Source organism: Zonotrichia leucophrys, chromosome 8, assembly GCF_028769735.1.
Source record: "Zonotrichia leucophrys gambelii isolate GWCS_2022_RI chromosome 8, RI_Zleu_2.0, whole genome shotgun sequence".
In the NCBI taxonomy this organism is placed as follows: Eukaryota; Metazoa; Chordata; class Aves; order Passeriformes; family Passerellidae; genus Zonotrichia; species Zonotrichia leucophrys.
This window is the reverse complement of record NC_088178.1, coordinates 27,370,847-27,659,204: the sequence shown is the minus strand read 5'-3', so window position 1 is coordinate 27,659,204 and position 288,358 is coordinate 27,370,847. Positions and strand designations below refer to the sequence as shown.

Genomic DNA, 288,358 nt, shown 5'->3' with positions numbered 1-288,358 from the left:
TTTGCTGTTTTGTCACTCATGACCATTCAGAAAACTACTAAAACAACACTCCTCAGGGCTGTGAACACCTACACCCAGTAGTGCTGGATGCAGTGAGTTTTATAGAGTTCTAGAATATCCAGATTAGAAAGGACTCTAGGAATCCAACTCCTGGGAAAGTAAAAAGAAAAGAAAGAATAAAGGACAACTGAAAGAACAGAAGAAAGAATAAACGAAGAAATGAAGAAATGAAAAAGAAAAGAGGAAAGAAAAAATATTCAAGGAGTCCAATTCAAAGAGATATTTCCTTTTTATAACTTGTGAAGTTACACCCAGGGTGAGAGTTCCCTTTGCCTCTAAATCTTGTTCTGCAGTGACAGTGAGACAGCACAGTGGAGAATGGGGAGGGTTGTGAGGATGAAGGGAAGGATGCAGGAGTCAGAGTTACACTCTGGACTTAGTAGAGTTTGAGTCCTACATAAAGGCTGGAGCCTTGCCATCTTACAGAGTGGAACAGCACTTGAAGAGTGCAAATCCCACCACTTCTCCATGTAGGATTAATTAGCACAGATTTGCAGGCTGGTTCCTTGGGAGGCCAGTGGTGATTCTGGGGTGAATTTTCCAGCTTCCTGTGAAACTGAGGTTTCACATCGTTCATGAGCAAGTTCCAGCCACTGAACTGGGGTGTCACAGACCCATGGAAAGGAGTGGGAGCAGAACAGGAGACTTTGGAGCTGTCACTCTTTAGACACCAGTTATTGGAGAGTATTCTGTGCATCATTCTGAATTTAGGCCTGTTTTTGTATGAAAGCAATTGGCTGGCAAGATTGTTGTAAATATTCCCAGTGGAGTTGTGTTGGGGAAAAAAGGATTCCTTTTCTTAATGGAAAATTTTGACTTTATAACTCAAAACTTGAAAATTTTAGCTGAAAACTGTGAGAGCCTTCCCCAGTGTGACTTCTTGTTTTCCAACAAAAATAAAAGAGCAGAGATGGAAGTGGAAAGTTTCTGTTTTCAATCAGAAGGAAATTTTCCTTTCCTACCAGTTCAAATAGCTGGTAGTCTCTAGTCTAGCCTCTCTGCCAGCCTCCAGCTTCCCTGTTGCTCATGGATCAGTGTTTTGCAGGAGGCAGAGGAAGCTTTGCAGAGCTGAGAAAGGTCTGTGCTTGGCCACAGCTCTTTCTGAGCATGGACAATGTCAGTGGAGCATTTGCAGCCACATTGCCAGGGATCTCCTGGACCCCGGCAGAGATGAGACACCTGCAGCTCTTGAAAAATAAAAATCTGTTTCCAGGCTGTGATCAGCAACAATCTGATTTTCCATGAGAAGGTGGCTCCTAGGTCATGAAATATGGAAATATAAACTGTTTAACCCTGTGTTGTGGAGAGATTTGAGCAGCAGAAGGGGTGAGGTGGTGGCAGAACTCAGCTCACCACAGGCAGCTCTCAGAGCTGGGTGCCTTTCCCTTAATGAGCCATTTGCATTTGGGGTTTGGGGTTGGAAATAGGGACAGAGGAAAGCTCACCCTGGCTTCAGAGCAGAACTGGTGGATTTGGTGGGGATGCTAAAGGAGCCCCAGAAGTGGCCTCCCCTCTGCTGGCAGTGCCACCACCACCACCTGTGTGTGGTGTCACTGTGGGGCAAGGCACGTCCAGTGACCTCCAAAGAAATAACTGCATTTCTTGGGGATAAACTGTTCCCCCATATCCCATCTCTGCTGAAAGCCTGGCCTGTTAAAGGAAACCCATTTTGTTAAGGGTTTTAAATGCTGCTTGTCCATATGCAGAATTATGTCTTTAAAGATTAAAAAATCCAATATAAACAAAATACATCCAGGGAGCTGAATGCATGAATCATTATTTTAGTACATATTGTCCATTCTAATCTGCAGTCCAATTGTGAAGTCATTCAAAATGCTGCTTCTCAGTAATTAGCAGGAATCTAACTCTGAGCCAATTTCTGATTAAATGTGCTTAAAATCAATAAAACATCATGAGTGATTAGAGTCACGTGTGATTAGCCCTGTCGAACAAAGCAGAATAAGTTATGGCCTCACTTTAACTTGTCAAAAAACAGAACTGGGGGTGGGAATGAGGAGGAACAGCTGATATTTCTATAAAGGGTTTTTCCAGTTCTCTGCCTCTCTCTTCACTCCTTTAGAAAAGTGAAAGGATTGGTTTGTTGTCTGAAAATTACAGGCTGAAGGGGAAAGTTTGGGGTGGCTTTGGCTTCTCTCATGGGTTTGTGTAAGGATATGCTGGGAATGTTGGTTTAGTCCTGCATCACAGCTATGAAGAGTTACCTGCTCCTGGCCTCACCTGTTCCCCAGCTCAGTCCTGACTATTTGCAGAAGGAAATGGCTGTATGATTTTATTTATTTCTCTTTTCTAGAAGAGACACAAAGCTCTCTCTCTCTCCCTATAAAGGGAGCAGTGCAATGAGATATCCCCTGTCAGCAATGAAAGTAAAGAGCAGCAGCTCAAGCCCAGGTGTTGATTGAGCAGCACTGGAGGCTGAAGCAGCTGCTGAGATGGTTTCTCTCCATCCCGCTGCCATGAACCCGGGCACCCACAACACTCCCACCCCGGGGTCTCCTGCATACAAACCACCATCTCCTCCATCAACCTGGGGTCCAGCCCGAGGTGCTGCTGACAGAAAGTGGCTTTTTGGGCAAGCAGCTTTTGGCAGCGTGTCCCCCCATGCCGGCAGCTCGGGCCGGGGGTGGAGGCGGTGCCCGCACCCGGCTGAGATCTCACGTGGGGGCTGTGTGGGGTGCGAGAGCTTCTCTGGAGCTGGGAGCTTGGCAGGGCTCAACAGCAAAGCTTCCCTTGACGTCAGGAGATGGAGAACAACACTCATTTATAGCTACAGCTTCTTCCCTCACAGCTGTGTGGCTGCATCCCACCGGCTGGACCCTCGGGGGAAAATCCAGCTCTGAGCTGCCTCTGGATCCAGCCACAAGAGTGATGCTGCTGTGGCTGCTCTCTTGCTATCTCAGTCAGCACAGCCAAACCCACATCCACAACGTGCTCAGGGTGATGGGTGCAGAGGGGAGGCTTGGGAAGCATTGTCCCAAGTGTATTTCTGCAGGCAGACTGTGTTTAATTGTCTTGGTTTGTGGCCTATTTGAGAGGATATTGGTTTTTTTCAAGAGTACATCCACATGCTTGTCTCCTGCTCTTGGCAGGTTTCTGATCTTCCACCAGTGAAGCCAAATTATATTATTATTATTATTATTATTATTGTTGTTGTTGTTGTTGTTGTTAATTCCCAGGAAACTCCCCATTTGCCTGTCCCATGGGACAAGGGCTTGTGACTCTATGTCACACCTGGGAGATGCAATGAGCCATCAGGGAAGGCCTGGGGAAAGACTTACAGGTACAGGGAACCTTCTTCTAAGAGGAGTCTGCTGTGGGCAACCTACCATCCCCAAACACCACGTTGAGCTTTGGGTTGGTGTGTCTTCCAAAAGAAATGGTCTTGGAAGCTTCCAGTTGAAATGAAAATGAAAAGAAAGTTCATTAAATGGTGACTGGAGTCCAAATTAGTAATACAGAGTCAGCAAGGGTAGGTTGTGAACCATGATGTGCTGGTGGTGGGTCAGCACTGCTAGCAGGGATAAGGCGCCTGGTTTGCCCTGCCTAAATTCCCTCTCTTTTACAGTTTTTCTTACTGCTTTTCTTGCAAGCTGCTGGTCTTTAATGGCAAAAAAAGTGCTGAAACAGAGGAGCAGATCCTCAGCAGATATCCATGGCAGTGGCTGATTTGCCCCCAAATTACAGCAGCTGAGTCCCAGAGTCTGCTGTGCTCCAAGGGATAAATCACCCTGCACTGACTCCCTGGATGCAGCCTCAGTGTGGAACCATCTGTGCTCATCCCTGGTGCCATGGTGTGTGCGTGAGGGGAGATCTGCTGCTTGAGGTGATGGGGTTCAGGACCATCCAACACAGGGTGCTGAATAAAACCCAGGGCTGGATGTGGGAATTACATAAATCAGCTAATTATTCCTCTCCCTGAGCCCCCTGTGCATAGTTTGGTGTCTGAGCTGGGGTTTTTTGCTTTTCTCCAAAGCAGCTGGAGATGGGATGTTGAACATGGTATGTTATTGCTCCTAATGGTATTAAAGAAAAACATCTCAAGCACTGGTTGGCATGTTTTGATTGTATGTGAGGGTAAAATGAGTGCCAGATTTGGAGCAGGGAAGACTTTCCTCCAGATCAGATTAGCAGGAGTTGATGGGGAGGTGAAGCAGGGAAGCAGGGATTTGGGGGAACACTGGATAGAATCTCTCTCGGAGTTAATTTGGCATTTTCACTGAACAACTCCCCGCTACAGAATTCCAGAGCCTTTGGTGGTTCCTCTTCTTTCTTCCTTTGGTGTTACTATTTGTGGCTTTATTTATTTGTACTAAAAGCCTTAAGCTCGTTATGGCATTTTTGCAAGTGTTTCTGTGGCTTGTGTTGAGTGAGTGTGTGCAGAGCAATTGTTCCCTGGACTTTTGGATTAATGTTTGTCATATGATTGCCTGTGATTTCATGACCTCTGTGGCTGAAGTGAGCCCTGAGGGGTTTTTTATGTATGTGCAATTTAGCTTTTAATTAAGGCCTTGTTATCCAGGGAGTTGCAGCTTGCTTGGCTTGCATGCCCCAAGGTTCTCCTGGCTTGATACTGAAGTAAGGTAGCCCATATTTGGAAATATTCAGCTCATTTCTCTTGTTTCAGTTTTCCAAGCTGTTTGAATTAATCTTCAGTCTTCTCTTCCAATGTTTACTGAAGAACAGCAGTTTTTTTTAACACTCCCTTGTATCACACAGTGTGATCAGCCCAGCTCAGACAATGTGCATTCATGCTGGGGTCTGTTGCTCATTTAGCAGTCTACAAACTCCTAATGAAGTGCAGATGCACTGGGGAAGATCCTCCCTCCACGGATGAGCCCTGGATCGGGATGAGCCGAGGAGCCGTGGCGAGCAATTCACAGAAGCTACTTGCAAGCATTGTAGAGAGAGTAGTTTTGCTTTTTATCTTCTTATTGACTCCTTTTTTTCTTTGCTAAATGGTTCATCAGGTCCCTGTGTATAAATCTTAAAATGTGTATTATACCCGGGCATAAAATCTCTCTTTTTGCAGGAACATGAGTGGTTTCTGTTGGTGCAGGTTTTGGGTGCTCAGGCTGCCTCATGTGCACAGAAGTGATTTCCAGAGTGGACTTCCTTTGCATGCACTATCTCCCTCATCTGTCTCTGGATACCCAAAGAATTGGGAACTTTGACAGATGCCTGGCTGCAGATTAATTTGCAGATGAGCAGAGCAGAGGTACCAGAGCCTTTCGCCCTTGCTCCTGCTGCTCCCCAAAGCAGGAATTTACTTGACATCAAGTTCCCAAGATGCCACCACACTCAGCTGTTTTACTAAAGTAGCCTAAAGATTACTATTAGCAGGTTTTCACACATCTGTGTTGGAGTCATTTAGCATAAGGGCAACTCAAGCTGGATTTTAAGGCTGTGGTTCAGTATATAATTCTGGATAATCCTATGCCATCTCTATGAAGAAGTAGTGGACGTGCCTCACATATCTGAATTTCCACCCCAGGCCAAATTTTGACAGCCAGGAGGTGCTGAGATATTTGTAGCCAATGTTTTTATCGACAAAATGCAGGTTTGTAAAATCAGGATGGAGTTCTGACCTCAGATTTGGTGCATATTTCAATTTCCTTGTATGTTAGGTGGGCTCTAGCATCTCCATCCTGACCCAGTTTTAATAGTTTAGTGTCTCATTCTTGGAGAGTGCTTTTTACTGATGCCTGGGATTTAAAACTGTTTATTTCAGCCTCTCATTTTTCCACAAGCTCAATGGTGAGATGTTGACCTGGGTGCTGCACTAATCTAATAATCTTTAGAAATCATTCTGGGGTGTTTAATATTCGCACAGTGGCCAAACTCTGAGTTCAGTCAGTCGTAATCATCACACTGGAGCATGGTCAAGATGCAAAGTTTGGCCTGGACCCTGTGGCCATCTGGTTGCAGGGAAACCAGCTGCCTCTCGAGCTAAAAATGCCCTTCATCCATCATGATAAATCCCCTTTTCTACTAAATAACCTTCATTCTGTAGCCTGCCTCCCTGTTTGTAAATGGCCATACTCTTCAAACAGGATTGTTGATGGTATTTTAGGTTTCATGAGTCCTCTTGGGGAAAAATCACACCAGATACTCTGGCAATAAGGGCGGATGGATCAGCCAGACCTTTCAGAAATCCGTGACCAGGTCCATGAACCTTGGTGGCATCACCTGGGAAGGCAGGTGCATGTGAATCATTTGAGCCAAGAGGTGTAGAAAGGCACCTGTGAAGGGACAGGACTCTCCCAAAGGAAAGGCACATTCAGAGCACTTCAAATTTTATTTTTTTGTGATACAGGAGAGGAGTCGTGCCTCCCAGCATTGACTTCTCCACTGGTTGCTAACTGAGCGAAAGAGATGCTGGTGATGCAGGAATTACCCCCCACTAAGTTCAGATGCCTCAAGTAGCTCAAATAAATAATGGTTTAGTCACTCATTTCTCTCCATTGATGCTAAAGGGGATCTAGAGCACCAGTTCCAATGCAGACATCAACCCTGGAGACATCTAATATCCCTGGAGATGCGAATCTCAGCTGGGCTGCCTCTGCCTCTAAGCTTGAATATGAGAAAAGAGAAGCCAGGCTGAAATCAAAGGCAGTTAGGGACATAAAACAGATGCAAAATGTCAAGAAAGATAAAAGACATTAGGTGCCCATGGTCCTGGGAGGCCAAGGGCACCCATCTGAAAATGAAGCAGCAAAACATTTTCTCTGCAAGAAAGCAGCAGAGAAAAAAGCAGACTTGGACCAGCGCAGGAGGAGAAAAATTTCCTTTCAACACTGAAAGTAACAGTTTCTAAAATCCACCTTCTCTGTCCCTCCCAAAATGTAAATGCTAGTAGTTACCCCTGTGAAAATCTGGAGCAGTTTTGTGGTAGTAAGTAGCAGATTCTTGGCTACTGAAGCCTCAGTGTGGCAGATGGGTTTTTTGGAAAATGACACTTGCGCAGCCCAGCTGGTAACCACAGCTGAGATCTCCCTCTTGGAGATCTTAGAAGTCAACGGCTGCATCGGCTTTGATTTCACTGCAAGCAGTGGCTGGGCTGCTGGAAATTGCACCCAGGTGTGAGGTGGAGAGGTCAGACTTGGCCAGCAGCTCCCAGGGTGATAACTGACCCTTTTCAGGCAATCCAGGCAATTCCCCCTGTTTACCAGGAGAAATGGCTGTGTTAACTGTGATGCTGCCGGAACTTCTGGCAAAGATTTTTTGCCTTTTTAGGTGAGCCATTAAAAATGTTTCCTGCCCTGGATTTGAGTGATATTTTTGGCTGATGGTTGGGCACGTCTGCCTGTCGCTGCCCAAGCCCCCTGCTTTGGAAAGGCCAATCTGCTGCCATCCTGCTGCTAAACCAAGCCAGGAGCAGGCATTTTCCACCCCCCAGCAGGAGAGGTTGGCTCTAGGAAACAGCTCCCTTCTGAATCACACGAGAAACTTGGAATATTAAACAATTTTATTGAATAAAAGGAGAGCGGATTGTTTTGTCTCACATGTGGCAAAATGGAAAGCAGTCAACAATTTCCCTCAAAAGTAAACAACACAGCATAGGGCAGCTCTGCTGAGGCTGCTGTTGAAATCTTCATGCTCCCAGAAAATTTGGAAGCAGTGTTATTTTCAGCTGGAGGGGGAGAAGCGTGTGGCACATCTGACCAGTTGCACTTGCCTCTGACTCAGAAACACCAGCTGAGTTTTGACTTTTTCTCTGCTGAGGGCTGCATATTGTTCCCCCAGTAAAAATTACTTTGTATTTCAAATGTTTCTTGCACCAGGTCTCCCTGAACCCAACAATAAATGGAAGGACCTCCAAAGTGCTTTCATCACCTGCAAACAGGTTTTTTGTATTTTAACTTTCCTTGAGATGAAGAAAGCACAGCTTGCTTTGTACCATCTGATCTGACTGCTATTTAACCCTCCTTTTCCAATAGTTTCTGTGTTCTCAAACTTTGTCTCTAAAACTTACTTTTTGTGCCCATGCCATATGCACACCCACCTGGATGTGTTATGTGCTATGTTATGTTTTATGCTGTGCTAAGTGCTATGCACACACACCTAACCATGATGTGTTATAAGTAGAGATAGCTGTGGATTTTCCATCCTGTCATTTTCCAACTGAAAAAGTACATTCGAAAACATCATGTTTTGCTGTTGAAAAAATAGAAATCCTTTTCCCCTACATGTACAGCCCCCAAATAAAGCCATATTTGGGAAAATTAAAATTAAATATTTCATTTGGGGATGGATTGATTGTAATTAGAGTATATATAATGTTTCAACTAAAAGTTTTCTTTTTCATAATTTCAACCAAATGTTGAACTGCTCTTGCCAGTGGTGAAACCAGGAAAAGTGAGAGCTCTGGTTCAGTCCTGAACTTTCTCAAGAGAGATGAAGTCTCCCTTCACATGGGATGCAGTGGTCATTGCACCATTAGGAGTGATGGAAGTGGCATTTGGCTGAGGCCACAGACCTATGGGAAAGGAAGAAGTCCTGATTTTGTGACTGGGATTTTGTGTTTCAAATCATTGCTGCCAGAGAAAGAGGCAGTGCTGGGCTGCTCCTGAGGGTTTGGGTCCATGAGAGACTTCCCATTGCCCATGGGAACAATGGAGGTGGTCTCTGGTTTGCCAAAATTGCCTTTGTGAGTGTTGCTTTAGAGGGGATGTATTGCAGGGGGAATTGTCATTTTCTGCTTTAGGAGGGACTAAAGAAGTGACTTCTTTGGATGACTTCCACTGTCAGAGTCAAGCTGTGGATGAAGAAGTTGTTTGATACGTGTCTAGTCTTAGTTTATATTAATTTCTACAAAAAAGCAAGGGAAGTACTTGCCCTTTTAAAATGTAATTACAAAAATTGTTGCTGTCCAGTCAGAAAATGGAGATCAGCACTGGTGATTCTGCTTTGCCTTCAGAGCCCTAAAGCACTTTGAAACACAGAGTGATCCTGCTTCTACCTGTAGGAGTTCACAGTTATCCTCCAGGGCAGGAGTTATTTAGATTATTTAATTTTCACAAAGGAGATTAGTTGATTCGTTTGGGGGAGGGGGTGTTTGTTTTGTTGATTTGTTTTCCTCCTATAAATAATTTTATTTTTTCATCTAGGCATGCTGGAAAAGGAAAATTATCTATTCCATAGCTACAGGCTTGTCTATGATCTAGTTATGTCCTCTGAAAATTGCCTCAGCTTTCAGAAATGTCTGTTTTAGAGAAAACATAACATTACAGCTGTTTTGCAGTATTTAAAGGGCAGAAGCACCTAAGCTATTGCTCCCCTGACTTCTGTTTCCAATGAGTGAAAATTATCTTACAGACAGAATATTGCTGATCACCAAACAGTGCAGAATTATTGTTTGATTCCTATTCTCTAACAGGGATGCACCAAAAATAGAAACAGCTGCATCTTTCAATTGAGTGAAATTTGAATAATGTTGCTGTGCTGGAAATAAAATAGAAAAGCCACATGCAATGAGGGGTTTGATCTGGTAGGTGCAAATAAGACCAAATTTTAGTTTTCTGTAGCAGATCTAGTTCTAGATTTTCTGTGACCCAAAACTCAGAAACATTTTAATCTGGGTTCTAGTTTCATATAAAGACTGCAACACTGGTACAAAGGTTTACCTTGCACTGCTCAAGGAATGCTGGCAGTGGACAGGTGTACAGACCAGCGATTGCCAGATGATCTCAGTGAGATGTTAGATCAAGAAATTAAGACAGCTGCTTTTCTTCCTTAATCCTGTTCATTTGACAGCTTTTAATACATTTACTGAAAGTAGTGGATTTTTTTCCTAAATTTACAGTTTTTAAAATGCCAGCCATTCAAGAACACCTGCAAGCTGTAATTTTGGGGGTTTCCACATCTCTCTTACATAGGAATAGAAGGAAAGTAGCCCCAAACCCCAGGCCCCTCCATGGTGCTGCTCTGTGCTGTCCTTGCCTGCAAGGCTGAGCCTGCAGGTGTTACTTTGCATGGATGTTGGACCAGCTACAGGTCCCTGGCACACAGCAAAGCTGTTATTTGGTAAACAAGTTCTTCTGAAACAGTCGAGCTGAAAGCAATTTCTGCAGATGAAATGGATAAACTAAGTGATTTGGGTCTTGCAGTACCTAAATATCTTCAAAGACACAGGTCCTGGTGCAGGACAGATTGTGGTGATTGCCCAGCACGTGGCCATGACACCAGTGCTCCTTGCTGTGCTCCACAGGACACAACAGACAGGGAAACAGCTTTCCATCCTGCTGCAGTCCTGCCAGAGCGAGTTTGTTCCTCCAAGTCTGCCTAAGACTGCTTGGAAAGCTTTGGAGAGCCCCCTTACTTGGTTTGTTGTCTCCCCACAGGATCACACCTGTGCTGCTCCCACCCTCCTGTTCCTCTCAGTTTCTGTGGGTCCCCAGGACATCCCAAAGGTTGTCCCTCTGCAACATTTACATCTTTCACATACTTGGGCTCATTTGTCATGTCCCTCACTTTACTCATTGCACGGTGATGCATATTTACTAATTCTAACATTTCCTCGTTAGTCATTCCCTCCAGGCCCATTAATCACTATAAATTCCCAAACGAGAGGCTGCAGTACATCGTTCCTTCCAACAGACAGCTGACACGTAGTAATTAGGCAGCTGAACATAAAAATAATGAGGCTGAGGCTCCCGCAGATCTCCTTCCCCCTCTCGGCACCTCGGGGGCAGCCTCTCTGCAGCCACCACTGCACAAGCTGCTCCCCAGCACGGATGTGCCTGTTTCCCTCCCTTTTCCCCCCAAACCTGCTCTCTGATCCATTGGAGAGGTACCCAGGCATTTAGCTTTGTGACTTCTGGCGGTACTTTTCCATGCATCACATCAACACACACTGAATTATTTAATCTCTCTGCCTCCCCTGTTTCCCTGTCATGCAGGGACTGGTCCAGCTCCTGTTGTTCATCTCTACCTGCTGCTCCAGAAAATCCTCGTGCCAAGCTGCCCTGCCAGCTTGCTGCAGCCTCTCTAACTCAGAGCACACTCTTGGAAATAAATGCATCTTCTCACAACGGCTTCACTCCCTGAAATAAAGAGCGTGATTCAGGCAGGGGATTGACTGCCATGTGCAACGCAGAAATGGTCTGAGAGACCAAAAGGCTCTTTGTGTCCAGACTAATTTCCCTGTTTTCTTGTATTCTCCCTCCTTTGCACAGTTAGGGAGCACTTTTAAGGAGCAGTTCTGCAGTCTTTTTTCCTTTTTTTTTCCTGTGGTGATCACTTTTGTTTGCCACAGAAATATCTTGGAAATTGAGTGCCCATGGAGAGGGACACAGCACCATCCCCTCCAAATTACACTGCAGTGTCCAGCATCACTGGCCAAACTAGAGTTAATGAGAATTAGGAAGAAACTTCCCCTGCAGCTCTTTTTTCCTCTCCTGCTTCTTTCTGAAGCAATGTGTCTTGGCTGCATTTGGCTTTAAAAGACCCTTGATCTGCTTTGTTTATGGTAATTTCTTTATTCCTGAGAGAGAGAGAGGGAAGGCAGCACCGAACTGATATTGTTCTGGGACTGCAGATGGGCAGATGGTTTGAAAAAATGATTGCAAGATTTCACTTGCACTCTGGGCCTGTCTTTCACATTTGGGTGAAAGACCAAGTTTTGTCTTCTGTCACGGGAAGCCTAATTTAGATTGCCTAAAACTTGAAATCAGTTTGAAGACAAATCCCCAAGGTCAACGACTCCACAGATTTGGAGGTTAAGGAATTGAGGTTAAGAACTGACAAATGAGGAAGCCAAGGCAAGATTATGGAAATGAGGATCTGTAGCAAATTCTCTCTTGTTTCCCCCTTGTAACCTCCTAATGACATTAGTGCCTGTCTTTGACAGTCCCTTCTCAAAGGGGAACTTACTTGAGCACTAAAGACGCTTTTATGAGTCCCAGAGACACACACAGGAAAACATGTGGGCAAATCTGCTAAGACCCAGATATGGGACACAGTCCTTAAAAGCCCTGCACCGACTTAAAAGAAATGACCTGAAATAAGGGAGACAACAAAACACCCTTGGCAGCTGGGTTCCCACCCCTCTATCCCCATCCCAGACCCTGTGTTGAAAGCAAACATCCTTTTTTTACCTCCACGCTGCTGACTGCACACAGTTAAAAATTCAATCTTCGCATCTCCCCAGTGAGCTGGAGCACTTCTACTGTCCCTTCTCACAGCTGTGAAGCTGTGATTCAGAGGGATTGGAGCCAACACCATAAACCAGCACCTATTAACACTGTCCAGCCCAAACCACCATCTCTCTAGTCCTTGGAGCAACTTATCCTTTTTGTAATGCAGGTTTTTTTGCTTATCCCAGCACTGCTCGGAGATTGCTGAATTCATTTACTCCAGGGAGAGTTTCTGCACATCTGGTCCGTGGCTGGAAATGTTTTTTCTGTATCTCACCCTTCTTCACCAAGGAACACCATGTGTGGCTTGGGCTGGATTTTTCTCTGCAGGTGGTGGTTCTTTGACTAAAACACAAGACACATTTTCCTGCAAGGCTGTCTCACCCCAAGCACTGCAGCTTGGTTGCTGCAAGAGAAGTTTCATCAAACCATTCCTCCCACTTTTTCTCTTGATCATCCCCTCTAAAACTACTCAGAGAGCTGTTCAAGAACAGCTAGGTGGGTAGGAGGCATTTAATGAAGATGCCTTTGCTTACCCATCAACTTGGAGAGCAATGGTGCTCACTCCTTGTCCCCTTCTTGTCTGTACGACTTTTCTAACAGTGCTGGTGAGCTCAAGCCCCTTTTTCCCCTGTGATTAGATGGCAGAAAGCAAGGTGAACTTTCTCCTTTTCTTTTAATATATTAGCCAGCTATGGTTAATGAAAAGCTGAAAGATAATTTTTAACTCTAGAGTGAATATGATATGGCCTTAAAGGGGAGCAAAGTATCCCTGAGGATGGTGGCAATAAGTATGGATAAATAATATAAATGGCTGTTTGGGAAGCACCTTACTCACCTGTCTAAAAGACTTACCATCCTGCTGATCTCAGATGGATGAATTTATGGCCTTGTTATAAATTTCCTGATGCCTCAGCTTCCTAACCTTGAAACATTCAAAGTAGCTATAGCTTTACAAATATATATATTTTTTTTTCAGAAATAGAGTTTTTCCATCTGTTTGTTCCATTTTCCCATCTGTTCCTCCAGCCTCCTAGTCTTTTTCAACCTGTTTACAAAGATTGTCTTTAAGTGAATATATATATATAACTTATGTATAACTTATATATAACTCTTTTTTCTATTCCAGGACAATTGTTTCTTTCACAGTGGTTTGGTTTGCTCTTAAACTGCCTCTCTGAACTTCTCTGGGCACTTTTTTTGCTAATCCATTTACCTTTCCAATATGCATTGTGATCCTTCAGTGTGCTCATTATGCTTAGAGGCCCTAAGGAATTCTTGTCAGATGCAGGATGATCACTGTGGCAGGGCCAGACCATGAGCTGCAGCCACATCCCAGTGAGAAAGCCAGCACATCCCATGGATGTGGCATTCTGGTGTCCATCTGGGTGCCACAAAGATGGGTGACACCAGGGAGTTCTAGCAGACAGCCCAGTTGCTGTGCCCTTACCCACAATGTCAGTCAGTACCTGCTCAGGAGCATTTTCTGCTCTCATGACCCAGGTGAAATGGCCTTGTAGCAGCTCCCAAGGCTCTGCTTTCACTGAAGAACCTCTAGTATCTCCTGAGTAGTGACTAGGTAGAGATTAAGGTACCCAACACAGTCCCCAGCCTGACCAATCTGGAAAAAATTCCCTGGAATCAGCAGCCAGTATTGTATTACAGTTAGATCAGAAGCTGGACTGGATTTCTCTCTGTTATTTGTCTGAGAGGCGCAAGTAAGCACCCTCTGAGAAGGGATCATTTCTGCTACAGAGAGAGAGCAAATCTGAGTCTCTCCAGGCCACCCAAAAAGTGATTTTTGATTTGTCAAAATAATCCTTTAAGCAGAGGAATTGAGAGCTTGGAAGATTTCCAAAAATGTGTTAATCTACACTTTTTAAATTTCTCTTTTTATGTAAGGAAGGGGGGAAACTAATAATAAGCTTGTAAATCATGTGGTTAAGTTTAAAGAAAAATGCTTTGGGAAAGTTTTCTAGCCTCCTGCAAGACATTTTGTTTTTATTCCTTCTGTCTCCACAAGACTTTTGCCTTCTACTGTTTGCCAGCAGGACTGGAAAAATTCTACTGGTCCTGTCATCGCAAGGGACGCTTGTGGAATTGTTTTATTGTTACCCTTCTCCTTCTGGTAGGATGAGATCAGTCCCTTCATTTAGCTGAAGTCAAGGCATCTTCTCTCTCGTTCCAGATGTGCCAAGCTGCTTGTAAACAACGAGGGCTGCTGTTAAATTGTGGGGTGTTCCTGAGCCTCTGAAGGTTGCTGTGCTCCACCCTTCAGTTAAAGGGCTCACAGGAAGCCTTTGGGGCAGAGGAGACCCCAGTTCCACTTTCCATGCAGGGGGATTTTCCCAGGAGGACTCACAGCAGACTAAAGGCAACATTGATGTCTTTTGAAGGTTTATCAAGAGCATCTTGCTACGGTTGGGGAGGGGGCAGCAGCCTTTGCAGCAGCCCCTCTTGGTCTTGGCTTTATTTTAGGGTGATCTTGTGGCCACTAAGCAGACATGAGCGATAAATTTACCTCTAATAGCTGCTGTTTTGGGCTGTTTTGGGGATTTTAGGCACAAAAAGCCAGTTCTGTGTGTTTTATAGCAAGCCCAAGGCTTCACCTACCAGCTCAGCATAGAAAGTTTACCCATTAATAACCTGTGTTGGTTGGGTTCCCTTTGTTCCCAGAAAACAAAGGCTCTGTGTTCACAGCTAAATCCCCAATCCAAGTGTTTCCTGTAACAAAACAAAAGCCTGCTAAATAGGAACGTTTCTCCCTCTGGGAAACGATGCATTCCCTCACGTTCACGGTATGCAGTGTTCCCTTAGTTCACTGATTTTGTTACTTTTTACAGTTCAGTTTCCATACGCTGCTGCTCATGTGTGGTGCCAATGCTGCTGGTGATGAATTTCTCGCAGAGCTGACTTGAGCAATGTCTCTCTGTAGTAATCATTTTCTGTCTCCCCAGCGGTTAGCTGAGTACATCGTCTCCAAGACCTTTCACCAAGCATCCATCAGCAAGGAGTTCAAGCTAAGCAAGACATTACCCCGTTCCAGAGGCTGAGCAAATCACATGCCTACCCTGTAACTAATTACTTCTATTGGCTGATTGGTTTTTAATGCATCTGTTTTGCAGGTAAACAGATTTATCTTAGGAAGGCATAGGTAATAATGATGCTAGGTTTTTTTTTATTCATTGCCTTCCATCAGAGACTGAAGGCCTGGATCATAACATGGGTGTCATTCAGCTGTACAGTCCCTTGATTTTTGTACCTACGCAGAGTGGGCATCTGAGATTGCTGGGCATGATTGGAAAAGCCTAAAAAACTTGTGGAGCCTTCTAACAAGATTTCATAAATGGATGACATTAACCATTAACACGTGGTTTCCAACCCCAGCTCCTCATCAACCTCCCCTTTATAAAACAGAATTTTTTGTAACTGTCAGAGTCCCTGGAGAAGCCAGTTTCTGGTGCAAGGAGCCCACAACATGGATCTCACATGCAGACAGGACAAGAGCATCAGCCGTTTGTGATGTTCCACTCACCCTCCTGATCCCAGGTGCAAATCTGATCATGGATATCTTGCAGACATCTCAGCAACTGCTCTGGCAACTGTGATGCTGCTTGTACATTGGTTGTATTGCAGAAACACTCAGAAACGTCCCAGAGCACACAACCCATGGATCAAGGGGACCCAAAAATCAGTGCTTGACCCAAAGTACTTAAGATTGAAACACCAGAAGGGTAATGGAAGCACTGGAGACGGAAAAGCTCTGTTCATTGATATAATTTAGATACAATCAGGGGATTGCAATAAAGGAATGAATCCTGAATATCCAGTTCAGGCTTACAAATTAGGGAAAGGGAAGAAATTCACCAAGTTAAAATTCTTGGAAGGAGCTGTCAAATATGTACATGGAAAGGTAAAGCCATGGGCAGAGAGCAGTGTCTTGGTGATGTCCTCATCCACACCACTCCTGCATGTGTTTTTAACTTTTTTTCAAAGAAGTGTGAGTCTTAAAACCAAAAATCTATTGCTAGAGGTACTCAAGAGTGGCAGTGGCTGCCTTCAATCTATCATGGCCAGCCTTGGAGACCTGAGCCAGGGTGAACCCAACAAGAACTCACCAGTGTCCATATGTAACAGACCTGCTCAGGTGAAAGTGTGGCTCCCCCATTCCTGGACTTTTCTGCTTTGGAAAGACCCTTCTTTTTCTTTCCACCACAGCCAAAAAAAAAAAAAAAAAAAAAAAAAAAAAAGAAGAAGAAGAAGAAGAAGAAGAAGAAGAAGAAGAAGAAGGAGAAGAAGAAGAAAAAAGAAGGGCTTTCAGGGTAAATTTTACCAGGGCCAGGTTTTCTTGCTTGCCATCCCAGGGCTGGGGGAAGGAGGAAGACCTTTACCTGCTGCTCGCTGCCGGGCAGGGGGCACCACGAAGGAAACAGGACGCAGCCGTCTGGCGGCAGCTTTTTTCGGCTGGATTTCGGCTCGCCTGCCGGGCTGGGGTTGCAGCTGGCTGGCCTGATCTCCTTCCCTCCCACCGGCTCTCACTGGGAGCAGAACATGCCTTCTCCTGCTGATTTCTGCTTGCCATATTGATTGCAGCAGGGTATAATGGAGACAAGTCAGGCAGAAAGCCAGCCACCCTTGGGAATGATTAAAGAGCAAGCGGGAAAGGATAGAAGTGAAGAAAAACAGGCTGACACTTAGGACGTGGTGGATTTGGAGCAAATTATGCCCTTTTCCCCACCTCACCCCTGCGAGGTGCCTGGGATGGTTCAGCGGCACCTCTATTTCAGCTCTGCCCAAAAGAAGCATCATATCGACCCCCATGAACGCGGGGAATAAAATCCCCAGAACGTGTACAATATCCCTATTGTGCATGGATTTGCAGCCTGATTATTCAGAGCATAGCCAAGGAAAGGTAAGGCTATGACCCATTGTTTTCCTGCGATCAATTGAATACTGTCATTTGCATTTAAAACGCTCTAAATTCGCACTGTCAATATGCCAAACAGCTGCTCGAGCTTTTCAGCATTCCATGGTGACAATCACACTATCATACATCATTGGCACCAGGATTTGCAATACTCTCAGTGTCAAAATTTTGTGGGGTTTTTTTTAAGAGGAAAAAAAAAAATCCTCCCCTCCCCCCAAAATACCCAAACCTGTGAAAAATCCACTTTTAAAATGATGGCGTTGGATGCTGCTAAGCAGGCCTTCACAGATGCCAACATATCAAAATTCATCTCTTTTCTTCCTCTCCTACAATTAAAAGGTAGTTAAGAAAGAGGCTGTTCCTGATAGACCCACCTTCTGTTTTCTCCTTTGTATGCGTATTATTCATTAGCAGTCTAATAAGAGTTTCAAAATGCTCTGTGCCTCTGCCAGCAGGGCATATGTATGTAGACATGTGCTTGTGACAGATAAGTACATAAACAGCATATTGGCACCAGAAAGACATCTGTGCCTAGAAAAACGCTTGTGATATGTACATAAATGACATTTTAGCTCTAGTCAAGTCCTTGTGGCTTTGAGAGGAATATGTGACTGTACTCTTCTCTGTGAATACTGAAAAGGTGCGCCTTAGACGGGAGAGCTTTCCCGAGGTTTGCGGGGAGCCGGAGGATGCGGAGCAGCCCGGGTTGCGGCAGACGGTGGGAGAGCCGTGCCAGGGGAGGGTGGGCGCTGCCTCTGGCGCTGCCGCGGGCGCGGCCCCGGGGGGAAGCACCCGGCACCCCCAAATCCCTCTCTGCATCCTGCATCCGGACGGGATGTGCCTGCGGGGCGGCGCTGGCAACGGCGGCGCAGCTCCCGGGAGAGAAGGGAATAAAATCTTGGACCAAAAAGCCAGGGGTGATGCAGGGTCGGGGGCACAGGGAGGGCTCCCTGCAGCACTTTCTGCTAACTGCATTTAATTAGCTGGCTCAAGTCTGAATGTGACCCCTTCACAACTGGCTTCTACAGCAGAAAAGGGACATTTTGGACTCTAACAGAAGGGGACTGAGCATCCCATCTTCTGGGATCCTCCCCAGATGGCACAGGCAAACACTGTAGGTCTGCTCCCGCCACTTGGTTTAGGCTCCTAATGCCTCAGTTTGCCCATTCCTGGTGACAGCTCCCTGACTTGGAGCTCTAATGAGCACTGGAAATGTTGTGGCCAGGAGGTTACAGCTCAGAAGTCCACGATCCCAGGGAAACCTAGAGATTACTTGCACCTAGTCTGGGTGAGGGAGGAGAGAGAGAGAGAGAGAGAAGATGCAAAATTGGAGGCACTTTAGTATTCACCAAACACATACACAGCAGTAAATATGGACTTGGCTTACTGATTCTGGGCATTGAAGCCAAAGTCTGGGATATATGGGAGCCCTTATGTCCCAGTGAAATAACCCAAGTAGGGAATTTCAGACTAAGTGAGTTCAACCATGTCTTTCCTGAGTTCACCCCAGGTTTGGGTGCTCCAGCACTCTCCATGCCTGGCTTTCTGAAATTACAAAACCCCTGTAGATTTCATTTGATCCAGTAAAGTAAATCCTGAAAGGAAATGAGTGTCCTGATCTGCCATTGAGTCCAGGTTCATGAAGACTCACCTGTGCTGGACCATGAAACAGCAGCTGCACCTGCGTGAAAACCTTCTGGAATGTGGATCAGGGTGGTTGCTGCTGTTCAAGAGCTTGCCTGTGGTGAAAATGGCCTCACTTCCTTGGGTCTGACATAAAGAGGAGAGAAACAGCAAATTATTCCTTACTTGAAATCAGGATGGGTCCTTGGACTTTGCTGAGCCTGTTTGTTGACATGACCTGAGCACGCGGCTCCCGGGGTGGGTGGGAGTCTCGCACCTCCAACGTGATGGATGGAACAACAGTGGTGGATGAGCTGTTACTTGCATGAAAAAAAAGTGTTTTGGGGGAAAATTGTCTCCAGTCATTCTCATTTTGCTTGTGATTTTTCCTACATATGTTTCTAATCATTAAGAAATTCTGTAGCTTAAATAATGCTCTGAAAGTACGGTAACTGTTGGACTACATTCTGTTGTAACCTTATTGAATTTCACTTCTCTGGAAAAAATAATGGGATACTATATCTTGAAAAACAAATGGTAATTGCATTTTTAACAGAATGTTTCTCTTTGTGTTTCAAAACCTTCTGCACACAGTTAGACATCTAGCCAGGGAAGAAGGTACAAAGCATATGGGCCAATTTCTGTCTCTTGGCTGTTCAAGATGCCTTAATATTCAGGCAGTGATGTGTGCCTGTCCATGCAATATGGCACAATTTATCCACATGGTATCCTTGAGCTCAGGTGAGGTGGTCAAAAGCTGTGTACTGGCATCAGATGAGGTATTTGAGGAGAAACTGGGGGAAGGTGGGTCTACATCCTGTTCCCTACTAGATGTGTGGGTGCACATCCTCTTATGAACTCAAATTTGTGTTATTTGATCTGCAGAACACCAAGGTTCCAGCATTCATGGTGCTAGCCAGAGGAACAAGTTCATCCTGCAGGTGACCAAGATCTCACAGATAAGGGATCTGGTCAATACTGCAGAGATTGGTGTTGTCCAACAACCTTTGCACTGCCCACGTGCCATGGCGATGTGACTTCCTCGGTGCTTTGGGGATTTGCACATCACCACGTGCTGAGAACTGGGTTGATTAAAGCCTGGGACCCAAAATAGAATCACCACAGTTTGATAACATGCTGGTGTTACTGTCTGCCAAGGTTAGGAGAGCCCTGGTAATACTGGAAGGCTCTTCCCTAATTCTTTGTAAATCTGGTGTGTTAAGAACTTTGTGAGAGGATGCATTTGGACATGTGAAGCTTCAAGGCAAGGGAATAGACTTGAGGTTTCTGACTGACAAGACACATGTGAGTACATGCAGAATGTGCTCCTCCTGCTAAAAATAACATTTCTCCTGTCAACCACGATGCACCCACCCCCACAACACCACCCAGAAGAACACATTAACACCTTGGCTTTGCACGTAGCCCGATTCACAGCAGCCACAAGTGGTAGAGGGATCTGCACTCTGTGCATGCTGACAAATCATATGGCACAGCGAGGAACAGAGGAGTGAAACTGGGCTAGCAGAAGTTGACGCCTTATCATCACAGTCCCTCTGAGCATGCTGTAGGCTGACACCTCCACCAACCGAGTCATCTCCCCGGTGCCAGGATGAGGAGCACGAGCCTGCTATCCTGATTTAGCCTCTGGTAAGCCAGGCTTGGCTTGCCACACCAGGAAGGCTGGAAGAGGCGCGTGGACGCAAGTGGTGCAGGAGCGCCGTGGGCGCGCCGGCATGAGGAGAAGCAAAGCACATCCAACCACTGCTGCTCACAGCTGTGCTATGGGGACATGTAAAATGTGCTTTATACACAAGGGATGTGAGATGTTTCTCCCGTTGCTGTTCCCTGTTTGCTGCCTAATCCCATCTAGGAACCTGTAAATATTTCAAAGCAAGAAGGGTTGGGTTGCAGATAACTTTTGCCCCTAAAAAAGACTCCTGCCATAGCCAAGGTGCAGGTCTGTCAGATAGCCTGCTTGTGCTTCTAAGATAATGAAAGACAGGGACAGCAAAGCTTTTTAAAATGGTCAAAGACTAGAGAATATCAGATTTTTTTTCCCAATTATTGTTTCTTATGGAAAGCTGCACTTTTTGTCCTTAAAAATTAAAGCTTTCTTTAAAGCTGAAGACACAGCATCCCTTGCCATGGCAGGAGGTTGGAACCAGAGGATCTTTAAGTTCCCATTCAACCCAAACCATCATAGGATTCTATGGCAGTAAAAACAGACCATCTTTCAGAATTTCTCATATTAAATTCCCATTTAACCCAAACCATCATAGGATTCTATGGCAGTAAAAATTGACCATCCTTCAGAATTTCTCACATTAAGTTCTACGCAAATAATTTGAAAACTCATTATTTATAGTTTTGCTTTAGTATACATTTAGATTCTTTGTAAAAGTAAATTTTGTAAAAGGAAAACAAAAAAAGGAAAGAGAGAGCTGTAACCAAGTTGTAGCTTAATATCAGCAGGTGACACAAGATTGATTCCAAGTCACAGAGGTCACTGTCAGTCCACTGCAGCCTTCCCCCAGGACAGTGTGAAGCCTTATTAAAAGGAGATTTTCAGAAAACCCAGGAGATTTAAATGCATAAGTTCCAATCCCAATCCCATGGCAAGCACATGAGCCTATGTTCTCACTCTTGAAATTAAGCTCCTTTAACTCTCATTTGTGTGGCTGGGAGAGCCCTGGGCCCCTGCAGTTCTTCCCTTGTCTGAACCTCCCCTGACAGCTCTGGCAAAGCCAGGAAGGCTTTGGTGGGCACTGAAGGCACCCAGCCCTTTGCAGATGGTGCTTAGCACTTAACAGGATCAGCCCCTCAGCCCCTTGTGTGGTGTCCATCACCTCAGATGCCTCAGCATCCCTGAAAGTGCGCGACGCCCACCACATGTGATCAGCCCCATAAGCTGCTTTCACCTCACCTCGAATGTTTACCGTGCTGATAATCCCAGCGGGGTGTCATATAAAGGAGCCCCTTGCTCAGGGCAAAAGGGAGGAATGCTCTTCCATAAGGAAATCAGGGAGTTGACAGAGATGTAAAGCTAAAGGTTTGCAAGATTGCTTTTGCTTGGCCAAATGTTGTGAGGTTTCAGGGTTGTTTTTGGAGATCCTGGTGTTTAAAGTTAGTTATTCAGCAGGTGGTCTGGCAGCATCTGTATATGGAAAAGCAGCTTCCAGTCAGCTATCAGCATTTTAGCTTTTTTTGTTTCTTCTCCAGTCGTTGCTTACTCCTGTTTTAGCAAATGTAACACCAGAATCAAGTCCCTTCCTGGGATAAAAACCTGCGAGTTCATCAGCCAAGATGGAGCTTCAGTTTTGGCCTGATTTTGTGTCATTCTTGAAAAAGCTGAATGGTCGGATGCTTTTGGTGGTTCTGGTCTTGTCTCTTTTGATTATTGACCTAGTGAAAAAGAGACGACCCAGGAATTTCCCTCCAGGGCCGCAGCTCTTTCCTCTCGTGGGAACCGTTGTGGACTTTAAGCAGCCCCTCCATCTTGCACTGCAGAAGGTAAGAGCTCCACGGACATTTTCCCTACTAACAATATCTTACCCTTCCATGACTCTTATCACCACACTGAGAAGCAGCAAGGGCAGCCTCTGCAGAGCTGGGTATATAACAACCACATGAGATAGATGACCCTTCTTGGTTTTATCTCTCATTATCACCTCCTCTTTCAGGGGAGTAGGATGGTCCAATGGGAAAGAAATCCATAATGGAGAAGACCTACATGTTCTTTTTCTTCCCATCTGACTGTAACCATTTCCTTCTGGACCTCAGAAAGGGCTCCGAAGGGCTGGGACAGACACTGGGGGACAGGTGAAAAGTGTTGTGTGACAGCTGAACTGTTTGGAGATCACCTCTGGAAATTGTCCTGTCATTGTCTTTGCTCAGAGGCAAATTCACCCCATCACATCTGAAAGAAACATTTAAAATCCTGTCCTGTGGCTTCTTCTGTGTTGCAGAAAGAGGCAATGATCTCTCTGGAAAGGATTTACTCCCACCAGAGACAAAAAGAGAGAGATTTTATGCATGCTGAGTATTCCTCTCTGAAAAGGTGGAAGAAGTTCTGACATGCTGACTGCAAAAATCCTTTCTGGTGACTATTTGTCTCTTGCTTTTGCTTAGCAGGCTGACACCAGCCTGTCTACCCTGGGTACTCTCAGGCCACCAGCATGAGTGGTCCCTGAGGGAATCCCTGAGTTAGGATATTTTGGCAATACACACAGTTATTAAGAAAATTAATCCCATTTACTTACAAGCACACAATGACTGAGACACCCATTTGGTCCCAGGCTGGTTTCACGAGTCACCACAGCAGTCTGGGGTGACCCTGTGTGTCCTTTCATGTAGATTCATTCTAAGAAGAAGATGAGCACCCTGACAGAGAGAAGATATGATCCCCCTTTTACCCTTATACATCTCAGAGGAGACACTAATGCCAGCAAAGTCCATGCAAGGAAAATGGCTGCAATTTGGCCATAAATGCAGTCAGGCTTAAAATTAGAAGTACGTGTCTAGCAATAAGCAGTTAGAGCTCCTGTCTAAATGGGAGAGCTGGAGAAGAAACCACACTGCTCTGGACACAAAGTTGATGAAAGGGATAATTTGTCATGCTTTGCCCTCAGCAGGAAGAGCCTGAGTGTGGTGACCCAGGTGGTGGGACAGAAAGGGACAGAGCAGATGCCCATCAGTTGCAAAGCAACTTACATCCTTGTTACAAGCCAAACTGATGGAAACACCTGGTCAAGCCCAGGTCACACCAGATAACAAATATAAACAATCCATCTCTCCCATACTAAAGCTCTCCAGCCCTTTTTATGCCTTCTGCAGCCTTCATGGAGTAGCTGAGATTGGATGGGACCTGCATGCTTGGGTTTGGGTTTCTCTGAAGTCCCTTTGCTTCAAGCAGGGTTAAATTCAAAGTCAGATTTCCCTGTTCAAGGTCTTGGCCTGGAGAGTTTTGAACATCCCCATCTTCTTGTTCTCAGAGGACAATGGACTCTCTTTCAGCTTACGGGTCGGTACGGGAACATCTTCAGCGTGCAGTTTGGAAGTCTGACATTCGTGGTGGTCAACGGGTACCAGATGGTGAGAGAAGCTCTTGTCCATCAGGCTGAAATATTTGCTGACCGGCCAAATATTCCACTCCTCCAAGAAATATTTAAAGGCTTTGGTAAGCACAGCCACCAGGATTTTGGGACAAAACTTTCATGTCTGGAATGATAACTGTTAGAGGGAAAGAAACTGGTTGAATTCAACCCTTGTGAGCTGCACCTGTGAAAGTTTGCACAAGGGAAGGCAAGAATGCTAATAATCTTACAGGGCTATGTTTTAATCTCTGTGCAATTTAGGGATGAGGATGGGCTCAAAACCAGATTTTATTGAAAGAGGAGAAATAAATGCAAGTTGCCCAAAGATCGATACACTTGCAGCGTTTCCCCTTGGTTTTCATTGCTCCTTTACTTTCCCTGCCTGAGTTGCACACAGCTCCAGAGACGGGGTGCTCCTGCCTGCAGCTCTGCCAACAGCGTGATAGTACTCAGAGTATTTTGGCTTACACCTTTTTTTCCCACGCAAAGTGACAAAGTAGCAGATTAAAGCAAATCCATAAAGCTAGATCTTTAGCATAAGCCAATTACTCTTGAATTTTAATTCCCAGGAAAAGCCATAGCCTTTTCCACATCCACGAGCTTTGTTTGCCTAGGTTTGGGGTTTTTGTCCATGATGAATGGATATGGTTTTAAAACCCTAACACTCACAAATGACCCAGAGAGAAGATTTTTCACCTGTTTTTTCCACCTACAGGGCTTATATCATCCAATGGGCACATATGGAGGCAGCAGAGAAAGTTTGCTTTAGCAACACTGAAAAGCCTTGCTGTAAATTTTGAGGAAAAAGTGCAAGAGGAGAGTCGGTACCTCGTGGAGACAATTGAGGAGGAGAAAGGTGGGGGTTAATGCACAGCACTGTGCTCAGAGCTTCCAGCTAAATGAATGATGAGAAGTAAAACTCTTACCCCAGCACAGCTCCAAACATGCAAAACATTTCTTCAATAGCTCAAATCTCTATCTTATACTTCCAGACTGTGCCTTTTAGCACTTATTTTAGACCTCAGGCCTCCTATTTTAGCTGTTCCTTATTAATATTAAGCAAATATATACTAGGTGGTTATTAAAACATGAGTGTTTACATGGCTAAGGAAGTGTCTCATGCATTCTGCGAAGGAATAAACACAGCTCTCCTGCTATCAGGCACTTCCACTCAGAGGCTTAGTTAACCTCTGCTTGTCCTTGGTTTTGCAAAGTATTTTAAAACTTGTTTAGTCAGGCTTTCCCTTTGTATTGCACACAGATGAAGCGTGTGCCTTGCTCTTTTATGGTCCAGCTTTTAAAAACTGCCAGAGGGATATTAGTAAGAATAATTTGTATGTTGGTACATGGGTGATGTTGCACTTCAGCTTTAAATAGAAGCAGATGGGGTTGAGCTAATTCTATGAAGCTATATATAGTAAACAAGAAAGATCTAAAAAGGAATTGTGAAATTATATACTAAACTTGCTCCATTTTAATTGCTGTTGCACTGAACAGGCCAAATACTCCATGTTGCCAATTGATTATAGTCTTCTATAGTCCTAATCAATAAACTAATTAAGCTGCTGGTTTGGGCCTTTCTTCCCATTAGTAATGACAAATAGTGATCATGTCCATCACTCTAATATCTGAGCACCAGCCCGGTTTAATTACTTTCTTGAAGAGTGGAGAGAGCAGCAGTGCTGCGAGGAGTGCCTTGCATTTCAAAGTGATGCTCAGCAGCAGCTCAGGGCTGGACTGGGCTTGCCACTGAGATCAGTCTCTTGTCACAGCAAGTGGCTCTCCAGGCTGCCCAAGGAGATGGAGGTCTCTGCTCAGTAGCTCTCTCAGGGAACACAGATGTGACAAGCATCACATCACACTTCACTTTATTAATGGGCTCCATGGGCCACATGAGCTGTTGCTGGGCTTTACAGGTGGGCACAGAGATCTGCAGCCCTCTCCCCTCTCTCCTCCAGCTCCCTTGATTTCTTCATGGTGGACAACTAAAGCCCAGGGCAATGGTATTTTTGCAGTGTGGCTGTCCTGGGCTCCCTGCCCTGGGAAAAGTTTTGAGGGATCCTCTCCTGGTGTTTAAAATTGGCACCAAACACAGGTTGGAGTGGGCAAAGTTGACAGCCATAGCATGGCATGCTGCTGGTTGTTTTCCCTGGAAAATGCTTCAGACCCTGCTTGGGCAGCTCAGTGCTAATGTCACTGCCTAGTAGCAGCCCGGGCTGCACACAGGATGGGATGTCCTGGCCCATAGTGCCCAGGCTCCAGTGGGATGCTGGAGGTGATGGGGGTGGTGGGTACCCCAGGACATGGGGTGAAACCTCACACCACCATGGGTGAGAAGCAGGTCTTGCCCTGATTCACAGCTGTGGACCTAACAGAGAATATGGTTTTGACTGAGACTGAACAGGAAAAACAAATGAAAGCTGTCTTTCGAATCATAGAATCATGGAGAGATTCATGTTGGAAAAGATCCTTAAGTTCACTGAGTCCAAACATTAACACAGCACTGCCATGTTCACCACTAAACCACGGCCCCAGGTGCCACATCCACACGCCAACACTCCAGGAATGGTGACTCCACCACTGCCCTGGGCAGCCCCTTCCAAAGCCTGCCATCCTTTCAAATGAAGACATTTTCCCTTATATCCAGCCAAAATCTCCTCTGGCACAACTTGTGGCTGTTTCCTCTTATCCCTTGTTCCTTGGGAGACAAGACCAACTCCCACCTGGCCACAACCTCCCTACAGGCAGTTTCCTTTCCTTTTCTTTCCTCCAGGACAGCCCTTTGACCCTCATTACAAAATTAACAGTGCTGTTTCAAACATCATCTGTTCCATAACTTTTGGGAGCCGCTTTGACTACCATGACAACCGTTTCCAGGAACTGCTGCACTCCCTGGCTGAAACGCTGCTGCTCATCGGAAGTTTCTGGGGCCAGGTAAAGCCACTGGGATGTTTTTCCAGCTTCAGCTGCATGGAACAGCTCAGAAAATGGGGATTCTAAGGCATTGGTATAATCTGCCTTTTCCTGTAGAAAAAGAGCCATGTTTAAAGGAAGATGACCAGGAGAATTGTTTTACATTAGATGGGATTTATACACAAAGCCTACCAGGAAAGCAAGGAAGTAAGTTGAAGTTATTGAGACACATGGAGGAAAAAAAAAATACTACAGGATTGTGAACCCAATCTTATGCCTGACATAATCAAAAAACAACAGGAAAACCTTAAAAGAAGATCTCAAAAGAAAATCTAAAAAGAAGAACTAGTAACAGTTTGAAAATTCCTATCTTTTCCCACACCCATATCCCAACCAGTTTCTTAAATAACTTCTATTTAGGAAAAAAAATTGAGATTCCAGGTTTAGAAACCAAATAGGTGGATTTGGTGATGTATTTTCTGTGTGGCCACACACCATGGTCTGATTTCTGTCCCCTCCATGGGGACACACTAAGGGGCTCATCTGCATCTACCTGACCTGTGGCCACCTCACATTAGGGGGCAGCTTTGGCCATTCAGTATTTGAGAACTTTATCAGGAGGAAATATCTGTCCAATTCCTATCTTGTTTGCACTGGTTTACACCTATGTAAATGAATTTGTACAATTTGGACAGTTACAGCAGGATAATTTTTTTTCATGGTAGCAAACAGAGTTAATCAATTAATTGAGAGTCCCATCTTCTCAACTATGATACCTGCTCTTTTCTAACTCAAAAAATGCTCTTTTGCTCTGTTTGATTTCTTACCAGCTTTATAATGCTTTTCCTTTGATCATGAGATGGTTGCCAGGACCCTTCAGGAAAATCTTCAGGCACTGGGAGAAACTTCAATATTTTGTGAAAGGCGTGATTGCGAAGCACAAAGAGGATTTGGACCAGTCTGAGGCAGGAGATTATATTGACTGTTACCTGAAGGAAATAGAAAAGGTAGGAAGTAAATAACCAAAACCACCTAAAGGTTTAACCCATAGAATGAGCAGAGAAGATTCAGGGCTGTTTAGTCAGGGCAGCTCTTGCCTCACATGTTGCCTTCCCCTCCCTACCTCTGCCACATCAAACTTTAGCAGCAGCAGAAGCCTGATCACTTAGAAACACATATATTTTTTTTCCATTTGAAAGGATTTACACTTTGTCTTTCTCCCTTTTTCGTTCTGTCACACGGCGTAGGAGGACTCTCAGGGAACATGTTCATGTTTCTGTGAGCACTCACACGCCTGTGTTTGCTATTGTGAAACTTGACATTTAAAAATGCTACCTGCTTTCAAGAGCCACTCTACAGCAACCAGGGTGTCTGTCAAAACAGTCCATAGGGCTTGAAGCCCAGTGAAAGGCTGGAAATTTCCAAGCCCAGGTGTAGATAATAAAGGAGCAGTAGGACTTCAGTTACACACAGGTGATTTTGGATTGGGTTTTAAAAGCATCCCCTCCAGAATAAGAGTTTTCATTGCCATGTTTTTCCTCCAAGTTTAAGGGTGACACCAGCTCCTATTTCCATGAGGAAAACCTGCTGTGCTCCACCTTGGACCTGTTCTTAACTGGGACAGAGACAACGGCGACCGCCATCCGCTGGGCTCTGCTCTACATGGCCGCGTACCCCCACATTCAGGGTAGGGCCACTCAGGAGTCCTTTGCTTAGCCCAAAACTAGGTAAGGGAAGCTCAGGGAACAGAGTTATCCCAGCTCTGCCACATCTTGGATATGCCTGTGCCCCAGGTATCCTCTTGGGAACCCTTTGAAGACAAGTCTTAGGAGAAGCTGTTGAGAGAACTGGGAGTGTTTAGCCCAGAAAAAAAGAAGGCTCGGGGGGGACCTTCTCATGCTCTACCACTCCCTGAATGGAGGGTACAACCAGGTGGGGGTCAGTCTCTTCTCCCAAGGAACAAGTGACAGGACAAAGGGAAATGGCCTCAGGTTGTACCAGGAGAGGTTTAGGTTGGATATTAGGGAAAATTTCTTAAAGTTTGAAAAAGTTATCCCTGGGAAGACTGTTCTCTCTGGAACAGTCTTCCCAGGGGAGTGAGGCAATCACCCTGGAAGTGTTCAAAAGGAGTGTGGATGGCACTTCGGACATGGTCTGGTGGTGGCCTGGCAGTGCTGGTTTAATAGTAGGACTTGATCATTTAAGAGGGCTTCTCCAACCCTAAAAATTCTATGAAGAGGGATATTTTTCTTTTTTTTTGGTCCCTGTAGAGAAAGTGCAGCAGGAGATCGACGCTGTGGTCGGGCAGTGCCAGCAGCCCTCGATGGCCGACAAGGAGAAGATGCCATACACCAGCGCCGTGCTGAGCGAGGTCCTGCGCGTGGGCAACGTGGTGCCCCTGGGGGTGCCCCGCATGGCCACCAGCGACACCACCCTGGCTGGCTTCCACCTGCCCAAAGTGCGTGGGGATCACCGGCCTTCGTCCCACGAGCCTTTTGTCCCACCAGCTTTCACCGCAACCAGCCTTCATCCCACAGCTTGTCTCAGAGTTTTCCCACCTTGCCCACCAGAGCAGGGTCTTCAGGGCCCAAGGCCTGAATCTCACCATGAAGGGAACCAGTCAGCAGGATCTTACAGAAATATCACAATTATTTAGAAAATACAAGCCCTCTTGATGGATTCTGTGGGGTTGTTATGGATCTCACCTCCTTACAGAGGAGAATTGTGAGATCCTCAAGGTGTTGGCTGTAATTGATAATTTTAAAAGGTTTATGCCTTAAATTTTGTAAAAGACACCCTCAGCATGTTATGGGAATAGAAGAAACATAGGAAAGCAAACAGTTTGGGTTTGTTAATTCTACACAACATTAATAATCATCTATTAAAAGTAGCACTTGATGAAAGACAGGTAATGAATATTGTTTCATACACACTGTTCCACAATTACAAAAGCAAATATAGGATTTATATATAACTGGTCTCTTCCCTCTATATGATTGGTTGCACTGAGGTAAATTTTAAAAATTCAGGCATTTTCTTCCCCATTGATAGGAATATTTCTCTTGCTGATGGAGAATGTGGAGATAAACCAGATCAGGTTAATTTTTTTTTCTAAAAAAAACACATTTTAAAAAATCAATTGAAAATTACTTGATTAAATTGCTTCAAGGTCCTATGGGAATGCAATGCTACCAATTTAAAGTTGGTTTGCATTATCATCACCTGTTACTGCAGCCCAGGATGCAGATCAAAACTCAGCGATCTGTAAAGACACACACACAAGTGAACAATCCTGCAGGCTTTCATCTTAATTACGTAGCTTAGAGGGGAAAAAAGGCCCGTTTTGCCGTTAAAACAGTGTAATTTACAGAGCTAATAATAACCCAGTCTGACAACATTTCGGCTCCTCTCCGCGTAATCGCCCCTTTTCTCCACCTCTCGCAGGGCACCACCCTGATGACCAGCCTGACCTCGATAATGTTCGACAAAAACGTGTGGGAGACTCCCGACACCTTTAATCCTGAACATTTCCTGGAAAACGGCCAGTACAGGAGGCGGGAGGCTTTTCTGCCCTTCTCTGCAGGTAGGGTGATGGATGGCGAGGTGGCTTTTCTTCTTGCAAGGCTTTTATTTCTTTCCCGAGACACTGCTTATAGAGTAGGGGGTACCGCTCTTGTTCAGCTTCCAGCCCATCCCCACAGCGAAAATCCCAGTCACAGTTAATAGAGGCTGCTCGGAGCGGGGAGGAAATCAATTTGTTACTGCAGGATTAAAAAGAAAAAAAGGAAAAGAAAAGAAAAAAAGGAAAAGAAAAAGGCTCTTTTTCTTCCTGCAGAAGTTACATAACTGGGTTGTTCAGACAGTTTCCGCTCCTCGCCTCTCGGAACAGGCGCAGTTTGCTCGGCAGTAAACTGGGGAAGCTTTGAGCAGATTGTGTGGGTGAACATTGCCACCTAACCTTTCCAGGAAGAAAAGCCGCCGCAGCCTGTGCGAGGCGGCGCGGCCCGGAGGAGCCTCGGAGCTGGCTGAGCTCGCTCGGCACTTTGTCGGGTTCTTTGTGCTCCTTTTCCAGGTAAGAGGGCTTGTCCCGGGGAGCAGCTCGCCAGGACCGAACTCTTCATCTTCTTCGTGGCCCTGCTGCAGAAGTTCAGCTTCCAGGCCCCAGCTGAGGCCGCGCTGTCCTTCGCCTTCACGCTCAGCCTCACGCGCTGCCCCAAACCCTTCCAGCTCTGCGCCGTGCCCCGGCACTGAGCCGGGCCTGGCTGCCCCACAGCCCCCCTCAGCCTCACAAACTGGGACATCCCCCTCTCCTGACCACCCCAGAGGTTTTGGGCTGAAATGATGGGCCCTGGAGGTCCAGCAGGTGCCGCTATCTGGGTGGCAGGGGTAGGGCACACGGGCCCCATCCTGCCCGCTGCAGCAAACACAACCCTTGGGGCTCTTCCCTTCACCTCATTCCTACTCCCTGCTACCAGTCTGATAAAATGCATAGATTTAAAAGCCTTATTCCCTAATTTCCACAGTCAGCAATTCCCAGAAAAGTGTCTGCCAGCTGCAAAAGCATGGTTTGATGTTGACTTTTCCATGGGGAATATGTCCATCACCCAGAGACCACTTAGCAGCCCCTAATGCTGCAGCAGCCAAATAGCCAGGGGCTCCTGAGGTGTCCCTGCTCAGAGCGAGCTCCTGGCCTTGGACACAAGCTCTGGACTCAAGACTCAGCATCAATTTGGGCTTTCAGGTGGCCACAGCCAACGCTGAGCCTCAGGTGGGATTGGGCTCAGGGTGGTGGAAACTCCCTGCAGCACCACATTGCTGCTGTGTGATGGAAATCACAGAATCAAGGAATAGTTTGGCTTGAAATGGACCTTAAAGATCAGCCCCTCTGCCACGGGCAGGGCCACCTTCCAGAAAATACATTGCTCCAAGCCCCATTCAGCCTGGCCTTGGACACTTCCAGGGATAAAAGATATCTAAAATATAAAATAGATCTCTGCAGCAGACAGAGCAAGAATTTTTTTTTTTATCTCAAAGATTATATGGGAGTTCTAATTACAAGGCTACAGGGGAGTAGAAGCTGCTTCTACCACAGCCCAGCCCCAGTGGGATGGCACAAGGAGCTGTGCTTTCACCAGGTCTGGAAGGGCTATAAAAATATGATACAGCAATTTTATATTAGAAAAGCAAAAGGTTTGTGCTAGTAAAATCCAAATCAGAAAAGCTGCAACAAAACAATCCCCTGGGGTTGCTGGGGAGCAGCTCACCTGAAGCACAGCAGAAAGGGAACAGCAGAGTTGGAAGGGACATGCCCATGGTGGTTCAGTGCAGGCTCTCAGGAAGGAAGTGTTGGAACAGTGGTTTTGTGGTGGCAGGTCACGAGTTCAGCACTTCCCCTCTGCTTCTGGCAAAGATTCGTGTCTGTGTGAGCAGCATGGACGTAGCAGGGGGCCGAGGAAGCAGCTGGGACAGGGCACCCTGCACCATGGACACAGCTTCTTCCTATGCCAGGCCTCTTTGGATGAGAGTTAATTAAATACGCAACTTGCAGAGAATTTTTCCGTTTATGTGACCAAGCATTTGTGCTTAGAAATGCTGTCTCCTGTGTGCTTCAGTTTAGACTATAGTCACTATAGCAAAGGTTCTTCTTCTTGTTTTTGTTGGTTTTTTGCTTCTTACCTTTCATAAGTGACTTTTCTGTGGGTACCCATGTAGGATATGGAATAGTTAACAGGAAAAGAGGATTACATCGAGTTTCATTTCCGCTGGTTTTCTCCTCTGTCCCCGGCAGTAGCGGCTTTGCTGCGGTACAAAGCAATCCCTGTGCAGTGGCAGATTTATGCCACAGGGGAGAGTGCTCTGCACATCACATCCCTGCCACGCCGGGCACACGGGGATTCTGTCACTGAGCTGTCCTTCCGACTGATCACTTTAATCCTATTGCGGTTTTAATTATTGTGTCACAGTCACGGGCTCCCATGTTGTGTTTTTGTCTTTGTAAAAGAGAAAACATAAAAGATACAAGGGCTTTTTTTCACCTATGAAGTCTTCAGCGCCACTCGGGACGAGGCACTGGTTTCTCTCCATTTTTGTGTTCCTTCTGTTGTAGGTCTGACCTCTGGCTTGTGGCTGCAGCTTGTATTATTTGCACTGGCTTAGCCAATAAATATTGATCTCTTTCATTTCCAACTTGTGTTTCTTCATTACCTTGGAGTTTCCTCCCCTACTCCTGGAGAGAATAAATGATTGAAGTGATCTTCTTTTTTTTTTTCCTTTACTTAAATGCAATGATGCCATACCTTAAAGGCAGGAGGCATGAACTTGTTTAATTTTCAAGTGGATCCTCTCATGTCACTGCTAGTGAACACATGTATCTCCAGGGACTCATGCCTAAGTGTGCTTAAAAACCAGAGATTAAAAGAGATATTCTCAAAAACAGGCCTCTCCCCTTAAAATTTGACAGTAAAACAGAGATTTGACTTTTCCAGCTTCCCAGTGTAAGGTAATTAAGGTTATGGAGAACATGTGTATGGCATCACTACAGTGGCTCTGCTGCACCTCTGTGCCTTGTCATCAGCACTGGACAATGATCCAAACAGCCACAACTGATGGCACCAAAAGAGAGAAAAGGCACCCAAAACGTCCCCCAGAGCAAGAGGAGGCAGCTGATGACTGCAAGGGGCTGTGACAGAGCCACATGATGCAGGGGCAAAATGCTGCTGCTCCATGCTTCTTTCACAGCACAGCACAACAAACACATCAAAGTTCCACATGGTCCATGTGCATGAACTCCGCCCTAACCCAGAGCTGCTCCTGGGTGGGAAAATGCAGCACATTCTGCTCCAGCTCCCAGCAAAGGGCCCCAGCCTGCAGAGCTGGGCATCTGCATCGGCTTCTCAGCACCTTCACCAGCTCTGTGGGGCTTTGGGAGCAGCTTCCCCGTGGGCTGTGACCCAAAGGACAAGGCAGGTGGGGAGGGATGGCTGGAGAGCTCAGGGCATGGCCAGAGGCAGCTGCTCTGCCTGCACTGCTCTGCTGGAGATCAGAAAATGTTGGTGCTCAGGAAGTGCTGAGTTCCGGGACAGCTGTTCACTCCCAGCCCACGTCACCCATACACGAAACACAAAACGCAGTCAGATTGGTTGGGAGAGGTTGTGCAACCTTATCTCGGTGTCCCCTGAGACCAGGGGCTAGGCCAGGACTTCTCAAACCAGGAAGGGAGCTGCTGTAAACAAGGAAAGCACGAGGCTCTCGGAGCAGCTGCAGACTCCCTGAGAAGCTGAAACTGGGACGTAGCACGGTGAGGACCCCTGGGAAGGAGGAAGCAGGGTCATCCTGGGAGATGGGTTTGTGGGAGCTGCCTGCTCAAATTGCCAGGTTTTAATCTAAATACCACAAGGCTCATTTCTGTCCTTTAGACAAGGGCATGGGGCACTGGGGTATAGTCAAGTACTGAGAGGAGTCTGGAGGGGACAGGGGAAGCTGGGGGTGTTCTGGTTCATGGTGTGTTTGTTTTAAATCAGATGAGAAGGAATGTTTCAGTTTAATCAAGAAGGGGTTTAATCCTATCTGGAAGCTGGGAAAGCCAGAGTCTGAATGTAGCCTCAAGAGCAGGCTGCAAAAGCCACTCCTTGCTGTCCTGTGTTTGCACCCACAGCTGTGCCAGCACATCACCCATCTCCCCCTGGACCTGGGGGCTCAGTGGTGCCCTGTGAGCTCAACCTGCCTGACCTGCTGTGGGACACGTCCCTGCAGAGCCCCAGCATCCAGCCATGCTGCACTTCCTCTGGGACAGCGTCTCCCTCCAGACATTCCTCATCTTTCTCTTCATCTTCCTGCTCATCGCAGACTACATGAAGAACAGAAATCCAAAGAATTTCCCTCCCACCCCCCTCCGCCTGCCCTTTTTGGGGCACCTCTACCTCGTAGACTTCAAAGATCCTGTGCGTGGAGTGCAGAGGGTACGTAGGTGGTGAGCAGCACGGAGAAGGGATGGAGGGATTGCAGCTACACCTCCCCAGCCATGCAGGGAAAGGGATAACCCAAACCCCAGAGGTAGGGGAGGCAGGCAGGAGGTTTGTCCTCATCGGTGACATTTACCTGAGTCCAAGCAGGGTGACAAGTGTGGAGTGATTCCATGGGCAAAGGTCACAGCACGATCACACAGGTGCAGTCACAGATGTACAAACCCAACAGGTCCGAGGGGGGGCTGGAATGGGTTGGAACAACAACGGGAAGAACATGGGACTGAAAAATCAAACCTGGTGAGGTTTGCTTGATTTATGGCCAATTAACAGAATCCCAATCACTGATTTAGGAAAAAAGAAAAAAAAAAAAACCTCTTCTCAGGTAGAGTGCACACATTCTGTCACCCCTCCCACTCTTCCTTTATTTTTACCCATGTCTCCTGACAAGGGTGTCCTTGTTTCACCAGGAACGTCCATTGCAAATGAAAACCCCTTTTTTTTATGTCCCCTCCCAGCAAATTAAAAGATATGGTAACATCTTCGGCTTGCACATGGGCGGCATGAGGTTTGTGTTGGTTACTGGGATGCGGCTGGTGAAGGAAGTGCTCGTAAACCAAGGAGACAAGTTCCTGGAACGCCCTGACCTTCCCATCGATGATGGGATATTCAAGAAGACAGGTAGGTGAGTTACCCCTCAAGACATGCCTCACCTGTAAGGTCCAAGCTTCGACCCTGCAGAGGTCTGAGTCCGCTGGAGTCAAGGCAGAGCCCTGGAGCTTTTCTCCCTCAGTGGGAGATCGGCCGTGGCTCACAGGGATTTTCCTGCCAGGACTGATCTTCTCCACCGGGCACCAGTGGAAGGCACAGAGGAGGTTCACCCTGACCACACTCCGGAACTTCGCCTGGGAAGAGGGGCCTGGAGGAGCGCATCCAGGAGGAGTGCAGTACCTGGTGGATGTGTTAGGATGAACAGTGAGTCATCCAGGAGGAGTGCAGATACCTGGTGGATGTGTTTAGGGATGGACAGGGTGAGTGCATCTAGGAGGAGTGCAGATACCTGGTGGATGTGTTAGGATGGTCAGGGTGAGTGCATCAGAGGAGTGCAGATACTGGTGATGTTAGGATGGACAGGGTGAGTCTTCATCCTGGCAGGGCGTGCATGCTGAAAAATACCGCACCTTGCAGGCGATGCTACAACACTGCCAGCATACCTGCTCCTTCCTATGGGTGCTTTGCCTTCCAACTGGCTGGGGAATGCACCAGGCAACACCCACAGCATTATTCACAGCCCACCTTCAGTCTACTCCTCTCTGTGTGTGCATAAATACTGATGTTTCCAATGAACCTAAATGACATCCTGCAGACCTTGTTTTCAGATGTAAACAAACATCTTCATAAGCTGATTGAACTGGGACCACTGGGGTTGTCCTGCAAAGCTTGGCCAGATCATGGGGTCAGCTGTGCACCCCAGGAAAGCACAGACATAGGACAGTGCCCATTAGGGGCCCATCATTTCATTCATATTTCCTGACTACTTTACCTCTGACATGTGTTTTCTTCTTTTCTGAGAAGAGTGGAAGAGAACTGATCTTTCTCTTCTCCAGGGAATCCTTTCAACCCTCAGTTGAAAATCACTAATGCTGTTGCAAATGTCATCTGCTCCCTCATCTTTGGCAATCGGTTTGACTACCACGATGACGATTTCCAAAGACTGCTGAAGCTGATGAATGAAATGACTGCCCTCCATGGAGCTGTCACAAGCCAGGTAGAGACCTCCTGCCACCAACTCAGGGCATAGTTTCTTCTCTGGAGTCAACCTTAAGTCACAGTGTTGTCATCACCAGAGCTGTCATTCCCTGTTCCTTTGCATAGGGCAGATTTGCCTGTCATTTCTTTCTGCCTTCTGCTTAGGTTGTGTCACGCTCACACTGCTCTCTCTCATCCAAAATCACTTTTCCTGCCCACTGATTGCCAACCTGCCTGCTGACAGAGAGGGTACCACACAAGTTACCCCATAATGAGAAATCTGCTCTTCTGGAGCTGAGATGTTTGCACCAGCTCCAGAAGTTCAGCAAGAGCAATTGCAGGGTGAAGTCTTGATATCAGAAGAGTTTTTGAAGTTCTTTATTCAACTTGTCTTTCTCCTTCGATGTTCAAAGCTGTACAACAATTTCCCATCTATAATGAAGTATTTACCTGGAGCCCACCAAACCATTTTCAAATACTGGAGGGTTTTGCAAAAATTTATGCAAGAGCAGATCAACAAACACAAGGAGGACTGGAACCCCTCAGAGAGCCGGGACTACATCGACAGCTACCTGCTGGAGATCTCCAAGGTCAGCAGTGGGGAGAAAACCCTCCTGGAGTGGGGCATAGAACCAGAGGGGATGGGAAACCAGCCCCGATTCTCTGAGCTGCCTGTGTAGCCTTTTATGAGCTCAGGACCGACGTCAGGTTCAGCCACGCATCAGCAGGGTGGGGATGCGAGGGGTCAGCAGCATCTGCCAAAATCCTTGGGGTGGTCTGGACCAATCCTGGTGCCAGGACACCCTCACCATTCCTGTGGCACTAACACTCCTTCTCCTGAAGGACCGCGACAGTAACACCTTCCAGGAGGAGCACCTCATGGCCTGTTCACTTGACCTGATGTTTGCTGGGACTGAGACCACGTCCTCAACGCTCCGCTGGGCCTTGCTGTTTATGGCCGTACATCCAGAAATTCAAGGTACAATTAGCAAAAACATATTTTGCCTTGCTTTCATCCCTCAAAGCTCTGTGAGAGACCAGTTGGGAGCGTCCCCACACTCCCATAAGAGGTCCCTTGGTAGACCCTTACAGCAATACCCTTGTATTGTTCCAAGGGTTTTTCCCTGGGCTCATTCCTGCTCTTTCCCAGCCCGGGTGCAAGCCGAGATCGACGCGGTCATCGGCCAGGCACGGCCCCCAGCCCTGGAGGACAGGAACAAGCTGCACTACACCAACGCTGTCATCCACGAAGTGCAGAGGAAAGGCAACGTTATCCCTTTCAACGTGCCAAGAATGGCATCAGAGGACACCTACGTGGATGGATACTACATCCCAAAGGTAAACTCCAGAGTGCTGGGAAGTGCGGGCACTCCAGGGACACTCCCAGCTCCCCAGGCACGGTGCCAGGCCAGGTCCCTCCTGTGCAGACACTGTCCCTGCCCTGTCCAGAGTTCACTCCTGCTCAACATGGATTTTGCCATCCAATGTTCTCCAGCTCCCTGAATAGTGCCCCACCCCACACATGCCTTTGAGGCACAGCTCCCAGCTCTTAGAGGGACTTTAGCCCAAGATTACAAGAGATAAAAATGATGCTGATGAGGGAAAATGCAGTTACATAACTGCAGCTCCAAACAGACAAGAAGTAGAAAATCTGGGCTTGCTGTGGGATGTTGCACAAATAATTTCAGTAGAATTTGAGTAAGGATGTTCTTCATGGAGAGGAGACTGGAAGACAAAACTGCCCCTCCTGTTGTCAGTGCCAGAAAAGTGTGATTTATTTTTCTTTTTTCCTCTTAGGGCACTATTGTAATGACAAATTTAACCTCTCTGCTGTTTGACAAGAATGAGTGGAAAACCCCTGATACTTTTAACCCCGAGCATTTTCTGAAGGATGGGAAGTTCTGGAAAAACGAGTATTTTCTACCATTTTCTACAGGTACGATTTGCTGAGTTATGGTGCACATGGGCTTGGGTTTCCAACTGCACGGTGGAGACAGATAGGAAAACAGCAATGGAAAGGGCAGATACACCCTGGAGGTGCTGCTCAAAATGCTCCCATTGCCTCCCCACAGCACCACAACCACACTTGCAGCCCTTTTCTGTCTTTCACATCCACAGAAGAGAAATGAGGAGGTATGAAAAATCCATGTAAATTCCTGAGATTTTAGGAACATCTTCACTGAGACCATTGCTCTGCTCCCCATGGCTGAGCTCACCAGGGGCCTCACTGTGGCCACCACAGGGTTCCCCAGCCAGCAGCTTCCATGGGCAAGTTGCTTTTAGCACCAGCACCATCATCTCCTGTGGTAGCTCTCTTTACTAAGCTCTCCCAGCATGGGAACATCCAGGTCATGTGAGTGTTGTTGTTATATTTCTAGAGTCCCAGCTCTCAGGCTGCCACAGCTCTCGGCTGTCCTATCTTCTATCACGTCGGGGTCACCACTTGTCATATTCATATTGCTGTTATCCCATTTCTAGAGTCCCATACCTTCTGGGTGGTTTTCCAACAAGCAGCTCTTCACAGCAGTGTTGCTCCAGCTTCTTCACCAGGTCCCCTCCAAGACTAACCCTGAGTGGCCAACCCACCCCCTTTTATCCCAGTTATCTTCATTAGCCACAGCTGCAGCCCATTTAGAACAACGAGGATTGGGGCAAGGCCACTTATACAATACATATATTTTACTAGGACTCCTACTATATATGTGTGTGTGTAAAAAGTCATGCAATCTGGGGGCAGACCATGCTCTAATGCCAAAGTATTGTTGGGAAGCTTGGTTTGGACTGAAAAACTCACCCAGGAATGGGGTAGCACAGCTGGACCACAGTACTAAGCACAGGCAGAAGCATTTTCAGCAGCAAGAGCACACTCTGAGGATGCTGTGGGTTCTGTCTCCACAGGGAAGCGTTCCTGCCTGGGAGAGCTGCTGGCCCGTTCCGAGCTCTTCCTCTTCTTCACCTCCCTGCTCCAGAAATTCACCTTCCAGGCACCCCCAGACACCACGCTCAGCCTCCAGCCCATGATGGGCATCGCAATGGCCCCACAGCCCTACAAGATCTGTGCTGTGCCTCGCTAGGGGAGCCTTGGCCACCACCCTCACATGGAGAATCCTTTGTCAGGGCTGCTGCAAACAGGCCCTTGACAGCCCTAGCAGGAGGCTGGCTGGTTTATTTCTTTCAAAGAAATTGTAAAATAATTTTTTTCACAATTAGACCTTGCAGTCTATATCCCATGATGGTGTGATCATGGGATCAGCCTGGGAGGTTCCAGCGCATTATTAGGCTTGTCCTATGACACTGTAAAATAATGAGGGGCTTGGGGACTTCCTAATTTGGTGATGGATGGCCATGGTTCACCTTGGCAAAATGAGGGACACTAGAGACTGCACTGTGGAGCCACCCACTGTGGCTGGGTACAGCGGGAGAGCAATACCAGCCTTTGTTTTATAACATTAACGCATTAATTAATTTGACATTTCCTTAATATGTAGTTATGTAAATAAAAAGTAACTCTCTAAAATTTTTCTCATACATAATAAATTTGCATCAAAGCATTTTTGTCATGAAGTGTTCTACCAAGTGAACAGAGGCCATGTCCAGCAGGGGCTGTAGGCTTTGGCCATGCCCTGTGTCTCTGGCCCTGCACTGCAGGAGGTTGGCACCGTAAAAGCAAAGGCAATTCCTGCAGAAGTGATGGGGAAAATGATCCTGGCAGCACAGCTAGAATTATAATATGCAAAATCCTCTGTTTACCTGCCCAGCGTCATGGAGGGGCTGGTGTGTCCAAGGGCAGTGGGGTGAGCTCCAGCAACACACAATGCAGTTCAGCTGAACTCAACAGTCTGAGGAGGAAGAGGCAGCCTTGGGAAATAACACCATCAAGTTACTATTTTGAACCATCATCTACACAATGAAACAGTCCCAAGATTGGCTATTGGAATATGAATCCCAATATTACCAGGTAGATTGTGCCTGGGCCCGTCTGACCCTTGCTGCTGGGCCAAAGGTGACAACTGTGGTGTATCACCCCAGAGACACCTTTAGCTTGCTGGAGGTTGCAGCTGGGCAGTGAACAAGTCCAGGCTCGTTAGGAATTCCATTTACCTCAGGAGGGAAGGCTTCAGTTTATGGTGAGGAGGAAGGAGACGGATTCTGCCGGAGGGTTAATATCCAGAGCTTTATTCCATGGTCACAGAGGTCTCACAGCTCCAACAGAATCCCAACCGTACGGCCTGATTGACCTTTTAAGCTCCTGGGGGAGGGGGAGGGAAGGGACAGGTGAGCCACCAACCAGGTGGAGGGGCAGGGTCTCAGGGAGGATGACACCTAGACAGGCCAATGACCTCTGGGCATAGGGGCATCTTTTGAAAGTGACGAACCACAATGTGCCTTGCTGGAATGTTAAAACTGATTGACAGCCCAGTAAGGGGGGGAGGAGGGAAGAAGAAGAGAAGTATTGGCACACCTGGGGAAGGAACCCGGAAGTTTAAAACAGGATATTACAACACAGCGCAACAATTGGCAGCCAATGGTTAACACCAGTGAATGCACTGAACTGGGCAAGAGCGGCACTCCAAGGAGCCTGCTGAGACCTCCAGGCAGAAGCTGCAGCTCCCAGGAGCAGGATGGGAAATCAGGAAATCAGCACAGCACCAGGAACACACACCTCCAGCTCCAGCTCTCCTGCTGAGGAAATGAGCAGAGAGCAATCTTTTCCTCTTTTCAATTTTCCCTGTAGTACAACTCACCTCTTCCTAGAGGAAACAAATTTCGCCCAGGTGAATACAGCTTCAGGCACAGCTCCTTCAGCATCAATATGGACATTCTGGTGGCCACAGCCAATCCTGAGCCTCAGGTGGGATTGGGCTCAGGGTGGTGGAAACTCCCTGCAGCACCACATTGCTGCTGTGTGATGGAAATCACAGAATCAAGGAACAGTTTGGCTTGAAAGAGACCTTAAAGATCAGCCCCTCTGGCATGGGCAGGGCCACCTTCCGGAAAATACATTGCTCCAAGCCCCATCCAGCCTGGCCTTGGACACTTCCAGGGATAAAAGATATCTAAAATATAAAATAGATCTCTGCAGCAGACAGAGCAAGAATTTTTTTTTTTATCTCAAAGATTATATGGGAGTTCTAATTACAAGGCTACAGGGGAGCAGAAGCTGCTTCTACCACAGCCCAGCCCCAGTGGGATGGCACAAGGAGCTGTGCTTTCACCAGGTCTGGAAGGGCTATAAAAATATGATACAGCAATTTTATATTAGAAAAGCAAAAGGTTTGTGCTAGTAAAATCCAAATCAGAAAAGCTGCAACAAAACAATCCCCTGGGGTTGCTGGGGAGCAGCTCACCTGAAGCGCAGCAGAAAGAGAACAGCAGAGTTGGAAGGGACATGCCCGTGGTGGTTCAGTGCTGGCTCTCAGGAAGGAAGTGTTGGAACAGTGGTTTTGTGGTGGCAGGTCACAAGGTCAGCACTTCCCCTCTGCTTCTGGCAAAGATTTGTGTCTGTGTGAGCAGCATGGACGTAGCAGGGGGCCAAGGAAGCAGCTGGGACAGGGCACCCTGCACCATGGACACAGCTTCTTCCTATGCCAGGCCTCTTTAGATAAGAGTTAATTAAATACGCAACTTGTAGAGAATTGTTCCGTTTATGTGACCAAGCATTTTTTCTTAGAAATGCTGTCTCCTGTGTGCTTCAGTTTGGACTATAGTCACTATAGCAAAGGTTCTTCTTCTTCTTCTTCTTGTTTTTGTTCGTTTTTTGCTTCTTACCTTTCATAAGTGACTTTTCTGTGGGCACCCACGTAGGATATGGAATAGTTAACAGGAAAAGAGGATTACATCGAGTTTCATTTCCGCTGGTTTTCTCCTCTGTCCCCGGCAGTAGCGGCTTTGCTGCGGTACAAAGCAATCCCTGTGCAGTGGCAGATTTATGCCACAGGGGAGAGTGCTCTGCACATCACATCCCTGCCACGCCGGGCACACGGGGATTCTGTCACTGAGCTGTCCTTCCGACTGATCACTTTAATCCTATTGCGTTTTTAATTATTGTGTCACAGTCACGGGCTCCCATGTTGTGTTTTTGTCTTTGTAAAAGAGAAAACATAAAAGATACAAGGGCTTTTTTTCACCTATGAAGTCTTCAACGCCACTCAGGACGAGGCACTGGTTTCTCTCCATTTTTGTGTTCCTTCTGCTGTAGGTCTGACCTCTGGCTTGTGGCTGCAGCTTGTATTATTTGCACTGGCTTAGTGAATAAATATTGATCTCTCTTTCATTTCCAACTTGTGTTTCTTCATTACCTTGGAGTTTCCTCCCCTACTCCTGGAGAGAATAAATGATTGAAGTGATCTTCTTTTTTTTTTTTCCTTTACTTAAATGCAATGATGCCATACCTTAAAGGCAGGAGGCATGAACTTGTTTAATTTTCAAGTGGATCCTCTCATGTCACTGCTGGTGAACACATGTATCTCCAGGGACTCATGCCTAAGTGTGCTTAAAAACCAGAGATTAAAAGAGATATTCTCAAAAACAGGCCTCTCCCCTTAAAATTTGACAGTAAAACAGAGATTTGACTTTTCCAGCTTCCCAGTGTAAGGTAATTAAGGTTATGGAGAACATGTGTATGGCATCACTACAGTGGCTCTGCTGCACCTCTGTGCCTTGTCATCAGCACTGGACAATGATCCAAACAGCCACAACTGATGGCCCCAAAAGAGAGAAAAGGCACCCAAAACATCCCCCAGAGCAAGAGGAGGCAGCTGATGACTGCAAGGGGCTGTGACAGAGCCCCATGATGCAGGGGCAAAATGCTGCTGCTCCCTGCTTCTTTCACAGTAAAACACAACAGACACATCAAAGTTCCACATGGTCCATGTGCATGAACTCCGCCCTAACCCAGAGCTGCTCCTGGGTGGGAAAATGTAGCACATTCTGCTGCCAGCTCCCAGCAAAGGGCTCCAGCCTGCAGAGCTGGGCATCTGCATCGGCTTCCCAGCACCTTCACCAGCTCTGTGGGGCTTTGGGAGCAGCTTCCCCGTGGGCTGTGACCCAAAGGACAAGGCAGGTGGGGAGGGATGGCTGGAGAGCTCAGGGCATGGCCAGAGGCAGCTGCTCTGCCTGCACTGCTCTGCTGGAGATCAGAAAATGTTGGTGCTCATGAAGTGCTGAGTTCCGGGACAGCTGTTCACTCCCAGCCCACGTCAGCCATACACGGAAACACAAAACGCAGTCAGATGGGTTGGGAGAGGTTGTGCAACCTTATCTCGGTGTTCCCTGAGACCAGGGGCTGGGCCAGGACTCCTCATACCAGGAAGGGAGCTGCTGTAAACAAGGAAAGCACGAGGCTCTCGGAGCAGCTGCAGACTCCCTGAGAAGCTGAAACTGGGATGTAGCACGGTGAGGACCCCTGGGAAGGAGGAAGCAGGGTCATCCTGGGAGATGGGTTTGTGGGAGCTGCATGCTCAAATTGCCATGTTTTAATCTAAATACCACAAGGCTCATTTCTATCTTTCAGACAAGGGCATGGGGCACTGGGGTAAAGTCAAGTACTGAGAGGAGTCTGGAGGGGAAGAGGGAAGCTGGAGGTGTTCTGGTTCATGGTGTGTTTGTTTTAAATCAGATGAGAGGGAATGTTTCAGTTTAATCAAGAAGGGGTTTAATCCTATCTGGAAGCTGGGAAAGCCAGAGTCTGAATGTAGCCTCAAGAGCAGGCTGCAAAAGCCACTCCTTGCTGTCCTGTGTTTGCACCCACAGCTGTGCCAGCACATCACCCATCTCCCCCTGGACCTGGGGGCTCAGTGGTGCCCTGTGAGCTCAACCTGCCTGACCTGCTGTGGGACACGTCCCTGCAGAGCCCCAGCATCCAGCCATGCTGCACTTCCTCTGGGACAGCGTCTCCCTCCAGACATTCCTCATCTTTCTCTTCATCTTCCTGCTCATTGCAGACTACATGAAGAACAGAAATCCAAAGAATTTCCCTCCCACCCCACTCCGCCTGCCCTTTTTGGGGCACCTCTACCTCGTAGACTTCAAAGATCCTGTGGGGAATGCAGAGGGTATGTAGGTGGTGAGCAGCACGGGGAAGGGATGGAGGGATTGCAGCGACACTTCCCCAGCCATGCAGGGAAAGGGATAACCCAAACCCCACAGGTAGGGGAGGCAGGCAGGAGGTTTGTCCTCATCGGTGACATTTACCTGAGTCCAAGCAGGGTGACAAGTGTGGAGTGATTCCATGGGCAAAGGTCACAGCACGATCACACAGGTGCAGTCACAGATGTACAAACCCAACAGGTCTGAGGGGGGGCTGGAATGGGGTGGAACAACAACGGGAAAACATGGGACTGAAAAATCAAACGTGGTGAGGTTTGCTTTGATTTATGGCCAATTAACAGAATCCCAATCACTGATTTAGAAAAAAGAAAAAAAAAAAACTCTTCTCAGGTAGAGTGCCACATTCTGTCCCCCTCCCACTCTTCCTTTATTTTTACCCATGTCCCTGACAAGGGTGTCCTGTTCACCAGGAATCCATTGCAAATGAAAAACCCCTTTTTTTTATGTCCCCTCCCAGCAAATTAAAAGATATGGTAACATCTTCGGCTTGCACATGGGCGGCATGAGGGTTGTGTTGGTTACTGGGATGCGGCTGGTGAAGGAAGTGCTCGTAAACCAAGGAGACAAGTTCCTGGAACGCCCTGACCATTCCCATCGATGATGGATATTCAGAAGACGGTAGTGAGTTACCCCTCAAGACATGCCTCACCTGTAAGGTCCAAGCTTCGACCCTGCAGAGGTCTGAGTCCGCTGGAGTCAAGGCAGAGCCCTGGAGCTTTTCTCCCTCAGTGGGAGATCGGCCGTGGCTCACAGGGATTTTCCTGCCAGGACTGATCTTCTCCACCGGGCACCAGTGGAAGGCACAGAGGAGGTTCACCCTGACCACGCTCCGGAACTTCGGCCTGGGGAAGAGGAGCCTGGAGGAGCGCATCCAGGAGGAGTGCAGATACCTGGTGGATGTGTTTAGGGATGAACAGGGTGAGTGCATCCAGGAGGAGTGCAGATACCTGGTGGATGTGTTTAGGGATGGACAGGGTGAGTGCATCTAGGAGGAGTGCAGATACCTGGTGGATGTGTTTAGGATTGAACAGGGTGAGTGTTCATCCTGGCAGGGCGTGCATGCTGAAAAATACCGCACCTTGCAGGCGATGCTACAACACTGCCAGCATACCTGCTCCTTCCTATGGTGTTTTGCCTTCCAACTGGCTGGGGAATGCACCAGGCAACACCCACAGCATTATTCACAGCCCACCTTCAGTCTACTCCTCTCTGTGTGTGCATAAATACTGATGTTTCCAATGAACCTAAATGACATCCTGCAGACCTTGTTTTCAGATGTAAACAAACATCTCCATAAAGTGATTGAACTGGGACCACTGGGGTTGTTCTGCAAAGCTTGGCCAGATCATGGGGTCAGCCGTGCACCCCAGGAAAGCACAGATACAGGACAGTGCCCATTAGGGGCCACTCATTTCATTCATATTTCTTGACTGCTTTACCTCTGACATGTGTTTTCTACTTTTCTGAGAAGAGTAGAAGAGAACTGATCTTTCTCTTCTCCAGGGAATCCTTTCAACCCTCAGTTGAAAATCACTAATGCTGTTGCAAATGTCATCTGCTCCCTCATCTTTGGCAATCGGTTTGACTACCACGATGACGATTTCCAAAGACTGCTGAAGCTGATGAATGAAATGACTGCCCTCCATGGAGCTGTCACAAGCCAGGTAGAGACCTCCTGCCACCAACTCAGGGCATAGTTTCTTCTCTGGAGTCAACCTTAAATCACAGTGTTGTCATCACCAGAGCTGTCATTCCCTGATCCCTAGCACAGGGTAGATTTGCCTGTCATTTCTTTCTGCCTTCTGCTTAGGTTATGTCACGCTCGCACGGCTCTCTGTCATCCAAAATCACTTTTCCTGCCCACTGATTGCCAACCTGCCTGCTGAAAGACTGGGTAACACACAAGTTACCCCATAATGAGAATTCTGCTCTTCTGGAGCTGAGATGTTTGCACCAGCTCCAGAAGTTCAGCAGGAGCAATTGCAGGCTGAAGTCTTGATATCAGAAGAGTTTTTGAAGTTCTTTATTCAATTTGTCTTTCTCCTTCTATGTTCAAAGCTGTACAACAATTTCCCATCTATAATGAAGTATTTACCTGGAGCTCACCAAACCATTTTCAAATACTGGAGGTTATTGCAAAACTTTATGCAAGAGCAGATCAACAAACACAAGGAGGACTGGAACCCCTCAGAGAGCCGGGACTACATCGACAGCTACCTGCTGGAGATCTCCAAGGTCAGCAGTGGGGAGAAAACCCTCCTGGAGTGGGGCATAGAACCAGAGGGGATGGGAAACCAGCCCCGATTCTCTGAGCTGCCTGTGTAGCCTTTTATGAGCTCAGGACCGACGTCAGGTTCAGCCACGCATCAGCAGGGTGGGGATGCGAGGGGTCAGCAGCATCTGCCAAAATCCTTGGGGTGGTCTGGACCAAGCCTGGTGCCAGGACACCCTCACCATTCCTGTGGCACTAACACTCCTTCTCCTGAAGGACCGCGACAGTAACACCTTCCAGGAGGAGCACCTCATGGCCTGTTCACTTGACCTGATGTTTGCTGGGACTGAGACCACGTCCTCAACGCTCCGCTGGGCCTTGCTGTTTATGGCCGTACATCCAGAAATTCAAGGTACAATTAGCAAAAACATATTTTGCCTTGCTTTCATCCCTCAAAGCTCTGTGAGAGACCAGTTGGGAGCGTCCCCACACTCCCATAAGAGGTCCCTTGGTAGACCCTTACAGCAATACCCTTGTATTGTTCCAAGGGTTTTTCCCTGGGCTCATTCCTGCTCTTTCCCAGCCCGGGTGCAAGCCGAGATCGACGCGGTCATCGGCCAGGCACGGCCCCCAGCCCTGGAGGACAGGAACAAGCTGCACTACACCAACGCTGTCATCCACGAAGTGCAGAGGAAAGGCAACGTTATCCCTTTCAACGTGCCAAGAATGGCATCAGAGGACACCTACGTGGATGGATACTACATCCCAAAGGTAAACTCCAGAGTGCTGGGAAGTGCGGGCACTCCAGGGACACTCCCAGCTCCCCAGGCACGGTGCCAGGCCAGGTCCCTCCTGTGCAGACACTGTCCCTGCCCTGTCCAGAGTTCACTCCTGCTCAACATGGATTTTGCCATCCAAAGTTCTCCAGCTCCCTGAATAGTGCCCCACCCCACACATGCCTTTGAGGCACAGCTCCGAGCTCTTAGAGGGACTTTAGCCCAAGATTACAAGAGATAAAAATGATGCTGATGAGGGAAAATGCAGTTACATAACTGCAGCTCCAAACAGACAAGTAGTAGAAAATCTGGGCTTGCTGTGGGATGTTGCACAAATAATTTCAGTAGAATTTGAGTAAGGATGTTCTTCATGGAGAGGAGACTGGAAGACAAAACTGCCCCTCCTGTTGTCAGTGCCAGAAAAGTGTGATTTATTTTTCTTTTTTCCTCTTAGGGCACTATTGTAATGACAAATTTAACCTCTCTGCTGTTTGACAAGAATGAGTGGAAAACCCCTGATACTTTTAACCCCGAGCATTTTCTGAAGGATGGGAAGTTCTGGAAAAACGAGTATTTTCTACCATTTTCTACAGGTAAGATTTGCTGAGTTATGGTGCACATGGGCTTGGGTTTCCAACTGCAAGGTGGAGACAGACAGGAAAACAGCAATGGCAAGGGCATGTGCACCATGGAGGTGCTGCTCAAAATGCTCCCATTGCCTCCCCAAAGCCTCCACAACCACACTTGGAGCCCTTTTCTGTCTTTCATGTCCACAGAAGAGAAATGAGGAGGAATAAAAAACCATGTCAATTCCAGAGATCTTAGGAACATCTTCACTGAGACCATTGCTCTGCTCCCCATGGCTGAGCTCACCAGGGGCCTCACTGTGGCCACCACAGGGTTCCCCAGCCAGCAGCTTCCATGGGCAAGTTGCTTTTAGCACCAGCACCATCATCTCCTCTGGTAGCCCTCTTTACTAAGCTCTCCCAGCATGGGAACATCCAGGTCATGTGAGTGTTGTTGTTATATTTCTAGAGTCCCAGCTCTCAGGCTGCCACAGCTCTCGGCTGTCCTATCTTCTATCACGTCGGGGTCACCACAGGTTGTATTCATATTGCTGTTATCCTGTTTCTAGAGTCCCATACCTTCTGGGTGGTTTTCCAACAAGCAGCTCTTCACAGCAGTGTTGCTCCTGCCTCTTCACCAGGTCCCCTCCAAGACTAACCCTGAGTGGCCAACCCACCCCCTTTTATCTCAGTTATCTTCATTAGCCACAGCCGCAGCCCATTTAGAACAACGAGGATTGGGGCAAGGCCACTTATACAATACATATATTTTACTAGGACTCCTTCTATATATGTGTGTGTGTAAAAAGTCATGCAATCTGGGGGCAGATCACGCTCTAATGCCAAAGTATTGTTGGGAAGCTTGGTTTGGACTGAAAAACTCACCCAGGAATGGGGTAGCACAGCTGGACCACAGTACTAAGCACAGGCAGAAGCATTTTCAGCAGCAAGAGCACACTCTGAGGATGCTGTGGGTTCTGTCTCCACAGGGAAGCGTTCCTGCCTGGGAGAGCTGCTGGCCCGTTCCGAGCTCTTCCTCTTCTTCACCTCCCTGCTCCAGAAATTCACCTTCCAGGCACCCCCAGACACCACGCTCAGCCTCCAGCCCATGATGGGCATTGCAATGGCCCCACAGCCCTACAAGATCTGTGCTGTGCCTCGCTAGGGGAGCCTTGGCCACCACCCTCACATGGAGAATCCTTTGTCAGGGCTGCTGCAAACAGGCCCTTGACAGCTCTAGCAGGAGGCTGGCTGGTTTATTTCTTTCAAAGAAATTGTAAAATCATTTTTTTCACAATTAGACCTTGCAGTCTGTATCCCATGATGGTGTGATCATGGGATCAACCTAGGGGTTTCCAGGGCATTATTAGGCTTGTCCTATGGCACTGTAAATTAATGAGGGGCTTGGGGATTTCCTAATTTGGTGATGGATGGCCATGGTTCACCTTGGCAAAATGAGGGACACTAGAGACTGCACGGTGGAGCCACTCACTGTGGCTGGGTACAGTGGGAGAGCAATACCAGCTTTTGTTTTATAACATTAACGCATTAATTAATTTGACATTTCCTTAATATGTAGTTATGTAAATAAAAAGTAACTCTCTAAAATTTTTCTCATACATAATAAATTTGTATCAAAGCTTTTTTGTCATGAAGTGTTCTACCAAGTGAACAGAGGCCATGTCCAGCAGGGGCTGTAGGCTTTGGCCATGCCCTGTGTCTCTGGCCCTGCACTGCAGGAGGTTGGCACTGTAAAAGCAAAGGCAATTCCTGCAGAAGTGATGGGGAAAATGATCCTAGCAGCACAGCTAGAATTATAATATGCAAAATCCTCTGTTTACCTGCCCAGCATCGTGGAGGGGCTGGTGTGTCCAAGGGCAGTGGGGTGAGCTCCAGCAACACACAATGCAGTTCAGCTGAACTCAACAGTCTGAGGAGGAAGAGGCTGCCTTGGGAAATAACACCATCAAGTTACTATTTTGAACCATCATCTACACAATGAAACAGTCCCAAGATTGGCTATTGGAATATGAATCCAAATATTACCAGGTAGATTGTGCCTGGGCCCATCTGAACCTTGCTGCTGGGCCAAAGGTGACAACTGTGGTGTATCACCCCAGAGACACCTTTAGCTTGCTGGAGGTTGCAGCTGGGCAGTGAACAAGTCCAGGCTCGTTAGGAATTCCATTTACCTCAGGAGGGAAGGCTTCAGTTTATGGTGAGGAGGAAGGAGACGGATTCTGCGGGAGGGTAAATATCCAGAGCATTATTCCATGGTCACAAAGGTCTAACAGCTCCAACAGAATCCCAACCGTATGGCCTGATTGACCTTTTAAGCTCCTGGGGGAGGGGGAGGGAAGGGACAGGTGAGCCACCAACCAGGTGGGAGGGGCAGGGTCTCAGGGGAGGATGACACCTAGACAGGCCAATGACCTCTGGGCATAGGGGCATCTTTTGAAAGTGACGAACCACAATGTGCCTTGCTGGAATGTTAAAACTGATTGACAGCCCAGTAAGGGGGGGAGGAGGGAAGAAGAAGAGAAGTATTGGCACACCTGGGGAAGGAACCCGGAAGTTTAAAACAGGATATTACAACACAGCGCAACAATTGGCAGCCAATGGTTAACACCAGTGAATGCACTGAACTGGGCAAGAGCTGCACTCCAAGGAGCCTGCTGAGACCTCCAGGCAGACACTGCAGATCCCAGGAGCAGGATGGGAAATCAGGAAATCAGCACAGCACCAGGAACACACACCTCCAGCTCCTGCTGTCCTGCTGAGGAAATGAGCAGAGAGCAATCGTTTCCCCTTTTCAGTTTTCCCTGGAGTACAATTCACCTCTTCCTAGAGGAAGCAAATTTCTCCCAGGTGAACACAGCTTCTGGCACAGCTCCTTCAGGATCAATTTGGACATTCTGGTGGCCACAGCCAATCCTGAGTCTCAGGTGGGATTGGTCTCAGGGTAGTAGAAACTCCTTGCAGCACCACATTGCAGCTGTGTGATGGAAATCACAGAATCAAGGAATAGATTGGCTTGAAAGGGATCTTAAAGATCAGCCCCTCTGGCATGGGCAGGGCCACCTTCCACAAAGTCAGGTTGCTCCAAGTCCCATCCAGCCTGGCCTTGGACACTTCCAGGGATAAAAGATATCTAAAATATAAAATAGACCTCTGCAGCAGCAAGAATTTTTTCAGATCTCAAAGAGTATATGGGAATTTTAATTACAAGGCTACAGGGGAGCAGAAGCTGCTTCTACCACAGCCCAGCCCCAGTGGGATGGCACAAGGAGCTGTGCTTTCACCAGGTCTGGAAGGGCTATAAAAATATGATACAGCAGTTTTATATTAGAAAAGCAAAAGGTTTGTGCTAGTAAAATCCAAATCAGAAAAGCTGCAACAAAATAATCCCCTGAGGTTGCTGGGGAGCAGCTCACCTGAAGCGCAGCAGAAAGGGAACAGCAGAGTTGGAAGGGACATGCCCGTGGTGGTTCAGTGCTGGCTCTCAGGAAGGAAGTGTTGGAACAGTGGTTTTGTGGTGGCAGGTCACAAGGTCAGCACTTCCCCTCTGCTTCTGGCAAAGATTTGTGTCTGTGTGAGCAGCATGGACGTAGCAGGGGGCCAAGGAAGCAGCTGGGACAGGGCACCCTGCACCATGGACACAGCTTCTTCCTATGCCAGGCCTCTTTAGATAAGAGTTAATTAAATACGCAACTTGTAGAGAAGTTTTCCATTTACGTGACCAAGCATTTGTGCTTAGAAATGCTGTCTCCTGTGTGCTTCAGTTTGGACTATAGTCACTATAGCAAAGGTTCTTCTTCTTCTTCTTCTTGTTTTTGTTGGTTTTTTGCTTCTTACCTTTCATAAGTGACTTTTCTGTGGGTACCCATGTAGGATATGGAATAGTTAACAGGAAAAGAGGATTACATCGAGTTTCATTTCCGCTGGTTTTCTCCTCTGTCCCCGGCAGTAGCGGCTTTGCTGCGGTACAAAGCAATCCCTGTGCAGTGGCAGATTTATGCCACAGGGGAGAGTGCTCTGCACATCACATCCCTGCCACGCCGGGCACACGGGGATTCTGTCACTGAGCTGTCCTTCCGACTGATCACTTTAATCCTATTGCGTTTTAATTATTGTGTCACAGTCACGGGCTCCCATGTTGTGTTTTTGTCTTTGTGAAAGAGAAAACATAAAAGATACAAGGACTTATTTTGACTTATCAAGTCTTCAGCACCACTCGGGATGAGGCACTGGTTTCTCTCCATTTTTGTGTTCCTTCTGCTGTAGGTCTGACCTCTGGCTTGTGGCTGCAGCTTGTATTATTTGCACTGGCTTAGTGAATAAATATTGATCTATTCTGTCTTTCATTTCCAACTTGTGTTTCTTCATTACCTTGGAGTTTCCTCCCCTACTCCTGGAAAGAATAAATGATTGAAGTGATCTTCTTTTTTTTTTTCCTTTACTTAAATGCAATGATGCCATACCTTAAAGGCAGGAGGCATGAACTTGTTTAATTTTCAAGTGGATCCTCTCATGTCACTGCTGGTGAACACATGTATCTCCAGGGACTCATGCCTAAGTGTGCTTAAAAACCAGAGATTAAAAGAGACAGTCTCAAAACAGGCCTCTCCCCTTAAAATTCCACAGTAAAACAGAGATTTGACTTTTCCAGCTTCCCAAGTGTAAGGTTATGGAGAACATGTGTATGGCATCACTTCAGTGGCTCTGCTGCACCTCTGTGCCTTGTCATCAGCACTGGACAATGATCCAAACAGCCACAACTGATGGCCCCAAAACAAAGAGGCACCCAAAACGTCCCCCAGAGCAAGAGGAGGCAGCTGATGACTGCAAGGAGCTGTGACAGAGCCACATGTTTTTGTATTGCTGTTCTCTTGTTGCTATTATATTCCTAAAGAGTCCATACCTTCTCGCTGGTTTCTGTTCTCTGCAGTGCAGTTCCTCATGGTTTCACAGAGAGCTCCTCCTGGGCTCTGGACCCCACCCATCTTTACGATCCACAGCTGCTGCCCAACTGAGGCCTTCGCAGCTGTGACTCATTTAGAATAGCTAGGACCCACTTATCTAACACATAGGACTCTCACTACATTTCAGTTGTATTCTTATTGCTGTTATAAGAATACACATATTCAGGCCCCACATTTCCCCCCTTTTCTTTTAACAATTATACAATTACAACACACATACAGTCCCAGCTCTCAGGCTACCACAGCTCTCGGCTGTCTTGAACACATACAGATCCCTAGATGTTCCAAAGCTATTTTTCTCAAAACCCATATTCTCACAGCTTTCTGCTGTTACAGCTCCTTGACTCAAAGGCCATATTATATTCTAAAGTCCCAGCTCTCTGGCTGATACACCTCTCGGCTGTCCTCTCTTCATATTGGGGGGATCCCTATCTTCTCTCGATGTTCCTTGTGTCTGCGTGTTCTCCATCACGTTGGGGTCACCAGTTGTTATTGTATTGTTGTTATCTTGTTGCTATCATATTCCTAAAGAGTCCATACCGTCTCGCTGGTTTCTGTTCTCTGCAGTGCAGTTCCTCATGGTTTCACAGAGAGCTCCTCCTGGGCTCTGGACCCACCCCTTTTATCCCAGCTATCTTTACGAGCCACAGCTGCTGCCCAACTGAGGACTTTGCAGCTGTGACTCATTTAGAATAGCTAGGACGCACTTATCAAACACATAGGACTCTCACTACATTTCAACTGTTGTATTCTTATTGCTGTTATTACAATACATATATTCAGGCCCCCACACGCGGTGCAAGGGCAAAGTGCTGCTCCATGCTTCTTTCACAGCAAAGCACAACAGACATATCAAAGTTCCACATGGTCCATGTGCAACCCCTAACCCAGAGCTGCTCCTGAGTGGGAAAATGCAGCACATTCTGCTCCAGCTCCCAGCAAAGGGCCCCAGCCTGCAGAGCTGGGCATCTGCATCGGCTTCCCAGCACCTTCACCAGCTCTGTGGGGCTTTGGGAGCAGCTTCCCCGTGGGCTGTGACCCAAAGGACAAGGCAGGTGGGGAGGGATGGCTGGAGAGTTCAGGGCATGGCCAGAGGCAGCTGCTCTGCTGGAGATCAGAAAATGTTGGTGCTCATGAAGTGCTGAGTTCAGGGACAGCTGTTCACTCCCAGCCCACGTCACCCATACACAAAACACAAAACGCAGTCAGATGGGTTGGGAGAGGTTGTGCAACCTTATCTTGGTGTTCCCTGAGACCAGGGGCTGGGCCAGGATTCCTCATACCAGGAAGGGAGCTGCTGTAAACAAGGAAAGCACGAGGCTCTCGGAGCAGCTGCAGACTCCCTGAGAAGCTGAAACTGGGATGTAGCACGGTGAGGACCCCTGGGAAGGAGGAAGCAGTGTCATCCTGGGAGATGGGTGTGTGGGAGCTGCATGCTCAAATTGCCAGGTTTTAATCTAAATACCACAAGGCTCATTTCTGTCCTTTAGACAAGGGCATGGGGCACTGGGGTATAGTCAAGTACTGAGAGGAGTCTGGAGGGGAAGAGGGAAGCTGGAGGTGTTCTGGTTCATGGTGTGTTTGTTTTAAATCAGATGAGAGGGAATGTTTCAGTTTAATCAAGAAGGGGTTTAATCCTATCTGGAAGCTGGGAAAGCCAGAGTCTGAATGTAGCCTCAAGAGCAGGCTGCAAAAGCCACTCCTTGCTGTCCTGTGTTTGCACCCACAGCTGTGCCAGCACATCACCCATCTCCCCCTGGACCTGGAGGCCTCGGTGGTGCCCTGTGAGCTCAACCTGCCTGACCTGCTGTGGGACACGTCCCTGCAGAGCCCCAGCATCCAGCCATGCTGCACTTCCTGTGGGACAGCGTCTCCCTCCAGACATTCCTCATCTTTCTCTTCATCTTCCTGCTCATCGCAGACTACATGAAGAACAGAAATCCAAAGAATTTCCCTCCCACCCCCCTCCGCCTGCCCTTTTTGGGGCACCTCTACCTCGTAGACTTCAAAGATCCTGTGGGCGCAGTGCAGAGGGTACGTGGGTGTTGAGCAGCACGGGGAAGGGATGGAGGGATTGCAGCTACACCTCCCCAGCCATGCAGGGAAAGGGATAACCCAAACCCCACAGGTAGGGGAGGCCGGCAGGAGGTTTGTCCTCATCGGTGACATTTACCTGAGTCCAAGCAGGGTGACAAGTGTGGAGTGATTCCATGGGCAAAGGTCACAGCACGATCACACAGGTGCAGTCACAGATGTACAAACCCAACAGGTCCGAGGGGGGGCTGGAATGGGGCGGACAAAAAACTGGAAAAACATAGGACTGAAAAATCAAACGTGGTGAGGTTTGCTTGATTTATGGCAAATTAACAGAATCCCAATCACTGATTTAGAAAAAGAGAAACAAACAAAAAAAAAACTGTCCTCAGGTAGAGTGCACACATTCTGTCTCCCCTCCCACACTTCCTTTATTTTTACCCATGTCCCCTGACAAGGGTGTCCTGGTCTCACCAGGAATATCCATTGTAAATGAAAGCCCCTTTTTTTTATGTCCCCTCCCAGCAAACTAAAAGATATGGTGACATCTTCGGCTTGCACATGGGCGGCATGAAGGTAGTGTTGGTAAGTGGGACGCGGCTGGTGAAGGAAGTGCTCGTAAACCAAGGGGACAAGTTCCTGGAACGCCCTGACCTTCCCCTCGATGAGCAGATGTTCAGCAAGATCGGTGAGTTACCCCTCAAGGCATGCCTCAGCTGTAAGGTCCAAGCCTCCACCCTTCAGAGGTCGGAGTCAGATGGAGACAAGGCAGAGCCCTGGAGCTTTTCTCCCTCAGTGGGAGATCAGCCTTGGCTCACAGGGATTTTCCTGCCAGGACTGGTCTTCTCCACCGGGCACCTGTGGAAGGCACAGAGGAGGTTCACCCTGACCACACTCCGGAACTTCGGCCTGGGGAAGAGGAGCCTGGAGGAGCGCATCCAGGAGGAGTGCAGATACCTGGTGGATGTGTTTAGGGATGAACAGGGTGAGTGCATCCAGGAGGAGTGCAGATACCTGGTGGATGTGCTTAGGGATGGACAGGGTGAGTGCCATGGCCCTCAGCAGCTGTGAGGGCAGAAGCTCTAGGGCCTGTTATAATGTCAGTGCATGCTGAAAAATACCGCACCTTGCAGGCAATGCTACAACACTGCCAGCATCCCTGCTCCTTCCTATGGTGCTTTGCCTTCCAGGTGGCTGGGGAATGCACCAGGCAACACCCACAGCATTATTTACAGCCCACCTTCAGTCTACTCCTCTCTGTGTGTGCATAAATACTGATGTTTCCAATGAATTCAAATACACCCTGCAGACCTTGTTTTCAGATGTAAACAAACATCTCCATAAGCTGATTGAACTGGGACCACTGGGGTTGTCCTGCAAAGCTTGGCCAGCTCAGAGGGTCAGTCAGGTGCCCCAGGAAAGCACTGACATAGGACAGAGCCCATTAGGGGCCACTCATTTCATTCATATTTCTTGATTGCTTTACATCTGAAATGTGTTTTCTTCTTTTCTGAGAAGAGTGGAAGAGAACTGATCTTTCTCTTCTCCAGGGAATCCTTTCAACCCTCAGTTGAAAATCACTAATGCTGTTGCAAATGTCATCTGCTCCCTCATCTTTGGCAATCGGTTTGACTACCACGATGAGGATTTCCAAAGACTGCTGAAGCTGATGAATGAAATGACTGCCCTCAATGGAGCTTTCTCAGCTCAGGTACAACCCTCCTGCCACCAACTGAGGGCATAGTTTCTTCTCTGGTGTCAACCTTAAGTCACAGTGTTGTCATCACCAGAGCTGTCAATCCCTGTTCCCTTGCACAGGGTAGATTTGCCTGTCATTTCTTTCTGCGTTAAGTTGTACCCAGCTCACACTGCTCTCTCTCATCCAAAATCACTTTACCTGCCCACTGATTGCCAACTTGCCTGCTAAAAGACTGGGTAACACACAACTTACTCCATAATGAGAATTCTGCTTTTCTGGAGCTGAGATGTTTGCACCAGCTCCAGAAATTCAGCAGGAGCAATTGCAGGCTGAAGTCTTGATGTCAGAAGAGTTTTTGAAGTTCTTTATTCAATTTGTCTTTCTCCTTCTATGTTCAAAGCTGTACAACAATTTCCCATCTATAATGAAGTATTTACCTGGAGCCCACCAAACCATTTTCAAATACTGGAGGTTATTGCAAAAATTTATGCAAGAGCAGATCAACAAACACAAGGAGGACTGGAACCCCTCAGAGAGCCGGGACTACATCGACAGCTACCTGCTGGAGATCTCCAAGGTCAGCAGTGGGGAGAAAACCCTCCTGGAGTGGGGCTTAGAACCAGAGGGGATGGGAAACCAGCCCCGATTCTCTGAGCTGCCTGTGTAGCCTTTTATGAGCTCAGGACAGACGTCAGGTTCAGCCACGCATCAGCAGGGTGGGGATGCGAGGGGTCAGCAGCATCTGCCAAAATCCTTGGGGTGGTCTGGACCAAGCCTGGTGCCAGGACACCCTCACCATTCCTGTGGCACTAACACTCCTTCTCCTGAAGGACCGCGACAGTAACACCTTCCAGGAGGAGCACCTCATGGCCTGTTCACTTGACCTGATGTTTGCTGGGACTGAGACCACGTCCTCAACGCTCCGCTGGGCCTTGCTGTTTATGGCCGTACATCCAGAAATTCAAGGTACAGTTAGCAAAAACATATTTTGCCTTGCTTTCATCCCTCAAAGCTCTGTGAGAGACCAGTTGGGAGCGTCCCCACACTCCCATAAGAGGTCCCTTGGTAGACCCTTACAGCAATACCCTTGTATTGTTCCAAGGGTTTTTCCCTGGGCTCATTCCTGCTCTTTCCCAGCCCGGGTGCAAGCCGAGATCGACGCGGTCATCGGCCAGGCACGGCCCCCAGCCCTGGAGGACAGGAACAAGCTGCACTACACCAACGCTGTCATCCACGAAGTGCAGAGGAAAGGCAACGTTATCCCTTTCAACGTGCCAAGAATGGCATCAGAGGACACCTACGTGGATGGATACTACATCCCAAAGGTAAACTCCAGAGTGCTGGGAAGTGCGGGCACTCCAGGGACACTCCCAGCTCCCCAGGCACGGTGCCAGGCCAGGTCCCTCCTGTGCAGACACTGTCCCTGCCCTGTCCAGAGTTCACTCCTGCTCAACATGGATTTTGCCATCCAATGTTCTCCAGCTCCCTGAATAGTGCCCCACCCCACACATGCCTTTGAGGCACAGCTCCCAGCTCTTAGAGGGACTTTAGCCCAAGATTACAAGAGATAAAAATGATGCTGATGAGGGGAAAATGCAGTTACATAACTGCAGCTCCTAACAGAGAAGAAACAGAAAATCTGAGCTTGCTGTGGGATGTTGCACAAATAATTTCAGTAGAATTTGATTAAGGATGTTCTTCATGGAGAGGAGACTGGAAGACAAAACTGCCCCTCCTGTTGTCAGTGCCAGAAAAGTGTGATTTATTTTTCTTTTTTCCTCTTAGGGCACGGTTATAACGACAAATTTAACCTCTCTGCTGTTTGACAAGAATGAGTGGAAAACCCCTGATACTTTTAACCCTGAGAATTTTCTGAAGGATGGGAAGTTCTGGAAAAACGAGTGTTTTCTACCATTTTCTACAGGTAAGATTTGCTGAATTATGGTGCACATGGGCTTGGGTTTCCAACTGCAAGGTGGAGACAGACAGGAAAACAGCAATGGAAGGGCAGATCACCTGGAGGTGCTGCTCAAAATGCTCCCATTGCTCCCAACTCCACACCACACTGAGCCTTCGTCTCATGTCACAGAAGAGAAATGAGGGGGATTAAAAAACCATTTAAATTCCAGAGATCTTAAACATCTTTACTGAGACATTGCTCTGCTCCAGCTGAGTCCAGGACCACTGGCCTACACGGTTCCCACCAGCAGCTTCATGGCAAGTTGCTTTACCCAGACCATCACCCTTGGTAGCCTCTTACTAAGCTCAGCACGGACACATCCATCTATGTTGTTGTTTCTAGATCCCAGCCTCAGTCCCCAGCTCCACTGTCCTTCTACACTCGGGCCAAGGTTGTTCATATTGCTGTTACCCGTTTTAAGTCCATACCTTTGTGGTTTCTACAAGCAGCTCTTCAACAGTGTGCTCCTGCCTCTTCACCAGGTCCTCAAGACTACCGATGGCACCCCCCTTTTATCCAGTATCTTAGCAAGCGCACCCATTAGACAACGAGATTGGCAGGCACTACAATACATATTCAGGACTCTACTAAATGTGTGTGTGTAAAATGTCATGCAATCTGGGGGCAGATCCATGCTCTAATGCCAAAGTATATTTGGGAAGCTTGGTTTGGATTGAAATACTCACCCAGGAATAGGGTAGCACAGCTGGACCACAGTCCTAAGCACAGGCAGAAGCATTTTCAGCAGCAAGAGCACACTCTGAGGATGCTGTGGGTTCTGTCTCCACAGGGAAGCGTTCCTGCCTGGGAGAGCTGCTGGCCCGTTCCGAGCTCTTCCTCTTCTTCACCTCCCTGCTCCAGAAATTCACCTTCCAGGCACCCCCAGACACCACACTCAGCCTCCAGTCCATACTGGGCATCACAAATGCCCCACAGCCCTACAAGATCTGTGCTGTGCCTCGCTAGGGGAGCCTTGGCCACCACCCTCACATGGAGAATCCTTTGTCAGGGCAGCTGCAAACAGGCCCTTGACAGCCCTAGCAGGAGGCTGGCTGGTTTATTTCTTTCAAAGCAATTGTAAAATCATTTTTTTCACAATTAGACTTTGCACTCTTGGTGAGATCATGAGATCAGCCTGGGAGCTTCCAGCGCACTATTAGGCTTGCTCTATGGCACTGTAAATTAATGAGGGGCTTTGGGACTTCCTAATTTGGTGATGGATGGCCATGGTTCACCTTGGCAAAATGAGGGACACTAGAGACTGCACTGTGGAGCCACCCACTGTGGCTGGGTACAGTGGGAGAGCAACACCAGCTTTTGTTTTATAACATTAATGCATTAATTAATTTGACATTTCCTTAATATGTACTTATGTAAATAAAAAGTCACTATTTAACTTGTCTCATGCATAATAAATTTGTATCAAAGCATTTTTGTCATGAATGTTCTGCCAAGTGAAGACCAACAGAGACCATGTCCAGCAGGGGCTGTAGGCTTTGGCCATGCCCTGTGTCTCTGTCCCTGCACTGCAGGAGTTTGGCACCGTAAAAGCAAATTCCTACAGAAATGATGCCAAAAATGATTCTGGTGGCACAGCTAGAATTACAATATGCAAAAATCCTCTGTTTACCTGCCCAGCATCATGGAGGGGCTGGTGTGTCCAAGGGCAGTGGAGTTCAGCTGCACTCAACAGTCTGAGGAGGAAGAGGCTGCCTTGGGAAATAACACCATCAAGTTACTATTTTGAACCATCATCTACACAATGAAACAGTCCCAAGATTGGCTATTGGAATATGAATCCCAATACTACCAGGTAGATTGTGCCTGAGCCCGTCCCTTGCTGCTGGGCTAAAGGCGACAACTGTGGTCTATCACCCCAGAGACACCTTTAGCTTGCTGGAGGTTGCAGCTGGGCAGTGAACAAGTCCAGGCTCGTTAGGAATTCCATTTACCTCAGGAGGGAAGGCTTCAGTTTATGGTGAGGAGGAAGGAGACGGATTCTGCCGGAGGGTTAATATCCAGAGCTTTATTCCATGGTCACAGAGGTCTCACAGCTCCAACAGAATCCCAACCGTACGGCCTGATTGACCTTTTAAGCTCCTGGGGGAGGGGGAGGGAAGGGACAGGTGAGCCACCAACCAGGTGGGAGGGGCAGGGTCTCAGGGGAGGATGACACCTAGACAGGCCAATGACCTCTGGGCATAGGGGCATCTTTTGAAAGTGACGAACCACAATGTGCCTTGCTGGAATGTTAAAACTGACAGCCCAGTAAGGGGGGGAGGGGGGAAGAGAGGTATTGGCACACCTGGGGAAGGAACCCGGAAGTTTAAAAGAGGATATTACAACACAGCGCAACAATTGGCAACCAATGGTTAACACCAGTGAATGCACTGAACTGGGCAAGAGCTGCACTCCAAGGAGCCTGCTGAGACCTCCAGGCAGACACTGCAGCTCCCAGGAGCAGGATGGGAAATCAGGAAATCAGCACAGCACCAGGAACACACATCTCCAGCTCTCCTGCTCAGTAAATGAGCAGAGAGCAATCTTTTCCTCTTTTCAGTTTTCCCTGGAGTACAACTCACCTCTTCCTAGAGGAAGCAAATTTCTCCCAGATGGATACAGCTTCTGGCACAGCTCCTTCAGCATCAATATGGACATTCTGGTGGCCACAACCAATCCTGAGCCTCAGGTGGGATTGGTCTCAGGGTAGTAGAAACTCCCTGCAGCACCACATTGCAGCTGTGTGATGGAAATCACAGAATCAAGGAATAGTTTGGCTTGAAAGGGACCTTGAAGATCAGCCCCTCTGCCATGGGCAGGGCCACCTTCCGGAAAATACATTGCTCCAAGCCCCATTCAGCCTGGCCTTGCACACTTCCAGGGATAAAAGATATCTAAAATATAAAATAGACCTCTGCAGCAGACACAGCAAGAATTTTTTTTTTTTTTATCTCAAAGAGTATATAGGAATTTTAATTACAAGGCAAGAGGGGAGCAGAAGCTGCTTCTACCACAGCCCAGCCCCAGTGGGATGGCACAAGGAGCTGTGCTTTCACCAGGTCTGGAAGGGCTATAAAAATATGATACAGCAATTTTATATTAGAAAAGCAAAAGGTTTGTGCTAGTAAAATCCAAATCAGAAAAGCTGCAACAAAATAATCCCCTGAGGTTTCTGGGGAGCAGCTCACCTGAAGCGCAGCAGAAAGGGAACAGCAGAGTTGGAAGGGACATGCCCGTGGTGGTTCAGTGCAGGCTCTCAGGAAGGAAGTGTTGGAACAGTGGTTTTGTGGTGGCAGGTCACGAGTTCAGCACTTCCCCTCTGCTTCTGGCAAAGATTTGTGTCTGTGTGAGCAGCATGGACGTAGCAGGGGGCCAAGGAAGCAGCTGGGACAGGGCACCCTGCACCATGGACACAGCTTCTTCCTATGCCAGGCCTCTTTGGATAAGAGTTAATTAAATATGCAACTTGTAGAGAATTTTTCCATTTATGTGACCAAGCATTTGTGCTTAGAAATGCTGTCTCCTGTGTGCTTCAGTTTGGACTATAGTCACTATAGCAAAGATTCTTCTTCTTGTTTTTGTTGGTTTTTTGCTTCTTACCTTTCATAAGTGACTTTTCTGTGGGTACCCACGTAGGATATGGAATAGTTAACAGGAAAAGAGGATTACATCGAGTTTCATTTCCGCTGGTTTTCTCCTCTGTCCCCGGCAGTAGCGGCTTTGCTGCGGTACAAAGCAATCCCTGTGCAGTGGCAGATTTATGCCACAGGGGAGAGTGCTCTGCACATCACATCCCTGCCACGCCGGGCACACGGGGATTCTGTCACTGAGCTGTCCTTCCGACTGATCACTTTAATCCTATTGCGGTTTTAATTATTGTGTCACAGTCACGGGCTCCCAAGCTGTGTTTTTGTCTTTGTGAAAGAGAAAACATAAAAGATACAAGGATTTTTTTTCACCTATGAAGTCTTCAACGCCACTCTGGACAAGGCACTGGTTTCCATTTTTGTGTTCCTTCTGTTGTAGGTCTGACCTCTGGCTTGTGACTGCAGCTTGTATTATTTGCACTGGCTTAGCAAATAAATATTGATCTCTTCTCTCTTTCATTTCTTTCCTGGTTTAGGGCAAATTTGGTAGAGAATCTCCAAAGGAGGGCCCCTCCAGAAAGCAAACCCACATGGCCCCTCCCCCGCAACCGCTTTGGGAAGAATTCCTTATAGAGAAGTTCAAAGAACCTGTTTATTTAACAGGCACAGCACCCCTAGCACACAAAATGAACAATACCAGATGACACCACTCTGTAAAAGATGACAAAATCAGAAAGTCTCTTTCGAGGGTGGTTGCTCTATTAGTCCCTCTGTTGCTGGGGCAGCTGCTGCAGCCAAACAGTGCAAACCCTCCGTGTTCCCAGGTCCCTGTCCAGAGCAGGTTCGAGATGGTCGAATTAAAAGGAGAGGAGAAACAGTCCAGGAAGGAATTTGGACTGTTTAGCTAAAACTAGCTATTAAGCAGAAGCAAAAGGAAGCAGAAGTTAGAGCAGAGAGACAGAGAGAGAGAGAGAGAAGAAAGCAGAAAGCCAAAAGCAAAAAAGCCAAAACAGCCCTATGTACTGCCTGTCTCCGTGTCCCTGAGAAGAGAAACCTAAACAAAACTTTCACTCTTCAGAGCCGGTCTTAAAGGCACAGAACAGGTGAATGGGGATACAAGAATCATAACGTCACCCCAGGACATTCCACCCCTTATCCCCATATCATCAACATACTACCACACATCATGCATTATTCATACAAATTTTCCATCTGTTCCCCCAAAATTTACAAGCAATACCCATCATGCCTTCATCATATCCCCACACTGGACCACTGAATCCAGGCCCTCTACTACAGAGCTGCAGGATTCCCCCCTTTCACTTTACTCACTTAAAGCTCCATCTATCACTTGCTCAGACCTTCGACACTTGCACATTTTCTTCTCCATCATCCACTTGCCCAGACCTTCAACATATACACATTTCCTTCTATCTCATGTCTGTATGGTTTAATGTACAGACAATGGCAGTAACATCCAATGAACAGTGATATTGCGTATCATTCTTACCTCACAATCAGATCTTCCTAAGGTACACATTGTGTCGTTCCATCTCTTTGCATTATCCACCATGTGCAAACTGGTCCCCGAGCAAAGACAACCCCACAAATGGGCACTCCAGGCAGAATTGATCCACACAGTCTTCCCTAACAAACCTCTGACATGTACCACTGGGACTTTGTCTCCTTCTATTATATTCAGGGACTCAGACTGGGCAGAACCTGCTCCGTTGGTGGAACCTCGGGTGTTAACTAACCAGGTGGCCTTTGCTAAATGCTGCTCCCAATTTTTGAAAGATCCCCAACTCAAAGCTTTCAACTGGGTTTTTAATAGTCCATTGTACCTCTCTACCTTTCCTTCAGCTGGCGCATAGTAGGGGATATGGTACACCCACTCAATGCCATGTTCCCTGGCCCAGGTGTTGATAAGGCTGTTCTTGAAATGAGTCGCTTTGTCTGACTCGATCCTCTCAGGGGTACCATGTCTCCACAGAACTTGCTTTTCCAGGCCCAGGATGGTGTTCTGGGCAGTGGCATGAGGCACAGGGTAGGTCTCCAATCATCCAGTGGTGGCTTCCACCATGGTCAGCACGTAGCGCTTGCCCTGGCGTGTCTGGGGCAGTGTGATGTAGTCAATCTGCCAGGCCTCCCCATACTTGTACTTGGACCACTGCCCACTGTACCACAGGGGTTTCACTCACTTGGCCTGCTTGATGGCAGCACACGTCTCACAGTCATGGATAACCTAAGAAATACTGTCCGTGGTTAAATCCACCCCTCGGTCTCGTGCCCACTTATAGGTGGCATCTCTGCCCTGATGGCCTGAGGCACCATGGGCCCCTCGAGCTAGGAATAACTCTCCTTTGTGTTCCCAATCTAGGTCTATCTTGGACACCCCTATCTTTGCAGCCTGGTCTACCTGCTCATTGTTTTGGTGCTCTTCATTGGCTCTACTCTTGGGAACATGAGCATCTACATGGTGGACTTTCACAGGTAGCCTCCCTACCCTGGTAGCAATGTCTTTCCACTCTTCAGCAGCCCAAACTGGTTTTCCTCTATGCTCCCAGTTTGCCTCTTTCCACCTCTCCAGCCATCCCCATAGAGCGTTGGCTACCATCCAAGAATCAGTGTAGAGGTAGAGCTTTGGCCACTTCTCTCTTTCTGCAATGTCTAGGGCCAGTTGAATGGCTTTGAGTTCCACAAGTTGGCTTGATCCACCTTCTCCTTCGGTAGCTTGTGCAACCTGTCGTGTGGGGCTCCATACAGCTGCTTTCCACTTCTGGTTCATCCCTACAATGCGACAGGAACCGTCAGTAAAAAGAGCATAGCGTGTTTCTTCTGGGGGCAGTTGGTTATAGGGAGGAGCCTCTTCAGCACGTGTCACTGGTTCTTGTTCCTCTTCATCTGTGACACCAAAATTCTCACCTTCGGGCCAATTTGTAATGACCTCCAAAATCCCAGGGCGATTCAGTTTACCTATATGGGTGCGCTGGGTGATAACAGCAATCCATTTGCTCCATGTAGCACTGGTGGCATGGTGAGTGGAAGGAACCCTGCCTTTAAACATCCACCCCAGTACTGGTAGTCAGGGTGCCAGGAGGAGCTGTGCTTCTGTACCAATCACATCTGAGGCAGTCTGGACTCTTTCATAGGCAGCCAAGATCTCCTTCTCTGTGGGATTGTAGTTGGCTTCAGACCCTCTGTAGCTACAACTCTAAAATCCCAGTGGTTGACCCCGAGTCTCCCAAGGCACCTTCTGCCTAAGGCTCCAGGACAAGCCATGGTTTCCGGCTGCAGAGTAGAGCATGTTCTTCACCTCTGGTCCTGTCCTGACTGGGCCAAGGGCTACTGCATGAGCAATCTCCTGCTTGATCTGGACAAAGGCTTGTTGCTGCACAGGGCCCCAGTGGAATTTGTTCTTCTTGCGGGTGACCAGGTAGAGAGGGCTCACGATTTGACTGTACTCAGGAATGTGCATTCTCCAAATGCCTATGGCACCTAGGAAAGCTTGTGTCTTTTTCTTACTGGTGGGTGGAGACGTTGCTGTGGTCTCCTTAAAGACATCTGCAGGAATCTGACGCCGTCCATCTTGCCACTTCACTCCCAGGAACTGAATCTGGTCCCTTGACTTTGCTCTTTTTAATTGCGAAACCAGCTCCCAGGAGGATTTGGATAATTTTCGTTCCTTTCTCAAACATTTCTGCAGCTGTGTTCCCCCACACAATGATGTCATCAATATACTGCAGATGTTCTGGAGCCTCACCCCTTTCTAGTGCAGTCTGGATCAGTCCATGGCAGATGGTGGGGCTGTGCTTCCACCCCTGGGGCAGTCGGTTCCAGGTGTACTGCACTCCCCTCCATGTGAAAGCAAACTGAGGCCTGCATTCTGCTGCCAGAGGAATGGAGAAAAATGCATTGGCAATGTCTATAGTGGCGTACCACTTTGCTGCCTTGGACTCAAGCTTGTACTGGAGCTCTAATATGTCTGGCACGGCAGCACTCAGTGGTAGAGTCACTTCATTCAATGCATGATAGTCCACAGTCAATCTCCATTCTCCTTCAGATTTTCACACAGGCCAAATGGGGCTGTTGAAGGGTGAGTGGGTCTTGCTGACCACCCCGTGGCTCTCCAGCTCTTGGATCATCTTATGGATGGGGATCACAGCATCTCAAGTGGTCCTACACTGTCGTTGATGCACCGTGGAAGTGGCAATTGGCACCTGTTGCTCTTCTCACTTCAGAAGTCCTACTGCAGATGGATTCTCAGACAGCCCAGGCAAGGTGTTCAATTGCTGGATGCCCTCTGTCACTACAGCTGCTATCCCAAATGCCCACCTGAGTCTTTTTGGGTCTTTGAAATACCCATTTTGAAGGTCGTCTATGCCCAAAATACATGGGGCCTCTGGGCCAGTCACAATAGGGGGTTTCTTCCACACATTCCCAGTCAGGCTCACATCAGCTCCCAGCAAAGTGAAATCCTGGGATCCCCCTGTCACACCAGCAATAGAAACAGGCTCTGACCCCACATGTCTTGATGGGATTAATGTACATTGAGCACCAGTATCAACCAAAGCTTTATATTCTTGTGGTTCCAATGTGCCAGGCCAACAAATCCACACAGACCAGAAAATACGATTTTCCCTAGCCCCTACTTGGCTAGAGGCAGGGCCCCTCTAAGCCTGGTTATCCTTCTTTCCCTGGGCGTATGTCTTGGATGTTCCTTCAAGGGGATCAGAAATGTCATCATCATCATACCTGGCCGTTCGGCTACGGGCAACTGGAGCTGCTTTCCTTCTGGTGGAACTCCCTCTCTGAGCCCTGTCTTCCTTCAGTTCACGCACCCGTCGTGCCAGAACAGCGGTAGGTTTTCCATCCCACCTTCTCATGTTTTCCCCACAATCACGCAGGTAGAACCACAGCTCAGCTCGTGGGGTGTACCTTCTCTCACCATCTGGGAAACGTCTGCCTTGGGTACCAGAACCTCTGATCTGTACTGCTGAAATTTGGAGAAGGTCTTCTTTAATCTCCTCTCTAAGCTTCTTATGATTCTCCTCTATCTTATCCTCTAAGTTCTGCAGACGTGTTTCTACCGCTGCGATTCTGGCATGTGTCAGCATCTGCATATGCTCGGAGCTTCCTTGCCATGTCAAGCAGTCTCACCCCTCTCATCCCTCTTCATGATGGCTAAGGCAGAAGCATATTCACGTGGCCCAAGTCGTACAAGTTTTTGCCACATCACAGATGTGCATGGTACCAAGTCTGGGTTCCCAGTTGTTATGTCATCTGAGAAGATAATTTCTGCCATTGCCATTTCTCTCAGGCATTGGATCCCTTGCTCTGTGGTCTTCCACTGGGTTTGTTGCATATAAAGATCATCTGCACACAGTTATCATTGTGCAACAGTTTCCAAGACCTGTGCCCAGAGGCTATGTGGATTAGCCCCCCTCATCATTTCTTGGTCGATGACAGGGATCCCAAATGCCTGGCTTCAGTGCCATCCAGAATTGTAGCCTCACCTGCAGCATCCCAGAGATGGACTAACCAACTAACAATGGATTCACCAGGTCATCAAGTGTAATCCTTCCGTAAGCCACGAACGTCCATCAAGGAAAAGGACTCAATATTTGCATCTGATCTTGCATCTGCTGCTTTGACTCCTGATTTTATGTCAGGAGGCATTGAGGTTCCTTCTCCTTCATCATCATCATAATCCACTGGTCGATTGGTCTTGTCCATGCATTTCCCACTTCTAGTGCTGGTAGCAACAGCCATGGTTTAGCTGCTGGCTTAGGCTCACTATCTGGTTTGGCTGCTGGCTTCAAGCCTGGGCTGTTGGCTGCAGCCTGAGTGATTGAGATAGCTGATTTATCTCCCTGCCCCCCTGCCTCTCTCTGCTGCCCTACAGTACCCAACAGAGTGCGATAAGCACAAGACAGGGCCCAGCTCACTGCAATGACCTTCCTCTCCTTAGGCTCATCCTGGTACTTCTCTTTCAGATATCTCCCCACCTCAGCTGGGTTCTGAATTTGCTCATGGGGAAAATCCCAGACTATATGGTCAGAGAATTCCTTCAGGATTTGGCCCATATCCTCCCATTTCCCACACCACTTAGGATTTTCCACACCGGGGTCTACTCCTGAGTCAGGGGTCTCATCAGCCCGTCTAGAAATCTCAGCCCTCATTCTAGAGAAGCAGCAGGCTGTATAGAGGAAGGTTACCAGATTGAATACCAGAAAGATGGTTTCTTTAACATTGAGGGGAAACTGAACATCCTTCACTAGTGATGCAACTGATTCATAGGAGAAGAAGGAAAGCAGAGGCTGAAAAACCTAATTCCCTGCTGCTCCTCCTCCAACAAACTGGATGCATAACCATAGCCATGAACCATTCATACCTGGACCAGACCCCAGCATATTTAAAAACTTCTTAGAAATCATCGCCATCAACGCCAGCAGGATAGCTATTCTGGTCACTGCCCCTCTGATGTAAAAACTACGTATTAGGGACAATAATAAAGCTATTTCTGGATAAGAAAACAAACCTAGGGACCACAGAGGTATTAAAATCTCAAAAAAACCTAGGGACCAGAAATGCATGCAAACCTTCACCCGAATAAACATTATGAATTCAAAAAGCATGGCTATTAGCTGCTTTCAACGAACACAGAGTAATAGCAACCAAAGTGCACTCAAAACAGGGTTTTTTCCACTCTCTCGAGCCCTATATACTGCCAGTCTCTGTGTACCTGATAAGAGAAACCCAAAAAAATCTTTCACTCTTCAGAGACAGTCTTAAAGGCACAGTACATAAGAATGGGGATACAAGCATAATAATGTCACTGCAGGACAATTTCCAACTTGTGTTTCTTCATTACTTTGGAGTTTCCTCCCCTACTCCTGGAGAGAATAAATGATTGAAGTGATCTTCTTTTTCTTCTTTTTTTTTCTCCTTTACTTAAATGCAATGATGCCATACCTCAAAGGCAGGAGGCATGAACTAGTTTAATTTTCAAGTGGATCCTCTCATGTCACTGCTGGTGAACACATGCATCTCCAGGGACTCATGCCTAAGTGTGCTTAAAAACCAGAAATTAAATAAGATATTCTCAAAAACAGACCTCTCCCCTTAAAATTCCACAGTAAAACAGAGATTTGACTTTTCCAGCTTCCCAAGAGTAAGATCATTACGGTTATGGAGAACATGTGTATGGCATCACTAGAGTGGCTCTGCTGCACCTCTGTGCGTTGTGATCAGCACTGGACAATGATCCAAACAGCCACAACTGATGGCCCCAAAAGAGAGGAGAAACACCCAAAACGTCCCCCAGAGCAAGAGGAGGCAGCTGATGACTGCAAGGGGCTGTGACAGAGCCACATGATGCAGGGGCAAAATGCTGCTGCTCCATGCTTCTTTCACAGCACAGCACAACAAACACATCAAAGTTCCACATGGCCCATGTGCATAAACTCCCCCTAACCTGTTCACTCCCAGCCCACGTCACCCAGACACGAAACACAGTCAGATGGGTTGGGAGAGGTTGTGCAACCTTATCTCGGGGTCCCCTGAGACCAGGGGCTAGGCCAGGACTTCTCAAACCAGGAAGGGAGCTGCTGTAAACAAGGAAAGCACGAGGCTCTCGGAGCAGCTGCAGACTCCCTGAGAAGCTGAAACTGGGATGTAGCACGGTGAGGACCCCTGGGAAGGAGGAAGCAGGGTCATCCTGGGAGATGGGTTTGTGGGAGCTGCATGCTCAAATTGCCAGGTTTTAATCTAAATACCACAAGGCTCATTTCTGTCCTTTAGACAAGGGCATGGGGCACTGGGGTATAGTCAAGTACTGAGAGGAGTCTGGAGGGGACGGGGGAAGCTGGGGGTGTTCTGGTTCATGGTGTGTTTGTTTTAAATCAGATGACAGGGAAAGTTTCAGTTTAATCAAGAAGGGATTTATTCCCTTCTGGAAGCTGGGAAAGCCAGAGTCTGAATGTAGCCACAAGAGCAGGCTGCAAAAGCCACTCCTTGCTGTCCTGTGTTTGCACCCACAGCTGTGCCAGCACATCACCCATCTCCCCCTGGACCTGGGGGCTCAGTGGTGCCCTGTGAGCTCAACCTGCCTGACCTGCTGTGGGACACGTCCCTGCAGAGCCCCAGCATCCAGCCATGCTGCACTTCCTCTGGGACAGCGTCTCCCTCCAGACATTCCTCATCTTTCTCTTCATCTTCCTGCTCATTGCAGACTACATGAAGAACAGAAATCCAAAGAATTTCCCTCCCACCCCCCTCCGCCTGCCCTTTTTGGGGCACCTCTACCTTGTAGACTTTAAAGATCCTGTGGGTGCAGTGCAGAGGGTATGTAGGTGGTGAGCAGCAAGGGGAAGGGATGGAGGGATTGCAGCTACACCTCCCCAGCCATGCAGGGAAAGGGATAACCCAAACCCCAGAGGTAGGGGAGGCAGGCAGGAGGTTTGTCCTCATCGGTGACATTTACCTGAGTCCAAGCAGGGTGACAAGTGTGGAGTGATTCCATGGGCAAAGGTCACAGCACGATCGCACAGGTGCAGTCACAGATGTACAAACCCAACAGGTCTGAGGGGGGGCTGGAATGGGGTGGAACAACTGGAAAAACATAGGACTGAAAAATCAAACCTGGTGAGGTTTCTTTGATTTATGGCCAATTAACAGAATCCCAATCACTGATTTAGAAAAAGAGGAAAAAAAAAATCGTGCCCGCAGGTAGAGTGCGCACATTCTGTCTCCCCTCCCACTCTTCCTTTATTTTTACCCATGTCCCCTGACAAGGGTGTCCTGGTCTCACCAGGAACATCCATTGCCAATGAAAACCCCTTTTTTTTATGTCCCCTCCCAGCAAACTAAAAGATACGGTGACATCTTCGGCTTGCACATGGGCAGCATGAAGATAGTGTTGGTAAGCGGGATGCGGCTGGTGAAGGAAGTGCTCGTAAACCAAGGGGACAAGTTCCTGGAACGCCCTGACTTTCCCATCGATGAGCAGATCTTCAGCAAGATCGGTGAGTTACCCCTCAAGACATGCCTCAGCTGTAAGGTCCAAGCCTCGACCCTGCAGAGGTCTGAGTCAGCTGGAGACAAGGCAGAGCCCTGGAGCTTTTCTCCCTCAGTGGGAGATCGGCCTTGGCTCACAGGGATTTTCCTGCCAGGACTGATCTCCTCCACCGGGCACCTGTGGAAGGCACAGAGGAGGTTCACCCTGACCACACTCCGGAACTTCGGCCTGGGGAAGAGGAGCCTGGAGGAGCGCATCCAGGAGGAGTGCAGATACCTGGTGGATGTGTTTAGGGATGAACAGGGTGAGTGCATCCAGGAGGAGTGCAGATACCTGGTGGATATGCTTAGGGATGAACAGGGTGAGTTCATCCTGGTAGGGGTGGTTATAATGTCACTGCATGCTGAAAAATGTTGCAGGCTATACTACTGCCAGCATCCCTGCTCCTTCCTTCAGGTGCTTTGCCTTCAACTGGCTGGGGAATGCACCAGGCAACACCCACAGCATTATTCACAGCCCACCTTGAGTTTACTCCTCTCTGTGTGTGCATAAATACTGATGTTTCCAATGAATTCAAATACATCCTGCAGACCTTGTTTACAGATGTAAACAAACATCTTCATAAGCTGATTGAACTGGGACCACTGGGGTTGTCCTGCCGAGCTTGGCCTGCTCAGATGGGCAGCCGTGCACCCCAGGAAAGCACTGACATAGGACAGAGCCCATTAGGGGCCACTCATTTCATTCATATTTCTTCACTGCTTTGCATCAGAAATGTGTTTTCTTCTTTTCTGAGAAGAGTGGAAGAGAACAGATCTTTCTCTTCCCCAGGGAATCCTTTCAACCCTCAGTTGAAAATCACTAATGCTGTTGCAAATGTCATCTGCTCCCTCATCTTTGGCAACCGGTTTGACTACCACGATGAGGATTTCCAAAGGCTGCTGAAGCTGATGAATGAAATGACTGCCCTCCATGGAGCTTTCTCAGCTCAGGTACAACCCTCCTGCCACCAACTGAGGGCATAGTTTCTTCTCTGGTGTCAACCTTAAGTCACAGTGTTGTCATCACCAGAGCTGTCAATCCCTGTTCCCTTGCACAGGGTAGATTTGCCTGTCATTTCTTTCTGCGTTAAGTTGTACCCAGCTCACACTGCTCTCTCTCACCCAAAATCACTTTACCTGCCCACTGATTGCCAACTTGCCTGCTAAAAGACTGGGTAACACACAAGTTACCCCATAATGAGAATTCTGCTCATCTGGAGCTGAGCTGTTTCTGCCAGCTGCAGAAATTCAGCAAGAGCAATCGCAGGGTGAAGTCTTGATGTCAGAAGAGTTTTTGAAGTTCTTTATTCAACTTGTCTTTCTCCTTCTATGTTCAAAGCTGTACAACAGTTTCCCATCTATAATGAAGTATTTACCTGGAGCCCACCAAACCATTCTCAAACACTGGAGGGTTTTGCAAAACTTTATGCAAGAGCAGATCAACAAACACAAGGAGGACTGGAACCCCTCAGAGAGGCGGGACTACATCGACAGCTACCTGCTGGAGATCTCCAAGGTCAGCACTGGGGAGAAAACATTCCTGGAGTGGGGCTTAGAACCAGAGGGGATGGGAAACCAGCCCCGATTCTCTGAGCTGCCTGTGTAGCCTTTTATGAGCTCAGGACAGACATCAGGTTCAGCCACGCATCAGCAGGATGGGGATGCGAGGGGTCAGCAGCATCTGCCAAAATCCTTGGGGTGGTCTGGACCAAGCCTGGTGCCAGGACACCCTCACCATTCCTGTGGCACTAACACTCCTTCTCCTGAAGGACCGCGACAGTAACACCTTCCAGGAGGAGCACCTCATGGCCTGTTCACTTGACCTGATGTTTGCTGGGACTGAGACCACGTCCTCAACGCTCCGCTGGGCCTTGCTGTTTATGGCCGTACATCCAGAAATTCAAGGTACAATTAGCAAAAACATATTTTGCCTTGCTTTCATCCCTCAAAGCTCTGTGAGAGACCAGTTGGGAGCGTCCCCACACTCCCATAAGAGGTCCCTTGGTAGACCCTTACAGCAATACCCTTGTATTGTTCCAAGGGTTTTTCCCTGGGCTCATTCCTGCTCTTTCCCAGCCCGGGTGCAAGCCGAGATCGACGCGGTCATCGGCCAGGCACGGCCCCCAGCCCTGGAGGACAGGAACAAGCTGCACTACACCAACGCTGTCATCCACGAAGTGCAGAGGAAAGGCAACGTTATCCCTTTCAACGTGCCAAGAATGGCATCAGAGGACACCTACGTGGATGGATACTACATCCCAAAGGTAAACTCCAGAGTGCTGGGAAGTGCGGGCACTCCAGGGACACTCCCAGCTCCCCAGGCACGGTGCCAGGCCAGGTCCCTCCTGTGCAGACACTGTCCCTGCCCTGTCCAGAGTTCACTCCTGCTCAACATGGATTTTGCCATCCAAAGTTCTCCAGCTCCCTGATTAGTGCCCCACCCCACACATGCCTTCAAGGCACAGCTCCCAGCTCTTAGAGGGACTTTAGCCCAAGATTACAACAGATAAAAATGATGCTGATGAGGGAAAATGCAGTTACATAACTGCAGCTCCAAACAGACAAGAAGAAGAAAATGTGGGCTTGCAGTGGGGTGTTGCACAAATAATTTCAGTAGAATTTGACTAAGGATGTTCTTCATGGAGAGGAGCCTGGAAGACAAAACTGCCCCTCCTGCTGTCAGTGCCAGAAAAGTGTGATTTATTTTTCTTTTTTCCTCTTAGGGCACGGTTATAACGACAAATTTAACCTCTCTGCTGTTTGACAAGAATGAGTGGAAAACCCCTGATGCTTTTAACCCCGAGCATTTTCTGAAGGATGGGAAGTTCTGGAAAAACGAGTATTTTATACCATTTTCTACAGGTAAGATTTGCTGAATTATGGTGCACATGGGCTTGGGTTTCCAACTGCAGGGTGGAGACAGAGAGGAAAACAGCAATGGAAAGGGCATGTGCACCATGGAGGTGCTGCTCAAAATGCTCCCATTGCATCCCCACAGCACCACATGCACAGAAGAGAAATGAGGAGGAGTAAAAAACCATGTATATTCCAGAGATTTTAGGAACATCTTCACTGAGGCCACTGCTCTGCTCCCCATGTTTGAGCTTACCAGGGGCCTCACTGTGACCACCACAGGGTTCCCCAGCCAGCAGCTTCCATGGGCAAGTTGCTTTTAGCACCAGCACCAACATCTCCTGTGGTAGCTCTCTTTGGTGAGCTCTCCCAGCATGGGCACATCCAGGTCATGTGTGTGTGTAAAAAGTCATGCAATCTGGGGGCAGATCACGCTCTAATGCCAAAGTATTGTTGGGAAGCTTGGTTTGGACTGAAAAACTCACCCAGGAATGGGGTAGCACAGCTGGACCACAGTCCTAAGGGCAGGCAGAAGCATTTTCAGCAGCAAGAGCACACTCTGAGGATGCTGTGGGTTCTGTCTCCACAGGGAAGCGTTCCTGCCTGGGAGAGCTGCTGGCCCGTTCCGAGCTCTTCCTCTTCTTCACCTCCCTGCTCCAGAAATTCACCTTCCAGGCACCCCCAGACACCACGCTCAGCCTCCAGCCCGTGATGGGCATTACAAATGCCCCACAGCCCTACAAGATCTGTGCTGTGCCTCGCTAGGGGAGCCTTGGCCACCACCCTCACATGGAGAATCCTTTGTCAGGGCTGCTGCAAACAGGCCCTTGACAGCTCTAGCAGGAGGCTGGCTGGTTTATTTCTTTCAAAGAAATTGTAAAATATTTTTTTTCACAATTAGACCTTGCACTCTTGGTGTGATCATGGGAGCAGCCTGGGAGCTTCCAAGGCATTATTAGGCTTGCTCTATGGCACTGTAAATTAATGAGGGGCTTGGGGATTTCCTAATTTGGTGATGGATGGCCATGGTTCACCTTGGCAAAATGAGGGACACTAGAGACTGCACTGTGGAGCCACCCACTGTGGCTGGGTACAGCGGGAGAGCAATACCAGCCTTTGTTTTATAACATTTACACATTAATTATTTTGACATTTCCTTAATATGTACTTATGTAAATAAAAAGTAACTCTATAAAACTTGTCTCATACATAATAAATCTTTACCAAAGCATTTTTGTCATGAAGTGTTCTGCCAAGTGAAGACCAATAGAGGCCATGTCCAGCAGGGGCTGTAGGCTTTGGCCATGCCCTGTGTCTCTGTCCTTGCACTGCAGGAGGTTGGCACTGTAAAAGCAAAGGCAATTCCTGCAGAAATGATGGGAAAAATGATCCTGGCAGCACAGCTAGAATTACAATATGCAAAATCCTCTGTTTACCTGCCCAGCATCATGGAGGGGCTGGTGTGTCCAAGGGCAGTGGGGTGAGCTCCAGCAACACACAATGCAGTTCGGCTGAACTCAACAGTCTGTGAAGAAATGTTGGGATCTATGAAAATAGAGTGTTTTGAGAAAGTGGTAAAAAAGACAGGCCTCAGACAGCAGATTTGTGAACATTTCTAATGCAGCAGAAAAATTTTTCTAAGCTGTAGCACAGACGTGAGAAATAGAACAATAAGCATCTGTGATTTGCTTTTTTAGGTTTCAACAAGTTTATTTAATGTATATCTTTAGAAAGATAATATGAATGAGTCTCTGTGCTTTGTCTCTCATAAATGAGCCATTGTGTTAGAGAAGAAGTCTCTATTGTGTTAACTACTGTTACGTGTGTTTCATACGATTGGATAGAAATATTGTCAATATGTTTTTGCTCTATGTGTGATTGGCTGAAACATAGTTTGAGATGGCTTTATGCTATGCTGTAACGTTACGTTTCTTTGGCATTCTACTTGAATCAGCGAGCTGTTTACATCTCTTATCTCTATTGTCATAACAATGATCTGAGACTGATGTTTGAAATAAACAGCTCATGGCACTAATTCTGGTGTCCTGTCCTGTTAGCGGCTGTATATAATCTGCTGATGGCAAAAGAGGAAGAGGCTGCCTTGGGAAATAACACCATCAAGTTACTATTTTGAACCATCATCTACACAATGAAACAGTCCCAAGATTGGCAGCCAATGGTTAACACCATTAAATGCACTGAACTGGGAAACAGCTGCACTCCAAGGAGCCTGCTGAGACCTCCAGGCAGACGCTGCAGCTCCCAGGAGCAGGATGGGAAATCAGGAAATCAGCACAGCACCAGGAACACACACCTCCAGCTCCTGCTCTGCTGCTGAGGAAATGAGCAGAGAGCAATCTTTTCCTCTTTTCAATTTTCCCTGGAGTACAACTCACCTTTGCTAGAGGAAGCAAATTTCTCCCAGGTGAACACAGCTTCTGGCACAGCTCCTTCAGCACTGGCTGGGTGGGTTCTGCCACCTCCTCTGATTTTCTGTGCCAGTGGAAACGAGAGTTTGGGCTGAGATACTGCTCCTGGAACTTGAGGCTGTTTTACAGACCCGGTGAGGTGGAGAATGAGGATACATGGTGGGACACAAACCAGTGCATTTATGAAATGCAGACTTGTCTCATGCCATTCCTAGGGAGAACCTGGTCAGCCCCAGCCCTACACCTCTCCTCTCCTCATGCCAGCTGTCCTCCATCCTGCTGCTGGCAAGGGCTCCCACATCTGTTTTCAGCAGAAAGAAGACAGTAAACTGACTTTCTAAACCTGAACTCCTTTCTTTTTATTCTCTGAGAGAAGGAGAAGGCTGCAAGTGGGCTGCATGACTGGAATGGACTGGGGAATAGTGGTAAGTTTCTGCTGTGTGAGCATTACTCCCAAAACAATTCCAGTGCACAGGTGTCATGACTGTTTTGTGGTACTTTTTCCCCCCAGTTTCCATTCCTTTCCCAAACTGCTTCTCCATCCAACAGTTTCCTCCATAGGCCTCTGCTCAGTTAGGTAAATTGCAAAGAAGAATGCATTTCACAGGCTTCTTGAATATTCTGCCCCCTCCACCTAAACTATCTCCAACATGTGACTGACCTCAGCTCCTCCTTTCCTTTGCACTCAGGGCTGTAATCCTGTGTTCCTCTTGCAGGGACATTCCTCACCTGAACACACAGAGCTCCTGCTGCACTGCTTGGCTCTTCAGAGCTGCCAGAAGATGCAAACAGGGTCAGGACTGAACACATCCTGCAGCTCAGCTCAGGCTTCCTGCACAGCTGAGCAGCTCTTCCCTTCCCCTCCTTCTTCCTCACACACCTGCACTGTGGTTTCAGTGTCTGAAACTGCTTTTATGTCCAGCCTCAGCAAGCAGGAAAACCAGTTCTTCCATATTGGCTTCACCCCCTCTGGGACAGGCCCTTCCACACTGGGCAATCAACGCAGCTCCTCATCCTCAGATCTTCACTCCAGAGGGCTGAAGGCTGCCAGTCTTCACCAACAGCACTTCTGGGCAGGGACAGTGCACAGGGAATGAGAGCTGGCCATGGGAGTAAGGATGCAGCACATAAATCACTTGCAGAGCAGGCTGGACAAGGCAGACAGTTTTCTTTTCCCAACAAAAGCAAGAACAGTGATTGAGGGCTGTACCTGTGCTCTGTGTCCTCTCAGGTGGGGCTGAGAACAGGCAGAGACCCTCACCCTCCTCAGCAGCAATCATCACTGAGTCACTCCACAGCCCATCAGCAGAGGGGTTTTACATTTTCACTTCACAAGGCCCTTTGCCCAGCTCTCAGTCTGTGGGCTGAGCAGAGGGAGACAGCTTTGGGTGGGATCAATGAGCTGGAAACAGCAGAGGAGAGCAGCACAACTCACCACATCCAGACCCTCATTACAATACCTGTCCTGAAATAGGGTATTTGAGGTGGTGCAAATGTACCAACGTACAGAACCAGCTTGTGCATTGCCCAGAAACACCAGCTAAGGACCATTAAATACATGGCTTGGAATAAAGACACCAAAGAATTAATTTTAAAAATCTTTATGTGAATATAAAAGGATTTTTTCCAAAGAAAAAAATAAAACTGAAAGTTTAAAAATTAGTGCAATTTTTTGAGTTCTATGCAACACAGTGTTTACATTTGTTTTAAACAGAAGATGTAGACACCGATACACTGAAAACCTTAACTTAGGGGAAGGGGAAACAGAAACAAGTAAGAAAATTATTGTACTAGACACTACCAACTCCTAAACAACTGTTTTCATTTTCTAATTTCTAAACTATTTATGGCTACCTAAATAGAACATCAGTATTGCTTATATTACTTATTTCCAAGTAAGTGTATATCATAGAAAATAGAATACCCATATATATATATATGTTTTTTTAATGAACAAAAAAATCAGGTGAAAATTTTTTTTCAGTGAACGTTTCTTAAACCACTATATAATAAGGTTGTTGCAAAAGAATCTTCTCAAAACTGCTGCCTGACCCATCTTGAGTAAAAGAACCTACTAGTCCATATTTTGTATTATTGCTATAAAACACTTCTCTCCTCCAGAGTAATTAATCTTATATAAAAAATAATTAACAAATGATATGTCAATCAGAACATATTTTTTTGTTTCTTTGGATCTACAATACCCGTTTTACTGGAAACTGGATGAATTCCTAATAATGTCATTTAACTTCAGCAGGGTTCAGTCGTTACACCTCATATTTTTTCACCTCATTTATTTTCACCTCATTTGAACTGTGCTGGTACAAATTCACCTTTCAGGAGAGCCAAGGGGGTGCTCTGTTCCTCCTGCCTCAGCCGTGGTGCATACCAGGGCTCTGCTGCTGCATGCTGGACACAGCTCAGCTGTAACACAGCAGTGTTTTTAGCAGCTTTTGGCTTTGACATGGGTGAAGCAAACATTAAAATGATGCTGACCTAATGGTCCTTCCTGCAGAAGCAGATGAGCTGAAGTCAATACAACACCATGGCTTATACTCCAGTATTTATTTCCACACATCAGTTCCTCGTTCACAGGACAGAACCCAGGTTTAACTAGTTGTATAAAAGCTGTTTTAAACAGGTTCTCAGGCCCAAAGAAACCCTTGAGTGATATTCACAGGCTTCACTCTTAACAGTTTGGAAAAGCCCCAAATAAGCAACATTTCATCCAATACCTGAAAACCAGATTCATTTTGGCAACCCCAACATGATTACTGGGGACAGCTGTGCCCTGAAAAAGGCTGATCCCTGCCTGTAGATCAGGACTTAAATTCTTCCACCACTAGTCAGAAGACAAACTTCCAATTAAATGATAGGGAGGTTCTTAGTTATTTTTGGTCCCAGGGTCTGCAGTTTTGAGAAGTGTAAGTCAAAGACATTTGCTCCAAGTTTGTCACTATTCAGCACCTGACAGACTACTGACACAGCTCCACTACTGGGAGAAGTACAACAAATCAAGCCTACCAACTACATGAGTATTTGAAGGACATCCATGAAAGTTTCCATGCTGCAAAGAACGAGGGTTAAGAGACCCACTCAACACCGTCAGCAACAGCTCCACGTTTCACTAGAACACACCAAATACCAAACTTCAGGAATGGAAGCATCTTGCTAAGCCTTAATCTGCTGCTCCACTGCTCACCACCACCTCCCTCCCACCCACAGCACTGGCAAATTAAATATGCAACTGTACCTGAACAACACCAACTCCACTAACACCACTGCAGCAATAAAAGACCTCAAAACCCACGAGGTAGTCCCAAGAAGCACAGAGTCCTGAAAAACACCACCACAGACACTCTCCAACAGCCACGTGTCTGGCTCATGCCACACTGAGCACAAGCCTGGCTTTTAAACAATGCCTTGTGAAGGAGGAAATCTGTTGAATGTCTATTCATACATACAGCACTGTAAAACAACAGTTTACAGTTGTTTACTTACTTACAACCCTAAGTAAGTTGTATTAAAAATTAATGCTTGCCTTTTCTCTGGCATGACATGCAATGCCCAATTAAAGATTTAAGATGTTGGGGAAGGAAGAAATTAAAGGACAAGCTATAGTGAGGGGCAGGCAAAATGACACACTATCCAAAGGTCCCAATTCAAAACTTTAAATTCTGTATAGCTGAACCCTGTTCTCAAATCAAAGATGGCCTTAATGGTAAGACAGGTGTGTTTTCATTCTCACAGGCAGCTGAATTTTATATTAGATGGTGGTCTGGTACACCACCCTCAAATACTTAAATTAAGTGTATTCATTTCATTTTAAGGGCTGCTGCATTTTATTTTATTTAACTATTGGTATAATGAACTTTTTCTAGACCATTTGCAAAGAACAGACATTAACAGGTTTCCTAAAATTACAATTCAAAACAAGAGTTAGACATTTGGGAAATAAAGTCACAAGTTTTGGGGAAGACAGCAACTTCCTGCACACAGATGTCAGGTAACAACCCCCATTTAATCTTCAATCAAACTATTACAGCTTATGCACTTTGCTCCCTGCCAACAACCAACCTCTGCTGCCAGGAACTGCCACAGCCATCTCTCACTCCTCTGCCTAGCACAGTTAGTTCAGAATAGCCAAGTGAAACTACGTTTAAAAAAGAGGAAATGCAATTTCCATGCACAGGCTTGTGTAAATAGATTGAAATAAATGGGGCTACTTCCCACCTAATCCCCTTTCTGCAGATAAATGCAGTATACCAATAAGCCAGACATTTAAAATATAGCCCAGACTTTTGAGTTAGTATAATAGCTTTTTTCTTACCCAGGAAAAGACAAGCTTTTTTGGCTTAAGTGAATTCATCTTAAAGACAGGTTTTCCTCAGTGCATATATGCACCAACTTAAGCTTTGCTTTTTTTTTTAAATAAACTGAGAAATTCTGTTTCTCATAAAACAAATCCTGTCTTCTGTTACATAACAACTGGTACTACACCTTTATTTTCTTCTATAAATGCAAGTACTTTCTTGCTTTTAAAATTGTACTTTCTACTCTAAAAACCTCTTTTTTAAAAAGATGTTACTAATCTTTTAGATCTGTTTTCAGAAGAGCCCAGCAAAAATGTCCAATATTGCCAGTTTCCTGAAGTACACCTTTGCATAACATCTTCCATTATAAAAGTCAACTTTCTAGCCCAAACCCACTTAAATAAAGTTTTAAATATATAGTGCCAAATTTCGTATTTACAATATAATCTGAAGGCAAATAGAAATCTTTTAAGTTGTGCTTGTACATGCTGCAGTTATTAAATCTACTTGGAAAACTACATGCTACCCTCTGGCTGATCACCTTAATCGCTTCCTGACAGGCTCTGATGTTGCCATTTGCAGCTGCCCAGCATTCTAACCTGCTCTCTCATCAAGTAGGTAAAGTGGAAAGGTATAAAACATTTAAGGACACTTTAGCATGTGAGTCTTCTTCATGTCCTCGTGTTTAATCAGATGTTGCACCTGGTACTTTAACAGTGAGGTTCCTCCTGGTGTTGGTGACGTGACGCTGCTGCGCCAGGAAGGAGCGGCCGGGCCCGGCCCCGCAGCTGCCACTGCTGCCCACCAGCCTGGCTTCCATGCCCAGCTTCTGCAGACTCAGGCTCTGCAAGAGGCAAACAGCAGCTTCAACAACAGCAAAATCAGAAGGAAAAAAATTACCCATCCTCCTCATGCTTTATTAGTACTGACACAAATTTTTTTTTCGCTGTATTTCTTAGGTTAAACTAAGATTTAACTGGTACGTGTAGCAAAAGATGTTTCAAAAAGTGGATTTTTGACCCACCTGGTTGTACCATGCAGTTACAATCAGCTTTTCCTCATAGTCACGTAGCTTGGCTATTTTGTATTCATTCTGCAAGGACAAATCTCAGTTAAACTACGAATTTTATCTGCATAAACTTGCTGCAGTTCACTGAGTGAAATAAACACAGGCAGCAGAAATGCTTCAATACACCAAATAACTACAAAGCCTAGAAGTATAAACAAAGATACTTCCATAAACAACTGAGAGATAAATATCAGCCTGTTTTAAGAAGAGGTAGAACTACACAAGTTGCAGTTAGAAATACAAACAGAATTTGGAAATGTACTCTGAGGGTTTGTGTGGGGAAATGCACAAGAGGTCTGCTGTGTATCAGAAAATCCATAAATAATTTAGTAATTTTTCACCTGAAAAGAATGTACCTCCAGTAACAGGCTAATTGCTATTATATAATATACTTCCCTTGTACTCATACATTAAAGAAATGTGAGGCCACAGCATTTACAGTCAGACCTATCAGCCTCCTGAATCATGCAAACAGGAGGTCCTATTTGCTCAGGCAACTATTCCAAACAGTCCTGTCAATATTGCTGTGAAACTCAATGCATTTCCCCATTTTTTTCTGATGTTTGCACTACTGTCAACAATCTTTTCAGAATTTCAGCCAGACAGATTTTATTGAATTACTAGGCAATAACATCCTGAATGACTAATATCAGAAACAGATTATATTAGAAGTTATTTTTAATATGTAAGATTTTTACCTCTAGTGCTTCGATTCTTTTGTCTTTTTCCAGGATCTGTTTTCTGAGCAACATAATTTCTGCTGATGCTGGATTTAGCTTGGGGTCTAAGGTTTTTATCACCTGGACAAGGCAAAACCAGAGCATTGCAAGTCAGTTTGATTCTCAACAGCTCTGCATTTCATCTGCTCAAAGGGGGAGTGTGAGAACAGGCTGGGCACTGGTCAAGCTGTTACCCTGTACAAGAGACCAAAGGGTACAAAGGAATCCTTCCTGCACCTCATGCTCAGCCTAAACACTGTTTATTCTCTCAGATTTAACTGACTGCAGTTGGACATCTGACTAAAAATGCAATTTGCAGCAACTGCTTTTAATTGGGAAGTGGGGACACACACACTCAATCTGTTTAACAATTTATGAGGGAGGAATGCATATGCTCAGAAACATGCCACTCACATTCCTTGCTTTTTCAAGGTACATTTTATATCTTTCTTCCATTGCTTTCATATCCTCATCTTTTTTTCGTAAAGCTGCTTCCAGCTCTCCAATCTTCTGGGCTGTTTACAGGAATTATCAACAAAGACATACAAAATAAAAACAGACATGGTACTTTCAGGGCTTCTGTGTTCTTTTGATTTCACCATCCCTCAAAGAGAGAGCAATGTAGAAGCTAGAAGTTCAGGTTTAGAAGGTTAAAGTTCTTATTTTTGTTTCAGCTGTCCCACCTGACCCTGAAATCCCATTTTGCAACCTCATCCCCCCCAGGATCCTCTCCCTGCCCACCACCACACACAGAATCCCTCCAGACCCCACAGTTCAGATTTGAAGCTAAGCTGCAGCACAAACTATCCCATAATCCAGTGGCTATGGGAATCATTTCAGAAGAAACTTAACACAGTCTTATTAAAAAAGTACAAAAAAAAAAACCCCAAACAACAAATCAACTCACGGTTCTGGCTGTCATCAGGCTGGAGCTCTGCAAGATCAGCCTCCTTCTTCTGTAACTCATCATGAACCTCGTTCAACTTTTCCCTGTGAATGGAAAGTTGGGCTAAGGATTAAGCTCACAAATAATTCCAGGTTTAACAGCTGGAAGCTTAAACTTCACAACAGAAGTATTTAAATAAGTATTTTAAGCTCCAGCAATTCTTCATATATAGAAGGTTTGAATAGAAATATTAATATCATAAAAGTTGTGACTTCTGAGTTGATCTTACTTTAGTTAAACTAGGAAAATTAACAATTAAGTCCCTCCAGCATCATCTTAGGAAGAACTACATCTGCTGAAAGGACTGGAAATATTTCAGAGGAGCAGAATATACTTTGAGTGATGGTTTTAGCAGTCTGTTGTAGAATCAGAACAGTTGAAATGCTGGTGGTGATGAAGAGACAGTGAAGTGGTACTGGTACTAAGAGATGATCATGCTCAGAGTAAACAAAACTATATTTACACCAATATTTAACTCTATGCATAATTCTCAAATCAGGGGCTTAGAAAAACAAGACATCCCTACCAAGAGTTAAGCAGTTCCTGTTCTCCATTTAGTATAAACAAGCTACTGTGGATGCAGGTGCCTTACTTACATGTGTGCTGCCAATTTCTGCTTCAGGTTGCTGGACTGTGAAAGGAGAGAGTTAAAATTCAGTTGCATTTCAGTATTTCATACCACACAACATTCAAGGGCTCTTACAAATCAGCCAAGAATACTTAGCACAACTAAATAAGCCAAAGCAAATAAATCTATTGAATGATAAAACCAGGGACTTTGAAAGTAAAGTAGAAGGGTTACAGTTCCATAGAAGGAATCACAAGGAGCTTTTCAAGTGAACTGCAGTTGATATGGAGGTATTTCTCAGATACACTGAAAAATAAGATGCTAAACAAAGGACTTGATGCCAAACTGGAGGACTTGAAACAAAAGTGGCAAAATGTTTCACTTACTCCTTCAGTCTTGGATCCCTGCTCCTGTAAAGTCTTTTGCAGATCTTCAATCTGCTGCTGTAATCCTCCAATACGCTCTTCATTGAGCCTTTTAGGAAGAAAACTCAGTTATTGCCCATCTAAATAAACAGGCAGATTTTTCTGTTTCATTAGTTTTTCATAGGGTCTACCCAGCATGACTTAAGCCACAAATAAACTGATTGCAAATGCTTTTAGTGTGACTGGAACTTCTGCAGAAACAAACACATTCTATAATGAAATTCCTATAGTCATTTAAAGTTCTGAGAAAACGTAACTATCAAAAATTTTCCTTTTCTAGTACATTTTTTTAGCATTCATTGATAGAAAATCCACAGTCTAAGAGTCTGAAGTTCTAGAAATAGAGTTCACATCCATTCTTTGTCTACCAAAAATAATTCAGATTGAAGGAGAGTGTCCTGTAAGCAGCACTTCCTTCAGGGTATGGTACACACAGATCTACCACATGTGAACCACTTTGCTTCTTCCTTGCTTCACAATCCTTCATTTATTGTGAAAGAAAAGGTTCCTACACTACAGATGTAATGTACAAGTCACCCTAAAAACTCCAGAGATCATTTTTTGCTGTATTTTAAGGTGCAGTTTCCCCCATCACCTTTTCTCAGTTTCCAGCTCGTTCACTGTCCGGTGCTTCTGCTCCAGCTCCTCCTGGAGCTCAGCAATCCGTTCATTTTCTGACCCCTCCTGTTTCAGCAGGAGCATCTTATTTTCATGCTGCAGCCGAATAAACATTTCCCTAAAGCAAAAACAACAAAAAAAGTCACTGTTAATTAAGAAGGTGACTAAGAGGAGGAAGAAGTAGTCCTGTTCACTCCCCCAACACTAAAGTGAGCCAAGCAAGTTGTACTTAATGATGTAATTGGGGTAACAATGCAATTTGTTATTAAAAGGTAACCTAAAATGTTTGAAAACTTTAAGATATATGAGCAGACTTCTAAATTGTCACTCCAAACCCAGATTTACAATTTGATACACTTTTAAGAAAAAAAGCAAAGTAATTTTAGTGTGGGAAAATAATTATTAACACCTACATGGTGGCAAAGCAAAGAGTGGGATAAAGAATCACATTGATGTAAACACTGAACTTTCAGAGAGACATTTTCATGCCCCACCTACAAACATCCCAAACAACCTCAGCTTTTGGATCTCACCTATATTCCACTGGCAGAATTTCAGCAGCAAGATTCTCATGGCTTTTTTCACCTGAAATCACATGAGGGGTTTAATGCAGCACACTTACAGAAATCTCTAATCCAAATAAAAGAGAAGATAAAGCAGTACCTGTTTGACTCAGGTGATCCTGCTGCATCTGTGCACACCGCAGCTCCTCGTTTGTCTCTCTTAATGCATCACACTGCACTATCAGTCTCTAGCAAGACACATTTGAGATGGAATTAGGTCAGGTGCACCACTTTTAACACCAAATAACATTAATCAGAAGTAATAATGACACATGCAAATTTTAGGCTGGTCTTGACGATCTTGGAGATCTTTCATAATACGAAGATTCCATATTTTGTTTTATATGTGAATGCACACACACAGGGCACTAAACTTCATTTTTATAGTGGCACTACTTCCAGGAAGGTTCTCCTCATGCAGAGGATCTGAGAGAGATTTAGGTGCTCAAATAAACTCTTAAAGGGACTTACCTCTTTTTCTTTTATTAAAGCTTCATATTTTTCCTCAAGTCGCTTCATTTCAAACGCCAGCTTATCAGCTCTTTTGGATTCTTCAGACAGTTTGTTATGAAGCTCCTGGACCTTTTCATAAAAGCTTTATTTAGCATAGGAATGTTGCAAGATGCTACTTTAAAAAGCTACATTAAGACAATCCTTCCTGCCCAATTCAGCCAAAATAAAACAGTTGGTTTCTCAATCTTAAGGAGGCAGAGATGGGATGGGGACCTCTGTGTTTTGAGGGGGTTATATTGATTATTGGTTGGTTGGTTTTGAGTTTTTTTCTGTGGTCTTTTTTTTGTTCTTGTTTTGTTTTGTTTTTTTTTAACTCTTTCTTAATTCCTACTAAAATTAAAAGAAAACTTATAAATTTTATGAAGAATGGTAAGAATATGAGAATATAAGAATGTAGTGACGGGACATGGGGAATGGGATCAAATTGAAAGAGAACAGGTTTAGATCAGGTATTAAGAAAAAATTCTTTACTGTGAGGGTGGTGGGACCCTGGCACAGATTTCAAAGGGAATTGTGGGTGTAAGCTCAGGTTGGACGGGGCTTGGAGCAATCTGGGACAGTGGAAGGTGTCTCTGCCCATGGCAGTGGAATGAGATCATCTTCAAGGTCCCCTTCCAAGCCAAACCATTCTATGATTCCATATAAATTACCTCAGTAACAGCTGAACAACCTCTCCCAGGCACACAAATTACCTCAGTCAGAGTAAAGAAGAAAAGCCTGCAGACTATGGACTCTCACATCAGTCGAGAGCACAACTGCAGTTAAGCTTGCAAGTTTAACCAACAGGGAAAAGCCCACAAGGGAACCACAGGGTTTGAAGGAGTTTTCATGTTGGAGATTTTTTCAGGGATGGCCTAGAAGGCAGCTGTGAGGAGCAGATTCTCACAGCCTGCTTCTGTGAACAGCAGAGGTTCTCAGGTTATTTTTAACTACAAGTAAAGGTGACAAACATGAAGGCCTTGAGAGCCTTGCACATCAGAGTTCTCAGGCAGCTTTCTCATAACAAGTGGATGTTCTATCTTTGGCTGTTTTGGGAAAGCAAGAATAATTTTGAGAACCCAAATCTTGGTATTGGAAACATAAGGAGGAGTTGGTGTGTAATCTCTGGCCTATTGTGAGCTCAGATTTTGCAATATGCATGAAGTGAATTAACACTGTTATAAAAGGTGCCTGATTGATTAATAAATCGGAGTCGATGCTGACCAACGCAAGGTGGGTCGTCTCCCCTCTAACTTCAATATTTTCACAACTCAGAAACTCCTGAAGAACAATGCAGGGTTGTTAAGGGGTTCCCAGCTGTGAGAGTTTTGTCAAAGAGTGGCTTGAGGAGAGAGGACACAGCCAAATTAATTTGGGAAAGATGTCCTAACTAGGGCAGAGACAGGCAGAAGCCTTTTTGTGTCTGTAGCAGGATAGAGAATGGAAAAGTACAAGACCATGGTTAGTTCCAAATCTTGCAGGTGTGAGATAATGTGTCCTTGAGCCTTGCAAAATATGATGAAGAAATGGACAGTGAGGCAGGAGAGATAGAGAACGTAGTCTCAAAGGAATGTGGATGAGTTAATGCTATAGTTTAACCAACAGATTGCTTGGATTACAGAATATTCATAAGCTTATTATTTGCTGTATAAGTGTTTGATACTTCTTCAATAAAGCGAGCCATGATGAACCAACTGGTGTCCTGGTCTCCTTCCTCTGACACCCAGCCACCTGGGGACACAGGAACCTTTCAAACACAAGTGCAGCACTACCTGTTTCTTGTAGGTTTCCAGCTGGGCCCGTGCTGCGTTGGCTTTCCTGAGCTCATCCTCCAGGCTGACAGTGTTGTGCATGTACATCATGTTGGTCTCCTGCAGGGACTTGACCTGCCTGCGGAAATCGTTCAGGTCCTGCAGCTTCTTCCGGTACACCTCCACTGTCGACTCCAGCTTGCTTGCCTTGTCTGCAGTAGCCCTGGAGGTGTCAACAGCAAGCACAAGGAAATGTTACAAAACTCACACCCTGCTGACACACACTGTTTTCAAAGAGAGATGTGACATGCTTAGCAGCAGTTACGTTTCACTGCTTTATTTTTAAATGTATAATTGACACAAACTTGCTTGTAAAAACTGAAATCAGCCAGCCTTCAAGTGAGACTGACAGTCACATGCCAGAAATATGAGCAAGGGTTACTGGGTCAAATATCCCTGAGGAATTCTGTGGCACCACAACATCCTGTGCTAGACACTCACTCAAAATACTGGTACCTGGTATGTTCTCACTGGGGGATTATTCAGAATTAGAACATAGCTGCTTTATGAGAATGATCACTGGCAGATACACCCAAGGAACTGTCAGCTGATCATTAAAAAAAATCTACACAGTAAGAAAACATTGGGACCATACTTTTAAAATTAATTTTAATATTTGTGTTTATTATCTGCATTCATATCTCGCCAGAAGCTGGTACAAGAAAATAATGGAAAAAATCGACAGCTAGAATTTGTTTCAGATGTTATTTAAGAACCACTAAGTTAAACACCTGAAACCACTTTTCTTTCCATGTTTTATTCCTATTATTTTATGAATAGCAGATCTGCTTTCACAATACAATTTATTTTGGATATTTCTTGGGTGGTCTGGTATTTCATACAGTTTAACTTCCATGAGAATTTAATGTTACATTAAATTCTCAAGGAAGTTACTGTGTGTTTTATCTTCATTTTGTTAATGATCTCACTAACCTAAATCTGGCCTAGAATGCTGACACCAGAACTTAGGTTAAAATTCTAGCTGTACATATGCTTTTGTACATGGGAACTTCCACTTTCTGTCTCATACAAAGAAGCTTAAGTTCTGTAGTTAAGATAAGCAGTTAATTCTGCTTCAAATTCCATGTGTCATCCTTGTCAAACAATGGAGCCTTTCCCTGAAAGCCTGCACTTCACCTCTGCTTAGCCAAAGAGCTCGTTCAGGTAACATCTGCAGAAAAAACACCTCAAAAAAATCGTGTTAAATACAAATCCTTGGGTTTAGCCATTAAATCCTAATGTGTGTGTGTGGAGCTCTCCCTGCTACCTACCTAAGAATGTCATTTTCATCTTTCAAGGCTCTTGATTCTTCTGCCAGAGAGGTCAGTTCATTGTTTCTATGTTGCAGCTCAATCAATTGCTTTTCTAGATCTTCACAATGGACACGATAATCATCTTTTGCAGCTTCAAGCCTACCAGATCAAAACCAGTACTTTTGTTAGGAACTCATCATTATTCCACAGTTTCTTTAGTACTAGAATTACTAAAAAGAAACAAGATAGAAGGAAAATACTGATTTAAGCAGCAGAGAAAATGTTACAATAGACATTTAACATTTTGTTGTCTACCTGTTAAATCAAAATGCATTGCACACTGCAAATTTATCACATCAGTATCAAGGAATCACATGAAAAGTGATTTTGTTTCCCAATATGGATCACAGAGAGAGACTAAAGAAAGAAATCAGTTCAGTAGAGACACATGGTGGTGTTGGGGGGTTTTAGCTTTTGATCTGTTGACACACAAATCAGCACTCATTTTTTTGCCTTTCATCACATTCTTCCCTTTTTATAAGTATTAGAGGGCCATTCCAATTACAAACTGATACTTTATACAAGAAGCAACAGATTCTTTTTCTTTTCAAATGTAAGGACTGCCTTTAAAATATGCTTAGACAGCACTAGACAGCTTTTAATGCAATTGAGATGGAAAAACCTCAAAGAGTACCAGAAATTTGCAGAGTGCATTAGACAAGTGAGAGATTTTGGGGGGAAATAATTTCATACCTGAAGTTTTCTTCTTGCAATTGTTCCAGCTGCAACTGTGCACTAAAATACTTTTTTGCAACCATGGTATTTGGATCATCAAGAGAGTCGTCTAATTGCTCTAGTCTGTCATTCATAATCTCATTTTCTGACATCAAGCTGTTTTTCTCATCCTGGAGGGCAGCCACCTAGCACAGATAAAACAGCATGAATAGTATAAGACCTGTCCAAAGAAGTGAAGCAAGACAGCAATACATCACCAAATTAGTTAATGAAAAAGGCTGAGCATTTAGAAGTTTTAGAATGTAGTTTACAGAGCACACTGGAGCATACAGATGCTTTAGTGTATGACAGTTATGAAGCACTAAAGGAAAAGTCCCTCTAAATAAAAAGACGAATTTCTGTAACTGAAACCACGGTAAAAAGGCAGACAAAGTGATATGGAGAGAAACTGCTACTTCCATTAAAAACACCATGGACGCCGTACAAAAAAACTCCGAGTGCTGCTGCAACAAGTGTCCATCTCGCCTGTGGCTGACAACAGAAGCAGCAGGGCGTGGCCAGCAGCCCAGGCTGCCGCGCTGAGCGGGGACGGCTGCGGAAGCGGGGTGGGCCAAGCGCACACGCACGGACAGCCTGGCCAGCCTGGGGGAGCATGCAACCCCGCAGCACACACGGCTGCCCCGTGTCACAGCTAAGCACAGGGGCTACAGCACTGCACTCACAGCAGCCAGCCTCACAGCCACAAGGATTAAGAGGATAGAACCTTTCAAGTTTGTCTAGTGAAAGCTGCTGTGTTAATTGTAACGTCCTGTCGAACATAGGAGCACGCAGCATGTGTTAGTCGACTGCATTGAAACAGGGACAATGTGCTTTTTGGGTTATGTTTTCCTGAATTATAAAGTAAACCTACCTTTCTTATACTCTTGGAAAATATCAAGGAAGACTGAGACCTTACAAGTGAATTTATTAAGAATTAGTTTAAATGAGAAGCGTCAAGTCAATATTACGGCTTCAAAGAAATAAAATAAAACATAACATGATGACATTAAATAGATATAATCTATAGTATGCAATATTAAGAAACAATTTGCTTGTGATCATAATTTAAAAATCTATCAGGCAAACAGATGTAAAAGTCAAAGAGTAATTAATCTGCTACTTCATGAGGTGCTGGCTTTCTAGGTTCACTCCTTTTTATGCCCCAGATGTCATTTACTATTTAAATGCACACAAACACCCGTGAGTAGGGAGCACATCTGAGCCTCCTGTTCAAGGGTCAGCCACTCCTTAAGCATGCACAACATTCAGACTTTCACAATAATCCTGAAACATCATTAATCTCAGACTTAAAAAAAACCTAAAGATCATACTATGATACACAACTCCGAGCAAGTTTTACATCTTTTCTCAGTTGCCTTCTGGTAGCCTTCTCTTTTTTTTTTTATATTATTTCAATGTAGCAAAAGTGGTGTCACAGTTGACAGAAATTCTGAAGAGAGGGTTTAAAGACACATCACAGTATTACAGAGCTGTGCTGTCATTAACTCATCTGTTTATTTTCAGTACCTTTCCCTTGAACACCTTTCACCTGCCCCATGCCATGTTATGAGCAACTGGCTCTGCATCACCTATGATTAATTAATTGAGAATTCTGGATGAAAAGCCAGAGAGAACAGGAGAACACCTGGGATTTCTCCTGCAGATTCTTCTCACAAGCATTTTGACATCCCTGCTTTCACTAGGAAGCTTTACTACTGCCTCAAGAAAAAAAGAAAATTAAATATCAACTCAGTTATAGCAGTGGCTTCCTGGGCATGGCAAGGAGCTCTGAGCTGCTTTAGACACAAGTATTTTGCTTTTACAGTTGTCAGAAAGAAATGTAAAAGTGGCCTCTGCTTTTGTGGGTGCTCATTTCCAGAGGCTCTCACAGCCACTACAGCCCTCTGGCTCCTACAAGAAGATGCCACCCCAATGTTCTCTTTGTGCAGAGCCAAATCTGACATGAATTGCCTTCCCAGATAAAACTCTATTCTCAGATTATAGTGCCATAAGAGGGGCTAATAAGTGATTTTTTCTTTAAAGTGTTGATTGAAATGCAAATTTCTCTTTATTGTCATGAAGTCCTCATTCCTTTCTCTCAAGAGTGACTTGATTAACTGCTATATCCATTAAAAACAAAAATAGGCCTATTATTAGCTTTGTTTGAAAATGTCAGCAAGGATCTATTAGCTTTCATTATTTTTATCCTGAAATCTCCTCCAATGTTGCAATTGTGCATGAGAAAAAGTTAGCAAGTTTTAGATAAATTACAAATTTTTGTCCTTCATCAACTCCTATTGAAACAGCATGATTTTCCTATGATTAAATCTAATTACTGTTTATGACATGAAGTGGATTTTTTGGACTCAGTACAAAAGACTAGAGGACTAAGAATGAAAAGGGCAATTTTTAAAACCATGATAAGGTTGTTTTAACACTACCTGCTACTAATGGTAAACATTAACCTGAGACAAAGAACCTTTGAGATAAGCTGGCACAGGGCCTCAGCTTACACTTCCATCAGAAAACTCCTTCCAGTAATTGCATTTTGGAGCACAGAATAATTGCTTTTCCCCCACAAGCAGCTACAAATTCTCACCAAAATTTAAATGCAAAATGCACTTTGCCCTTAAAAATTTCTGCATCTTAACAGCAGCACCACTATATATTCAAGAAACAAACAACTGACTGCTTCTTACCTGCAAATCCAGCTCTTGACATCTTTGTGCCAACTCCTCTTTTTCTGCTCGTGCTTCCTCAAGGTCTTCCAAGGCTTTTTTAAGCTTTCAAAAATAAGGCAGTCAATCACTATGGCCCACATTCAAAATACTCAGTTACAGCCTCTAAAATGCCTCAGTTGCTTACACCCATTGTTTAAGTTGGCTGTTGGGTGCACACACTGACACACAAACCTATAAACACTCTGCTAGATCAGAATCCCTGCTCATTTCACCTGCCTGATTATCACACTTAGAAATTTAATTACTGAAACACAACAACTTAGGCTAAAGGCACAACACAGGAATGTGCTGTCACCATTTTCATATGCCTTAAAAGAAAAGTTCATTTTATGTGCAACACCTTGTAGTGTTCAGGTTATCAGGAATTTTCACAACCCCTTAAGAGTAACCTGAAGCACTCAGCCTAAGAAGGCTGAGCCTTGGTGCACCCCTACCCCTCCCTGCAATGTTTGCACTGACCAGTTTCACCCCATGCAGTCACTGTGGGTTTTTTAAAGAAGCTATAGAATAACACTTAAATTTTCAGCTAATTAGCACTGAAAACCAGCATTTCTTCATTTAAGGGATGACCAGATACCAACTTACAGTTCAGGCTTGAGCTACAATAGCAACACAGTTCAGGCAATTACCTGCTGTTCCACTTCACTTGATGCATCACATGGGGAAGCACTTGTTACCTCCTTGCTCATGAGCTACAGAGAGAGGCCACAGGAAAAAAGGTTAAATTAGAGATTATAGATCTGTGAGTTCACTGTCTACTGAGTACCAACTGTATTTTCCATTGTGTTATTGCATCCCTTCAATATACCAAAACAGATTAATAGTGCTCCTCCTCATCTCATGGCTGGTAAAAGATTTAAACAGATCTTCAGTAAGATGATTTTTTTACCTCCCTCCTCTCAAAATTAATCAAGTTTGCAGTAACACTGTATTGGATGAATGTGTGATGTGTTGAAGATATTGCCACCCCCTGGTCAATCAAACTGGAATGAACCAAAAGACAGGATTTCACTCCACTGATTTAACAGTTTTCACATTTCTTTGTGTCCCATTAACTGCCACTAAACAAAGAGAACATTACTTCTCAGATACAAAGATGTACAGTGTGTATTTACCAACAATTAAAGGGTTTTAATCCTCTCAGAAATTACTGAATTATTTCCAGACCTTCTTCTAGAAAGTTTACTTAGTCAGAAGACAACAAACACAAGCTTTATGGATTTATTTCTACCAACAGGACAAGTACAGCTTTAAAGACTATACAGACAATTTAAATCTAAGTTATAAAGCTTATTACCAACTCCACTGTTACCTTGATGAGGGTGCAATTACACACCACCTTCTCTTCACAATCAGTGTTTAGTTTTTGCCTCTCTCCACACTCTGCTTCACACTCCTGAAGCTCTCAAAAGCCAGTGACTGCAGAGCTAAGCTGTGAGCTGGATCACTAAGATGATCCAAGCAAGAACAAATTAAGACAGGAGGAGGAGCACACCGTGACAGAAATAGCAGAGATGCAGCTGCAAGCTTCTAAGTCAGAGGCTGCAATGGTCTGTCAGAACAATGCAACCTCACAAACACAATCAGCTTAACTCTGGGACCAAACTACAGCACTGGGACAGAATTTCAGAGTCTAACTCCAGTATAATCAGTGGCTGGCAACTGTATACATTTCTTGTGTGGAACAAAAAAATCTTAAGCGTTTGTTGTATGTTTGGGCACCATGAGTCTAAAACCAAAACCTTTTGGCTGGGGTTTAAGGTCTCTTGGCCCTAAACCTCCCAAATAATTTAGGAAAGTACTTATACTCCTCCCTGACCTTTGCTTGGATGAAAAAATTCACAGAGGTCAACAAAAAGATATTTGGACTTCTCAACTGACAGCATCAGGCTATGAACTGTTACCTACCTCTTGAATGGCTGTCATGACAACGTGCTGAACAGACTCCTCAAGGGTCATGATATTCTGTATGTGCTCTGTGAAAAAGGATCTGTAGTGACTCATGACAATGGTCATCACAATGGTTTGAGTAAAATGATAAACTGCTTGCTGAAAGATCCAGAAAATCTATTATCCATCAAGCTCCCTCAAAACAAGTAGTGGTCTCTGTATAGAGGAGTACCATTAACCACCATCACTATTATCCAGTAATATGGCAGAGAAGCACAAAAGATTATAAACTCTTAACTGGACAAATCTATACTCTGCCTAAGGAGAGATGCCATCAGAGCATGGAGGAATAGTTCTGGTAAAGGGAGAGAAAACAACCAATTCAGTCTTGAGCCTCTGCAGGCAGAGAAGTAGTTTCTAATTCAAGGACTTAATTAAATTTTGCTACATTTGCATTTGAATAGGTCTTGGTACATATTTTAACAATATGAATAGACCATACACATTTCAGACTCTATTTTTAAACCTACTCTGAACAAAGTTTTGAGTTTTATTCACAGACATTTTCCAGGGAATTTCTGCTTTTAAGTGAACTCCAGTTTCAGAACAGGCATTCAGCAAATTAACAATCTTGATAAATAAGAAAGAGAAGTTTCTACATCTTTTCCACCTTAACTATCACCTGAGGCAGTCTGCTGTTTGCTGAGCAGGTTAAGGTAGTGCCTACCTTGTTTCTTCTCACAGTTGACTGCACAACCCAAAATAAGCTGCAGGAGCCTGCCCAGTTCAGTGGGATCCGAGTTCTCAGATATCCGGGTCAAGTCTGGAATAAGCTCTTCTGCAATCTGCTGACCCAGGAACTGAAAAAAAAATTAATATTATAAGAAAAAGTAGACTCCCACTCCCAGAGAAAATGCCCTAGAAGTTTGTTATCAGGTTTAGTTAACTGAGCACTTCTACAAGAAAAAGTGACAATAGTAAAAGTTATTGGGACAGTTCTCATATCTGAGAGAATTCATTTATTTTACCAACACAATAAAAAAAGGAATTAATAACACTTCCAGATGGAGTTGCTTGCAAATCCTTCAACAAAACTTCTTGTAACTTTGAAGAAGTTCTGCTTCTGGGCCTGCCAGAGACCTCAGAACTGGCAGCACATCAGGGCCTGGCTCTTGGGGTCACAGCCCAGCCCAGCAAGACCAGGAAGCCACAACAAGATCTGGCAAGTTTTTCTAAACCATACCCATTACATAACTGTAATCACATCAATACAAAATTCAGCAACTTTTTAAAACTCAAAATACAGCAGCCTTTTATGGCTACTGTGCTCATCCCTGCATGAGACAGAACAGGAGGATTCCTATCTTGGCTCCCAGCTTCCCACTGAATATCATAAAACCTACACTGGGGTTGCTGAGTCTGTTCTGTTGTGTACAAAAGGATTAAAACTTCTCTAGACAAGAGCAAACATGAACACACACACACAGAACAGGATTCTGCAGCTCAGTCCTTTCAGCATTCACCTGGGCAGAGACATGGCTCCCAGTTCATACTCCAAGAGCTTCATCTAAAACACACCTGCCCAAATTAATTTCATATTCACTCAGACCTCCCACTTAATAGATAATTATCATGCATCTGCTGCCTAAAAGGTCCTCAGAACAAATTACAGGTTTTTTTCTACTAGGCTAAGTCAAGGGGAGCAGTAATCATTGTGTTTAATGAACAACAGTAAATTGTTTTTTCCATACCTCATGATAGTAGTCCATAATTCCTTGCAGTATCTTCTTCAAATTACTGGACTAGTTGTTGTACATGAAAGACAAGGGTATAATTTTATTAAAAATGTTACTTCTCATTAAATCAAATAATAATTTCTAATAAAATTGGTTACAAGGCAGCTCTATGAGAGGACATAGGAAGAGAAATATCACAGCAGAAAATCCCCATCCAGCAATGCTGGAAGGCTCTTAAACTATCAACAGACTATTCAAGCTCATTTAAAGTATCCTTGAAAAGCTTGAGCTTAATTCTGTAGGTTTTGGACTGCCAGATCTCAGGCACAACATCCAACCCCACAAACTTCATTATCTTCAGTTTTAAATACCTTTATTCTCCAGTTGTCACCAACATCTTCTTTGATGCGACTGAGCCAAGATGCATCAAACCAGGCAGCATCTCTGAAATAAAATGAAATTATTCATCAATGAGCACAGACTTAAATAAATAAGACAGCAAATTCCCAGCATTTAAACAATCTGATGCTGAACTCCAGTGTCTAACAAGGCAAGAATTCCTGGGGATTGCAAGGTAAACTTATATCACAGGAGATTTCCATGCTGCTGGCTGCATTAAGGCACATTCCAAGGCTGGGAGGATTTTTCTGTGTGCCTGACCAGCTATGGATGGAGAACAAGGATGTGGAGGCTTTTGTCATGCTGATTTTTATTTACTAATTTTTATACCTCATAAAGTAACCATAATGAGGTAAAGAAACATCTTTTTTTTTTGACTAGTGCTGACATTATGTTTGGTACCTATTCCTGTAGGCTGGACTAACTAATGTTTACTCCAATTTGTCAAAGGCATGTATTAAGAAAACCCTTTAAACTGCTGGCATTTTGTATATTTTGTATGTCTCTGGTTCCCCTGGGCAGAAGGGGATTCAGTTTGCCAGCATAAACAAGGATAAATTGCTGAGGGAGGTGTTACACACACTCAGCATATTTAACAATATTTAACTTTGACAGTGCACTGTTTATTCACTGATCTCAAAGCACCTAATAAAGAACAATCATTATCCCCACTTGCACAAGAACCAGCTTGGTGATAAGGAGTTTGCTCAAAGCACGTGGCTGCCTAACACCCAAAATACATGGGGAGCAACTCTCAGCAAACCCTAAATCAATTTTTGCCATGTCCAGAAAAAGGGTGAGCTGTCTTTAAAAAGTACATTTAAAATCTTTACAAACAGACAAGAGTTTCTGAGCTCATTTTTTTGGGGTGGGGGAGGTGGATTGTGATGGTGTTGAAGTAATTTCTTAGTAATTACACAATGGTACTTTGAACCTGAGGTGGTAATGCAGACTTCTCTTCAATTACCTGGACCAACAATAGCAATAAAATTGCAGTGATGACTTGTAGCATGATACTATTTCTAAACAAGACTTGCATTTCAACCCTCTATGCAAATTTCAAAACTAGTGCATCACTCAGACTGCCAATCTTCATCACACCAACAGAACAGCTGATCAAAAGTAAAATAATTCCTAACTATTAATTGCAATTGAACTTTTACAGTTCTTGTCCTCCACATGAATAGTAAGTTGTCATTTAAAACCCAGAACTTAAATCTAAATAAACTGAGCAACCTCAGGAAGAAAAGAACAAAAAGCCCTGCCTTTGGAATCTCTAGTTTCTCATTCCCAAAAGGAACACATTGCCTGAAGCATGGAAATAGTGCTGATGGGAAAAGTGAAGAAGATAATGTCATCCTTGCCCAGTTATCCCCAAGTATGAATTGAATACTGCAGTATTTGTACATCTTCTCACCACCTTTCCCACCACGTCATTAATCAGCTATGATATCATCCCCAAACCAGCAATACAACAGCATAACCTATTTTCTGTTAGAAACTGTCCACTCTGAATTTCTGCCTGCTTTAAAAGCAACTACGTCTGTCAAACACAAAACCTCAGGCAACTGAGCCCCTCCTCTTCCAGCTGAAGAATCAACTTACATTTGGTGAAGCACCTGAGCCATGGCAACCCCGTTAGTCAAGTCCTGGACATCCCTGCAGGGTGCAGCTGTATTGAATGTCTGCAGCTAAAACAGGGAAAAACACTGGGGTTTAGTTCAGCAGACAATAAATCAGCTGCCATCTTCCTCCTCCCCTTTCAGGAACAACCATTTAGCAAGATGTCCTTCTACTTGAAATCCTTTTTGAACCACACAGATTTTAAACCAACCCAATTTTCTCAAATTGTGAATGTTATGACTGGTAGCTTAAAAAGTTGGTAGGAACACCCACACTCTCTTTTTCATGCTAGGCCTTCTCTTGTGAAGCAGATTATGGAAAGATAACTTGGGAGACTAAAGTCATATTTATCCAGCCTTTGATTTATGTTACAGTGCTTAGTTCTGGACATAAATACCTAAAACACAATAAGGTTATCAGAAAGTTGCTTAGAAAAAAAAATTCCAGTCTTTTACTACAAGAACTTAGTAACAGAAATAGGATGGGATTACCTCAATGTTAAAATGTTTCTCTGTTTTAAATATTGTGGGATGTTTTTCAAATTATCCCCAAGCTTATAGACAACATTTTGACAGAATTAGCTGCATATTTAGAATTGTAATATTTTATTCTTCCAAAGACAATCAACTCAGAACTAATTACTCAAAATAGAGCCATTTCCATACACAGGTGAGCTCATCACAGTTACTCAGGAAAATAAGAGCCTTCTTTACCACAATAAACAAAACAAAGTTTATTAGGAGTACTACTAAAAGCCAGAATAGAATGGGAGCAAGTACAAATCCTTATAAACTCTGTCCACTGCAGAAATGGACTTCTTAAATTTAGTGCATTTACAATGTCCTAAATTACCTGTCCCTCTGCAAGAGGCCTTTCCCAAACATCCTGTGCAACACAAGCTTCTTCAGAACTCCTGGTAAAGAATGACCTTGTGCTTGGGAAATGGAGCTACTGGGAGCAGAGTGATGGAGAAGCAGTTTTCAGCTGAGAGAATCTGAGGCAGTTTTTGTCCACTCTGTGTTTATAAAGAGTGACCATAATTCTCAATACTTGTTTGCTTCCTTAAAGAAGAACCCAATCAAGCCAAGAGAAAAATAGGCAGAGCAAGGGGATTTTTTTTTAAATTTAAAAAGTGGGTTTAAATCCTGTTTTACAGGAAGTGAGAAGTCAGTAATCCCTCGTAGGTTACATAAAAGATTAAGTGGAACAGCACAGCCCAAAGCTGCAATGCCTGACAGCCCTGGCTTCTGCTGCTCCTGCAGCCTCAGCACAAGCACGGGCATGCAAGTTTACATTCCAGCCTGGGCTGCCCAAATCCAGAGTTTTATGGCACAATGTTGTGCTGCTGCCATCTGGATATGCCCCTCACAAAGCAAGGAAATTGTGATACACAGGTGCAACCTTTTCACCTGAGCCTGTTAGGGCAGATAAACAAGGCCTTAGAACACCCTGACATGCAACACTGCTTTATGCATGATCTCCCAGAATAGAAACAGCTAATTAAAATTAAGCAAAAAGCACTGACAGTCTAGGCTTCTCTATGTATTTAAAAGTTGCATGAGGATCTGGAAATAATAAGAGAGTAGAAATATTAATTATGGGTTCTCCAAACCTCATGCCAGCCCAATCATTTCATCAAAATGGATTTTTACTGTTCTTGCAAAACCAATAAAAGTGGCAGGTGTGGGGAGGAGGCTGGAAAAAGAAGCCACAGACTTCAGGACTGTAGCAGAGCTCTTTCTTCCCTCTTTGTTTCAGTTTTACTAAATATAGCTCCAAGGATAGGCTGCTGCTCATGCTGAAAACCATTTTGTGAATCCCACCCCAAATGCACTCTGCCACCTGCTGCTACAGCAAAAGTTCTCTAAGTTCTCATTACAAATGCTCCCAATATACAGCTGAAAAGTTCATTTTGTAGCTCTACCACCAAACATTTGCAGATGAAACATGAGTGTAAAAGTGCCAGCAGAAATCAGCCCATCCACCTGGGAAGGTGTGCCCTCAGCTTCCCTGACAATGAGGGGTTCAGTTTCTCCATTTCACACCCAGATTACACACACAAGGGACAGGGGTTTTACAGAGTAATCAAACAGATTTTAAAATAAAAATAAACATTGCCATGCTGAAACCAAGTATATTAATAGAATAAGTCAACCACTGGACAGAATGAACATTACCAGTGGTGCCAGGGCCAAGCAGTGCATTTATAGTGGAAAATGCTTCCAATTTAAGATGTACCCATTCCTCCAGTCCCTGCTTTGGAGGTTAAGGCAGTACAGCACTGAAAAACACCCAATTAACTATTCTTCTACACAGAGGAAAAATAACTAACTTAGAAAATTGTTTCTGCTGCAGCTTGTGAGTTCCACCACAGCGGATATTACCCAAGTGAATTTTTCATGGATACTCATAAACATTATCCCTATAATTCAGTTTAGCTGCTTTATGTTTTTCCTGTAAAATCCTCAGAACTTTAAACTCAGTGACACCTGGGCTGCAGAAACAACAGGTAACATTTTTATTTGAATCTTCTCTTCTCTGGACGCAGCATGTTTTCTAATATCGCATTTGGTGAAATAAATGGGAAAATGCCAGATCTGGCAGCAAAATAAAGAGAATCAGAAGCATCTGTTTGCTATATTAATGAGTAAATAAACTGAGAAGGCATTAGCAGCAGAGAGTTACAGAACCCTTTTCTCTCCAAACACAGAGCACTCCATCCCCCTCTCCTCACATCACTTTTCTCCCTATTATTCACACCGAAGTTCAAATTGTGAAGGGATGTTTCAAACACATCCAAGTGTTAAGAATCAGTTTCTAAGTTGCAAACTAGGCCCGAGAAATAGGGTGCTAAATCTAAAAACATGCAACTGCTGAGTGCTGTATAGAAAACATGAACACAGGGTTGGGTCTTCCTTTACACTGACACAATTGTTCAGTTTAAGGCCAGTTAAGGTTCCATTAAGATTCATGATGTGATTACAGCTACTGCACTGTGAGCACACCAAAAATGACAATTAGGATAGAAATATTTAAAGCAGGAATTGTGAAAAAGAAAAGAATTCAGCACTGCTGACAGGAGTTTTGTGGAAAAAAATGCAGTGATTTTTTTTTTTTTGCCATTGAATCACGATGGAGTTATTCTTACCTGACTACTGAGGGGGAAATACAAAGTTAAAGAGCCCAAAAAAGAGAAAGATTAAATAACAAAAGGCCACCAAAATTCTAGACAGCAAAAAAACCTTGGGAGAATACAGTGATACAGTGTCACTAAAAGGAAAGTGGAAGGAGGAAAAAGAAAAGAAGAAATTGTTTATCAGTGACTTATTACAGACTTTAACTCATCAACACTTCTGTGCTGCCATGCAAAAATCAAGAACACCTACTCAGGCTGCTGCTCCTGTTACTTTTACCAGTTTCATTCCTGGATTTCTACAGTGCCTCTAAAACACTCCCATCTCCCCATGATTTACACTTCAGAGGCAAAACTCCTGCTATTTCCAGAGAAACCCTTCACACAGGTAACTGTGACCTTCCCTGCCAAGATTTCACGCAGAAGTTCTATTTCATAGAGCTCCCTGTCACCGAAATTACTGCACCTGCAAAACCAGAGTTACAGAGAAGGTCACAGAAAAAACCTGGAGAGAAAGATAAAGAGAAAACAAGAGGAACTGATGAATTTAACAAATATGTTTGTACTCGATGACCTTAAAAGTCTTCTCCGACCTAAATAATTCCGCAGTTCCAAACAGTTCCTCTGGCACAGGTAACATCACACACCCAGGCGTGGCGTGCCTGACTAATAAACGCTTTAACCAGCCGGTATGAAATACTCTGAGGTTTCTACGCCTGTCAATTCAAATTACTCGCATTTATTTATTAATAGTGTTAATTGCCGAGCAGTTTCCACACTGAAGCCACCGCTGGAGAGCCGCACTTGGGCCCACGGGATATTCCGACCGCCACATCCACACCTCGAGGGTGCCGCGGGAACATTTGCTGGCTGTGAGCAGCGCGTCCCAGGCAGCCCCGCCGCCACGGCCGTGCCCGACCGAGCCGCAGCTCCCGCTCCGCGGGCGGGGACCGAGGGAGGGGTGGCCGGAGGGACGGGGGGAAGGATGGAGGGAAAAGCCCCCGCCGCTGGCGCCTCCTCGCTGCCCTCGAGGGTCCCCAGAGGCGGCAGAACCCCCGCGCCACTCACCCAGAGGATGAGGCTGTCGCAGAGCTGCGGGTCCGCCGGTTTCGCCTCCATGGCGGCGGCGGCTGCCGCGTCCCCCCCCGCCCTCAGGCCGCCCCCGCTCCGGAGGCTCCGGCCGCGGCTCCGCTCCGCCCGCGCGTCCCCGTGGGGGCGGGGCCGCCGCCAGCGCCGACCACTCAGCTCCCGCCCCTGCCCTCAGAGGCCGGGAGTGACAGCGCGCCTAACAAATCAGAGTGGGGAAGGGGTGCGCTCGCGCCAATCACGGTGAGACCCGTTGGAGGCGGGGGTTGCCCTCACGGCCGCGCCGCCTCCGTGAGGGAGCGAGTCGGGACCGTGTCACCCGCCCCGGGCTGCGTCACCCGCCCCGGGCTGACGCGTGGGCCAAACGCGATCGTGTCACCCGCCCGGAGTGACCTCCTGGGCCGAGAGCGGCCCCCGTTCCCCCCGCACGGCCCGGGAGGCGCCGCTCCGTCCTAACATGGCGGGTGCCGCCGCTTCATAGCCCGCCCCGGCTGTCAGCGCTGCCGCGGGCACGGACGAGCCGGGGAGGTCACGGGCGAGGAGCTGCTGGCGTGGTGCAGAATTACCTGTGCTTAAGGTGTAGGTAGGTCAGTGTACCTGTACCTGCCACGGACATTGCTCTCGGAGCAGGGTGAAGAATTGCTTAAAAAATAAATTAAAAAAAAAAAAAGTTAAATGAGGTGAAAATACTAATTTAGTTATCTGAGGAGGTGAAGGATTAAAAGGCACTCTAAGCACGGGGAGGGGGAGAAGCAGCTGCTGGAAGGGGCACAACCCTTCTAGAGGTGGGAAATGTGCCCCCTTCCAAAAGGATGGATGGAGAAGGGTCGGGGCAGTTTGACCTATTCTTCATTCATATTTTCATTTTTTCTTTACAGGCTCAGAGTTGTTCCTGCCCAAAGCCCAGCAGCCTCCGGTGCCTTGATCTCCGGCGAGGTGTGAGCTGTTCCTCCAGAGCAGCTCCTTCCTGCCCCGGCAGAGCCCAGGGCTCGCAGCCAAGGCTCTGCTCCAGCCCTCACAGCACATCAAACCCCACCACACGCCTGCTTTTCATTTTGCTTACTTCACTACACCATAGCTAAAACGTACAAGTAGTTTTTTTGTTTGATCTTTGTTTTGTTCCAGAAAACACTGTATTTGTTTGATAGGAAGAGGTTAGCCTTATTTGATCAGAACTTGTGGATGCCTGAGCCAGGATCCTGTCTGCTATAGCACTGCCTCAGGCACGCCAGAGAAAAGTCTCAGCACCTTACACTAAGGAGATGTATTTATTCTGTCCCTTTCCTGTTTCACCAGAGGAACTTACTTAAATTTCCCCTCCACCAGCCTTCTTTTACTAATTTGAACCATTATTTTTTTTCTTAGCTGATTCAATTTTATGACCATTTCCATATTGCCTGTTGTTACAGAAGCATACAGGATGGCATTAAACACATCAGTGTTCAGGTCAGCCTAAGAGTGGACTAAACAACTTGAATAATAACTGCTACAGGCAGCATCTGCTGTATTTTGGCTGTTCTTCAGGATACATACTTTAATTTTCTATTACTGATTCTACTTTGCCTCACAGAGGTTAAAATTGTGGTGATGATATGATGGTATTTACATAACTATTTCCCCTCCTAGTGTTCTCCAGAACTGATAAAGACTCGAGAGTGGACTTGGATTTCTGGAATCCCTATTACTGTTTCCTTCACCAAAGGTTCTTAAAGAGATTTGGTTGCCATGGAAGATTAACATAAATCCTTATTAAAAATAGAATAAGGAATAAAAGGTTTTTACAGTAAAATCCCCCAGAGTTCTGTGCTAGGATTTGTACTGTTTAGCATGCTTATTTTAGGTTTTTCTGTATTTTTGCTCTTTTTAAATTTCTAGTATCTTTTGTTTATTTTCTCTCTCGTTACTTTGTAGTTTCCATAATTTTATGTCCTTTCCTGAGGGTCGATCCTCACTCAGCATCCAGAAATGGTTATTCCTGAGGGATGGCAGTGCTGGAGGGGTGCTCCAGACTGGGCAGGGCAAGGAGTGAGGCTGAGATCCATGACAGACAAGGCAGGCTGTGCATAATCTGGGATTATGTCAGCAGGGATCCGCTCACCCCTGTGCTCCCCAGCTGCATCCAGCTCAGACGGGCTCCAGGTGGCTGAGAGCTCACCCAGACACAGCAGTGTCAGCAGAGAAATAAAATCAGCTCCACACAGAAATCTGCACAGGTTTTACACCTTGTGAGTCACAGCTAAGCGGGGGCACATCGGAAGCTCCCCAGCCCTGGGCAGCTGTGCCTGGAGCTCAGCTGTGGGGCAGAAGGGGAACAAAGGGGTCTCTGTGCTTTATGTGGGGTAAGGTGGGTTGGGTTTATTGTGTAAGCCTGGTTGGAGATTCCTTCATGAGCTGCAGTTTATATGAATGTCTGTCAGTACATTCTGGGTTTGTGCCAATCAAGGATTATGACCTGTATTAACATCCCAGAAACAGGGGAGGCCAGCCAGGCTGCAGCTCAGTCTCCTGATGGCTGATATCCACCCTTACTATGATTTAAAGTCAGGTTAAATTACTTCTCTCCACAGGAACTTATTTAAAATGTATTCACTCCTCTTGACAGTGCATCCCTTGCCATCTTGACAAAGCACCTGACATTCTCTCAGTGAGAGCTGTCTTAACTTTCTTAACAGAACAGAAGAATGGCATTTGCTACAATAACTTAATTGCTATTCATAAAAATAAAATCCAGTTCCTAGCGTGTTTTTTTATTATTTTCAATGGGACTTACATTGTTATATCCAGGAATATGAACAATACTCAGTTCAGACATAACTTGGTAGCTGGCTGACAAAAGCCCCATGTCCAGACACTTGAATTTTCCCATACTTTGTTTGGCACATATGCATCTCACTGGTAGTTTAAAAATACTGTTGGAAAATCCTAATTACAATACTGCATCTAAAAGGGATTTTCCAAACACCTGGGAACAAAGATGTCAGAGTGTAAAAACACTGAACACTGACCCTTGGTGGTTAGTCATGTACTTGCACATTTCTTGCCTTTAGAAAAGAAGATAAAAATCTACCTCCACTTTCCAAACAAATTTAGTAGCTCAGTTGATTTGATTTCTGGAATTCTGCACTTCCAGAGCATCTTGCAAAAGCTTTAGGAGCATCCAGTGACCCTCATGGTGTTCTGTAGTACTGAGGCACATCTGAAGTTTTAGATGCAGAAACCAGAATCAACCCAATTCCCAGTATGTGTGCAATGAATTATTGCACAGTACAAACTGCTGTGATACCTGCTGGGCCACACATCCCTTCACACCCTGCCACAATCCCTGGCACCTTCCTGCCACTTTGGGATCAAGCTGTGTGTTGGAAGTTACTCTGCGTTCATGAAGAAAGCAGTGACTATCTGTTTATTCTCCAAATGTGGCCAATTTAGAAGTTATTAAATGGAGTTTATTCAGCACAAGTGAACATCTAAAAATCATAAAATAGGAATGAAAGAGCCACTGCTCTGGAGTTGTTTATGCCTTTATTGTCTCTCCAGGTTTTGTTTCCCCATTGCTTTTCCCTGCAGATGCTCAGTGGTACTTTCCAGGTCAGTCATGCCCTGAGGGAAAAGGGAGCAATGTCAGGATGATGAATGTAAAATGTTTCACTCTGTTACTGAAATATCTGTTTTGTGAAATACTCTGAAATATTTTCCCTGGCTGCTATAGGAGATGAAAGTCATTACAATCTATTTATTATCAAAATAGTAGGAATTCTGGATATTTTGTATGTTCTGAAAATCAATACCTTGTCTGAGAGTATCTTCATTAAAGGAGTCTCATATGCAGGCTTTTCTGAAAGGTGGCAATATTTTCACATGGAATAAGCATCTTTCAAGTATTTTCACATTAGATGGAAATACTTTCATCACTTGAGGCCCTTCTTGGAAGTCATTCAACTATGAGAACATTTGCTTTAAATAAAAGAGTGTTTAAGCCAGTGGGATTCCTGAAATTCCTGAGCCATTTATGCTCTTCTTTACACTTTTCTTAGCACATCTTAACTCAGTGAACATTTCCTTATCCCCACAGATTTAATGCTGGTAAGAAACAGGCATCTCATTAAAACTCTCAAGGCCTGGGGTGGCATTTCTAGTCTTTTATAATTAATTTTGTTTTGACTGGAGTAATTTCTGGACTCTTTGGTTGCAGACTCCCAGATAGAGTTATCTTAGCCCATGTGGTACAGTGTGTATATACTGAGCACAAATGCATGCACATCTTTCACACAGAATAATAATATTGTTTACTATGGGAGCTGCAGAAAGAAATAACAACTGCTTTTCCAAATAATTGTTAAGGTTTATCATATGCCAGTGAGGAAGGTAAACTGAAACAGAAAATATGAAACCAAAATTTGTGATATGTCATTAAATTTCATTAAAAGCTATACTGAAGACAAACCAAGTCTGAGGTAGCAAACTACTGACCTACATTTATGAAGGAGACTGTGACCAGATCTTGTAATTGCACCTTTAGGCATCATCCAGCAAGAGAGAAACGGTAACATCCTTAAGAAATGATCTGCCTCAACTATTTCAGTGAAAAATCTCAGAATTGGCAACTTTTAAGAACAGTTACTTGAACAGAATAAAATATTTACACCTCCACAGCCTCATTTCTGCTCAGCAAAACCCCAGTTTGGCACTGCACCCTTCCCTCCCCCGTTCTCACTGCCTCAGTTGTTTCCCTAACATTTGTTCATCTCCCATCTATGCTTTTTTATTTCTGCCTTTTCATTGACTTTCTCACTGATATCTGCACTTCTATTTTAGTAGCCTTATCTTTTTTTAGTGAACAAGGTCACAAGTGAGAGTGGGCTTTGGCAATTCCAACATTACCCGGCTGACGTTCATTGACATCATGGAACTGTTGGCAGTGTCATGGCAGCAGCCCCTCTGCAAATGCACATGTATTAAATGTCTCAGATACAATTTCAGTTTGTGCCCAGAACAAAAAATTGAACATTGGGATATGAACTATGGCAGAGACCTGCTGGACACGAACACAGTGACCCTTTGAGATCCTGTTCCCACAGGTGGGCTGAAAAGGTGACTCCTAAGGGCACCAGTTTGCAACGTGGGTTTGTCCCAGTTTTGTGCCATAAGATTCTGATCCTGAGACTGTCCTCACACTTAATATTGTGCACCAAATACCTCCAGTACTCACCACAGTCAGGGATTAATCCACAGGGAAGATCAGGAATGTGTTTTTTTTCAAGATGAAGGAAATCACAAACTCAATTTCCAAGAAGTAACCCCTTTGATTCTGTGCCAGGGTACTGGTATGTATTGTTAGGGAAAAGAATTCTGGTAATATCTCTGATTTCTTTAAAGAAAATAATTTTCAGAACTCTATGTTCCATTATACCAATTATATACCATTATCTTATTACTCAGAAACATTATTACCAGCACAGAAGATTCACCAAATAAAATGTTAGTAACTTGATCATTATTTTAAAATGGAAAACTAACAGCTAAGTTATTAAAGAATATTCCTTTCTCAACATCTGAAAGTTAGTGTGAAAAGCACTAAAAGGCATACTTTTAAATGGAGTGTTGAAAAGGTATTCTTTAGTGGAAGAATCGGTGTTCAAAAATAGAAACACTGGGTGAAAATGTCACAGCCACCACTTGCTACTGAGTACCACAAGAGTGTCTCAAACCCAACCACAGGTGACAGTAGGAGAGCTACAGGGGTGTGAAGTGTGAGTGGTCCTGATACTGCAACATTCATATATTAAATAAACAAGTTATTTTGTACCTACCTGTCAAAACCAAGTTCAAATTTCCCATAATTTCTATATCAATGTAATTTTTCTTGGTTTTATTTGAAAATAGACTTCAATTTGCCTCAGAATTTTGAACACATTTTCTTTCATGTTTGAAGGTTCTCTTGCTATGCTTATTCCAAAGAGGGAAAGCCAACTCCCACAGCAGGGGTCGAGCCTGTCTTGGACAGACTGCCAGTAGGGTTGCAATTATATTTTTGGTTACTGCATTTTGCACTTGAATCATTTTTTAAGATAAAGGCTAATCTTGTCTGTCCCTTCTGTTTGCATTTATAGATTTCTCCCTTGCTTTCATGCTGCTCTCCAACACCTGCTCTGTTTTGCTCAGGCACAGGAACCAGGGGCACACTGGTTCTGAGCTGAGCTCTGTGAAGCCTCCCACATATCCAGCAACCCCCACTCTCACATTCCAGGATGGAATTCAGTCACAGATGGGACTCACTGGGGGTGTGTCATGCAAAAGCCCATCTCAATCAAAACCCCCTCAGTTTGTGTCAAAGGCCATCACACAGGCCCTGCTCAGAACAGTGCCAGAAGTGTTTCACACCTTCACATCCCTCAGCCACATCTTTGTACCTCACAGGCTCCCTTTTTGGTTAGGTAGGCTTTTGTGGAGTATATCAAGAGACTGGATGTGTAAAACTGGGAATTAATAATGCAGCAATGCCAGTGGTTGGCATGTCCAGACCTGTTGGCTTTGATGGGATTATTCAACTGTGCAAACTAAAATAGGCATGGCAGTGTTTGCCAGCTCAAACTCCTGAGCCAAAACAAGGAGCTCATTAAGAGCAAACACTGGTCCTGGCACTGCAGTTGTGCTTTACAGACCCAACCAAAGATCAAGCACCAAAAAAGCCCAACCTACAATTTAGACAAAGTAGATCCAGGATCCAGGATTTCAGGCATGTAGTAGGACCAAAATGTCAGCAAAGCAACAGGAATGGCTGGCCTGGGGTAACCATGGATTGACTGATTGAATGTACAAAGTCACAGAAGTTTGGATTTTCCTGTGTTCATTATCTTCCTCAAAATATTCTGGAGCTATGTGAAAGGAACCTCGCTGTTATTTAACAGCCTTTCTGTGGTCAAATTCAATGAGTTAGGCCAAATAAAATCTCAGTTTCCCCATTGAATCCTGTGTACTGATGGAAGTAAGAGAAGATTCCCTGCTGTCCTGCATCCAGCTGTACCTGGGGACGGGGGAAGTGCTTTCAACAACACAACTGAGCAGTAACAGGCTTAGAGTGACATAAAAAATGAACCCAAAATCCTGTTTCTTCAAACAGTGCAGAATTAGGTCTGCAGATTCCAAGACAAGTGTGTCTGTAGTAAGGCCTGAGTGACTGCAGCAGAGCCACAGCACACAGCCCCTGGCAAGCAGAAGGGAATCTGGGCTCTTTCTACCTTTACAAATAACATCTTTTGCTATTATTTAGTTAGAAGGGGTTTCACCTCTGTTAGTACTAACCCAATGCTTGAGTAGCATAGCTAAAACAGACTGACCTAATGTGTTCAAACCATTTTCCAGAGTATCAACAATCCTGCCTAAAAACCACAGGACTGACATCTCTGCTGGCAGCCTTTATGAACTTAACACCTTGAGCAGAGAACCTGGGAAAAGGCTGGAGACAAAGAGCTGTGCTTGGAGATGTGGGGAGTCCATTGGGGTGAAGCACTGAACATCCTGGAGAGGATGTCACTGCCTGTGCCACGTTCTCTGGACAACTAAACTGCTCCAGCTTCTGCATCTGCCAGTCTGGCACCTTTAATAAGTAATTAAATCACACTGTGGACGTGAATACGCTCTTGGATAAATAATAAATGACAGCTCTCACACTGGCACGCGAGCACACAGGCATACCCAGGGCAGGAAATCACACACAGCATTTCATTTGTTGCTAATTTATCTGTAACAAAGTGAGGAAGATGCCCTGGGGACTGGTGACTAACAAGGAGCATTGTTTATGCTACAAATCCCATCCGGTTATTAGGCTTTGAAAAGTGCTTTGTTTAGCTTATCAGTGCTTCAGCAGGAATGCCAGGGGCAGTATTTCTGTTCTAAGTGTATTTCTATTCCAATATTACTGACATATAAGAGGTTATGTGTTACCTGAGGGCTGAATATTTGGCTTGTGCTTCAGTGCCTTGTTGAATCAGGATCAGGATGGTGAACACTGCACAAAACCAAGCTCTGAACACATTTCCTTATCAATTTTACAGCATTAAATTGAAGAACACCTTTACATAAATCAAACCTTTCTCAAGGATCACACAACAGGACAAAGAATAAATACCCTATGGCATATAAATGCCCATCATTAAAAATTACCTCAACCTGTTAGACCTTCTGCTTAAATTCTGCACTTCACTTAGGATGTGGACAAATTTGTATTACACAACCAAGTCTGCTGTTATGCAATTCCAAAGTATCACAAGTGTCTGGCAAGTTTTAGAGATGTTTCACAACAGCACTGATAAGCTGCTACTCTGTCAGGTGATCAAAATACCTACAGTTTGACCTTGATTCAAGTTAATATTTAAAAATAGGAATGCAAGTTTTTTATTGGGCTCAGGTACCTTTTCAATGATGTTAAATATCTTTTAGGGGAGAAGATTTAGAAACGGAGGGCATTATTTTCAGATGGAAAAAAACTACATTTCATAATTTATAAAACCTGAGAGTGCCTTGCCAACTAAATTAATAATAGGCAAATAAAGGAAACTAAATTGGGCAATTAAATTATTAATTGGCAAATAAGGCATAATTTGCCATGCAGAATGATTCCACACCAACATTGTCACTGACTCAGCTCCTCTCAAACATTTTTGCACAGAGGAATGGCAAACTCAACCTCATGTAGGTTTCCTGGACCACTGTAAGAAGTGTTCATTAGACTGATTAGGAATAAATAATTGAAGTATTTATTTAGATGTTTTATCATTAGATTACTTTTGGAAAATCCACATGACTCAATTCTTCCTTCTAAAATGTCCTGGTTTTAATTTGCTTATGGGTTAGTTTAGACCTGGATTGCCAAACCATGAGCTGTCCAGTGTAGCCTCCCTTGTCACCAGAACTGGCCTTGTAAGTGAGACTGGGAGCAGCTGCTGCTCTGCCAGAGCAAAGTGCCACTGTCACCCCTCCCTGGCAACTTCCAACCTCAAAGCAGGGGCTGCTTTACTGAACAATGCCACATGCTCATGCAAAAACCAACAAATGCTCTTGAGCACTCAACCTGCTGAGGGTTTTTAAACTTTAATACTTCTCCTCAAAGATGCTGATGAGAACAGACTCACCACTGATGCTTTAGAGCTAAATTTCCTTGTGGTAAAACTGGAAGATGTTCTGAGCTGAGCTGTGTTACAGAGATAAAGGTTTATACCCAGGAGCTCCTGGTTTCATAGCCAACAAACAGATCAGTGCTTCATGCCTTCCTTTTGTGGGCAAGAATTAAAAATGTATCACATCTGGTGGCTGGGGTTTAGCACAATGGGCTTGGATTTGCAGAGTTCTACTAGAATTGTTTTCTGAAATGCACAGCTTTCATTTTTAGCCAAAAGATGTGTCCAGATCTGAAAAGCTCATTTTTCTCAAAAATCTGACTGTCACAGTTTGAAAGCCTGGCCCCTGGTGAAGTTCCTACATGAAGAATTCCTTTGCAAATCTGACCTGTGGAAATGTGACCTCAGTGGACACCTGTGCTGTGCAGTGAGAAAGGAACAGAAACATAAGGATCTGATTCCTGAAAAACTTTAAGGCTTTCTCTGGATCTTTGAATTCTAAGTCTGTTTTTGCTTCTGCATTTGGAGTTTAGTTTTGGTTGGGCTTTTTTTCCTTTCATTTCCTCAAAATGAATTAAATTGACTTCTACTGGACTAAACATTTTATCATTCAGTTCTGGCTGATGATTCTCAGCAACATATGCGTTAGAACCACCAAAGACACCCAGATCCAAATATAAGACTGTGAAACAGTCATTCCTAAGGACACTTGCAAAGTTTCCAGCCTAAAATATTAGGAGCAATGACAATTTTAATAGTGCTGTTTGAAATAACACACAGAATTACTGCAAGAGAGGAAGCTCCCTAAAAATGCATCATTTTAGGCAAAGTCAAACTAAATATTTTATTTTGTTAGGACTGTTTAGTGCCATCAAAACCTCAAAGCCTCATGACACAAACATTGACTGCCACAATCAATTTCTAATTCAATCACAGTTCAAATGTTCAAAGGCCAGCTCAGGATTTTGGAAGGGGTAAATTAGTTCTGGCAGCCCTACAGCAATCTCAGATATCATCTGTCTTCTCCTTCTATCAGATCCAGCTGGGCGGGCCCCTCATAACCATTGATGCTGGTTAGAGCCAACTCCAGCATCATTGGGAGTGCTTGGACTCAATAAATCAGAAATTTGATTATGTGCAGATAATCTATTAAAAATAAATGACAGACCTGGCATGTTTTTCCCAGCTGATCGACTCAGGACAAGACTAAACCACTGATGTCTTAGCTGAGGGTGACCCCGAGTTCCTTTTTCCTCCCAAATGCTCTGTTAATGCAATTGGAGAAATGTCCATACCAGGTGAAACCAGGCCCACCCTGCCTTGGGACCTGCTGGACTCAGGAGTTCCACAGCATCCATAACCATGTCCATGGATTTACTGTGTATGTAAGGAACTGCCTGGTTTTGTGCCCTATGGATCTGCCAGCCCTGGTCATCCTGCAAGAGCTGATGGAGTTTCCCACCTTGCTTCACTCAATCAGTGAGAGATCACAAGGAAATTAAAAATGTGGTGTCACAATGCTGGATTTGAATGATGATTGAATGATTTTTATTCTTGCTACACACACACATATATATTATTCACACAGTGCAGGAGCACTGCCTGGATCTTTGCTGTAATTCCTAGTCCTAACTGAATGCTCTGGGAGCAGAGCTTGAGCATTTGCAGGGTCTCAACAGGCCCTTGCACTCAAGCTGACAAGCTTCCAGCCCCTCTGCCTGGTGCCTGAGCTCAGCAGCCAGAACTGGTATCATCAGCAACAGTAAATATTCCATTTTCCTGTTTTCTGAGCAGCACAAACTCTCTTTCTGCAGACTTGCTCATGAGTCATCTGGAAATAAACCATAATCACTTGTCCCCTAGGAGTCATATATAAGTTAATTACTGTACAAGACAAGCTAATACAAAATACACAAGAGATTCCAACTTGTTGAGGTTGCAAAGGGCAAAAGAGCCTTTCAGAATTTCCATTGGTTACAGTCTGGGAATGCTGGGCTTCCCTTGACTCCGTATCTATCACATAACCAGAAACACATTTTGTTCTCTTTGTTGTAGGAGACAAAGCTAAAGAAATGTGGGTGTGATTCCTGTGCACAAATGGAGTAGATACCCAATGAGCCTGTGTGTGTGCAGTGTTGGTAAACAGCACTGCTCTGGGCTGCAGCTGACAGAAACCATCACTGCCTGGCCAGCTGAGAGGATGTTCTGGACCTGCAAATGCCCCCAGCCCTGCACAGGAAGTCAGAATGCAATGGGATGTGCCAGATGAATTTTAGGTGCCACTGTGTGAAATAAAATCTGCTTGCCTGGAGTTCAGGGTCCTGGACTTGGATCTGACCATCGCTGTGGTGTCTTATTCCCACCCAGCCATCCTTTGCTGGGCTATTGTGTGGTTGTTATCTCTGCAGGAGAGAATCTTATCAGTGCAGGGAAAGGAAAATCTGAAACAATGAAAAGGCCTTTGGCATCTGACATTTTTCTGTTGAGGATGGAAACAAATACATTTATAACTTCACAGTAAAGAAAGATTTTTTTATTCAGTAGTTATAGAAACACTATTGTTAAGGCTGGAAAAGCCCTTGAAAAGTCATGGCACATTATTTTAAAACTTTCAGTTGCTCTTATCTACAGATCCTCATTACAGGAGGAAAGAATGGTATGAATGGTGCTGATTTAAAATTACTAATTTGGTGAATTCATAGTTTTAGACGTGGCTCTGGCAAGAGACCTGGTTTCATGAGCACTCACCTGGATTCTTTTTGCCATTCAGTTTTGGTACAGAGAGAATCCCATTCTGGCATCCCAGGAAGGCAGAGAACACACCAGACTTTATTTCAGTACATTTAAGTGACAGACACAACTGCAGAGTAGGAGGGAAACAGTGACAATTAGTTCTGTGTGATATCTATGCTGAGTTTCTGTGACTCTCTGCTAATCACAGTAAATTATTATTAATGAACTGAATACGTCGATCAAATTACTAATTTTGTGAAGACTGTGCACTACATCTCTCCCAGGAACCACAGCAACTCCAGCTGCCCCACCTGCCTCCAGTGAGCCCCTCTCCCAGCAGAAAGCAGCTGTGGGCATTTATTCTGTGGGAAGTGTTCTGGACTGACAGTGCAGGCAGTGCTTACACAGGCTACTAAACAAGGCATTCTTCTGGCAACAATCTCAAGGCCTGTGTAGCAACCAGGACCAAGCCCTTCTCCCTGGAATTAATGTAGGTTCCCTCACTAGAAGCAGGAGAAATCCCATTTTTATATTCCCTGAAAAATCAGTAACTGTATTTTTATTTGCTCATTGCTTTCACATCTACAAAGGTGCTGCTTTTGAAATGCCCATGAAGTCTTAAGCAGCCAAAAAGTAACAGATGATCTCAGATGATACTGTTAAATTACAATACAAACTTGTGGAATGGGTAAAATGCACTAGAAAATCCCACTATTTGTATTTGACTATGCAAAAAACCCCCAACCTATTACAAAAACCAACAGTGCAATAATCACATTTGTAAGTGTGAAAGCTCGAGATGTAACAAACATGAAGTCTCATCTTCAAGCATGAACTCACTTCTGAGAAGACAACTTGTCTTTTTAATCAGCAGCATAAAAATCCAGCTGTCCCATAAAATTAATTTCTATGGGTAAAAATCAGGAGTAGGACACAGCAGGCTTAGGTCTCATTCTGTCCCACATTCCTGCTTCCCATGGGAAACATTTGCCTAAAATAAAACAGTGATCTAGGCACAATTAAATTGGTTTGCATCCTGTAAAAGCTTTTTACAAAAACAAAAGTAGTGGAAGTTCCATTTTAAACAATTCAGTAAGTTGGTTTCTAGTCATGCATAAAGGGTTTTTTAATCTGTTTACTGTTTTTAAGGAAATCTGTGTGGTCTTGCAGAGGAAAATTGTTCAAAGACATCTCATCCCAATGTAAGCTCACTGTTTATTCCAGCCCAGGATCTGTTTAACAGGAAAGGGACAGAACAGATTTAGAGGGTCCTTCTGTCAAGGCAGCCCCTGGTGTGGGCTCCTGTCCTCCCTCAGAGGGGGTATCCCATCTCCAGTCACTGGATAATCTGTGTAAAACCCTAATTCTCCAGACAAACGTGTCTGTTAAATGCCTTCTTTGAGGCTCTGAGCCATATGGTTGGGATTACAGCATTTAAATAGTTTTTCCAAGTGAATACAAGGATGAAGCACAGAATAGTGGAGGGAAGTATGTCCATAATTGCATTTATAAGGGGATTTCAGGATTTTTAAGGCCCATGTTCTGCACCACTGGAGAGCTGTGTGAGCTTGGCACCTTGAAGCAAGTGCAAGTTATATTTACAAGCCATTCACACTTTTTTCACCACACTATAAAAAGATCTAAGTACAAAGCAGAACAAGGGGCCATGTTGTTAATGCTGGTGCAATAAAAGCACATTTTTATCTTTAGGATAAAGATAACAGAGCACAGCCCCACATCACCACTGCCACTATGCCCATCCTCTGGGAGAACAACAAATCAGTGGATCCCCAACAGCCAGGAACACCTCTGGGAGACACCATGTAATACTTCCGGATGTTTCATGTTTTTCTAACACTGTTTTATAACATACAGGAAAAGGAGACTTTGAACAGAACCCATCCAGGACAAACAGCAACCACATGGCCTCAAAACCTGTTTCAAATAATGCCTCAGTAGTTATAGTTTCAAGTACAAAGATAGACATAACAACAAAGAGCATCAACTTCCCTCTTTCCCTGGCCTGGTTAATTTTCCCTTTTCCATCTGTGAGTATGACCTAATGATACAGACTTTATTTGTATTTAATTTTGAGATCTGTAGAGGAGAAGTACCATATACAAGCTGGGTCTATGTTGTTTTTCTTAGCTGTACATACTTGGCCAGGCTTTCCTTCCCTCCACACCATTATTTACACTCCGGAGCACTGACTCCAGTGTGATGCATTATCCATGTTATGGGTGTTTATAGAGTAGAAGTGGTCTCTGTAACATGTCTGTTTTTCATGTCTTAAACCAATAAAACTTTTACATTGGGCTTATCAAAACCATTCTGTGTAGATCTAAGTCTGTTGTGACTGAAATCAGTAATAAAACTTCTCTTGATGCCCCGTGGAACAGAGCTAAGGCAACACTGAGCTCTCTTAATAAATTCCGCTCCGGTAAAAGTTTTATTTAAAAAATGTGGTTAACCCAAAGCTTTTAAAGAAGATTAATGTGGACTTATAAAAAATGTCTGATTTTATTATTAGTAGTAATTCATACAGTTTGTCCTGAAGTTTTCCTTTTCAGCTTCAGTTTGAACCATATGTTCAGGAAGTTCAACTGAAAAGCGATCCTTCAGCAATATTATTTTTTTCTAATTAACAATAACCACAGAGGTATTTTAGAGAAACCTACAGAGTCCCTCAGAAGGTTGTGGAGTGGGATAGATTAAAACAGGATTTTGTCAATTTTATGAAAAATTCACTGAAGCACAAATGGGTCAACTTCAGAGGAGTCCTTCCTTTCCTGTTCTACCAAACAAAGGATTCTGAATGCAGCAAATCTTACTTTCCATGGGATTCTTTTGTGAAAGGCCTTGAAGGACTCTGGGATCCATCAGTGCCCTGTTGGCCTCGCTGGGACTGAGCCCAGGCCCAGCACTGCAGCCGTGGGGATCCCCAGACTTTGATCCACCACCCCAGGGAGCCAAAGCCAGTCAGAGGTGAGGGGGTGTCAAACACAAAGCTCAAGGAGAAGCTGGAAGTTGAGTGCCAGACTGGGTTCATACAGACTGGATGGGGATTTAGGAATAAACACAGCTGTGGGCTCAGCCAAACACTCTGTGTGTGCAAACAAAACACAAGAGGCACAAAGAAAAACCCTGCACTCAAATGAAAATGAGTAAAAAGCACAAGTCAGAGCGAGGTCCATAAAAATACCTTTGGGCCAAATTTCACATTCCCAGCCCTTGTACACATGATGTAACTCATGGCATCGGGAACAATTTTTTTCTGGATTTCAAACATGGTTTGTCTCAAATTCCCTTTCTGAGTGGCAGCAGATGAGGTGATGCTGGGTGCAGAACCCCTGCACTGAGGGCTCCTGGAGACTTCTTGTTACAGCACAGCTCACAAACTCCTCACTGGCTGTTTTTAAGAACAAAAATCATTGTTCAGCTCAACAAAACAATCCCATCAAAATGGCAGCACAGTGTTGTGCTGCTGTTTTCACTGGGGTCCCTGTCAAGTTGCATCAGTTGAAATGCTGAGAGGTTTTATTTCCCTGACCTGTCACACTGCTCGCTGTGCCCCGGAGCTGCCAGTCAAGCTGTGCTGCTTCTGCTGAGATGCTGTTTGTGCTTTGCTGTACAAGCTGGTGGTGCCAGCCCTGACATTCAATTTTCCTGTTTTCTGACCAGCACTAACTCACTGCTGTCACTGCATGTGCAGCCTAATCTTACTGTCCTCACAGTCTGCCCCCTTTCGCTCTATGCTGTGCATGGAAATCAGCAGCAGTCTGGGTAAAAAAGGATGTGGCAATTGGCTTTTCCAGAGGTACAAGCTGTTCCTGGCTGCGCCTGCTGGTTTATCTGGGATAACTGGCCCTGGAAGCCACTGTGGACAACTCCAGAGTGCAATGCTTCGGTCCATGGGCACCCATATTCCTGAGGGCTACAGCCATGACCCAGGGAGATTCCAGAGTAAGATCCACAGGGAAAAAACCTGTGGAAAGGAAACTCTCCCCAAGCTGATCTGTAAATCTCTGCATATACCAATGTAGAAGAGCAAAGGCTCCATTTTTGCACAGCCACTTTGCATAGGAAAAGCATGTATTAAAAATAAATAATCACATTCATTTTCACAGTCCATTGGAGAAGAGGGTTTATTAATCTCGTCAATTTCCCTGTAAACATTAAATAACCTCCAATATGTTCAGCATATCTTCATTTTTTTAGTTTGGTAGGTTGCTGCCTGACCCCCTACTGGAGGCACAGTCCCTGGTTAGCAGCACTAACCTGCTCTCCCTGCAGGGAGGTAATATTTACCTCTGTCTGCATTCTGACACATGCCAAACAATGAGCTTGAGCTCTTGGGATCAGATTTATTTATCCTCTAATTTTCCCACAGCATTTCAAAACCCACTTGGGCTTGAATGATCCTGCAGCCATTTGCATTTATCATTTGACACATGTCAGATCAAACAACTCTGTGAAATACCAAACAGGCCTCCAGCATTTTGCTTTTGTGTAGTTTATTGAATCTCTGGAGTAACATTCCACAAAAAGCAGCATGGAAGTTCCTAATCTCACCAGGCCCCAGTCAGAGGTTGCTTCTTGTACTGGGAGGCTGGATATAGGGGAAAAAAGGAAAATGTTCTTTATTATGGAGCTGTGTTGCTTTTCACACCTCTTGTGAAAAGCAATAAGCCAAGGAAACAACCTCGACCCCTAAGTGTTTATAAATCAGCATTTACTGAGTGAGCAGCACATAACAAATGGATTGAAACAGACCTAGCAAGGAAAACCAGTCTGTACCATTGTGTGATTACCTTCTGATGCAGGTACTGGCAATATTGTGGTGGAATGTTACCATGCTGCTGCATCCAGAGCTTTCTAGTGAAGGTGCTTCAGGAATTCTTACCTGGAGAAGTCCTGCAGTCACCCTGGCAGGGAGGAGAACACAGTGTTCCATGAAAAGCCTGGTTAATTAAAAAACAGACCTAGAGAGGCTCAGGCTGGACCTTTCAAATATCACTCAGATTTGAACTGCAGGACTTTAACTTGCCTCTAAAATTTCAAATCAGATTCCAGCAGAAAGCAGCTGGATTTTTCCCCAGGGATTGCCAAATCCAAACAGTTCACACTGGCTCTGCCCTTTCCTAATGCTGGAATCCCAGTTCCCAGAAAGATTCTGTGCCAAGCAGAATCCTTTTTTTTCCAAGGGCTGGGGCAGCAGGGATCCCTTTTAGAAGGATTCCTCTGGATACTGTACCATGACTAAACAGTATAGGGGCATTTGGACAGCACAGAAAGGTTCTGCATTCAAGAGATTTTAACTTTCAAAGTGCTTAAGAGACACGTGGAACTGAAATGCATCAGAATACAAAATAACCAATCTCATGTCAACATTCAGTTTGCAGGTTACCTGTATGACAGGCTGTCATTCCTGACTCTTGCCTTGTGAGGACTCTTCACCCAGGTAGGTCTCATGGAGTTTTTTCCCTAAGAGTTGCTCTTTGCTTCTTTGGAACCATCATATCTTGTCTTCTCCATGTGAGCAAAGCCTGGGCCTCTCTGCAGGACTCTTGGAGCAACTGATGACATGGTGGTTGCTTCCCTTCTTTCAATTTGCATGATAAAAATCTGTCAGCAAGTTGCACCTGATGGGGTGAGGATGGCAGGGTCTGCAGCTCAGGGGCCTGACTGACCCCACCTGGGGCCCTTGGCCAAACTTCCCCAAGCCGTGACTGAGGCTTCTCTTGGACTGGGGCACTGGGATGGGTTTGTCACTGTGCTGCTGCCACAGGCTGAAGGACTCAGCAGCGCTTGGCATGGCCAAGGCACTCAGAGGGCAGATCTACAAGAATGCCTCAAGCCACAATCAGAGTTTAACATTACACTGCCCATCGACATGCAGCTGAAGAGTGTTAGAACTCTTGAGCTTCAACATTTTACTTCTTGGCTCAATTTGAATTAAATTTTAATTTGAGAACTTGGCAAACTGAACAATTTGCTAAGTCTTGTATAACACAAGGATGGCCAGGCAGTCTCACTGCAAAATCCTGCAGCAGTGTTTGTGTTATCACAGCTGATTTCTCAGCCACTGGGATACAGAGCTCTCACAGCTCTGGTTTTAAAATGGATCACATGAAACTGGTAGGCACACTGGCTTGGAACAAAAATGCAGCTATAAAGTACAAGTATCACAAGGGGAGGAAGGCATTAAAGGCCATGCAGGAAGTGTGAACAGATCTCTGTAACTGTGTTGTGCAAGCCCACACAAGGCACAGAGAGTCCTTGAAGCCTGTGCATTCACATTTTACACCAAGGCAGTGTGACTGTTTGTTCCCTTTCCTGACTCCCTACACCCCTCGTGCTGTCTTGCTACCAGTTCAGCCTGAGAAATCGAGGCCAGTTTGAGGATAATGATATAAATAGCAGGAAGTTTATGGAAACTTTGCTGAAATTGTTTCTGTTGAGCTGCAGAGGTGAAAGTGCTGGTGCAGTGCCAGCCAACCCTGCACATCTGTCCCTGTGCAACCTGTACCTTTGTTATCCATTTGGACTCTGTGGACTTCATTTTTACACACTAATTGCATATTAAAATAGAGATATTAAGATTTATGAATACTTACTGGTTACAACACACTGGTCTCCAATTGCTTTTTCCCACTCTGTCTTTTCAGTTGACAGATTTTATCGTGCCCCTGAGTTAGGAGCTTTGACACCCACTATGTCAGAGTAATTTTCTTGCTTGTTTTACTCTTTTTGTTAAGAAGTTTCATCATTTTATTCCCATCAACTTTCATTGTCTTTAATTATGTCCCTGAACTTGCAAAGCTGTTTCTCCTGACAATGGGTACTTTGGAAAGGGTAACAACTGCTTTTCCATCAACTACAAGGCAGGAAGTGCATTGTTTCTTTAAAAAAATTACCAGATGTTTTTCAGGGCTGAACATTAAAAAAAAGCCAGCAACTATTATTTTCCAAATAACCCCAGTGTAATTTTGTTATTGTGTGACTCCTGTTTGCATTTAACTGGGAATTGCAACCTAGGCCAATACTAAAAAAGGAATTTTTCTCAAGCTAAGTGTGTAAAGTCCATCTATGTGAATATTGACTCCCTGTACTCAAGTCCATCTGAGTGAATCATGTTATTCCTTGTGCTGTTCCTGCCAGTCCAAATACTGGCACTGGGGTACCTGCAACTGATTGTCTTGTGTTCTCTGAGTGGAACAAATGAATATTCCTTGTCTCTGTGTGCAGGGATTATTGACAGAAAATACCCAGTGCTTCACAGTAAAGTGACTGCATTTTATTTCTCATTAAAAATTAAAATGTATACTTTAAATGATAACAGGATATTTTTAACATGGACAGTACAGTAAGAAGAAATTACCCGCATCACACATGCCTGGAAATTTGCCTGCTGTTCCCAGCTCCCAAGCCTCTGGATCACACGCTGTTCATGATGGAGCGATACTCTCTCTGGTGCTCCACAAGCTTCAAAAATACTTCGTATTTCTTGTCATAAAATCTGTGTAAGAAAGCTAATGTCAGCAAAGCCTGAGATTTGAAGATTTAAATCCCCTGTAATATGTATGTTTACTTGGTTCTCTTAGCATTAAAGACACTTTGACTCTTTCCTGGGTACAGCTGCTGCCGGGGTCAGAGCCCTCCCTGTGCACTGCTGGGGCAGTTTCTAGGCAAGCTGTGATCTCCAGCTGCAATTCCACCTTTCACTGCCCCACAGCCAGTTTGACTTCTCAGGCAGTTTTCCCCAGAATTCTCTGCTGAGAAAGTGAGGAGACAACAGAGCTTCACAGAATTCATTCAGGTGGCAAAAATCCTCCAAAATCACCGAGTCCAACCATTCCCTAGCACTGCCAAGGCTGCCACTGCCCCGTGTCCCCAGTGCCACATCCACAGGGCTTTTCAATCCCTCCAGGCATGGGGACTGCCCTGGGCAGCTGTGCCATGGCTGGACAACCCTTTCCATGAAGAAATTTTCCCAAGTATCCTATCTAAACTTTCCTTGGCACAGCTTGTTTCCTCTTGTCCTGTCTCTTGTTATTTGGGAGCAGAGCCCGACGCCCCCCCCGGCTGTGCCCTCCTGTCAGGAGCTGTGCAGAGCCTCAAGGGCCCCCCGGAGCCTCCTTTGCTCCAGGCTGAGCCCCTCCCCAGCTCCCTCAGCCCTTCCTGGGGCTCCAGCCCCTTGTCCTGGCCACGCTCCGGCCCCTCAGAGCGAGTCCCGCGCTGCGGGGCCCAGAACCGGGCCCAGGCCCCGAGTCCCCCCGCCATGTCCGCCCCGTGTCCCCTCAGCCCGGACCCGCCGCCAGGGGGAGCCCGCGCGCCGCCGCCCGTGCGATCCGGAGCCCTTGAAAATGTAACGCAAATTACCCTTAAAATACAATGTGATAGAAAATAATCCTTAAAAATTAATAGAAATAATAATTTAAAATATAATATTACTGCTCCTTAAAATATAATATAAATAATCAAGCTTTAAAAATTAATAGAATAATCCTTAGAAATACAGTATGAACCATTCTTAAAAATATAATATACCGTGATTCTTAAAGTATTTGTATGCTAAGCACTACTGCAGACGAGCAGGGCTGTAAAAAGACACCACCCAACCTCATCTCCAGACCCCAACTTTATCTCCCTTGAACTCTCCCAGTGGAACACACCAGGGCCAGCGTTACCTTTTATGCTCGTGGTTGGGCTGCACAACTTTTCCAATTTTCCCCATTTTTGCCATGGCCTCCTAGGAAAAGACAAACACCAACTGGAAAAGCCTGTTTTGATTTAAAATACTTTTTGACAAGAACAAGATGTTTCAAAACCAATCGGAACATTAGTGATGTATTTTGTTTCGGCTGAACAGGCCAGATGGCAGCAAATATGTTCAATCCCATTATAAAGTAGTAAGAGAACAAAGCTCTGCAGACCCTCAGTAACCAAAGTCTGTTCCTCTCTCTCACTGGGAGTCCCAGGCAGAACAGAGTTATCTTTTATTATTTACTCTAACCAAAGGAAATGTTGAACACTGCATCCCTGGAGGGGTGGGTTCTCAAATAAAATGATACTGTACTTGAGATCCTGTTATCGTATTCTGAAAGAATCAGTTCCCTGCAGTGAGAGAGGACTCAGGGGTGCTCCACAAGCTGAAGGTAACCTGGGAAGGTCTGTTCTGCAGCTCACAGCTGCCCTCACATTCCAGCACAAAGGTCTAAGAGGCAAACTCTGATCCTGCTCTGCTTTTGGCCAAAATAAAGTCAGAGCTCACAGAATCCCCTGCAGAAGAAGTCTCTGGGACAGCCATGTGTGGAAGGGAGAGGGATGAGTAATTTGGTTCCTTTTCTGATCTCTGTGAGATGCTGATTTTCCATGGATTCTCCCAAGCAATCCCACTGGAATGAGAATCACCAAAGTTAAGAGGCCCGAGCTCTCAGATACAGTGGAGGCAGCAGACACTCTGATTTCACAAGGAGAATCAAAGCAACAGCTTTTAGAGTGGAGAATGTTAAAAACATTAAAGATCAGGTCTCAAGAGTCAGTGTGTGACTAAATCAGGGTTCAGAGTTTCTATGCAGGACCTGAACCTGTTTTAATGCAATGTCTAAGAATGAGGATGACCCTGGAGAACAAGCAGCCTGTGCTACTGCTGGAACATTTTTAAAAGGTTTGGATGATTTTACAGGCTGGAATACCAGCCCTAGTGAAATTTGTGCTTTCCATTAATCCAGAACTTCTCAGCAAAGGATCTCACAGAACTTCACAAGGTGGATGAGCAATGTCAGTGCAGTGTCACTAGCCCAGGGCAGGCTCTACCAAAGGCAGAAGCATTGCCAGGTGTGCAGTCAGGACTCCACTCTGCTAAGGGTGCTGACACAGCAGCAGGGAACATTTCTGTGCTCTCATATGCCCATTCTCCTGCAGAGGTGCAGAGGTTGATTGTACTTGGGTTCCCCAAGAAACACCCTTGAAATAGCACTTGCAGAGAGATAGTGTGTTCTTTTGCCTGGGACATGTGAGCCTGCTGGCACTGAGACTCTGCACAGCAGCCAGATTAAAATACTGCCATGGAAAGGCTGATATCCTTCCCAGTAAGAGAAATGGGCATTTTATTCCCTGGCCTTTAACAGGTGACATTGACAATGCTCAAGCATTGTCCCTATTTACAATACCCAGTCCCTTACATGGCCAGCTGGATTTACAGTCTATCCAAAAAAATGAATGAACACTCAGGAAAAAAAAAAAGGCAACTCAAAGTAGAAGCCAATTCCCTCTGGTACAATGGCTACTGCTTTTCCATTGTGCCTTAGGGACAACAAAGCCCCCTGAAACACTCTCTCACTAAGGAAGAGTCACCTTCCTTTCTGCTCCCTGCTTTACACCTCCTTTTGAACTGCCCTGGAGACACTGTATGAAAATAAACCCATAACATCTGAAGTGTCTAAACAGGCAAATCCATTTCCTATCACAGATACAACAAAAATGAAAGGGATGGCCAGAGTTTGCATTCCCCCGTCTGTGCACACTCGGGACCAGGACACAGCACCATTCCCAGGCTATGTTCTGCCTGTGACATGGGTGCTCCACACTCCTGTGTTCTGCTTTACTCTTACAGCTTCCAGAAAATGCTGCTTCTCTTCTGCTGGACCTCCATCATCCACCCTGAGCTAAGGAGGATGACTTCCAAGTTTATCAATTTTCCAGTTTATCCTCTAAAATACTTTGGCATTTTTAAATCTACTGAAAATACACAGACCTTTGAGAATCCACAGCATTAAAGTCTCACAGCAACTGCCATGGTTCTGTGGAATAGCATGGCAAAAAAGTACACAGCCGCCAGCAATTTTCAACAAGTCACCCATTCTGTGTTGCTGAAAATATCTTAAATAAATTCCCTCTCTCAATTCACATTTTAGTTGTGTGTTTTTCTGTGTTTTAAAGTCAGTTTGGTCATTGTTAGCTTGAACAAAAAACTTTACTCCCAGAGGAGAGTCTTTTCAACAATTTTCTGGGGACAAAGAGGAACAGAACATTGAAAATATGAATTTATAATGAAACGGGAAACAAAGGAACATTAGAATTGCATTACTGAATGGGATCAACCTTGTGCACTGCTCTGTCTCCAACAAAGCCTTAAATATAGCAAAGTGATAATACTGCCGTTCAGAAATAGTTTGTTTGAGGGTTGACATCCAAATCCATAATTCCAGTCACCAAGGATTTCACAATCTTAATTTGAATGACGCTCTATCTTCTTTGTTTGCCAGTCTAGACAGTACAATGAATACAGTGATTTAAAACACAATGAATTCTCTCTTAAAACAAAATATTTTGTAAAATTGCTTTTTAATCATTTCTTTTCTCTCTTTCCATAAAGGCTATGCTATAAATAAACCCTGAAAGTTCGCATTTGATCATCGTTTCTAAAGGCTGGGCAAGAGGCAAGTGAAGGGTTTACACAGGAAAAAAGAGAGGCACTGTGGAGCAGAAATAAAGGGATGCATTCATGATTTCTAATCTTTTGTTGGAGTGTCAACGCTGAGACAGATACAAGCCAGTAAACACTCTGCTCTCCATGGAGAGACCCAGCCCAGCGGGGTTATCCCTGCCTGGGAAGGGACAGGGAACCAAACTCCCCAAGGCCTACCAAGATCTCAGGACAAGGTGCCATTTTGCTGCTGGGAAGGTCAGCAGCCACTCAAATCCACTTGGTCCTGGTGGCTGAATTCCATTCCACATCATCTGAGGCTGGGGATCCATCACTTGCCCAGCTGAGGAGCCCAGGGCAGCCCCAGCAGGCAGTGAGTCTCCAATGGGAACCCAGAGAAAATCCCATCTCCTAGGGAAGCCCAACTTTGACACAGCATCTTAAAGCTGGAAATTTCAACTGTTGACCCTTCAATAATGGGAAGGAAAAGGTTTTTAACCCTGTGTGGGAGGAGGCAGCAGGAGAAGCCCATCAGCCTGGTGCAGAAGCCACAGGAGGTGCACATAGGGAACGCCTTCAGGCTGGGAGACCCATCTTCTCTGACTGTCTGACCTACAAGAGCTGCCTCACAAAACCCAGCACATCCCACAGGAGGAGCCCACACCCCTTGGGACTGCACAGGGAGGCCAGTGAAGCCCACTTGTGGATGGAATCACAGAATCAACTGGGCTGGAAGGGACCTTGGAGACCATCTAGCCCAACCTAGAATAGTCCCCAAGTCTGATTTTCAGCTGTGACTCAAGGAATGATAGGTTGAGTATTACTGCAAATTAATGGGATGTGAGCCTGAAAGTACACAGAAGATGAGAAATCAGATTTAGGGACACCAGCCTTAGTTTAGAAAGTCAAGCAACAAAATCCCAATTGGGCTTTTTCTTTGAGGTTTTAACAATTGTATCCAAAGTTAAATGGTAAGGCATCTGAGCACAAATGCAACTTCCCAGCTGTGTTCTCACCACTCAGTCATTTTGGTAATCCCAAGAAATGCCTGGACTTTAACCTAAGGTAATTATTAACAATGAAACAACCACAGATCATTTCAGGTTCTCCTGTGCCATTTCAGTGGCTGACAGCACGTGACTGCACACGGAGCAGCAAAGCACCAAATTGGGGAATCTGATGCTCACACTCAGGGCACTCTCACCCCTCCAGTTTTCCTGTCACAGATCCAGCAGCAGGAGAAAAATAATGTAAAAGTTGCCCCATTCACAACAGACTGAAATGTAGGAACATTCTTCCTACCAGATGTGTCCTGATTTCAGGATTCAGCAGGTGTTAACCTTCAGACTATTACAGTGACTTTTCTTACACTTCTAGTCCTCACAACAAATAAATAATATTCTATGTAATAATTTCAATTGTTCTGCAGCAGTGAAGAACCTCTTTCTCACTCATCTCTATTCCACACACACAAACTCAGCTAACAGATGTCTCTAGCATCATTTTAAGAAGTTCAGTGGCAGATATATTTGGATTTGAGGGGCATAAATAGATTTCTTGAAATGCTGATGTTGAAGAAATACTTTTAAACTTCTATAAGAATTTTAAGCAAGGCTGCTATTTCCTCCTAAGCTTTTATTTAGAGATTGCTTTGGAGATGCAAAATTCATCTTATCTGTGTTTACAGGAGTTACATGAGTGTATTTCTGCAGAACATTACTTTTTAGTGGAATATGACTGCATGAAGAAAGCATGTGATGGACCATACACAATATTTTTCTAGTGGTTTTTTTCCCCCCCTTAAATTTGTTTGAGTTATAGGGGCAGATCTTGGCAGCATGCACAAAGCCCAGAATCTGTAACTCAATTCTCTGTGGGTTTTTAGCTGGAATGAGCCAAGTTTTAAAACACTTTATGGATAAATATTAGAGGTGTGCAAAATATTCACACCTAAGACCAAAGTGTGAAAATTTGGCTTTGATTCATTTAGTGAAAAGGTGAAAATTTTCACACAAGTTTTTGTTTTCCTTTTGCTCTGATCCAACTTCAATTTTTGTGTCTGTATCAAATCTCAGAGAGAGAGAGAGAGAGGGGAAGAGTTTCTGTCTGTCTGTGCACATGAGATACAGAGGAGGAGGGAGAAGAGGATGGAAGGATGGAGGGATGGCAAGCAGGACACCAGCTCAGAACCTGAGTCTGTCTTCCAGGAAAGGTCACTGGCCTTTGGAATCTCTCTGTCCATATGTGCAGGAACAGCACTGGCCTCTCTTAGAGGAATATTTTATGCATTTGTTTGTTACACTGAGGCAGCTCAAAAGAAGCCCAACATTATTCTACCCTTCAACCATCCAACTTGAGTTGACAGAGGCCAACTGGAGGGATCCTGAGCACTGAGAAAAGGTGCATTTCTGGTTCCAGCGCTGAATCAGATTCCAGAAAGTTTCAAGAGATTTCTGGAGTTATCTGGGACACAGAATTTATTATTTTAATTTTCCGTTACCTCTGTCTGCAGTGGGCTGTGCCATTTCCCCAGTTTGGTTTGGCTGGGGCACAGAGTTTGCACCCTCAGGGTGTATCCCCAGTTCTGCACTGTGGGTGCCACGCGGAGCTCCCAGCCCTCCTGCACTTCCACATCCCACTGAAGGGTGGATCACCCAACCTGCCCTGCACCACCAGAGAAGATTTCCACTCCTTAGTACCAGATCAAATGGAAAAGAGCTTTCAGAGCAGCAGAGACAAGCACAGGTAAGGCCACAGGATCACTTCTGCCTCCAGAGCACCGACTTTGCCTCTCCTCAGTGTCTGCACAGTGCAGCCAGGCTGTGGTCACCCAGGTTGGTGTCCCAGAGCCCAGCCAGGCTGGCCAGCCACAGGCACAGCCCTAAGAGGGGCAGCAGTGGCAGGGCAGCTGCTGGAAGGGTGCCTTGCCTTGCCAGCCATGATATTAATGACTTATTCCACAGCCCAAATTTAGAATGGGACGAGGGTCAGCTCTGATTGCCACATCATCTATCAGCTGGAAACTATGTTTGGGTCTAAGCTCCAGCCACTCTGCTACTAAATATAGGTTGGTTAGTTGTTGATTTGAGTCTGCACTCTCCCAAGTTGCCTCTCACTAGCAAATAATTAAGCAGTTTGCTTTGTGAGGGCTCTGCTGCTGGCACCTCTTCATGCCCAAAGCTGCTTGGACACAAACCTGACAGCTTAGCAGGGGTTTCAGCTTCCCTGGGCAATGGAAAGAGCCCAAGTGTCAGCTCCTGTTTCAGCTTCACAGACTGCTGGCACTGGGGGCCATGAATCAAGTCTGTGGGCACCACCCAAGCAGTCTGGGGCAGGGTTTGGCTGCTCTTCCCCTGACAGGAGCCTGTGCAGCTTCTCCATGAAGGGACTGTTCCCTTCAGTGGCTGCATGTGAAGGTCCCAGCCCACACCATGGCGCTGATGCCACAGCAGGAATGGGCTCCTTACTCCAGCACCAACTGGTACTGGCAGCACATCTCCCTCACCCCTTCTGAGGTGGAATAAATTTAACCATGCACAGCATCGCTGTTAAAACAGACTAAGAAGGTCTGTCCATTGAAACCACATGAAAATATATTGATTTAACACAGGTTTTAGGCTTGGAAATATGATGCTGACATAGCTGTGTTTAACAGAACACAAGCTCAACTGGGAGCCAGGAGAGCAAATTCCTCCACCAGCTCCTGCTGCTGGGCACTGCCCAATCCACCCTCCCCCTACTCATCCTTCCTGGGGATGGAGCAAACAAATCCAGGGAACAACTCTGCATAACCTGCAACACATTGCTTTTCTTCTCTGGCCCCCTCCTCACCCTCTGCTTGCAGCATCTGTCCCAGTGCTGCTACCCTCAATTTTAGGAGGTAAAGCCTTTGGAGCAGTCAGGGCAGGTGTGTGATTCCACATGGACACAGACACCAAGAACTGAACACAAATCCCTCCCTGTGAGGGGGGTGAGGCCCTGGCATGGGGTGTCCAGAGAAGCTGTGGCTGCCCCGGGATCCCTGGAAGTGCCCAAGGCCAGCTGGAACAGGGCTTGGAGCACCCTGGGAGAGTGGGAGATGTCCCTGCCCAAACCATTCCAGGATTCTGATTTAGACCAGGGAGGGTAAAACAGAGACACTGAAGACCCAGCCCAGGGGATCCTGACACTCAGCTGGGCACCCCACTCAATATTTAGCTGAACTGCACCACTTCCTCCAAGGTGTAAAATTCAGATTTATTTGGCTGATTTCTTTCAACATCCATAATGAACTTTCAGCTTTCCTCACATTTAGTCACCAAGTTCAAACTTTTATTTGCCATCTGGCAACAGACTGGGCTTTACTGGGGGGAGGGGATAGGAAAGGGGCTTTTTTTTCCTTTTTTTTTTTTTTTTTTGCATCTGTATTTGCTTTATGAGCTATGGCTAAGGCATCATTTACACATGGGGAACTGGATCAGGTTCTCACAATTCATTCCATATGTTCACTTATGCTGTCAAAACATTTTTTCAATGTAATTAATCTGCACACGTCTGTGTTCATTTCCCCACTTTGGGCAGTTTCAGCATTTTTGGGGTACCTAGCTGGGATTGTCATAAAACCAACTTCTGCCTATACTTTCCTTTAGGGTTACTCCATCAAAAAAGCAGAACTATTTGCAATATTTCACTCTTCTTCATCTATTTATTCTTTCCTTTCCTTTCCTTTCCTTTCCTTTCCTTTCCTTTCCTTTCCTTTCCTTTCCTTTCCTTTCCTTTCCTTTCCTTTCCTTTCCTTTCCTTTCCTTTCCTTTCCTTTCCTTTCCTTTCCTTTCCTTTCCTTTCCTTTCCTTTCCTTTCCTTTCCTTTCCTTTCCTTTCCTTTCCTTTCCTTTCCTTTCCTTTCCTTTCCTTTCCTTTCCTTTCCTTTCCTTTCCTTTCCTTTCCTTTCCTTTCCTTTCCTTTCCTTTCCTTCCTTTCCTTTCCTTTCCTTTCCTTTCCTTTCCTTTCCTTTCCTTTCCTTTCCTTTCCTTTCCTTTCCTTTCCTTTCCTTTCCTTTCCTTTCCTTTCCTTTCCTTTCCTTTCCTTTCCTTTCCTTTCCTTTCCTTTCCTTTCCTTTCCTTTCCTTCTCATCTTTCAAATATATTCTTTGCCATGCTCCAGTGTCTACCTGAGGCTAATGAGGAAAATCCCTGCTGTGAGTTTTGATTTGGGATATTTTTTAACTAGTTCATCTGATGTGTGGTTTACTATTAAAAGAAAAAAACCCATACCTCAGAAATATGCTTACATTTTACCCAATCTGGACTGCATTTGGGAAATTACCTTGGACAGGGGCTCATAAAAAACAAGAGACCTTTAGAAAAAGTCTTTCACTACTGTAAGCCAGTAGAAGGTTGAGATGTTAAAACAGAGGAAAACTGCGTTAAAATATAGAGAGAGCCTTTTAGTAACCTTACAGATATCCCATGTCCAACAAAAAATAAAATATCATTTAAGAGACACAGAAATATTCAATGAGCAGTGAGCAGAGAATAAATCCTAGAAGAAAAAATAGAACTCTTTTGGGACTTCAGCACAGCACAGAGAAATCAGCTGTCCATGGCACAAGACATTTGCTTTCCTTGCCATGATTGCTACAGACAAGGGGTCATCCACCTTTTCCAGCACACTGCTCCAGAAAGTATTTTTCTTTCCCAAATTAAAGGCTAGCAGTGACTGAACTGAGTGAAGCTGAAGCAAAGCACACTCATCATTGCAGGGGGGTGGACTAGATGACCTTTAAAGGTCTCTTCCAACCCAAACTATTCTATGATTCTGTGATCAGCTGATGATACTGTCCTGTTTTGTTTAAAACTGAGCATCCTTTCTTCTCCAGATCTGAAAATCAGCCAGGGGTGAGAAGCTACTGCTCTCATTTGTCTTCTGCCACTAGAACTGTCCTCCAAGAGTGCTCTTTCTAAAAAAAAAGCACTTTAAATGCTGGATACATATTGCTAAACAATTTTATTTTGGGAAGGATGCCTTAAGAACCTGGGAAGCCTGGTCTGAGGATGGGATGGCCAGTCAGTTCCAAATGTGCTCTAATAGCAGCAAGGGAGAGGCTCAAACTGAGCTGTGGAATTCCCATGGACACAGAACTGAGAGAGTTTCATAGGAGGAAACTGCAAAAGTCACACCAGAATAGCTGTTCTGCTCCCCTTGCTCCTAAAAACTTTGGCTTGTATCTCTTTTGGAGACCACTGGGAAATGGTGAATACACTTCCCTTTAGTACTAAAACTTCTGTCAGCAGGAATCTCTTTATGTGCACACTGTCTGTGTACTGCAATCACATTTATTGAAAACCTGTAGGCACCAAACTGAACAAATTAATTTGGAATAAACTATTCTTATTGGCAAATGTCAGGTTACCCTCATCACCACTCTGGCTGATGTTTTTCAATACAAAACCAAACCCAAGAACTATTTATTCACACCTGCTCCAGAGCCAGAAAGAACCTTTCATTACAGTAATATTCAATAAGCTCTGTTACTGAGCAAATCCAAACCTGTCACCCAGCACTGCCAGCAGGAGTTTTAAAGGTATCTCAGGCATCTTTTCCCTTAGCAGATGTCCCAATAAAGCATTTGTATTCACTTGGCAAACAGAAAAGAGCACATTTTATAATTGCCCATGCCCAAAACAAAGGCTGGTTCTGTCTGCAAGCACCCCAGTTGGAATTAGAAGTGCATTTGCTGTGGGAGTGAGGCACCAGTGGCACCAGAGCTGGGCTGGGCATAGCCTGAGATCCAACACAGCACCATCCTGAAAGCTGAGATCCCACAGAGAAAAGCACCCAGGACAGTCTCCACCTTCCCACCTCCAAGTTTTGGCCAGGTGGGAAGCCTGGGGAGCTGGTTTATGAGCTCTCCATTTTATCTCCAAGAAAGGGAAACAACACCAAATCCTTCCAGAGGGATGTTCTCACCTTACAACATCCAGCCAGACACCATTCCAACTTTTACTTTGCTATCCCATCCTATTTTCCCAGCTTTTTAAGAAGCCTTCAGTGAGCTGCATGTTGTGGCTCCTGCTTCCAAGCAAGCCTTGCCCCTTCAGTGAGAAATTCCTCATCCACTGTTCCTGAAGTGCTTATGGGGAAAGCTCTTCCCAGCACGCCTTCCCTGACTGCAGTCACTGGATTCATTGGCTCCTGAATTTTAAGCCACACAGGCCCTGAGATCAGCTCAGCTGGCCAGAACATGGTGCTGATAATGCCAGAGGTGTGGGTTTGATCCCCATTTAGGGGCCCTTCACTTGATCATCCCTGTGGGTCCATCTAACTCAGAATATTCTGTGATCCTGTGAAGCACCTCACATATTCCATGGGAATCACTAACACCACAAGATTAATACCAAACACTCAGGAGGAAAATCTGGCCAATGGGGGACACAACTGAAGAAAAACCACTTTGTGCTTCACCATTCAGCTGATCCTAAGAACTGAGCCAATTCCTGCTGTTGAAGATCTGTCCTTTTATTTAAAGACAGCAAGCTGGGAAAAGAGATGAATAGCAGCGGCCCAAATGGTTCATGGAGCTTTTCCCTTGTAGGTCACTGAGCAGAACCTCAGTGAGTGTTGGGAACTGTGGTGGGCTGCCAGCTTTTTATCATGTCCTCTGCAAAGGGGACTTACTGGTTTCAAATTAATTTCTATTGTATGCAGTTTTCCCAACATGAAATGCTCCATTGTCACAGCTCAGTCACTGATAACCCTTTGCAAAGCCCCACAGGAGAAACTGCTGCCACCACCTGAATGGTTCCTTTCAAAATCACACTTGGAGAAGTGTCCTGACTGTGAACTGAGGCTGGAGGAGCTCAAAGAGCCTTCCCCAGCCATGGGTGGGGGCACAGCCCTGCAAGGAGGGTGGCAGTGCAGCTGCACATTCTGCTCCAGACTGGAGCAGAACTGGGGAGGGGCAGAGCCCAGCCCTGGGTTTGTCCTTTGCTGCCCGTGGTGGCTGCTCCAGGAGGGAGGTGAGTGTGTGCTGGCAGCACCACAGGCCTGTTCTCTGCAGAAAGTACTTTCTGAAAGGGAAAAAAAAACCAAAACAGAAAAAGCAAAAATGAACAACTCTATCATTATCTGATGTGCTGAATCTCGGCAGAGATCAGCTCAAAGATCCATATTGTTTACAGCAGCTGATGAGTCTCACAAGTGCTGAAGCTGTGCTCTCGCTTAAAGTGCTAACATATTTACAGTTTTCAGTCCTGTCCTTAGCACTTATCTGTCATTTCAAGATGAATGCTCCTTTTGTACAGCCTAATCACTTGCACGAACACTCCACCAGCTCAAAACCCCAGATTTGTTTCGCTTTTCCATTAGCAGCAATTCTGTACTTTGGAAATTGCTTCATGCAGCAAATCTGAAAAAAAAAAACCAACTAGTTTTTGTTCAAAGGTATTTCTTTGGCTGTGACAAGTCTAGAAGGGAGGGAAAGATATTAAATTACTTTTATCTGATGCAAGTCTGAATTTTACTGCACACCTTTCTAAACACACTTGTCCATTGTTCTGCTCTGGCTTGGTTATTGACATTGGAATAATTAGTGAAGATTTATATAACATCAGAAAGGATCAGCAACATATCTATCTAAATCCTTGATAAGAAGCCATTTTTTTCATGCTAAACAATCTTTTCTTTATTCATAATATTTCAAACATTTGGTAGGATCCCATCCTGCCCCCTCCTCTCCCAACAAACAGTAGGAGCATGTGCAATTAAAATCTGTCAGTCATTCTGGTTTTACAGGAATAAAGGAATGTGGGTCATTCTACAACTCAGTAACTTAATTTAAAAAAATGCAACCCAGGCATGCAAGAAAAAGGATACAGTTCTAAGGAGGAGGTCTTACCCTGCTGGATGTTTTACATTACTCTCATTGGGTTACTGGCCTGTCACAAATCAGTTTCAGATGCACCTCAGAAAATGCTCAGCAACGCAAGATGCATCTGTTGTTTCTGCTAATCCTGGTCCCAGTGCAGTCAAAAAAGGGCAACATCTGATTTTCAGAAGTCTCCAGAAATGTCTACAACTGCAGTTTAAAAGGGTCCCTACCTGAGCAAGAAGAGCACCTCAGTTATGTGTTGGGCACAGCGTTAGACACCAAAAACTTCAGGCTGGGAATGAAAATGCTGATCTGGAATTAGCCTTTGCTGTTCCTAAGAAATTGCCAATCCAAACCCTGAGTGAATTTGTCCTTTAAAGGATGTGGTCTCCCATGCCTTCCCAAATATTCTCTAAAAAACAAGAATTCTGCAAATGAAGTACATTTTTGTGCAGATGCACAACACAATCTTTAAATGTTCTGAATGCTGTAAATACTAAAACTTGATACAAGCATCAGAGTTGTGACCATGCCACAGTATATAAACCATCTTCCATATTATATGCATAGCAATGAAAATTAACACAATAACAAACTGCAGTTCTAAAGTAAGATTTTGAAGTCAAAAGAGGATCCAATTATGTGTAACTGTGTTGTCAATCTACAGCCTTTCCATTCTGACTTATTTTAACCCACCAGAGCAACACCTTTAGCATCATCATAGATTTTCTTTGCACTTTTTGTTCTACCACTTTAATCCAACAACCCAAACTAAATTACTAAATCTGCTTCACAAGTCAGGAGGAAGAAGAACAAAGTTACACAACTTGGCCAAAGTCACAGACAAAGTCAGTGGCTAAGGTGGGAATCAAGTCTGTGTACTCTGCCTTTCAAGTTAGGTTACACAGATTGTTTTCTCATTGCAAAATTCTGCTTTTATTTATACTCAGAAGAACTTGGTGCCGCAGAAGTTTGTGTCAATTTGAACTAGCACAGAGCGCCTCCCATTACCAGGCTGTTAATAACAACTACTTTGGCAAACACTGACTTTTTTCCTGTGTCCTTAGGAAACACTACACTACATTTTAACAGGGTGTTTGTTTGATCTGGAAAGCCAGGCAACTCACTCCTTATCTCCAGGACATGAAACAAGCCTGGGATTTGAGGTGTCCAGCAGTTCTGGACATCCATATCTGTTCATACTTAAGGAATTACAATAGGAGCAGAGATGCTGATAAACCAAGAAAAGTCCTTTTTCCTTAACCCTTCCTGGTAAGGCTGCAGAAAAATCCACCATGGCTGGAACAGGAGCAAAAACCTCTCCAGCCCTAAACTGCTGCGTCGCATCTATCCATGGGAGAAGCACAATCCAAAGAATGGCAAATACCATCATTTGGAGGCATTTAGACAGTTACAAAACATATAAAAAAGGGTGCATGGGAGGAAAATCGGGCAGGGAAGCAGGAAGGCAGTGGAATGACACTGGTGTGAGAGATGCTGTGTAATTAGCCACTAGAGGGAACAAGAGTCATGCTCTTAATTAAGGTGCAGCCTCTTTTAGCAGGGGGGCCTGAGGGTTATCCTTGCCCAGGGAGGCTGGATGGGGAGGGGGTGAAGCCTTTCCCTGTAAACTTTGGAGTAGGACAAAGCTTTCCTGCCCTTTGTCTGTGTTTCATTCTCCCCTTTCAGATCTCTATGGGCCTTGGCATAAGCAGGGAACAAGACTTGAAGAACTCATACACCTTTCACATCTCCTACCTGCAGTTAACTATTTTTTGCACCTGGCAAAAATGTTTAAACAAAACCTGGGATCAGAAGGGATGAGATAAAGGAGAGAATGAAAAAAAAAAAAAAGAAAAATGGTAAAAGAGACAAAGCTGTATTTTGCAGACAGGGTACACTTTGGCATTGGCTCTTTTGCAGGAGCAGGGAAGAAAAATCACATTCACGTCATTGCAAATGGTGTGAAAAATGTGGAGTGATGCTCTGCTGACATCAATAGCCTGAGACTGTGGTTGGGAGGGAAGGGAAGGACCTGCACTCCCTCTTGCCTGCTGACCTGACTGGAGCTGCATGAGAAAAATGAATGAGGTGAAAAGCAAAAGTCCCTCTTTTCCTCTGCTGAAGGACACAGACCTATTCAACAGCACAGCAAAGACTGAATCACAGACAAACAATCTTTTTATTACCATAAAAATGACAAATAAGTAACAGTTACAGCCTGTAAACACAAGACTCATATTAAATAGAGTTCTAAGTGGTACAGTGTAAGTGGAAGCGGGATCCCACTCCTACTAAAGCCAGCTCAGCCTAAAGAGTATCAGATGTTAGCCGGGCCTTAGAAGGCCTGGGACATAAACTGTGTGTGTAAGAGAAAAAGAAGTCAAATGACTCATGACAGAGTTTGTTTTAATATAAATGACTTCTTCTGGCTCTCTGCTTTTAATGCCTTGCCATGTTCAGATTCTGAGCAGCTAACCTGGGCAGCTGGCTCCCTCAGCCCTGTCCTTCAGTTTGTGTATAAAATGCTGGCATTTACAAACTCCTATTCCTCTGGCTGAGGGAGGACAGTTTATTTTAGCCCTGTGATCAGTGCCATCATAAATCTCCCCTCTTCCAATCCAAGAAGACTGGCACAGCCCAGTCTGTGTTCATATGCTGTGCCATAAAACAGAGGGCATTGCCACAAGGCTTTGCTGAAGTCCTGCAAGCCTTCAGAGGGGTCCTCAGGTGAGGGATCAGCAGTGACTGAGCCACAAACCATCCCTGACTCTTTGCCTTTCATTGTGTGAGGACAGGGGTAAGTGAATGAGATGTGGAAAGAGTTGGGAGGAAAGAGGAAAGGAGAAGACAGAAAACCAAGAGATGGGAAAAGATAAAGTGGAAGTTACTAAACAAAAAAGAGGCACAAACCAGAGGCAAAAAGTACAAGATGAAAGAATAAACAACATCAGAGTGAGAGCAGAGAGGAGGAGATGGTGGCTATTGGGGATTTAGCGCTGAAAGAGAAAAGCCCCATTCCTATCTTTATTCTCTTTCCATGCCTGATTCTCCTCTGGGATGAGTGGAAGGTCCATGTCCAGAAAGCCACACATTTGGCATTTAGTGTCTTATGGCAAATGTGCTGAATATCTACAGGGGCAAAGTTATACAAAGCAAATTTTAAAAATGAATCTTGCTCAGTCTCCGTTTCATGCAATGCAAGAATCATCCCTTAGATGGGACTATTGCAAAATTAAATGACCTTGCAACCACAACCAGTAAATAATGAGTAATGTGCTTGTATGCTCAAAGCTTTTATGTCAACCAGTCCAGGAACGTGAGGAGAGCTCATCACAAAAAGGCCCCATTTATCAGAAGGGCTTCACACAGCTTAGCATCTTTAGGGCCATTACTCACCTCCCACACCTAAGCTAAGTGCCAGCTCCCAACCTAGAGCCTAACACACATCTCATTTATCTGCTGGAAGACACATGAGCTGCTTCCCTCAGTCTGGTCTAAAGATACAGCATCCAATACCTAAACTATTTAAAGTTAACAGGAATGGGTGATTTCACAACAACATATAGAAAACCACCAGTCTGGGAAAATTAGGAAAAAATTAAGTCTTACCAGACATTTTGAAAGCAAAAGGAGTCTGCAGGCTACAAGGCTCAGCAGTATTTTGCTGAATATATCCAAGGTGTTTGTGCTACAGGGCTGGGCAATGAAGGCACCTTTAAAGGTGAAGTGTTATCATCATCCACCCCATGGCTTTGGGAAGGAGAGGTTGGGATGGACAATGGTACAGCCCTCCCACATATGCCTGTCATGCAGAGACTCTTAAAAGGAAAAACTATTGATTAGAAGTTGGTTTATTTTCCAGAGAGTTCTCCCTCAAGGGGTCTCCTGTGCTTCCCAAGCTCCCAAAGAAGTGACATGGTCAGATCTAACCATCCCTCATTAGTGAGGAGTCCATTGACACATCACTTTTCTCTGCTCCTTGCCCAAAAACTGTGCTCCCCCAGAGCTCCCACACCCACACTCCTCCCTAAAACCTCTACCTGGCAAAGGACTCTCTGGAAGCTGCGTGGCAAACAGCAGCTGACAGCAGGTGCTCTCACAAACAGACCCTGCATGGGTCAGGAGGTATTTCTGTACTGAGGGTTAGTGATGCTCAGAGGAATGCAGCTCCCAGGAATGCTACACATTGAGAACATGCCCCATAAATCATTCCTAAGACAACAACCCAACTCGCTTTTGCTGTGCACTTATAAGGCACAGCAAGAAATGGGCACAGCAGCTCTCCCTGTTTGTGCTCTTTCAATGTTTTTCAAGCCTCATCTGGAGAAATAACTTTGTGCAAAAATCTGCAAGTCAGGCTTTTCCATGCCCACTTGGTGGTCAGCCTTTCTGCCTTTATTTCCCTCAAGAGTGACAATTATGGTCTTGCTTCTCATTACATGGACACGTGTCCCAGTAAAAACAAAACAGAGCCACAAAGGAATTTTATATGGATTCTCTTTATCCCATTGCCCAACTTCAAACTGTGCCACAGAAAACTTAAGCACAGGACATGTAAAAAGTTGTATCAAAACAAGAAGGAAAGGGGTGGGAATGGTTGTTATATGCTTTAATCAAAGAAACCAAGGAAACAAGAACATATGATTGAACAAAGAAAAGAGAATGAGAATTGGATTCCAATTCTGAGGAAAGACAACACCTTAAAAATGCAGCTGCCTTCTAATAGACGTTATGGGATCTCTCCTTCACCATTTCAGATCTGTGATTATATGAAAGGGAATAAAGAAAAATGTCTTTACTGTTAACCACAATAAAATGTATTGGACACTCTGAGATAGTAAACAGTCTTGTTAAACTATACAAAGAGAGAAAATGTTAAGAAACAAACCCCTCTAGAAACCTTAGGAGCAAGGATAACAGCATATGTAAAACATAAAACTTTTTCAAATATAGGGCAGCAAAAGTATGTCCTAGTGGTCTGAACTAGTGGCACCAAATCCCACAACTAAGTGATCATAATGTCCTTCACAAACTTCAGTGTGAAAGACATTCAAGCATTTCAGACAGTGCTGTGACTCCACATGCTCGTGCTTGGCCACGGAACAGTCTGATCCCTGTGCTGACATAGCAAGAGTGCAAATCCCAGATGGAAAATTAATCTCACAATGTAGCCAGATTGAGTTTCCAATTCTCCAGTGCCTAACTTGAAGGTTGTTCTGCTCAGCTACTGAAGAGGTGAGGGCAGAGAGACTTTAACTTGTCTGACATCCCAAACATCATTTAAGCAAGACAGGCTCTGAGAGGGACCTTCTTGGCTACTGACAGTTACAAAAGATCCATGGCACCCTCCTTTGTCCTCATCCTTCCTATAAAATATTGCTATCACACTTTTCCCTGCTTAAATGGCCTGGACAGAAGGGGAGACCAAGGTCCAAATGACTTCAGCTGTATCTCTGAGCACATGGATAAAATCGGCCCCTAAAATAGAAAGGGGAAGGATCACAGTACACTTTTAAGAAAGTATCTATCTACTACAAAGACACATTTATGGTTTCCTCATATTTATGGTTTTCCTCAAGAGAAGACAGGGTCAGCAAGCTGAAAAAAACTGTAAAGTTGTGATATTATTAAACTTCTACAAGCTGATCTTAATCTTATTCTTCTTGAAAAAAAAAATCAACTAATTGTACATCTCCTTTCACAAACTCCACTGTGGTCATTTCATGGTTTGTTACAAAAATATGCAGCAGCAGAAGCTGCACTATTCCAGGCAGCATTTTTTCTCGTGCTTGCCAGGTCCTGGGCTTACTGACAGATGAGAAAAACACTATTGGTTAAAAAGAGTCTCAACTTGTGCAGATTAACAAAACACTACATCTTATTCTTCGCCAGCATCAGCTGATGTGAGCTTTTAAAAAGCTGAAAGACATGACAATGTAAGTGTTAATCCTACAGACAGAGGAGGTTATATTCACATACATGTGGTTGTTTCTAACACAGTAATTCAGAGTGTGAAAGAACCAGAACTTGGGAGAAGTCAGTGGAGCTGTGCCACTGTGCAAAGCCAGTTACACTATCAGCATAAAGACAGATTAAATAGATTTCTTTTGTCATGCTTCCCTCCAAGAGGTCTTCATTACCTTTTCAGTCCATCCTCGTAAATGTGAAAAATAGGTAATAAAATCTTTATCACCAGTCTCAGCCAGAATTAATAAACAGGGAAGTCACATTGATATCCTGACACGTGGTGCCCCATCTCCTTCCACCAGTGCCCAAATGAAAGGCCATGGTTTATTTCATTAGTGTGGTATTTCATGCTTGTTTCTGCTTTCAGAGCAGCAACAAGGCCACATCCCTAAGTACTGGACTGCTGAGGTTGCTGCCTCCAGTGTTAGAAGAGCTGTGCCAAACACTCAGCTCCTGTAAATGGGCAGTTCTGTTATAGCAGATATATCACACGGACTCACTGCAGCTGCCTTTCCCTGTCATTAAAGAGTTACTGAGAAATTCCAAATCTGAACATTTGTGTACTGCCTGACATTTCAAACGCAGCATGCTGAGCTTCCACAAAAAGGACAGCACTTAACAGAAGACACAGCCTTTGTGTCCCATTACCTGTAGCATCCACAGCTTGTTCCTGAAGGAGCAATAACACAAACCAACTGCAAGAGCTCTAATCGCCTTTATCATCTCGAGATGTGTCATCTCCCAGTGCACTGTGTCAGATTCCTCTTTGGGCTCTGATCCAGTAAAGCACTTCAGCACATGGCCAGTCCTGCCTGTCTCCAGCTGAGCTTCTTGCCTACTTGAAAGTCAGATGATGCCCCCCAGCGCTTGACTGGACTGGGCTACTGGAGTAAACTGGTGTCACTCCTCTGCAATACCAGAGCATCACTGATTTACATTAACTGGGAATGCTGCATAAGGATTGTGGACTAAGATCATCTGTCACTGCAGCAGCTATGTGACCTGCTATGACAAACTTTGACATTTACTTAGACAAGTTTTTACCTGTAATAATTTCAAGTGATATAAACCAAACACAAATCATCTGCTGTGACAATGAACTAAACACCACTGCACAGCATGTACTGATCTGATAATACATCAAATGTATGACAACATATAGCACTAGACATTGCACTCCCCCAAGAACATTTCACAGCAGCAGAATTATTTCTCTCCACTCCAGTATAAAAGGCAGCCAGCAGGATGATATCAAATGATGGCAGTTCTGCTTCTCATAAAAGGACCTTGGGGACTGCAAGGAGATTTGTGTATCTGCACTTCAGCAGCACAGCAATGTGGAAATGTTAAAGTTAGTAAAGCAAACAGACCTCAAATGAGAAGGGCAACAGATGTCAACCAGTATCACATGTCAGTAAACAGCAACAAGGCAGAGGGTACTTTTCTAAGCACTTTTGTGAAAGCATCGTGCGAGCAGCCACAGCCACATCTCAGCTGTGTGATCTCTACATGGTGATGTTTCTGTGTGTGATTTAACTCCCACCAAGAGAGGAACTCCAGCCACATGGAAATGCTGTCCACTGGAGTCAGCTGAAAGAAAGTAGAAAGGTTTCTACATACTTGTTGTGGCTTGGAAAGTGAAAAAAGTCACACTCTCAAACTGATTGAAAGCTCATTCTGTGCTTGGCAGAGACAAACCAGCATTTATATTCCTCAGCTTTAATACAGAAGGATCATCCTTAGGGCAAAAGAGTAGTAGTGATTCATCTGCTTTTTACCCTCACTGCAAAGACTTCTGACAGTAAGGCCAAAATATGCTAACTAAAAAGGCACTCTTTGTACCATAAACACCAGGCCACAAGGAACTGGACAGTGGCCATTAAATCACTGCCTTCTCATTTCTCTCTCTCATCTATATTTCTCTCAAGATTTCTGGTAAGAAGGCAGCTGACTTTATACAAAAGCCAGAGGCATTGCCAGTATCTTGGTGGTTTCATGCATGCCATATTGAATCTAACTTTATAACACAAGGAGAAAAAAACCACTCTCAACTAGGGAAAGTCATATTTCAGTGTCAAAACACCAAGGAAAGAGGTAAAGCGATGGAATTCTACTGCCAAGTTGCTGCCCTGAGCCCAGGCTTGGTTAGATTATTTATAAATATTCTCCAAGGCATTGACCATTTTACATAAAATAGTTTGGTTCTCAAAGTCTCTTAGAGAACCAACCAATGCCTACCTAGGAGAGCAGGAGCTTTTTACTTTGTGCCCCAGGATGGTCTCCACTAAACCTTGGGCTCAAACTCTACATGAGCAGATTTGGAGTTCTTGAAGAAAAGGAAGGCAAGGTCACAGCCCCTTAACACACTCCTTGCGGACATCATGGTGCCTAAGAAAAACCATCTCCTTCTTCTGCCTTTCCAAAATCCTCTGATTAAGGGAACGGGAGAAAAAAACCAACCTGGCAGGAAGGCCTCTGCTAAAAGGTGCATTAATTAGGTAAGGCAAGCCAAAGAAATGATTAATTTGCTGTTCTCCTTCAATATTATGTTTACACAAGTTGATTATAGCACTTAATTACTAATTCACCCTGCTCAAAAACAAGAGTGCTTTAAATTTTTAATGAGATGAGGGAAGGCAGCATTCCTGAACTCAACAGGGAGAAGTAATTTTATTTCCTCTTTTGATTTCCCAAGTTATTACCATTTCTAAGGAAAAACTTATCCCTTCCCTGATCTTCCACTCAGTGCTTGCTTTTGAAAATATGGAAATCGCAGGACGCTTGCATGAATTTCAACCCATGGCCTGACAGGTGATGCTTTGGAAGAGGAATAGAGGATCAGATCATCAACTGCAGCACGTCCACTGAAATAAATGGGACAAAATTACACCAGAAACAGCCTGATCCAGAAATGGAAATGGCCTAACCCCCTCCAGTTCTGTCAGCACAAAAGTTGAATATGTCTCAGTACTATTTATGGGAGTTTGTATGAAAATGTCTCTTCCCCATTGCCAGTTGGTCCATTACCAAGGCTGTGGACTAATTGTACTCAGGAACTTCTTTACATTCATGACTGTCTGTAACATTTTAATTGTTACAAGGCAAACACTCTGTGTGTCCTATGTTCTTCCTGGCTGATCTTTATAAAACTTGTGCTATCTGTGGGGTTTGTTATTTGATTTTTCCCTCTGTATTCTACCACCCAACGTCATCCTGAGCTAACTGAGAGGAGATGTCCATCAAATGAAGCAGAACTCAGCAGTGCAAACAAAATTCTTCCAGGCTCTGTGGGTACAGGGTTGTGAGTGAATTATTTCCCTGCACCACCATAACTTCAACTCCCACCATAGAGTCCACAGACTCTGAGCCAGGGGACCACGAGCCCCAAGGCTCCTGGAGCTGCTTCCTGGACCCAGGGCATTCTTCACCTGCTCAGTTGCTAAATAATCCACATGAGATAATTACCTAACACCTCTTCCTATAGAATCCAGCTCATTTTCATGCACCTATGACCTGCTTTAATGAAACGATAAAAAAAGCTTTTCCCTATCTTTTTGCAGGCTATACCATCACCTTGCTTAACAACCAAAACCAACAAACGAAAGGCTAAACCTCCATTAAAAGTTAATTTGAGGCCTGAAAAATCTTGTAGTCACGTAGACTCTAAATACTAGTTCAGTGTTTCACACAAAAAATATCCACAGGAATCTGATTACAGAGTTACCAACAAAATGCACTCTAGAAAATCACAGTTTCTTCTCTCCCATGCTAGCCAGTAACAATGCCCCACGTGAATGCAGCATATCCAAAGTAAATCTGGTAATCTGGTTCCATACAGGTAATTTTATTAATTGCTTTAATATGCAATTAAGGAATAGTCAGTGGGCTGCAGGGTTTTATAAGGCAATAATCCTGTTCCCTGGTGTACAGCTCTGTCCCAAAGAGTGGGCTATCAAAAAAAAAAAAAAAAATTAGCTGGATGACTGCCAAATCAAACAGCACCTTCTTCCCATTTTCAATTACGTACGAGTGAGGCAGAGTAACAAGGATATACTGGAAACTTTGACATTTATTTATTGAACATTTTACTGAGAAGGAATTGCTGGCTGGCTAAACCGGAAACTATATTTTTACTATAGAAACAATCCCATAGAAAAGCAGGATCCTGCTGCTCAGCATGAAAGGAATGGCTAGAACCAATAAATTGACCCACCTAAACCAGCAATATTAAAGTTATTTCATTCAATAGAGCATGTATTTCAAAAATCCAAACCCCAAAAATACAGTCTATTTCACAAATCTTTATGCCATGCTGTTTTACACAGCACTGTCTGCTGGGGCCCAGCCAGGCTGGGTTAGAGCTCCCACAAAACCACTCAGAGAAAAAGTGTGCAGCATCTGTAGGGGCAAATGAGAAGATAAACCAAGAAGAAATTCAGAGGATTTTCTCTCCTTTCTGGAGTTTCTAGAGACTAAATAACAAAAAGATGAAATGGGGAAGAACTCACCACACTGTGTGTTTTTTTTTTATTTTTGGATAGACCAATTGTTTTACCACAGAGGAGAAAAATGCAGGGAGAGTAAATGAAGAGGAAAATAGGGAAGTCAACATTCTTTGAAGCAACAACATATGGTGACCAGGCCTGAGAGATGGAGGTTATAAATCTTCCCTTGATAGAATTACCTAAAGATGAAATTGCAGCTTCAAGGGGCTTGAACTTTTCAGTCTACACTAGGAGCTTGCAAATTAACCTGTTTGGTCACAGCTTTTGCATTAACCTTCATTTCCAAGGCTTCTCTGTAAAGGCTCAGTACATTGAGAATTTTGGTGCCAATACAGATGTGGTCAGTAGAAAGCACAAAAATCTTTGCACAAATCACTTGAAATATGAAGAAAAACACATGAAAATGAAGAATTAGAACAAAATGCTGAATTGTTCAAAGAGCTGCAGTATGGGAAAGGAGAATACAGAGAGAGACAGGAGGCATGTTGCTGCATGTTACTTTGTGAGAATAAACTTATTTAGGGATACCAAAGGATAAAGGAAAAGCTCTTTAATGTTCCACCATGACCCACTGCTGAAAACAGGTCAGGGAGAGGCTCCTGCTGTCCCATGTGGGGTGGGTGCATCAACAGCCATGTGTGGTGACTGCCTGCCTGTCCTTGGAAAACCCATCCCCTGAAGCAGCTGCTTCCCCACTGCAAACCCCAGAGATGGGGCAGCACAGGACCAAGCACCAGGGCTGTGCAGGAGGATGAGAGTTCAGCAACCAGCACAGCCACAGGAAATCCCACCCAATGCCAACACATTTCGGACCTGTGCAGGTAAATAAAGCCTAACTCTGACGACTCCACAGGTTCACCACAGAGTTGGCTCTTCCCTAGGTGGCCCACCTTGTCTTTCCTCTGCTGAAAAGGATGTCCTGGGGGATTTTGAGAACCTTGCCTTTGTGTCCTGATTCTGAGTGAGGCAGCTGCTCTGACCTGGCTGCCCCATGCCCCAAACACCGACAGGATGCACATTCCATCAAATTCAGCATCCCTGGTGGGCAGCTGCCAGGGCTCTTGTCAGGAAAGCATGGTAAAGATGGGCTAAGATTAACAGAAGTGATTTGGAGGGATCCAGATTTGGGTGCTACTTCCAAGCTATCCTAAAACTGCTTGAGTTTTAGAAAGTGGAGAAGAGCCAACCCATAAAAACCAGGGAGCTTTTAAACGTTTTGATTCTGACATTGAGTGGAAATGTCCAAAAATTGTTCTGAGAAATGTGACCAGTGACTGGGAAAAATACAGTAAAAAATCCCCTTCAAAAAACCATAGACATAAGGAGAGAGGTTATTGTAAAAAACCCACAGCTCTCTCCTTTGCTATTACACTGAGCAAACAAAGAGCTTTGCAAAGCACAGTAATTAAGCACAAACCATCTATTAGAGGAGAGGTAATAACCTGTATTTGCAAAATCTACAAAGATGCTGAATGTTTGCAGCACCTCTAAGAAGGAGTTGTTTTGGAAGATGTGTTACAGAAATAAATGACAGAGAGGTTATTGAACTGCAATGGTAGATACACATTTGCACTTCCCTGACCCTAAAATAAATGTATTCAATTTCTCCTTTGGGATCCCATGTAGCTAAATGATTTTAAAAATATTCATATCTGTTCTGACATTACTGGATATTTTTCTGAAATATTTTTATATATAAGGGCAGGGTAAAAAACTAAAGGTAAGTGGATACACAAAATTATATAAAACACAACACAGAAAACTTCACAGCATTAGCTTTTTCCAATGCTGATTAAAACAGACTTAATAAAATCAGATTTGAGTTGTTCAGTTATTGTACAGTAGTGAAAAACATCCTAGACTTGGAATGAAATATGTGTTTGAAGGCAGAAGATTAACAGAAGAGTAAGAATTGAAGTCTTGTCACCAGAAGTTGCTACTGAAATTACATTTATCAAAATAAGGCCTCCTTACAAGCACTAGAATTATTACACACAGATATATATGCTGCACTGTGTATTTGCTGCAATGGGATTCATTTTAATGGAAACATTCTTATGAAAGGAAACTGCTCTTTGTGCTAACCTACCCAGCCCTGTAGAATATTCCCATTTGGAGAAGTGCCAAGCACAGCCCAGCTCCTCAGCTTATGCTGAGCTGTTTATTGATTCCAGTGGAACTGCACCAATTTAACCAGGTCAAGGAGCTGACCTCCCTATTCACAAAATATCTCCAGATAAGCTTTTGTGCAAAATTTCATCTACCAATATCTGTCCCTGATGTTGTAAAGCAAAATGCAACAAATGTCTTAGGGACCATCCTGATAAATCATTTTGTCCAACTGCATTTTGCTCTTCAGTGTCCTTGTGCAGCATGAAGAGAAGACATGGCTTATGGGATTCCCAGGTGGGAAAACAGGCATGATTTGGGACAGTCAGACCCTTCTTTGGGATGGGAAAACAGGCATGATTTGGGACAGTCAGATCCTTCTTTGGGATTGTGTTGCCACTGTTGTTTGTATAAAGGCAGCTAAGCCATGCTTTGACTGATCCACTGAAAATAAAAGCCTCTCTGCTACTTTTTCAGCTGTTAATGGACTGAAATAACATGAATGGACATGCAGTTCCATCCTCATTATTAACTCTGCATTCACTGGGGGCAGGACAAGAGCTAAGATGTGTTATTTTTTACTGCATAAATAATGCTGTGTTGCTTCTTATGTTTAACATTCCTCAATATGAAGGAAGGAAAGTAGGACAAATGTAACTGAGATGAAAGTGTGACCTTCCTGCAGGATCAGAGCCTTGCCAAATTCCCTGTTTTGTCTGTAAAATTACATGGGCTAACTTCATACACAGCAGCTTCTATGCATGTCCCCACACATGTCCAAAGGCAAATGAATCCTCAACACACCTAAATAATATCTGAGTTGGACAGAGGGTGGAGAGAAAGCGATGCTGGATCTTGTCTGCCAAGAAGGGACAGACTTTTCCACTTGGATTTAGGTCTGTGTGTGGTGCCAGAATCAAGGTGTAAAACACATTAAAACTGAATAGAAAATGACATAAAATCAGGTGCTGCATACCTGGATAGATGCAAAATCCCCAGAAGCACAAGCTCCAAGAATAGCAGCACCCACCAAAACAGACTCCACTTCTTTGGACAGCACAACAGGTTTGCCTGCAGAGGGAAGAGCCAGGCCTCTGTTAGAGAACACAGCAGCACCAGCAGCTCCACAAATAATTAAAACAAAAAAAGGAATCAAAACCCATTATTCAAAACCCCATTCAGAGCTACATCCTGCTGTAGATTAATGTAAATCTCTCTGCTCTGTGGTTCCAGGCTCCAAGGAAGTGCAGCATTTAAATAAAATCATTTTAGCAAAATATTAATTCAGAACCTAAAGCACACAAAAAACAACCCCCCAGATCTTTGACACTGGCTATTTATCTCATTCAAAGGGCTTGGTATAAACCTGTTACCCACACCCTCCAAACCCACGTGCCTATTAAAAGTTGACCTGGAGGGGAAAACAAGGCGGTCTCCTTTTTGTCTCTTTTGCAACAAACAAAAAAAGACTGTTTGTGTTTGGTTTTGAACATACAGCCAACAAGCCAGTCTGGTTTTGCTGGAAGACATGAAAATATGAGTAGTAAACTTTCTCAAGCTATGTATGAAATAATAAGAGAAATTTTGTCTTCCAATTTGTGCAAGATACTGGAAAACAAAATTAAAACACTGGAAAAACAAGCAAACAATATATATTCTAAAGTAGAATTAAATATTAGTGTTTCATCACCCATGGGTACTGATGAGAACATTCTTTCCCTTGGTATATGCAGAATTTTCTGAGACCTGTTTCACTAGTGTAAAGAAAAGCAGGAAAAGGCTAAAAAAACAAATAAAAAATAGCCTGCTTTCTTAATTCCCCTGAAAAATCTAAACCAAGAGCACAAATCTAAATACTTTTCTAGCTGCACTTCAGATGCTTCTACTCACTAAGCTGAAAAATTTAATATTCCTGCAGTATTTGGCACGTGTCTGCATTTCCAGTACTGAGATAATGTCATTCAGTGAGTGATGATGCAAACACAGGGGTGGGAGCAGGGATTCCTGCTCAGAACAGTCTCCACCATATTATACACTAAAAATGCTGCTCCTGAGAGCCAGCTGTAAGATTAGACGGAGCTGAAATGTGGGTGAAATCCTAAAATCAGCCACGAACAACTTCCATAGGGGAAAAAGGCAAAATGCCCACTTTGCAAAATGAGAAATAAAATTATCGATATAAAAAAGCAAATTCACCTCACACCAGGCTTTCAATAAGTTGATGCAAAGCTTGCCCTGTCACCTGAGCATTCCTGCAGCTCAGCTGAAGCACAGCTCAGGACTTGGGTCAGCTTGGAACAGCAAATCTCAAGCTCAGAGCTCTGTGGCTCTTTGCCAGGCGTCAGTGAGCAATTTTCAGCGTGCTCTAAAATTTACTGCCCATTTCCCGCACGGTCAGAATGAATACGGAATTCTTACCAGGCAAACAAAAAGATCAAGATACTTTTTAAGTGGCCTGTGGAATTATCTATTGGATGTCTGCATGGCTGAGTCATGGGCATTTGTGCTAACAATAATATATTCAGATTTTTTTCTTTTCAGGAAAGAATGGGGGATTGATCCTGGAATGTTAGTTATTTTATCTGATAGGCTCTAATGAGTTCAACATAACCAAGAGCATTTCAGTCAGATGAACTCTGACATCCCTTGTCAGTCACTGATTTTACAAATGGGGGAGAACTCCAGACTGCAAAAAGGCCTTTTTGTCCTGAATTGTACTTGGCCATTAGTTACAGTCAAAGAACTTGTGATTACATTTTAATCAGAATACCTTTTCACAGATCTTTTCTTTTACACATCACCACCCAGCAGCCCAACTCTACATGTAGCTGAAATTCACCTAAAATATGGGAGTTTTTGAAGGAAAGGCATGGACCTAACAACATTTTTCACAAAGCATCACTTTGACTACAATATATTTAGTGAATTTTAAGGTCAACAGGCATTATGTTTTTTGCTTGTCCATCAGGATTATAAAGTGTGGTTTGATGTTTGATGTCAGATCTCCAGACCGAAAGCCCCAAATTTGGGCCTTAAACTTCATTTATGACAGTTTAACTGATCTTAATTTGAAATAAAGCCAAAACACACATCACTCAATGTTTCTCTGAAGTCCTTTACACTAAATGTTGTTATTTTTTCCACATTTTTTGAAGTATATTCAACTGACTCGCAGGTGTGCAGAGATGTCCAACACACACAGGCTAAAGGGAGACCAAAAACACCACAGAGTGAAACACCATGGAGTGTTGTAGTGAAGCACACACCCAGGGCCTTCCACCCACCAGGTGGAAGGTGGGTGCAAGGCCCTGGGTGAATTTCGTAGAATTCCACCAGGAATTCTACAAAACCAAGGGCAACACCTTGCAGGAGCAAGGAATCAGATGTTTCCCCCTAAACCACGTCAGTGACACAGGCATGGAGGCAATTCAGGAAAGAATTGTTCTATAGGATGGATGCAATGCCAGCATCAGCAGGAAGTGTCACAAGTCAAACAGGGTGAAGCCAACAGAAGGAACATTTCATTGCACACTTTTTTGGCCATGCAGCAAAATACAGCTCTATATAAAGTCTTCATTTTTCCAAAGTACTTATACACCAAAAAAAAAAGTATATCCCACTCCTTTCCATGCCCTTCCCCAGGCTCACCAGTAATGTCAGCATGCATCTGCACAAAGAGAGGGTTCTTGCTCAGCCCACCACACAGGAACAGCGTGGTGATCTCATGTCCTGCAGCCTGCATCGCCTCCAAAATGTGTCTCGTTCCTAACTTCAAAAAGGGAGCAAAAAACAGAACCAGGTGAGCACAGGAGAGCAGCCAGGAACAGAAGCACACCTGCACGGCAAAGGCATCCCCACCAGAATCTTCTCTTTACTTTGTACAACAGCATCTGAAAATCCAGCTCAGAAAAGAGGTTTCAATTCTGAAGCCAAATAGCAAAGCAGAACAAAAAGAGAACAGCAAATAAAAAACAGTTTTCTGTCTTTTCAGCAAAAAGGAAAACCTGAAGAATTTTGCATTGGCTTAACTATTTCTCTTGGCCTTTGCCCTGTGCAAAATAGTGTTCCACTTCATGGCTGGATTAATTGAAACATCTCAAATGCAGGCATATTTTAAACTTTTCATTTACAGTCTCCATTCTGAGAAACTCAAATCAGAACGGCAGAAGCAAATGCTTGCCATTTTCAAAAAAAAAAAAATTTTTTCTTTTTGTTCGCTTTGCTTCCCTCCTCACTGAAGTCAACCTTCTCCCTATTTTCCTCTTGCAAGAATATTTTCCATTTCTTTGACAAACTATTTGACCAAAAACAATTCCCCGCTCTTTATAATGTCTTGGAAGTTAAATTGGAAGCTCGTATTTGACAAAATGTCAAATTCAAGGCAAAATGTTGCCCAGGGTGACTCTTAATAGGCAGATTCCTCACAATCTGGTCAGAGTTTTCACAAACTGTTACTTAAGTTTTCTTTAGACCATGCTGCAGTTCATTAAGAGGGCTGCAGCTGTAACAAACCCCTCTTCAAATAAAGCCTACTGAAAATGGAACTTGCATGGCTCCACCAGGCCAGAGATGTCCACAGTGAATGCCCAGCACTATTCTGGACAAGCCTTCAAATGTATTTTGATTTTTAGACATGCAGTTCAGAGGAACCTGAGCAGCCCCAGCCCCAGCTGACTAAATCCATTGCTTCCCTATTGACACAGAGGGCTGATCTCCAAACTGCACTGCCACGATTTTAATTATGGAAATATCAACTGCTCCAAAAGGAGCCTGCCTGCTCAGAACGGGCGGGACAGCCACAATTGCATCTCTGATCATGTTCTCATCTAGCCAACTGTTGCATTGCATTTTGCAGTGAATAGTTAAAAGGAGATTCTCTTTCACTGCTTCTGAAATTCAAATTTATTAACAACTTCTCTCACAACATACACACGTCAAAGACCCTGAGAAAGAACATGCTGTGAAAATTATTTTGTGTTTACCTGCCTGGAAAATTGTATTCACACAGCAATTTAAATTAAAGCCAGACTTATTTCACTGTGGGTGGGGGGGGGAACTAATTTAATCCTGGGTTGGAGAAAATGCAAATTGAGGGGCTTCAAATGCAAATTTTATATAAAAAGGAAAAAGCATCTCCTGCTGAAAAGAAAACTAGAGATTAACATTCTGTGGGCAGGCCTACACTTTGTACAAGATTTTTACATAGATTTAAAGTTTATCTTGCACTCATTGAAGACAGCTAATGGTACAAGATTACTACAACTGTTTCCTTCAATAAAAGTGAAGCTAAAATTGGGAGTGAAAATTTGATTTCCTAGGAATCCCATTAGCAATTAGTAAATATATAGAGTCAAAACCAATGTTCTCTGTCTACTTTTTAGTTACTGTTTCAATAATGCTTTGGGGGAAAAATAATTTCCCTTAACTTATAGTGAAAAGAAAACTACAATATGTCCTTTTTATATTAAATCAGCTCAATCAGCTCTCCAAAAGATATGCAGCTGCTGAGTTTACTGCTCAAGACAGTATTTGTGTTTTACAATCAAGTTTGAGCTGTATCATATAATGAGATAATAGGTGACTTTCCCAGGATTTCCAGCAGAGAAGGTTTCCACTTCGTTAGCACGAGATAATCACAGGGCACCTGTTCCAGACTGGGAAGTTCCTTTCAGGGGCAGGATCAGTCCCTGGCATTGTTGAACCTCTCCTCCACTTTCTTCTTTCAATGGTGGGATTATACTGAAGCATCAGGTATAACCCAGCTACATTCATCTGCAAAAGGCTCCAAACTCCCAACAATGAATCCCAGGCTGCGGTTAAGTTCTCCTTATTTGCTGAAGAGGGAGGGTTAACACATGAGATGAACAATTCCCAATAAATTTACAGCAGCCGCCCACCCTCTCCATCCCAGATGGCTGACCCAGCCTAGAAAAGTTGTTGTTTAACCAGGAGAGGAGTTTGGAAGTTTTCCAACTGAACAGAGTTTTGTCAGGAAAACTCCCCAATTCATCAGACTGTTCATGTTTTGCAAAAACACCTCAAGTTCAACAAACTTTAAAAAAATAAAAAATGTACAGAAAGGATGTTAAAGGAATGTGGATTTCAGTCACCAGAGGGCTGAGGACAGCATGTCCCACTGGAAACACCCTGGGCCAGGCTTTCCAAACCACTTCTGTGAGCCAGGGTTTCACCTCAAAACAGAACTTCTCGTGAACTGGAAATCCTGGGTTCAACAGAAAATCAGGGCAGAACAAAAAGAGTTCCGAGAAATTCCCCATCGCTGGTGCTGGCAAACAGCAGGGACATTTCCCAGCCTCCCTGCCCTGCCCTGCCCAGCCGGGGCCACAGGCTGGGACTGCTCCCCTTGGGGCAGGGACACAGGGGGAGGATGTGCCCTGCTGGGTCTGAGGCACAGCCCTGGCACAGAGCTCTGCCTCACCCAGCGGGCAGGGAGGGCACATCCAGGGATTTGGGAACCATCTGAAGCTGAGGCTTTTCAGGGAGGGCACATCCAGGGATTTGGGAACAATCTGAAGCTGAGGCTTTTCAGGGAGGGCACATCAGGGATTTGGGAACAAGCTGAAGCTGAGGCTTTTCAGGGAGGGCAGATCCATGGATTTGGGAACAATCTGAAGCTGAGGCTTTTCAGGGCAGCACAGAGCCCTTTGTACAATTGCCAGAGCTTTTCTCCCCCTCTCTCAGCCTCCCTCAGGACAGCTGGGATGTGAACACTGCTCCTTGTGCTGTCAGCCTCCTTCCTCACATCTGCACCAGAGGCAAAAGCTCCATGTACAGAATTGCCATAAGGACAGGATTTTTTAGGGGAACACCTTCCCCCACAGTCTGCTGATTATCCTCCAGTTGGGAGTGGTCACCACTGTGGGTGAACAGTATCTTGCTCCTTTAAGAAGCCCATTAAGTGAATTCATGTATTATTAGAAATCTGGTTAGCAGAAGGGAATGATCAGTCTGCACAGAACAATTCATTTCTTCTTTTATGCACTAAAAATGTCTTACAGCAATGGCTTGGATCGTGGCCAGGTAGATAAGGGCAAGTTCATCCAGACCCCGAGACAATGTTAGTCCAACAACCTGTGCAAAGATCAAAAGGAAGAAGTAAAAATCCAGCCAAAGTAAAACTCTATTATTTTCTATGGCTTCTTGTTGTAACAAGTTTTAAGTGCTAATTCCAAGCCATGCTCCTGTGAGCTGTACACATAATGTTATGTTAAACATGTTATTCCTGATCTGGGGAAGAGCCACATAAATTATCCTTGCCCTTGTGAAGAAATAAAGAACAAACAGCATATTGTATGGGATTAGAGATAGATTAACTCTGACAGTTTTATGTTATGACTCAGATATTGCTCGTGAATGTATTTAATGTAATAATATGAAAATGCTATTACATAAAAATAACTTTTTAAAAGCATTTCTCCCCCTCCCTCCCAAGCACCCTAACACTGAAACACAATTAATAATTAAATACTATATCTTAACCTCCTTTACTCTGACATAAATCAATACTGCACTGTAGTTACTCTGGATTAATATCAGGCAAGACCTGCATGCAGACAGAATTGTGACAGAAAAAATGGGTTGCTATTACCAGTATTTGCATACAGCCACCATACCAAAGAAATTCTGATTTTGCTGCAGCATGTAATTCTTCCATAAAATAATGGAAGTGTTATTAGGACCCAAAAATATATAGGCCTTTTTAAAAAAATATTTCCTTTATTTGTGGCTTAAAACATGTAGCAGTATGCCTTTCCTGTCTCAGCCTTAAATACAGCAGATTTTGGTGCTGGAGAGCAGCTTGAGAGTGTCACTTCAAGGACAATTTGCCATTTTGAAGGAGATTTTTGCATTAATCACCAAGTATTTTGATATCACCAAATTATACTCTTATGACACCCTTCTGTTACAGTTCTGCACAGCCCTGGCTTGTGACTGAGCTGATCTACCACTGTAAATTCAAGGAAGAGGAACAGCCAAACTCTGAAAGTTGGGTTGAAAGGCTGTTTAAATCAACCACCTATGGTGAGAATATTTCATTCCTTTCCCAGACAGGTTTACCCAAAGTTCTCGTGAAATTCATTGCAATGAATTGTAAGATTTGTTATCTCACCTGTGAGATAACAGCAGCAAGAGCTGTGCAATGTGATTCCTAGGAAAGGTACCTGCACACACAGAACATTCCTCAAATTTTTAGAAAATTAATGTGGCTGTAGTGATACCTCAAGTACAATAATCTCTGGTTTTCTACTGAAACATCAGCAATGCAGCAAGAAACCCAAATCCTTTGGGATAGTGTAAATAGCTAAGGAGGAGTACTCTCAAAATTGAAGAAAAGCTTCTTCCAAACTGCTTTTTTTTTTCTTTTTACCCTGTATTGACCTTTTTGCAAAGACAGGCTGTTTCTTACCATGCCCTTTAGTGTCAGATCTGTTAAGGGAGATCTGTTACCATGGAAATCTGGCCAAACATGTAAATCAACAGTGAGGAAACCCACAGGCAAAGATTTCTTAATCAGATCCAGGTGACTGTTCAAGTATGTATATATACTGTGAGCACTGCAAGAAAAACAAGTTGGAAAAAGAGGGGGGAGGTTATTCCTCAAACATAAAACATTTGTACCACCACCAAATGCAGAAACCCCACTAAAGAGCAGCAAAACCCCACTGCCTACCAAGGCCATGGCACTGCAAGGATATCTCTGTGCACGTGGGCTCAACAGGCCATCAGAATTCCTTAATTTCCTGGCATGAGGGGAGATAATGTGACCTTGAGCTTGTCCACTGACTCCTAAGGGTCCCCAGAGCTGTTTGTGATTTGGGGGCTGCTGCTGCTCCTCTCCCACAGCTGAGGGAGGAGTAAGGAGGATTCCAGACAGAAATGAAAACCAAATTCCTTTGCAAATGTTTAAAAATTTCTCTGATTAATCAATAGCGCTGGAAGTATGGCTTTCCTTTTTTAAACCATAATTATTTCAGTGTGTGTTATGATTAAAATGCAGCACTAAGGGTGGAGGAGAGAAAGTGAGTGGCTGCTATTTTAGGGAGGAGCCCAACATGGGCCTAAATATGATTGTATCTAAGTTCAGATGCTACACCCAACTCCACAATATCCAACAGACTTTTTTCCTGGACTTAAGACTAATGGTGAATTCTTCAGTGCCTTGGCTTGCAATGACTCTAGTGACATTCCATTTAAAAAATGTTGCAATTACACTCAGAATATTTTTTTCAAACACTCATCCTATCACAAACAAACCCATAGATATTTTCCAACTCCTTGGAAACCTCCAAGCGGGACATTTAATTCTAGACATGTGGGTCAATAATAGCATCTAACCCTAATTACAATTGATTAGTCATTGTCTCATCCACTGCAGACCCAAACAGTGATATTCATTTAGCCTCTACATGTATATTCAATCATGCACTAATGAGATCCCTAAGGGAATTTGGCATATGCTTTACTAGTTTGACTTCTGACCCACTAGCAGCTGTATATTTATACTTTGCATCCAACCATTCAGCTGCATGTTTTTTCAATTATACCTTACCATGTGTACATTATCAGAGGATATCATTCAAAATGAAGTACACTTGGAAGACATTAAAATAACTAATTTACATCATTATTCACGTCCTTTAAATGTGCTTTATGTGTCTTCCTGGACCCGAATTATGATAATTTGGAGGTCACCATCATTTCTTTCCTGTGCTTGTAAAAGTGGCCCTGTTTTCTCCATCCCTAAAGCAGTACATGCTAAGGATAAAGTAGTTTTAATTCCAGTCTCAATCATGGCTTGACTGTTGGGAAGGAGAAAAAAGGAAAGCTTCACTCAACCACCAGAGATCCCAGCCTCTCTCCTATCCCCTCCATCCTGGCTGATTGCTCTCACAAGGATTAGCCATTTGTGCAGCTCTGTCAGAACACAAGGACTTGAACAAAAGGAGGCTGAAGTTGAGCCAAATATGCTTAAAATCCACATAACCTTGGAATTACACTTTTTCCCACACCTTTTCACATTTTATTTTTTTCCTAAATATAGATAAGGGTTCAAGGCACTACATTTGGACTGAGTGACCAGCAAAATCCCTCAAACACCTGCCAGAGCCTGTTTTACCACCTTTGTGTTTAACACAGTGTAACACCATCACCTCCTGGAGGTTTTTCGACTCAGTTCTCTGTGAAAGTATCAGTGGCAGCTGCCTCTGACCTGCAAAGCTGAGCATGAGCTGCTGCCATGTAAAAGGAACTGTGCTGAAAGTGGAGAATAAGAAATCAATGCAAGGCTGCCCAGAGCTGTGTTCATACGTGGGACACAACTTCAGAAAGCAACCAGGAGCTGGTATTTAATCTGAAAGATGCCAGCAGGTATCTTTCAGGGAAAAAAAAAATCCTAAATTTTTCAATTTCTAAATAAAAAAAAAAGGTTCTAAACCATCTAGAGACACAGAGAACTGCCAAGTATGATTCTTATATTCTGCTAGAAAGATGCCAGAATTGCTGGTGGATGTTGTGTAACTTCAATGCTTTCTCTTCAGGAGATATCTCTTTAGATGAGGAAATGGCACTGAGATCTATAGGAAAAGGAATTCTAAACCAGCACTTCACCAAGTGCCAAAGGACACAAACTTTGCTGCCAGTTAGACACTTTCCTTCTCTATCAGATTAGAAATGGCCATTCTAGAAACCAGAATTATTTAAACTTTAAAGCCAAAAGGATCATACTATTTTCTTTTAATTTCCTACTCTAATCTACCTGTACAGGATTTAACAGAGCAGTGATGACTAAATGTCAGACCTACACAAAATGTAGCATGAGAAGCAAAAGTGATAACATCACAGCAATTTCTGCAACTCACTGAACTGCCCAAAAACCCCAAGTTTTGGTGCTCACAGATTGTGCCCATCAGATAGACCAAATGCTACATTTAAATTGTTCAGAAAATCCTTGTGTAATTCAACCCTCTCTAGTTCCAGTAAAAGAAGGGTAAAAAAGAGCCCAGGAATAGGACTGGGAGGGTTGCACAAGCCTGGCCTTCAGCAGCAGTGGTCAGGGCTTGTCTGAGCCTCTCACACCCTCCCAAGCCACCACAAATCTCTGCAGTGGTGCTAAAACAGCTGGAAATTTGCTCTGGTGGGGCAAAGGAGAGTTTGCACAGGGAAACTCCCCAGATCAGCTGCTCAGCAGGGACCTGCCATTCCAAACCTGCCTCTCAGCAGCCTCAGGAGAAAGGGAGGACAGGTTTGGGGAGGCAGAAGGAGGTGAGAGCAGCCAAGAGGCATGGATTTGTGACCTCTGATGTTCTTTACTTAATGGTGCAGACATGCATGTGCTTAACTCTTCATTGCACCCAGCATGGGAAGGAAAGGCAACATGGAATGGCACACCAAAGTATGAAATTCTCATTTAGTTTCCCCTCCATGGCTATCTGCAATGGCTGAACAGATCCAAATTCCTACAGCCACACAAAGAATATCCTTAAACATAATAAACCAAAATTCTCTGATCTGTTCTGCTTAGAATTCCAGTGAAATAATTTATCATCACCAATAACCCTCCAAAACAAGGTACCATGTTTGAAGGGAGCCTACAAGAAAGATGAAGAGAGACAATTACAAGGGCCCGGAGTGACAGGACACAGGGAATGGTTTCACAGTGCCAGAGGGCAGGGATGGATGGGATATTGGGAAGGAATTGCTCCCTGTGGGGGTGGGCAGGCCCTGGCACGGGGTGCCCAGAGCAGCTGTGGCTGCCCCATCCCTGGCAGTGCCCAAGGCCAGGTTGGACAGGCCTGGAGCAGCCTGGGACAGTGGGAGATGTCCCTGCCATGGCAGGGGATGGAACTGGGTGGGCCTAAGGTCCCTCCCAACTCACACCCTTCTGTAATTCTGGGATTATTTTTATTCTGTGTATATGACTTAACGTAGGTGAACACATAATCCAGAGTTTTGGCCAACAGCAGCTGCTATTTGTATCCAGGATAAGGCATAATTCTGGGGAATTCTGGAAAAATAGAAAGGAAAAAATAGCAAGAAAAAAACAAATTCAAATTTCAAAGTTTTTGATTTTTGTTTCATTCAAACAAAATTCTTTAAATTTAACAAATAGTTGAGAAGGACAGGGAGACAGAAGATGAGAGAATTAATATGAGACTTGTTTAGTAAATTTAGAGCAATACCAATGTTTCATTAGGAGAGTGATACCTGGAAAGCATTAGAAAAATACCACTGAGCAAATAAACTTAGTAAAATATTATCACTCTTTTTATAAACTATTACAACTCTTACTATCAGTGCTATTCTCCACCATGTTACTAACTGCAGGCAGGAGACTCAAATCCAAAGTTATGGCACCATACCCTTGGATAATATGGAGTTCTACTGCCAATATTCTGTGTTTAGTGTCCTGTTCACATCACAATCTCAGTTTTTGCACTGTGGCATTGTTTGTGGTCAGTCAGTTCAGTATCAGACCCAGCAGACACAAGTAGGATACTCCATAGGCATTTTTCCAGCACAAAAAAAATGGTTTATCCTGGCATTACAGACTAAACTGTTTGTCTTATGCTCATACTTCAAATGGGGGCACTGGAAAAATGGCCTGGAAGCCAGAATTTTGAAAAAGACCCAGTTCAATCTTTATTCCAAACATACACAGATGCATTTATTTCCTGATTTCCTTTTCCAAAGAACAACAAAGAGAATTCTAGGAAGCATGAATCTGTTTCATATTGAATGAAGTCCAATGTATTTCTGGGAATCCTGGTCAAGTTCTTAACAAACAAGTAAGGCAGTGGGCCCTGCAAGGCAAGGAAGGGTCATCCAGAGAAACCAGGTAGAGCTTTATCTCCCCAGGGAGGACTGAAAATATCTCTGTATCAGCACGTGCTTAATCCATCCATCAGGACTGGCCCTGCCTCAAAGACCAGAGGGAGAAACTGAAGGGAAAATGCCAAGTTTGCTGGGTTTTTTCTTTAATCTAAGGAGGAAAAAGACATTTAAGAGAATCACATTTTCATCCAACGTGCCCAACTGTTCAGCTAAGACCTCTCTGGGAGTGATGTGAACCATCTCAGAATGAACCCAAGCCAAAAAAGCTTGAGGAAGTCCAGGCCTGACAGAAGTGTCTGAACTGTCTTCATCTACTTCTAAAGCAGAACAAGCTCAAATTCCACATCACACACAGCCTCTTGTTCAAGGAATCCTGGAGCTACCTCCAAGTCACCCCTCCATTTAAAGCTTTGTCTGAAAATTCATCCTGTGTTTCTCTGTTCTATTTGTGGGGCAAGCTGGGGTTTCTCATACAGTGGCTACATCTTCCTTTAGATGACTGTTTCAAAAATACTGAATAATATATTCCTAATTAAGCTACATCCCATCCTCGGAGCTTAATTATTTCACCTACAAATTAAGACATATTGCTAGCCCAAGGCATGGAGGTCTGCTGAACAGGGCTGGTGCTATAGAATCAAGAAATACCTTGGGCTGGATAGAAAAGCAAAAAGTTAACAAGATTACTTAGATATGCCAAAGGTATCTGAGGGGAGTTTAAACCTTACATTTATGAGCAATCACCAGGAAAATCTTTGTAAATAGTTCCAGCCTGCTATCAGACTGTGAATTCCCCTGAGTGAGAGTGAGGACACTGCTGGGAACACAGTGTGCATCAGTCTGTGAGGCAGGTATGTGATAAAGGAATAAAACAGTGACCTGGCTTCAGCCTTGGCCTCCAATTCTGGGAAGGCGACGTGGCCTCGCACCACATGATCGATCTGAAAAAGAGAAAAGCAACATTTTGAGGATGATTACATCTTGAAAATTCAATCCTGGAAAAGGGAAGCTCTAAAAAAGACAAGAGAGCTTCTAAATTCCTCATGAAGTGTTAAATCCTAATCCTAGCAAAGCCAATGGCAAAACTCCCACTGAAATTCAGGATTTGGCATTTAAACAGTAAGAAAAACAACCAACCTTGCACCAAACCCAGGCCAAATGCTAAGCATGCAGCTCCTCAGTCAGGAGATTAAGGTGAAAGAATGACTTTTTTCCTGTCCAACACCCCCTGCATGTCCTCTAGTCGGTCCCATTCTGCATGGATATCCTCATTGGAATTCTACCAGAAGCATCTTCTTGGCCCAAATCCCTGCATCATCTTTCTCTATCACACTGTTATGATAAAACACAAGGTGTGTTGTCATCCTGATAGATGCCTCATGCATTCATTGCAGGAAACAAAATGTATACCCTGAGAAGCAATTATTGCTATAAAAGAAGATCAATATAAGTTCTGTCTTATGCTGAATTTATAAATCAGCTTGTCCTTTCCCTCCAGAGTGGTTACCATTACTCACAAAACAAAGTATCAGCTAGAATAATATGGGCTTTTAAGGCAATAATTCAGCATGTTTTGTGGCCTCTTGGTAATATCCCATCAGAGGTGACAGTAAAAGCTAAGGAGGCAAAACTACAGCTACTCAAGAGCACTGAGTATATTTGGCAGTACTTATTGACAGCAAATCACATTGGTATTTAATCTTAACAGCATGAGTCTAGTCCTGAACCACATAATGAAGCATACACATGTGAACACAGCAAAGAAAATAATGCATGTCTGTTCTCCCTGAGATCAGCATCAAAGTCAGAGGCCAAACGTGTGCATGCACCAGAAACACAGCTCAGGCCTGAATTCTGCAGTCCTGCAGAACACAGGGGCAGCTCAGAAATTCAGAAATAAAACTATAAATAAACATTATATATAGGTGTCTGCTCTGAAAACACTGTTGCACAGAACTGCTACAGGAGTTACAAAGTTTGCCCTTAATTCAAGCCATGGCCACATGAGGGATGCATCTAGAAACCCTTTTCTGTTATTTTTGTTTCGCATTTTGCAGTGATGTCATGCCATCCTTTGTTTTGCAATATATTTCTTCTTATAAATTTTGAAAATGCAGTGTAAAACCCCATTGAATATACAAATAAACAAGACTTTGCAGAATAAGGGACTTCTTAATTCTTCATTTGGACTCTATCTAAAACAGTTCTCAAAATCCAACTGATTTCTTTTGCAGCTGTATGCCCAAAAATTAGAGCTCTTTTAAAGGGATCAACTTTACTTTTAAGAAGTTTGATCAGACTGTTCAAATTTTATGGAAATAATTCACCTTGGGGTGTTGATCAAGCAATGGAAAGAATCCCTACACATGTCTCTTTTTTTGGTTTGTTTTCAGAAACCTTTAGGTGTGAGAAAGCAGGAGCTTTGAAATGACAGAGATAATAAATGTAGTGTACCCTGCACAGTGCAGTGTCTCCTCCCATGGCTCCCTGTGTGTCTTCTGTTCACACCAACTCAAGGAAACCACAGGGGATATTCCACGAGTGTTTTAATGAGACATTTTCCCTAACAGTACTTCTAGCTGACTTTTGCTGTGGGTCCTAACAAGACTGTTCATTTTTCCCAGTAATTTTTTAATGATTCAGGAACACCTTGTTCTCTGGTACAAGAAAGGAACGGATTTTAAAAATCATCTTTTTCAAATGCCTTAACTCTCATTGTACATTTAAAGTGTGGAACCACTGTGAGCCAGCCAAGAACAACTACTGGCTGCCTGTATCCTGTCTGGAACTTAGATAAGTGTATTTACCTGTTCAGAATTAAGCACACAGAAACTTCCTTCTCAAAAGTGTTCTTGCAAAGCAGCACACAAGATTTGCTATTTTCCTTGAAAAATGGTAGTGTTATGAGCATTCATTTCTTATTTTATATAGACATTATTTAATTTTATGTCTGACTGTAGCAGTTATTTGTAAAATGGGACACTTTTTGGTCCTAGCCCAATCTCTACCTGAAAAATTTAAAGCATATGTATCCCACTTTCTGCAAAAGCAATTATTAAAAATTATTATTAATTTTAGCCACAAGGCAAAGGATGGGCTGGAGGTGGGGTGGGAAGCCAGGCTGGAGGAGGAGGAATGACTGTGCCACTGCAGCTGTGACACAGAGGAACGTCAGGAGAGAGCACAGGAGGAATCCCAGTGACAGCTCAGCCTGGGGTGTGTCTGGCCTTCCTGATCCAGGAGGATTTCTGCTTCTCATTCAGTGACTGTTCCATATGGAATGTTTAAATGCAGCAATGCCCCAGTGCATTTCCTGGCCATGTACTCCCATCTCCAGGCTTGTAAAGAGATGGGTGGTGCTGAGTCAGGAGCGATCACAGCTGCAGTTTGTGACAGAACAAACCCACCTGCACTTGGGGCTCTGCAGGGACACCCACAGGCCTGGGGCTCTCTCCTGCAGCCTCTCCAGAGGCCCCTGCAGCTCAGCCCTGAGGGCAGCCAGGGCGTCCTAAGGCTGGGCAAGGTGACACTGATGCCTCAGGTTTTGGCTTTTATATTTTTCACATTCTGTGCTGCTTTAGTGTGTAACTCTAGACTTCATATTAGGGAATGGTGAGCTCTCTTCACAGAATAGAGACAAAACAATTCCTGCTCTAGCTGGGGACCAAGGACAAATGATCCAAATCTCAGGCCCAAGAGCATAAACAACGTGGACTGAAGACAGAAAAAATAAGAAGGATGGAACTTCATAGACTAAAACTGTAATTGGACAATTAACTCCAATATGCAAATGGAGCAGAACTTATAAAAATGACTGGCCATCCATTTTGTGACCATTTTGGTTCATCTTGGGTGTAGCCCTGGCTGGGCTCTTGTGCTGCCCAAGGTGGATACATTGAGGCCTTTTAATAAATCCCTGCTTTAGTCTTTAATTCTGTCTAGTCTCTGTTCTAGGGCAGCCTTCACAAGGCATCAGCACAAGGAGATCCAGAAACCCCAGGGTTAAGCAGTCACCAAGGACTTGCTGACACTTTTGGACTCAAGCCTAAATACTGATGTGTACATGATGTGCAGCCTTTCTTTAAATTTGATATGTTTTACTTCTGACTGCCTTCCTGTACATACAAAGATTCATTTTTTAGTGAACCCTGCTTAGCTTTAATTTTTATTGGTAAATTAAATTAACCTAGTACTTTCAGATTCTCTGTATTCAGGGAAACAACTGAGGTGATGGAATAATATGTGACCATGTTACTGTTCTGCCCCTATATTTTTCATTTATGTCCATCAAAGAACACAACTGATCTATATAATAAAATATGTATAATTTTCTTCCCCTCAAAGTCTGTGTCAGCCTCCTGCTAAAGCAAAGAATGAAGCCAATTTGCCTGTAAGATAATTACAATAATCATTACCATCACCATAAAAGGAAGACATGCCCTGTACATAATCCCCTATCTCTATGCAAATTAGAATTACATAACAGACACAACACTCATCTAATTGTTAATTGCTTTCAGCAGCCTGGTACATCCCATGATCTTATGGAGGTGGTTCAGGTCTGAATTGCCAGTCTCCAAACACTCACCAGTTTTCCTGTAGCACTCTGGCCTCCCTCATTCAACCACAGTCCAGGTACCATGGCAGAGAAATATGGTCCCCAAACACCAGGCACAAAAATGGGGGTTTCACTCACCTGGAAAAACAACAGAAAGCTCTAGTGAATCCAAGTGCTTGTCAAAGTAGGAACTTAAAAATTAAAGCTTGACAACTATCAGAGTCTAATACTGAGACAATTCCTGCTTCTCCACTGGAATAACCAACAGAAGTGGAGGTGTACAGGTAGAAATTTACTCCAAAAAAGCATGGAAAAATGTTTTCCCCCATTTACATAATTTTTAGATGACAAGACAGCCCACAACTCACTCATACCGACTGAGAGAACAGCAGGGCCTAGCCAAACAGAAAGTAAGAAATTTCAGGAACAGGAGATGCATTTTACAGAGAGAGGGAAACTGCCTCATTTCTCCAGAAAAAGGCCTTATTTCGAGTGACTAGTGGGATACAATACTCTGCTTGACTGGATGAGCAAACACAGGCACTGTAATCAGCCACAGGAGTTTCCAGAGCACCCATCCTGTACATTTGGAGAGCCCAAAATGAGGAGGGAATCCTGCTGGCAGAGGACAGTGGTGTCCCTTGAGAGCTGCCATCAGCTCCATGCTGGCAGTGGAAGCCCAAGCTCCACCTGGGCCCTCACAATAGTGCCAGGAGAGCTGGGTGCCTCAGGTGCAGGCTGCACACTGGGATCTGCTTGGCTTCAGCAGCAAACATGCCTGGCTAAACACCAGATTCTGCCCCTCACTTTACACAAAGCACTCCTAGCTGTGAGGGCAGATCAGGCAGGTACCAGAGCAGTGCTCCTCCACCCACACACCAACATCCCCAGCACCCTGACAGCCTGGCCCCTGCACTCCCTGCTTTTGTGGTTAGACCACTCAGGATGTGGGAGACAGTGGTTCATTTCCTCTCTCTGCTTCAGAAGATGCAAATTACCAGTTTATAAGGGCGGAGGGCATTTTTCTTCCTCTTGCAAAGTGGTTTCACTTTCAATACACCAGACAGACTTTCTAGACTTCCCTCCTGGTTCAGCAGATCACTGTCCAGTCTAGCAAGCAAGGCCAGCACACGCCAGAAATGGGATGGTGGGACTTGGGTCCCAGGACTTGCTCCAAAGACTAATTGTGAATTCCCCACTAGTTGAACACAGAATTCTTGCAGCAGGGGCTGGAGGACACAGGCCATCCATGACCTGCCAGGCTTCTCTTGGAAGCAGGATCCATGTTTTCTCTTCCACACTCAAGTGAGACACAGCTGTGAGTTCACTGGGAAAAGAGAACAGCAGTGCAGTCCTACACCATCCCATGATTTATGCTGCACTTCCCACTGATGATGGCTAAATCTGCAACTGTTGTTTTCTAGAAGGTGGGAACTACTACCAGAGAAGGATACAAGAGAATTAGTTCCCTAACGAAATCAGTCTGTGTTTCCAATGCTGCAGAGCAAAAAGAGAGGTCTTAATCAATGGGACAATGGGGTATTTTGCATTTAGATTTTCCTCTTCAATAGCAAAATTCTAGACCCATTGAAGGATGCTCAAGGTTTGCTGTTGAATTCAATAAAGCCTGGACTTCACATCAAAACAGCTTTGAGAATAATTAAAAATTCAGGCCTGTTCCTGTTAAACTTGATGCACATTCTCTCTATATTTAAACAGGCTGAACTTTAAAGGCAGTTTTTACTAGCCAGTAGGGAATATGCTCCAAGATGCAGTTTACTGGCATTTGTGCATCACACATGTTTAGTAAATACAGCAGCAGGGAGGTTTCTGCACAAACAATAGTCTGTTCAAGCCATAAACTTACAGTACAGCTGATTCTTGTCAGGAAGTTAAGCAGGAAAACAAAACAACAAAAATTTGTTTTTCAAAATACATCACCACAGTGTCAAGAAATGCTGATTTCTCTCAGGAAGGCATCTAACAAATCTGGGAATCCTGCTTGGTTCTCCCTTATCAGCTCTGATGCCCTGACTTACTTTCTCTACAGATGTATGTGTACACGTATCTGTGTGTCTGTGCAAGATTTTGGCTGACTAAACACATTAAAGAGCAAGAATTGCTGCACTGAATTTACAAAGGCATTTATGACTCCAAGTGGACGAAGCTACGTCAAAAACATTGCAAAGACATTTGGTTTTGTTTTGTTTTCTCTTAAAACTACAAATTAATACAGCTTTGAGTTTTCATCACCTCGATGGGGCAAGCCTTCTTTTACAATTTCAATAACAAAACAAAGCACAACAAAAAGCAAATCCTAAAACAAGCTGATTTTTAGACCAATTTCACTTCACTGACCTTACTGAGAATACAGCATGTGGTCAAAGTTCCCAGTCAGTATCTGCTCTGAGCTGGTGATGGAAGCATGGGGAGAACCCAAACATCCCAACTCATTCCCACCCTACAGCCATGGACACAGCACAGCGTCCCAGGAGGTCACAAGGTACATTTAGGGCAGAAGGGGCCTGGGGTTTTGAAGGCTTATCTCAAAATATTTGTGATACAGAGAACTTTGCAGGGTTCTGCAGTCTCCTGAAGGAAAAATCTGGTTATGGCAAAGGGATCGAGCTCAAGATCCAACTGCTGTGTCACCTGAAAAAAACAAGTAGCCAAAGCACATTAAAGGCATCAAGATGCTTTATGAAATCAGGGGAAAGTCTCAACATCCAGAAGGACAATAGAGTTTATAAAATAAAATACAAACCCCACACCTTTTTCCTGTCATTAGTCTACCATTTACCGAATTCTCCTGTGAAAATGTTTAGATTCATTAAAAGACCAAATTCTCCCTGCAGCCAGTACTTCTGGCTTTGTGTTTTGGACACTCACAGGAATTTAGGACAGGATATTTCCATGCTGGCTCTTCTCACATTACACTAAGACCTTCCTATCCTCTTACCACCAAAGTACCATTTGTACACATTCCAGCAAACTTTCAACACATGAACAGAGCAAACGAGGGCGTTGGGAATTGCCACACTGATGAATAAAGCCAGCAGGGCACTTGGTTATCAGTTTTGTTGCTGTGGGAACTTTTAACTGGAATAAAGAACACTGGCTTGTCATGCTGGGTTTTACTGATGATAGGGCATAATCAGATTTCCCATTTCCCCCTTTCACTTAAGGAGTTTAACTCACATTTTGTAGACTCTAGGCTTTGATGCACACAGAAAGGAGGAAAATTTGGGAATAACAAACTCCCCAAAACAGACACACAATCTTTGAGAAGCAATAGGGTGAGCATCCTCCTGTAGCTATATGCATCAGAAACAGCAAATGGTTTCCATTTCCCCTCCTTGAAATATTTGGACGATGATTAAATCTTTCAAGCCACGCAGCAGCTGGCATTTGTATTTTCATAATAAAAGGTCCTAATTCTGTTTGAGTATACATCCCACTCAATCCCACTAAAACACATGACTAGACAGAGGCATAAGGTTGGAGAAACAGTGCAAAGTTTGCTGCAGAACCCAGAAGAAAAGAAAAGCACAATTTTCCAGATTCAGGGCTATATTGGTTACAATAACACCATGTCTCTTTTACAGCTCTCAATTGCCTTCAGACATTCTTATGGTGATATAGGAGGATCAATGTCATTATTTTTTTTTTCCTTTAATGAGCTTAAGAAAATCCTTAATCTTTTTAGTAGAAAAACAACATGTGTTTCAGATTTATGGGCAATTGATTTTTATTTTTAAAGCAAATAAGAGATGTCATCCTTCTCTGGAAGTTAAAATACAAATTCAAAGGGAGCCTAAGATTTTCTGCCTTCCATTGAACTGAAATTCCTCCTGTGACACACTCCCACTGTGAGACATAGTAACACTTATTATCTTTTATATAGAGTGAAACTGAAACACAGGATATCCTCTGCTAGAGGTGAGAGTGATCTCTGCACAATTAATGCAGCAGGAATTTGAAGACAGAAGACGAGAGGGATCTGAACCTGTTCAGACTTTGAGTCATAAGCTGCATCTATAAATATTTCAGCTGAACGTGTTCACACAGGGACTGTTGCCCTCATGGGTGACGATGCCAGCTCAGACACGGATTACACCCAGACAGGCAATTCCACCTCACACTTACTCTGTCTGGGGATGGGGACAATCCTTCTGTGCAAGGAAATGTCACCTTTCTCTGCCTCCCCACCGCACACATTCCTACTTGCTCAGCCCCATCGTTTTGGATGAAATGAGCATTAAGCAGTTCCAAGATTCCTGCTCATTTGACAGAAAAAAAAAAAAAAAAGAAGCAAAAAAAGAGTTCCACACCTTCTGAAAGGGAGAAGAAGGGAAATAAAAGTTCTCTCTGGGCGGGTTTAACCTCAGCGTGTGCTTTATAAAAGATCATACTAATATGTAAGATATGTAAACATTATAGAGCAATCAGAAACAAATGAAAGGATGAATTCAGTTTAACAATATTCAGCTGTGGTGCAACTGCCAGAAGGCACTTTTTGTTATGAATAGATCATTTGGATGAGTTACAGGCCAGACTTGAACCCTGGCGTGCGCTGGGAAAATCAGTGTCAAACTACCTAAGATCAGAAGGTATCAGCAGCACATCTGGCAGCCCAAAGAAATGAAAAATGTTTTTAAAATATAAAAGGCTATACAGAACTAAGGTAAATTAACAAAGGACCTGCTTAAATGGCATTATTATGAGATCTGTAATGTATTTAATTTAGATTAGTCCTTCCCACTTGCCTCTCCCTTTAAAACAAAGGCAAGCAAAAAAAATCCATTTCAGTTATAAAAGTCTACCTGGAAAAAAAAGCAGGAGAGGCTAATTCACAGCTGATGTGAGTGAATCAGAGGAACCTTTAACCCAAGTTCAGCTCTCAGAACTGTCCCTGCCTTCAAGGACAGGACAGAACAGAGACCTTCACAGCCAAGCCTCACCTGGGCACCCAGCCATGCCATCAAAGGAGCAAGTGGCACTGTGAGATTTGTTTCACTTAGCTCTGTTTTCCTGGATCAGCCATGGTGATCAGGCACATGCTTGTGTTTCCTCCTCAGCTTTATGTAAATGTTAGGGCAATCAGAGACAAGATAAAATAAAACACACCACGCTGGAGAGTGCAGTTTTGTGAAGTATGAATTTCAGCAATTTTCTCCCCTAGTTGACACCATCTGTTGGTGTAGGCTTACACAAACTCCTTCAATAAAACTGACAGAGAATTTGACTATTACCTGAAAAGCAAATCTTTATATTAACAAGGTATATTGCTATATCTGTCTTCTGCCATTTTAATTTCTGCTTTTTAATATTGAGCTTCTGATACGTGGCAGCATTCTGCTATCACTTTCAGCATCTCTATTTACCTCTAACATGCCACAGAGAGAGGAAATTATTTCTGTGGAACTATTCTTGACTTACACTCACTTCCATGGAAGCAAGGCTAATCCTTTATTCGACTTTTAGAGTACACTCACATTAGAGTCGAAACTTTTTAAGGTAATTATTTGCTAAGGAGTAGCTAGGTCAGAAAATTTGTTTGAAAATCACCTCACTTATCAGGTTCTATAGCCAGAAATTCAGAATAACAGCTGCTTTTGTTAGGCTAAGACAGGTATGAAGAAAAGATCTAAGATATTAATGGAGAGAGCAGAGAAAGAAAAAAGGAAAAGCACCATATCAGTCACCAACTAATAAATGCTCTTTACAGTTCTGGACTTTGATCACTGACAAGTCAAATACTTTCATTAACTTTTTTGCTGACTTTTAACTTTCAAAGTTTCTGACTGGCTGTGGATTGAGAATACTGACAGCCATTCAATTCAGAGGCTTTACATGGATGCATAAAATCCTGCATTAAGAAAACTGTATCATTTTGCTTCTGCTGACAGATGGGTCTTATAGAGCTACTCGACCCCAACTCTCTGACAAAGAATGAAAGAGATTCATAAAAAAAAAGGAAAGAACTCAAAGGGAAACCTAAGAATGTTTCATTTCTAGGTTTCTGGTTCAAACTTAGGTCACAGTAATAGCTACTGAATGTGTGATTTAATAACAGCACTTGCTGGTGGCATATAGATATATATATACACATATATAAACTGGGCAGAGCTGGGGCATGAAATTGTGTTTTCAGTGAACTGATCCTACTCTAAAATTGCCATCCTGGCATTATTTCTCAAGCTTTAAATAGGTTTAAAATGAAACTTTCCCAAAGCTCTGGAGGCTATTTTCTAAGTTAAATGTATAGTGCACCAAGTCAACTTCTTAAAATATGTCTATTAGTAGTAGTAATTACACACTAAACACAATACAATATTCTAGTTTCAGCCTGATGCAAGATATATTTAAGAAAATAAAGTTTTGGGACAGAAGAAATGTACTTCAGGACACAAAGGAAATTAAAATTTATTAATATTCCGATTCCTACAGGTCATACACTGCCAGCAATTTATTTGCTTATATTTTAAGCTCAGGTCCCCTGGCCATCATGGGTTTGCTATGCAGCTGCATAGCTCGTGGTGGGCAAGTCACCAGCTCTGCCCCACGTGACAGGCTGGCATCCCCTGAGCCATCCTCAGTGACAGATTTACTCTGCCATGATATTAAGACCAGACCACAGAAATTCCTACACAGAGCTCACTTTATCCCACTGGAAGGATGGAAGTCACACAAGTGACAACAACAACAGAGAGAGGACGAGGACTTTGGGGCTCTGCCTGAGCTCACCCACCCACAGATGGTTTTGGTAACCTGTTTACAGGCAGCTGAAGAATTCTGGCTTAGGGGATACAGAACACTTCCATGAATGCCTCACTGAACATGCACCTCATCAGTTCTTGCCCAAGCTATGCCACAGAGACCTGGGAAATTCAATCCCTGTATTAATTAACTCCCAGACAAAACTCTCAGTGCAACCTAAAACTAGGAGACACAAATGAATTCTTGGGGACTACTGCTACCTCTTACTCCAAGAAGTAACCTGTGTGAGAAGGGCAGCAAAATGTGAATGACACACATGCAGAACTATTTCTAATTTTCTAAATTCTCCATAAAACATTAACTGGTCTACAAACTAGAGGCCAAACCAGGTATGTGATTAATGTGCAATAAAGAAACCACACTCCAAGGGCAACTTGATTGCTTCATCTCTGAAAATATTTCAGGTGAGTTATACACTGGGACTATATACTGCACAACCCAGCTCTATATCTAACAAGAATCAATTTGAGTAAAACTTCACAGAGTTTATTAAACATTTGCACAGTTAGATTTTTTTAAAGGCTAAACAAGGAATGGTATTTGAAAAAAAAATAAAACATGATTTTTAATAAAAGAATAGATTGACTCATGATCATTTTAGTTACTCAGTTTTTACTGAGCTTCTGCTTATTGGTACAAAGAGGAATTAATCTAGACCAGCAGAAGTAGTTTATATTTACTGGTATAAAGAGAAATTCATCTAGAGAAGGAAAAGACAAGGAAGATACTGGCTCTTAAAAGAGAACGCATCCATTAAAATGTTGTTTAAAACTGGCAACAACACAAAAATCATATTTACCAAAAAACCACCCCTGTTTTACTCCACTGTATTTAAAAATGCAACAGATCAGCCAGGGAATAAAGAGGTCAGAGACTGCACTTGTATGAGCAGCTTTTCTGGATTTCTGCCATTGAAACCAGTTTGAAGCTGCATTTCTGAGAAAAGCTTCTGACAGGGGATGCTCTGGGGCTGCACTAACTCTCTGCTGTGACCCCCTGCACCTCCCGAGGCCCCATTTTCAGGCAGCAGCCAGGTCCAGCTTTTCATCTGAGCTGGCTGTGGGTATTTTTTCCAATAGGCTGCATCAATTTTCAGCCCAAGGTATGTTTGGTATTGGAATGTCTTAGGGTACAGCCACATGAATAAATTATTATGGGCAAAACTTGGAGGTCAGTTGCCCAGCAAAACCACCTCTACTCATCATCCCTCTGTGGTGTATGGTGTGACAGAACCCAGGGACCTGGCACATTGCACAGGAAACCAGGGCCAGGAGTGCTGCTGGGAGTTGCTGACATGGTACAAATACACACTATAGATTACTCAGTTCATTCCTTCATCTGCCCCTACTCTTATTTCACGATCGCACAAAAGGATTTTTTAAATCTTATTTTCGCTTTTTTTTTTAAATACCAGTCTTATGAAAGAAGCTGGCAATGATATTAGCTTTAAACATTAACCAGCCAAGCTGGACAACTGATATTTGTTTTAAGTAGAACAATACTTTTCACATTATAAAATCCTGCCATTTTCCCTAGGGGAAAATAGAGAGCAAGACTGGTACCTACCCCTCCTACTGTAAACTTTTGACTTTCACTTTTTGCACTCAAACCTTTAAATTCAAAAGCAGAATTAAAAAAAAAAAAAAAAAACAGAAAAAAAGAAAAAAATTATACTGGAAGTAAAAAATGCTATTCATTTTGTTAGCCTTACTATTATCTAAGTAAAAATGGAGAGATGTTAATGAAAGAGAAGCTGAGAGGGCCATTTCTTTCAGTTCTTTGCTGAATTTTACCTGCTGTTTGCAGAAGATGGGAGCTGTAACGGGATATGAGAATTTGGAAGTTGGCCACTGAAGCACAAGTTAGAAGAGGAGCATGGCTTAATTACAGCTGTATCAGGAGCAATAATTAAGCACCCCACCAGACCACATGCAATGGTTTTGAGAGAAACAATTAGAGAATGGAAATATAAAAATTAATGCTGCGGAATAGACACAAAGTTCTCAACCTTCTACAAGATCTTCTGCCAGCAATCTCCTGACCATGACTTTCCCCGGGCATTGTGAGCAGCAGACTCTCAGCTTTCACCCAGGAAGAATCAAAAAATCTCTGAGCCCTCTCTGTGAATCAGGGTCAGGAGCCCCACAGGTGATGGAAGGGAGGAGCAGCTTGGGCTTAGGGAGCTCTGCCATCCTGGGAATTTGGATCCTGAGATTCCTGTCAGAAAGAGGCAAGTCCTGGAGCAGTCTGGGATCCAACAAATGATGGTATAAAAATGTCATAACCTAAAAGGGCTCAGAGGCCTCAGTGTGCATGTTTTCTTTTAGAGTAATGGTGCTGTTTGTTGTGCAGAATGAAGGGTTTCACCAGGCACTGTCAGATGGTTGAGAGACTGGATTCAAGAATAGGGAACAACTCCCAGAGAGGGGCTGGAGCAGGGGAATCAAGCAAGCTCTGCATCAACAAAAGGAGGGTCTAGGGAGCAGTGTCAGGTTATCAGGTCACTCAGAGTCACTGATGAGAGGGCTCTCCAGGAGAACAGACAAGTCTAAGCACAGCACCTGCCTCTGGAACTGTCCCTGGGCACAGGAAAAAACAATGCTGGTGTCCTGCACAGAAAGTCTGCACCCCAGTGAAATTTGTGCTCCTTGTGTGTGAGGTTAAATTCCTGTTTATTCCAGGAAGCAAACCTGGAATTAAGCCTGGGATGACTTGAAAGTTTCAGCTCTGGAAGAAGTTAAATGGGATTGAATGCAGGGGTAATCATTCCAGACTCAGTCAACATCCACCATTTCCTTCTGGCTAAATCAGAGATGCAAGAACTTCAAAAGTCTTGTCAGGGACCCTGACTGAATGCTCAGCTTTGCAGCAAAGCCTTTAAATTAGATGAATTTTGACTGTTCCAAGCTTAAATGTTCACATCCACTTACTTCTGCTTTTTATCAGTATCCATTAACACTAAGCTTATTTATGTTTCAGCTTGGGAAAGTACACGATGGACACACAGTAGCCTATGATCCTTTTCTTTGTATTCCCAAAGGTCAAGGTTTCCTTCAGAAATTGGTAAAAAAAGACCTTTAATCTGCTAAATTGTTTTCAAAATCCAAAACAGAAAAAAAAAAGCCCCCATTTGTGATAGATTCAGATGCTTTTTGCTAAGCACTTAAGCACTAACAGTTCTGCATTGATTTATTTTATTGTTTTATTTAGTGAAATGTCTGGATACAGATATACACATTAACCTTTTTTTTTTTTTTTTTTGCTCATATTTACTGTGTCGCCTTCCTTGAAATGGGAGCTGCAAGTGCTGTGATAAATGGGCAGAAAGGTTGTCTGGTTACCCCATGGCTTCTGCTTGTGTCCTTGCTGAAATGCTGTTCTGGACCCTTCTGCAGCAGTGCTGCTCCATGACTCACTGCAGTTACTTCTGTGCCTCTCAAAACAATAGTTCACTGGGGATCCAGGGCCTCAAATGAGCTACAACCATTTATTCCACCCATTTATTTTTACTTCTCCTCCAGTGATAGATATTCACTGTCACAAAATGCCAGTTTGTGTGAAGATTATAAATCTTCCAGCACAGCCATTTTAACTTTCCACTTGATAACACTACAGTTTGCTGCTATGGAAAGTTAAATCCCTTAAAGCTCATCACAGTATGAACTAACTCTTCTTGTGTTTAAAACAATAAAATCAAAACCCAAAAGCCATACAGTACCTTCTAACCTGTTGTTAACAGTGGGCAGTAACAGGCGTCTTAGGGAAGATCATAGAAATACAGAAAATATACAATAATTTACACAAAAATTTCCTCTCAGTCTCCAGCAAGATGAAGTTCAAGCAAATTTGTGTTCTTATCTTCAACCACCACAAAAAACCAAGTCTTCAGAAGTGACTGATACTGCAAACAACCCCCGGTTTTCATGAAGAAAGTCTCCATTAGAAAATAAATTAGAAAAGAATTCTTATGTGCATTAGAAAATAAATTTACTATAATGGCATGTTACAGACCAGTGCAAGTCTCTTACAAGAACACTGGAGTTTTTAAATCTCAGAATTATTCTTTTAGCTCATAGCCCTTCAATCTTCAGTTCTGGTTCCTAAACAAACATGTCTCAGGTATTATTTGCAGCAGAATCTTATTTTAGGAGACTACTGGGACCTCATCCCAAGCTGAAAGGCTGGGAATTGTACACATGGAACAGCTATGCTACAAGTAGCAAAACAAACTCTACTCCTACATGGCACTTGAGAAAAGCCCTCCAGGACCCCCAGCCAAGCTCTGAGGATTCCCAGGCAGACCCAGTCCATGTCACTGTGGCTGGATGCCCTTCCCACACACCTTAAGGACTTTCTTATTTATTTTTTGCATAATATAGTTCATTTTAGTGATTTTTCCTTTTTCCCCCATTATTTAAGTGTTCCTTCTACATCAGTGAAGGTCACTACCAACAACAGTATCATGGCTGCAATTCAATAAATCCTCTGCAGCACCCATGGAGCTGGAAGCAGATTCACATTATATGGGATATGCATTCACACACTATTTCAAACGTATTTTTAAACATTTGAATAACTAAATGGGTAAATCCTGAGGATCTTACCCGGTGTTTATTCAGCCCTTACTTACTGAGACAAACTCCCAAGGACAGAGTAAACAGTGAGAGAGAACTTCAGGCCTTCACCCACAGCTATAAACAATGAACTCAGCATAAACTGGGATTCCCAGCTGACACTGGGAGAAAAGCAGCAGCTAATGCTTCTCCCCACTTTGCTCCCAGAGGGATTACATGACAAGAGATTTACTTTCTCCCTAAAAGAGCTTGCCCCATCCAAGATATTGCCCCATTCACAGCTGGAACAGCAACAAGGAACTTAGATGAAGAACTAGTGATTCATGAGATGATGAACAGAATTGGAAATGGAGGGGAAAAGCCAGAATAAGAGACCTAATGCCCAAAGACTGCTGGAATTTTCCTGACTGGGGGAACTGTTGCTGTTAAGAAGAATAAACAGCACTGCATCTATAGCCCCTTGGCCATGGAGCCCTTGATACTCAGCACTCCCATACCACACCTTGCACTGGAGAGATCTTTGTCTGCACAGCTTCACTTTGTGCTCATTGTACAAGTGAGGGAACCAAGGAAAGGCAATAAATAATCTGACAGAATCACAGAGCAAACCAACTCACTAAACAAAATATGGGATTTGACCCCAAACTTTCACAACCCTCACTGCAAATAAGACTAATTTCAAAATTTTAAAACTAACAGAAAACTCCTAAATTTTCATACAATTATTGTATTCCCTCAAAAATTCCATTTCATTGTTCCACAGTCGGAGAAAAAATCTAGGAGATGACCAAGATTATCCCTTATCATCTCTTATTTAATTAATATTTTAGTTATTCTTTTATAGTTAATGGAAGAAAAAGAGCAGAAAATTGTTCTCCCCGAGATCTAGACACACAGACCAAGCAGGCTGATCAGTAAGTTCATGCCTACTCACAAAAACAAGAGAGACAAGGGATCTGGAAAGGTCATTCATTATACATTTGTATGCTTGTGATCTGAGAAAACTCCCCTATGCAGCTCTCCTTGGAGCAGAGCACTCCAGGAAGACACTTGGGGTTGCTCAAGACTTTGGGCTTCAGGCCAATCCATCCTTCTGGGCCTAGAGAGGAGTGATCAGATTTGGTTACCCTGGAGCCTTGATGGGAGTGTTGCACCTGTCAGATCTGATTGCATCACTTTGAAGAATACAGAAAAGAAAAACCAAAAATCTTCTGTTACAATGAAAGGCTGCTGGTGGACACAAATTAGAATATTGCTACTTAAACAACAAAGTAAGTTGCTTTGTCCTGTTCCCCACAATGGAGTGATGCTCTCATGTGAACATCAGTGAAGGAAGACAAACATTTAACTCTCCCAGAATCACAGTACAGAATACAAACTCCTTCCTAAAACAGAAGCAGCAAAATCCCCCACATCCTATTAAAATATAGATGAGATGTTACGATTAAGAAATATATAGATGTTACAGTTAAGAAATGAAGGTCCAAGGTGGATTGAGGGCTTGATCTAATAACAGGTAACCAATCCCACACTGCTTTAAGCAGAGGCACCCAAACTAGGCAACCCAATATTTCCAACAGCCAGACCAGCTAAATCTTTGTAGGGCCAACATAAGAATGGAAGAAGCTCAGTCTTTCTTGCTCACTCTTCCTAAGGCAAAACATGGGGAAAGGAGTGAAGAAGAGAGAGGAGCCCTATCAGCAGCCAGACCTGGAAAGCCCAACACACAGACACTGCAGAATCACAGAATCATAGAAAGGTTTGGGTTGGAAAGGATTTTAAAGCCCACCCAGTTCCACCTCCTGCCATAGCAGGGACACCTTGCACTATCCCAGGCTGCTCCAAGCCCTGTCCAGCCTGGCCTTGGGCACTTCCAGGGATGGAGCAGCCACAGCTACTATGGGCAAGTACTCTGAAGGCTCAGTACCCCAAATCCAACACCCTGATCCTCTGTCAGACAGGGCAGCTTGCAGTGAAGCACAGCATGGAAAGCACTGCATGAGCTGGAATTTTCAAAGATACCACTGATGCCAGTGAGTTGCTTCTTGAATATCAGCCTTCATGGTTCTTCAAGCAGAGCATTTTTCAAAGCTTCTCTCTGTCCACATCTATTATTTGAGTCTTTGAACTCAACTGATCTGTTCACAAAGGCAAGGAGAGTCGAATGTACAGTTTTGTGGGAATATTACTGAGCATTATCTACTTTATGTACAATAGAGATTAAATTGCTTTCAGATACGTTCCCCTGCACAGGTTGATTACCAGCAAGGCACTGGGGTGCAAAACTTTGATGTCTCTGGACTGGCATAGGCTAAATAGGAACGTCCCATTCTCCCCATCACCAAGGCATACCTGAGCTTTGAATTATGCCAGGCCAGGAACAAAGGAATCTTGCTCATAACAAAAACTTTTAATAACTCGCTGAGAAAGCCTCCCTTTCATCTCTGCCAAGCTTTAGGAAAGGCTGGGAGGCAAGCAGAAATAAACATTGTACAGACTCACCACTGCTGGCTCTAAAGTAAACTCTCCAACTTCCTATTTACATTTCAAGATCTTAAGCTTTGTGGTTTACTAGTTCTGCAAGTAAGTGCTTTGGGTTTTGGAGGCTGCCTGCACATGATCTCCCACCACTACTGAAGTCTTCCTAGCTTTTATTAATATAATAGGGAGGTCAGAAAAGCAACAATCTTTTATATGCCCTGCTAGCAGAAATATTTTACTTCTTGCTTTTTAAAAAGAAAACAAAGCAAGCAAAGCATACAACAGCAAATTAATGCCAGCAAAGGGGATATTACAGTTGTGTTTGTTTCTTTTTGAAACTGAGGATGCTGGAACATGGAACAAGAGAGTTTCATTAAAAAGGGTGTGGAGGAGTTCTTTGAGGGACAAGTAAAAGAAGGTGGCAATTTTATGGATTTATAACCCTTTTAAGACCATTGGCTGAAAAGGCACCTAAAGAGGCTCTGTGACCTTTTCTACATGAGCCTAAATCTGTGTACACCAAGGACGGGCAACCTGCAACAACAGTTGTGAAGTAAACGTGGTTTTCATTTCATGCAGCCTTCCCTAAATGTAAAACATCTTCATTAGCTGGGAAGTCAGCACTGTGACTGCTGCCAAATGCAATATAGAAGAACTGTGCCGAATGAGGACAGAGCGAGGGAGAGGCTCCTGTGACACTCAGCTCTTTCTCCCAACCCAAAGACTCTACAGGCTTTAGAGGGGAGACAAATATTTAAAAAGCAAGACGGCAGGTGCTGATCAATTCCATAAAGCCCACACAGATCATCTCTCAAACTTGCCCAGGCTGTCCCTGCTTTTGGTTTTATATTTTCCCTCCCGCATTCTCCCGCCCGAGCCTCCCGAAGGCAGCGCCTTTCCCCTGGTCAGGAGGAGGACAGCTCGCTGTCCCTGCTGCCGGCTGGGTGGCAGCCAGCTGGCAGGGCTGCGCTGCCCTGGGCTGTGCCCGGTGCCCCGGGGAGCGCACGTTCCGAGCGGGGATGCCGGAGGGAGGGAGGGAGGGAGCGGGGCTCCAGCGCTGCCCCCAGCTCCGCGGGCACGGCCCCGAGGATGGCACCGAGCTGCCCAGGCAGCGCCGGCCCTGCCAGCCCCGCGCTGCTCGGAGCCCCTGCGCAGCGATTACCCCGAAGGCTGCTGCTTTAACAACGTGGCATGTTCCGAAGAGGAGACTCCGGTATCAGAGCCAAAATACACTGAATCCACTTGCTGGTCTGGCTCCCACTGAGATTAGAGATCAGGCTCTGAGAACACTTTGAGCCAGCATGTCTCTGCTGTCTCCTCTCCAGGATGTACTGCAAAGGACACGTACTGTGCATGCTCTGGGGGTGGAAACGTGCTTAACACTCTATTTGTGTGAACAAAGCTGGCAGCTCGGGCGGATATTGTGGAGCAAAGAAGCTCTATTGTTTGCCAGTCATCACGAGAATCAAATGAACAAATTTAGAATAAGCAAATTGGGCTGGAGTTCCTTTAGCAGAAAGCACTCAAAGGCTAGTCAGGCTTAGTGAGAGAGAGAATATGGGATGTTCTTCCTGAAATAATCCATAGTAAACATTGGGACAGCAAAATGATCTGCTCATTTTATGTTCACATAGTTGCTCTGTGTTTTAGATCATGCATTAAATCTGAAAAGGTAGAAGAAAAATTACTTGTGCCTCTCCAATTGAAAAAAATGACTAAAGTATACAGTTCAAACCACATGAACGTTATCACCCAGGGAAAAAAAGAATTGTGCACCAAGCCAGGTGAGTCCCAATGCCAAGAGCCACATAAGTAACAAAAACAGATGCCAAAGAAGAGGTTGCATCTAAACTTGAAGAGATTCCTTGACAATCCTCAAAAAGAAGTGTTGAGTACAGAGAACTGATAAAGAAAGAATGACTGAAGAAGAACACAGACCATATCATGAAATGAAGACAGAAAAAAAATATCGGAGACCCCGGAGATAACAGAACACAAAACCTTGTACATTTGGGACTCAAAATACCAGCAAATTAACACTCCCCCCCTTAATAAGCTAAAATTAGGCCAGACCATGCTCCCATTGAAAGCTCCTCTGCCTACTTTCTTCAGCTGGGAATCACAAAAGGCGTTGGAGCAAAAACAACAAATATTTTCATGATGGTACAACTTTGCCCTGCAAAAGCATGCTTGTGTCCAGGACTGGGACATGGGAAATCTGTGCCTGAAAACCTCCCAGTCACATAAAGGTTTCAGAAAAAAAAAAAAAAAAGGATTTTTAAAACCTTTAAAGTACCCCATAAAACCCTAAGACACTGGCAGGAAGACAGGCTTTTAGGGAAACCAACTACCTTATTCCCAGAAGTTAGGGCATGTCTGTTAGACCCACGCAAACTACAAGTTAGGAATAAGAGGCAAGCTCCTGTTCCAATGCCTCAAACCTGCTGTGATTCTGCTGGGAAAAACTACTGACACATTTGGTGTAGTCACCATGGCTACAGAGGAAAAGGCTCCTAAAAGTTCCAAAGCCAAGTGTGGGTGCTGGAGCTCAGAGCCCCTGCCTGCAAAGCACCATGGCAGTGGCAGCCCACCCAGGAAAGTCAGGGAATATCCTTGGGCACAGAGACCAAACCTGCAGGGATGGATCCCAGCTCCAAAACAATCCTTCACAAGTGAAAGAGCAGCTTATTTGCCATTCCAAATGCAAATTCTACCCATGTCTTTTGCTAGGGCAAAGGAGGCAGCAGAGAATCATGTAAAATGCATAACTGTCCAAAAATATTCAGAAAACCATCTTTTCTTTTCTTTTTCCTCATGGATAATGGATGAGCCCTGAGGTGGCAGTGACTTTCAGCAACCAACAGCTCAGACCTGGGCTGGGGTCAATAACCTAATTACAACAAGCATTTTGCTGCTTTCATGAGCTATTCAACAGCAACATGAAATTCTTTGTGTGCCTCTGTTTACCCCAAACTGCCAGTGGTTAATTCCAAAAGCATATCCTCACTCAAAAATGGTAGTTCCACCACAAATTAAGCTATTATAGTCATGAGTAAAATTAGGTTCCACATTTGTACTTTCTAAAATATCAAAGGCATGATTAGCAAAGTCTTTTGTTTAAGATCTCTAGAGTCCTGGAGGTAATGAAAACTGGGTCGAGGAGCAGTTTCTCTGAAAGTTTAAAGTGAATGCTGTGTTCAAGTCCCGTGACTCATGGAGTTCTTGGTCTAGAGAATGGAACTACTGTACCAGCACACAGATACCAAGAGCAGTCCCCCTGCCCTGAGCAGAGGAGGAGGAAGGGCTGGAAAAGAAAGGCATTGCAGATGATTTTGAACAGTTTCCTGTTATGGCCCCTTGAAAGAAACCCAGCCGTACTTTCCCCCTGCTTTCTGTTTGCTGAATTTCTCCTGACAGTTGGCTCCTTCGTTTGCCAGAACCACAACAAAGGACGGCCTTGAGTTTCCACACAGGCCATTTTCTCCCTCTCTCGTCTCTGATCATCTCACAAAGGTATTATTGTTGCTGGCTCACTGGGGCTCAGTGCACCTGAGGCACATCAAAGGCACTTTTTAATGCCCGCCTGACCACACAGGTCTCTCTCCCACTGCATTAAATTAAACTCGATGATTAATCTCTGTAGCCCTGAGGGTCCCTTGGTGCACACGGAGAGAGAAAAATATATATTTCTATCAAAACACAAGTATAATATACTTTCATTTTATAGCCCTAATTAAAAAAAGGAACAGCTAATTTTGGCCAAATGCAGCTGCATATAGGTCTCATTAAAACACAAATACCACTGCTCTGTGTGCTCCATGCTTACTTCATGCAGCCTGGTCAGGTAATAGATAAAAGAAGAGAAAACTAAAATCCTTTCACAGATTAGATCCAGAGAAGTTTAGAATTTACTTATTGTCTGCTGGCTAGAGTTTGTTATACCCCTCCCTGTGCATATGGGCGAAGGCAGGCAGTTAAGGAAATGATTATAAAATGCTGAGTAGGTAGATTTAAGTAAAAATCTACTTAAATCTAGCAAAAGCTGCACAAGCATCTATTCCTGAGTTTGAACTGAAGTGATTAAAGGCCTTAAAAGGTTCTGCCTCGTGCAGTCTGTGTTCCAATTTCGGGTTGCTTTGATGACAGAGCATCAACATGGATTTTATCACAGCCCTTTTGCTACATTAGCATATTTAATGAAGCCACAACTCTCATGGTTGTGGACAGTGCAGACAAAACATGTTAATATTGATGTGCCATGCTCGAGTTTGGGAAATCAAACAATCTACTGTTGTGCACTGGGTGTATGTTAGAACTTACCAATGTACAAATATCAACCATTAATAAAAAACCACACACATGTCCTCCTGCAGGGCTGGTTGTGCTAAAGGAATGAGCCAGAGCCAGCTGGCCCAGGGCCAGCTACCCAACACTGCCCTTAGACCTTTGGGGGAAGCTGCCTGTGAGCTCCTCAGCTCACTGCACTCCAGCACCATGTCTCCATTAACTCATTTTAACAATTCAAACTAACTCAGCTAAATGAAACAGGTTAGCAAGAGTTCACCCAAACAGCTTCTACTGAAGGGGCAGAAACCTCCATCAAAAACCAAGAAATAATGGAAACAGTGGCAGGGCTTGAAGGGTGACTCCCTCTCTCAGTGTGCCCCACCTGCCCTATGACAGACAGACAGGTACCAGTGCAATTTTTCAAAGACAGAGCAAGCCAAGAATAATGGAGCTTGAAGCTTGAAACTTTTGTTTAGGAAGGAACCAAAATATATTCCAATTGGTCTATGGGATTTAGGCTCAATGCTCTGCTTCACAATAGTAGGATTATTCATGTCTTTAAATTCAATCACGTGCTAAAATGCTTTGCTGAAGACAATCCACGTGATATGATCACCATTTATTCATGCTCAAGATCACCATGGATTCATGCTGTTACTACAGAGACAACTTAACTTATTGTTAAGCCTGATGTTTTATTATCAGCCTCCTTCTTATTCTCTCCTGGAGATTTCTCCATGAAGCATGTCATTCCTCTCTAACACCTCTAGCACTCGCAGTGCCATTTGCTCCTTTTTGGAAAAATCCAAGTTCTAATCATTCTAAATTTAAGACCAAAATGAGTTTTAAATAAAAAATGTGGCAGAAAAGGGTACTTATCTAAATGGAATGCTCTCAGACTCATACATTTTAAAACAGTATAAATTTCAAAAGCAGACACTAAATTTTAATTGCAATCTCAGAGAAAGCTTTTGTATTAATTCACTGAGAAAAATTAGCGAAGTGAAAACTGCTTATTGGGGGTTTTCTTTCTTTTTAGTGATGATATGTCTCATAATTCTATAGACCATGGCAATTTTCAGAGGGAGAAGGATTTATATTGATTAAGGGAGGAGGTGGGGGAGCAGGGCTGTGACTGAAGATGGGCACTCCTTCTCCAAAGACACTCTTCTGTAACACATTAGTGATAGGCCTGTCACAGATAACTCAGGCTCAGGCTTTGGCTCAGATTTCAGGCTGCTCTTTAAGCCACTCTGGCATCGTGGTTTTTACTTTCCATGTCATTTTTCAGTATTGATTTCTACTACTATTAAAGTTCTTGCTTAATAGCAAATGCACGGTAATTTATAATTAATATCCAAAGGTAGAGTTACCAGAAAAAAATTCAAGGAAAAAAGAACGGGGTGAGAAGGACAAAGGTCAATTTTCCCTTCAAAAACATAAGTTAGTAAATTCTGCACCAATGAGGATGACACATACAACCTACCCCCATGTGGCACGAAGATGTTCCACAGATCATAGCGACTCGGGACGTAATGGGCTGGTTCTCACATGGAAGGTTGTGTCCTTTCACATCTGCTCCAATTACTCCTATTAAAGTAAAATTAAAATTCTCTGTTAAAGAAGAACAAGCCACCCTGCACCCAACAGACCTTGTCTGCACTCAAATAATTGCTGAGTATCTCACACCACTGCCACAAATTAAGAAAGTCTACTTAGCCAACAAAGAAAATAATTTTATCCATCAGATTAAAGTATTTATTTCAGAAATAAGGACCCAAGATGACTTCTTCTAAATGAATGTCTATCATCATGATTTTTAAGTGCTATTTTACCTAGAAAGTGTTGTTTTACCTGACATTTATTCTCTTAGGTAGCTCACTGACATGCAGAATAAAAGTGCCCTGCTGTATTGGCAAGCTGCAGATGTGTTTATTTGTTCACAGGTTATCATGAACATCCTGGATGATGTGTTTTGTCAGGGGATGAGTTGGAGAAAGGGGTAACTTGGCAGGAGACTGGAAGGCTGCCAGCTTTGTTGTCTTCACTGCTACTGCTGTTCTGTCCACGTCAAAACCATCTAAAGGCAAATTTTTTCCTCCCCTTCGAGGAACTGAGCTTGGCTCTGAGGAGCACAGAGTCAGCACCACTCAGCCTGCAGCAGAAAATACACCCAGGAGATGCCAGGCAGACCTGCAGCTGAGCCTCAAACACATCCCATCCTGCTTGAGTCACTTCAGGGGAGGCTACAGAGGCAATCTGCCCTCTCCTCCTCCTCCTCTCCCAGGCTGCATCCTGGCACCGCCTTGTGCTGCACTCAGCAAAACGCAGCAGCCAACAAGTAACATTTTTACATTACACTTTTCTTTTCTTAAACATTGCTTTTCTGCTGGCAAGCTGGCCACCCAACTGTGCATTTTCATCTGCAAAACTCAATTTGGAGACCAGTATGTCAATACTGATAAAAAAATCCCCTTCATCTCCCTGTACAAGGATCAGGAAAACATTTGCTGGACATCGTGAAAGATACTTAGTGCTAGGGCTGGTTCATATCCTACATTTCATTAACAGCCTCTTGTTTAGATCACCACTGCAATGCTCTGTTATCAAATCAGTCTGGGGGGGTTTCTCTTACTGGGATCACCATGGCTATCCTGGTATTACCATGGTTGGAAGTCATCTAAATCATCAGAAAATTAAGGGCTACAATTTTAAAGTCTGAAAAAAATCCATCCTCGTGTCCCTTTAACTAAACTGTCTTGCAACTATGAATTTCTAAAGAGAGTTAGGAACAACAAAAAACTAAAAGTAAGGCTTCTACTTCATGTTTTATTTTTTCACTGCTTCAACATAATGAATGCATATTAGGAATTTTGGATAGGGTTGTCTACAAGGCAAATTCCTGTACTAAGCAAGACGGTATTAGAATTTCTTGAGTTAAAAATACTGTTCACACTTGAGAGGGAAGAAATCTATTAAACTATATAGTCAGTATATCCTGCAAATGTATTTTCATAAACAATATAAAACTGAAAACATCTTTTTAATTGCTAATAAAATATGCTTCTGCAAAACTGGAATTATGGCTCTTTTTGGAATTTTAGTCAGTGGCTTCACCAGTGTTTAGAATTGTTAGAATCCTCCTATTTGTGAGTAATTAAAATCAGACAGCAAATGTCTGGAATATTGGCTAAAAGTTATATAATTGCTGTTATAAGTCACTTTCACCTTTAGCTTAGGTGGAACTTTTCATAGTCTGAGGCAGATTCAGAAGCAGAGGCTGAACAAGAAGTCTGTGCACCACACAGAACAGAGGAGAGCTTTTTAGGAAGGCAAGCAGTGCTCAGCAATGTGTACTTCTGGATCTCTTCCACAGTAACATGGTATTTTAGACACTGCACCATAAATCATCTACTTTTGTTCAAACAATGCTGATGCCTTTTGAAAAGGTGCAATGTAAACAGCATTTTTATGAGGCCAACCCCACAAGTCTGGCCTGCCATCCTCACAGTTTTATCTGTACATTCTCTGAAATTAGTACAGTAGGTTAAAATGCAAGATATAACTGCTTGGCTCTTAGATCCTCACTTTTCCATAAGAGGTATCAGATGGACTGATCCAGGAGTCACACATGACCTCCTCAAACATACACACTAAACTATTCTTTACCTTATTGTACTCAAAGCTTTGAAGCCTTCATAAACTTCAGGAACCTGCTCAGCCAAACCACACTTCACATCCAGCCAAGGGCAGATCTGAGCTGCATCAAAAGTTATTAACACTGCAAACAAGACGTCCATCACATCATCCTGGCTCAGCCTGCAGGATATTTTCTTTACAGATATCTGCACTCTTCGACTCGCCTTTTGCTCCTGCTATCACTTTTGCTATCAAAATACTTTCATTTTTGCTATCAAATCTTTTACTTTTTGCTGTCCTTTCTACTAAGTTTCCACACCATTTCCAATACATTTATTACCCTTCCCAGATTCAAGAATTGTGAGTTCCACTGTAAATGCTCCTCTTGTCCCAGACTGCACTGAGCTATGGTGTCTCCCACTATCTCCCCTTCGTAATGCCCCCCTCTCTCCAACAACAACCTGTGTGTTGGTTTTCTCCTCCTGGCAATCATTCCAGGAGTCTGCTGGTGTTTGTGGTGCCATCTGGGAAAACATATTCAGATTAGCAGACTGTCTTTATCCACTGCAGCCCTTTCCTGAGGGATGCCAGCAGCTGAGTGTTTCTAGTGTCAGAGTTTCTTTACACAAGTCTGTACCAAGGAACAGACAGTTGCTCTCTATTCTTTTTAAAATTCGATTGATTGAGTTCAGCACATGAAAAAATGGGCAAACTTTTTGTGCTCTGGATCCATAATGATGCCAATTAAATAAGGACCTTCCACTGCCACTTTAACATGCTCCATGACAACCCAGTTTTGCTGCAAGTTCATTCTTTCAGGTCAGATTATTACTCTGTTCTTTTCCAAGAACACAGAACTGCCAAGGCACACAGTTTTAAACACGTTTTTATGCAATTAGGATAGTGACAGATATTTTTAAGCCAGTCACAACACACCTACAAATATGACACTGAAGCTCAGTCTTCCTTTTTGCAGATAGATCTACATCTAATCCTTTCCAGGTAGCAAGAAAAGCAATCTCCATGACTGCTTTACCTCACCAAAAGCAAAGTAAAGGGATTTAAACACTAAAGAAGTTCCAGGCCACAGTTTCTAGAAGGACAAATGGGATTTTTAAACAGCACAAAACATTTGAAGCAAAACTGGTAGTTTAGCACCTAATCGTATTTCAGTTAGATCTAGTAAAAATCCTCTGATGAGCAATAGATTTCCATTAAAGAGTACTGTTTCAATAACACTGAAACTTCCTGAGGTAAGACTGTTTTCTAAACTAGCAAACTAAAAAACCCTCAATTTCCTGCTGAGAAAGTTATACTGAATCTCTTATTGACAGTATTTGGACAAGGCCAAACAGCATAGTAGGAAAATGAACTTGTTTGGCCTCATCAAATGTATTTCAGAAAAGATGAACCAGGGCTGAATGTAAGAATATTGTGCTGGAAAATAAAAAAAAGTCAAAGCACCAGACCTTAAAGCTTTGAATCATGAATCACTTCTAAAAGTAATAAGAATCCTAACTATGAACAAGCCTTAAACATGAGGCTTGTCCCTCAGAATGGTTGTTTGTGTTTTATTCTTGCCTATCCCCAAAGTTTTGAGCAACAGAAGATGCAAACTCTCAGCATGTTGGCATTCCAACACCATGGTGTTTCAGTCAAAAGTGGAACTGGCAGAAATTAACAAACAATTTGCAGATCCATCTGAAAAGACATATAGCAATGATATATCCTCTTTCTAGAAACAGATTTGCAGTGCTGGTAGTTATTGTGATGATTTGGGGTTGTTTTTAAGAACACCATCAGAGCAAATGGCTGGATAAAAACAGTCTGTGTCAAAAATGGCTTTTTGAAATGAATTCAACAATCCTGTCTCCAAGAGCAGTGAATCCATGAGTGAGTACCTAGTCCTCCAGCATGTGCATCAATGAGAGATGCTGCCACTGCAATCCCTTCGGGGAGCCCGAGCTCTTCCGCAGCGCCCGCTGTCAGACCTTTCCCAACAGCCTCTCCAGGAGACAGGACGTGGTTTCCTGGGCAGACACAAGACAAACCAAACACCTGTCAATTTATAAACAGAAAAACAAACGTGTGTGTTATTGCAGGAGCTCCCTCCCTCCCCCTCCAGTGAAGTCTCGTATCTACAAAACAAAGAAGTGCATCACAGAGCTCTGTGTGATGGAGCATCTTTCATTATCTGGCTGCAGATTAAACACAACTGCTCCAGATCAGGCCATCCCATGGCAATTTAGGAGTTCAAAAGCATTCAATATCCTATCTAGCCACAGAGAAAGATTGCACCACAAGCAATTAAATTCTGCTTGGCATGTCTCCAGGAGATATGAAATGCAGAAATCCCATGTTCTTGTGGAAGGTGCTGCCTGCAGGCATTCTCTGGGCATGGAAGGAGATTCTGCTCAGTCTGTGCTTACAAATGAAAACTGCACCTGTTGCACAAGGAATGCACAAGGAACTGGCCAATTTTTTCTTTCCATTTCCATCCTTTCCAGCAGTTCTGCTAGGAATAAGGTGACTATAGCAACAGAAACTCTGAAAAAGAAACTGGCTTAAACAGCAAATTCCTCCAGTTGCAGCTGTACTCCCTCACAGACTTAAATAATCCCTTTCTGAGCCTTCTCTGGCCTGTGCAGTTTGAAGAAGACAAGAAGACAACGCTGCCCTCCCTGCCCTGTCACAGGGAGCCCAAGGGCAGGTCCTGCCATAACACACACCCAATTTTGTCTGAGCTTAGAAGAACAAATCTAGATTCTTTCAAGTACCAGAATTTAAGGACACCCCCAAGAGCCTCCTCTCAGCCCCCCACAGTTGGAGCAGTGAGACTGAGCTCCTGGGACTGCACACACTTCCAAATTTATGCAAAGGTTTGGGGGTGAGAGGCAGAAAGCACAGTGGGAGTTCCCTCAGACCTCCCTGCCAATGCCAGAGCTCTTAGTACCTACCTGGAGTGTTTACTAAATTCAACAAATCTGGGCAGAGTTGGCAAAATTACTCTTTAAAATAAAACAAGACTATCTTCGCAGTCAATTTTATTGAGAACGTTACACCTGAAGCATGTAGAAAGGACATAAAACATCCTCTACAACAGACATTAATTAAGAGGAATAGCGTATCATAAAATATCAAGAACACACTAATTTCCACAAGCATAAACTTCTAGAAATGCAGTAATACAACCTTACTGTTTGATGAAAAAGTCATGATATTAAATTCACAGGTCTTCAATTTTAGATATCAATTAGATCTTTGCTGTAAATTAACCTGGTTCTTCATTTTTAAAGCTACATTCTCCTTTTGCCCACTTCCTGATGGATGCAGTGTATGGAGCATTTTGGGATCAGCACACACAACTTCACAGTTGCTCATTTCTCCAAGAGTTTCTGTTCTATTGACAGCCACACATCACTGCCCCTGAAATTCCAGGCTGAACCTCACACTGGAAATTTAAAACAAGTCTGTGCAGCCAAAACTGTTGCACTTGCCAGTGAGTTCATAGTCAATATTGGGGGCAGTAAGCAAACCTCATCATTAAGCTTTATACAGAAGGACATGAGGACATTAGGTCACCTCCTCACAGGAAAAAAAAAATCTGTGTTTTATTACTTCTGCATTTTACTAGTTATTTACTGTAAAGTCAAAACACTGTCCTGGCCTTTCCAAGAGATGCATCTTTTGCATTTTCCCCCAATAAGCTGGAGTGAAGGATCTTCCTCTTTAAGAGATTTTTCTAGTAATATTTCAGGCTTTTTAAAGACATTGGAGCAAAATACCAAAGCTGTCTGCTTCTCCTGACATTCAAAGACCCTGCAGGTGGAAGGAAGTTCAAAAGAGTTCATGCAGCTAAACCCACATCTTCTTCTTCAGAATCAATTGCCTGACCTGAAAGCAAAACCATGGTGTATATACAGCATGAGATTAAATTAATCTGAAATAAAACCTCTTTCCAGGCATGCCATTCCATGGTTGGCTAGTTTATATCAGTCATACCAGTCAAACACTTGAGTGTGTAATTATTATGTAGTTATACTCCATTTTAGAGATCAAGGCTATTATCAGACAAAATCTTTTCCTACCAGGTTCTCAATTACTGTATTTCTAGTTAATAAGCACTAAGGGAACAATCTTAGAGATAAAGACAATCCTCTCCTCTACAGCAGCACAAGAAAATGACCTTACACTTCCTCTGGTACTGGTTATTTATCAGAATGACCAGCAGCAATGGGCATAAAATGTGTGTGAGGACATGCAGGGATGGGCTTCTTGTCATTTGGAGAGGCAGCATAATCATCTTGTATTTTAAATAAAAGACTTAACAGTAGTCTGCCCCATATGTTTTAGAAGTCTGCCTGAACAAATATTCAGTGACTGAAAGCACTCCCCCACAGCTGGGAAGGGAGAGCAGTCAGAAGTTACCCATGGCAGGCATTGCAAAGGGAGCTCTGGGTCACCCAGCAGCCAGGGAGTGCAGGACAGACAAACTGAGTGCACAGGGAGAGGATTCTCACCCTGCCCCTCTCCTTCACGCCCCCAGCTCTACAGAGCAAGGAAAGCTCTGCCAGGCCCCTAGGAAATGTTCCCAAGAGGCTCTGTGGGAGGAAGGAGCAGGCTCTGCTGGGGCACTCCTTCTGTCATCAGGAATTTGCCTCCCCACCTGTACAAGTGTAAGTCAGCGTGGAATGGACACTCTGAGCCTTCACTCAACCACACGGGCACAGGCCTGAGAAGGAAATTATTCTCACAGTTTAATCTTCACCAAAAAGCTAGAAAACTCAGCTAAGCATCAGCATGCTGAGAATCTACAAGTGTAAAGCTATTAAATGATAAAATAAGAAACACAAACACCAACCAATAAGGAGACACAATTAAAAGTGAAGCTTTTGATACAGACTGTATTCCAGTACTAGACTGCGAGGGAGCAGATTCTCACTTGAGCAGAACATAGCAGCTTTAGAAGCCCAGGGGCAGCTACTCTCAACATGAAGGTATTCTACAGCTACACTCCAGCAATTCAGCAGCAGGTGCTGCCACCCTTAAATCCGACCTGCCAGGGGCAAAGAACTTGTGGGACGGGAGGCAGGGAGAGAGGGAGAGCTGCCTGCACACAGGCACACAGTGAGAGCAGGACAGGAGCTGCATAAAGGAGGCACTGAAAGGCCTGAGACTCCTCAAGGCTCCTGCCAAAGTAAATGTATCGAGTCTTTTGTTGACAGTAGTCTCCTGTGCAAGTCATTTACCTTTGCTATAATGACTTCCAAAATTAGAGCTAACCAAACAAACCCATAATGGCTGAAGCTGGAGGACTTTCTGTTTCACATTGGTGCAGCTGTTTCACTAATGCAATGCCTTAATCCACAACCTTTCATTTGGGACGAGACAGGCTATTTCCAGCTATTTTTTCCCCTATAAAGCAGCCAGTTTACAAAAGGAAAAAACTGTCTGAATCTCTTCCTTCTCTTTTATCCTTCTTCGAAGACTGATGCTAGAGTTTGCTGTGATCAAACTTTGTTTAAAGAACTTATGTGCTACCAAAGACCCTCAACCTTTTTAGGTGCTTCCCACAGGAACCAGCTATTTACCAGCCACAACACACGAGGCAGATAATGCATCTTCAGTCAACTTGATCCAAATTCACTCTATTTTAACAGAATGAGGTACATCAGGATGTAGCCCCTTTCCAAACAAAAGCTGAGAGCAGCCGGGGTGCAGCTGACTCCAGCACAGCTTTTCATCTATCTTGTAGAAAAGGGCTGCACTTTGTATATTTAACTGCATAAGGGCATAAAAATATGAAAGGAGGAAAATTCAAAGGAGATGTCCCTTCACTGAGACCCAAACAAACCTGAATTTGGACATAACAATCCCTCGCCGAAATCCCAGCAGCCTCAGAAAGAAACACAACCCAAGGGTACATCCCGTCCCCATTTCACAGCCCCACCCAAAATGAACAATTAAACTGCTTTCTGATTTAAAGGACAACACAGAAAACAGATATCCTGTTAAATAAGTGATAGAGAACATGTACTGAAGAAGTTATCTCATTAAACAAAACAGAGCTGAATAGGCATCAAAGGAAACAGGACCTTAGTAAAAATAAAAGCACTGGCCATCCAAATGTAATAAGAAACATAAGGGATTTTCCCCCTTCGTGTTCATTACAAAGCATGCAGATAATCTCCACTTTTTGTGTTCCATAATAATTCTCACAATGCCAAAATCTGGGATGTACAAGGAATCTCAATAAATAATACACATTGTCCCAACCCTATCTCACACAATATACATTAACAAATACCCCTCTAAATTACAGACAATACTCACATTTAAATGAGATGTGTATGGCTGATTTTTTTTACAATTTTTAGCCCAGCTGAGTAGACAAAATAGCACTAAGATCAGAAAGAAGCAGAATAATGATGCTGACTGTGAAGTTATAATACTATTTTTTTCTTAGGACTGAATGCATGGTGGTTAAAAGATATTAAAACCAGTGAGATTTGGGGCTTTTTTAACCTCCAAATAACCTCTATAAAACTTCCTTGTCAGCTGTTAAAGACTTCAGAATTTTCATTGAGGAAAACCAAAACAAATTGTGATATTATACGCCAGCTTATTTAAAAGTGAGGAAAACGGTTAAACAAAATCACTTTGGCTTCCTTTGGTTCAAAATTCATCTCTGTCTACACGAGCTGCCACAGTAGCTCGAGGCAAATCTAATTTGGGGCCTTTCCATCCCACTCTCCCAGAGAGCCTTTGGCTGAACCACATCTCCACTACCTAATGTGTAAATACTTCAGGCAGATGTATTAGACTGCTAAACTCTGGCAAAATCAAATCAGGCACATCCTGGTTCATTAAGCTGAGCACAAATTGGTCAGTAAAGCAGAGGTGCCTACTTCAACAGAGACTGCTTGGCTTTTTTGGCTTAAGGAACGAGACCTACTCCATGTATAAATTAGAAGCTTTCCTGGGGGAAGGTCAAAAGGAAAAAGAAATTCTGCATCATTGGATCAACAGGCATGTTATGATGGCTGGAACTGAGTTTTCTTTGCTAGACTGCAGTGAGACAGTGCAGAATGAATGTGTCCTGCTATGTGTGGTTCACTGCTCACTGCTGAACTGCTATAAAACACAAAGATCTGATGTCTTACTAAAGGTATAGAATGCAGTAACTTGATGTCTTACTAAGCTAGAGGGAATGCATTTATATCCAAACCCAGCTACCTGAGCTCAAGTTTTTGCTTGCAAACAATAATTTCATTAGGCTGGTAATTGACATTTCTGTTTTTCTTTACAGCACAATATTCTTCAGAGTCTCTCTGGATACAAAATCCATGCAGACGGCAGGACTATTGCTCTGCTTTCAGAGTTGCTCTGCTCTGGTACAGCACATTGCTGTAAAGGCAATTCAGCTTGTATTAATCATGGATTATTACTTAGCTTGTATTAATCATGGATTATTACTTAACAGATTTTTTTTTTTACTGGATGTTTTTAACAACTCACATGATAGCAGCTCCTCTTAGAATAAATAATTCTCTCTTTTTCTGAACTGAAATAAATGCCAGACCAAAAATAATCTCATCAATTTCTGAAAAGAGATTTTTAAATCTTTCAGCCAAACTTATTCCCCATGACATTCACACAGTATCCAGTTTTATATCCATACTGAGAAGATACTGATGCACTGTAAACTAAAGGAGTTCAGAAATGAGCCAGGAAAACAATTGCAAGGCTTGAGAAGTATGACAGCTCACCCAAGAGTTTTCGGGGGAAACCTCAGTGTTTTCCTTGATCATAGGAAATTTGAGTCTGTGCAAGTCAAGCGTGGCCCTACGGTCTGCCAGGCAGGAGTAGGAAGTTAAATCAGATGAAAAAATCAAGTGTTCTTTAATTAATTCATTAATTTTGAGACATGACAGCAACTAACAATCAACAACCTTTCAGTCTGAAGTGGGTTCTCCATCACAGGAAATTATAAAATCAAGATTGGTTCTAAGATACACTTTAAACTACTTAAACATTAATTTTAAGGAGTCCAACAGCCTCTGACTTGGAGGAAGTTCGCAAATTGTTTAAAATAGCCCTTCTGATTTTGTGAATCCTGACTCATAAAGCAGACAGCACTGTTTTAAAAGTTATTTCAGCAGGAGGCTGAAGCCTAAAAAAAAGAAGATGAATAACAAATTGAGACCAGGGAGAGGAAGAGTCAGGTAAAAAGAAGGAATGACCCAGAACTAGTCTGAGAAATGTCTCTTTTTTATTTTCTATTTTTTAGAACAGTATGAAAAATAAGGAAGGAGGATAATACCTCAGAAATTTAAATATTGAACAATTACAATAGGCCCAAGTCTACTCAAAGCTTCCATGAAATTTAAAACCAGAAATTCAATGAAAAAGCTCCTAGTTTTCATACTCCAAAGTTCCCAAGTCCTCAGTGTTGCCAGAGTAGAAGCAAGTATGATTCCCCAGGCAGGAAGAGTCTAGGACCAAAACTCTATGAGTGGACAGTGGAATATTTCTTTATTACTATTTTTTAAAAGACCTAAATTTTTACAAACTATGAGCTATGAGGGATGGAGGGACAGCACACAGCACTCCTCACTTCTCAGAGCAGAGAGGAGAAGTGGAAAGGAACCACCTGGCAGCAGGACTCAAGCTGATGATAAGCAGGGTGAATGATGGGTCCTTTCCTGGTGGAAAAGGAATGGAAAATGTCACCCAGGAAACATCCTGGAGAAACTTGAGCCACCTGAGCTCAGCTCAGCCTGTTCAAGAACAGTTATTGGAAAGAGGAAGAGTATCCCAGACTGGACAGCAAGGAGAAGGCTTGGAGGTGGAGGGGGAAGATTTTATTAATGAATTTTTCAATATCTGATGGGAGGGAGTAGAGATCAGGGAGAAAGACCCTTCTCAGTGGCCCCCAGTGACACTTACAAGTGTGACAAGCAGAAACTGAAATACAGCAAATTACATTTAAACCAAACCAAAAAAAAAAAGTTTTTATTGGGGAGAAGTGGTCAGGACATTGGAAGATGTTGCAGATTTCACAACCTCCACCTTTGGAAATACTTAAATCTCAACAGGACACAGCCCTGAACAACCTTCTGTAGGTGACCCTGCTCTGATCATTTCAAGATGGCCCTTCTAATCCCAATGATTTGTGTGATTCAGTGATCTCAAAATGGAAAAAGTATAAAATAAAACAGAAATCACAGGAGTGTGGAGCTTTTCTAAGGAAAAGCCCAACTTCTTCCTGCTGAATCATGTATTATGAAATAATGCCTCGAGCTCTCAGGAAGGAGACACCCAAAAACCTCTTTGCACTGTGCCAGTTTCAGCTCCTTTGCAGTTGCTACAGCTCTTGGACAGACTGAAATGACAGGAAGCCAGAAAAATGTTAGCATATTTGGAACACTATTCACTTGTAAATTCCATGGATTTTGACAGCATGTAAGTGTAAATATCCTCTGATTCATCCTTTTAATTTTGTTTGAAATTGCAGCGTGTTGTAATTTATTGGGGATAGCAAAAGACCAGGGAAAGAAAGATTCAGGCATCCCATACCAGAGAATCTCTTTACTTATTATTCTCTACCATTTGCAAAGCACAGTGTTTAAAGCTTATTGCTGCAATCCAGCTTTATGAAGAACTGGCAGCTACAAGCTGACCTGAAAAAAAAATAAAAATCATCATCCCTTTCTCTCAGCTTTCAAGGAAATCCCTCATATGCTCCAGAGCATCTGGCATCAAAGGCCTTGGAAGAGACAGGGAAAACTGGCAGAACAAATGGATTGACCATTCCCTCCACAGCTGCTGTGGCAGTGAGTTCAGATTGACCAAATTCTCCCACCCTTCACTGAATCTCCCATTTTCAACCTAAATGCAAATAAATAAAGAGAACACCCAAGTATTAGAGCTAACTACTGACAAAACAGAGAATCTAATCACCCTCTATTTCAAGTGTAAGAAGTGCCATTCAGTGCCATTATTAGCCTTGTCTATGGAAGGATTCAGTGGCACATGCAGGAATGTAACTATTGATATAAAAAAAAGTTTTCTGTGCTATCAAGTTATTAATAAGCAGTTCAAATGAAAGAGCATTAGAAAATAACATCCAGTCTTCCAATTATACAGATCCAACTTTTCAGAACATTAAAAAATGGCATATGTAAGCACCCAGGCCCATAAAAACATCAAGCCTGCAGTCCCCAAAGTCCTGAAATTAAGGAGAGAGAGTTAAAAATGGGGTTGCAAAGTGTTGGGGCTGTACATTAAAGCACAGGCAGAGTGCTGGAATAAGAAGGGTGATGAACTGGTAAACTGATGGAGGGGAGTTAAGGCTGCTAACCAGAAATGCACGTTAGAGACAAGTCAAATCCTTCTTAATTGAAAACACAGTGCAAAAATTAAAATAAAAACAACAACAACAAAAAACCGAAAACCAACAAAACACAAAACAAACAAATCAAAACAAACAAACAAAAAGCAGAAATCCTAATGTAGGAAGAAAGGGACAATTTGTGGAAAATGGAAAACATTCTTCTTGAAGGCGGTGAAGAATGATGAGTGGGAAAAAGACCCAGAATGGGATTTAAGTAAAGAGATATATAAGGAGCACAGGCTGTTATTCCTTATGCCACCATCACCCCCAAAATCAAAAATTAAAGATTTCTTCCAGTTGTACACAAAAGCAAATGAAGCAAAACTTCAGCTACTTAATTGGCATCAGTTTGCTGCTCCTGCACAGATGAAAGAAGGCGAGAATCTGCCCTTTACAAAAGCTACAAAACCTATAAGATCAGTAGAACCTATCCTGCAGTGCCCACAATGCTCTCTCACACAAAGCCACCATCTACAACCCAAAAAAGACCTGGTATGAAATATTAGCATTCAATAAAAAAATCATTATTTGGTCCCTTAAGTAGGCCCTGAAGTAGAAGGCTGTGGTGAAAATTTATCAGGCATTTTTCTTCAAATGGAATGTATGCTTGAGTACCCTAGGAGCTCTATAGTACATGAAATTTTAACAGAATTGTTAATGTCTTTCTAGGTTTTAGAATACCACAAAGAGATACTCATCGTGTGCTTTTACCACAGCAGATAAATGCTAATGCCTCTAGTACACAACACTTTCACAGTGGTTTGAATACAAGTCATCTTCCACTCTCTTGGTGAGCAAATTAATGGCATCAATAAATTTTTCAGTATCTCCAGATAAAGACTCTTTACCTTCACAAGCCTGATCAGTAAATTCCTGATGTACAGAAGGGATCACAAACAACTTGTTATGTGGATTCCCTGAAAGGTTAGTCTGCTCTGAGAAACAGAAAATGTCAAAGGCCTGGGAGTTTTCAGATGTGAACCCACGCCCTGATATGGGAAAGGTTTGTGGAAGATCCTAAAGGTCAGATGTGAGGGTCACCCTTATCAACAAGGTCATATGTTAAATTAAACTGAAACCAAGAGGAGTTTACTCCCTGGAACCACAGCACTCTGATTACAGTAAATGTATTTTTAAAGGGCAAAGAGCTTTAAAAGTGATGCTTAAAAGCGTATTTACCAGAATAAAGAAATATGTACCTTAAAGAAGTTGTTCTTGGGTAATTTCCATAAGAATTTCCAGTGGCTTGAAAGTTAAAGATACTTACAAATGAAGAAGAAAAATCTATTTGTAGCTATTCATCTTTGGTTCCCTCTGATTGGAAATAATGATTTCAGTAGAGATTGGAAAATAAAAACCAACAAAACAAACATAGCTTTTCTGCATATTTCAAACTGGTAAACTTTGTATTTACTTTTGTTACAGTCAGAAATTTTTTCTAATTTTATCTTGTGACATTTTGCTTTGCTTAAAAGAAATGATAATTCAGAGCCTTGTTATCTTTTAGAAGAGATACATGAGAAAAAGGCCATTATCTCTCTTTACAGGGGGAACGTGCAGGCACTAAAATATACCCTTGCCTTTGAGCTAAACAAACCTTGAGCAGACAGACACGGGCTTAGAGCAGCTTGAGAACAGAAGAGGAAATTCCACCAGAATTACTTCAGCCCTGTCAGGTTTTTGGTTTTGTTTTCATTTTAGGAGGAGGTTTTGAGCATGTACAACCTCCCTTCACCCTCCTCCTGCCTGGGTTATCTGACAAGTTTGAGCTCCTTTATCTGCAGGGCAGCTCAGTGCCCTGCTTCCCATCCTTCCCTATCAGCTGTGGCAGCTCTGATGCTCCTCCTGGAGGCACACACTGTCCAGAGAGGCCTTCCCTTGGGATAATGGGATGCATTTCCAGCAGCTGAGGCTGCTCCCCTGTGAGCAGCACTGCTGCAAACACAGCTGGAGCTGAGTTGGTGCAGGGTGGGATGCTGTGGGGGCAGGGATAGTGCCTCACCACCAGTGCTGACACCGTGGGATGTGTGGGAAGGAATCTCCACTCCCCAGGACCATTCCAGCTGCAGTTTGCTCAGGGGCTGAGTATCACCTTCCTGGTAGGTGCATCTACCTGGATTCATCCATCCTGATAAATCTGAGGAAAGCTGAGCTGATTCAGAGTGCTCGTCTCAAGTCCAACACCACTGAACACACTAAAACAAGCAAAGCCCCAGCTCTCATTGGAACACCATTCCCATTCCCCCACACCCAGGGACACTGGTAAGATCTCAGGGTGGCAGAAAGCAAAGCACTTCCCTGGGACACACCACCATGGAGCAGCCCCTGGGCAGGGTGAAGTGCTTTGCTTTGACTCCTTCTGAAGCTACGCCCTTCCAGGAGACTCCAAGGAGGACAGGGCAGGAGAGAAACCCAAAGGAATGGAGTGGCACCTTCTGGGTTCCACACTGGTGCAGCGAGCTCCTCATTCCCTCTGCACAGACACAGGGATGGAGGACACTCTCCTGCTTTCTGTGATGTTATCACACTGCTAATGATAACAAAAGCAACACCTTCCCTTTTAAAAAAGGCAGGGTTAGACAAATGGTCAGGGAAATAAGCTCATATTCTCCCTAGGGCCAGGTTTCAGTATTATTATGCAAATAGAAATTGTCTTATGCTATGGATTCACCTGAGGGAATCAGCCCCAGAATCTGAAAACCAAAGGATTTCTCAAGGTGAGCACAAGCTGCAAGTTCTGCCCTAAGGTTTGGTGCAGTTTTGGAGGTCAGGCTGTGCTTCTCCAACTCCAGTCAAGACCCTCTCAGGGTTTCTGTGGTTCCTTTCTTTAAAAAATCCCACAGTCTTTCATGGAACTGGACACCTCCACCAGTAACTCACAAGAAACACTTTTGCCTTGCAAGAAGCATATCACCAGAAGATAACTTACTGATTTATTTTGTAAACGTTGTGTTTTAGCTAACATGGAAGCCTGATACTGGGAATTGATGGTTTCTCTCTTGATGAATGTTGAGCCATATATAGGCCAGTGTTATGAGGCTCCCATCACAACAAAAGGCCCCTTTTATTAATGGCTACTTTATCATTTAAAACATGCATGTTGTTACTTAAAATGGCAAATTGCTTTGCACTGTCCTTGAAGTGCATTGCATAAATATTGTATTCAAGCCCTTAGCTTGCACTTCATAAATAATTTATTTTTAAAATACCCTTCCATGAGACCACCAGCTGGCAAGATGTTCAATTTTCTGGTAAAAACATGTATTTATTGCAAGTCTTATTTTAACTTGTTGAAGATTTGCTAAAAGCCACAAGTGACAGATGTTGTAAGAACTGTATTCAACCCAAAACCTCAGGAAGTTGAAAGCCTCATTCTCCTGGTAGGTTTTGTACCTCTGCATAAGCAGTTTCCTTTGCAGGAGAAAAGCTGAAATCTATTCAAGGAAGCTTTCAAGTACCATTTTCTGATAACCCAAAAATGACTGATAGCAGATTATGTGATGATCAGAAAGGTTTATAGATTTCATTACATTTCTTTTCACTACAATCCTTCCTCCACCATTTCCATTTCATGTTGCTGCATTTAAACTGCTGTACAAACTTGTTCAAAGTGCTCGACATTAAAAAAAAAAATCAAAGGAAATTTCAGATAATTAACTTTGATGAATGAGCATATTTTAATTCATGTCTGGTAATATTCTTGTTAATGACATGTCTGCTTAGGACATCCATTAAAAGTCCATTAAGTTAACAGGGAAAGTCTAATAAAGTTATCCTGGAAATTTTCTGGTATATTAACGTTATGGACTTTTAATGAATATCTGCTGTAGGAACTGCTATTAGCAAGGCTACTATTCTAATTAAACTTGGGCTCTGAGAGTGAAAAAAAATGTATAAAGATAACAACAAGCAGAAGTAGCACTTCTTTTGAAAATGACTATAAGGGAGATGGGTACAGGTCACAAATCAGACTATCAGTAAGAGCTAAAAAATTACTATATTGTAGCTTTTTTTGTAGCCTGATATCCAATATACCCATATAGAGTGTGTCCTTCATGTCATCAGTTGCTGGGGCTCCTTTTTACTCCTCTATTGTTGAGACTGAGCAGAACAAAAAGGCCTTCCAGGGCAGGAGATAAAAATTTAAACACAGTTTCTCACAACAATGCCAAATAAAAAATGCACTTAGGAAATCTGTTCCCTATGGGCATCTCAGCAACCCATTTGAAGCTGCTGACATTCACCATAATACAGCAAAATACCTTTTGATATGTATATATCTTTTATTCATATAATCTGAGAATGGGTTGGGAGGGACTCTAAAGCTCATCTCATTCTATCCCTTTGCCATGGGCAGGGACACCTCCCACTAGACCAGGTTGCTCAAAGCCCTATCTCATATATTTCTGTCTTTTATATATATATATAAAGCTTTTAATTAATATGAATAAATATTTATATCTATCAATACTACTATATATGTATATTAATTAACATATATTTATTAATATGCATATATGTATACTTATGAATATTAATATATATTTATATTAAATCCCAACCCTGATATACCTATTTTTTCATACTTATCCTTCACCAAATCTTCCAAACCAATCATTTTCCAGAAACTGTCATCCCAACCTCTATCTGACGTGTATGTCCACTTGCACACTACTGTACAGAGAGACCTAAAAAAGAGACAATATAAGCACAGAGTCAGGCAAATGAAGATGTTTGGGTTTAAACTTGTGACTAGAAACAAGTTCCTGCAAAAGGATCTCTTCTCCACTGGTCAGAAACTCCAGCAGAATGCTCACATTAAAAAAAAAAACTGGTTACTGTTTGGAGTGCACGTCTTGAGGACCTTAAAAGGACCTTGTGTTTAAGATTCTTCTCTGCTGAAACAACTCCTGGTCTGGCCACTTCACTGCATAAATCAGTCAAATAACAGGCTGTGCATGTGCCTGGGGGAGAGCAGGGCAGGAGCACAGCAGCTCAGAGCGCTGCTCCTCCAGCCTAAATGGCTGCTTTGCACAGTCTGTCCTTAGGAAAACTTGGTGTTACTTCTCTCACAACTGAACTGCAGTTCCCAGGAAATCTGGATGATGGGGACAGATGCACAAGTCTGATTTCTGAGAAGCTGATGTAAACTCTGCTGTGCCAGGACAGCAGCAAGGGGCACAGGCAGGAGCAGAAGGACACAGAGGACAAGAACTCTCACAGCAAAGTCTGTCCTAACACACAGAATGGTTTTTATCAATATCCCCAAATATATTCCTCCCCAAAGTATGAACAATATTCCTGATGGTTTAATATTACATAGGTTGTTTTCTATCTGAACACTAAGAATCATCTCCAAAGATCAGTACTAAACTGTGCTTGAAAAGTCAGTCAACTAAAAGGTATTAAAAATGCTAAATATCACTGAAAACTGCAGCTCTGTGCAGTCCTGGGAATAGCACATTACCAGCAAGTGCAACACAGCTCAGATGCATTTTGGGGAAACACATCATCATAACTGTTCTCAAAGAGAAATCCTGCTCAGAGGTGGATTTTCTTTGATGTTTTACAAGACAGCTTATTTGTGACTCATGTTTAGCCAAGGTGAGCTTACACAGACATATTCTCTTCATTAGGATGGTACAATTTGAACATGTATCTTCAAAGCAAACTCACTCTGACTGAAGCACTTGAGTTTTTCTTGCAGTTTTGCATAAGTAAAAGCCAAATAAAATTTCTCTCTTCAAAATTATTTTCTGGAGTGAAAGGAAATCTTCCCTTTCATCCAAGAATACTACACTTGGACTGAAATATGAATCACAGAATGGGTTGGGCTGGAAGGGACCTTAAAACTCATCTTGTTCCAAACCCCTGCCATGGGCAGGGACATCTTCCACTAGCCCAGGTTGCTCCAAGCCCCATCCAACCTTGCCTTGAGCAGAAAAAGAGAAGCTATTTTTATTTCCTATCTGCAAATCAAAGTTAGAGCTTATAGCCACTGATACTGCAGACAGAGAAAAGCCAAAGAACAACAGGAAGAGTCTTTCCACACAGCTGGAAAACTATCTGGGATATCTATTTTATGTTTAAGGGATTTACAACAAGAAGCAACATCCTCTTATGTGACACTGAGCAGAAGATGGGATGGTTTCATGGACTCTCTAAACTCCCACTTTCTCATCTGGGACTGAAATGTGTTTTTTAAATGCCTTATGTTCCTTTCCATCCTGTTGTTCTGGAGTTTTTACAACCAGAGGACAAGTGATGGCCATTCACATCCCACTGGTTGTAAAGGTGTGCTGGTTGCTCTTTGCTGCAAAAAGAATAATTAACATGACATATTTTGGAGGGGGGGGGAAGACATTAGTTAACTATTTATATCCCTATAAATAAATGCAGTCAATAAATGCAGAGATTATTTCAAGACTACTCTTAAAACATCTCTGACACCCCCACCCCCTTTTTTTTCTTCCTAATAGTTTAAGAATAGACCACACAATCTCAACTCAGTGTCTGGTTTGAAAACACAAAAAGCACATGACCTCTAACTACAGCAATGACAATGTTGATATAAGGAATTCCAATTTCCAAGGATTTAAAAGCCAGACACAGAAATCTAATTAGGACCTTTGACAAAAATTGGGTGAATAAATAAATTCTAGGCTGAAGAAAATACTGGGAAAAAATAAACATTTTCCCCAAATTGGTTCAAACCTCTCGTTAAAAGGAAAAATAAAGACAGGGTATTTGAAATAAAAAGCACTTCATCAGTTTAGGAAAAATTTAGACATAAAGAGTGAAAAACAATGCATCAAGTTTTCCCAAATATGGGAAATACCAAATCATAACAAATTATCATCAAAACCGAATATGTCTTTTTCTAATTAGGTTGAAGCTCTGAATTAATGCCACACCCTGAGAAAGGCTCCAAGGAACATGTTCTAACCAGGGGCCTGCTGTCCCACACAGCACACACACAGGCCCATGGAATCACTGGGGATGGGGACAGATCCCCTCCTGCCAATCCACAGAATTCCAGCAGATCCCAACTCTCTGGCAGGATATGGCTGCACTGAACACATCCTGGAGATGCATAAATGCAAAGTGCTCACAGAACAAGGATAAACAGAGGAGTGCTGGTTGAATTTTTAACACAGTATGGAAAATGAAGTGGGAAAGACAACTCTTCCCAAATAAACTGGCTGGCAGATCCTTAAGTGGAAGGTTCTGGTATGAAAACCAATCTCAGATCTGAGTTAAACACTAACACATTATGTTGGCAGGTTTTTATTTTCATGGCCACAGCAAGAAACTCAAAATGCTTGTTTTAAACACAGTCTGAGCATTTGCAATGCTCTGAGATTCAATCTCTTTCTTCCACTCTTGCTGCCTCTCAAAAAGTAGGTGTTTAATGGAACAATATGGCTTCATACAAATCCCTGTTATCAAAGAGAAAGTGTCATACTGCAGAAAGGCATCCTGCTCTCTTAGATAACAGTTCAAAGAAAAGGATTTCTTTCTGATGGCCATGATGGATTAACATCACCACACACTTCAAAAGCACCTGGATGGGTTGAACTCAAAGCCCTGCCCCTCACCTGATGAGGTGCTCAGTCTGTATGTCCTAGAGAGCTCTGTGCACATGCAGAGAGAACAGCTCATTCATGGCTTGCCACTGCTGAAACCAATGGTATACATGCAAATAATACATATTTATTTATATATTTATATATATTAACTTGATTGGAAATCACTCAGAAATTCTCCCCCAGAGAATCACCCTGTAAAGGAGGTAGCACAACTCCTAACTTGGGAAAACTCTAACCAGAAAGACACTGGGAAAGAACCACCTGAGAAACCAAATCAGTACACCTACAAAGAAAGCCTCCACCATGAGAAAATTTTATATTTCACAGAACTCCTAAGTTTGATGAGATGGAGGGCAGACATTAAACAGAAACAGTACTGATATCTGCTGTGGTATATTCAATTTTTCCTATTTGGCAGCATTGCCTCAATTATTTGGTCATAAACACCAGACTTGTGCTGGCTGAAGCTGGATGAAGCAGATGGGTTGAAGCAAAAGCTCCTCTTACTTTACTCCCAGGATCAGCTGGGTTCAAAGGGGCAGAGAAGAGGCAATCCCAGAGGGAAGAGCCCTCTCCTGACTGCCTGATCCACCACAGGATTTGAGGAGCCATACATGGAACCCCTCAGTAGCACAAGCCCTATGTAGCCAGTCTGAAATACCATGAGTTTGGAGACACTTTTTCTCAAGCATATTCCCAGCACAAAGAAATGAAGGATTTCCTTTCTCTGTTCAGAACAAAAAGTTTTGCTTAGAATATTCCTACTGAAAAAAAACGCCAACCGTCGTGCATGGAAAATTTTTATTTTATTTAAACCAGATTTTTCACAGGAAAATGATTGTGTTTAGAGTTTCCTATGAGTTTCTTGCTGAGGACTAACTGGATGTGCTGAAGTCCTGCATAACCAGAATCTCAGCAGTCTTAAAAACACAGAGAGTCTGTGAACACACTTGTAATTCCCAAAATGCTGTCTGGAAGCAACTAACCTGCAAAAGGGTCTCGGCCAACTGGACTTGTGATCACTCAGGTGATCAAAATTTGTTTCTGTATGACTCTTCCCACATTATCTGCCCATTCTGAGTATTTTCTCTCACTCTGTTGTACTTCATGGAGAGAAGGCAATCAGATACATTCATTGAAAATGGGAATTACTGCATGCTCTAAGTTATCAGCATAAAAATGTATCCAAAAGATAAAAGTCACAAAAAACATCTCCACAACTACTTAGGAGTCACCAGAGCTTTACACTTTCTTTGTTGCCACAACTCCCACACTCCAAAAGGGAAAAAGACAACATAGATATGATTCCCAAATCTGCAGAGAACCTGCCCTGCCTGGGACAGCACCTGCTATGAAAATAATCCTGGGAGCTACTCCTTAACTGCAGTTGTCTTGCAGAAGTCATCCCTATTTTGAGTGTAGGTTGATAGGTAAGTCCTATCAACTAAAAGTTACTAAAAGAAACAGTTTTTTTCCTGAAAAGTGACCCCAAATAAGGTATTTCTACATGACCTTCCATTTCAGAGGGCTGGTACAAGATTAGTTAGCCTGGAAAATGAGTCAGCCACCAGCTTGAAAGGCAGAGAACCCCTGGCTGGGGCATCCTGAGGTGAATGGCAGCTTTGTTCTCAATTCCAAAGCAAAAGGATCTGCTCCATTCATCCCAACTGCTCAGAAATGAACCTAAACTCATGAACTTAATTAATTTTGTAGGCATCATTAGCAGCGCAGCAGTTCAATCACTGGATCACTGAACTAAAGCCAGCTGCACCTGCTGAGGGCTGTGCCAAAGCTAAATCCTCCAGAAGCAAGGATAGAGTACAGCTAGATCCCAAAAGGAATAGCATGCACTGGGATAAAGTAGCTCTCTGTGGTCTGTGGGGCAGATTTATTTAAAGCTACAAAGAATCAAAAGCTAAGAAATCTTTATGACGTTGTGAACGTAAGCAGGAGACCAGAAACAATGGAGTGTGACTGTCACAACATCAAATGATTTTTCTTTTGTTCTACAAAGTTTAAATTTAAAACAGATTCTGAATTCAAATTGTAAACCAGGGCATAGATTCTGCTCAAATGAACGTCTCCACATATTGACATCTGGGCCAGGCTGCCAATGTCCTCCCAAATTATGCACCCCACAGTCTCAAGGCTTTTCACAAAAGCAAGCAATTTACAGCTCTAACACAGTCACAGATCTGACTGTGGTTTGTGCAAAAATGTTCCAGGCAAAAAAATTTAATACCCAGCACACATACTCCCAGCATCCAAGAACAGAACTGGGCACTGCTGCTGCAAGAGCCTAAAATACAGTGAGGTTATCACAGAGCAATAGGAAACCTGTAATTATTCTCTGCTCTATTATGGTAATGCCATATCCATTAATCCACAGCCTTGGAAACAGAACCAGAATGTTGGATCCACATCCACCACTGGCATTTAGGAAACATGTCTCTGCCTGCTTGCTGTATTTGGCTGCTTGGGGGAAACAGGGACAATTTGTCCTAAAGGAATACTTCTCAAGAAAGAGGAGAAGAAGTGACATCTGATCATTGAGTCTTGAGATGTAGGAAGTGTATGAGATGCTGTCCCTGCTGAGTGCTTGCTAAAAGGAGTCAGGGCAGGGGTCTGAGCTCAGGCTGGTGTGGAGGAGCTGCCCCTGCTGTCCCTCAGCCCATCTCTGGGCCAGGTGGGCTGCAAAGCTCGGGGTGACAGAGTCTGGGGGTGCCCTGACTGCACTGCCCTCCTTTCACCTCTTCAACAGCTCTTTAACTGCAGGTACACACAGCAAAACCTGTCAGGGGCTGCTCCAGCCACCCAGCCATGCAAACCCCAAGTCCCTAACATTTAGAACACTTTACTTTTTATGATTATTGCCTTTGACCCAAAGCCTATGAAATTCCTGCCTGCCCAAACCCATTGTCTTAGCAAGCTGTGCAATTTGACCTGCCTGAAAAGGGTTTTCATCTTCCAACAAAACATTAAACAGGCCAAACAAAGAAGACAGGTGGGGAAGCCTGTTTGGGACAAGTAGCAGACACATTCCCAGTTGTACTCAAGGCCTTGACATTCAGTCTTTGCATGTCTGAGGATTTAAACCTATTCAATAAAGGTAACAAGGAAATTACTGTAATCAGAGTTAGCAATTCTACCAGCTTCAGCCTTCCTATGCTCTGGGTAACACTTCTATTTATCATAAATAATTAAAAGTAGTCTGGCTGCCATTTAGACTTTTTGAAGGAAGTTAAATACCACAGCAAAAGCAAAGCTTTCTCCCTGCTTTGAAATCTTCACTAAAGCTGAGGAGAAAAAATATTAATACAAATAAGAATGATCCAATATCATGGTGAAAGGCCAATATTTGTTCATACTAGGGCTGGTGGCAATTTTGTCATATTTCATAGGTGAAATAGGATTAAACTCCAGACCTCAAACTTTAAAAGTTACTGTTCAAAAAATTACTTGGATATTTTCTTTTTCCTCAGGAAAAATTCAGTGTCAGAAAATAGCTCTTCGGTTTCCAACAAAAAGGATTTAGTAGAAAAGATTTCTCTTTCCAGCAAGCGTGCAAGTTTAGTTGAAGACAGCAATCCACAAAGCAACCAACCAAAAAGACAGTGAACAGCTCAGGACCTACAAGCTGCATACTTGAAGGTAATGCAGATACTGATAATTGCCTATATAATACCTTTCCAAGCCCTTTTTTTGGGTTTTTTGTTGCTTAAAAAAAAATTATGTTGAAGTACTATGTAAGATGTGAAGATTTCACAGCTTTTCCTTCAAAGCTGTGGTTAAAACACTGGTTTAATGATATACTACTCCCCCCATTTTTTGCTGAACACTGCTGACTCAGGGAACTAGCAGGGTCTTACCAGACTCCTTCCCAGCCAACAAGACTAAATTTGGGGTTAAAAATCTCTGAACTTGCATTCAGCAGCTCTGTTGGCCTCACATCTGGAAAGTCAAAATTCTCACTGGACTGGTGGCACAGCTTTTATTTAAAAATATAAACCAGGTCTCCCTTTCCCTGCCATAAATCTCTGCCAAAGCAGAGCCCATGAAATAGCAACACTCTCTTTTAGGTGAGAGAGAGGCCCTTAGGGAATGGCAGCTACATCAGAGCCCTTGGGGGACTGGGATCCATCAACACTCTCACCAACAGGCGTAGGCATCACACCAGGACTGCCAAACTCATCCAGACTGGGCTTTCAGGGCTTTTGCTGGGATACAGGGTGGAGGAGTCATGGTTCTCCTGAGCTCACAGCACCCTGTGTGTGTGTGGAAGGCACTCAGCTCTCAGCAACAAGCACTGAGCAGGAAACAAAGTCTTTCAATCAGCAAATCAAAAAGTTAAAGCTATTTTTGTAAAGGGGAAGAAGTATTAATTAACTCAAACCTTCCTTTAATATTTTGTGTTCATGTTGTAACACTTAAGAGGTTTTTGGCTGGCTTTTTAAATCACAGGATTTTCTAAGCAAGTCTGTTGCTTACTTAAAGGGACAGTTTTTATTGTATGAAAAACACAATTCACATTTGCAATTTTCTACACCCACATCTATAATTAATCTCCTCTGAATACAGCCACTCCCTGACGAGATTCCATGTTATATTTAAACTCTGGGTGCCACTTTGAAAGGAAAAAAAGAAGAACAATAGGATCATTTTCAAAGCCTACATAGCAGCACAAGGTTTCAAAGCAATGAAGTGCTTTAAACTCTGGCATCAACCTTCTGACCACCCAACCAGAGCGAAGACTGACCTCCAGTTACCACCACAATAAGCACAGAAGTCTCTTGAGAAATGCAGAGTGTAGATGTTCCCTGTGTTCCAAAGGAGGCATGAGACTGATGTTATATTGCACAGATAAATCTCAAATTTACCGAGAGATTGTTGGGAAAGCCCCTTTTGTGACACTCAGACTCTAAGGATTAACCCACATAAAGAAAATTCTGTGTTGGATGAGGTACCTTAAAATTTAAAATTTGCACATCTTGTTACAAATGTGGAAATGTGCATTTGATATGTAACTACTGTGGGAAACTGGCTTGTTTTATTTTTCCATAAATACACACACACGTGTTTGTAATGTGTACACATGCAGATATTTACTTTGGATTGGGAGAATGTGCCTGTTTGTGTTTGCTGTAATCTATTTAAACCTGTCCTTTAAAAATACAAATAAATGCATCAAACATTGCAAATGTCAAAAAAGCCATCCAACAGAAGGTGAATCACACTGACCACAATGAGATGATGTTTCTTCTATGATGTGTAACAGAGCCCAATTCTTTCTACAAGTGTGTTTCTGTTTAGAAACAAGTTATCAAAAGATGGGAAGACTGAAGAGTCTTGAATTCAGTTTTCCTAGAAGTTATGTCACCAAACCTGTAGGGAACCACCCATCAGCAGTTCAGCTTATCAAGTCAGATTAATCCCTTGTGTGCATCTAATAATTTCAGAGGATACACTTAGCTAAACACATTGAGTTGGAACAGAAAGTACAAAATAAGACCATTTTATCCACCCACATACGCCTCACCATGTCATGAGGCAAAGGCAAGCCAACAGTCAGCAGATTGCTGAGTTGTTTTATTAATTTCATTCTGTATTATGTTACAGACACCCAACCAAGATTCAAGCCCATTGTCTTCGGCATTGTTGGAGAACTCATAATGAGACACAGTCCTAGACAAAAAAATGTATTGTCTAGACAAATCAGACATAGCATGTGGGGCTGGAAATCTTAGTCCATTCCCTCAAAAGATGGCAAACAGAGGCAAAGAAAATTGAGGGATTTGGCCAAGGGTCAAAGAGTAAACTTTAATCAGACCCCTGAACAGAATCCTTAAATCCAGAGGCTCAGTCTAGAGACCCAGGCAGAAAGACACCATTCAGACATTGATGTAGAATATGTTAAAAAAAATCTTTCTATGGACAATTGTGGTTTAAATCTTTAAATATGAGAGAAACAAAAAAATTGTGCACATATATAAAATTGAATCACTGTTTAAAGTAACCACTGGTTTAAATTTTATAAGCTTAATAAGTGGAGGAGAGGTTATAAGGAAAACATCATCCAAAAATGGCAAGGGAAATGAAAAGCAAAAATGGAAGTAGAGCCCACGTCTCCAGCCACTGCAGTCCAGCAGTCTTTGGGACATTCCTCTTGCCTTCTGCAACATCAGCAATGTTTCAGTTCCATTTAATCACAAAAAATTACTCTTTCAAGCTCAGTATTTCAACCAAACCACTCTGCAAGAGGAAGTCAAATATTTATTTCAATTAAGAGCTTGTATTTAAAAAACACATTTTCTCCTGTTACCTTCTGGCAGTTAAAAATATGACACAATTAAAACTGGAAGTATTGGTACACAGAGCCAGTGAACAGCTTCCTCTGGAAGTCTGAGCTGGAGCAAATTTACCACAGCTCAAGACTTCACCAAACACTCAAGGAAGCTGGTAAAGAGATTAAGCAAATGCTACAAGTCGCTGAGAAAAAGGAAGTTGGGTCTGAGCTCCCTCCCCACCGTGTGGCTTTGGACAGAGTGAGATTATTCCTGTCAGCAACATCAACTTCTCCCAGTAGAAAAGCAGCAGCACATCCAGATGTGCATCACCCAGCACATCTGCCAGCACCAGGCACTGCCCCAGCCATGGACACACAGCCACTGCATTGTTCCAGATGTCCCTGACCCACAGGGAATAACGTGGGCAGGCTGCAGGAAGATCCCAGTTACTGCTCCATGCCCCTGTGTGGCTCCTCTGGGTGAAAAGGACACACAGGACATGCTCACCCACCAGCCATGCCTAGGGAGCTGAAGGATTTAGGGTGTCCTTGATCTTCCAGCAGTTTGGGAAGTGTGGCAGATGCTGAGGGCGCTGCCTGGCCAGCACCATGCACACCCTGACACCCCAGATACCGACCAGGAGCACAAATCTCCACAGGATCAGGGCTACACTTCATCATGTGGTTTCTGCTGTCTTCATACACTCGAACACAATTAGAGTGGTGTGAAAAAACCCCACCCTTACAGCCTTACCAGGGGTGTTTTGAGAGAGAGAACTGTTAGTCCGGAAATCTCTTCACACAAAGACACATTTTACCAATTCATGAGTAAATAATGTATATACTCCTAACATCAAACTGCTGATAGTCTAATTTAGCACAGTACTTGCACACATGTGTGAGTATAAAGTCCTGAGTGCTGTCAGTGGGGTTAATGGGAGTTTTTACCAGCTTAGTCAGACTGTGCTGAACTGGAGCCTCGGCTGTCATGCACTTGTGGCTAGACAAAGCCTAAGTGAAACCAGAACAGAAGCAGGGAAATTGCCAAGAGTACTGCAATAAAAGAAAGTCTTAATAACTGCATTCTGATGGAGGCTGTTACCATTTCACATGCTAAACCTGAATATTGAGCCCTCCTGTATGCAGGAAAACCACCTTCAAGTCTTACTCAAGTCTGGATGACAGAATATTGGTGCCAGGGGCACCTGAATCAAAGATACACATTAGATATTCCTGCTCAGGGAGTGAGCTGTGCTGTTACCTCCCACCATAAAAATCAGTTCAGTCAGTGTAAACTCTTAAAATCATAAAGTCATTCCTAAATATTAGATATATGTGGTCAAAATTTAGTCATTAGTATCAATTTTTGAAAACAGGTTTTGTTAAATTTTAAGATAAGTGATTTAAATCAAAGGAAAAGCAAGATGGCTCATTTTATATACATGTACTGTATGCTTGTATTTTAATATTTTAAATGACAGCAGCACTACATCTATTTCTAGAGTATCTTTAATTAATAATAATGGTATGCCTGTACAGGCCTTTGCAATTGTATTAATGTAAAAAAGAGGGCACATTTCTGAGCAAATCTCAAAAAGTAAAGACACCAAAAATATTATTTGGACAGCTGTGAGATTTCATAAACCAAACAAAGAAAAGCTCACCAAGGAGTTCTGAAACAGTTAATAGAAGTGAGTAAAAGAACACATACATTTCCATGAAGTAGGAATGAAAAAACGTTTCAGCTTATTTACATCAGCAGAGAAATAAATGGAGATCAATGCAGAAAATAAGGAAGGCTACAGAGTAGATAAATCAGGTGTCATTATTCCTCAGAAGGCAGAAATAAAGACATTCAAAGAAAACAAGCAATCATTCTGCAGTTGAAAGAGGATATTGCTGGGACCAAGAGAAAATAAAAGAAAAACATAAAGGAGGCTACATTACATGGATACCTAGACTGCTTCCAGACACAATAATAGAGAGAAATAACATAAGGGAATACAAATGCTCATTAACTGAGCATGATTTCAAAGCACTGGCCCCAGAAGGATGCTAACGTGTTGTCAGGTCTAGGATTCCTCTGTCCTTTCCTTTCCTCTGAAAGCATCTCTGCTGCCACTGCTAAAGAGAAGGGACTGCACTAAATCAACTCCACTCTGATTTTTTCTAACAACCAACCAGATCAAGCCATGGGCTCTTGGCAGAGTGGCTGAAAGAAAGAAGTTGCTCCTCTTATTTCAGATGCTTTAGCCTGGTACACAAGGAAGGTGGACACAATTGGTTTTTCCATTCATTTATATCCTAAAAACAACTTCACCTGGGAATGCACATCCCCAGCTCTCTCAGAGCCAGAGCTCAGCCTGCCAGGTACTGCCTGAGCTTGTCTCACACCCAGCACCAGGAAAGGTGAGGCTGAACCAGCAGGGTGGAGTTCACCACTGCTCTAATGAACCCTTTCATGCAGCTCGAACAACACTAAAATATTTGTCTTTCCCTTTCTTGGAACTTGAATTACACTGCAATACCTGCAGAAAATACACTCACAAATGCTGCAAGCACAGAGAAGAATGAACTAAAAGTCAATTCAAAATCCCTGCATTAGATGCCTTAGAAAAGGACTGTTTTATTCCCTCTTTAATAGTTTATACATTTCTAATGAAAAAAAAACCAAAAATAATTTCCACATCTGTGTGTTTTACCAAATTAAATGATGGAATTAAAAAGATCACTGTTCACAGAGAGACTGTACACTTTTATTTGAGAGAAATTAAGAATGAAATTTCTAAAGGCAATTTTGTCCACTATTTATTTATGAGCTTGGTCCTAAAGAGACGTGGGTGTGAGTAACTTGACCTGAACAAAAAGTGTCTCTGACGTCAGCTGGGGCATTTCTGTAAGTCACGTGTCTGCAGAAGCAACTGCAGGATTGTGCTTGACTTATCCCATATGGATTTTCCTTGCTACCTCCACAGTTAGGTCAGCAATATCAGGCTGCACATTCTGCCATTTTCATTACTGCAAAGTGGTTTGCACCCTTAGAAAACAAGCACAAAGAAAATCAACTCCCTGGTGTCCTAAAACGGCTCTAGAGGTGAAAGGCCAACTTTCACTGCTGCCAGACCCAGAGAGAAATCCCATGGTCTGAATTTAACAGTTCTCCTGCCCTGACTTGCCATGGATGGTATGGGAACGATGAGGAGGAACAGCACAAGACTTGCTGGCCTGCAGGAATCAGAGATTGGCAACTCTGGACTGCAGCACTGAAAACAAGAAATAAATAAATAAGCAAATCTGCATGCAGATCAAAACATAACAAGTGCCTATAAGACAGCAGCTACTTAAGGAGAATTTTCTGGATATTAAATCCATTGTACTTGAACAGTCTGAAGATGTTTTTGGTATATGACAAATGCTTCCAGCAAGACATCAGATGAAAACTCCTCTGGCTGGACTGACCTTGATTTTTCCAAATACACTGTTTCTTCACAGTCAATGCCAATTAATCAATAACCTGCTACAGGTTTTCAAATACCATTTTCAAATCATTCTATGTGTCACACTGAAAGGACAAATGAATCTTCTGGGCCATAGGTGGCCATAAGGTTCAGAGAAGGAAAATGAGCAGTGTTAAGAACAGTTCCCCAAACATTGCCAGAGCCAACAGCCTGTTCATACCAGCAAGCTTGGACAGCAAATAAAGGACCCAGACCAGCAGAGCACTTAAGCACAGGCTTTAACTTTAAGCACGTGCCTAAGTGCTTTGCTGGAAAAGGGCCCAAAGAAAAGAATGAGCACAGTTCACTGAAAAGCCCTTCAGAACTGGCCTGACTGCTTTGTTTGTCCATTCCAGTTGCTAGTAAACACACGTTTGGGCTTAACCCATCCCACAAGAACAGAGACCTGGTGCAGCCAATCTCTGCACGCAGGGAGGCTCCAGGAACTGCAAAGGCACTGCAAGACACATTTGGGATTTAGGCTACTTGAAAGGCACAAGTAGACAGAGCATCTCCACATCTCTCTTGCAGGAAAATCCACATGAGGGCCCAAACCATTAAATAAGGTTTTACCACACAAGCCTGCCTTGCTCTGACTTTTCCACCAGCTTGACAGAATGTATTTTGGAGACCTCATAAAAAGGGCACAAAACACTGCCACAGGATTGGTGGCTCTTTGTCCTGTCTCCAACTTGTGAAGGAAACCCAAACTTGAGCAGATAATTTCTGACTCTGGGCCTTGGCACTGTGGCAGTCTTTTTTACTACCTCCACCTTGGTCCATTAATAACATTTTTATATGTATCAAATTTACTCCCAAAACCAAATTCAAAACAAAGTTCCCTAGAATATCTTAAGCAATGTGCTTAAGTTAAAAAAAGAACTGGAGTCCAAAAATGGAAAGATGATTAGGGAGGTAGGTGAAGTTTGAATGAAACAATAATAAAAAGCCCTAAGAACACATCATATATTCATAGTTCTTGAATCATTAAGGCTCTGCATGACAGCTCTCACAAGAACCAGTATGGCAAATTCACTGACTTTTAAGCAGGAGTGAAAGTGGCTAAGCCCTAGGACAAATAATTTGAAAATCTCAGCACAAGTCTGATCTCAGAGAGTTTAAAGGAATGCAGACTGCCCAAAAACACAGCAGCTGTTTGTTTTTTCTGCCACCTTTCCAAGGTTCATGTCTGGAGTGAGGATAAACAGTTCTGAAAAAAAGTTATGTGGAGTTCAGACTTTAAGAAAATAAAACATCAGACTAGTATTTTTTGCAGAAAGAATTAAAAAAAAACCCAAACCTTAAATTATTTAGCCCTGAAAGTTTTCAGGTAGAGCTTTCAGGAGCAGAGGTAGATGGCTTGAGGCTTCAATATATTAAAATGCATTCTCTAAACAAGTCTGCATTTTGAAAACCTTGGCCTGATGTGGTTTTCTTGAGCAATATTCCTCCAAGCAGAGTTTCACATTTAATGAGGTAAAACTGTAGTCCCTACTTCATGCACACACACACACAAATAGAGGCCCTTTCAGATAAACCAACAAGCAAAGGGGACAGTGGATGAAGCCTTCATCAGCCTGAAGTGATTTCCATCAGCACAGCAGGTATCACAGTCACAAGGTTAATTTCTGATAGCTTGGACATTATTCTTTATATTCTATCTCCTCCTTTCTCTGTTTGTGCCAAAGCAAATGAGCACCCACTTTAATTAATTAACACATCTCCTGATAGGTTGGGCAATCAGAAATTTAACATTTTAGTAGGTATGAGTTTCCTCTGATCCACATTTAAAGAGACAGCCTGAAAAAGAAAGAGGTATCAGGAAATGTTCTTGGACAGATTACCAGTGGAGCTAACTGGTGTGAATAAGGATTGTCTGTGCTCCAGGCAGGTCAGAAATAGCAGGAAATAGCAGGCACCATGTTGAGATTCAACATCTGTTTATGAACTGTCCTTATATACAAATGAAGAGCTGCTACAGGACAAAATATACAAACCCAGAAAGTCTTAAACAAACTGGAGCCCCTTGGGAGAGCCCCCCTGTAAGATTTACACCTGGTGCTACTGGGACAACAGCATGAGGAGTGGTGAGCACTGAAGAACTTTCTCTTTGTGATACACATTCAAATTATAGATATATTTATATTTATATTTATATCTATCTCATGGCCAGCATGGCCCAAGATGGCACATGAAAGATGCCATCTGTGAAGGAGACTAAATCCAGACTGCACAAGTGCCCACAGAGCTTCAGAGTGGAATTGAGGGCAAGAATGGCATGGCATGGGATGGACATGAAGAACAGGTGCCAGCAGTGTATTATGCTCTTACACATTCCCTGTTTTCCTTTCTTTGCAGGGAGATGAAAGCTCTGTGGACCTTAACCTCCTGCACAGATGCTGTGCACAAGGAATTAGGGACAACACCACACCAACTTTTTCCATAAAGACAGGAAGAATACTTAATTTCTTTCCTGAAAGTAAAATTATAGCATGGTATTTCCTTTTCTCCAAGGACTCTGTTCAAGGTATTTTATATACAATGACAAACCAGCATCAGAAACCCCCAAATAGTTTCATAGAGGGAAGTTCAGAAGATGAAAACCACAGGAAAATAGTTTTCTTTGTATTTTGTGGCATGTTCTCCCCCTCTTATCAGTTTTAATTAAATATGAAAACACCTTATTGTGCAGATCCAGCTTCATTGCTCTGAAGAATGAGCTCACCTTGGAAAATGAGATTGGAAGGAGAGTATCTAAATAGTTTCAAAACTGTTTCAAACTACAGTGAGTGAAGATGAAGTTATTTCCATCATCCTAACTCCATGCACTATGTAAGGATAAATGCAAGTGGGCTTTAGGGGTGGGGAGAGTTTTGGATTTAAGAGGCATAACTCTCTGCACACCTTCATATTTTTCCCAATCACCTACAGCATGAAGGGATTTCCTACTTTCTTTCCCACTTTGACAAAAAAAATCCTTGTGCATGGGTACTAGAGGCAATAGCTGGGTCACCTTCCATAAATTCTCTTCTACTCCAACACTGGCCCATGGATGCTGGGAGTGACTCTGGGACAGCCCCAGCCTGCCAGGGAACACAGGGACAGCTCTCTGAGGAACACCTGTGCTCCCCAATCCCCTTTCCAGAGAGTCCCAGGATACATCCACACTGCAGAACAGCAGCAAGCTCAGAACTCAGGCTGGCAAGTCTGAGACAGAGCACTTGAAATAAAATAAAGTGGACAAACAGAGGTTTTAACTGAGATTCCCAGCTCCAGTTCAAAGCTGAGTGTCAGCAAGCTGAACCAGACATTTAACTCAAATATTATCTGAAGTTACATCATAGTAAAATATAAAACATAGAACTTTCAGAACTTCCCCTTCACTTTAAAATTAAACCAAAAGCCATGGTGAAATTTGAAATTCCAACTCTCCTATCCACAGGAGAATTGAGTTTCCTATGCATGCAGAGTCCAACAACCAAGAAGCACAACTCCAGTCATCCCTCCTGGATCACACTGCAAGCATTATTGCTTCATCTGTTTCTCTGAAGTCAGTCAGAATCCTACCATCGACATTTAATTAAAGAAGGTAGTAAGAAAATAAACAACCTTTCTTGGAATGTCTTTGATTCCATAAGTACATATACATTTCATCCACTGAAGGCTGAATTACAACCTTTCATCTAAAGAACAGCTTAATGGAATGGCACTGGAATAAAGAATGGGGGAAGGCAAAAACAAACCCTTGGTGATTTCACATAACACATTATATATTTATATAATATCGGGCTGGCTATCTGGCAGCATCAATTTGCAAGCTGCAGTAAAATGTTCATCACCTCAGTGCAAGCAAAAGGCTGAGCCAGGCACTTACACCGAATCAATAACCAGATCCTACTGAGAGTTAAAGCAGCAGATGGTCCATCACAATGAAGAAATGACAGAACACATCCATAGAAGTGCCTGCTTTCTTCAGACACATTCTTGAAAGCACCGTATCATTGATCTAAGATTATTTTTATAGGCAGATGACAGGTCAAGCATAAAAGTGCTCTGTTTTAAAGGTTACGGAGTTGGCAAGCTTGGTATCACTGCCATGGACAAAGACTCATTTTCTTTTGAAGTCTTCCTTGTCAGGTTATTTACATTTCACAGTTAAAAGGCTCCTCTCTGGAGAACATGAATTCTAAAACAAATAACAGAAAAAGTCCCAGGCAAGCTAATGCTACTTTAAAGAGATAATGTAAATCAACCCTGACACCATCAGTGTCATCCGAAAGCACGCAGAGAATTTCCAGTGAAAGTTACTAACATTAAGCAGATTGAGAGAGCCAGCCAAAAAAAATAAAGCAAACCTGTAGGTAAACTGCCCTCCAGGCCAAGACTGTTGTTACAGCCATGTATTACAGTGAGAGGCAGAGGAGGAACACTCCAGTGGTGAAAGGCATTTGTTTGGGAAGTCTGGAGGAAGAATTGGTCCAGAATAAATAATTTATAGTGTGATCTGTGAAAATGCCTATGGAATACGACACCTAATTCTCACTGCAAGTTAGACAGAAAGCTGGATGCCCAGCTAAACACTTAAAGAATGTTACCCTTCAAATTATACGGCTCTTTTCCCAGCTATAAAATAACAATGCCACTTTCTTGCTTAAGAGCACATTTAAGGGCTGAATTTATTAAGGTTCTTTCATATGCAAGGTATTACAGAGGAGTAAAGGTTTGGGGGTTTAAAAAAAAAAAAGGAAGAAAAGACAAAAGAGGCCCTTATGGGATAATAAATTTCTGTGAGTTGTAATACTTCTAAGCAGTGTGTGTACACATACAGTGCACAGACTTCATGCTACACAGCTTTTCTTCCCTTCTCTGGATGAGAACTCTCCTGGAATGTTATTGTTTTCAGGGGGGTGGTTTTTAAGAATTTACTGTGAATACATGCATTATATATGTGCACACCAAAACACTGCTGGGGCTGTAAATGACCCAGGAGTTCATAAACATGGCTATTTTCTTATCTGGTTCAAATTTATGCAAGGAAGCAATTGTTACACAGCTCTGGCTGAACAGAGACCCAATCTCACAGGGGACAAGGGGGCTTTCCATAGGGTTTCACATAAGGAAGAGTTCAAAGGAGATGACAGATTGTTTATTACATCCCTTGTACCATGAGGGTCTGATCTCTGATGGTGTTCACAGGAGCTAATGCAAAAGAAACACCCTGAACACCCAGCCTGGCTCTGAAGAGAACAGAAACAATTATAAAAAAAAAAAAAAAGAAAAAAAGAGATTAAAAGAACTGAAAGGCAACAAACTCCTCTGTGGTTTATGTGTCATTTTTCCTCAGAATTTAAGGCTGTAACACCACAACCTCCTTCAATACTCCCCCAGGTCCAGAGAAGAACAGTTATCCAGTCCCACCATTAGTGAGGATGTCAGCAAGAGGCATCTCAGACTCCCAGCCAACTCTTTATGAATATTATTAAGGGGAGATTGGCATCTCAATCTCACAGAAGTTAATAATTACAGTGTTCATCTATCTCCACTGGTTCTGCACAGGACCAACAATGAAATGGCTGTTTAAACAGAGTTTCTTGCTTCGATGGGAAACTGTGTGTGCACCACTCATCATTAACAAGTAAATGTTAATGACTATTATGGAAAAATAAAAGACTTTCTGATATATACACTACAGTTATTTAAGAGTCTTCTTAAGATGTTGGATGTTGCATTTTGAGACTGAAGAAATAAAACCTTTAACAACAATGCATACATGAACTCTGATTTGTTTTTATTATTTTGTTTTTTAAGTGCTGGAGAACGTTTTAACCATCACACTCACATACACACACACTCTCAAACTACCACACTAGGCAAGATCAGAGCTTAACAGCCAACAAAACACACATTCAATCCCTGAGATCATTTTCCTGAAATAGAAAACTACATATGTTTCTCAAATTTCACATCAAGCCACTGCACAGCCCGAGCTGCAGGGGAGAAGGGAGCCAAGCCTGCCTTTGGGCTTGGGGGAGGAAGGACCTGAAACCAAGATGATTCCTTTCATATCACCACATTTCTCGTCCACAATCTCCACTTAACAAACACCCCCATTTCACAGCATTTCTAGCTGGGCTTGCTTATCAAGCAGCCTTTGCTTTGTCAAATTAAGACACATTGCCTTGGATTAGTGAGACTCCCTGAGTTCACGATGACTTCATGGTTGGCTCAGTTCAGTGTCTCTGTGGCAAACTGCCAGGAATACATCCCCTGCCCCCAATCCTTTCTATACTGACCTAGCTGGCTTTTTTTTTTTTTTTAGCAGCAAATGAACACAATGGAAAATGAAGGGCTAGATACTGTCACAGCTAATTAACAATCCTAACAACTTCAAAAAATTAAGTAGTAAATATTTGAAGATCTGAATGCAAGCCTCTGCAGTGCAACCTCTCAATGTATGTCTGAAGCTGTTGGAAGGGGACAGTGCAGTTTTTCTTCACTGGGCAGATACAGTGAGACACTCTGAAGGGCTCCTGTTCTTGTGGAAAACACATTAAGCTTCTTTTGCTAATATTTTGTAAAGGGCACTTGTACAATAACAATAGCTAAAGCTTCCTGTTTGCCTGTGTGCTTCCTGGCTAACACTAACGAGACCTGCCGACAATTTTTTTCTCCAGCACACAGAATTCTTTCAGATTACTGGGTAGACTCAAGGACGTATCATTTTTAAATTTAAAAAAAATTATCTAACAGTAATAGCCCACATTGCACCTGCCCTTCACAGTCCTGAAAACTTTTCCAGCTACACATTTCCTATTTTCTGGATCAGTCTGTGTGTCACCAGTCTCCAAAGAACATGTTTTGAATTTATTAAAAGCCTGATAGCAGTAGAATTCTCTCACTTGGCAAACATACCATCACAGGGACACTTGCTTTTGGCTCCAGGACAAGAAATTCATGGTACTTTGTCCAACCCACAAAAACACCATCCCTCCCCTCCCAAGCAGCCTTTCAAGATAATTCTCTCTCCTCCAGAGACTTCTCTAAACAAGTCTGCATGTCTGAACTCTTGGGTTTCATTTCATAAACAGGACACAACACCAGAGTGTAATTCAGGACACTGTCACTGCCCCATGGGCTCAGCACTAATCACAACAGCTTTCTGAAATATTCCCTAGGCCCCTTCTTGCCAGAGACAAGGCCTGATTTTTAGACCGGGCATCTTTTGAAGCAGGCACAAAATATCAACAAGAATCCAAGCGCCAGATCCCAGCCAAAGGGCATCCATTAGTCATGGCAGGGCTAGGAAGGAAGGGAAGGGCAGCTGGCCCCAAACCGTGGTGTCTGTGCTGCTGCAGTTACCACATCTCTGCAAGGATTGCCCAATCCTTGAAAAGGACACAGACATCCTTCAGATAATGGTTTAACTCGCACTGGTTTGTTTTTTCAACAGCGCCTCTAAAGCTCCTCTTCTAAAAGCACTCTCCCTCCTCAAAGTTTCCAGCCTATTCTGGATGAAATATTTGGTGAGGGCTGCACTGACACAGCCACAGGAGACCTCACAGTGGTAAAAAGTAAGCAACCTCCCAAGAATGTGTGGGTGCACCAGTCTAACAGATGAAGAACAAACATCAAATCCTCACATGGATTCAGCTCCCTGAACATCTCCAAAGACACAAATTTTAATTCACTTGTCCAAATCCCAGAGCAGAGATCTGAATCCAGATTCCTGGATTCTACAGCACCCCCCTAGCTTTATTGTTTTATTACAAGCTTCCCTTACTACAATTCAAGAAGGGACCAGAGTCTACTCCTGTTTATCCCAGTGGACTCTGCATCAACTCTGATGTCCAGGGAGTTCTCTGGAAGTCAATCAGTGCCATGGAGCCATCTCCAGCCTCAATTATCCGTTATTCAAAACAGGTTACAAATAAACTTTAACTGCTTAACATAAAGAGCCAACTACTTAAACATGCACAAGCCAAGGAACTCATAAATGAAAGAAAACAATTTGTCAAGTATCTTCCTGTTGAAAATAGACTGTGAACTAAAGAGAGATCCCCTTCTCTCACAGAGATACAAATATTAGTCATGTGCTTCCCAGAAATGCTTTTTATCAACTACTAGCATTTGCTTTTCACTTTGCAATCCATCACTACCATAAACAGTATGAATTTTTTCCTTATAAAACTGAGAAACTCATGATCCTGAGATCTGTTAGAAGGAGATCTTTTAGAAAAGAGAAGTATATGAAACATCTGTTCCACCCTTTCCATGTCATGATGGCAAGCAGCTGAAGACTGATTGGACAAGTATTTTCACAAGAAAATTATTTGGGTCAAATTCGTAGATGAGATGAAGTCTCTACTAAATAGCATATTATTTTCCCTACATAGCTAGAGTACAATAAATAATCTGCATAAATTCTACTTGTTCCAACGTTTTTTGGTCATTTTGGGAGGTGGCTCCTCCAGCACAATGCTGGACACCCTCTATCTCAATAATGTCAGCCTGACATTATTCCCTACATTTCCACATCCTCCTTCACAGGTCTAATCTCTCTTTTGTCAGAATTCATCTTAAATTCCAGTACACACTAGCTCATTTTGCAGTGAGTGAGCTGCCTATGATTGGAAATGGCCCTGAAGCAGAACTCTGGGTCTAAACACACATGACCTTTGAGAAATTTGTGTGTGGATTCCACCCAGTTTAACAGCTCAGCCCTATTCTTATCTGCAATGTAATCCCTCACAAGACTCCAGGAACACACCAGGGTTGCAGATGTGCATCTCTGGTAAGAACTCCCCATCCATAACACAGTAGCCTGTAACTAAACCAGAGAGGAGTTGAGATTTTATGAAGATAGCTGTGCCCAAAGTACCTTATAAAGGAAAGGTTACCAGAGGTCCTGCCTGGGGGAGGGAGAGCAGTGAGTCACACTCAGCACGAGCAGGAGTGCTGAGCCTCCAAAAAGCACTGCTGAGATTCTGTCACAGCTCTTCCTCTCCACCACAGCACTTCTAGAGAAGACAACTGAGTATTCAAGTGGCAAAACCAATTCTCATTGTTGCAGCCTTGGGGGGCAAAGCTGAGAAGTTCTAGGTTTAAATTTTTTTAATTAACATTTAAAATAATGTTAATTTCATTGTTTAAATTAGCATTTAAAATCTAAAATTTTTAAATAACATTTCTTTTAATGCAGAATAGTCAGCTGCCTGGATCATTCAGGACAAGTCAATGGCTGTTCATCAGCCCAAAGCAGAAACAATAAAACATAACTACATTAAATATGGAGCGTTACAGGCAACAGCTTTCCAAGAACAATAGGAATCAAAAATTTGGAACTCATCCTTTGCAACTGATGAGTGGATGCTGTTCAGTGAGATACAGAGCAATTTTAAAGCCAGAAGGTAAAAAATTCTAGAAGTTTGAGCCTCTACCTCAGAGGTAAGAAACACTTATTGTTTATTATAGATCTACTGGAAAAAAACTTGGCAACAAGGCAGTTCAAGCCAGCAGAATGGAAGGTGAAGGACATAGGATTTCATACTTAGAAACACACGTCAAGAACTGCTTTTCAAATACATCAAACTCTGATCTCACACACACTTAACTTTGTGCACAGTGACCTCACTGAAGGCAAAGAGACTTTACATAATTTCTAAATGTCAAATACATAGAAAATGTTTTAGAGAGCCCCTTAAAAATTTAAAGAACCAAGGTCTTTGCTATAAAAGTGCCTTCAGAATTGCATTTATTTTGGTAAAATCCCCATCACCAAAACAAATTTTAAAAAAATAAATTGTTCTTTTATCAGGGCCAAGTTCTGTATGATTCACAGTGACTAACACTGTCTTGCCCTGTGAATAGACTCCTTTGTGCTCAAAGGCAGAAAGGGTGGTAAGAGGTAATAATCTCATACATGATAAATTCACACTTCCCCTGTATTATGAGCATATGCAGGACAAATTACGTGACTTCACCAGCCTACAAGAAAATTCTCAGAAAACAGGTGTACATGGGGTAAAGCGAGAAAGGAAAAAAAAACAAGGTTTGATTCCAGCTAAATGTTTATTATATTCCTGTCTTTTGCTTCCTTCTTTGTTACCCTACAAGAAAACCCACTAGAGCCCAAACAGTGGGCTTGATTTAGGGGAGCACATTAAAGACAGCAATGAAGGATTTACAAGGAGCTATTTTACTCAAAATTGAAGACACTGAACCAAAGTGTGAGGGAAGACTTTACCCAGAGAGTCTTCTCAACATTCCTTTCTCCCTTACAACATTCATCAATGCAATGAAAAGATTTTGAGTAATCATATTGTCCTTGCTAAGGAAATTAACTTGCCAGTCTAAATTCAGCCACCTCAAATTTTGAGTACAGTCCCCTACAACTCTTTTTTTTTTTTTGTTTGTTTTTTTTTCTCAAAGAGATTCTCTGCTTCACCTGCAGGAAATTGCAGCCAAGAACACAAAGCCAAAGGCAGGCAGGACCATGGAGCTGCCAGGATCACTGCACCCTCCCTTTTCACAGCCTCCCCCTCCTCATGCCCTGAGCAGAGAGTGCTAATTCTAAAAGTCTTGAGTACTTTCACAAGAAGCAGCCCCTGGAATATCATCTGGGAGCCAGGGATTTATCCTCTTGAAGGTAGAGTTGGGTCAGGTGACAGGACTGTTTAGATTGCAAGATCTGTGGGGTGGGAGTTGTTCTTCTGTTACATAATTCAGAGTTAGACTGCAAAATCTGACTTAAAGTCCAAAGGAAGAAGATTTAAGATGCCATTTATCAATTATCATCTGGCAAGTCCTTGCACAACTCCTCTTTTTGCATTTTTTAAGTCAATCATAGCACTTCCCTGCTGTATAATGCAAGGAATATATAATGTATAATGCTCTAACAATAGCTGTCAATCAGGAAAACTAGCTAGGGAGAAATAGAGCACTCAATTAAAAAGAACTGTATTTGATAAGAAAGTATCTTGATTTCCAGAGAGACTAAAACTATCCTGTGGCCACTTTTCATTTGAGACTACATTTTGCACAGATTCTACTCCACAAACTGCAATGGAAATAACTGTAAGCTGCCCTGAACGGGGCATGATTTTAAATAAATAATACTGATTTTAAATAAATAATACTGGTTCTCACTTCTCACAAGGATCTGCAAATGCCTCTCACCTGTGTTGGTCACTTCAATCCAGATTTTTAAGGGTTTCCTCTCAGAAGGTTTTGTTCAACTACTCAGTCAGAATTCTAGGGTACTTTTGTGGAGCAGCACAGCTGTCATGTTTTACAGTGAAGTGACCACTACAGAGCCCTCCCACATGGCACAGAAGTGTGCATTTCCAATTCTCAAAAAAGTCAATAAATTTGTCAACAAAATAGATTTCAAAGAATTATTGGACATGTATTTCACAGGAACTCCAGCAATCATATTTATGCTCCAAAATGACATTTTGAAGCAACACACTATCTGTGAATTCCAGTGCTCCCAGGAACAACTGTGCTCAGGAATGCACAATGGGGGCAGGAGATAGGTTCAAGATGTTTTGGAGCTGGCTGAATTACAGACAGATGTACATAACAGCAGGTCCAGTCAGAATGAATTAAAGCAGAAATGTGCATAAGAAAATAGACAAAACCATATTGTTATAATTAACATACCTTGCAGTGACACCTGTGGCTTTCCAAGATAAGAAATCCGGAAGATCAAAGAAGTAGCCAACCTTCTCCCACGATTCTGGCAAGTTCTAATAAAAATATGTTTAGAAAGGCAGATATTAGAGGTCAGGCATGGTCATGCCCTTATTTTAGTGCAATTAAAATCCTGATATTTAGGTTAAAATGACAATTTTTTCAAACTCATTGCTCTGATCATCCAGTCAGCTCCTCTCTCTGATTTACTGTGTGGAGAGCTGAGCCTTTCCCCAGCACAGACTGATTGTAGATAAACAAAGTTCCCCATGAAGTGTTCATGGAGGCACAAGTTTCAGATCCATAACCTGGGGTGTCTCTGTTCCCCATCAGCTGCTCAGTGTCAGAGCAGTTTCAAAGTCAACAACTTTATCAAAAAACATTTGCCTGAAAAATGTTCAATTTTCTAAAATAAGCCATTTTTGATTTTAAAATGCTTAAAATTTAAGATTTAAAATTTAGTATATGTTAATTATAAGCATAGGAAGAAAACAAAGAGCTCTGTGAGCACACAAACAAAGCTTGTAGATCTGAAAAGCCATTCCCAAACTCCTAAAAAACTCTTCTACCAAGATGGATCATTTACAATGAGTTTCCACTGCTGTTTTCTGAAGGGAGATGATGGTGCAGAAAAGGCTGGTTACACCACCTGGGCCAGGCTCTATTCCCTGTTTCCATCTCCAAAGCTCAGTTTGATTTCAGCTGATGTTAACCCTGCATAGTTCAAAACTACTTTTCCACAAACACAATCACACACCACCCACAGGTATCAGACCATGATGAAAGGGAAGAAGGCTTTCCCAGGAGTAATGCTGGATTACATTCAAGGTCCCTTCCAACCCAAATCATCCTGTGATTCTATGATTCTGTAACATAATTCTGACACTCTGTGATATCAAACCGCAATCTTACAAGCCCAGAATTTGCTGAAATGGAATCAATGAATTCAAAAAACTTAGGTGCAACTGGGTAAGTACAAAAAAAGCAAAATTTTGTTTCATTTTAGGTCATGCCAAGAATCTGTCTTAAAACTTCTTGAGTTTAAACCTTGAAAAAGTTCTAAAATTTACTGGGTTTCTATGGACTTCAAAAAAAGAAATGCTCTGATTACAACTTTCTAACATAAAACACACAACCTTTGGATGTCTGCTCCTGAGCACTCAGGTTTAGCTCACCTCCCAGACATATGTGCTTGCTACTCACATCAAATTTAACTTCCTACATGAATGCCAAGGTGCTCCATAATTTAGCCCCAATATCATTCAACCTGATTATTTTGATAATAAAAACCATTATGTGTTGTTAACACACCTGAGAGCCTTCAAGAAGCAAAAGGAGTAGTTTGGTTGTTACTTTAATCAGAAAATAAACTGGATTAAGAATAACTGTCCTCTTCAAATAAATCTGTTTCATCAAATACTCCTTGGATCCTTATTCTATTACTTCAAGAATTCCCAAAAGCCACATGTTAGCGACATTCAAAATACTTTGTTTCATGAACATCCAAATGATTCATTTTTTGCCATCTTGATGCTGTGTCATCACTAATTAGTACAGACAAAAAAAAAATCATAGCATGCCCTGATGCTTTTTCCAAACAAATTTAAAGTCTCCATGTTTTCAACACTCACTGAAGTTAATTCAAATTTATTTTCACCCAGTCAGGAGTCTGTGACCACATTAAAAGGATTGTGGAAAAGATCCAGGAACGTTCCCAATGCTGTATTCACATCCTGCAACTCACCCTCCAAAGTTCCTTGCAAAGGAACTCACAATCTTTCTGCTTTCCAGAGGTTCTTATGGGGTGCTATGGGGTGTCCTTTCTGCATCTCTCTCTCTCTGATTTCTTTGGTTGCTTAAACAGCTATACCTCCACAGAATAACACTTTGACATTGTTATAGGTACTCCCAAATACTTGGGGTCAAAGAGTTTAAGAATTCTGTAGTGCAATGTATTTTAATCTTCCTAGGCAAGAAGGGAAAATGAGGGATTTCTTAATTGGACTGAAAATACATACATCTTTATCTAAATTACAGAAAACAAATGCACATTGTGTGAAAGGAAGAAAGGGAATTATGCACACACTCACAGGGCTCTAAAAACCCATGTCCCATGCCCTACTCCAGCTCAAAGCAAGGATTTACAACTTGGATCTCCCACACTTCACACTGGATGCCAAGCCATGTGATAGAGCTATTCCAGACACCCAAGATAGGCCATGAGCAGAAATTCCATCCTTGCCAGAGCCATGGCTGCAAACTGATCAATTCTGACACAACATGCACTCCAACTGGTAAAAGATTAACTGGCTGAATTATCAGAGTCAGGAACAAGGGCAGGGGGAGAGGAGGGGTTTGGAAAGTAAACTCTTGGAGTAAAGCTGCTGCTGAGGGGGGAGAAAACTGCCTGCAGCAGCCAGACACTGGTGCAGGCATCCCTAAATCCCTGAGGCATCCTGGGCATGGCACCACAGGCAGGCAAGCACCAGAGCCCAGGGCAGACAGGGCTGCAGGGGGACAGAGCAGGCACGTGGAATCAGAGCTGGAGAAGCTGGAACAAGGCAGGGAGGACAGTGTGTGCCTGCTGGGAGCCTTGTCCCACTGCAGAGGAGAGGGGACAGCCCAAGCAGGACGTGCTCTGAGGTGCAGGTGCTTCAAATTTGCCATCTGGGAGTGCTGTTTCTAAATGGCACTTCTGCCTGATCAGCAACTGCAGCTAAAAACCAGATTCAGTCTGAAGTACAACTTATGCATGTGTGTCTGCACTGTGTATGGATTGTGATAACACAGAGTGTTGAAACATTTATAAACAATTCTAAACAAGAGTTCAGTTCCAAACTCAACAGCCTGGAGTCATTCTCATTTAACACAGAATTTATTATTCATTTTAATGGAAAAATATTCACATTCAACAAGACAAAAAGCCAGCTGCAAGGGCAGCAAGCAGTGAAGAAGACATGCACCAGCAAAGGAGCTGCTGCCAAGCTGATGCCACTACATGCACTCTACTCCTCCCCACTGCCAGGGAAAGAGAGGTTTTAATTGTTTCTGCAAATGATCCCACTGCTAGCTGCAAGTCATGGGTGTGCAGAAGGAGGAAGGGTGATGGATCAAACAGCAGCTCTAACTGAGGATGTGAACTGTAACATACAGGAAGATCACTGCCAGCAAAAAAACCTACTCACTGATTATTGATTTTAGCTATTAATGGCAGAGGAATAATATGCTAAACAGTCAATTCATGTTTTGGGGTTTTTTTTCCCCTAAAAAAACTTCTTCCCTCTTAAACATGAAATTAAGAGCAGAGTTGTGAAAACAGAATATAGAAGACTGCACTTCATTTGGAGGCAGTTACCAAGCAAATACCTGTCCCTAGTCCAACATCCCCCACCCACTTAAAATAAACCATGAAGTTCAGCATCTCTGATTTAACAGGACTAGTATTTTTTAGAAATAGCTGGTATATAATGTCATTAGTATGAGGAAAACATAACATGCATCCTTTCGTTTTGGCACAAGCTACAATAACATTTTCAGCCAGAAATTAGTAAACAACATTTTTTTCTTCTGCTATCTCTAGGAAAAAAAAAAATACAAACAGGCTAATTCTGTAGCTGGGCAACCCTTCCCTGCAGTTCTTGCATTGCTGTGTTTGAGCTGTGTTCTCACTGCTCTAACACTGGTTTGCCACAGCATCAATATATGTACAGTTGTCTTGTACTGACAAACTCCTGCAGCAAAATAATTCCCAAGTGAAGGAGTTATGTACTCACATTTTCAGCTCACATGCAGGCATCTACCTCCCAGAACTACCTACACAGTCAGGCAGTGAGCATCCAATTTTTTTAGCCAAAGTCACCAAAATTACAGAACCCACTTAATAAACTGCACAAAAACATACCGGCAACTACAGAAGTAAAAAACTATTGCAATAATGTTTTGTAAGAAAATTGTAAAGAAAAAAATCTAAGGAAATAACAGCAAAAGGAGTGAATTTAGTTGGCTATTTTAAAAGAACCAGTAACCAGGAATTACTTTCCTTTTTAGTGAAGGTTATATTCAAATTTAGCTTAGTGGCTTCAGGAAGACTTTGTCAGAGCCATCTTTCAGCTAGTTGCTAAATATTTGTCAAAGGATTCTTTGTTCCACCTTCATTTACAGTTGATGTTCTCAATTCATGTGACCACATGTCAAAAGTCAAACGTGGCTGCATCCACAGAAGCCAGCTTTATAAAAAACCATGTATTTGTTTGGCATTGCATTGAACACTGGACTCTATCACCACACATGACCCACACAGGCAAAAAAATACAATGCTGCTCCTAAGTGAACCATAGATGTGCACACTTTAACCAGAGTGCCCCACAGGCCTCACAGTCGCTGCATTCAGCTGATCATTTACTGCCAACAGCTGTGCCCAACACACAAACCCCACTTGCAGGGAAGGCTTTGCCATAGGAACACCTATCTGCAATCACAAGCACCAAGACCAACCAATTAATTTCATGGATGATAACTAAGGGGTGCCAGAGGAAAAAACTATTCAGCCCAAATCAAACTGAACTGAATGTAAGCAAATACAAATCAAAGAGAAAACCTCAAAAAGCCTGTTATGGCCTTAAAAATTTAGGTTTTAAATTCAAACTCAAAATGGAATGGAGATGAAGAGCTGGAAGAAGTGAATACACTCTGGAGCCTCCAGTATCTAGTTACATCTCTATGCTGTGTAGGGGGATGAAATGTTAAAGAGAAAACATTATGTGGAAAAAGAAAGTCAAAAAGAAGCAGATGAGAGTAACTTGTGACTTGAAAGAAAACCTGCAGCAACTCTTCACAAATAAATACAAGGGGAGAGGAAGAAGAAAGCCACAAGAGATAAGGACCAGTATCTACCTCTTGTACAGTGGTGTCAGCTCATTCCTCTCACTGAGTGAGGTCATCTGCAGCCTCAGTTCCAGGAACAAGGTGATGGACATGGAAAAGCACAGTTAGGTCATTATTGAATCCCAGAATTTGGGTTGGAAGGGATCTTAAAGCTCATCCAGTTCCACCTTCCACTATCCCAGGCTGCTCCAAGCCCCTCCTGGCCTTGGACATTTTCAGGAATGGGGCAGCCACAGCTTCTCTGGGCACCCTGTGCCAGGGCCTCCCCACCCTCACAGGGAAGAATTTCTTCCCATCTAACCCTGCCCTTGGTCAGTGTGAAACCATTCCCCCTTGTCCTGTCACTCCAGACCTTTGTCCAAAGGCCCCCTCCAAATGCCTTGTAAGTCACCTTCGTCCTTTCCCCCTTCTCCTTCCTCTTCATTGCTTCCAATCAATTCACAGTAAATTTGCAAAGTCATAATTTTTGATTGCTTAGATGAAAATTCTTCAAGCCACAGAAATTCAATTTCTTTCTTTGAGAGACACCCTAATCACTGACAGCTTACCAGCACTGCTGGCCAGACCCATGTCAGACCCCTCCTCACAGAGACCAGGTTTGCAAACACAGCTGTTAGGAGAAGCCAGGGCAAAACGTGGGACAAGAGTTTCTCCTGAAGTGGCCTTCCAGACCCAGGTCAGCACCATGGAAAGGGAGAGGGAGGATTTGGTAACAATGTACACACAATTAATTTCTCAGTGTAACAACAGACCAACCATCATTTAGTATCAGTATACTTTAAATAACTTACTTCCAAAGGTGCACCTAGTACTCTCCTAAATTGATCTTTTATTTATTTTATCTTTATTTTTTAATTTCTATTTTGGTATTTCACTTCAGACATGAAGCAGTACTTTTCCCCACTGCACTCTCTCTGCAAAACCCATATGAATGCAAGCAGCTGTGGAATGTGCACAGCTCCAATCCCAGGCAAAGATGTACACAGGGAAAACAGCAAAAACATTTACTAGCAGAAACATTAAATTCCTGGGGAGTTCAATATAAGTCCAGAGAATTCAATGCAAAAATCAACACTGATTCTTCATATATCAGGGTGTACAAGCTGACCTGGAGCATGACTGTGCAACGTGTCTGGCTGTGGGTTTTGCTTTGTTTTCTTTACAAACATCCCTGTGTTGAATGTGTTGCAGCCATGTCAAGCCTTCTGATCAAGAACTTTCCAGAAACATGATGCCAACCAAAGGCTCAAAGTAGCTTCTGGATTCACCTTGGTTTAGCCAGTTTTGATTATGGTCAGGCACAGGAGAATGTGCCCAATCTACTGTTTTTGTCCTAACTTCCTGGGATGCTGTCAGGTATAGGACAACATTAGGGAGGAATACTGAGAAAGGAATAAGGAAGGAAAGGGAAGGGAAAAGAGAAACCCATCTCACTGCACTCAATAGTCAAGAAAGCTGGAGAGACCAAAGCCATGATCACAGCCAGGCACAGTGGGGGTAAAACTTTCCCAGGCAGTAATCAGATCAAACCAGGTACAGTGCACTCATTTTCTGAACACCAGTTAGCATAATTAAGTAGAAGCATAATGGGAATTTCAGTTTCAATTTTGCAAAGCCCTCAGATAGCTGAAAAAGATAGAATAAAATGAAAATGTGTCTTTCTACCTGCTTATCTTGCAATTCTCCCATGTGATTTGAAAGTTAAGCTTCCTTTTTACCAGCTTGTGCATTATCACTAGCTTAAGAGATAATCCTGTAGTCAGAATATAAAGTATATTTTCCCTGTGGTGTATGAGCTAGACCAAAATCTCACTCTGCCACTGGGAAATCCACTAGACACAGAAAATAAAGACAATATAGGGAGAACACATTAAATACCATTCTCTAAGTAATTTTCCTGACCATACCTGTAATACCTGTGTCACAATTTATTGATATATAAAATATTGATAATGAAGAATCTGAAGACACTTAATTTATATTTGTAGCCCAGTTGCAGACAGCCCACTGAGAAACATCAGATGTGCAAACTGCTGTTGTAGGTTTCATCTGAACAACCTGGCATTCAAAGTTATTGTAAGGTTTGTCTTTCTTGGCAAAAAGTGAGGACACTTGCATTACATGAGGCTGAGTTTGAGCTGTCAGAGGCCAAAGGGACCCTTTGCTGACAGCCCTGATGTCAGGTAAGCCATGGATGCCTTACTGTGCCTGGCACTGAAAATAAAATAAACCCTCCCTCTGCATCTAATTCCTTTCCCCCTCCTACTTTGCAAGGAGTAAAGAAGCTGTAAAAGCACTCAATCCCTCACCCCTCCAGAGCTGAAAGGTTTAGCCAAATCTCAGCAGATTGCAGCCCACTGCAGGATAACTGTTCCTGCTCCTGAGCAGCTGAGGAGCTGCTGGGGGTGCTGAGGTGCCCGAGCTAAGCAGGACAAGCTTAAGCAGTTTAATGGTGAGTCATGGCCAGAGCACTCAGGAATTGTGAGTGGGCAGCTCAGCAGGCAGACACTGAGGTGAAAAACCCTCTCTTAAGGACAATAATCTCCTTAGCTGGTGTGTCAGGAGCTGAAAAGGGACATGTGAACAAGCCCTGTTCTGTGCCACCCTTCTGGCAGGAAATCCCTGCTGCTGGCTGGCACCTGGGGTCAGGAGAATCCTGTGTCCCACCCAGGAGAATCCTGTGTCCCACCCAGGAGAATCCTGTGTCCCACCCAGGAGAATTCTGTGTCCCACCCAGGAGAATTCTGTGTCCCACCCAGGAGAATCCTGTGTCCCACCCCCAGCTCATGGAGGGAACAAGGCCTGCAATGCTCTCCCCTTTACACCACAGCAATCATGCACAGGGCTTTGAGGTCACAGCAGGCTCTCACCTCCACGTGACCACATTTGGTCGCCCCATAATTCTGGATTTCCTGAGCACTCAGGTACTGATATCCCAGACCTTGCAATATAAAAATGCTTTAAATGCAAAGGATTCATTTAATGTTTTTACAGCTTACATTTTATTATTTATAAAATGGCTGACGTATGATACTCATAGCTCGAGAAGGGAAGAACTAGTAGATGGATATTCATATTTCATTATCAACATTCATTACCTTCTATTATCATTAATCTGTCAGTACCTGCTTCTACCAGATAATTCCTTTGACTTTTCCTAATCTGCACCTTGTTACAATCTAATGTCTCATATCTGTAAGGACAGGAGAATTTGGCTGCTTGAAACTGGCAGCAAGTAATTTACATTTGGGCTTTGTTAAAATGACAGGGAGCATCATTGAGGCCAAATGTAAAAAGCCAGGCTGGAGGAAGTTATAAAAATTTCAAGTGGCAAGTGTCTCTCCTTTTATCTGACAGTTGTTATTAGGAGGCCATACTTCATTGTAACACACCAAATTTAAACACAGGAGACAGAGGCAGAGGTACACATTACACACAGGGCACCTTCCCTCTACACATGGTTTATTCCTGCTGATGGGACAGAACTGAACTGAAGCTGGAAGTGCAGAGTTCCTCTACCATCATACCCTGCACTACTGGATGCCTCAAAGGCCCTCCTCTGGCACTCCAGGCTCCAGCTGGAGTAGGAAACATCTCCATAACTAAATCCTAGGATACTGCATTTATTATCTGTACCTCTATTTGTATATATATATCTAATCTTAGATAAGGAAGGCATATGGAATGTTTCTCTCAGGGAACACTCCACTTCAATAAAATCAAACATATTTCTACAAAACTGAGAGGAAGAAAGAACCTTAAAAGGTTTAAATCACAACTTTAGCTGACCTTACTGTGCACACACCTTGGCGTTCAACACTAAGACTGAAGGGTTTTGTTTTAGAAACTCATTCTCAGGAATGAACAAGGGCACTAACCACTAGTAAAAATGCACCAGAGTGTTAAATGTACTCACTTCCTTTATCCAGAGCAACTTAGGAGGCTGCATTTCCACAGACATGGCTCCCCCTACGTAGCTGAGAACCCTGTGCTGGGTGGCATTGATGCGCTTGACTTGGCTGGCGGCACGATGGTCCATCCACATGATCACATTCCTATGGCTCTGTCCTTGGGGAAAACAGGAAAAGAGTTATTTTAGCTCACTTTTAACCCCAGCTCAGCACTGTGAGTTACTTGGCTCTAAATTGCTTCACATTTTCACTTCTACACTGAAAACTCAAATTCTGTTTGTGTTAATAATTCACAGTGGATATCTAAATATAAAATTTTAGCCCTCTGACCCAACTTTAGCACATGTTGAGCACTGAGAATGCTGACTGAAACCAATCAGCCTTGTGAGCATCCAAGAACTGTGAAACACCATGTTCTCTTGTATTTCAAAGAACCCAAACTTCCTGACAAAGTTCACATATTTAGTTAAAAATATAAAGGAACGTTATGGTGACCAAAAACTGAAAATGTGCCAAAATCCAAACAATTATGTTGTGAATTGAAATTAACTCAATCAGCTACAGGAATTCTCTCTCCTCTTCTATGGTTATGAGAAGAACCACCCTAATTCCTTTCCAAAATACTGTTTCAAAGGGGATAATTTGCTGAAATGCTTTTATTTTGGATGTGCAAGGAAAAAGCATTTGGCAAGTCTGCAGCGCACACAAATGAGAACAAGAAGCAAAGAACATTTTATCCAAATTAACCTCCAGAGGACCTGCCAGAGAGAGGGAACAGTAATCCAGGTGACAATGCAGATTCCTCTCTGGCTAAGTACACTGCACACTCCACAGCACAGCCACTCAAGCAGCCTCTTGAAAACATAGTGCAAAACAAGGCAGAAGTGTGAAGCACATCAATATTTCTAAAATGGATTGAAATACAGCTCAGAACTGTGAAACTGCCTGAAACACCACCACTGCAAGGCTCTTCACAGCATTAGAGTATTGAGTGAATTCTTGTCTTGTTGTTTAGCACCACGACTGTGTAAACTCAAAGTTCTTGGGAATATCAGAGCACAGAAAATGAGAACTGAATTTGACTCATTAGACCCAAAATAGCCTCAGACATCATTAGGCATTGAATAGATTGTAAGAGACTCTCAAACTGAAAAATAAATAATCTGATCTAAATTTAGAAAAGGACATTTTGGGGGCAAAACTGGGTTTTGAGAAGGATATAAGGAGATGACAAACACATCTGAGAACAGAAAAGGAACATACACAGAATTATGATCATGTCTCTGTGACTACTGATATAGCACACAATCTTAAATGAGATTCACTGGGTAAAAGAAGTGCAGCACAGACTTTCTGGGAGTCTTCTGAATCATCTACCAAAAAACTAATAAAACCTCCCAGATTTTTAGAAAAAGGTCACAGACTGTTTCTGAAGTTTAGCACTGTCCTAGACAAAGACTGAACACCAGTGTAATAAAATACTCAAACAGAACTCTGTGCCTGCAGCTCCATGACAGAGCAAGCAGTTAGACTACACTAACACTAACATTTTTAACATTCCTTTAGCCACTGTGGATGGGCATTTATACACACATAAAAGCCATGATCAGTACAGTCTGAAGGAGAAGAAAACATGCCGAAAAGAAAAATTAGTGTAGATTTCCCTAAGAAGCAATTTCTCAGAGCCAAGATGAATGAATGTGATCTTAGGATGCCAAATATTTAACTAAACAGTAAGTAATTCTCATCTCTTATTTAGTTTTGCAGTAAAATTAAAACAGTAAAATGAGGGGGAAAATCCTCTTATATAAGAGCTTGTGTCATCTCCATCTCCAAGAGTCAGCCCCACCACTTGGTATTTGGAGGACATGGGAAGTTCTCTCCCACCAGTGATAAAACTCACACAGTAACATCATGTTTTGTGTGCAGCCCTACCTTCAGAGTTGACTGCCAAAGGCTGGAACTGTTTATCCACCACAACAAGGGAACAGGTAGCATCAAACCCAAGCCCTCGGATCTGGCTGGCATCCACTCCACGGACAACTTCCTGAAAATACACAAAACACACAGAAACACAAATATATCCATGCATGTGCAAGCACCATGTGAACTAGGGAGTGCACAAAATGAGTTTCAAGTTAACACAAACACTGAAATTTCCTAAATTCAGTGTTCTTTAAAACTTCCAATCATAAACACACCAAATTACCAGAAATTCTTTGTGTTTCAAATCCAAATTCAGAGGTCTTTATCCACAGTCCTGGATAAAAGCAGGGAGCACAAAAATATCAGTAAATAAAGGTAGCAGAAAAGCTGCAATGTTAATTTTCTCTCTTTTCTAAAGCTTGGAGCTGAGCTGGGTGTGAAACATAGATCAGGATTAGGACCAAGTGTTTCCATCAGTTACTTCACTGACTTCCTGCCTGTGGAAGGAACAATCTTCCAGAATTGCTTTGGTAATATTGTGTTTGTCTTGCAATATTGAAGGGTCCCAAAACTAAAGTTGGTCAAAACCTGTAGCCATGATAATACCTCTGCAATGCACAGCTTTACTCAGCTACCAAGAGTGTGAATAGCACACTTTTTGGAAGGTTTAAAAAAAAAAAAAATAACCCAAACCACTGCCCCAAAATGCCTGAACTTCATGGCTTCCAGCAGCACTGGAAAAAAAAACACAACACCCACAAGGATTAAGTGCCAAATGAGGCTGCAAGACACCTAAAATGTAGTATGGTAATAAATTGCCACTTCTCAGCAACAATAAAAATATCATTATTTTAATTAGTACTATAAGGAAAGACTTTCAGTAGACTTGCACAGTGCCAGTCTCTTATTGGCTCTGTAAAACTGCAGTTTCTGAGACCATTTTATTGCTTAAATATAAGAGATTGCATTTAAAGAGGTCAAGAGCAAGAACAAAGCCACTCAGACAGAGAAAAATCAAATAAGCAGAGGAAGACTTGCTCTGCTTTAATGTCAAGCTGCTCTTCCCTATCATTGCTGTCACTCCCTTCTTTTCCTTCTATCCACTCACCTCCCCTTCTCCATCTCAGGGCATTTCTGCAGAGCCAAGCTCATTAATGTTTGAAAAGGCTGATCAATAACTAGACAATGGGTGAACAGTCCATCTGCAAATTACCAAGCTTATCATGAATATTTAAAAAGCCAACCTTAGAACATGCAGCAGGCAGGGGCTGTAGTGAGGTGGATGAAATGGCCTCTGTGTGCACTGCAAGCAGCAAGGTCTCTAATTTACCTTTATCTCCAGCATGTACAGGCAGAGCCCTGGATCAAAGGGTACAAATTTTCCCCTGTAGTAAAGTCCATTTCAATCTGGTTTTATGCCCAATACTATCCACTGACATTGATTATTTATTTTGGTCTTATAATAATGGATCCTTTTATAATGGGGATAACAAGTGTTGCTTTAGGGGACATCCACAAACCAGATTACAATCTCTACAATAAACTCTCCTTTATGACTCCAGAGCTGCTCTTTGGAGGTGCAAATGGTGTTTCCAGCTCCTCCCCATCTCAGGGTTTCCCATTTGGGTACCAAACCACACCTCTGTGAAGATGTGGCTGTGTGGCCAGACCCAGCACTGCCATCATGGGACACGAGGAGTGACAGCCATGTCCTCTCATTCCTTCCTCTCCCACCCTGACACCCCTGGCTCAGCTTAAACCTTCATTTGTGTGCCCCCATCATCTATCTCAGATGTTCTATCCCAGCAAATGAAGCTCAAAGTTAGTGTATGTTATAAATAAGATTCTGATAAATTTGCAGAGAAAGGACTTGGAAATTGTTTTCATTGAGTATTGAAGACCTGGGCAGCATTTAAGAAAGCTCTGAGTCTAGACAGTGTTCAACTTTAATTTCAGTCTAAGATTGAAATTTTTGCCCTCCAAGTCAGCTCTAAATATGAATTTCCTTACATGTGTTTAGGAAGCAAGTCAGATACTGACCCGAGTGGAAGTGACAGGCACAGGGACCACAGGACCATGAACATTCAAAACTTGCAGAGTCACCTGCAGCACAAATCCTTCATTTTGCCCTTGCCCACCTTTGTGACAGAGCAGCAGGCAGCCCAGATGTCTGCAGAGGATTGCTCATAGTGGTCTGGCCGGGGCTCCCAAACCTGGATGGGCTGTTCTGCGTGTGCCACCACCGTCCCAGCGCCGTCCACCAGCGCCGCGCGAACGCTGGCTGAGCCCACGTCAACTCCAACGTAGTACTTCACTGCAGCCTGCTTCTCACTGGGCATTTTTGATAAAACCTGTTGAAGGAAAAAAAAAGGGGTTAAAAGCAGATAAAATGACTGATGGAAAAAGTGCCAAGAGCTGCTGCCTCCCATCAAGCCGAACATCCCACCTGTGGTGTGATGCAGGTAATTATAAAGTAACTACACGACAATCACTTACATGTTACCCAGAGGAAAAAAAGAATAAAGAAAGTTAAGTTTCCAAGAGCTCTCCACCATCAATTCACACCACTTTTAAGACTCAGAAAATAATTTTCTGAAAATGTGTTGAGCCATGACAGCATGGTGTGAAAACTCTGCCTACTCTGACATCCTACAAGAACAAAGTGAGGTTAAGTTAATTGATTTAATTATTCACAATGAGTTGCTTATTTCACTATATTAACTTTAACTATTTGACATTTAATACAGTGACAAATTCACTGTTCTTAATTTCTCACGGTCTCTTAATTAATAGTTAACATTTACATTTTAATCAAGCTGTGAGAATGCTAAGTAAGAACTGATAGAAGTATTTAAAACGTCAGACAAGTACCCTGTTTAGTGCTTGTATGAACATTTTACATCTCTGGAACACATGAAACTCAGCTGACACACAGCTTCTGATATTCAGAAAATGAATGGATAAACTGGCATTTAAAACACATGGTATTTACAGAGCATCAAAATGGCTCTACTTAAAAACAGCCCACTCCTCCTAAAGAAGTGACCTGATAATATCTGGATATGGCAGATGAGGTGGTTAGAGGGAGGAATATAAGCAAAGGGGGAAAGATCTGGAAAGTCCTGATTAATAGAATATGATTATTCACATTCCAAATCAATATTTTTTTCTTTTTTTTTAATAATAACATTGAGTAAAGGTCAAGATCTATTGGAATAATGTAGGCGTCTTTCACACCCATGGCTGGCTTGTAACCACTGCTGCTGATAGATATCACAAATCTACAATCATTGAGGGTTAGACAAGAAAACAAGGAGCCCTCAGTCTCAGAAAATTCCGACTCTGGATAATAATTAATTAGGACAAAGCTTCATTTGCACTGAAAATGGCATAACACCTCGGCTGAAGAAATCAACTGAAGCTTCCCTTCCTCCCATCCCTTTAAGCAGCTCATGGAAATGTGGTCAGTCAGCGCAGATCTGCCACCACACAATCATTCCTCCCTGCTTCAATCTGGCACTTCATGCCCAGACCCCACTGCTGGGTCCAGGGCCCATGATTTTGTTCTTTGCTTGGCCAGCATGAGGGAGTTCTGTCCCTGGTACAGACCAAAGCAGTCACCACATTCTGCTCACACCCTGCAGGGTCACCAGAGTAGCTGCACAGATCACCAGCTTGTAATAATGTCAGAAAGTAGAAAAACCTCCAAGCTATAGAGCATATTGTGGTCCTGCTGGAAATGCTGGCTGCTGCCTCCCAGCATGCTGGTTCTGCCCAGCAGATTAGGTGCAACACACACTAATCTCCTTAAGCAAGGTCATGTGTCCAAGCGATGAGCAATCAGCTAAAAATAATGGTGTGCCATGAGTCTAACACCTAGGAATATTGGCAAGAAGGCCTGCTTTATTTTCTTGGCCCTGGCTCTGTGACCTGGTCAGAGGAACAAAAGCCAATCCCTCTGCCAGAGAAGACAACTCTGCTGCTAGGGGTGATTAATAGTGCATCTGTCACCTGGGGGGTGACAGCACTCAGCTTCTCCCTCTCAGCCCTCAGCTGGAAAAGCAGTTTTAAGAGATTCTTTTCAACAAGGTATTTACTTCTTAATTTTGTACTTCACCTCCCCAGAGCTCCAAATGCTGGCTGCAGGTGCTGCAAGTTCCTTGTGAGAAATTTTACTACAAAGGCATTGCATAATACTGTTCCTGATACTATCTCACAAATTTCCCTGTTTTTCCCCTATTTCGGCTCTGCCTTTAGCTGCTGACTCATAAAAAGTTGAGAATAAACCACAAGCTGCAAAACAGATTCTTTATTTTTTTAAACATAGGCAAATCCTTCTTACTTGCTCTTCATAAATACAAATAGCAAAAGGAGTATTTTATATCCTGCCTCCTGCTCACACACACAATATTACTCCAAATTTCTCTTCCTTGTATGGCAGCCTTGATTTTAGCTCATTAATGTGTTTTTGCTACTTAGAGAACAAGCTTAGCAGATGTTAGAGAATTAAGCTCACAGTACCTCCTACTCAGCACTTGAAATTATGGCTTTGCATTGGATTCTTCCCACAAACATTTGAAACCTGGAACCCAATCTGCCCATGTAATGTTTACTTTCCTTTTTTTTCCTTACTAAGCAACCAGGATGTGCCTGTGTGAGTGACTGGGCAGGAAGCAGAGTTTGTTTATGTGCTTGAGCAGTGCCTATCAGCCTTTGCACATCCACCAGTTTATTGCTGTCAGTCAGTGGGAACAGGAAAAAATGACAGTACAAACCAAGAACCCCAAATGAACAAGTCTATTTCTGAATAAAGCTCACCTAGATTCACAAAGCAGCAAGACTCACTCAATATCTCATTTTAAAAAAGCTAAAAGTAAATATGAATCCTTTTTCAAGAACAGCAAGCAGAAGTTACAGAGGCTTTTCAAAGTAAAGTGTCTCTGCAACTGATCTGCTTGCAAAAACATAATTTGATGCCAAGGGTTTTTTTGGAATACCAAACACTTGGTATGCCACCTACTTATCAACCCCATCCACAAAAAGCACTGTCATCTCTAGGTCATAAATGTCAGCAATTATGGACTCTGCCCAAGGGTATTTCTTGAGAACCTAAGAACTCAGCCGAGAAGTTGGTGGAAAATATTTAGTCAAAGTACAGTGATAAGAATTTTAAAAAGGAATGTTGTCATTCTGTTTTGTTTCCAGAAGATTTCTTTGGTACAAAAGGAAACTCCAAATCAAAGCTGAAGGAACTCTTTAATGGATTTCAGGGGTAGAGAAGGTCCCTGCACAAGCTTGTTGCTTTGGAATTTGGAAACCAACATTCATTGCCATGTGAAAAGAAAATTGTTGTGCAAATAAAATGTTGGTTTGGATTTTTTTTATCTGCTGGATTCTTTGCTTCTGCAGGCAATAAAATCATGAGGAAAACTGAACCAGAAAAATGACTGAAATAAAATGTCCCAAAAGTCCTGTCAGACAGGTCAGTCAATCAAGCACAATGTTCCTAACATGACACCAAAATATTTTATGCATGGATGATGCATGTTCATGGACTCCCAAGGGATGGAAGGCAGTGGAGACAGGACCTTCTAAATCCCTGAAGTATCTAAACTCAGGAAGCCTGGCTCCTGGCAGCCTCCTTCAATACAGCCTTGTCTGTCCACTGCAGAACTCAAGCCTCATATTTTCAACTTATTATTTGAATTTGCTAACAGAAGGAGAGGGGCAGAGGAAAAAAGTAAACTTAAGAGACATGTCCAGCTTGACCGTGTTAATCCATGACTGCAACTGCTAAGTCAGGACAAGAAGCCAAAATTCCCTCCAAGCACTAAACCAGCAATGGCCTCTTTCTCTGCAAATCACAGCAGGGACAGAATGGCTTTTCAAACAAGCATTTATGATCAAAAGGCTACAGCATATTATAAATATTTATATGGCCCATTAAATAATAGTCTGTATAAATATTATTCAAAATGTGCATGCTGGAAACCACAGACTTCCCAGTTTATCCTTGTACAAATGTGTTAGTTTTCTCACATAAGCAATGAAGAAAGAAAAAGGAGGGGTGAAACTCAGTTGCAAAAATATTAAATCAAAAAAAAGAAAATCCTTAACATTATTTACTTTAATTGAAAAGGAATGAGTAAGTAACCAGATGAGTTTTTCATGAGCACTGTTAGACTTGTCTGTCCCACTTTACCTCAGTTATTGAGCTGCCAGGATGTTCCTTTCTGTTAAAGCCAGGGTGCAGGAGGGGCTGCACTCACATCAACACAGGCCCAAGCTCCACACAAGCTTTCAGCAGCAGCAATTTAGACTTCGTGGTGCTGTGTGCTTAAACACAAAGAATTAGGAAGGGCTGGCATGTCTCTTTTAAACTTTGATCTTTGGAACGCTGCGGGCTGCCCAGACCCGGTGATTGTGGATAAACAGAGTGTTTTTAGTAGTGCAGCTGTGCTTTTCTATGGGTTACCAAGAAAAAGATTAACAGGCTCAAATTAGCCTTCATAAGCTTCGTGTGAAAAGATCTAAATATGCTAAAGAAAAGCTGCTTTTCAATTGTAGAAAGGACATTAACCAAAACAAGCCTTTTTGACATTATACTGGAAATTCAGCACTTTGTTGGCTTGCTAGAGGTAAGTAACCAGTACAAGTGGTGGTGGTAGAGTGGCAGGATCTCCTTGAAGACAGTGAACTCCCTTTGCTCTTCCAGCTTCTGTAATTCCTGTTTGGATGTGGAAAGAGAAAGAAGGCACATGTCTGTGTGGGAGAGCAGGAGCAGATGGGGAATTCTAACACTGTGGTGAAGGGCAGCACTAATATAGCAAATATCCTTAAATGCCCAAGGGAGTGTGCTATAACTATCAACAAGCATTTATTTGTCAGCTACCCCACAGCAAACAAAACAAACACAAGGAACAAAAGCACACCTCACCTCCCCTTTTCCCTTCCCCAAACAGAAATATACATGCAGGATCTGTCTTAGAAATGTGAGGACTGTGCTAACAGTAACAAAACTGGAATGAATAAAAATGGAGCTGAGGAAAATATGCTTCTTCATTGAAAACCAAACACCTCTAGATTCTTTCATCAGTTCTCTGGTACATTCTGTGAAGTTTTCTTACATATTATAAGGAAAACCAGCTTAAAATAATGAAAGATTTCAGTAGTAGGATAAAACGCTGATTCCAGTCCTATAATATTTAGATTGTTCCATCAAAACCTTCCTAACTGTCCCCCTAACATTGTAACACAATGTCAATAAAACCCAGCATAGGCAGGACTGATTTTCTACTATTCTGATATTCTACTATTTTCTACTATCTCCTTTTCTCTCTATAAATAATTCACTATGTACTAATTTGCTTTAATGTAATGTCTCTCCAGATCTTTTTTCTTCCCCTTGCTTTCAGTGTCCAAGACAAAGTCATTACTTCATTGCTGCCCTTTGCCCTCTAATTCTATCTTTTGGATTTTAAATACTTTCAGGCCAAACTACTTCCACCTGCTCTGATTTATAGCAAGACACATTTGGGTTTATCCTAATGTAACAAGGAAGGGGAGAAATGAAAATTACTAAATTATTCTAAGAAATTAGATCCAAAAATTATTTATTTTCAGCTTCTACTGCCTACATAGTTATCTCACTCAGGAACAGCAGAAGGATGGCAGCATGACCAGTGTCAGTAAATACCAACAGCAGGGCTGGTTTTCTCTGTATTCTGCCTGAGAAGAGTTTGTACAGAAAGAATTATTTGCTCTCCTTCCAGTTCCTGTCTTCAGCTCACACAGGCAGACACAGTCTGTGGCAGTGATGATCAAATAGGAGCAATGGCATTCTGGCCCCTGATTAAAGAGCAGAGCATGGCTGTGCTGGGTCAGATGAAAGGTCCAATTAGCCCAGGATCCTCCACAAACAGCAGAAGCCGTAAGAAAAGCATATGCCTGCCCTTTTCATCCAGCAGTCCTTCCCCAGGACACCTTTCCTCCTGCTATCTATAGTAAAGGCACTTCCTGAGCCAGAAATTTTATCTTTAGGATTAGCAGACCTTGAAAGCTTTTTCCTCTCTAAATTTGTTTGTGCTCTTTCTGAATCCAGGGAAACTTTTCTAACTGCAAACTACTGCGGTAATGAGTTATAAAGTTCTGTGTAAACAATGCAGGAAAAAGCCCTTTGGTTTGTTCTGAGCATGCCACCTGCTAGTTTTGTTTGATGTGTCTGAGTTCCTGAGCTAGAGGAGACATTAAGCAATTGCTGTGTATTTACTTTCTCCACGCAGCCATGATTCCATTGCATTCTGAATCACCCCCAAAGGCCTCACTGCAGCTATCCACACATCATGGCTATTGAGCTGAACTCACAATCTCTACATTAAGACCAAAAGCATTTCCCTGCTCTGAGTGCTCATGGAGGTGGCAGTAACACAAGCACCATAACACACTGCAGTAGTCAGTACTAATAAACAGCAAGAAATAATGCCAAGGCCACTGTGGGCAGATGGAGATACTGCTCAGAGATGCTGCAGCAGGAAAACAACGTGTTGGTGTCAGCTCAGAGGTGCTGCTGAGGAGCACAGAACTGGCCAGGGATGTCCAGCTTCAGGCAGGTCCCAAAACACTGAGCTCAGAGCAGAGGGATCCAGGAGCTCTTCCAGCTACACGCTTGGGGAAGACTCGGGGCTGCTCCCCCTGGTTTGCCCTGGCCCTGCTGAGGTTGCTGCATGCCCTGACAGGCTCTGCACGGCAGCAGCAGCTCGAGGCCCTCGCCAAGCACACCCGGCTGTCCTGCTGCTCCCTGGCTGTAACTGTGGCACACAAAGGAAACAAGTGCAGCTGCCCCTGCTCCAGGGCCCACCTAACCCCGGGAACAGCAGGAAGCACCTGCAGAGAGGAGCTCTCAGGAAAAAGGAAGGCTGAGAAGATGGCTGTGAGAACACAAAACATGAGGTGAGAAGACACAGCCTTTGGGGAAAACCAACAGCTCCAATTCCCTCTGAAGCACTCTGGGCCCTGCTGGGACTGGGCCATCACTTCAAAAGCAGGCTCTGATCCTGCATCCATCAGTGGCAACCCCCCAGCCACTATCAGGAGTTCAGGATAAATCCCTGACACTCATGAACATCACAGGTGCACTCACACCATGGCAGGATTTTGAACACTTGCCATAACCTCCAGTTTGTCCAGCAGAGGAAATGTTGATCAGTAAATGCCAGGACACAACTGCCAGGCAGGAAAACCTAAGGAATAAGGGGGGTGTCTAGCAGCACCCTTCCTTTTCCCCAGCCTGGCAACAGCAGTGGATCCAAGCCATGCACACCACGCTGCTGAGATCCATTCCTGCTCTGACGCTGCAGCTGCACACATCCCCACAGGCTGTGCTAATGACCTGGCAGACAGACGTGTCCCAAATGACTCTGCAGAATGCCTGGAGCCCTGAAAGAAGACACTATCTTGTTTACATTGACTGAGGGGGGAAAAAATGCCATCTAATTATTACATAAATTCTGGCTGTAGCAGCTTCATGACTAGTTGAAAAGAGGTAACAGGCTCCAAAATGACTGATGGACCCAAGTGTTTGGATCCACAGCTTATCAATCTAATGCTAAGGAAGATCTTTCATATCCCTGTGTCTCTATCACTTTAACCTACTCATGATGGACAGAGAGAATAATCTCTGCTCTTTGCCTGTAAAATTGATTCATGTACTGTGACTTTTTTTATTTTTTTCACTCTATGCTATAAGGAAAATGGAGAAACAAATAAAAAACCAACAAAGCACACGCCACAAAAAAGCAGTATGCTATAAACACAGCCTAGCACAATAATGTGAATTTGCAAAATATCTGTTTAAGTCATAAAACGTAATTTGGAGGAGAATGCAATACAAAAGGCACAATTACAATTCACACAACAGCTTTAAACTGCATTCCTGCAGCAAACCAGCCTTGGCACCAGGAATTCTGTGCAGGTTAAGTGGGTAAATACAGCCATTATGCCACTGTGGATACAAATTAGCCAAGCTAGGCTAGTGCTGATACTCTAACTTTAATCCCATCTTTAGATTCCGGTGCTACATCACGCTTGAATCTGGCACTAACCCTGTGATTACGTATCAGCAGATCAGTATAAAAATAATTTGTTCTGAGTTCACAGTTTTATGAAATGATAAAACATCAAAATTAGCATTCTGGCTGAAATCCACTGCATTTCCCATCAAGGCTTACACATTTAAGCAACATCTGAACCAACTGCCTATAATTACTCCTGGCAGATACTGGAGCACTTAGGCCAGCAGTAGATGCAACAGTGAAATAAATTTTTAAAGACATGCTGCAAACCACTTCAAGATGCTCAGCCCAGAAGCAAACATGTGTCCATAAGCCCAATCCACGGTTTATTTTACAAGATTTGTTCACTCTTGCATAGTAAAAGCCTGAGAAGAATGACAGCCCCAAGTAATCTGTCAGTTTAAAATTAAACATTTATTTGGGCTGCAATTTCAAAAACACTCTCCCCAAAGTTCCTGTCAGAACTACTTAAGGGGAAGTGGGGTTGCAGATTAGCTTAGGTTAAAAGAAACACTAATTCTGCACAAAACCAGTTTATTTATTCAAAAGAACCAACGTTTTAAAATGATAATTTAACTGAGAAACACAGAATGGAGTAACAGAAGTGGCTAAGAATACACATAAAAACTTCCTAGCATAGAACTAGTTTATTTAGTCTCTATTGACACTATAAATTTATTTCTGCCATGATTCTTATAGCTGGGAACAGCTGTCCCTACAAGCAACCAATTCTCTCTGCATTCAACCTCCTATCCCAGACACTCTTCCCAGGAAAAAGAAGTGTCTCTTTTTTTTTTTTTTTTCCATATGCTCATACACATTCCTGAAGGAAAGGGACCAATAACATTACAGAGCCTTTAAAATTTCATGGTTTTGTATTATATCTTAGTATACTTTAAAAAAATTAATCCCAACTACTTAAGGAAATGGTCTTCCAGGATAAGAAAATAGAATGAAATGCATGAGAATGAAATAGACAAGAATGAAATACACGAGAGTGAAATACACGAGAATGAAATAGACAAGAATGAAATACACGAGAGTGAAACACACGAGAATGAAATGCATGAGAATGAAATCCATGAGAGTGAAATACAAGGGGATGAAATACACGAGAGTGAAATACACGAGAGTGAAATAGACCAGAGTGAAATGCACAAGAATGAAATGCATGAGAGTGAAATACAAGGGAATGAAATACAAGACCACCTTCCCAACAATGTGTCTGCTTATTACTTCTTAAAAACCTCCGAGATGACCGAGCCCTTTCCTCTACTTCCCTGGAATTTGTTTCGTAAGTGCTGTCCAGAGAAGAGCACTGGTGCTAAGTTTATGAAACTTCCTAACAAATCCCAGGCACCTCAGCAGGGAAGGAATCTGCCAAGTTACCAGTTCCTCACCGGGGCAGAGCCTGGCAGCAGTGAGGCACACGGCCGTGCTGGCAGCTCCGGAGCCGAGCACGAGTAAATTCCAGCAGGTTCCTGGGGGTGCTCTGTGCCAGCCCAGGAGCTGCCTGGGATCACAGGGCATGACAAGGAGACCAGGCTGTGGAGGTGCCAGAAAGGGGAGCTGCACGAGGACGAGGGAGGCAGCAGAGGCAGCAGGACACAAGGGCCAGAGAGACGAGACTGGAGACTACATTTATGGAAATCTCCTAGGGAAATGGAGGATTAGGCAAGTGTGTTAGTGATGTGCATGTCCCACCTGCCTAGGTCAGGTCACCTGAGCGCTGCACTTTCACAGAACCACAGAAAAAGCTAAGCTGGGAAAGGACACTCAAGGATAATTGAGTCCAAGTCCTGGACCTGTACAGAACCCCAAGAATCACACCATGGGCCCAAGAGCATTGTCCAAATGTCCCCTTGAGCTCTGGATGATTAGGTTCTGTTACCCTTCCAGGGCAGCCTGTTCCAGAACCCGACCACCCTTCGGGGGAATATATTTTTCTACTACCCAACCTCAACCTCCCCTGACACAGGTTCAGGCCATTCCTTCACGTCCTGTCACTCGGCATCATGAAGAAATCAGCGTGCGCCTCTCCTTTTTCCCTCACCAGAAAGCTGTGCATCCCATTTGAAGCACATGGGAAGGTGGCTGGGATAAAGGAGATCCAACAGCACAGGAGGCACTGGGAGGATCCCTGTGTCCACCCTGGGCAACACCAAACGCCTCCCCTGGCACTGGGCACCCCAGCGGGGGCTGTGAGGGGCAGCCCCGCTCCCTCTGAATTACAGTGAGAGTCACATATGGCCGTGCTCTACAGAAACGTCAGGAGGAGACAACTCGGGACAGCCAGCAGGCCGTAAATCCCCCGGGCTACACGAAGAGCAAGCTCTGAGCTGATCCGGGGCGATGTGAGCGCTCAGCCCACGCATGGCCGGGGCGCGCCGCACGGGGCCCGCGGCTGCGGCCAGGGGCTCCCAGGGGAAGGAGGCGGCGCTGGTGATTAAACAACAACACGAACGCCAGAGCTCCCTTCAGAGCAGCAGGATCCGAGCCCTACCGGAGGAGGACGGAACCCTCCGGGCGTCACGGCGGAGAAGGGGCAGGGACGGGGGCAAGGAGAGGGCGGGAGCCGCGCTGAGGCGGCGCGCGCGGCGCTCCTCTCACAGGCGGCCGCGCTGAGGGCCGGGGGCCGCCGCGGCCCGGCCAGCGCCGACACTTACTCTGCAGCCATCACTTACTTGTGCCCCCGGCACTGCCCGGGCCTGCACACCCCGGCGGGGACGTCCCCTGAACCCGCCGCTGCCGGGAAAGCCGCCGGGCTGCCCCGGGCCGGGCCGGCCGCGCCTGCGCCGGGAAGGGGCGGGCGGGGGAAGCGGCGGCGCCGCCGGGCGCTGAGGGCAGCGGCGGCTCGGGCCGGGAATCGCCCTGCGCCCGGGTCTGCCCCGGGAACAAGGCGGGGGCTTGGCGCGGATTGCAAACGGGTGATAAATGTGATTTTCCAGCACCGCTGCCGCGTACCCCCGTGGGAAATATCGGGGGTCGTAGAAGCGGTGCAAGAAGCCACGTGGAGATCACTGAGAAGAACGTATACAGTATAGAAGAATAAATATATAAAAACATACAAGCAAATAACTATGTAGAAACATATAGAAGAATAAATAAACAAGAGGGAAAGTCAGGGCTCAGGACATCTCTCACCCTGAGCCTCCTTAAATGTAATGTAAATGCTTCTGAAATAAATAAAGTGACTGCAAGCCATGAGTTTGCTTCTCTGCATGGGGACACTGAGTTTTACCTGAAAAGCTGGAGAGTTGCTCATGTGAGAAAGAAAACCCTGGGTTTAGTTAAGATTTACCTAAAACAGATAGAGGATGCCCTCAAATGCATCCCTGGAAAACAGAGAAATCACAGAGTCAATGAGGCTGGAAAAGACCTCTTGGATCATCGAGTCCAGCCCATGGGCCAGCCGTGGCTGAGCGCTCCATGGTTTGGGACAGATCCCACCACACCCCTGCCTGACCCTCCCCAGCCCACGCAGGGAGGAGCAGATGGCAGCCCTCACATTCCCATCATGTCCAAACACTTCTGGCCCCAGGGAGCCACCAGGGATTTTTCCCGTTACCCCCCAAATATTCTACAACAGGAAATCTTGCAGCAAAAAAAAGTTCTCTTGCAACATTTCCAGAGTATTCCCACTTTGGCCGGAGCAGAAATGCTGCAGGAACAACCTTGCTCAGGGAAAGATGAGTGTTTGTCTCGTGGTTAGAGCACAGGGTTCGTGGTCAGGAGCTGTGGGTTCTCATTCCAGCCTTGCCACTGAATCATTTTGAGAGCTTTGCTAGTCACTTTGTACTAGAACCAGTTAGGAATTTTCCGTTGGGATGGTTTTCTGATGGAAAACACTGCTTATACCAAACTGAAATCTGGGTGAAAATTGATTTTTCCATTGGGAATACCTTGTGTCTGGGCTGGCTTAGAAAGGACATTTGACCCAAACTGAAGTGTGTGGGGGTTTCTTCATTAGTCCAAATGTTTTGCTTTGAATAGATGGGTTAAAAAATAAAGACTGTAATTCCAAGTCGTTTTACAGCATGGTGTGAATGTGTGCCCTCATGCTCTGCTTTGCTCCCCAGGAGGTCTGCGGTGTAGTGAGATGTAAATTTCTGTTTTCTGAGATGTGCACATCCCAAACTGAGTCAGACCCGGCCCACGGGGACAAATCCCAGAGCAGGGCCACCACTCTGGCCAGGGAAGCACTCCATGCAGGGAAAGTGTAAAGTTCAGAGACACAAACGAGCTGTTTCGCATTAGCTCAGTGGCCTAAAACAAGGCACCGTGACTGGGGAGATACCCAAATGTTCTGTTCAACTGAAAAGCAATAAAATGAAGCCCAGAGAAATGGACCTGATTCTGTTCCAGAATCCCATTCCTCTGTTCATTAAAAACAAATTTATTTCTGCCCTCTGCATAGTCATACACTGACAGTTGCTTTTAGTATAATACTTGTTCTCCTCCCACAATGTATTTGTAGACACCACTGAAGTCCCTTATTTGTTTTGCCAACTTAAATATTAATCATTTATTTTCTCTCATAACAGCAAGTTGTGGATTATCTAATAGTTTTTCCTTCACTTCTGTCAGTCAGAATTCATCTTTTCTGAGTGTGAGTGATCAGAGTCTGACATACTGTGTAATGTTTAAATGATGGCTTGCAAGAGACTTGTACAGTGGCAATAATAATTCCCTCTGCACTCTTTTAGTTACAGACAGGCATCAAATTTGCCTTTTTTACACTTATATCACATTAGCACCTCAATTTATCCAGGTCTTTTTGCTTCAATAAATAACAAAAATAAGTACAGACAAATTTATTAACTTTTGCTTAATACATTTTTCCATTTCATCTCACTTCTCTGGTACTCACATGGTTTCTTTCCAAGTGAGTGACAAAGGAAGATATTTTCAAGAACAATTATAAGTTTCCAACTTCCAAAATCAAAGTCCTGAAAATGCTTTTTATTAAAGAATCCAAGTTTAGATTATCACATATTCCCAAACCCACATGAGGCTTAATTCATTGCTCCTTTGAAATATTCTGAAAGCTGAAGGTTAAGAGGTGTTATATTAGTGCAGAATAATGATGATTAATTTGTGCTTTGTATCAAATGCAGGAGGAGCAGATACATGTGCAGTGAAACCTCTATAATTACAAAATCTTTCTATAAACTTGAAAATATTCTATGGATGTATGTGTCTTAAATGAACTCAAGACCAATTTTTCCTGTTTAGTGTGTGGCTGCTGTAGTTTTCCACCAAATAACACCCCCCCTTCTTCCAAGATTCTGGACAGATTCACTTAAAATACACCCTTTTGCCTTTTCATTACAGAGTAACTAATGAAAATTCCATTTTAAATGTGCTTTCTGGGAGACGGGGATGTTCTTTTTTTTTGTGATTAACCAGAGCCCGTATTTCAAGCAGCGGGGAAACAGCTCCAGGTAGTGTAAATCAGCATTGCCCGAAATGGCCCTCAGTCCTCTCAACCCCACAGAACAATTTAGTGGGTTTAGATGACAGTTGGCATCTTTGAAATATTCTCTTTTGCAGAACTAGACTCGATGTGACACTTGCTGGAGAAGAAATCTTGCATAAATCTGTCGGAAAAGACTCAATCATATTACTTCACTAGCTGTGGTAACCTTTGGAGGCCAAAGTCCAGACAGGTTGAGAAATGGAGCATGAGTCCATAAAGGTGACAATTCCATTAACTGCAATCAGAGAGAGAGGTGAATGGTGAGATAAAGACAAATGACTCCTTCTGTAAAGAAAAGAAAATATGTGTGTGCAGGGGAAAGAGGCAGAATGAACATTTTCCAGTCTTGTTGAGGAAATAAAGACCCAGCCCTGCTCTGTTGAGATCAACACAAAAACATCTCTTGAGCTCAAGCTCACTTGTGGGTGCAAGTTTTGACCCAACATCCCGACTTCTGGTGAATGTCAAGCAGCAATGGACCTCTGAACACCCCAAAATTACATTTAGATGTTTATTAGCATAGAAATAGAAAGGAAAAAATATTTGATAAAGTTCTTGCTTGTATGTGTGCTTTGGCAGTTCATACAAGCACCTGAGGGTGGGTTTTAATCTCATTTGATGAAGTATAGCACTTCTTCAAGTGTAATAGGAAGTATAAGCTGGGGAATACTCTGGATGAAGTGCTCACTGGGCCATTAGACCAGGACTATTCATCTAAACAGGGAAATGGAGAAGTAAAAACCAAATGAATTCCCTGCAACAAGAAGGGATTTTTGAGTGTACAATAGGAAAAAAAGGAAATTTCCTTTGGGGGTTTTTTTCTGGTTTTAACAGAAATATTAGGTTACTCTTGGATACTGGAGTGGCCAAAAAGGGAAATCCCTGTTTTAAGTTCCTCTAAATATAGCCAGAAAAAGAATTCCAATTTTATCAACTTGCGGTCCATTTCCTCACGTTTTGGGCAGCTCACCTTTTAAATACCAAAGTCAGAAGCTGATACAAACAAGCAGACAATATTTCAGACTCCACCAAAATTCCAGTGTCTTGCCCAGGGCCTGTTCCTGCCTGCCCACTTGGCTGGACACCAATATCCTTTATTCTCAGGGGAGTCAGCCTTCCAAAAAACCACTTGGCACTGGAGTCAGGGCTGCTCTGTTTTCCTAACGTTCGTGGCAGGCAGGATGTTTTCCGACTCTGGTACCCAACAGTTGAGCATTCCAGACAGCACAGGGATTTTTCTTTTGAAACCACACTTCCAATGCCATAAGAATAAGGGAGGTTCTGTGATTCTGTGTGCTCCTGGTGGGAAAATAGGATGACTTTGCTGTCCCACAGCAATGCACAAAGGGAAAATGCACATGGCTCTTGCCACCTTTGTAAACTCTCCTTCTGTGGTGTGAATGCTGAAAAAATTCTGGCTTAAAGTCCTGTTTCATCAACTGGTTTCCCTCTGGGAAGATTGCCAGAAGGAGAAGACCCCCTCCCAAAATGTCTGGCCTGAAAAGCAGCCCACTGGTGCAGTGTGGCAGAGAGATTGCTCAGTAGTCTGTGCACACAGTGTTTGCAGCGAGTGAAAATGTTTGCTCCCCAGAACACACAGTACAGACACCCCTACAACTTTTTTTGCCCATCTCTTACACTTCTTGAATTTTAAAAACATGACAAAACATGACTTTATCATTACCATTTTTATTCAAGTGATTCCTGAGCTCACTGATGTCAGGGCCAGCTCCAGCTGTGCAGCCTTTCCCTTGTGGAACACACAGTGCCCAGGGCAGGGCAGGCAGGGGACAGCTCAGCCAGGACTGGACTCTTCACTGCCCAGAAGCAAACACACTGTCCTGGGAGGCAAACTGCCAGAGACACCCCCCCACAGCCCTGTGCCAAAATCCAGATGTGCAAAATCGTGAAATCACAATCTGTCGAGCTGGAAATGAATTTCACAAGCCAAGCTGTGAAAATGTCCTCAAATTTCACAATACTTTATATCTCCAGAAAAACTGCGAACAGAGGTTAAATTTTTTTTCTGCAACATCCTTCCAAGACTTTTTCCATAGGATATGACCAGCTTGCATGAAGTGCTTTGTTACAGTGGTGATATATCACACAGTGGTGCCAAGTCCAGTCAGTGTGGGGAGGATTGAAAAGGCTCAGCCACCCTCCAGGCAGTGTGTCCTGATGCCATTCCTGGCACCTTCTACAATAGGCAGATTCTATTTTGCCTTTTGAATTCCAAAACTGGTGAACACAGTCATGGGAGGCAATCAGTCAGGATCTGTTAATTTATAAAAAAATATAACTGTCTGTTCTCCAAGGGTAAGATTAACTGGGATCTGTACTTCCCAGATTATAAACAACACGCAGCCTTTCTCCTTAACTCATTGCAAAATGTACAAATGTTCCAATGCCAGCTCTGTAATCTTTTAAAATCTTAAACGGAACAGGGGTTCATTCCATTACATAAAAAGAAGTTTGTAGGATCATGTAGCTACCTGCAAATCACACACAGATAAACCAAACAGCACAAGAAACAGGGATAAAGTCACCTTTTATGTAGCTAGTTCCTATAACAGTGAGATTGTCATGCTCTGTATACAACCCAAAACAAATTGTCTGTTTAGAATTAAAATACGATACTATTTCCAAAAGTCTTGCCTCCAGGGAGATCATTTTATACCAGAGGGCAGATTCAGCTCTGGTGTAGGATTTCTGATTTTCATGGAATTGCACCATTAAGGAATTTGGCCCAACATCTTGCCCACACTGATGCAATTCAACTTTTAAGGGACAGCTATGGGGTTTCCTCCTAAGTCAGGCCAAGTTTCTGGAACAAGGGAAGTCTGTAAAAGAAACCGTTGGAGGGATGTTTTAGTCTGGCATTTAGGAACATTCCCATATTAGAAAACGTCACAGGATTTATTTTGTACGTCTTGCATGATAGAATTTCGTGCTTTTTCTTCTTTCCTTTCAGAGACATTGTCAGTAGGTGGTCACAGTAAAACTGGATAAACCCCAAAGAAATGTAATGAAATGATTATAGAGAGAGTGAGTAGAAAGACATTTGTGAATCCAGTTCGTTCTGCCTTATCTTTGTTATATAAACCTATTTTCCATACTTAATGTATTGCCTCAGCTTGCAATATATGATTAACAGAATGTCTGCACCACTCAGAGAAAAATGTGAGATGTTAATTCACCAACATTTTAGGCAACTTCAGATATTCTGGGTGTGACTGATCTCACAGAGTGCTTTGGATTTATGCTTTGCATGACAGATGGAAATCTGAATACACACATTGATGCTCTCACTGATGTTGAAAACTTCTGTGCAGGAACAAAGAGCTGTAACACTTCCCTGCTCCTGCAGCTAACCTGGTATTTCCTAAAATGATGCAGCTCCACAGGTCATGGCCCAGCAAACAGGAGTTTCCCCAGCTCTTCCTGCCAGCGCTGCACGTACCGGGCACCGTGACGGGGTGGAAATGTGATGCTGTCAAGGGTCTGGGGGAGATTATTCCCTTCCCTCTGCAGTTCTTTGAGCTGCCCAGACAGCATGAAGCAGGTGCTCAGGTTCTTAAGGCTTCCGGGGAAAAACAACACTGTTTCAAAACCATACCCGAACCAAAACTCTGGAAAGATTAATCGAGCTTGGGTCAAGAGGGAAGAAGGATGCAATAGCTTGTGACAGCAGTGAGCTGGTAAATGATGTGCCCAGTGCTGAGCTCTCCTATGAATAAGTCAGAATATTCAGTGCATCACATCTAAAACTCCTTTGGACTATTGACATAATATCTGAAAGAACATGGAAAAATCATAGGACAATCAAAGGTACATTTTAATTTTCCTGCTTGCATTCTTACACTAATCTGAGAATCATAAAGCCTTAGTATAAATCAAATTGAGCAAATGGTCTCAGTAAATTAAAATATAGACTGAAATATATGTAGAATATGCTTTTATGTGTGTTCAATAGTTACAAAAAACTTTGGCACAGCTGAAGTTCGCACAAGAAGCAGAACCTGCTTCAAGCATTCTTTAAAATCCCATTCTGCTTTGGTAACCTCTGGATTTTGCAGCTTGTCTTCCCAAAGCTATGATAAAGCAGTCATGGCTTTAATTAATTTTTTGAGTCATTGGCCAGTCAAAAAAGCTGAAAGTGAAATAAAAAGCAAGACACGACAAAAATCAGAAATACTGGACGTATTTGCCATTTCTGTCAGCCACAGCTACGAATGTTGTGATAAAGCGAGATAAGAAATTGAGGAAGGAAATAAGTGGTAACTGCATTCTTATTTTAGAGTATTTTATATCTGATTGTTCCAAAATGAGGAGGAATATGTGACTGGGAACGTGACTCCACCCTCTCCAAGGCTTGCTGGTGTCATTGTTTGTGAGTGTATCCAAACACCAGAACAGTTGCCTTACCTCCAGTCTGTTGCAGTCATGGAAATGCCATGGGATGTTCTGGTGGACACCTCATCCCCATGGCCACAGCGCACCCTGGGAAGTCGTCATCTTGGGACATATGGGACTGGAAAATAGAATTGCAGATAATTATCCTGTATTTCCTTCCATGGAAGCCTGGCCACTGAGGGTCAGCAGCTAAGAAGCAAATCCATGTGCAGGGCACGACTCTGCCATAGTGGGCACAGGACTGAGATGTGGCTGCTGAGAGATCAACCTTCCTTCGTGACCACCTCTCAGAGCCACCTTGAATGCCAAGTGCCCTGCTTCCAGTTAACTCTGGTTTTTTCCTCTTTACTTTATTGCTTTTAAATGAACTGGCAGCTCAAAGTTTCATCTAAAGCTGTTTCATATGCTTTTCTGCTTTAAAAAAAAAGCCCATCTGAGGATTTTCTACTCACCATGAAGCTTTAAGAAATCACATTGATCTTGAATAAAAAAACTATCTGAGTTATTTTGTTTAAATGCCAGCAAAGGAAAGAAATCCCAGACAGAGCCATGGATGTGACTGTTTGCCATCCTTTGAGAAAATAAATATTCTAAGTCAGCTCAGTGGTCCTTGTGCAACTGAGTTTCCAAATGTTATAAATTGACACCAATACCATGACCTGAATAACTCAAAATTTTGAACCAAGAGTGATGTCCCCCTGTAAAATAAAGACCTCCCAAATTAAAACTCCTAAAACTCCAGCTGGTCTATTTTGAGCTATAAAACAATTTTCCAAGCTGCTGCCTGTATTGGGCTTCAAACCAAAACTGAGTGAATGCAGAGGAGGAAGTCTAATGTACAACAGTTAAAATATATGAAGGATTTGGGGGTTTTGGTACATCAAACCCTTCAAAGTACAACATATTTGCAGTTTGGTATTGCAGGCATTTCCCTACCCACTGGAAAGTGAATCTGCCATGGAGGAATACATGGAGGAATAGGTTGCTCTCAGATGATATCACAGGCTGGTCATATCCTTGCTACATTAACTTTTTCTGGGGCAGAAGAAACTTAGTGTCACCTGTAGTGGGGGGCTGTCCTGGTTACCTCCTTCTCTTTCATTTTACATACTCCTATTGGAGGGAACCAATTCAGAGGCTGAGAGTGGTATTTTTGGCCTTTTAATCACGGCCTGTTCAAGGTAATCCATATTTTGGCAATGGCCCACAATGTTATCTTCATCTGTTACCTATTGCCAGATTTATTCCATAGAATTTTGCACAGATCCCAGGACCAGGGAGGCTTCTGGCTGAGATTCCCCCCCAGCCCAGCTCCCAGCAGTCCATCCCAGCCCTTTGCAGTGTGTTTAGCCTACAGAACCCCACATTGTGACTCTGGGTTGAGCAACAATGTTTGGGACACCCCCTCAATGTCCTTAATGTTGGGTGACAGGAAAGCAGGGGAGGGAACGAGCCCCTGCTTTTGGTTTGCAAGGTCCTGAAGCCCAGAGCTGTGGTTCTAGGGGATCTCTGCTCTTTGACAACACTTCCCACCACGTGTTCCAGCCAGGAAGATGGATGTACCTCAGTTAAAGTGAGTCATTCACTGAACCTGGGCCAAACTTTGAAGCAAATCTGGGCCAGTTTACTGCCTCAGGAGGAAACCTGGTTTTTGCATGAATTAGATGTGAAAATAAGCAGAGCCTGACTGACATCTCCAAATTCCAGCTGTAAGGGTAAAACCCAGAGGGCATGAGCCTCAGGCATGACAAAAATGAGGAGGGGAAAATGAGGCTTCCTGTCTCCCCTGCAAGAGCCAGAGAGACACACTTTATTCAGGACTTAGGCTAAATTGTTAATGATTTATACACTAATTAAGCAATGTTTATAGAATGGCTTACATATGTAAATGGCTGTAAAGATGCTTACATTTTTCCGGCACTCTCCAATTAAACCAACTTTCATTACAGAGCAAAACAATTCCATCCCAACTTGTTACACCAGTTCTTTAGCCAGGCAGCTTTGCAGCCACTGCTCCCAGCTCAAACTGGGCTATTGTGTTTCTCTGAGGAAACTTCTGTGCTGGTTTGTAGTTGTTTTAATTCCATCACAGATCACATTCTGTTTAATGATAATTTGATTTTGCATTGCAAGACCCAGATGTACATTAGGAGGTCACAACCTTTCCATTTATCTCGTAAAGTAACTATTTTTTCCCCGAGTTCCATCAGGTTAAAACAGTTAGCAATTTTTCTCCTTGAAGTGTCCCTTCAGCTTGGCCAAGATATATAATAGATCAGTGTAGCTACAAATGCATTACAACATTAGTCATCAATTAGTTTTAAACCATCCCTGTAATATATCATTTATCCAGCTTGCTGTAGCACTATTGTGAACATTTAATTTTTTAAAGGCATCTTGATTTTTTAACCTGACGGCTGCATCCCCCTTTTGTCTCCTGTATAGACATCTCCTTAAGGAACAATAAAAATTAGATTTGTTTGACCTGCACTCAGAGTTCGTTTAAGCGAGATGGATTTTAATTGCTCTGCCCAGTCTACCAGACAGCTTTTATGTAATATTCCAGACATTTACGCACTGTCTTTCCCCTGCTGTAAGCAGGTGTGTGTGCCCACAAATGCCTGTGAAGCAGCTCTTACAATTCATTTCACATCTCTGACAATCCTCTGGGAAATTGCTTTCTCTGAGATACTGGTTGGCATCAAATTAAGGCCTCCGGTCATTGCCACTTCTTCCCTCCTAACACCATTTCCTTTTGTCTTTAAGATTCACCTTCTTGTGTGGCTAATTCTAAAAGGACCTCGCTGTGGATGGTGTTCCTTGGGCTTGTGTTGTCATTACATGGCACGGGTGACTCACCCCTGCATCTCTCATAGTGAGAATGGCTACAGGGCCTTACCTGTCTCTCCCCAAATCCATGATGTCCTTGCAAGAAGATCTACCACGGGAAGAGATTTGGAGTATAAGAGAGCTCAGTCTGGGAGCAGCAGGTCTGTGCCACAGTCACTTGGTATCTTTTAGGATCTCTAACTTCAATTAAGAAGTCATGTGAGGAAGTTATCACTGACTCAGAGCCCAGAACACCCTGGCTGCTCTGCCAGCTCCGAGTGGAGGCACAATGAGCTCACGATGAACCTTATTTGCTCCAGCTGCCCCATCAGGGAGAGGAGAATCTCATGTGGAGAGTTCTCTCCCTGATATCTTTTCCCTTCCATGGGTGATACAATCTGATGTCCTCTGTTTTTCCTCTTCTCCCCATTCCTAAAAAGGAAGAGTTGGCTATCCCCTGAGTTACCAAATCAGCACAGAAAAATGGGCCTCCTAAGCAGTTCTTTGTGCCTACAGCTGGTTCTGGTCTCCTCTCTGTTGGACACACACATGTACTTAATTCCCAGTTGTGCTGGATGCCTATTAAAAGAACAAATCTGCAAGTGAGGAGGGTCCCTTCTGCCATGTCAATGGGAGTGAGACACGTAAATCTCCGTGCGCTGAGGCGAGTGAATGCTCAGAGTGCTCGGGAGAACAGCTGGGAAAGGGAATAAGCAGTTTTTATTCTGCTGCAAAGTGTCACTGATCCAACTCACTAAGCTGATCCTCATGTGGCACATTGTGCCTGCTCCATGATTCTGCCTGCTGCTTCCAGGGGGGTAACCCAGAGTGCTCAGCACTTCAGTCAGCACAGAAAAGGCACAGCCCTGCTTCTCCCACAGTGCTGCAGCCAGCATGGTGCAGAGCAGCAAGGCAGCTCTGCAGGGGAAAGGACAGCTCCAGAATTTGTTAGGGGCCCTGTGAGGGACTGGAGGTGCAGATCATGGTGAGCCACAGAGATAGCAGTGGAGGAGCTGGGAGATCCACCTGTCTTGCCAGCCTGGGAAGCCAGACTCTTCTCTTTTTCTTTACAGGGTTTGGAATAATCTTCCTCTGTGCCACTGTATTTCTCTCTTTTTATCTGCCAGTGGTAAATCCCAGTCCCTCAAGAAACATCCTAGAGTGAGACTGGCACTTGATGACGGGGCAATCACAAAACATTTAAAGAAAATTAAGGGTGCTGTAGGAAACTGCAGAAGGAAATAATATTTTCTGTTCTTGAAATTGAGCAGAATTGCACACTTGAGAAAACAACTGCACAACTCAAGGAATTCGCCTTCCACCTGCCCTGCCTGGGCCAGCACTCCAGTGCCACCATAAACACATGGATGGCTTCCCTCTGGATGAGAGAGAAGAGCAGCAGAACGTGGTCAGTGTGAATTGTGGCATCAGTGGAAGAAATTCAGATGAGGCATTCACTGAGAAGAGCCTTAGAAGACACCTACTTGATGGAGAATTTGTCAACACAGCAGTGGCATCAGGAAAAGGGATGGGAGGTCCAGCACCCTTACTTTGCATGTGGATACATAATTCTTAATTTCATATTCTGTGTTTTGTTCTCTGGGGCTTTTATATCCATCAGTAAGCCACACCAATATTTTTTACTTCCCTGACAGAAGCACTGAAAATCAGAATTCATTTATTTAGTACCAAACAAATGCAGAAATAAGAGCAGGCTGTAGCACTATAATACACATTTGTAACCCTCTGAGGACCAGATGCAGCAGTGCTGGAACACTCAGCAGCTGTAATGTGCACTGAGAAGTCACATTTGTTCAAGAAAAGCCACATTACTTATATTAATTGGATGTGTCCAGCTCATCCTGAGTCCACTTAAGCCTTGGCAAACCTCTAGCTCTGAGCATAACAAAGGTATTAATACTGATATTCCCTTATATTATCCCATTTACATAACGACTCCCACCTTTGCAGCCCAATACTTATTCTTTGGAACAGAAGAACTATTGACTCATATCTGGACTGGGTTGCCAAAACCTCCTAAATTTAGAGATGTTTGGAACAAGAAAAGGAGTTTGGTTCAGGCCCATCCACAACAGCAAATTAAACACAAGTCATCATCTGTGCGAGCGACATTTTCGGCATGTCCAGAGCCTGGCGGGAGCTGACATTCCTTCTCCCAGAAAGATTTACAGAATTTGTGCATTGAAAAGCATTGAGGTAAACCCTGGTCTGAGGGCCAAGTGCATAAATTAGACCTGTCCCCTCCCTCCAGTAAATTACAGACGTACAGGCCGTAGGTTGGCTCGCTGTGCTCTTGGCAACTCCAGCAACTCTGCGAGCGTGTGCTCACAGAAAGGGGGTTTGTGTCGTACTCACACATTTACATTTCATTTTCCGAGATTTTGGTGCAAAGGATATGTTTTACATCATTTCTTCCCTCCATTCACTTCAGATACTGCATTAAACAGACTGAGAAAAAAGAGTAATATTAAAATGTTGGCACATGCTGCACTTTCTCAGCAGAAACTGTGTCGCCTGCACATCACTTTGGTTTAAATTATGTAGGTCAATGTTAGGTCAGCAAGAAGTGCTGGATTAGCATCTGCAGAGATTGAGGTCCTCTCCTCATTCACAGAACAAGTCCAGAACAAGAAACTGCACTAAAGCTTCATGCACAAAGCTGCCTTAGAAGACAGGACATTTCCTCAGGCCAACCAAGTGCTCACCTGTTCCCCCAGCCCGTGGTTTATATGGAAACCAAACTGGCCAGTTGGCAGAGTGACAAGGGTCTGACACTACCAAACTGCTTCTTCAAACACTGTCAAGGTTTTTATGAGCTGCATATTTGCAGAAGTCCATGTACCTGTGAAATAACTGAATCACTGTCTTCCATGTGTCAAAATGATGCCATTTCTGGGCTGTTCCATCTTCCTCCCACAGACCTACCACGTTTTGGGTGGAATGCATGGCCTGAAAACCCAAATACGTGTGGTAGCTCAGACTGGCTCTAGAGAAGGGACATGGTGAATGGCACTGGGAACCCCACACAACATCCCAAAGGGATGCAGTTCACTCCAGGCTTTCAGCCTCCCAAACTGGATTATCTGTGTGGAGGTTTTCTCAATGACCTGAAGAACCAATAGAACTTTTCATTGAAGGCTGGAAGCCTCATGTAATCAGACAACATAAGAATTCATGTTTCTAAAAAAAAGCCCCAGTATTTTGAGCATACTGCAGGAACTGCTGCTTCAAAGTTATGCAAATTCCAGATCTTCTGTTTCTGTAAATAAGTATTTTCCAGGGGAGAACATACAGAGGAGACAGTCATGCACTAGCCTGAACAGGGATTGGGAAATTCAGGCTCTAGTCCAGCTCCACTCAGACACTTCGGCTCACTGGCTTCCATTTTCCATGGTGAGACCAAAACAATGGTAATAAAAATCACAATGAAAGCAATTGAAAAATATTTGCATAATTATTTAGCGTGTGTTTGCATGCTTTGCATGTTAAACAAGGGATTGTTGCTCATCCCACACTCTCAGGACAGATAGGGAAGTAGAAAATGTGGAGCTGAGTGGGAACAAAACCTGATGTGTGTAGAAGTAAATTCAGTTCTGAAGGAAAACAAGCTGAAATGTGTATTTAAGAGAGACTAAATATTGAAAGATTCACAGCCTGGTGGAAAAAAACAGCGAGTTCACATAGGGAACAAAGGCTGTGACACAGAGGGAAGGATGCAAATAATTGTGGAAGAAGCTGATGAATGGTGGGGCAGGCTGGAAATACTGGTAGAGCTGAAATTGTGACAGGTGAACAAAGAATGATGATGATGATTGATGATGATGATGACGACGACGATGATGATGATGATGAAGAGTCCCTTTTCAGTTTGCACAGTGATGGAACATGAGTTCTGCTGACTCAGGGTGAAACCCAGACTGGGAGATTCTGCTGCTGCAGGGCAAGGGCCACCTTGGATATCTGGGATCTCAGCCACTTCCAAAGCACTGCTGAAGCCAAGCACCTGCCTGGGGAAGGTGTTGCTCCACAAGCCTTTGATATGGCACATTTAGCAGCAGGTCCAACCAGTAATTAATTGAACAAAGCATTCAAGGCAATGGGACAAACCCATGTGGGAATAAGGCTGAGTCACATTGTGCAGGAGTGGCACCCCTAAGCCAAGCCCATCCCAGAACTGTTCCCTCTTTATCCATTCAGGCTCTGACACAGATTGAGTTCTCCATCTGAAATACCAAGCTCTCCCTCATCGGGGATAAATTTACCTTGGTTTTCAGACACCACTTTATGTGGATAGGCCAGATGAGGTTTTCTGAACAGTCACCCAGGGAGGTGGAAATATCAGCAGGAATTAACAGAGAGATGTCACCTTGGCAGATCAACTCACTGTGTCCCCTCAGTGCTCTGCCAACTTTCAGCTGAGGCTGGTTGTATGATTTGGTGAACTTAAGTGGGGAAAGGCTGATTTGAGAACAAAAAATGGAGCTGGGGGTTCCATACTCAACGAAGTAAAATGATAATCCCCTATCAAAAGAGAAATATGTGATACTCTGGCAGTAAAATTCATAAGAGCATCATGAGCTATAAATTAAAAAAAAAAAAAAAAGACAAAGACATAAAGAAAAACAGAGTAATCCAACCATGGGAGAACAGCAAGAAAAGCAGCTGGTTCAGATATTCCTATTGACAAAACTCTGGCTGGATATCAAATATATCCTTTCCCACCCCGAAATCCTGTGAGCTTCAAGGGAGCACAAACATCCTTGTCATTCTCCATCATTAATTGCCAGTCCTACTCTGTCCAGCTACCAGAGCATTGACCTCTGGATGCAGATACAAGTGGTCCTTATCACCCTTTACCCCACAGGACAGCCCTGTGGGTTCATGTGGGGAAAGCATGAGTTGCCATATGGAACATATCAATCAAAGGAAAGTATTTTTATCTTACATAGAAGGCCATTCACAATCTCCCACTGGTGTTTGCCATAAAACCAAGACAAAGTGAGGTTGTTTCAGCACTGTCTGGTCTCAGGGAACGTGGATGGATGTCCATCCAGTTTTACTGCAGTCTGGAATAGGATTTCTTCATGCAAGGAGCACATTTAGCTGTCTGCAAATTCCAGAGATGTTTTCAGTAGAAGTGCAAGGTTGTGCTACCAAAGGAGAACATGAGCCAAAGATGTTGTATTATCCATATCCTATTAAAGGTCAGCCAGAGCTCTTACCTCAGTGCTATAATGTGACCAGAAACTTAATTGAAAATATACGAAAAGGTTATTAACGAAGAGATGAAACCATAGTAAATTTAATATAGCTCACAGAAGGACTCTTGCTAGAAAGAGAAGGTTACATAGATAGATAGATAGGCCTTTAATTAAGGTGTATTGCTGGGTTAAGTGTAAATTTTCCAAGCAAAAATGAAGATAGAAAACTGGTAATTGCTTCCAATTTATATAATAAAAATCAGTCATATTCATTTTAGTTCCTATGACAGCCTTACTTAATTCCAAGCTTCATTCACTTAATTGGAAGAGAGAATTCTTTGAGTAAAACATAAGGAATTGAGGAAAGAGACAGGCAGATTGCAAGAACTGAATGAACAGCACTTTAAATGAAATCATTAAAACCCCTCATCCATGATCCCAAGTAGATTCATATTTGCTGTCCTCAAGGGATATTTATTATCAAAGCTGAGTAGGAAAAGATTGGGAATTATATCAGAAAAAAAAACCTCTAATGGTTTCTTGAAAATTGAATCTGAAGAACTCTCCCTTTCTATCACTGTCATAATTTTTCCATGTCTCAAAGTTAGTGTAGAGTAGAAACTCAAATATTTCTCTCATTGACACCTCTTGCAATTCTGGTGTCACGTGTAACACAAAGGTTCACAAAGGTGCACAGGAACCACATTTACCTCAACCAAATTCTCACTTTGTTTACCACAGACCTGCAGGAGGGAGTACATTCAAGGAGAGCTTTGTCGTGAGTGTTCACACAACTCTCCTTGCATAAATCAGTCTCAAGGGAAAAAAAAAGCCTTCCTGAAGCGGTGAGTCTTTGTGGGTTTGGGAGTCAACCGATGGTGATTAGGAAACAATCCGTGGTGGCTGAGGTGGCAGATAAGAGGCAGAGATGTGAAGAGCTGACATTTAAAAGTAATAATCCTGGAGAATACTGGTGATTCACAAGAGCAGATATCAGAATCTCTTGATGACTACTGTTGAATAATAAGTCTACATCCCTTTCAAAAATAAAATAAAATTGTTGCCCTAACGAAGATGGACTTATGAGAGGGGTTTAGTTCCTCAGGGTGAATATTCACAGAGGTTCATGATGTGCAACTGCCCACTCTCCTTCCCCTGACAAAGTCCAACACAGAATGGGATATGGATGTAAATTCTACACATTCTCTGTTCCTGGACAGGAGATAGAATTTTGTAATTAGAATCAGTCAAGGTGCACGGAATTTTAGTCCGTCCATGCATAAATGAAAACCAGTGCATCGTGAATGCATTTGTGGTGAGGGCAGTGGGTTCTGCCACAGGCAAATGCATCAGCAGCACCATTCCCAAGTCTTTTTGGGATCCATTTAGACAACCACTTGAAAAGGATCCATAGCAGAAAGTGGGGAAAGCTGAGGCGAAGGTACTAAATCTCTCCCTGTCAGAGGTCAAATGATGTTAGAGAAGTTACTCAATAGATGGTTTGGGTCTACATCTCTGGTTTCTGGAGGGAAATGACAAGGGACACTGCTCCATCAATTGAAATAAGAGAAGGTTAAAACATCCAGATGCCAATCGTTCAGAAATACAAAATAATCATGCTGCAAAAGTAATTAACACTTTCAGTTTTCAAAGGGCTGAGGAAGCTTTAACTAATTAAACAGTAAGGTTAGAGTAATTGAAACTCAGATGTTAGGTTGCTAAGGGGAACAGAATAATAGACTGAATTAATTATCTTAGAGAATTCAAGACTAAAACACCAAAACATTCTTCTGTTTACGTGAAAGGAATGAGCTCTCAGCATGTCAAGAACATTGAAGGTAGCAACAATAAATTTTTATCTGTCAGTGGGAAGGGAAGATAGAGCTCCAGAACGCCCAGGGAGGATTAGGGAGAACAGTAGACAATTGACAGTGAAACACAGACAAAGCTGGGAACATAACCATAAAGTGCTTGAGGAAATCCCTAAATCCACTGGTATTAAAGCATTTACAGGGACTTTTCAATTTCATGGCAGCCTCACTATCAGAGAGTTCTGTCATTTCTGACAGTGGAAGCAGGCTCAGGTCTTCAAGTCACAAAAGCTTTAGTGATGTTTGAAGTTATTCCATGAAACAATTTCAGATGATTTCCCAAGACACAGCCAATAGCTAGCAGTGAGCCTTAGCTGGGAATACAGAAACAAGTTTAAAAAAGGTTAGGTAGAGGATGAAACTGAAGCTTCTCAGCTGCTGGGTAGGGAGCACACACTGTCAGGGTTCAGTGATAACTTATCACAACAGCCAGGCATTCCCCAACCTTTGCTTAGGCTTCTGAGCTACTTTTGCCAAAATTCATAATTACACCTAGAACTGGATCATTGAAAAACCAGGAGATTGTCTATTTTCCTTAGGCCAGATTATGTCCATGATCTAATTGAACGCACAGCTCCACACACAGCTGGACTGGCACTAAGAGAAGCCAGGAACCTGCAGCATGAGGGCAGAAATGAATTTCCAAGAGTAGAAGAATTTTGTTATAGTGGTTTCAATGCTTTGCTTTTGTTTCCAGTAGACATAAAATAATCTGCCTTCAGGAAAGGAGAAGTGAGATAACTTCCATTTTCCAAGGGGAAAATGAGCATCCAGGCAGTCATCACAAACTTGCTGAAATGTGGGGAGTTCACAGCCCACCTTCCCCTTCTCACTGAGACACACAGAGCAAGCACATTGCTTTGGCACTAAAAATCAGTTCTGATAAACATTTGTTAAGAAACAAGCCCTAAAAAGAACTTCTCTGATATCTGAACAGAGTAAGATGTGAAAACCCAGCAAAAACTAAGGAAATATAATGGAAACTCCCTTTGCTGCCAGTAAGAACAGGGTTTAGATAAGCATAAGAAGAAGGGAAAGAGATTATTTCAGGGAACAAATATCCATGGATCTTACCCAGAGGGGAAGACCCAGTCATCTTAACTGGAAGTACCCCCAGTCCCACCCTGTACCAGTTCCTCCAGCAAACTCAGAATTGTTACACCACAGCTCTGTTGTGCAGTGGTTGTGACAGGACACAGCACATGCAGGGAAATGCAGCTGTTAAGATGAACTCCTCACTGCATTTCCTGCACATGAGACCTCTCTAGCTTGATCCTTTTGCCTGTTTGCTCTGACACAACCACGAAGCTCTGGATTCCAAAGCTCAGCCAGGCCCAGGAGTTGCTGCTCACCCAGCTGCTCCATTTCTCAGCATCCCTGGCTTGTCCCCTCTCCTGCCACCTCTGCATCTTTGTGCCTTTTCATTTGGACCTTTCTCTTTCATTTTTTAACCTCTACTTCTTCTGAGTCTTTACCAGCACGGTGTCACCTTCCCTGTCAGTGTTACAATAGCCTGGAAGGCAGGAGTGATTTACACAGTCACCCCTGGCCTAAGAGATAACACCTGCAAGTGGTCTGAGCTCTCATGGACAGTGCACAGAGCAGGAGAGCAGAAACCCGAGTTCATTCTGCCCCTGACACCCAGCTCAGCCTCAGGCCAGTTCCACAGCCTGATCCCAGCCCTGCTGAAGGGCTGCTGGATGTAACAGCACACGATGAGCTCCTGCATCTCTCCTCTGCTGCTGTCTCAAGGTGTCTCTAGGGTGAAAGCTTGTGAAGTGTTTTCTAAGATTTAAAGTACTACAGTTGTCATCCCACAATTCTTATTCATCCCTGATAATTTCTGCCTGTGGGAGTAGGCCCGTTGGCTCCATAGTCGTCATTATTTGTAACATTTCTTGTATTATTCACAACACATCTCCTTCTCTGACATACTTTTATTAATTTTAGAAGTGGAACATTTTTAGCAGCAAGCTTTACATATTCAACAGATGCATGATATAATTAACCAAGAAATGTCGTAAGAAACACAAAGAAAATATTCTTCTCATTATATTCAATGTTTAATTGCTCCCAGTTATTCTCAAGTCAAACCTTCTGCTGCTCAGAGAGAGTTGTCACAGATCACTTACATTGTTTCATGGGGGTTGTTTTTAGTGAGCCGAAGAGCTCCTTTTCTTAGTTTTAGACTTTTAATCTATCATAATGAAAAAGGAAAATCACACCTTAGGTAAGGCTGTGGCATTAGTACTTTACACCCAATTTTGCAAACACCCTGTAGGGATTTTTTTTTAACTGCATCAAACAAAGGTTTGCAAGTCTTGTCCCATATTGAATCTACCTGATGGAAATTTCAGCAGCCCCATAATGATGCCAGGATTTGCATCCTCAAAGAAAAATAAAGTAGGTCTAGAACAGATAAGGATTTGGCCAAGTTTGCCAAAGTTTAATTTTCTGACTGAATGGCCCAATTGTTTTTCCTTCATTATCCTAAAAGTTGGAATTGAACAAGATGACTGGGGATAAAAGCATCATATAGTCAACCTAGGACATTTGTTCTCTCCTCTGCCATCCATTCTGTGCTATTGTTACTACAGAATCAAGCAAATATTTTTTCCTCTAGGAAAGAGACTTACAGGATAGAGATTCTCAAGGTGGTGTGTACAGTAATTGTCTCCTCTTTTTCTATTCCAAAATGAGTGGTAATGAGCCAAAAATCTGCTACAAAGGCCACCTATAAAGACACAAAAAAGTTGCTAAGACACTCTGAGTATATGGCAGACTGGAACAAGGTTTAGTGAACCATTGCTGGCACCCATGGAATCATGGAATCCGTGATCCTATGGACCTGTGCTCCTTGGCACATGGCAGTGAATCAGTGCTAGCTTTATCTTACCTAACTTCAGCTGTCTAGCATCAGAAAACTGCCCTCTCCAGATTCTCTACATGTTTTGCTGAGTATTAGGAAGTGGTATTAGGAAGCAACTTCAAAGGACAACTCATTTCAGCCCAGCAGAACAAAGCGAGGCGGATGAGTCAGCTCTCGGTGCTCGTCCCCTCTGCCAGCAGCTCAGGACTTGGGTGCCTTGTTGAATGCTTAACTTCACATGGCTGGAGCTGGGTGAAGTGAACCACACTCAGATTTGTATTCAACATCAAATCCTGCTGCTTCCCACAACCTGAATTATTTTAGTCATCAGGTGCCTTACTCACTGCCTTTTGTTTTGTTCAAGGAGCATTTACGGAGTAAAAAACCTTTCCTAGAAATGAAAAGGAGAATGCTCCTTGCATTTCTAACTTTGCTTTTGGTAGTGCTCCCTGCAGGAGGGGGAGGTGTGGGTGTGGTGGGCTCTGTGTGTGTAAGAGATGCCAGTGATGCTGCAGCCAGGGAGGAGGAGATATTTCCAAGAGCTTCCTGGCAAGCTGTTGGTGATCCAGGCATGAGGAGAGCGCAGAAAAGGGATGACTTGGCAGCCAGAGCTGTGCTGGTTGGTGCACCAGAATCAGCACTTTCTACAATGGAAGAAGATTTCCCAATCATAGGGAATCTCAGCTGCTGCTGGGGGTGTCCGATTCCCTCACAGACCACTGAAAATCTCCATGTTGGATTTTAAAGATGCAGCTAATGGATATCCTGGTGACTCAACATGAGTCAGTCCAATTAAGAACTGAATCAGGCTCTCCAAATATTCCCATGAAGCTCTTCCTCTGAAGACTTCAAAGTGCATTACAGAGATTCAAAGTGCTAACGAGGATAATCCAATGATGATATCAATGCTGGCATGACACAGTGCCCATGTGACCAGGGACAGGTCCATTTAGAGACACACTTACTGCACAGATTTAGCAGCCACACAGAGATTTGGACTGGAATATAATAAAGATTGCATCTTGATCATCTTCTCTGTGGAATTCTGTAAACTAGTTGTAAAATTTTATAGAAAAAATATTCCACTAACTATGGTACTCTGCAGGCTTTCCTACAATAAATACCTGTCCTGCCCCATTCTGGAACATGAAGTGAGCTTTACTGCTCAGCCAGATCTGTTGTGTGAACCATAAGGCCCCTGTTCACAGCTTTCACAGGGGTTGTCTCCATACTGCAAATCCAGAAGGAGAAGAACACAGCTTGACCCATGATCTCCCAGGCTGTGTAAGAACTGTGTGTCACTGTTAGACCCTTCCTGACATGGCACTGGCCTTTCCCAGCTCTCCCAGATGATGCCTTGGAATACATCAAAGTCCAAGGACTGTTCCCTGTGGATGGGAACATGCCTGTAGATGGATGAGACCACCTGTCTGGGATGCAGGAATGGGGGGAAAGAGCTGAATCATGTGGATGTGAGTCACGATACACTACTGTGTGTTTGGGTTATTTTATTTTCTGGCCATAGCCGGAGACATCAGGGAATAAACAGCCACCCTTCCTGAGGCACTGAACTACTCTTCCTGAACAAGCTGCTCCCTGAAAAAAAGTTCTTTGGAGAGAGTGTGCAAAGGGAAAGCTGCTGGCTTTGGGCAGGCTTTGTCCCTTGCCGTGGCTGGGCTGGGGACGGCCGTCTCCCGGGCTGCCTTCCAGCTGGATTCGGCACCGACTCATTCACTGCAAAAAACAGAAAAAGAAACAGGAAAAAATGATAGGAGGTTTCCATGGCTACTGGACTGTTTACTTTCTTCTGACTGTTATCACAAATTTTGCCATCCAAAGAAGCAACAGATGTCGGAAATAATGTTTGGGTTTGGTGAGGGTTCATTTCGGATACGCCATGGGGAAAGGTACTGACCTGGAGCCCAAGGAAGTGGCACAAGCTCATCAGTGGGCAAAGCATAAAGAAAGTTCAGGCATCCAGATTCTAAACACTGGGCTTGGAGCTCTTCCTCAGTGCTGTTTCCTAATTGCATTGAATTTCTAGATTTCACTTTTTTTTTTTTTTGTGATGGTTGTTGACAGTGAAAGGTCAGAAGTAAACTCACATCAGGTTTTTTGGAGAGGCAGCAAAAACTTTGATTTTAATATTGTAGAACAATGAAGAAAGAACAGAAATCAAAGCCATGTAATCAGTTCCTGTTATCATTGATGCTGGAGTGCAGAACAGGTTACCCTGTATTCATTTATGATGTATTCCAGAGCAACAGGTGGAAGTACAAGTAATGCTTCTTCTGTATGCCTGGTCAGCTTATCATTATTATTCAGATAACAAAATACAGCTTAAGTGGGAAAAATCTCAACAATTTTCATTAACCACTAACTGACCTTCTCCTTGCTTTCCTATGATTCTATCATCCTATTTCTCTATTTCAGCTCCCCACCCTGGTCCACTTTTTGGAGCAACACCTGGATCCCACCTTTGCTACTGAGCTTTTTTCCTTCACTCCCTTCTTTCAGACGAGTTCATTTCTTTAACATACTGGCAGCATTTACTGAAAGGTTCTATAGAGAATTTCATAGCTCTGCCCAAATTTCCATCACACAGTATAAGGACTTTGCTAAACCACAGTCTCAGTGTTGTTGATTTGGTTTTCTTGTAAATCAGACTTCTTATTCACAGTATAATAGATCAAAACCCCCAGAGAGTTTCCATAGATGTCTTTGCTGGCTAAAGAGGCTGCACAAACCATGAGCTACTCAACAGTTAATAATAAGCAGCTTCTTCCCCCAGCACTTTGTTTGAAAGGACTACAAGCTCTGAGTCATTGCACAGTAGATTTGAGCTTAACCCTAATAGCTCTGTTATGTCCTGGCTTATTCCTAAATCTTCTTGGGAGCAGGAGAGTGTCAACAAAAAACTTGTAAGGTTTAACACTCTTAACACCAGGTAAACTGCTTTATCTCAATTAAAAATATCAGTAGTGTCCTTTCCACTGCATCAGGGAGCTGTAAAGTAACTCCAGAGCAAAAGCATGTGCCTGCTGGTATATGCCTGAAGAGGTTCTGGGAATTAATTCTGCTTTGCAGAACTATTCCAGTTATTCATGTGACTCAGCGGCGGAGACCGGGATCTTCCTGCACTCCGGGGTGACGTGCTGATTCAGGCTGGTTCAGCAGCCCGGCAGAGGAGGCACCTTATCAAAAGAAAAGCCCTCTTTGGGGACAGGCTCTCCCGGCAGCTGGGAAGGAAATTTCCGTTGCGCTCCCTGCGCTGCTCCGGTGGGGTGAGATTAGCGAGTTATTATTAGAGCTGGAGGATTTTCTCTACTCTGGGTAAAAAGGGAATCATTCTTTTCAACCAATAAATGATTTCTGGGTAGTGCTGCTGTGATGTGTGTCCAGATGTGATCCAGGGCTGAGGGCAGTGTCACAGGAGAACAGTGCTCTGTACCTCTGCTTTCAGTCATACCTGAGGAGATTTCAGCCATACACGGTATCCAAGTTTTATTTACAAATGTTTTAGAAAGGATTAATACCTGGCTGATTAATACCTCTTGTTACACACACATTGCAGAGGGAACAGCAAATGGCAAGTCATTTATCAGTACCCCCTAAACTTATTCAGCTTGGTAGGGAATGACTGATCAAGGCATTCTGGATAGATTAACCCTTTATAAACCAATTGCAAATAGTCTCTGGGCCAACAGGCACTCATCAGCCCCATTATCTGAATGAATGCAGGCATCTGGGATGGGAGCCTGAGCATCTCAGCCAGCCAGTCCATACTATCTGTGGGCAATACAGTCAAGACAGTGAGCTGAGTCCTCCAAAAAAAGTAAACATCCAAAGCAGGTCTGCCAAGAAGTAGCCCAAATATTTTAAGTGACCAGCCCAGGATCTCACAAAACAGACTGCAGAACATCAAGACAATTCATATTTCCTAATTTCTGAGTCCACCAGACCACAGTTGCCCTATAATCACATCATGATAGCTCTGCAGTTCTGCAGAGAAGCTGTGAATGCATTTAATCAAGGGTCTTAAATCTGCCAGCTCCAGAAAAACAGACTTCCTTCAATATTGTCCACAAACCAGTATTTTTTAGGAGCAGCCAGTGTAGCCAGGTCAGCAACCTCTCAAACATTACAGTACCCAGAAGTACCTGGAGAGGAGCAGGGGTTACATCCCACACCTGTACTGTGGTTTCACAGTTCATCCTGACACAAATAACAATTACAAAGTGTTTTTGAAACGTGTTGTACCAATTGGAATACCAAAGTATTGCTTCCTGTACTCACTGTTCCTTCACAGCCTCCCTCCCCTGACCTTACATCGGATTTTCTCTTGCAGGAGACATTATTTTATATCTGCTCTGCTGCTTACCTCTCCCACAACAAATAGTATGTGAAAAATATAGGGGAAGCAGTGGATTTAACCCTTCCAATGGATAAAGGAGTAAGTACAGCAGCATGTGATACATAAATGAATTTTTAAAAATCCATGTGCTGACACAGGCTCTAGATGTATCAATGGATTGGAGCAGAAGAGATATTGTCAATAAAAGTGAAAACAGTGCTGTCCAAAATAGAAAGAAAAGGGGGAAAAAAATCTAAAACTATCTCAGGATGTTTTTCTTTTTCACCTTGAAGACCTGGAAGGTTTCTTCAGGACTAGTCAGACTAGAGCTGTTAATGTAGGTACAGACTCTTTTTAATTGCCCTCAGTCCATAAAGCTGTAAATTCTTTCCAAAAACAGGACTTCAGCATTTTTATCTACATGAGAAACTTAACCAGCAGGTACTCAGAGGCATAAATCCATGTGGTATTTGAAGGTTAAAAAACAGAGGAAATGTGCAGCCTGGGAAAACTAGGGACTTTCCATTCCCGGTGTAATGAAACGACAGATTTAAAGTGCAGAGTGAGAAAAGTCACTGAAAGGAATTAGGCTTCAAACTTCCTGAGACATACAGGCTTTGTTTGTCAAGGCTATTGATAAATCTATCAGTCTCCTGATTACTGTCCCCTCACCCCTTGAAAAACCCTGAAAAAGAAGAATTTGCTGCTTTAATTGGAAGGGAAAGGGTTCAGAGAATATCCACTGTAAGGTCCCTCTGAAGAAGGAAAGTCCCCGGAGGCAGAACAATAATTGGTTTTGACCTTCCGCAGTTTAAGAGGCGTCGGCAAAGCCGAGACTTAAACACGGCCTGACAACTGCGAGTTCCAATCAAACTCAGAAAGAGACGGAAATTGGATAAGCAAATTCCTTTTTTGTTCATGACCCCGGTGCCGCTCTCCTTTCTCCCTGCAGCATGACACATCAGAATCTGTGCCATAAACCAGCGGCGGGCCGGCGGGGCCGGTCCATGGCCCATGGCCGTGCCGTGCGCGGTTCCGTGTGCGGTTCCGTGTGCAGTTCTGTGGGCCCGGGCTCAGCTGGACTGGCCAGGACCAGCACAAAGCCCGGCTCGGAGGAAGGAAGCCGGGTGATTTCATTGCTGTTTTCAGCACGGTGTCAATTCCCTCACTCTGGCTTTGGAATGACTCTCCACAGCAGCGCTAGGAGCCGCTTGCCAATTTAAGGAAATTTGGTTTTGAATGCAGAAGCCCACAATCCTCATTCTGTCAGAAGCTGCAGCTGACAAAATGCTTTCCTTTTTGTACATCTGAGCTCATAGAGGACACTCTTTGTCATTCCCTGCCACCACTCCGGGAAACGTAATGTTTCCTGTGTCACCTTCCGCATGGCAAGTGCATCTTGTCTGGGTGTCCCTGCGAGCTCCTGGCAGAGCTGCTGTGCTTCCCACAGCTTGTCCCTGCCTGTGCCCGTCACCCCTGCTCTGCCTGCCACACTCCTCGAGTTATTTGTTACCTGAAAGCCCCACACAGAGCTTAAAACTCCTCTTTCTGCTTCAAGGACAACTTAAGTTAATAAAGCCTCCAAGGCCCACAGAGAAAAGTTTTCCTTACAATGGACCTGAATGCCAACATACAATTAAATGTCTTTAAAAACTAAAAGAGAAATGGCAAAGGCTCACCAAATAAAACCCCATGAACTAATGGTGAGTTTTTCCACCAGCCACTTTGAGATGGTCACCACTGAAACCTGAGCCATGTAATTTGCAGATATGACTCACAAGAGTTGGAGGTCCAAAAGCAATAAGAGCAAAGATTGGAGAGATATCAACGCCTTGGAGACAAAAATCAGTTATTTTTAGGTTCTGATGAGACAGAGGTGAAAGTGTCAGTGGTGTACAGTAAGATAAGTGTGATGTTCAGGCATTTTCACAAAGTTGAAATAGTTTCAGTTTCTCCTGGAAAGGAGATGAAAGCTGGGAATGGCTTTGTACAGATAGAGTTACATGAGTTACGAGCAGCAGGACTGTCCCAGAGTGCCAGCTCCACATGCTTTGACCTTTCCTCAAGTTTTGGGAAAAGTTGCTTCTCAGACATGCCTCCTTCAGCTGAACCTAAGCCCTGTTTCCATGAGCCATGGCTCTCCCAGCCTTTTTGGTGTCATGACAGCTGGCTCCTGCTGAGTATGTGGAAAGGACTCTGTCCCAGGAGAGCTGCCTGGCTCTTTTAGGCCAGGAGTGCCCAAAGATCCCGTGTGACATTCCGGGCCTGACGGCCAAGCAGAATATCCCGACAGCCTCCAAAGCCACAGAGCAGCTGCTCAGCCACGCTGGGACTGTGAGCTGGCACCTCTCAGTGACCGGGGACACTGGGCCCCAGCCGAGTCCCACCACTGGTGTTTGGAAAGGCCAGATTTGGAACATGCTTCAGAATTCCAGATCTCTGCTGTTTGCATCCTCCAAGCCTTTGCTACCAAGATGCTTCCTCACCATGAGTCCTACCTTGTCTCATTCCTATTTTAAAAGTTTTGGTTAATTCACTTTGATTTGAGGAATTCTAGCAACAGACAGCTCCCCTTCTTGCTCCAAATTTCATTCCACAGACTTAGATTTCTATGGCTCCCTGCTCCCAGTTTTTCCTTCCTGTCCTTAGGAAATATTACAGACTGTGAGCAGGAGAATGATTCCTTGTCTATAATGTTCAAACTGTATGTAGACAAGGGGAATTACTAAAACTGGAACAGGCTCAGCACCAGCACTTTATGTAGGACAATGTGTACCTCCTGAGCTGGGTGTCCTTGCTGAAGTGACACCTCTGCAGAGGAATGCTGACATTCCCAGGAATGTGTTGTGGTAGTGCAGAGGCTCCTGCAAAGACCCAGCAGGGCAGGTTAGCTGGGAGCATATGAAAAAATCTATAAATAGTATTCTATAAACAAGGTTCCATAAAAAGACCTAAAAATACCAAAAGGCCATTTTTTTCTATTGTTGAGATTTATAAAGTGATTTTATTTATTTTTTTTTCTGAATGGGGATGAAGCATTAGAGCCAGATAAGAGAAAACCTAACATTCAAACTGCAAGATGCTGCGTGTCTTTAATGCCCCAAGAAATCAAACTGTTCTGAGTTCCCATCACAGTGGCACAATCTATCTCAAATTTGTGGTCTAACCCATTATTAACTCTTTACAGTCACTATCTGATACTTGCTCAGAGCTCAGAAAGGATGATCCTTGATTCCAAGAAGTCTCAATTTAAGTAGTAAGGAATACTTGCAAGTTTTGTTTCTGCATTTTGTTTTTCATTTTCGTGTTTTAACTTCCTCTGCACTTCATAATGAACAATACACCTCAGCCATTCATCTCAAAATGGTTCAAAACTGTTCTCCCTGATTTCAGAAAACAAAGCAGAGTGGTAGCACACTGAAGGAATTTATTTGAGCTCCCTGGGCAGGTCAGGAGCAGAAAGAGCCCAGTCTCTGCAAAGTCACAGTGACTCCTCCATCTGCTCCTATTTTCAATGCTGTGAGTCTCAAGAAGGAAAGCCCACAATGGCAGGGGTGACATTAGGGCAGGGAATGAGCCAAAACAAGTGTCCCGAAGTTACTTCCTAACACAGGAGCAGGGGAGGGTTTTCTGTCAGAATCCTTTGGCTCTCCCCATTGAGGCTACAGAGGTTCTGTTCAGAAGAGGCCAGACGAGGACCTGAGACAGACAATTTTCACATTCTGTTCAGTGCAAGGCTGCAGGAGGGGGCCCAGCAGAGCCTCCTGCATGGCACCTCCTTTCTGAGCCCTGAGTTCTCCGTGCTCAGCTGTTGTGGGAGACACGGGATCCCCGGGGCTGCGGAGTCACGCGGGAGACGCGGCCCCTCTCCTGCCTTGGGGACACTTTGCCCCACAGATCATTTTGGGTCACCAGGTTTGTTTTCAAGGTCTGTTGAACCCCTCAAATGTACATTTTAAAGATCGCCAAGGCAGAGGCTGCCGTGCTTTTGGTGGCATCTCTGTTGAATCACACTCTCCTTCGAGAGGGGCACCCGGCGCTCCCAGACATCCATGCTATGGGAATGACACACCAGTCACACTGCTCGCACCAACTGTGGCAGTAAACTCCAGCTCAACTTTGACATTTAGTTCCTGCACAGTGACTCATGGCTGCCCATGGTGCATCCCGTTTAGGGATGCAAGACTCCAAAGCCAATGCAGGAAAAAATCAGCAAGCTACAGAAATCAGAAAGAGGCATTTGCTGAAATGAGGCACCTCATAATTTTTATATATTGCAGGGAAGAAACAATAGATGAATGTAAGTGCCAGTTGCTGTCTCTTTTTGCAGTGAGAACTGGCCATTTAGATTTAAAGAACTTTTCACTGTGTACTTTTACCTGGTGTTCTTTAGATAAAGGGTCTACCTATCAATGGTGTCAAAACTGCTCAGTTTAATAAAACCATCAGCTCTGCCAGTTTCCAGAGTTTTAGAAAAAATGGGACCAAAAGTTAGGAGTGTATTGAATAAAACTGTAAAGAACACCACATGCATTGCTTATCATGTTGATCCTGTTTATTATCCTTGACTGACTTACAGCTCCTGAGAGCCTGAGGTCTCCCAGGGCAGGTGGAAGGTGACAGCAATGAGCAGATTCTGTTTCTGAAGGAACACTGAAGAATGTGGGAGCAGGGCTCCATTGTCATCCCAAGGAACCCACCATGGTCATCAACCACAGCTGATCCAGACGCAACCAAGTCTCCTCTGCCTGTCCCTTCTAATTTTACTAGCAGTGTTCTGCATCTATTTATGCAGCTGATGCAGAGAGAGCACTAGGAAAAACTGCAATTTTTAAATCCTAAATAACTTTCTATATATGGGTGTCTAGAATTACTTCACAAATACTAATTACAAAAAACATGGTTGTATGCAAGTTAACAGCTACAGATTATTTTCTTAGGCTGAGTGAAGGCATTCTCGAGATGAAATAACACAATTCAGCATTTCCTTAATATCTATACAAACATATCTTAAAGGATGTGCTCTCTTTTTCAGAGGCTGAAAAGATGCTCCTTTAAAATGTTTATTTTCCCAAGGTACAATTTCCTTGTACTTCCAACATCTCTGTGAAACCATGAACCCAACATTAGAGATGGAGCTGAGCTCTGAGGTCTGTGATGACTTCATGAGCTGAAGAACAGCCCAGAATGCCCAGATTTTCCATACATTTCCACCTATAGGTATAAGATGCATTACCAAACTCCCGCAGCAGAAAATCTGTAAACAGCTAAATGAGGGCATACACACATCTGCTGCCTGGAAAATGTCCAAGGGAACATGCTCAGAAACCCAGCTCCCTTCCCTCACCTGCATCACAGAATTATTTATTTGCCTAACAGCAGTTTGAGGCAAGTAGTACATTCAAAGGTTGGTTTAAAACTTATTGACAGTGCTGGGAGGAAGAAAATTGCAGTGGACGTCAGTAATCTGAGCATTTTTGGACCTGAGCAGTGCTCAGATTTAGGAACAGTGATGCTATTTCAAGGTTATGTTTGCTAATATTAGTAAGTAGTCAGACATACCAGAGTGCTGCTTTTATTTTTGTGTTTCTATTTTTCCTTAAAGTCAAAGTTTTGATTTAAGACAAAACACACCCATGGCAGCAGGAGTGGCAGAAGTGATAGCACATCATTCAGCCAAGTCATTTGGATTAGTGGGTTTTGGAACAAAGAGGTTTCAGTATATTTAATTTCCTTGTCTTAGATTTCTTGAGCTTGTTTCAAACCACTCAACCCTTAAAATCCCTTATGAGTCAATGTTTCTAACCCAAGACTCACAGGAGATATTCTGAATGTGCCCAAGTGGTTTAGGATCCCGTTAGGCTAGGGATGAATTTGTACTCCCTGAAAGGTGCAAAATAAAGAAATAACTATTCTGAGTGCTTATCAATGGCTATAGATAATCATACACAGAATCCCAGACTGGTTTGGGTGGGAAGAGACCTCAAAGCTCATCACATTCCATGGGCATGGGCTCCTTCCACTATCCCAGGTTGCTCCAAGTGATGCCTCAGGTTTCAGCTTTTCTATGTTTCAGATTCTGTGCTGCTTTAGTGTGTAATTCTGAGCTTCACATGAGGGGATGCTGAGCTCTGTGCACAGAGCAGGGAGACAAAACAATTCCTGCTCCAGCTGGGCACCAAGGACAAATGATCCAAATCTCAGCCCAGGAGCACAAACACCGTGGGCTGGAGAGAGAAAAACAAGCAGGGTGGGACTGCCTGGGCTAAAGCTGGGATGGGACAATGAACTGCAAGGTGCAAATGGAGCAGAACTGATCCCAGGGACAGAGCCCGTGCCCCTTGTGCATTTTGGGGCCATTTTGGTTCATCTTGGGTGGAGCCCTGGCTGGGCTCTGGTGCTGCCCAAGGTGGATCCATGGAGGAGATCCTTCCAATAAATCCCTGCTTTATTCTGGAACTCTGTCCAGCCTCTGTTCTAGGGCAGCCTGCACAAGGCATCACAGGCCTGTCCAAACTCTCCTTGAACACTTCCAGAGATCCAGGGGCAGCCACAGCTTCTCTGGACAACCTTTGTGTGGTATCTGCAGGCAGGGGTGACCTGCTGGTGACCAGCACACTCAGTTAACACACACTGCTCCTCACACAGATTACATCACACAATCTGCATGTTGCTCATTTGCTACCCAGCACTGGTCATTAAATAAACATTAATGTGACAGGCAGGCATCTTAACCAGGCACGCAAAAATAACACCAGGTGTAAAGAAATAACGTATTATACACATACAAGTAGGTAATACAGTCCAGGAAGGCAGCAGGTAATACTGTCCAGGTGCCCTCTGGCAATCCCTTAAAAATAACCTTTTACATCTTTCACTTAAGTCCTTTCCCCACTTAATTCCATCTTATTACATTTTACAGAAAATTCAAATGATGAACCTTCAGTTTCTTCAACAAAGCATTAGTGTGGTACAGATGCTCTGATTTGGGGTCAATTTCAGTTCTTAAAAAACAAATTACTCATAGTATGTGGGAGTGAGAAGTATTACTGTTTACCTACCTAGCTGCTCTGAAACCTGCAGACTCCCCTCACTACTGTGCTACCTTTTTGCCACCATGATTGCAAGAAGATAGCTGGCAAGTAATAATCTCTAAGCAACTCTGCCAAGAGGTAAATTTTACAGCTGAATATACCAGGGGCGTGTATGTATGTATGTATGTATGTATGTATGTATGTATGACAAGGCATGGGGATGTATGCAAGGCTAAGCCCTGAATTTGGAATCCTAAACCTGCACTGGTTTGTGTGAAATTCTTACTTCACTGACCTCAAATTCGGTTTTATTCCCTGGAGACTGAGCAACTCTCACAAATGGGGTCTGTAAGGTGCTCAGCAGATAATTGAGAGGACCCAAGTCATCTCTTTATCACAGGGATATTCACCATCTAAAATCCCCATGGCCATTCTGGAGGGCTCATCCTCCAGAATTTGCTGTTAATGGCATTAAACCCCCCAGAATGTTTCTATTTTAGATCCCAAAATTAACTCAAATATAAAGCTTTCCTTCAGCCTACTGCCATTATTCCAGGTTTCCATGAAGAGCTGTGTGGTGAGCATGTCTGGCAGCACGCAGAGGGCTCTGTAGGGCAGGGGGAGATGTCCTGCTGTGGGGGCTGCACCCCCTGCTCCAGCTCTGCCTCCCAGAGCAGGAGCAGCAGCGTTTTCCCCTTGGTGTTTGATGCCATTCCCCTTTCCACACAGGCTGTGGAGGGAGGTGAACACTGATCCCAGGGCAGCATCTCACATTTCACTGCCTTTTAAAGCCCAGACCAACACTGTGCTGTCACTGTTCTGCCTTTAAACAAGCCCTTTCATTTCGGTGCCTTGTGCAGGGCTTTTTGTTTTGCCTTTGGGTTAAAATCCTTTTAACTTGGGATTCTTTTGTGAGAGTTTTCATCCCCCTCCTGGATGTCCCACCCACTCAGCATCACTTGAAATGAAAAGATTAGATGCCAACTGGTCTCCAAGTACAGAATGAAAGAGAACAACAAATTCTACTAAAGATCTCTCTCAGACTGCAAAAATAAAAGATGAGTTTTTATTGGCAAAGGCCTCTCTTGATCTGTTAATATCAAGGAAGACAAAATTATCTGTGTTCTTTGTGAAGCAGCAGTTGTTTTAGTGGGGAAGGAAGCCAAGACAGCTGTTAGATAGTTCAGTACAAAATACTGACAGCGACACACCAACAACAACACCAGCAGTGAGGGACTGGGCCAAACCGCCAAAACACCAAATATTATTGATGTTTCTGCTTTTCAAAGGTTTGACAAGCTGCGATAATTGAAAATTTTCAGACTGAAGGATGACTTTTGAGTTCATCTTGGCCTATTCTGCCTAAAGGATGCTGTGGAAAAAGCAGCAAAATCTCTCAGCTACAAAAGACCCCATTGGGAAGAGGGAGGCAGGTCTTGGTCAGCACTCAAGACTCAGAGGGGAAGGAGCCATCCCTGTTTAGTTTGGATGCAGGACTTTACTCCTTTGAGGAATGAGAGGCCGTGAGATTTCAGCAGCTTTTGAGGAGTCCTCTGGTCAAGCTACTTGAACAAATGGCTTTGTCCACATGACCTGCAGTGTGCCCAACCCCATGACAAGGGATTATGAAATCATTTCTTCCACTTCCCCGGGGCAGGATGAAATATGGGGTGCACTGAGGCTGCGAGCAGACTGGAGCTTCCTGGCTGGGACCTTGCTCTCACCCTGTCAGCTCGCTCTGGTGGCCTGACCTCTCCTGCACATCATTTCCTCTGTTTCTAACATCCCAGGAAGGGTTTATTTGCAGATCTCCAAGAGTTTCAGATAGATCTAATATCGAAATACTAGGAATTTAACTCTGCTTTCAGTTGTCCCCTCATACACCCCACCAGGTCACACCTGCACAGCTACAGGTACAGGTAAGTTACATATTAAGCTCAGGAGGTAGGGAGCAAAATTTGGCTCATCAGCAGGAGCTCCAGCCACCGGTGCAATACAGGCTGCTAAAGACTGCAATAAACATGCCCCCTGGCCTTTTCTGGAAGGTTTCACATCCAACTTCTCCCCTTCCAGGCCCCTGTGTTCTCTGGAGAACCTTTTTTTTACTCAACTACACCCTTCTACAGGGCACTCTGCTTCCCTCTCCAGCTGCACCTTCTAAGCTTTGCTAACTCAAATTACTGTCTAAATTGCATTTATGGGGAAAAAGAAGTCATTTTCTATAAGTGTAGAATTACACACTGGCTGTTTTCTTATAGATTTGTATCATAGAAGAACTTAGAGAAAAAAAACCCACATAAACTTACAGCCCAGCTTGGCTGGAACAGCCGTTGTCCTCCATCAGTGGATGTAGTGGAGAACAGATTGTGATACATTTTTATAATAAGGAACGAGAAAGACCCCACAGCTCTGATGGAAATCCAAGTACACCCCACCAACAGAAAACTCCCACTGATGAACCTGTTCCAAAATGGAGCTCAGCCCTAGAGTTCCCAAAACACTCATTGTGAAATTATAATGATCACCCTTTTCACAGCATCAGTGACTCCTGCAACCTCTTCCCCCTTCTCCCTTTTTATAAGGGATGCCTCACATCCTAAATTCCACAACAGATGTTCTTTACAAGGCTAGAATAATGTACAATGAATGTTGTATGGGTAGGGAACTCAGGCTTTCAAAATCTCTGGGTTTGCAGTGGCCACATCTCACCTGCAGCACTCATGGTCAAACTCAGAAAATTCCTGAGATTCTCTAACCTACATTTGGGAACTTTCCCAAACAGAAGTGGATTTGACAAGCCAGCACGCAGAGAGAGATAATTCTTACAATTCAAAAGTCAATAGAAATATTTAAATCTCCACAGCAATATTCACTTTTGGTGTCTGTTATTTCCCATCTCAGTTTTGTGCTGTGGCTTAGCACGATTTTCACTCAGGGAGCAGATCCTTTTGACTCACCAGATTGAAGATAACCTTGCCAAAGCTTCTTCTTTCAAGAAGCTGCCCACTGAATTCACAGGGGGATGAAAGGAAAGTTGCAGTTCTAACAGCAACATCACCTGACAAAGTCTTTGGCATTTTATACCTAAAAAAAAAAATCTTTCCTGCAACTTCTCCTAGTGTTTTCAACAGCTGGATGTTTTACTGTATTCATAGGCAGGTCCAAATATAAATAGTAGTTTCTCTACTGACCCACATACTTGGCCTATATTCAGAGTCTTGTAAGATGTTTCCATTAGCCGCAGAAGAGTGTCAGGTCCTTCTCCAGTGAAATTTTATTTATGAGGTCTTCTTTCCCAGCACAAAACAAGACTAGATCAGCTGGAGTCAGGCTCCTTGCTCACAGCTGGAAGCCTGTTTTCCTCCTATCCTCCATGGACATGTACCTTTATCCTCAGAATCTTGCATGGCTGCATTTTCAGATGTAATTTCCAGTGCTGTGTGAAGAAAGGAGACTGAAAGAGAGGATAAGCCATATCTGGGGGGAGGACTGAGAAAATAAAAGTCAAGGAAGGAAGCTAGTGGAAGCTGAGGCACATGGCCCCACAATTACTATTTTTAAAATATTTTATAACTACATTTACAATACTCTTAACTCATCTGGCCTGTGAAATCTCCACTCCAGAGAATCCAGAGTAACTGAATTAACCTAACTACAAAACCCGTGGCTCAAATCCTCTGGCCTTTGTCTGGGGAAGTCTTTCATTGGAGCTTTCAGCTGGAAAGAGACTGCAGGAATTAGTGGCTCTGGAGCATGCAGTTACAATAAATATATAATTCATCATGGAGGGGTTTGTTAAAACCGTTAGGAATAAAATAAATGTTCTTCTTTCCCATTGAAAAGAGATGTCAGTTTTTCTCTTACCATTACTAAAAGGGCCAGCCAGGGAGAATAAAGGCTTATTGCAAGGGAAAGCATATAGAGCCCTTTTATGAACTCTGGCTGCAGCCCTCCTCTTTGTGAGACTCTTTGTTTCAGTTTGTTTTTCAGCAGCTGTATCTGATCTGCATCTCGCACACTTTCATCCTGTGACAAAACACAGCTGCAAAGTGACTGCAAGTTTCTCATCTGTCCATCTCTGTGCATTCTCACAGATGGGACAGGTATGAGAAGCACCAAACCCGGCTCTGGGGAGTTTAATCTGATAAATAATGGTGCAGTGAGTCACGAGGGCTGGTTATCTCTTGGCTCATCTTTCTTGGAAGGATCAGTGATAGCGCTGTATCACCAAAGATGCTGAAGTTCTCCAGAATGAAGTGCAGGCAGTTACTGGCATCACAGAGTGCCTGGAGTTGCCATCCCTTGCACAGGGTTTTTAAGGACAGAAATATTTTGTTTTCAAATGCAGGATAAGAAAACCAATCACCACATGTTTAAGCCTTCCACTCTGACAAATCTTCTACTCAAATAGGAGTGGCAAGAGCACAACCAATGCACAACAGCCTTGAGCATCTCCTTGCCTGATTTTTCATGACTTAGTTACAAATATTACAGGGTCCCATTGTATAAAAAGTGCATGTTAATGTTTTGTTTAGACAAAGCTGCCTTGAGAGAAAATTGATGATTAGACAGGCAAGGTTGCAGTGAATTCAGAGCATCTTGGACACCAAAGAAGAGCCATGGATATCCCATAACTTCTAGATTTGCCATCTCCCCCCAAGCATTCCCTCTTCTGAAGTTTCCTAGTTCCTCAAAACACATTTTCTGTAATGAGCTGCTCACCACAGATGGGTTCCTCAATTCCAACCCTGCAAAAAGTCCACCGGGAACAGCCACTTCCCAAAGGTTCCCATGGAGCCCTGTCCTTCTTGCCCCACGTGCTGCTGAAGAATCCCACAGTTGCCAGCTGTGATTTACAGAGAGGGGTAAGACACACTAATGACTGCAACTCCTACCACTAATTACCACTTACTCAGACACTAATGGACTCTGTTGGCCAATGCAAGTCAATGTAAAAGCCTTTGCCATTTGAAAAGAATGGTTTTAAGTTATTAAACACTGTGGATCTCAGGCACTGGTAATGGTTCACATGCCCACATTTGTCTCCACAGTTAGAAAAAGGAATGTACAGCAGCAGCACCTGCACTGCCTGAGTGGCCACAATTGACCTGGGTTGCACTTACAGCTTTTACTGCTCTCCTTACTTTGAGTTTGGATGCAATCAGCAAAACAAGTAGACTGGTAAACAAGGAGTCAGAAAACCTCCAAAATCATCAGGGGACAGCTTCCACTTGGAAGTCAGACTTCCTGTCCAACCTGGCCTTGGACACTTTCAGGGATGGGGCAGCCACAGCTTCTCTGGGCACCCTGTGCCAGGGCCTCCCCACCCTCGCAGGGATGGATTTTTTCCCCAAAATCCCATCCAACCCTGTCAGTGGGAAGCCATTCCCCCTTGTCCTGCCATTACAAAGCTCTTGCAAATACACTGTCTCCATCTTTCTTGTAGGCTTTTCTTGTAACCAGAGAGAAAAGGAAAATAATCAAATATTTTGCAGGATGGAAACTCTGAGTTATTTTTAGTGAAAGGATCAAAATTAGTTCATTAAGAAGTTCTGTCTGATAATGTCAAACCATTCATATCTATAATTAATGTTTAATATCGTAGTAATTTTTAGAAGCTGAAAAGAGTTGAATTCTGAAACATGGAGTCAAAATGAAAGTTGCTTTCTCAATCTCAAGTAGTATCAGTGTTTCCGTTGAAAACTTCATCAAGATCAACTTCCCCCAAAGTTCTGATTTTGGTGCCAAAACAGCATTTTCAAGAAGAAATTTATTCTGTTAAAATTAAAACTAAATTTTAAAATCCCAACAAACCAAACCAAACAAAACCCTCAAAGCATGAAACCTGGCTGCCTGGAAGCTTCCACCTCTCTAAAAATAACTGAGGCAAGCCAAATCCACCCACCTTCCCTCTCCATCACAAAGACAACCTCTCACAGTTTGATTACAAACCTCAGGGCACGCTGTGGTTTCGCTTCCAGCCGTCGGTCCCGGAGTCGGGCTGGTTACAGGAACACCCCATGACTTCCTACACGAGGCAGGATTTTCTCAGAAAGAATTGGCCCGGGCTGCAGTGCCAGGAGATCTGTCTTGGCAATTGGCTATGATGGACACTGTAGTGCAGAATAAGGTTGTTCCCCACATGGACAGGTTCAAGGTGGAAGCCCAATGCCATCACACATCTGGCAGCCCAGCTGCTGCTCAGAGGGATGAATTTCCCACTCTCTAGATGGAGGCAACTGTGCCAGTAGGGCTTTCCAGTGAACATCATCACAGCCATTCAAGTGAGCAAAGGCTTCTCTTGCTTTCAGAACTGAATTTTAAAATGTAGCTAAGAACATTTTGGGATGAGAGCTCTGAATTTTTCATTTGTGGGGCTGAGAGAATGCACTAGTTTAAGTAAGAACCAAATGAACTCAAAGTAAAAAAGGAGCACCATTTCCAGAAACTGATTTAAATGCTCTTTTATAAATTGTTAATTATGTATTTAACTTTTTACTTACTGAACAGTTCTTTCCAGTCCCACACACATATCCCATATTCCTCCACATTTGGGCAACCTGGTCTAGTAGAAGGTTGCCCAAAAGGCAACTATCCCACTATCCCTACCCATGGCATGGGGTTGGAACTGGATGAGCTTTAAGGCCCCTTCCAACCCAAACCATTCAGGGATTCCATGATTTAGAGCTGTGCCAAACCTTCAAAATTCTGATTTGGTAGCTGATACTTCCATTTTGCACCCTCTTTCCATGGGTGTGATTGACTTTAGAAAGAGGGAAAGCAGGGAGGAAGGGAAAACCCATGATCCACAGCAGGACAGGAAGACAAGAAGAGCTGACCCACATTTCTCAGCCGCTGTGCATTTACAGGCAGGAGGTCCAGGGAGGGAGAGAAATCAGGTACCCAGCCTGGTGAAAACAGAGGTGTTTCCGGGTCACTAAAAATTCCAGAATTATTCCACATTTTCTCCAGTCTTCTTTTCCACTGCAAAGACCAAAACCTGCCCCGTCAGATGCCAACCAAGCTGTTACTTGTTTTGTTTTGCAGGTTGCTAAGGAACAGGGCTGTTTTTGCTTACTTGCCTCCCTTGGGCTATTTCACAACACTTTGTAATATACGCTGCTCTTTTTTGCTGCACATCTGGTTTTGATTTCAGGTTTCAGAACCCCCTCTGAAAACTGAGATATTAGTTTTTCATATCTATCATCTAGACAAAGTGCATCAGCCTGTCAAACTGAGTGCACCGGTGAG

At 43.5% G+C, this 288,358-nt stretch overlaps 5 protein-coding genes, 1 long non-coding RNA gene and 3 pseudogenes across 13 annotated transcripts in view; 6 read left to right on the top strand and 3 right to left on the bottom strand.

Annotated features, from left to right (window-relative positions):
* LOC135450769 (uncharacterized) overlaps positions 1–53,106 on the bottom strand; it is a 63,057-nt gene extending 9,951 nt beyond the window's left edge. Inside the window, exons 1-5 of the long non-coding RNA XR_010441155.1 lie at positions 53,066–53,106; positions 52,626–52,725; positions 51,579–52,555; positions 27,599–27,760; positions 18,791–18,909 (exon numbers count right to left, since the gene is read on the bottom strand). This is a non-coding gene — a long non-coding RNA (uncharacterized LOC135450769). The remainder of the gene's footprint in view (positions 1–18,790; positions 18,910–27,598; positions 27,761–51,578; positions 52,556–52,625; positions 52,726–53,065) is intronic.
* On the top strand, positions 22,069–32,928 carry LOC135450763 (cytochrome P450 2J2-like). Its single transcript, XM_064719198.1, has 9 exons — positions 22,069–22,275; positions 23,779–23,941; positions 24,574–24,714; positions 26,632–26,792; positions 27,602–27,778; positions 28,317–28,458; positions 29,042–29,229; positions 30,216–30,354; positions 30,844–32,928. The coding sequence occupies exons 1-9, from the start codon at positions 22,069–22,071 to the stop codon at positions 31,020–31,022; spliced, it is 1,497 nt and encodes a 498-aa protein (XP_064575268.1). The 3' UTR covers positions 31,023–32,928.
* On the top strand, positions 30,235–39,850 carry LOC135450767 (cytochrome P450 2J2-like; annotated as a pseudogene).
* LOC135450762 (cytochrome P450 2J2-like) lies at positions 30,531–60,121 on the top strand. Of its 2 annotated transcripts, none has more exons than XM_064719197.1 (10): positions 30,531–30,843; positions 54,856–55,160; positions 55,686–55,848; positions 55,996–56,145; positions 56,711–56,871; positions 57,260–57,436; positions 57,690–57,825; positions 57,997–58,184; positions 58,645–58,783; positions 59,610–60,121. In XM_064719197.1, the coding sequence occupies exons 2-10, from the start codon at positions 54,972–54,974 to the stop codon at positions 59,783–59,785; spliced, it is 1,479 nt and encodes a 492-aa protein (XP_064575267.1). In that variant the 5' UTR covers positions 30,531–30,843; positions 54,856–54,971; the 3' UTR covers positions 59,786–60,121. The 2 variants fall into 2 exon arrangements, with proteins under 2 accessions (XP_064575267.1, XP_064575266.1); XM_064719196.1 differs by lacking the exon at positions 30,531–30,843 and adding an exon at positions 54,383–54,498.
* On the top strand, positions 43,748–49,895 carry LOC135450764 (cytochrome P450 2J2-like; annotated as a pseudogene).
* A 9,868-nt stretch (positions 60,122–69,989) lies between the features above and the next one.
* On the top strand, positions 69,990–75,542 carry LOC135450766 (cytochrome P450 2J2-like). The gene is made up of 10 exons (XM_064719199.1): positions 69,990–70,091; positions 70,449–70,752; positions 71,270–71,432; positions 71,580–71,729; positions 72,257–72,417; positions 72,806–72,982; positions 73,236–73,371; positions 73,543–73,730; positions 74,190–74,328; positions 74,909–75,542. Exons 2-10 carry the CDS (start codon positions 70,564–70,566, stop codon positions 75,082–75,084), a joined length of 1,479 nt encoding a protein of 492 aa, XP_064575269.1. The 5' UTR covers positions 69,990–70,091; positions 70,449–70,563; the 3' UTR covers positions 75,085–75,542.
* A 2,822-nt stretch (positions 75,543–78,364) lies between these two features.
* Positions 78,365–103,012, bottom strand: HOOK1 (hook microtubule tethering protein 1). The gene is made up of 22 exons (XM_064719932.1): positions 102,890–103,012; positions 98,671–98,756; positions 97,038–97,110; positions 96,682–96,732; positions 95,658–95,790; positions 94,949–95,016; positions 93,670–93,732; positions 92,999–93,082; positions 90,279–90,445; positions 89,544–89,684; positions 88,234–88,435; positions 86,441–86,551; positions 86,070–86,157; positions 85,940–85,991; positions 85,384–85,524; positions 84,750–84,837; positions 84,392–84,426; positions 83,757–83,839; positions 83,264–83,364; positions 82,829–82,930; positions 82,086–82,154; positions 78,365–81,905 (listed from the first exon to the last, which is right to left on the bottom strand). Exons 1-22 carry the CDS (start codon positions 102,938–102,940, stop codon positions 81,747–81,749), a joined length of 2,148 nt encoding a protein of 715 aa, XP_064576002.1. The 5' UTR covers positions 102,941–103,012; the 3' UTR covers positions 78,365–81,746.
* A 9,373-nt stretch (positions 103,013–112,385) lies between these two features.
* On the top strand, positions 112,386–120,445 carry LOC135450753 (E3 ubiquitin-protein ligase RNF170-like; annotated as a pseudogene).
* Positions 120,446–122,031: 1,586 nt separating this feature from the next.
* Positions 122,032–249,822, bottom strand: FGGY (FGGY carbohydrate kinase domain containing). Of its 7 annotated transcripts, none has more exons than XM_064719496.1 (17): positions 249,721–249,809; positions 243,169–243,302; positions 239,105–239,317; positions 236,976–237,087; positions 235,046–235,197; positions 226,216–226,301; positions 201,758–201,873; positions 188,691–188,819; positions 184,637–184,740; positions 165,059–165,166; positions 161,350–161,411; positions 156,047–156,194; positions 154,636–154,710; positions 151,267–151,387; positions 148,595–148,689; positions 123,447–123,508; positions 122,032–122,275 (listed from the first exon to the last, which is right to left on the bottom strand). In XM_064719496.1, exons 3-17 carry the CDS (start codon positions 239,303–239,305, stop codon positions 122,194–122,196), a joined length of 1,653 nt encoding a protein of 550 aa, XP_064575566.1. In that variant the 5' UTR covers positions 239,306–239,317; positions 243,169–243,302; positions 249,721–249,809; the 3' UTR covers positions 122,032–122,193. The 7 variants fall into 7 exon arrangements, with proteins under 7 accessions (XP_064575566.1, XP_064575569.1, XP_064575567.1 ...); XM_064719499.1 differs by having other exon boundaries at positions 201,827–201,873; XM_064719497.1 differs by lacking the exon at positions 249,721–249,809 and adding an exon at positions 243,620–243,634.
* Positions 249,823–288,358: the final 38,536 nt, after the last annotated feature.

Bases quoted from the DNA above. Each gene is read 5' to 3' on its own strand.
- LOC135450766 (XM_064719199.1), top strand. From the start codon at position 70,564: ATGCTGCACTTCCTCTGGGACAGCGTCTCCCTCCAGACATTCCTCATC. The intron at 72,983-73,235 runs GTCAGCACTGGG...CTTCTCCTGAAG, and splicing joins ACCTGCTGGAGATCTCCAAG to GACCGCGACAGTAACACCTT. The intron at 74,329-74,908 runs GTAAGATTTGCT...CTGTCTCCACAG, and splicing joins TTTTATACCATTTTCTACAG to GGAAGCGTTCCTGCCTGGGA.
- LOC135450763 (XM_064719198.1), top strand. From the start codon at position 22,069: ATGGAGCTTCAGTTTTGGCCTGATTTTGTGTCATTCTTGAAAAAGCTG. The intron at 27,779-28,316 runs GTAGGAAGTAAA...TTTTCCTCCAAG, and splicing joins ACCTGAAGGAAATAGAAAAG to TTTAAGGGTGACACCAGCTC. The intron at 30,355-30,843 runs GTAGGGTGATGG...CTCCTTTTCCAG, and splicing joins TTTTCTGCCCTTCTCTGCAG to GTAAGAGGGCTTGTCCCGGG.
- LOC135450762 (XM_064719197.1), top strand. From the start codon at position 54,972: ATGCTGCACTTCCTGTGGGACAGCGTCTCCCTCCAGACATTCCTCATC. The intron at 56,872-57,259 runs GTACAACCCTCC...CTATGTTCAAAG, and splicing joins ATGGAGCTTTCTCAGCTCAG to CTGTACAACAATTTCCCATC. The intron at 57,437-57,689 runs GTCAGCAGTGGG...CTTCTCCTGAAG, and splicing joins ACCTGCTGGAGATCTCCAAG to GACCGCGACAGTAACACCTT.
- FGGY (XM_064719494.1), bottom strand. From the start codon at position 239,305: ATGCCCAGTGAGAAGCAGGCTGCAGTGAAGTACTACGTTGGAGTTGAC. The intron at 237,088-239,104 runs GTGGGCAAGGGC...GTGTATTTTCAG, and splicing joins CCTGCTGCTCTGTCACAAAG to GAAGTTGTCCGTGGAGTGGA. The intron at 226,302-235,045 runs GTGAGTACATTT...TATTTTTATTAG, and splicing joins AGTTGCTCTGGATAAAGGAA to AACTTGCCAGAATCGTGGGA.
- HOOK1 (XM_064719932.1), bottom strand. From the start codon at position 102,940: ATGGAGGCGAAACCGGCGGACCCGCAGCTCTGCGACAGCCTCATCCTC. The intron at 93,083-93,669 runs GTAATTGCCTGA...TATTTTTGAAAG, and splicing joins CAAGTGAAGTGGAACAGCAG to CTTAAAAAAGCCTTGGAAGA. The intron at 88,436-89,543 runs GTAGGTAGCAGG...TGACACCTCCAG, and splicing joins GATGAAAATGACATTCTTAG to GGCTACTGCAGACAAGGCAA.